The sequence below is a fragment of the Callithrix jacchus genome, chromosome 12, assembly GCF_049354715.1.
Source record: "Callithrix jacchus isolate 240 chromosome 12, calJac240_pri, whole genome shotgun sequence".
NCBI lineage: Eukaryota > Metazoa > Chordata > Mammalia > Primates > Cebidae > Callithrix > Callithrix jacchus.
This window is the reverse complement of record NC_133513.1, coordinates 38,149,090-38,437,447: the sequence shown is the minus strand read 5'-3', so window position 1 is coordinate 38,437,447 and position 288,358 is coordinate 38,149,090. Positions and strand designations below refer to the sequence as shown.

The following is a 288,358-nucleotide window of genomic DNA, read 5'->3' as shown; positions in this document are numbered from 1 at the left end:
ATTTTGTAAACTCTCCCTTGATGGATCAGCTGGCACTACCCAGATTGACAAACTGGTTTATCTGATTTAGCAGACGACAGCCACCACTGTAAAATGGTGGAGACTAAAACAAAATATTGCCACCACGTGGTTACAGATTATGTTTCCAAGGACATGAAACAAGATGGAGGCCTGCAGTCAAGTTTGTTACTGACCGTTTTTTTTGGCTGGCTTGAACAGCAGGCTTATGGGGTCCTGGGCCTGCATAAGGTCTTGGGCCTAACCTAAGATACCCTTTCTTATCCTAACCCAAGATACACTTTATTTAACAGAACCATACAGAAAGACATGCAGAGCACACCAGATTGTCTACAGCTTAAGCCCAACCTTACTTTTTTTATTAATTATACATTTACAGAGAACATAAACAGTGATCCTTATCCCTTTTACCCATTTGCATAGGGAGAGAGAAGCCAAAAGCCCAACTGGTAAGAAATTTTTACCCTTTCGCTGGTGTATTAGGCTTTTGGGTTCCCTTCCCCCTAGCTCAACTTTAAGCCAAACATTGGAAAATTAACTTTTTCTAGGTTAGAAGAACATGATAAAAGAGATAAAGGCCATTTTAAACTGAGAAAGAAGGAAAAACACCATAGAAAGGAATGGAATTAGGGTTGTTAAGAGGTAATGCCTTTCTTCCTACTAGGAATGGTGTTTTCCCTACTTCTTTGCCTTCCCTATTTTTTCTTTTCCCTTTTGGTTTACTTTAGGAGACATATTGCTTATCTCCAAGATTCTATTCTGCTTGCAGAGCTGCCAGTTTTAGCTGCAGTGAAGATTTGACTTAGCCATAACATAACATCCCTCTGTGTGAGGTAAAATACCTGAGTTAAATTTTGGAAAGCTTCTATGTACCTATTAGGGTCGTCAGAAAATTGGCGTTAAGTCTCCCTATACTTGCCTAAGGTCCTGCAATGAGAAAGGAACTTGAAGGGGCCGAAAATAAGGGGGACCCTCAAATGATTTCCCTGAAAGTTACTTTTTTAATTTTGAGGAACTGTTTTCCATGGGCCTGCCCAATATGGTTGCTAACAGAGCTGGGTTGGTTTTACAGTGTTTGCAAAAAGTTTAGTAGGAATGCCATGCTCTTTCGCAAAAGGAAAAAAAAAAGTTGCTCTTATTTATTTATTTTTGAGATGAAGTCTTTGTCTCCAGGCTGGAGTGCAGGGACACCATCTCAGTTCACTGCAACCTCTGCCTCCCAAGTTCAAGTGATTCTTCTACCTCTACCTCCTGAGTAGCTGGGACTACAGGTGTGCAACATCATACCCAGCTAATTTTTGTATTTTTAGTAGAGATGGGGTGTCTTAACCATGAGTGTACCAGGTATTTTCAAAGGGATGATTTTCCTGGCCATGTTGGCCAGGATGGTCTCTGTAAGATTTATTGCCGAGGTAAAATGAGGAGACTGAGGCAAGTATAAAAAAGTGAGAAGCTAATTTATTCAGCTCCCAGGCGACGTTCAGTGGTCCAAGTGGGGGGCTAGAGAAGTCGCACCCGGCTGTCCAGGGTGCGGGATTTTATGGGGAGGGCAGGCAATTGATTGGCTACTGGGGAAACAAGCGAAGGCATTTCTGTTGGCTGTTGAGGAGCAGGAAGTACCTGGAGTTAAAGTAGGAAGTACATGAAACTAGCTGCTATTGGTAGGCGGGTGGGACCTTGGGTAAGTGGGCCTTGATTGACTACTGGGGAAACAAAGAGAAGGCATTTCTATTGGCTGTTGAGGAGCAGGAAGTACATGGTGTTAAAGTAGGAAGTACATGAAATTAGCTGCCATTGGTAGGCGGGCGGGACCTTGGGTACGCAGGCCTGCCAGGGGCGTAAGGGGCAGGCTGTTGCTGGGCAGGGGATGGGGCTTTTTAAAAAAATTTCTCTGCAGGGTTTTTTAACAGCGGGCTGGAGGTTGGATGCGTAATTTAGTGCTGAGTGTGGGCTAGGGCATGGTATGCAGAGGTGGGTGTGGGGAAGCTACGTGGGGAAGCCAGATAATGAGCTTGGGTGATGACGCCGTTATCAGGTGCTGAGAGTGTTGAATGTGTCCGTTTGACTCCCGGCAAGGCAACCGGCCTTACAGTCTCAATATCTGGACCTTGTGGTCTGCCTGTCTCGGCCTCTTGAAGTGCTAGGATTACAGTTGTGTAATGTGTTACACCATGTGTTACACCATGCCCTGCCCAAGTTGCTTTCTTTAAAGTTCTAAGGTTAATCCAGTGTTTCAGAGTGCATTCCGGGGGGGGTGCAAGCTTAACATAATGTATTACCCCTTTAGAAAAAGAAGTGAGAATTAAAGTATCTTCTTGGTCTCCTTCCTTTCCGTATGACCCAGAGTGGAGAAGAAAGGAAGTGTCCTCTGAATGTCTTACCTCCCCAGTTTCTGGGTCTTGGCACTTTTTAAGATATGCCCCTGCCATGGTTATAGGTGTGGTCCTCCAAGCCACAGAACTGCATGAACTAAGTGATGGGGGCTAACCGTGCATACCTATGCAGCCTTAGCTTATCCTCCTTGTGTGATTTCCCTGTGACGTCATAGAACCCGTGTGATTTGCCTGGCTCCCCAAAAAACAGATCTCTGGAGAGACTGTGTCACCTTTGGGCAAGGCTCCTTTAACAGAGGCAATGTGCTTAGACTGCCTGCTATTATGGCTCATGCTAAAGCACTTGCCCTTAAAAGAAAACAGTTCTGGTTAATTTCTGAGCTTAAAATTCCCTTCCTGATTAAGTACTATCTTAATTGGAGACAGAATAGATGCCTTAAAAGAACACAGGAACCGAATGGCCATTTTCCCACTGATGGGACAATATCGGGACTAAAATTTGGCTGCTAAAGACATTTTACTCCTAACTGTTGAAAGCAGACACTTCCCGTTCTCAGAAGAGGCCTAGAGCCTGATTTCTACGAAGTGACTAAGAATACCATGTGCTTGCTGTTAAAATGCTCCCTGTGAATGAAGAGACCCTCCCCCCAAACAGGCTGTGTGTGAGCAACATGGCTGTTTATTCACCTAGGTGTGGGTGGGCTGAGTCCGAAAAGATGGAGGGCGGTGGGATAGGAGTTGGTTTCATAGGTTTGGGGTAAGCAGTGGAAAATTATAGAAGTAACTTTAGGGCAGGTTTTTGCAAGCTGGGAGGGGGTTGTAGGGTCTGGGGTCACGAGGTTGACCAAGGTTGGTTACAAAGTCTAATGGCCTTGTCAATTAAAGCCAGAGTAAGAAACAAGAGAAGAATGTCTCAAGTTAGTAAGGCACCACAGGGGTGATTGTTTTTCCACTTTTCATGGTCTTTCAGTTACTTCATGTTTTCTAATTCTGTAAGGCCCTCCAGAGGTGTAAGTGCAGGCCATGGTACAGTCAATCAGCCTAAAAGACCTTGCACTCACCAGAGAAACTGTAGAGATAGATATTGAGTTATTGCCTACCACAATTTGCAATCTTTTCTAACAGATCTGTTTCCCTGAACTATAAAGATTCCTGCACTTGGAGATTGCGGATAAAAAGACAAAGAAAATTTGGTGACAGGGTAGCTGGAAGAGAGCCTTGAGATTAATGGACAGGTTTAAAGTTGAAATCCGCTCCATACTCACCAGTCAGATGATTGAATTTCCTCTCCCGGCCAATACACCAAAATTATAACCATGCCAATGAGTAGAGAACACCAGGATTCTTAGCTCTCATGCCAGTTTAGATAAAATGACACTAAATGATATAGACACACATGGAGTGGTTTTAAGGAGCAGAGTGTTTTATAGGCAAGAAAGAAAAAGGAAGAAGGAAGAGTCTCCCCCATACAGCGACAAAGGGAGGGGAGGCTCCAAAGACCAAAAGGTCCCCATGTGCCAGCCAGGTATATATGCAGAGGCTGGAGGAGGCGATGTCTGATTTCCACAGGGCTCAGGGGCTTGGTTTGACTAGGCCTGTCATTCACATAGCCCATGAAAAAGCTGGCCCTCCCACCCTAGCCTTTTAATATGCAATTGCAGGGCACCATGATGTTCTATACATGTGGGGATATGGTGGGGGCGGCCATGTTGCCAGAAACTTGTGGGGACAGGGCAAGAAGGCCAGGGAATCACCATGTTTGGGTGAATCCAGTTGCTAATGGTCTTCATTTGGATATCAAAGGTGGCTGGCCTGGCTCTAAGAGCCAGGGCTTTACCAGAAACTTTTCTGGAGATGCTTTAAAAAATGAAAAATTCCCGAGGACTCCTTTTCCTCTCTATCTGCCTGAAATAATTTCTTAGTAACTCCTACAACACCACATGGAAAACAGTCTGATCATTTTTCTGTACACAGCTGCACTTGGCTGGGGGTCCATGTTAGTCTCTAGTCACTGGTCTCTCTCTCTGGAGCCAGAGGGCAACTGGAACCAGGGCTGCAGAGCAGCAAAGATAGTAGCCTGCCTGCTGCCTCTGGGAGCTGTGTTCCAGGGAAATGCAGCGCGATTCCTGGCCTGAGAGCGCAGACAGGGCTGGGGTGGCCATGCTAGAGTCCCAGAAAAGTGAGGTGCAGTGGAGGTGAAGCCTTCAGTCCCATCTGTTGCTCAGCCCTGTGAATTTGGCCCCTATCCTGGGGGCGTGTAAGGGGAGCTTGGCCTACCTTATAACCGGAGCTGCAGCCGCTTAGTGCTGGGGTACCAAGAGCTTTGGATCCCTGAGACGTGCATGTGTCTGAGTGGTGGCTCTGCCAAGGCTGCATAGAGCTCTGCGTGTCAGTCTGCAGGCCCTGGTGTGGGGAATCTCATGCCAGATCTCCTGAGCCCAGAGTTGCAATAGTCTGTGGTGGAACTGTGGGTCCCCAGGGACTCTCTCTCACCATTTCCCCCACAGTGGAGTGCCTCCTCTAGTTCTGCATCACTCCCAGATGGGCAGTTGTCCTGTCTCACTTTTCTCCATTCTCTGTGGGTTGTGTTGCTTCCTTGATAAATCCCAGTATGTCCTCCTGGATGATTTAGTTTAAGAGCTAGTGTTTACCTGCCACTCTCTCTTCTCCATGAGAGCAGCACACACTAGCTGCTTCTAGTCAGCTGTCTTGGCCAGAATCCTCAAGACAACATTTTTAATCTTGCAGACCTTACACTCATGTTGAGAATTGGTCATGGCGTGTAAGCAGCCATTTTTTGGCTTCTGAGATGCGATGTCCTGAAGTCTTAGCAATGGATTTCAGAGTGCCTGTATATCAGAGGGTGACAGATGCTGCGCCACAGTCACCTGGACCTCCTGAAGCAGGAAACACTGAACAATGAAGATGGACCCTGAGCCCTAGCTGGAGCAAGAGACAAAGGCACCACCAGCTCTGGGAAGCCATCTTCTTATCCTTTTAATATCAGTAGGGTCTGTAGTGGTAGACCCTATTTTATTTCTGATATTAGTAATTTGTATCTTCTCTCTTTTTTTCTTAGGCTGGTTATAGGCTTATCAATTTTATCGAATTCTTCAAAGAACTGGCTTTTGATTTGGTTTTCTCTACTTTGCTACATATTTGGTTTTCTCTGGTTTGCTGTTTTCAATTTCATTGAGGTCTGCTCTAATTTTTCTTCTGCTTATGAGGCTTGGATTACTAAATTGATCTCTTTCCCCTTAATTAGTATGTGCATTGAATGCTTTAAATGTCCCTCTTTGCAGTGCTTTTCTGCATCCCACAAACTTTGGTACTTTACACAGTTGTGCAAAGCATAACAATGTTTTGGTCAACAATGGACCACATATAGGATGGTAGTCCCATATTATAATGAAGCTTAAAAATTCCTGTCACCTAGTAGCATTGTAGGTGTTGTAATACTGTAGTGCAATGTATTACTCAGTGTTGTAGTGATACTGGTGTAGTGTTTCCTTCTGCCAAACCTGCAGCTGAAACTGCCCCAAAAAGCAGTGCCAGCGAATTTTTCATAAGGCAGTTCCCCATACTTTCCTCATGTGGCTGGTTGGGATTCCCAAGTAAGAAGCACTGAATGCCAGGGTGATCACTCCAAAGCATAGGAAAACTTGCTTACAGAGGGTTGCAGCAATCCTTGTGACAAACTGAGAAAAAAGAAATGTTCTACCATACTAAGTATGCCTGTGGTGAGGGGGTCAGGTATGGAGTTTTTATGAAGGTCAAAGGAATTTGACTCAGAGCTGGGGCCAGTTTTTTTTTCTTCAGTGTTTTGGGCAACAACCTAGATATCTTTATCAGTGTTTGGAGTGTTTAAGGCCCTAGTTTGGGTTCATGCCTACTAGAGAAAACCTGCAGCTGGCTGAGCCACAGAGCAGTCACGGCACTCTGATTTTCAGTCAGGACAGAGAAAGAAAGTGGATTGGGGGCAACCAGGGGACCCTATATGTAAGCAAACCTACTGCACTGCCAGTCACATAAAAGTATAGCATATAACAGTTATGTATAGTACATAATACTTGATAATAAACTATGTTACTGGTTTATATATTTACTATATTATACTTTTAGTTATTGTTTTAGAGTATATGCTTTATAAAAAGGGTTTAACTATAAAACAGTCTCAGGCGGTCCTTCAGGAGGTACTACAGAAGACATTGTTATCATAGGAGATGATAGCTCCATGGGTGTTACTGCTCCTGAAGATCTTCCAGTGGGACCAGATGTGGAGGTGGAAGACAATGCTTTTTTGTTTCATTTTTAAAACTGATTTATATAATTGTACATATTTGTGGGGTACATGTGGTATTGATACATGCATACAATGTGCAATGATCAAATTGGGGTAATCAGGATATCTATCGCCTTTATTTATCATTTCTTTGTGTTGAGTGTGTTAGAAATCTACTATTCTAGCTATTTTGAAATATACAATAAATTATTAACTATAGTCACCCTCCTGTGCTGTTGAATACTAGAACTTATTTCTACCTATTTTTGTACCCATTAATCAACGTCTCTTCATCCCTTACTTCCCCCTATTCTTCCCAACCTCTGGTAACCGTCAGTCTTCTATCTCCATGATACCCACTTTTTTTGCTTCTACATATAAGTGAGAACATGTGATGTTTGTCTTTCTGTGCCTGGCTTTTTTCACTTAACATAATGTTCTCTAGTTCCATTCATGTTGCTGCAAATAATAGAAGTTTATTTTTCTATTTTTGAGATGGAATCTCACTCTGTAGCCTAGGCTGGAGTGCAGTGGTGCAATCTCAGCTCACTGCACCCTCCGCCTCCTGCATCCCAGTTCAAGCAATTTTCCTACCTCAGCCTCCCAAGTAATTGGGATTACAGGCATGAGCCTCCATGCCCAGCTAATTTTTGTATTTTTTTAGTTGAGACAGGATTTTACCATGTTGGCTAGTCTGGTCTTGAACTAACCTCATGATTCACCCACCTCGGCCTCCCAAAGTACTGGGATTACAGGTGTGAGCCACCACACCCAGCCCGGAAGTTTATTCTTTTTAATGGCTGAATAATATTTCATTATGTGTATATACCACATTTAATTTTTCACTTATCAGTTGATGGACAAAAGTTAATTTCATATTTTGGCTATTGTGAATAGTGCTGCAATTAATGTGAGAATACAGATATCTCTTTGATATACTGATATGCTTCCTTTAATATATACCCAGCAGTAGCAGTAGGATTGCCGGATCATATAGTTGATCTATTTTTAGACTTTTGAGGAATCTTTATTCTGTTTTCCATAGTGACTGTACTAATACACATTCCCACCAACAGTATACGAGTGTTTCCCCTTTCTCTGCATCCTTGCCAGCATCCATCATTTTTTGTCTTTTTCATAGTAGCCATTTAAACTGGGGTGAGATGATATCTCAAGATGGTTTTGATTTGCTTTTCTCTGATGATTAATGTTAAGCATTTTTTCATGTACCTGTTGGCCATTTATATGTCTTCTTTTGAAAAATGTTCAGATCATTTGTCCACTTTAATGTGCAAGAGAGCAGCTCAGGTGGCATTCAGGACCCCAGGTTAGTCTTGGAGTTCCATGCTGCCTCATGTTGTCTGCTCTCCTTTGAATTTTTAGCCTGCGAAATGATGACTACGTCCTTTTAACAGTGATCAAAGTGTTGCTTCTAGCTCTTCAGTCCAGTTCTGAATTTTTTATTACAAACGCTATGATGTTTATTGAATGTAAACATGGTGTTACTTGCCTAAATTGCTTTATCTAGTAATGCTGATGAAATTATGTATGTTTGATTGAAAAGATAACTTTGAAACATTAAAAAATTTAAAAATAAGAACGTACTTTTAAAGCAAAATAATTTCTAGCTTAATAGCCTTTCCTTACTGGCATTCTCCTTTAGTTATAAGCAAATGAAGTGGTTTGTACCATTTGGGAGATATATGTGTACACACATACACACACGTGCACACACACCTGGAACCCCTGAGGGCTATAGTACATGATGATCTTTTAGGACATTGGTGAACATTTAGTAGACATTAAGGTCTACTGACAGCCAATACCACCGAAGCATATCCCTCAGGCAGCTACTTTTACTTTAAGACGACTGATTTTCTTTTCTTTTTTGAAATGGAGTCTTGTTCTGTCACCCAGGCAATGGGCGATCTTGGTTCACTGCAACCTCTGCCTGCTGGGTTCAAGCGATTCTCCTGCCTCAGCCTCCCGAGTAGCTGGGATTATAGGTGCCTGCCACCACTTGTGGCTAATTTTTGTATTTTTAGTAAAGGTGGGGTTTTGCCATGTTAGCTAGCTGGTCTTGAACTCCTAACCTCAGGCCTCCCAAAATGCTGGGATTACATGCGTGAACCACCATGCCCAGCCATGGAGGCTGACTTTCTTTTTCTTTTTCTTTTTCTTTTTTTTTTAATTGAGTTGGAATTTTGCTCTTGTTACTGAGGCTGGAGTGCAGTGGCGCAATCTCGGCTCACCGCAACCTCCACCTCCTGGGTTCAGGCAATTCTCCTGCCTCAGCCTCCTGAGTAGCTGAGATTACAGGCACGTGCCACCGGGCCTAGAGGCTGACTTTCTAAAGACTGATTATCATAAAGTTTGAGTGTAGTCTCTGGAGTCAGCCTGCTGGGACTTCACATCTTTGATCCATCACATGCTCCTGATGTGTTACTCAATCTTTTTGTGCTTTGAACTTACCACCTGTGAAACAGGGACACTGTTAATGTCCACTTCACAAGATTGTTGTTGCAGTTAAATTGTGATAACATAGATCTAGCATGGGTAACAGTGTCTGGCTTATAAAAAAGGCAATGCATACTTTTAGTTAGTATTCTAGTTCACTTATTTTATAGTATCATAAGCAAAAGTAATTTGAGAGGCCAGTATGTGAGAAATTTGAAAGAGATTTTCATCAGTATCAGTATTCATTAAATGTTCTGTTGAATAGATAATGTTCACTCCCTGGCTAGCGTAGTCCAGATTTTCTAGAGACATTCAAATGTGCAGTTTGCAAAAATATATATATGTACACACTATAGAATCTGCCTTAATGTTACTTTAACACCACAGAAATGTGAAAAAGTCTTCTAAACTATGATTTTCAGCATTAAATATTGTCCACAATACACTTATATGCTTTTAACACTAAATATAAGTCATAAGGACTGTACTTTGCAGCATTAAGGACTGTCTTCTAGGCCTCTTATCCTCCCCACCTTCTGAGTCTCCAGTGTCCATTATACTGTTCTGGAAAATCTTACCTGACAAGAAACCCAAGCAGCACTCAGTGGAACGGAGGAACACACTTTATTACGATGGCGGGCCCAGAGGGTTTACACCCAAAAGTCTGGAGCCCGGCTAAGAAAAGTACATAGTTTTTATAGGTGAAGGGGCAGGGGAAGTAACTCAGGACTTCAGACAAGGCAGCAGGTTTTAGACAACAAGGCAGTTTCTCTTAAGGTTTTCCAGTTAGTAAGCAATAAGCTGAGGCACAGAAGCAGAAAGAAGTAGTTACTAACAAAAATAGGGTCAGTTTTAAAAATAAAGATGGTTGCTGACAATGTGCTGACAAAATCCTGGGCAAAATTTCCACGTTAATACCATCCATGTGTGCCTTTGTGTACCCATAGCTTAGCTCCCACTTATAAGTGAGAACATACGGTATTTGGTTTTCCATTCCTGAGTTACTTCTCTTAGAATAATGGCCTCCAGCTCCATCTAAGTTGCGTCGAAATATATTATTTTGTTCTTTTTTTTTATAGCTAAGTAGTATTCTGTGGTGTGAGTATACCACATTTCTTTATCCACTCATCTGTTGTTGGGCACTTAGGTTGGTTCCATGTCTTTGCAATTGTGAGTTTTGCAGCGATAAACATAACATATGCAGGAACAGGTATCTTTCTGATAGGAAGACTTTTTTTCCTTTGGGTAGATACCCAGTAGTGGAATTGCTAGATCAGATGGTAGATCCACTTATGGTTCTTTGAGAAATCTCCATGCTGTTTTCCATAAAGGTTGTAATTATTTACATTCCCCCAGCAGTGTATAAGCGTTCCCTTTTCACCGCACCCACCCCAAAATATATTGTTTTCTGACTTTGTAATAATGGCCATTCTGGCTAGGGTAAGATAGTATATCATTGTGGTTTTCATTTGCATTTCTCTGATTATAGGGATATTGAGCATTTTAAAAAATGTTTGTTGGTCATTTGTATATCTTCTTTTGAGAAATGTCTGTTCATGTAATTTGCCTACTTTTTGATTGGATTGTTTTTTCTTGCTGATTTTGGTTCCTTGTAGATTCTGGATATTAATCCTTCGGCGATGCATAGCTTGCAAATATTTTCTGCCATTCTCTGGGTTGTCTGTTTATTCTTATTATCGCTTCTGTTGTTGTACAGAGCTTTTATTAGTTTAATTAGATCCTATTAATCTGTTTTTGTTTCTGTTGTGTTTCCTTTTGGGGTCTTAGGCATAAATTCTTTGCCTAGGCCAACATCTAGAAGAATTTTTCCTAGGTTTTCTTCTAAAATGTTTATGGTTTCAGGTCTCAGATTTAATTTTTTAATCCATCTTGAGTTAATTTTTGTATATGGTGAGAGATAAGGATTCGGTTTCATTCTTCTACATGTTGCTAGCCAGTTTTCCCAGCTCCATTTATTGACTAGGGAGTCCTTACCCCAGTCTATGTTTTTGTATGCTCTGTTGAAGATCAGATGATTATAAGTATTTGCCTTTATTTCTGGGTTTTCTATTCTGTTCCATTGGACTATGTATTTGCTTTTATATCAGTACCGTGCTGTTTTGGTTACTATAGCCTGGTAGTATGATTTGAAGTTAAGTAATATGATGCCACCAGACTTATTCTTTCTTTTTATGATTGCTTTGGATATTGGGCTATTTTTTGGTTCCATATGAATTTCAGAATTGGTTTTTCTAATTCTGGAAATTTCGAGAATCAAATCAAGAACTCAATCCCTTTTGCAATAGCTGCAAAAAATAAAAATAAAAATAAGATATCTAGGAATATACTTAATCAAGGAAGTGAAAGACTTCTACAAGGAGAATTACAAAACAATGCTGAAAGAAATAAGGGGTGACATGAAACAATGGAAATATTTTTGGAATATCAATTTCAAAATGATATTGGTAATTTAATAGAAACTGCATCAAATCTGTAGATTAGACAGTGTGGCCATTTTCACCATATTGATTATTTCAGTCATAAGCATAGGATATATTTCCACTGTTTTGTGTCATCCCTTATTTCTTTCAGCATTGTTTTGTAATTCTTCTTGTAAAGATCTTTCACTTTCTTGGTTAAGTATATTCCTAGATATTTTATTATTTTTTTTTTTTGCAGCTATTGTAAAAGGGATTGAGTTCTTGATTTGATTCTCAGTTTGGTCGATTTTGGTATATAGCAGTGCTACTAATTTGTGTTCATTGATTTTTGTAACATGAGACTTTACTGAATCTATTTATCAAATCTAGGAGTCTTTTGGAGGCGTCTTTAGGGTTTTCTAGTTGTGCCATCATATTATTGGCAAACAGAGGTAGTTTGACTTCCTTAATCCTTAATCCAATTTGATTACTCTTTATTTCCTTTTTTTTTTTTTTGAGATGGAGTCCCGCTCTGTTGCTCAGGCTGGAGTGCAATGGCACAATCTTGGCTCACTGCGACCTCCGCCTCCTGGGTTCAAGCAATTCTCCTGCCTCAGCCTCCTGAGTAGTTGGGATTACAGGTGCCTGCCACCACATCCAGCTAGTTTTTTTGTATTTTTAGTAGAGATGGGGTTTCATCATGTTGGCCAGGATGGTCTTGATCTCCTGATCTCATGAGCCACCATGCCCAGCCTGCTCTTTATTTCTTTCTCTTGCCTGATTGCTCTGGCTAGCACTTCTAATACTGTGTTGAGTACAAGTGGTGAAAACGGGCATCCTTGTCTTGTTCCAATTCTTAAGGGAAACTCTTTCAACTTTTTCCCATAATGTCAACTGTGGGTTTGTCATACATGGCTTTTATTATTGTTGCATTTTATGTTGAGATATGTTCCTTTTATGCTTAGTTTGTTGAGGGTTTTTGTCATAGATGCTAGTGGTTTTTTCTTCTTTTTTTTTGTTTTTGTTTTCGTTTTTTGAGATGGAGTCTCACTCTGTCACCCAGGCTGGAGTGCAGTGGCCAGTGGCATGATCTCAGTTCACTGCAATCTCCACCTGCCGGGTTCAGGCAATTCTCCTGTCTCACTCTCCTGAGTAGCTGGGATTACAGGTGCCCGGGATGCTGGTTTTTATCAAATGCTTTTTCTGCATCTATTGAGATGATCATATATATATATTTTTTTTTTTGAGATGGAGTTTTGTTCTTGTTGCCCAGGCTGGAGTGCAGTAGCGTGAACTTGGCTTACTGTAACCTCTGCCTCCCAGATTCAAGCACTTCTCCTGCCTCAGCCTCCCGAGTAGCTGGGATTACAGGCATGTGCCACCATGTCCAGCTAATTTTTTTTTAATTTCTGTAGAGACAGGGTTTCTACATGGTGGTGAGGCTGGTTTCGAACTCCTGACCTCAGATGATCTGCCCACCTCAGCCTCCCAAAGTGCTGGGATTACAGGCATGAGCCCAGCCTTCTTTTTGTTTTTGAGACGGAGTCTCTGTTGCCCAGGCTGGAGTGCAGTGGCATGATCTCTGCTCACTCACTACAAACTCTACCTCCTAGGTTCAAGCGATTTCCCTGCCTCAGCCTCCCAAGTAGCTGGGATTATGCACTACCTTGCCTGGCTAATTTTTGTATTTTTAGTAGAGACCTAGTTTTAAAATGTTGGCCAGGCTGCTCTCGAACTCTTGACCTCAGGTCATCCGCCTGCCTCAACCTCCCAAAGTTCTGGGTTTACAGGCATGAGCCACTGTGCCCAGGCAGTTATATGGTTTTTGTTTCCAATTCTGTTTATGTGGTGAATTACATTTATTTACTTATGTATGTTGAACTATTACTACTTCATCTTGGTGAATGACCTTTTTGATGTGTATTAGATTTGGTTTGCTGGTATTTTATTGAAATCTTTGCAATTGTGTTAATCAGAGATAATGGTCTGTAGTTTTATTTTTTGTTATGTACTTTTCCTGGCTTCAGGGTAATTTCCTAAATTCAGGGTAATTCTGGCTACATAGAATGAATTAGGTGGATTCCTTCTTTTTCAATCTTTTGGAATCGTTTCTGTAGGATTGGTACCAATTCTTTGAATGTCTGGTAGAATTCAGCTGTGAATCCATCTGGCCCTGGGCTTTATTTTTTGTTGTTGGCAATTTTAAAATTACTGATTCATTCTCACTGCTTGTTATTGGTCTGTTCAGGATTTCTATTTCTTCCTGACTTAAGGTAGGAGGGTTGTATGTTTCTAGGAATTTTCCATTTCATCTAGATTTTCTAGTTTGTGTGCACCAAGGTGTTTATAGTAATCTTGAATGATATTTTGTATTTCTGTGGCATAAGTTTTAATGTCTCAATTTTTATTTCTAATTGAGTTTATTTGCATTTTCTGTCTTCTTTTCTTGATTAATCTAGCTAATGGCCTATAGATTTTGTTTATATTTTCGAACAACCAACCTTTTGTCTATTGATCTTTACTATTTTTTTGTTTCAATTTGATTTACTTCTGCTCTTTGTTATTTATTTATTTATTATTTTTTTAATTGCATTTTAGGTTTTGGTGTACATGTGCAGAACATGCAAGATAGTTGCATAGGTACACACATGGCAGTGTGTTTTGCTGCCTTCCTCCCCTTCACCCACATTTGGCATTTCTCCCCAGGCTATCCCTCCCCAACTCCCCCCCCGCCACTGTCCCTCCCCTATTCCCCCCAATAGACCCCATTGTGTAGTACTCCCTTCCCTGTGTCCATGTGTTCTCATTTTTCCTCACCCGCCTATGAGTGAGAATATGCGGTATTTCATTTTCTGTTCTTGTGTCAGTTTGCTGAGAATGATGTTCTCCAGATTCATCCATGTCCCTACAAAGGACATGAACTCATCATTTTTGATTGCTGCATAATATTCCATGGTGTATATGTGCCACATTTTCCCAATCCATTCTATCATCGATGGGCATTTGGGTTGGTTCCAGGTCTTTGCTTGTTATTTATTTTCTTCTGCTATCTGTGGGTTTAGTTTGTTGTTGTTTCTCTAATTCCTTGAGGTGTGATGTTACATTGTCAGTTTGTAATCTTTCAGACTTTTTGATATAGGCATTTAGCACTATAAACTTTCCTTTAGCACTGCTTTTGCTGTATCCCAGAGGCTTAGATAACTTGTATCACTATTATTCCTTTGGAAGAGTTTTAAATTTCCATTTTGATTTTATTGTTAACCCAAAAATCATTCAGTAGCAGACTGTTTAATTTCCATGCATTTGTATAGTTGGAGGGGTCCCTTTTGGAGTTGATTTCTAATTTTATTGCACTGTGGTCTGAGAAGATACTTGGTGGAATCTTGATTTTTAAAGACTTTTCTGTGGCCTCTCATATTATCTATCTTGGAGAATGTTCCATACGCTGATAAAAAGAATGTATATTCTGCAGTTCTTCAGTAGAATGTTCTGTAAATATCTGTTATGTCCATTTGTTCTATAGTATAGTTTAAATCCATTGTTTCTTTGTTGCCTTTCTGTCTTAATGACCTGTTTAGTGCTGTCAGTGGAGTATTAAAGTCCCCCACTACTATTATGTTGCTGTCTCTCTTTACTTAGGTCTAGTAGTAATTGTTTTATGAATCTGGGAGCTTAAGAGTTAGGTGCATATATATTTAGGATTGTAATATCTTCCTGTTGGATTGATCCTTTTGTCATTTTATAATGACCTTCTTTGTCTTTATTTTTGAATATTGTTGCTTTAAAGTCTGTTTTATCTGATATAAGAATAGCTACTCCTACTTGCTTTTGATTTCCATTTTAGGCCTTAAGTATTAAACTCTTCAGGCCTGATTGATAATTTTTTTTTTTTCAGCTTTTATTTTAGGTTCAGTGCGTACATGATCAGGTTTGTTACATGGGTAAATTGTGTCGCTGAAATGTGGTGTATGGATTATCCTGTCACCCAGGATGTGAGCATAATAGTTGATAGGTAGTTTTTCAACCCATGTCCCCTTGCCTCCCCATGTAGTCCCCAGTGTCTATTGTTCCCATCTTGTGTCCATGTATACTCAATGTTTAGCTCCTGCTTATAATTGAGAACACATAGTATTTGGTTTTCTGTTCCTGCATTTGTTCTCTTAGGATGATGGCCTCCAGCTGCATCTATGTTGCTGCAAAGGACATGATTTTATTCTTCTTATGGCTGCATAGTGTTCTGTGGTATATATGTACCACATTTTATTTGTCCAGTCCACTGTTGTGGGGCATCTAGATTGATTTCATCTCTTTGCTATTGTGAATAGTGCTGTGATGAGACATACTAGTGCATGTGTCTTTTTGATAGAACAATTTATTTTCTTTTGGGTATATACCTAGTAGTGGGATTGCTGGGTTGAATGGTACTTCTGTTTTAAACTCTTTGAGAAATCTCCACATGGCTTTCCACAATGGCTGAACTAATTTGCATTCCCACCACCAGTGTATATTGTTCCGTTTTCTCCTTAACCTTGCCAACATCTGTTATTTTTTACTTTTTATTAATAGCCATTCTGACTGGTATGAGCTTGTATTTCATCATGGTTTTGATTTGCATTTCTCTAATGATTAGTGATGTTGAGCTTTTTAAATATATTTCTTGGCCACATATATATCTTTTTTTTGAGAAGTGTCTGTTCATGTCCTTTGCCCATTTTTTTGTGGAGTTGTTTTTTGTTTGTTGAATTGTTTAAGTTCTTTATAGATTGTAGATATTAGACCTTTGTCAGATGCATAGTGTGTGAATACGTTCTCCCATTCAGTAGATCATCTGTTTACTCTGTTGATAGTTTCTTTTGCTGTGCAGGAGCATGCTATCTTGCCTTTTAAAGGGCTCCCTAATCTTATACCTTGTTTTAGGACCAGGAGTTACTGCAACATCTTGTTCTTTTCTAAAGTGAATAGATTGGACTATGTCTCCTTTTAGGCATGCCTTCTACCTATGATTCTGTAAATTTTAGCTAAGTACCTAGCATTCAATTTAGAAGAATGTTTAATTTATTAGTACTCTTAGTTCCTTAATGAAATAGATTTGTGTATCACTCTTTTGGAGATGCTATTGAATTAACACTTTTTTAAAAATAACTTTCCCCTAAGGTATTCCCATCTGTCAACAACACTTAATTTGGAATAACATGGAACTTGAAGATGATTATTGCTTGAATAATTACAAGTGAGTGTAATTGCGTGTTGGCTATTTTGTAGGCACTTAGTATTATGACTCCATATACTAATGTTTTTCTTTTGAACTCTTAGGTCATGTATCTTTTTCTTCTGAGTAGTTCAGATTCCTAGATTTCATTATACACCCTGAACTTTAGATGCATTAGTTTGGTACCCTATACTACTTAACTTTTATCCTCTGATACATTTTGTTTTACCTTTTCATTTTTCATGTCAGGCTGTTTATCTTCAGCCTTTTGAAATCTTCCTATTATCTTCTTGCCTACTTTGCTCCTTTCTTTGACTTTCTTTGAACAATTCCCTCCTGGCCATGTTCCTTTTCTTTCTTTTTTTACGAGTTTTGTATAAGAGAGAATTGTTCTTCACGAAATCTTTCCTTTCTCCTTAAGCCCTCATTTTGTTACTAAGCAATGTTCTGTGCACCAGCGACTACCAACATACTTTCTGACACTTTGTCTTTCTTATTTCTTCCCTTTTTCACATAATTTATCACTCTTTTGTTAAGAAAAGGACAAAAGGATAAGAGGCAATGTGGAATAGCTGTAAGAGGACTGGGAGTGTTAGTTTTCTGTTTTCTATTTTACTAAATAGATTTGCTATGTTCTACACTTTGGGTCTTGGGCAAGCCTCTTTTCGTCTCTGGGCCTCCTTTTCCTTGCATGTGAAATGAACATACTAAAACACATAATCACAGAGGTCTTTTCCAGTATGTTTATTCTTGGATTTCACATCATATTTATGGCTTATGAAAATTGGTTTTACTTTTGTATTATTTGTACCAGCAAATACATGAACATTTTATATTTATTTACATTGCTGTATCTTTTTATATTTTAGAGAGTAGGTACTCTGCCTGATAAATCAGCACATAATTATATATATATTTAACACTGAATGTATTTTGATGATTATGATTTATTTTTGTGTTAACTGTCCACAGCATTTCAGAAGGTTGTACCTTGAAGCTCGTTTTGGCTCTGCGTGGTGGACCTATAAATACTAGAAAAGGTAGGCATATATATATATATATATATATATATATATATATATATATAAAAACAACGTGACAGTAACATTCTTTATGTCAGTTAGCACTTTTATAGCCTCAGGTTTTATTTAGGTTTCCTTTCTGCTATTAGGTCTTAGAAAAATCACATTTGGTTCTCTAGACATTGTTCTTTAAAACCTAAATGCGTAGAGGCTGGAACTCTAAGATACATTTCAGAAAAATTTCATGATTCCCAATTCAATACAGGGAGATTTAAAAATAAATCTTGCCAGTATAGAGAACAGAAATAGAATGACATACTATAAATATTCTGTTACCATTGTTTAGTTTCATAGGAGTCTTGCTGAAATCTACTAGGTCTTCAATTCCTTAGATTATGATTGTTTTGCAAAATTCCAACATTGCTTGTTTACCTGGTTTGTGATGCGTCTGGGTTTCATGGATATTATCGTGCCCTGTTACATCCTTTCTCAGAATATAGGTAGTTCTGAAATTTAGTCATTCATTCAACAAATACATATTGAGCATCTACTAAATGCAATGTTCCAAGTGCAGTAGACATGGGAAAGAAAGTCTTTGCTTCATGATACTGCCTACAATAAATGTGTAAAGAGTCCATGAAACTCCTCTCATGGTTATAAGTGCTATACAGAAAATAGTGTAGGAAGGGCCCTTGAAAAAGATGACATTAGTGGAGACTTGATTGATGAGAAGGTTTTAATAAGCACAAGAAGAGCCAGCAGTATTCACATTGGTCCCTGATTCAGGTATGTCACATGATTTCCATCAAGTGGAGGGAGACTAGTCATAGTGTCCTCTTCTGTGGACCTCATTTTGAGGAAGGCCTTCAGATTTATTTGATCCTTCACTAACCAGAAAACCAAAGGGTAAGTATTGATTCTATTCCTGGCTTGCTTCCACATGTCAAATTATATCCCTGTGTTTCATAATTTTGATTAGAAAATAGGATTATTGCCATCTTTTTCTTAGCAACCTCAAGAGGATTTAATGAGATATGCTACTTTGGCTATTGAACTGCCTTTTATAGGTTAGAGGAAAAAAAGTTAGGCCGGGCGCGGTGGCTCAAGCCTGTAATCCCAGCACTTTGGGAGGCCGAGGTGGGTGGATCACGAGGTCAACAGATCGAGACCATCCTGGTCAACATGGTGAAACCCCGTCTCTACTAAAAATTACAAAAAATTAGCTGGGCACGGTGGCGCGTGCCTGTAATCCCAGCTACTCAGGAGGCTGAGGCAAGAGAATTGCCTGAACCCAGGGGGCGGAGGTTGCGGTGAGCCGAGATTGCGCCATTGCACTCCAGCCTGGGTGACAAGAGCGAAACTCCGTCTCAAAAAAAAAAAAAAAAAAAAAAGTTAATAATATTAGAGCCTTTTAGCACTTCTGATATCAGAGTCTTTTAATTAATTGAATTTATGTAATTGTCCTTTGTGACAGATGATATTTATAGTAATAACTCTTAGAGTAGCACAAGAACCCTATGTTTACTGAGCCATTATGTTAAGATAGAATTATATAGTGTTTAATGCCATGTGAATTCTATGTATTATATTTTTGAAAGTTGGTTGTGTGTAGTACAGCTTTAAACCAAAGTGTTTACTCAGAGTTTAATCAGAGCATCTACTTTTTCTATTAGTACAAAAATTATTTTTTCTTTTTCTTTTTCTTTTTTTTTTTTTAGATGAAGTCTTGCCCTGTCACCCAGGCTGAAGTGCAGTGGCATGATCTTGGCTCACTGCAACCTCTGCCACCCGGGTTCATGTGATCTCCTGCCTCAGCCTTCTGAGTTGCTGGGATTATAGGTGCTGGGTTTGAGGCCAAGAGTTTGAGACCAGCTTGGCCAACATGGTTTGAAACCACATAGCTACTAAAAGTAAAAAAATTAGCTGGGCATGGTGGCAGGCTACTCAGGAGGCTGAGTCATGAGAATTCCTTGAACCTGGGAGACAGAGGTTGCAGTGAGTGGAGATTGCACTGCTGCACTCCAGCCTGGGCAATAGAGTGAGACTCTGTCTCAGAAAAAGTAAAATAAAATAAAAGTAAAAATTGTTTTTGAAATAATCATTATCAAAGCAGCATAGAAAGATTAAAACTAGTCTCTTTTCTAAAACTAACTTTTGTCCTTTGCATTGTGTCCAATGCATATAAAACTTCATATGTATTATTTCATAGCTGATAAAATTTGAACGATTTTTCTGTTACAAGAAGACACAGGTACACCTGCCTGAGTAAGGCATCCTATGCTGGTTTAAGAAAGGCTTTCATGTGACTGTGGTAATGGCTATAGCAATATATAAAAAAAGAGGCATAATTTTTTTTCTTTTTTGTTTTGTTTTTTTATTTTTCTTTCCCAGAGATCTGCCCTGTGATCCAAATTTTTATCTTTTAATATAGTATGAAAAGTGGAGCATTAACTTACAAAGGGCAAGAACTTGTTTGAAAAGTGTCTTTTAATATGTATACATTTGGGGCCTATGAAAGTAAATCAAAAACATTCAAATAACTGTTTTCATAAAGTAAGCTAAACCATATTGTAAGATTTTTATGTTAGTGATAATGTTATTGAATTTAGGCTATGGAAACATCTTTGATGTTTTTACCTTATTGCTTTCCAAGTTCAATATTTTCCTATTGCTGCAACTTCTTTTTAAAGGGTTGTAGAGCACCACAATTCTGTTAATAAATAAATGAAAGACTGTCACTCATGGCCAGAAGGTAAAAAAAATAAAAAAATGAAAGTTATGCAGCTTGGGAGATTATGGCCTCTTTTAGGAGAAAACAAATGTTTCTACAGTATGATGAGAATGTCTTTACAAGAGAACTTTTTTTTTTCCTGTAACTGTTGCAGTTTTAGTACATTGAGTGACTTCCTCACATTCTAAGTTATTATGTACTTTTAATTATTTGACTTCAGGTCAATGAACAGGTCTAAGAATCAGCCTTTATGTAAAACCAGAAAGAAAAAGATAGGTCTGCTTACTTCTAATTTCTTAGGTATGTCTCCTGATTGTGTGTTCGTGTGTGTGTGTGTGTGTGTGTGTGTGCGTGTACTTTAAAGGAAGTAGGATTTGTGTTGGTTTTAATTATTGTTGGACCCAATATTTGAAGATATAGGGAGCAGAAAGTTTATATAGTGAAAAAAATTGATAGAAATGTCATAGAATCAGGAAATATGCAGACTCTAGTGGCATAGGGAAAAAAATACAGACTCTAATGGCATAGGAAAAAAACCTCATGTTTTGGTTTAGCCCTGTTTTTGAACTTAGCAACGTAATCATGCATTTTGTTTCTTATTAACACAACATAGGGATTGCTATATTAACTCTAGAAAGATCAGAAACTTATTTGAAGAATATCATGTTTATATTATATGCACAGGGTTATTGTTCAAATTCAGTACATTATATCCTGTCACTCTACCAAGATGCATAAAACTTGATCCAAATTGAAGGCTTATTTATCACTTTTCCATTTGTAGTTCCTACAGAAGATCCTCTTAGGGAGATGGCAGAGTACTTGGATTCCAGTCAAGATGAGATCTGGGAGAAGATCTCCTGCAACAAGCAAGTTACATTTTTGGTATACCGAGAACGAGATCAGTTGAATTTCTTTCGTGTAGTAGATAGGGGAGATGGCACTTTAACACCATTATCTGAATCTTTAAGGTAAATAGGTTTTCATTTGCATGTCTTACTGAGAAAAGGAGAACTTCGTATGATGTACCTTGTGTTGTCAAAAAATCTATATATATTAACAAATGTCATGCATCTCATTCCTACCCCAGCCCCCAATATGTAAAGTCTGAAATTGTTCATCATTTGATTGATATGATAAAACTGAGATTTCTTTACAGAGTGGAATGTTTTCATAAAAAGATTTGATTCTGTTATTCTATGAAACTCGAAGATGCCTAATACATTATTGAATCCTGTCATAATAGTGTGTTATACAACCTTAATATAATGGGGTTAAGCCTAAAGTTGATATCTTTTTTCTAAATTTAACTCTGCTGTTAAAGACAGATAAATCTGTACTTCTCTAGTCTTGTTTTCCTACTCTATAAAAGGGAGAGAAATTGTAATATTCTAAAATCAGAAGGAAAAATCTTACAGATATTTAGCTAAGCAATAGAAAAATTAGAGAATTGGACAAGGCAACCTCTCAGTTGCTGTGCATTCTGAGTTACTATGATTGTTAATCTCTTTTCACTTCAAGTTATTAAGCATTCACTGAACTTTTATGGCCATTCATTGAGCAAGGCACTGATGTTGTAAAGATGATTGTTCCTACCTTCATGGAGCATACAGTCTGCTATAAAGAGTATCTGTGATATAATGTTGGTGATGTTATAAAAAGGTATCAAGATCTCTAGGAAAATAGATGAGAGGGCCTTTATTATGCTTGAAAGCTAGAAAGTTAGGCACAACCTCTGAGAAGAAGTGACCTTAAAAGGGGAGTGGAGTTTGCCAAGCAGACAAAGGAAGGGAAGGTGTCACAGGTCCTGCAAAATAAAAAGGTAGTGGTAAAATCATTCAAATTAAAAACAGCTTGTAGTTTGGAGAACAGTTTCTGTGGGTCAGGAGTCCAGGCACAGCATTGGTATGCTCCGAGTCCCACAAGCCTGGAATCAAGGTTTCAGCAAGTCTCTTATCAGGAGGCTTGACTGGGGAGGAGAATCTACTTTCAAGACCACTCATATTGCTGGCAGAATTCATTTCCTTTCAGTTATATGATGGAGTGCCTGGTTTTTTTTGCTGCCCTCAGCTCCATTTTGATGAACTCAAAACTGACTGATGTGGGGCCTAAATTACATCTGCAACATTCCTTTACCTTTGCTTTATTCAGTTCACTAGAGGCAAGACATTCATCATGCCCACACTCAAGGGTAGGAAAACATATGTGATGCAAACACCAGGAATCAGAGAGATTTCCCTAGGATTCTGCCTACCACAGAGTGTTATGTGGGAGAAAGATTAGACTCAGTTTTTGTGGCCACAGAGAGCAGACTGTGACACAAGACTGTTAACCTGTTGTCTTTAATAAATCAACATCTGGTTAGCACTATATACTTGGCATAAACCATGGGCAAGAAATGGAAGAGGTACCAGTGAGTGTTACAGCCTTAGGCCATTAATAGAATGTCTTCTTACCAGTTTTACCACATACTGGCTCACTGTGAGTTTTCTTTCTTAGTACACCCTCCTTTGGCTCCCTTTTCCTAAAGGAAACCCAAGCTCCTCAGCTTATCATATGAGTCATTTGGCAACCTGTCACCATAGTTTTCCAGGTCTTTTTATTATGCTGTGTTTTTACACACCTTTTCCCCTTTGCTTGAAATGTCGTTTTCTCCTCTTACTCCGGTTCTCCCCAGCCAACTTCTATTTGTGTTTATGACTCAGCCCAAATGTCATCATGGAATTTCATTAGAACTGTCTTATTGCTCATCACAAGATAATTTATTTTTTTCTTCCTTTCTATTCATCTACAATAATTGGACAGGGAAAGGGATAAAAGAATGAGAAAGTGGAGTAGAAAGCGATATGATCATACCACAAAGGTCATTTATCTTTCCTGTTCTAGAAGAGGCTTTCCTAGTCTACAACAAGGGTAGCAAACTTATTCTGTAAAGGTGTGCAGATAGTAACTATTTTAGGATTTTCAGGCCAAGACACAGTATCGAGGATATTAAATAGGTACTTGTATAACAAGAGAGAACAAATTTCCACAAAATGTTTACTAACAAAGTTCAAAATATAGACTTAACAATTGGGTGATTTTCTTCTGTTTGTACCACAGATTCCAGAGAAGAATGCAATTCTTTTCTGTGGGAATAATGTTTTACCTAGTTGAGGTTGAAAGTGAGTGTTGCCCATCAAATATGCAAGGTTAACTGCAAATTTGACTTGTTGATGCTGATCTCTAATGAGATTTTATGTATTTTACCTTTGAAAAACTTTGAGATGTCATGTCATTTCAACTTTGGAAAGCATGGATTGCAGCTTGCTATTACATGCAATTCAAACACTAGTTGTTGTTAAAATGACATTATTGCAGTATATGTTTCACATATAAGCATTGTTTTATTTTGTAATTTTAGGTTAAATTCATTACAAAACATTATCAAGTCCACCATAAACATTAATTTCCAAATGCAATTAAAAGATTTAAAAAGTATTTTATAATAGTAGTTAAGGCCAGTTCTTCTCATTCAGAGTTCCCGAGCTAAAAAAATAATAATAAAACTTTATTGCCAGTAAGCCACCAAATGTATCCATCATCAGATAGATACTGAATGAACTCACACTACTGGTTTAATAACACAGGATAGATTCAAACATTTACCACGAAATCCTGTTGATGAATAATGCAATGAATAACTGTAGGCTTTAAAGACCTTACACGTTTAGGGGGGCATGGTGGCTCACACCTGTAGTCCCAGCACTTTGGAAGATGGGCAAATCTCTTGAATCCAGGAGTTTGAAACCAGCCCAGGCAACACAGTGAAACCCCATCTCAAAAAAAAATTAGACAGGCCTCGTGGCACACACCTGTAGTCCCAGGTTACCCTGGAGTCTGTGGTGGGAGAATTGCTGGAGCCCAGGAGGTGGGAGATTACAGTGAGCTGAGATCATACTGCATTCTAGCCTGGGTGACAGACTGAGACCCAAAAAGACAAAAATAAATAAATAAATAATAACAACCTTATAAGTTCACTAACTCGATAAATTTGTCTGGTTAAGTTTTTTCTGTTCCACACATCACCCCATCAGTTATAGCAGAGTTCACTTAAACTTGTACTAAATTAGTGTTTAGCAACTTCTTTGAAAATATTCTCTCCTGTAGTAGTTTCATGCAGCCTGTTCATAGGGACCAACTCCTCAGTCATTTCAATTGGTATTGACGCCAGCAATAAACAGTAACACAGAGCAATATGGGTAATGTATGTCAATTCATCAAAAAACAAGGAAAATGACTCAATCATTTGCCTTATTTTTTGTTTATTTATTCATTTATTTTGAGATGGAGTCTTGCTCTGTCAATAAAGCTAGAGTGCAGTGGTGTGATCTCAGCTCACTGCAACCTCTGCCTCCTAAATTCAAGCGATTCTCTTGCCTTAGCATCCTGTGTAGCTGGGATTACAGGCATGCGCCACTATGCCCAGTTAATTTTTTTGTGTTTTAAGTAGAAATGGAGTTTTACCATATTGGTCAGGCTGGTCTCAAACTCCTGACCTCATGATCCACCTGCCTCATCCTCCCAAAGTGCTGCAATTACAGTTGCAATTACATCTGGCCCATTTGCCTTATTTTTTAATCAACTGTTGATATTGCTTCCAATGTTGTCAACTTTTTGAGAAATTGTTCCTGCTAGAAAAGTAATCTTTAAACAAGTTTATTTTCTCAGGACATACTTCCTTAACTGCTGTGATCAATAGTGAGCTAATTCACTATTGATAAACAGCCTTCCTTGATTGGCTAGCAGATAAAAACATTTGGAAACTTTTTGGTTATGGCTTCATTTTTATTTTTAATTTTTGTAAAGAAATTCTGCTGTGAGCCAGGCGCGTTGGCTCAAGCCTGTAATCCCAGTACTTTGGGAGGCTGAGGTGGCTGGATCACAAGGTCAAGAGATCAAGACCATCCTGGCTAACATGGTGAAACCCCGTCTCTACTAAAAATACAAAAATTAGCCAGGTGTGGTGGCACACACCTGTAGTCCCAGCTACTCAGGAGGCTGAGACAGGAGAATACAACACTGAAGTAATAACACTGCCTGCCATATACTGAATGCCTGTTCTGCCAGGCCCTTCTTACACTTTATTCCTAATTCTCACAAAACTACATAAGTTAGATATTATAGCTGATTTTATTAATGAAGAACCTCCAGGTAAGAGAGGTTAAGTGATTTGGCTCAAGACTAAAAAAGCTAGTAGGCAGCAGACTTAAGATTCAAATACCCTATCTGGTTCCTAAGCTGATTCTTCCTGCTACTACTCATAGCATAATGCAGTAAGGCACCAAATGACAGGCCTTATTGCATCATGCTTGTACACTCAAGTAAGTGCCAGAACTTCTAGTGTGTGAAGGCTTTTGTCTCGAGGCCAACTATACAATACCTGAAAAGGGAGGGTGCAGGAATATTTTTGTCATTGTAAGTTATCATACTGTGGTAGCCATACTGTAGTAGGTAACTGGCTGTCACAAGTCAAGCATCACAGACTGAATTGGTTATGGAGACCAGTCCTACATTCTTCCTTCTGATACCCATGCATGTAGTTCGTGTAATTAACTCACAGTTTCAGAACATTTCATGTTGCACCATATAAAATTTAGGAATGGGGCTGTCTACTCTCTTTTTTGCCCTTGTGTGGTGAGAGTATGTGCTTCAGAAACATTAAGGAATATTCCCTATTAAGGCTATCCTAAGTTATTTCCATTTCTTACAACCATATAAAATGGGGAATTTTATTAACCCTCATACTTCCATAGCATAGATTACTTTTCCTATAAGTAAATCTGCATAGAAACTAATATGTATTCTTATTCTGCTTTAAAGTTTTAATCATTTTTCAAATATGCTGAGCTTGTGTTTTATCAAATCCTTGTCATTCTAATTTTCCCATTATAGAAAAGATAAATGGAATTTCAAAATCTTTGTGTTCAGTTCATCAAACATTTATTGCCTATGTGTCAAGCACTGTGCCTGGTGCAGACTAAGAAGATAAAGTCTAATATCTGCTTTTAACTTGCTTACATATGGGGGAATAAGGGGGAAAACAAACATGTAAGTATAAATATGAGGATAGTGTAATAAGCCATTATATTATGCAATTGAAGAGGAAGGGCTCCAAATATAATTACATTGAAATATAAATAATGTCACTGTGGTTGATCAGTAATTGAAATGTTTAACATGTTTAATAGCTTGTATCATGACTAGACTATCTTTTTTTCTTGTTAAAATCTATGCTATTCTAGGTTTTTACATTTTCAAACACTTAGACAAATTTTAAGTTATCTGTACTTAAAAATTTTCATTTTTTCTCTTTAAGATAGAAAATGTTCTGATGACACCTGTGTATGAATTATTCTTTTTAGTTAGAATCCCCTTAGGATGACTAAAAATCTGTACTTCTCTCCTGTGCCAATATTTTAAAAATTCTGATTCATGGAAATCTCATTAGCTTGCTGTCTGGTTTGCACAATTATCAGCTTTGGCTGGCAAAATGAAATCACACATTCTCATGGAAATGGATTTTGCCTCTTTGGGAATGATATGGCAGGTGCCAAAACATCTTCATTTATCATATACTGAATTCAGAGAAGTTCAGCTATAGTAGATTTTCAGTAATGCTAGATCATAATATTTATTCCCATTTCATTTTTTCTCTTAAGAAGTATATTCATTGAAATATATTTTCCTTACATTGACATTGACAAAATAGATGTAGTGTTTTGTCGTTAGTAACGTCTATAGATTGCTGTTTCATATAGAGCATTTTTAGACACTGAGCAGGTATCAAACAAATTTCAAGTAGTTACTGTTTTCTTTGTAGTGGTGGTTCTACGTATAATTTGTATACAGATGAGGATGAAGAAACTGAGCCTTCTCCTTCTGGGCAACAGATAATTGAAAATTCAATCACTATGAATAAGATGAAGCTGCTGAAGGCTAAGATGAAGAACATGAATCTCAGCAAAAAGGTGAAGCTGTTGGCACTTGGCCAGGCTTATCTCTAGTTTACCCTTGCAGGGCTGTCAACGATGAGGTCTCTTGGTCATTGTGAAAAAAATTATAAAGTATTATTCATTTCAAGTTTCTGGCCTCAGTTATTTATTAAACTTCTAAAAGGGATAAATTAATTTTTTTAGATTAGAAGCACACCTGGAGGGATTATAATGCATTTAACATAATTCATCATTTTAAAGATTGTTCTGGGCCTAAGAAGGATTAAAAAAAGAGAGTTTAATCTTAATCTTGCAATAATTACTTTAAAAAATATGTTAATATTTATTTATTATGGATAACGATATCTACTATTTAGTACATGTTGTCAGTTTTTCAAAGTGATTGAACTAATTTACATTCTTTACAACAGTAAATGAGAGTTGCCCTTTTTTCCATATTCTTACCAGTATTTTGCATTGTCCTTTGTAATTTTTGTAATTCTACTTTGTTTGTAGTGGCATTACATTGTGGTTTTAATTTGTATTTCTCTGATGACCTGGAAAGTTGAGCACCTTTCATATGTTTATTTGGCATTTGAATATCATTCAGTTTTTGTTTTTGTTTTTGTTTTTCTAAGATGGAGTTTTGCTCTTGTTGCCCAGGCTGGAGTGCAACAGCGCAATCTTGGCTTACCTCAACCTCCGCCTCCCAGGTCAAGTGATTCTCCTGCCTCAGCCTTCCGACTAGCTGGGATTACAGGCACCTGTCACATGCCCGTCTAATTTTTGTTTTTCGTAGAGACAGGGTTTCACCATGTTGGCCAGGCTGGTGTTGAACTTTTGACCCTGTGATCTGCCCACCTTGGCCTCCCAAAGTGCTGGGATTAGGCATGAGCCACCATGCCCAGCCTGGATATGTTTTTTAATAAAACACCTATATTTTTCCCATTTTTCTATTGGTTGTTTGTTAGGGTTTTTTTTTCTGGAGTTTTATGTATATTCTAGATATAAGTCCTTTGTTTCCTATTACCATTTTATTGCTTTCCTTTTTACTCTATTAATGACTCCCCTCCTTTTCGTATACAATAAAATTTAAAAATCTTTAATATACCACTTGATGAAGTTTTACATTTCTATACACTCATGTATACACAACCCAAATTGAAATAGGACCTTATACTCCAGAATGTTCCCTCGTATTTCCCAGTTAACTCTTACGTTTTCCTACTCTCAGAAATAATTACTGTTTTTACATCTATTACCATAAATATGTTTTTCCTATTCTTGAAATTTATATAAATGGAATCATAGAGAATATGGCATGGTTTCTCTTGTTCAACATAATGTTTATTTGATTCATTCATGTGGTTGCATGTGTCAGTTAATTATTTTTTATTGTTACATACTGTTCTACTGTGTGATTGATTTACCTCAATTTGCTTCTCCCTTTTCCTTTTGATGGACATTCGAGTTGGCTCTAGTTTTTTACTTTTATCAATAAACCTGCTTTGAATATTCCCTTACCTTCTTTAGTAGATATATACATTTGTTTCTTTGGAGCATATACCTAGCAATGAACTTTCAGAGTCAGAGGGAAGATACATGTTTAACTTTATTATGCCAAACAATTTTGCCAAGCATTAGAACCAATTTACACTCTTATCAGCAATGCAAGAGTTCTAGTTTATGCTACATTTTTGTCAACACTTAATATTGTCAGTCTTTTTATTTTAACTATTCTGGTGACTGTGTAAATGGTTTTCATTTATATTTCTCTAATGAGGAATAATATTGGCTTTTCATATAATTGTTGGTCATTGAGATGCTCTTTTTTGTGAAGTGCCTGTTCAAGTCTTCTGCTTATTTTTTAATTGAGTTCTCTGCCTTTTGCTCATTGATTTGTAGACATTTTTGTATACTATGGATACAAGTCCTTTGTCAGAGATATGGGTTGCAGATATTTCTAGCACTTTATGCTGGCTTGTTCTTTTACTTTCTTATTCTTTTGATGAATGTTTTTAACTGTATTCTAATTCATCAATTTTGCTTTTATGAGTATCATTTTTGATAACCTTTTGATGAAATATTTTCCTACCACTGGTCTTAAAGCCTTATGATTATTTCTCACTCACTAAGTTTTAGACCATCTGAATTTTTTTTTTTTTTTGAGACAGAGTCTCGCTCTGTTGCTCAGGCTGGAGTGCAATAAATGGCACAATCTTGGTCCACTGAAGACCCTACCTCCCTGTGTCAAGCGATTCTCCTGCCTCAGCCTCCCAAGTAGCTCTCCTGCCTCAGCCTCCCATGTGCCACCATGCCTGGCTAATTTTTGTATTTTTAGTAGAGATGTCACCATATTGGCCAGGCTGGTCTTGAACTCCTGACCTCAGGTGATTTGCCCACCTGGGCCTCCCAAAGTGTTAGGATTACAGGCATGAGCCACCACACCCAGGTGAAATTTTTTTGATATAATGTAAACTGGGATAAAGATCTTTTTTTTTTTTCATATGGAGAACAATTGACCTAGCTCTATTAAAAAAAAAAAAATCCTTTCCCCACAATCCTAAATGTTTATGCACCTAATAATAGAACTTCAAAATACATGAAGCAAAAACTACAAAGAAATAGACAAATACTTTTGTTCAAAGATTTCTACATCTCTACTCTCAAAAATCGACAGAACAGATAGAAAATCAGTGAAGGATTTAGGAGACTTGAATGCTATCAACCTACTTGACCCAATTGACATTTACAGTATGCTCTACCCAACAACAGCAGAGTACACATTTCTTTTTAAGTGCATGTAGAACATTTACCAGGGTAAACCATATTGTGTGCCATAAAACAGGTTCAATTTTTTTTTTTTTTTTTGAAACAGAGTCTTGCTGTGTCCCCTAGGCTGAAGTTCAGTGTCACAATCTCGGCTCACTACAACCTCCGCCTCCCAGGTTCAAGCAATTTTCTTGCCTCTCAGCCTGCCAAGCAGCTGGGACTACAAGCGCATGCCATCATGCCCCCCTAATTTTTTGTGTTTTTAGTAGAGATGAGGTTTCACCATGTTGGACAGGTTGGTCTTGAACTTCTGACCTCAAGCAGTCTGCCAACTTTGACCTCACAAAGTGCTGGGATTACTGGTGTGCACCTGGACCAGGTTTAAATTTTAAAAGATTCCAAAGAGTACAAAAATGCTCTCTGATTACAATGGAATAAAATTAGAAATAAATAACAGATATATGGAAAATCTTCTGATGTTTGAAAATAATACACTTCTAAGTAATTGATAGTCAAGAAGTCTAAAGAGTAATAAGAAGTATTTTACACTGAATAAAAATATTCTGATATTGTGATGAATTGATTTTTTTTAATGTGAAATTATTCTTGCATTCTTAGAATGAACCATTCTTTTTTTGTTTGTTGGTGACAGAGTTTCCCTCTTGTTGCCCAGGTGGAGTGCAATGACGCTATCTCTGCTTACTGCAACCTCCACCTCCTGGGTTTAATCAAGTCTCCTGCCTCAGCCTCCCAAGTAGCAAGGATTAAAGGCATGTGCCACCACGCCTGGCTAATTTTATATTTTTGGTAGAGAAGAGGTTTCTCAATGTTGGTCAGGCTGATCTCAAACTCCTGACCTCAGTTGATCCACCCACCTCGGCCTCCCACAATGCTGAGATTACAGGCATGAGCCACCTTGCCTGGCCCAGAATGAAACACTTCTTGGTTGTGATGTATTTTCCTTTTCAATTCTTTAGATTAAAATTACCAATATTTTATTTAGGATTTTTGCATTAGGATTTTGTTCATGAGAGAAATTTTGATACATAATTTTTCTTTCTTTTCCAGTATACAGTAAACTTTGAAGAATTTTACCATGAACATTTATTTATCTAATATCTAAATTCTGCCATTAACATTATAAAAATTTTAATTGTAATTGTGGTAAAATACATATAATATAAAATTATCTTAATCATCTTAAATGTACAAATAGTTCAGTAATGTTAAGTACACATTGTTGTGCAACCAGTCTCCAGAAGTTTTTTATCTTGTAAAGTTGTCATAATGTGTCAGAATTTCCTTCTTATTTAAGACTGGAAAATATTTCATTGTATGGCTATATACCACAGTTTTTTAATCCATCCATTATTCAGTGGACATGTGGATTGCCTCCATCTTTTGGCTATTGTGAATAATGGTGCTATGAACATGAGTGTACAAATATCTCTTTGAGACTCTACTTTCAATGTTTTCTTTTAGTAGTTTCATAGTTTCAGATCTTAGAGTGAAGTCTTTAATTCATTTAGATTTTATTTTTGTATATCGTGAAAGATAAGGGGTCTAGTTTCATTCGTATGTACATGGATCCAGTTTTCCCAGCATCATTTATTAAAGAGACTATCCTTTCCCCAGTGTATGTTCTTGGCACCTATCAAAAATAAGTTCACTATGTGTCTATGGACTTGTTTCTGGGTTCCCTATTCTGTTCCATTGGTTGTGCATCTGTGTTCATGTCAGTACCATGCTGTTTTGGTTACTATAGCTCTGTGGTATAATTTAAAGTCAGGTAATTGTGATTCCTCCAGTTTTGCTCTTCTTTGCTTAGAATGGCTTTGACTATTCTGTGTCTTTTGTGGTTCCCTATCAATTTTAGGATTTTTTTTTTCTGTTTCTGTGAAAAATGCCATTGGTATTTTGGTAGACATTATATTGAATTTGTAGATTGCTTTGGGCAGCATGGACATTTTAACAATATTATTTCTCCCAACTCATGAACATGGAGTATTTTTCCATTTTTTGGTGTCCTCTAATGTTTTATAGTTTTCATTATAGAGATCTTTCACTTCTTTAGTTAAGTTTATTCCTAGGTATTTTATTTTATTGTATTTGTAGCTATTGTAAATGGAATTACTTTCTTGATTATTTATTTATTTATTTATTTTGAGATGGAGTTTCACGCTTGTTACCCAGGCTGGAGTGCAATGGCGCGATCTCGGCTTACCGCCACCTCCACCTCCTGGGTTCACGCAATTCTCCTGCCTCAGCCTCCTGAGAAGCTGGGATTACAGGCATGCACCACCATGCCCAGCTAATTTTTGTATTTTTTTTAGTAGAGACGGGGTTTCACCATGTTGACCAGGATGGTCTTGATCTCTTGACCTCGTGATCCACCCGCCTTGGCCTCCCAAAGTGCTGGGATTACAGGCTTGAGCCACCGCGCCCAGCCACTTTCTTAATTTTTTAAAGATTATTCACTCTTGGCATATAGAAATGCTACTGGGTTTTATATGTTAATTTTGTCTGCAACTTTACTGAATGTGTTTATCAGTTCTAATAGTTTTTTGATGGGGTCTTTAGGTTTTTCCAAATACAAGATCATATTATCTGTAAACAAGAATAATTTACTTCTTTCTTTTCAAATTGTATGCTCCTTCCTTCCTTCCTTCCTTCCTTGCTTCCTTCCTTCCTTCCTTCCTTCCTTCCTTCCTTCCTTCTTGTTGACCTGGCTGGAGTGCAATGTCGCAATCTTGGCACACTGCAACCTCTGCCTCCTGCGTTCAAGAGATCCTTCTGTCTCAGCCACTTGAGTAGCTGGAATTACAGGCATCCACCACTACCTCCAGCTCATTTTGTATTTTTTACTAGAGATGAGGTTTCTCCATGTTGGTCAGGCTGGTCTCGAACTCCTGACCTCAGGTGATCCACCTGCTTCGGCCTCCCAAACTGCTGGGATTACAGGCGTGAGCTGCTGCGCCCGGCCCTTTATTTCTTTCTCTTATCTGATTTATCCAAGTAGGACGTCTAGTACTAGTATTTCTTTTCATTTAGGGTTCCTGATAATAAATTTTCTCAGCTTTTGTCTGAAAACTTATTTTACCTTGTTAATTTTGAGAAATGTTTAATTCTTTAGAAATGTTATGACTAGATTCATCAATTAATATTTTCCCACATTTGCTTTCTGTTTGCTTTTTTTTTTTTTTTTAGCTGATCCATTTGGGAGAGAGATATCAAGATGCTTTCCCTAAATACTTCATCTCACATGTATCTCCTAAGAATAAGGGCTGCCTTTTACATGATTATGTTACAGTTACCACACTCATTTATGGTTGATACACATTATGTCATCTACATTCATATTTCCAAGGTCTTAATAATGTGCTTAATAGCATTTTATATTGTTTTTGATCTGGCATCCCATCAAAAACAATGCATCGCATTTAGTTGTAATGTTTTCATGGTCTCCTTTTATACAAAACTGTTTCTAAGCTTCATTTGGACATTCATGTAAAATATTTTTGAAGACTGTAAATCATTTATTCTGTAAAATATTCCTCAATTTGTAGATTTGGCTGTTTCATTATGATTAGATGGAGGTTGAACATATTTGGTAGGAATACTACACAGATTATTAATTTTTCTTAGTGCAACACATCAGAAGGCACATAATGTTAATTTGTAGTAGTTTATTTTTCTTTTTTTTTTTTAAGAAAATTTGCAATTTTAATTGATATTTCCTCATTAGTCCAAGAGTAGTTTAATATATTTTGAAAATGTTCTGTGGTAGAGGCTTTTTTTTTTTTTGACTAAGTCTCACTCTGTCGCTCAGGCTGGAGTGCACTGGTGCAATCTCGGCTCACTGCAACCTCTGCCTCCTGTGTTCAAGCAGTTCTCCTTCCCTCAGCCTGCTCGGTAGCAGCTGGGGTTACAGGCACACGCCACTGCGCCTGGCTAATTTTTGTATTTTTAGTAGAGATGGGGTTTCACCATATTGATCAGGCTGATCTCAAACTCCTGATGTCGCAATCTGTCTGCCTCGGCCTCCCAAAGTGCTGGAGTTACAGGTGTGAGCCACTGCACCCAGACGTTTTTTCTTTTTTTTTCTTTTTAGAGGTGTGAGTCTCATTGTACTACCCAGGGTGGCCCTGAATTCCTGGGATCAAGGGATCCTCCCATGTTAGCCTCCCATGTAGCTGGGACTATGCGTGTACCACCATGCTGGGCTTGATTTTTCATTGTTTTTAATTTTTAGTTTTATTGCATGGAACTCCGAGGATGTATTTCTACTTTATAGCATTTTATTCTTTGGGATCTAATAGCACTTTTCATGGATATGTACTCAGAAGATAGTTTATTCTTTATCATAAAGGTAAAAGTTTGCTAGACAGACCTTATTGATTGATCATTTATTTTTTTGTCAACTTGATTTGTCTTAGAATGAGAACAGTAATAGTTGAAGGTCTATTATTCATAGGTTTTTGTGTATTTCTCCTTTTATTTCCCATACTTTTTGCTGTAAGAAGGTGGTAGTTGTATAATTTGGTACATAAATATTAATAACTTACATTTTTACTGTGTTGCTAGTCACTAAAGTAATGAAATGTTTCAGTCGGATTTGGTGGCTCATACCTGTAATCCCAGCATTTTGGGAGGCCAAGGAGGGTGGATGATGAGGTCAGGAGTTCAAGCCCACCCTGGCCAAGATGGTGAAACCCCCTTCTCTACTAAAAATACAAAAAAAATTTAGCTGAGCATGGTGGCAGGCGCCTGTAATCCCAGTTTCTTGGGAGGCTGAGGCAGAGAATTGTTTGAACCCAGGAGGCAGAGGTTGCAGTGAGCCAAGATCGAGCCACTGCACTCCAGCCTGGATGACAGAGTGAGACTCCGTCTCCAAAAAAAAAAAAAAAAAAGTAATGAAATGTTTCATCTCTTTGCATTCACTGACTTTCCCCTTGAATTTTCCTTGCCCAATATCAGGCCCATACCTTTTTATTTTTTTATTTTTTATTTTTTCGAGCCTCCTCCCCTCCCCCAGGCCCATACCTACTGATATGTTTCTGGTTTCATTTGCTTGGTATACCTTTTCCTATGCCTCTGTTTATTAACTTTTAAGCTATTTTGTTTTACCTGTTTCATTTAGGAACAGGTAACAGCTGCTCTGCTGTTGTTTTGCTGTTTATATTGCCATTGAGAAATCCAATTACCAATCTTTCTTTTCTCTGTAAATGATTTGATATATATATTTTTTTTTTTTGGTCTGGAGAAAATGAGGATTTTTTTTTTCTTTTAAATGTAATGGTTTTACTAGGATATATCTTGGAATTAATCTTCAGGGTCAGTTGTCACTGTATTCTTGAGCCTTTTTATCATAAAGATTCAAGTCTTCTTTTATTTCCGGATGATTTCTTATTATATGTTAATTTTTTAGTACTTCATATGTTTTTGTTTTGTTTTATTTTTTGGAACTTATTTTAATCTTCTTCTTTTCTTCTTCCTTCTTCTTCTTCCTGTTTTAGAGACAGGGTCTTACGGCGTTACCCAGGCTAGAGTGCCATGGCTGAGTGTACTGCAGCCTTGAACTCCTGGGTTCAAGTGACCTTACTGCCTCAGCCTCCCAAAGTGCTAGGATTATAGGCATGAGACACCACACCTGCCCTTTTAGAACTTTTTTGTCTAATATACAACCACCTTCTCTCTTATCCTTTTATTTATTTTATTTTTATTCTCTTAGCTGTTTTCATGCCTTTCCTTAGTACTCTTTATGTTTTTATTTTATTTTATTTTTTGAGATAGAGTCTCAGTCTGTCACCAGGCTGTAGTACAGTAGTGCTATCTCAGCTCACTGCAACCTCCACCTCCTGGGTTCAAGCAATTCTCCTGTCTCAGCCTCCCGAGTAGCTAGGACTACAGGTGTGCACCACCACACCCAGCTAATTTTTATATATTTGGTAGAGATGGGGGTTTCACCATGTTGGCCAGGATGGTCTTATCTCTTGACCTCATGATCCACCCATCTTTGTCTCCCAAAGTGCTGGGATTACAAACATTAGCCACTGAACCTGGCACTCAGTACACCAGGCCTGCCTGCCTGCCTGCCTGCCTGCCTGCCTTCCTTCCTTCCTTCCTGCCTTCCTCCCTCCCTCCCTCCCTTCCTTCCTTCCTTCCTTCTCTCCTTCCTTCCTTCCTTCCTTACCTATCCTTTCCTCTCCTTCTTTTCTTTCATTTCTTTCCTTCTTCCCTTTTTCTTTGCCTTTTTTTCCCTTTTTTAATCCTAGAGATGGATTTTCCCTCTTGTCACCCAGGCTGTAGTACAATAGTATGATTTTTGCACCATTTCTTTCCTTTCTTCCCATTTTCTTTTTCCTTTTCGTTTCTTTCTTTTCTTTTGAGGTGGAGTCTTGCTCCATCTCCCAGGCTGGAGCACAGTGGTGCAATCTCAGCTCATTGCAACCTCTGCCTCCCGGGTTCAAGTGATTCTCCCGCCTCAGCCTCCTGAATACTGGGATTACAGGCACTTTCCATTGCACCCAGCTAATTTTTATATTTTTAGTAGAGATGAGGTTTCGCCATGTTGGCCAGCTGGTCTCGAACTCCTAACCTCAGGTGATCCACTTGCCTCGGCCTCTGAAAGTGCTGGGATTACAGGCATGAGCCACCATACCCGGCCTCAGTACTTTTTATTAAATGTTCAGTAGAATTCTAGTCTCCTTTGGCCACCTTGTAATTTAGTCTTCATTTCTGAGATGATTTTGTTTTCTGCACAGTATTTCTGGTTTGCTCAGCTGTCATTTCATATCTTTCTGTTTTTTTAATCCATTATGCCTTGAGTTTTAGAATTTATGATTTGATAAGACTTTTAAAAATATCTGCAAATTCTAACTTAAAGCTGTTTAATTTAAGTTGGGGTATTGTGATGTTTTCTTTTGTTTCATTGTTTTAGGGAGAATTTTCATTAGCTAAAATGTTCTGATTCTCATTTTCTGTTTTATTTTTATAGTAGCTTTACATGGATTTTTCTATTCTATTTTCTGATTGTATTTTCCATAATTGTCTTTACTAAGATAAGTATTAACAGTATGTATTAATACACAGAAGCAAGGATTTTGATAGGGAAGTAAGTTTCTGATTTCAAGAGCACCCTCTTCCTTTGGTGTAGTTTTTTTCAATCAATGACACTCTTTTTTAATTGTTATTTTTAAAATTATTTTTATTTTTTGAGATGGGGTCTTGCTCTGTCACACAGGCTAGAGTGTAGTGGCATGACCTTGACTCACTACAACCTCTGTCTCCCGAGCGCAAGCAATCCTCCCACCTCAGCCTCCCAAGTAGCTGGGACCACAGGCTTCTGCCACCATGTCCAGCTAATTTTTTTTGTATTTTTGGTAGGAATGGGTTTTTGCCATGTTGCCAATGCTGGTCTTGAGCTCCTGAGCTCAAGCGATCTTCCCGCCTTGGCCTCCCAAAGTGCTGGGATGATAGGTGTGAGCCACCACGCCTGGCCCAAATCAATGACACTCTTGTTGGAGGGCAGTGTCAGTGTGTTTTCTGATTTGTGCTTCACTTTTGTTTTCATAGGATCCTTACATTTCCTTTCTTGCTTCTTTGTTTAATTTTATTATCAAGGTCTCAATGGGTAGCCTTTTTTTTTTTCAATTTACCCCTTCTCCCTCCAAAAGTGATGCCTTCTTGAAGCTACCTCATTTATCTTGAGCAACTTTAAGGCTTGGTGCGGTGGCTCATGCTTAATAATCCCAGAACGGATTGCTTGAACCCAGGAGTTTGTGACCAGCCTGTCAACATAGGGAGACCTCATCTCTATAAAAAATACAAAAATTAGCTAGGCATGATGATATGTGTCTGTAGTCCCAACTACTCGGAGGATTAATTGAGCCTGGGAGGGTGAGGCTGCAATGAGCCATTATTGTAACACTGTACTCTAGCCTGGATAACAGAGTCAGACCCTGTCTCAAAAAAAATACACATTTAAAAAAAAAGTAACTTCCTTTTAATTTCCCAGTAGCCTGTGTTTGATATCCCGTATCTTAGACCTATTTTTAATATCGTCATAGTCAAGTGAGGTTTTGTCTTTTGTGGATTTTTCTTTGTTCTACCAGCAAAACTCTCTTTTTTTCCTTTTTTTTGTTGTTGTTGTTGTTGTGGTTGAAGCTCTGTACTCTTGCCTGTCTCTTACCACAGGCATTGAGCTCAGATGAGTTTCTTGAATTGTGGGATATTTTGAAGTTCATTTTATATGTCTCCCAGTTTTTCTGAGGCATGGGTTATAGGTGATTTTATTTGTGCATGTTATTGATCTATGTAGTTTTTCTGGAGCATGGAGAAATTCAGTTTTAGGCATCTGTCATTAATCTCTACAGCCCAGAAATCATACCCTTCATTTTTGAAAAATTTTTTCCTGGATAAAGAATTGCAGATTGGTCTGGGAGTGGTGGCTCATGCCTGAAATTCCAGCTGAGGTGGGTGGATGACTTGAGGTCAGGAGTTCAAGACCAGCCTGGCCAACATGGTGAAAACCTGATTCTACTAAAAATGTAAAAATTAGCCAGGCATGGTGGCGGGTGACTGTAATCCCAGCTACTTGGGAGGCTGAGGCAGGAGAATTGCTTGAACCCAGGATGTTGCAATGAGCTGAGATTGCACCATTGTACTACAGCCTGGGTGACAAGAGCAAAACTCCATCTCTAGGGTAAAAGCATCTATAGGAGCAAGCTCATCTTTCCAAGGTTCTTCTTTCTTAGCTCCTCTAATTTTCCTAGCCTTAGTTGGTATCCAATGAATTATCCAGCTTTTCTTATATTTTCATATATTTAATATTTTATGTAAGTGGGAGCATTGGTATGTCATAAGATATTCCATCCCATCCTCATGCCTGCTTGCTACCATTTGTGCTTATTTTTAAGAGCTAAGATTTCTTATGTTTAGCTCTCAACTTTATTTATAAGATCTTGAATTTTTATGGTACTTTTATTAAAATCTACTCTGCCAGAGGGCCCCAAGACCACCCACATGTGATGGTTTGCTAGGAAGATTCACAGGACTATAGTATGTTTTATATAGTTATACTTATTGCTAAGATTTATTACAGCAAAAAGATACAAAGCAAAATCAGCAAAGGTAAAAGGTACATGGAGCCACATCTGGAGGAAACCAGGTATAAGCTTCCTAGAGTCCTCTTTCAGTGGAGTCTCATGGGACATGTTTATTCCTCTGTCAATGAGTTGTGACAACACATGAGAAATGTTGTTTACCAGGGAGGCTCATTAGAGACTCTGTGCCCAGGGATTTTACTGGGCCACTTCATGTAGGGTTCCTCTGTCTAGCGTTTACAATTCAGACTCCCAGAAGGAAAGCACGTCTTCAGCATGAACTGTATTATTGCATAAACAGTTTGGCACTATAAGGCACTTTTATCAGTTAGGTTCATGGGAACCCTCCTGAACCTCCTCAAATAGACGTTCCCAGAAGGCAGCCAAAGGCCAACCTTGCCAGCAAGTCTTTTCAAGGATAGCCGTTTAGGCCTGTTAACTCCTTTTTTTTTTTTTTGGCTGATAACTTTTTTTCTGTATACCAGTCCAATGAAACATTTATTCAGTATACTAGGAAAAATTGTTGGGGACCTAAAATAGGTTAGCAATGTCATAGCTAATATAATCAGCTCATTTTTTTCTTATTAAAACTCTGAGAAACTGTAGTAAGGAAAATAAGACAAAATTATTTTTCTTTAATATTCCCAGAAAAGTGTACTCAGTGAAGGAAAATAATATCTTCTCAATCATAATCTTTTTTTTTTTTTTTTTGTGATGGAGTTTCACTCTTGTTACCCAGGCTGGAGTGCAATGGCGCGATCTCGGCTCACAGCAACCTCTCCCTCCTGGGTTCAGGCAATTCTCCCGCCTCAGCCTCCTGAGTAGCTGGGATTACAGGCACACGCCACCATGCCCAGCTAATTTTTTGTATTTTTAATAGAGACGGGGTTACACCATGTTGACCCGGATGGCCTCAATCTCTTGACCTCGTGATCCACCTGCCTCAGCCTCCCAAAGTGCTGGGATTACAGGTGTGAGCCACCGCGCCCAGCCCTCTCAATCTTAATCTTAATATTTTATTCTTTTTAAACATTTTAAGTTGAGGTAGTAAAATGCCGGTATGTTATGGTAAGTAACATTTTCTCCCTTCACTAATTTTTGTTAATAGGCAGAGAAAATGACTGTGTAAAGAAATTGTATATTCATTCTTTTCTTCTAGCCTAAGAAAGCTGTCAAGGTAAAACCTCACCCACCTATAGCTCCTCGACCTTCTAGTGGTTCCACTGCACCATCTCGCCACCGATTGTTAAGGGTTCTCCCCAACATTGGGCAATCTTGTTTACCTTCTCTTGGGAACACGTATCTGCCTGAAACATCCAGGAATGCAATTTCAAATTTGGTAACTCAACTCCCTGCTGAGAGACCCATATCTTCTATCACTGGTGAATTTCTTAAGGAAGATGATAACTGGAAGAATAACACACTGTCTCCCTCCAGTAGCAGTGTCAAACTACCTCCTCAGATACCCCACTTGGAGTTGAGAAATGACGAAGAGCTTGCTGACTCTGTTCTCCATCTTGGATCATCCCTGCCTAGGCAGACAAAACACTTTGTAGGAAACTTGCCATCTAGTAATAAGAAGGACACTGTTTTACTTCCACCTACAGAAGAATGTGTAACCGAAGAATCACTTCTACCTGAAGTAGGCTCACTGGCTTCATTTGCAGAAGGAAAGGCTGATGAACAGAACAGTGGCTTAGAGGGTGCATGCAAAGTGAATCCGGAGTTGTTACTCACTAATGCTGACAAAAGGTTGAAAGCTCCTGAGCAGCATCTCAAGCATGTTGCAAGAGTGCTGAATGGGGAATCTGTAGAGGCTTCAGTTCTTAACTACCGAGAATTAAGTCCTCACAAGAACAGACTCTTGTCACCTCTTCACTGTTCTGCACCAAGGTCGCTACATAATTCTCTGGTGAAACCACAGAGACAGTCCAAATGTTTTGAGTCTGGGAAACTACAGTCGTCTTCTCAAAATGTGTTCCAGTCACTGGATGTTCGAAACATAACTGATTCTTCTTTCTCTGCGACTACTCGCTTTCTAGGTGTTAAAGTTGATTCACCTGGGAAGAGATCTGACGTTATTTCCAAAGTTGAGGCTCGGGATATCACAGAAATGGTTAACAAGGCTTCCAAAGAGCCTGTTGGTTGTGTAAATAATATCAGTTTTCTTGCTTCACTGGCCCGGAGCACAAGCAGAGATAGTTTCCAGAGTACACGTGGAGCAGGCAGGCTTCGGACCCCTGGAATTGGGCTGTCTACAAACCTCCAGCATTTTCAGGAAGAAAACCTTAGGAAAAGTTCTCCCCAGTTAGAACATACAGAATTTTTTTTCGTAAGTATTTTCCTTTCAACATGCTCTAATAGTTATCCTTGTAGTGATCCAACATATTTAAAATTTAGTTTCTGTTTACATAAATAAGGAAGGCTAAGATTTGATTATTTTTATAAGTTTATCTGAAAATGTTTATTTAGTTTGTAGAAAATCTTCTTGATGGTTGAATTTTGAATGCTGGTTTAATCCTGAACTGAGAACAGTAATTTGAAAATAAGTTCATGTAAACAGTTTATCAGATATCTATGTATGTATGTGTTGCTCAGGTTGGCCTTGAACTCCTGGGCTCAAGCAATCCTCCTGCCTCAGTCTCCTGAGTAGCTGGGAATATAGGTACATGTCAATGCACCTAGCAATATGTATTTTTAAATACTAAATATTTTTAATGTTTTTTCCATCCCAAGTAAGAACTTTTCATTTGAGTCAGCAAATTTTACTTTCTCTCTCTCGCTCGCTTTTTTGGTGTGTGTGTGAGCCAGGGTTTCATTCTGTCACCCAGGCTGGAGTGCAGTGGCACAATCATGGCTCACTGCAGCCTTGACCTCACAGGATCAAGCAATCCTTCCACCTCAGCCTCCCCAGTAGCTGGGACTACAGATACATGTCACCATGCCTGGCTAACTTTTGTATTCTTTGTAGAGATGGGGTTTCAGCATGTTGCCCAGGTTATTCTCAAACTCCTGGAGCACAGTGGCGCAATCACAGCTCACTGCAGCTCGATGTCCCAGGTTCAGGTGATCCTCTCACCTCAGCCTCCCAAAGGGGGAGGCATGAGTCACTACACCCAGCAAATTTTACCCTCTTAAATAATAAGCACAATATTGCTAGATGTGGAATTAGGATCGGAATTAATTTAATTAAACAATTGGATTAAATAATTTAAAATGAAAGTCCAACAACATCTTAGTGATAAGTTACAAGTATTTTATGTTTGTTGATTATTTTTATTCTTCATTGACTCACCTCTGTAGATGTTTTGTGTTTTAATTGTAGTCTACCCATGGTATTGGAATGAATGGAAATAATGCAGCAGCAGGGAAAAGAGTAGGTAAGCTACAGATAATTTTGAAAACAATATAACGCTGATAATTACATAATTTATGCATCTGGTTGAATTTTCCAAGAGAAACGGGAAGAACATTCTCTGTGTTATGTACAGAGTAAATTCTCTCCCTAAATGTTTTTCCAATTAAGAAAATAATTATGAGAACTGACTGTAGGACACATACAAAGAATAAAACAAAATTGAAATTGGGATCTCTTACCTTGGAAGAGGTATTATCTATGTCAAAAAAGCCAAGATAATTGAAGAATGAACACATAGTTCTCAATTACCTTAGTTGCTGGCCACCATAGAGCCATGTGGGTTTTGAAGAATTACCCTAGAAAGATATCTTTCAGCATTATGGTCGAACATCAGAGGTGGTGGTAAGATTCTCTTTTTGATGCACTGGTCATTTCTGAATAAAAGAAAGGGACAGTCTCTAGGGCCAGCCCTTTCCAAGGCAATAGTAGTGGAATTGACTATAATATAACATTAGCACTTCTTTCCGCCAATACAGTAGTAACACATTAAAAATGTGTTGTCTTGGCCAGTCTTGTCTTTTTTTTTTTTGAGACAGAGTCTTAATCTGTCACCAGGCTAGAGTGCAATGTCGCTCTCTTCTGCTCACTGCAACCTCTGCCTCCCAAGTTCAAGCGATTCTTCTGCCTTAGCCTCCCAAGTAGCTGGGACTACAAGTGCGTGCCACCATGCCCAGATAATTTCTGTATTTTTAGTGGAGACCGGGTTTCACCACGTTGGCCAGGATGGTCTTGATCTCTTGACCTCCTGATCTGCCTGTCTCAGCCTCCCAAAGTGCTGGGATTGCAGGCATGAACCACTGCACCTGACCTGGCCAGTCATTATTTTCAAGGAGGAAGGAAGCCATATTTTTAAATGTTTTAATACCCAGACCAGGGATAGGAAACTCATTACCAAAGATGTGCCACCTTTGTAGCCCCAAGGTTTTAAAACATACCTTATTTGTTATGGTTGTCATGTGAGTTTTATGTTTTTATGGAAGACATTTAGGGTTTGTTTTTCATTCCTATGTAAGGTCCAAGGTTATAAAATCGTAATCTATTTGCATATTGTTTCAATTCTTTTGTATTGTGGTAAAATAAACATATAAATTTTACTGTCAGAACCATTTTTAAGTATAAAGCTCAGTGATTTTCACATTGTTGGGCATCTATCACCACCATCCTTCTCCAGATCACTTTTCATCTTACAAAACTGAAACACTTTTCCCCCTCTCACCACCCTAGCAACCACCATTTCATTTCCTAACTCTACAATTTTTTAGGTACTCTTACCTCATGGAAGTGGAATCATACAGTATTTGTCTTTTTACGACTGGCTTATTTCACTTATCAGAATGTGCTCAAGGTTTATCCATGTAGTAGCATATGTCAAATTTTTTCCTTTCTGGAGCTGATATTCTATTGTGCATGTATGTACATGTGCACACATACACACACACTATATATACCCATACACACACCACCACATTTTACTTATCCATTCTTCCGTTAATAGTTGTATTGCTTCCATGTTTTAGCTACTGTGAGTAATGATGCTGGGAACGTGGATGGGTATATAGATATGTCTTTGAGACACTACTTTCATTTCTTTAGAGTATATACCCAGAAATGAAATTGCTGGATCAGAAGCTATTTCTATTTTTAATTTTTTGAGGAACCATCATATTATTTTACACAATTGCTGTATTATGTTACATTCCCATCAGCAGTGCAAAAGAATTCTAGTTTCTCCACATCCGTGGCAACACTTGTTATTTTCCTATTTTTTTGCTAGTAGCCATCCTAATGGATGTGAGGTGATGTCACTGTGGTTTTGATTTGTATATCTGTGATGATTAGTGTCACTGATTATTGATTTCCTAATTAGTGAAGTTGATTTCCTGATGAGTAGTTTCATGTGCTTGTTGGCCATTTGTAGATCTTTAGAGAAATGTCTTTTCATGTTTTTTACCCAGTTTTGAATTAGGTTTTGTTGTTGTTGTTGTTGAGTTTTAATAGTTGTTTATATATTCTAGATATCAATCCCTTATCATATAAATGATTTGCTAAATTTTCTCTCATTCTGTGAGTTGCCTTTTTACTCTGTTAATACTGTCTTTTGATGCACACAAGTTGTTAATTTTTAGGAAATCCAGTGTGTCTATTTTCTCCTTTTGTTACCTGTGCCTTTGGTATCATATCCAAGAAATCACAACCAAATTCAGTATCATGAAGCTTTTCCCCTATCTTTTCTTCTAGAAGTTTTATAGTTTTAGGTCTTATGTTTAGGTCTTTGATCCATTTTGAGTTAATTTTTATATAGAACGTAAGGTAAGGGATCCACCCTTTTGCATGCAAACATCCCATTTTCTTACCTTTTCTTGAAACACTGTCCTTCCTCATTACATGATCTTGGCCCCTGTGTTGAAAGTCATTTGATCATGTATTCAATGGTTTGTTTCTGGGCTCTCTACTCATTGGTCTACATACCTGTTTTATGCCAGTATCACATTGTTTTGTTTACTGTAATTTATTGACTTTTAATATTACAGCTGTTGTTTTTCCTTGACTAATAACTCTGTCCTGCCCTAAGGCACAGCTAATCTTCTTGGAAATTTGCATTGCCCCCATTCCTACTCACTCAACTCTAGTTCAGTCTTCAGTGCTGCTTCATGTCTCACTGCTTTTCTGAAACTGCTATTGCTGTGGTCACTGAAGATCTCCATAATTTCAAATCCAGTGGATGCCTCCGTATCTTTTATCTTACTTGATTTTTGTATCCCTCATTCTTGAAATATTTTTCTTTTTTTTTTAATTCTAGGCTATCACATTTTTTATAAATTTTTTCCTTTCTTTTAATCTTTTTTTTTTAACCTCAGTTTTTTGTTTTTGTTTTTTTTAAACCAGCCCTCTGCTGGTCCCCAGATATGTGTTCTTTTTGTTTGATTACATTTAGGTTTGAAGTATCAGCTGCTAGCCTCAGTAGAGATGTGTAACTTGCTGCCATTTTTTCTCACCATATAACTATCATTCTGAATTATCTAGAAGAGTCTATATATATTTTAATGTAAGTTTCATTTAATTGAGTTCCTAGATTCCTCCCTTGGTCCTCTGTTCTTTTCACTATAAGGTCTCCCTTGGAAACTGTATCCATTCTTATAGTTTTAGCCATTGATTTTAGGCAGATGACTACCAATCTTGCATCTGGAACACTAATTTATTACTTTTTTGCTGCTTTTCTGTTGGGTCAGTTTTTGTAGATCCTGTTAAGTGTTAGATCAAATATGAGACTAGGAAATGGCAAACAAGTTAATTACCTCAAGTGTCTTTCATCTTGTTCTGAAAAGTAACTCTTCACATCAACATGATTTTATGGATTTTTTTCTTTATTCATGTGTTCAGTACACATGTGAGAGGCGGCTTCAGAGAGGAGTTGATAACTGAGGATGTCTTACAGGATAAGTCAAATTCTACTGGGTTGACAATGTAGAGTTTATTTTAGAAGAGACTTCCGATGCAGATGGACTTGGTACATCCTTCAGGGTGGGTACAATGTGGTAAATTACAGTGTCTCCAGATAGTTAGAAAGGCATTGTATTGGCATAATAATACCTTAAATGCCAATCCAAGGAATTTAGATTTTTCTTGTTTATAGTAGGGAAACAATATGTTTAGCAATGGTTTCTAGCACACAGTCGTTGACTAATGGACAGTTTTCTCTGAGTGGTAGAAGGATGTATGGAAGCTCATAGAGGACTGCACTTACATTTTTGTGTGCTGCCTCATTACTGTCACTAATGTGTTCTCGGTCTCTACACATTCACAAGAGTTTTTAATGTTTTTGTTTTTTTGAGATGAAGTCTTGCTTTGTTGCCTGACCAGGCTGGAGTGCAATGGCACGATCTCAGATCACTGCAAACTTCTCCTTCTGGGTTCCAGTGATTCTCCTGCCTCAGCCTCCCGAGTAGCTGGGACTACAGGCGTGTGCTACCATGCCAGCTAATTTTTTATTTTTAGTAGAGTCAGGGTTTCACCATGTTGGCCTGGCTGGTCTCGAACTCCTGACCTTAAGTGATCTGCCCGCCTCAGCCTCCCAGAGTCCTAGGATTATAGGCATGAGCCACTGTGCTCAGCCTCACAAGAGTTCTTGAATGAAAAAGTGTGGAGACTATTGAGTTAAGCATCTCCAAAGGAAAGAAAAAAATGAAAATGTGACAGTAGTGAATTAAATTATCATCAGAGATTCTTCCACCATTGTTTAAGGAAGAATATCTTAAGCCTGAATTTTAAAGATAGTTTTGAGTAGATTAACTTCCACTGGACATCCTGTAACATATGCCTTTCTTTGATGTCCTGTGCAGCTGCAAGATATCTTTTTAAAAATATTTTAGGTGGTAGAATTACCCCATCACCTTTGTGAGATGTTCTTGGTAACTCCAAGTGCATTTGAAAAAGAAAACTTTATTAACTGAGTTAGTACCCAGGTACCATTAAGAGTCACTCAGTTGTTTCAAATTTTGTTTCTAGTTTTGGCAAGATCTGAGAGTGTATTTTAGACTGGTAATAAAGAAGTCTTAATTTTGCTGGGCTTGCATACAAAGTACCTAAAATCTCTGTTGTGGCAAAAGACAGAAAACTAATTAATTGTAAATCCAATTTTTTGAACCCTGTAAGGATTTTTAGGCTTTTAGCTGCCAAATAAATAACAAGTGTAGGCCTCCCAAATCTTTTTCAGTGACGGAGAAAAGGTGCCAGCACCATTGACACTACTATTTTTACCCCACTCCTTCCACTTGTTCTTGCATTCTTTCTTTGCCTCTTGCTTCTTAACCTTTGAGTGACATCAAGCACTGTGTACTTGCACTGTCACTTTATCAACTATGGGCAGTAACTTTGAGCCTCTGCTTATGACTGGGGTTTGTTGACATTTTGATCAGTTCTAAAAGACATTAAGAAATTGATTTAATTCTTTCTTATATAATAACAGATATGCCTTTTTTTTTTGAGGCGGAGTGTCGCTCTTGTTACCCAGGCTGGAGTGCAATGGCATGATCTCGGCTCACTGCAACCTCCACCTCCTGGGTTCAAGCAATTCTCCTGCCTCGGCCTCCTGAGTAGCTGGGATTACAGGCACGCGCCACCATGCCCAGCTAATTTTTTGTATTATGCTCTTATTTTTAAGGTAAAAATTCAAGTTGTTACAGTAGTACAGAATTCAGTAAATATTTTGGAAAACTAGTAGTACTGTGAAATTGAGCTGTGTACTGTGTTAGTCACTATAATATGACATTTTATATAATTATAACATGCTTAAAACTTTCAGAGTGCTTTTTACATATATGGACTAGTTGACCTTAAAGTACTTATTAACCTAGAGAGAAAAATACATGTTCTATTATCTTAAAAATAACTTGAAATTTTGAAAGAATAAATGACTTGCTCATGATTTGATGAACTTACTTTCTGTGGTATAACTGGACTAAAAGGCATGTTTTATGATACTCTGGTACTCCTTTTTGGGAGTGAACAAACAGAATGTTTGTATTGCAATCATCTCAGCAGTTTCATCAAATATGATTTTGAAAACAGACATTTTTCTTTATTCTCTGTCAAAATTTGGTGCACTTTATATGAACTGATTACCGTTAGAAATCAGAAAAGTGGTGTGGATAAAAAGTTTTAAAAAATAAGTGCTAATCAGTAGAAACCTAACACATCTTAAAAAAAAATACTTCTACTGCAACTTGACATGTAGACTTTCTAAGTAATTTTAGATATAAAAATAGCACAAATTGAGCCGGGCATGGTGGCTCACGCCTGTAATCCTAGCACTTTGGGAGGCTGAGGTGGGTGGATCACCTGAGGTCAGGAGTTCAAGACCAGCCAGGCCATCATGGTGAAACCCCATCTTTAAAAAGAAAAAAAAAACAAAAATAGCACAAATTAATTTTTATGGCATAGATATTTACTTGATAGGACTGTGTTTTGTATTTTGCTTAATAGTATTTCATGTTTAGGATTTTATGCCTGTGTTAATCAAGGTGTCCTTTCTCTAAATAGGAGAATGTACTACTCATCACCTCCCACCTGTGAAAGCCCCACCTCACACAAAGAAGAAAACAACAAATCATTGTTTTCTTTGTGGAAAGAAAACAGGACTGGTTACTAGCTACGAATGCAGGCAGGTTGGCCAGCTGGAGAGGCCAAGATGCTTTCTCTGTGGTAACCCAGCTTGGGGATTATGCAAAATAAAATATTTAAATTGCCTATTGATAACGTCATTAAGATGATGTTCAAATAGCTACCTTCAGTTGAACTAATCGGCTTAGGGGGTTTAAACCAATCTGAGAGTGTACCTTTTTTGTGTTATGATGAGCCTGCTTGGATTTTGTTTGAATGGCACCTTGGAAGAGCCTCTCCCTGAATATCTTTTAAAAATTTAACAAAAAGAAATTAGAAGTCAATATAAAATAGATGAATAGTATATTTTCAAAAAAGTATAAAATTTTTCTTACTATAATTATTTATTTCATTAGTATTGATTGATATTCTTTAGGATAATATATCATATTATCTTGGATGTCTGCCCTTAGATTGAGGCCAGGCTTGAAAATAACTGCTGCTGTGGCTTTTTTTTTTTTAAAGACAAGGTCTCACTTTGTCATTTAGGCTGGAGTGCAGTAGTGCAATCATAGCTCACTGCAACCTTGATGTCTTGGGCTCAAGCGATCCTCCTGCCTCAGCCTCCCTAATAGCTAGGACTTCTAGGCATGTGCCACCACGCCTGGTTAATTTTAAAATTTTTTGTAGAGACAGATCTCACTATATTGCCTAGGCTGGTCTCAAGCTCCTGGCCTCAAGTGATCTTCTCACCTTGGCCTCCCAAAATGCTAGAATTTCAGGTGTGAGCTGCCACCACACCCAGCCCAATCACTGCTTTTCAGAGTATATTCTGTTCAAATGAAACAGCTTGTTACTAGAAATATTTTTTAAAAATCATTTCATGACATAGATTTTACTATTTTAATTTTCTCATTAGACTGAACTTCTCAGAAATTCAGAATTCTTTCAGGTTTACTAGGTATAAGAAAAATCATAGGCATATTTATCAGCTTTTTGCAGTTTTACTACCGATAAGAGTTCTATACCCTGTTTCATTCTATAATGGCTTCTTTATCATAAATTGTCATATTCATAGACAATTTGTTTTGGGGGGGTATTTATGCTTGTTTACCAATGAAAGGGAAATGTAAGCACTGAAATTGCTAAAAAGAACCAAGGGCCCTGTTGGAATACCTGAAGTCAAGCTCCCAGAGAGATGAGCCTTTCATAGAAATACAACTATTCACGTAAACTTTTTTTGTGCTTTAGATGTGGAAACAACTTCTGTGCATCTCATCGTTATGCAGAAACTCATGGCTGTACCTATGATTACAAGAGTGCAGGGAGGAGATACTTGCAGGAGGCAAATCCTGTGGTCAATGCACCAAAACTTCCAAAAATCTAACTCTTCCTCTGCACCTTACTGTTCTGCTCGGGAATCGTATTATAATGACAGAAGAAATATTGTTTAGACTGCATTATTTTTGTTCGACTCCAAAAGATTTGCCAAATAACAAAAACATACAATGCATACTGTTGGAGAACAAGAATACTACTGTATGTTACACCTCTACTTCTTGGGGAAACAAGTTTTCAAAGTAGTTTTAAAAACTTTACACTGGATGATTTAGCTTTGTTATTGCATGTCTTAAGTGTTTTATATTTGATATTGCAGTTTTAATAGACACATCTTCAAAAGATGCACTTTAGGAACTTAAATGCTTTCTAAATAACCAGCCTTCCACATTGTACAGAATGAACAGTCATGTAATGATTGGCTCTACTCAAATGGACCATATGGTTTTTTTTTATTATCTTTCTTTTCTTCTCCTTCTTATTCTTTTTTTTTTTCCAGAGGTAGGATGAGTGGAGATTTTTTTAAAATCCCATGTATGAAACTTTACTGGGTTTACTAGCAAGTTCCTTTTTACTTCAAGCTACTTCTTATAAAAAAAGAACATTTTTCCAGTGTGGTTTTTAACAGATATATATTTCTTCCACATTCAGATATGTTTTCACTCTATAAAACACATCATGTTCATGATAGTGTATATTGTACTACTTTTTGAATGTCAATTTAAAAACAGATGTCCCACTTGCCATTAAATATAGAAACCAACTTTTTACCTTTTGAAAATGGCTACATTTAAAACAAAATCTCACAGCTTGGTTTCTCTTATTTGTTGAGTGCTATTACCAGGAGAAATTCAAATAAATATTCAATTTCATTATGAGTTTTATTATTTATTTATAATAATTTTTCTTTTATAAATACTTTTTCTTTTATAAAACTATTTAATTAAATGAGTGATTTATTTTACATGGAAAACATAACTCTCAGTATAAAAGTATTCCTTTAGGGGATTAAGGACCCTGTTTCCCCAGGTGTAACCAGAAACCATTAAGGCATTTGAGAGGCCACTTGCTGTATAGAAGCTCAGTTGAGATTGATGCTGAACCCTGGTAAACAGCTAGCCCCCAACCCAGGTAGACTCTGCAGCTCTGGGATAGCAGACTCTGCTAAGGGTACCAGAAGGCTAATTTAGTAGCTGTGAGGGGCCTCTTCCTTCATTTAAGGTTAAATGAACTGGAGAGCTCCCTGCCCTTGCTCCAGTAAGAAATGAAATGTTGATTGAGACAGATGCCTTCAGACAAAGAGGCCAGTACATTTACAAGAGGAAACGGCTAAAAGTTAGCAAAGGAGCCATGCAAATGGGGGTTTGAAGGCATGCTTTAAGAAGGGTGGGTATAGGTGGATGAAAAATATTTTCATCTGTGTTGTGAATATGTGTTCAGTGTTTTCTCCCTTATCAAAAAAATATGTGTTTTAGACATTTAAAATAAAAGAACTGCATTACGGAGATAGAGTGATGAGAAATGGACCATAACATATTTATTCTACAAACAAATATGAATGCATAGGGCATACTTGAGGTAGTGTATTATGCTTTTTAAAACAAGACTATAAAGAGAAGTAAGTCTCTAAATTTTACTAAAGGTTGTGGCCAAAGTTACATCTTTTTACTAGTTTTCAAGTAACTGAGAGCTGAACAGTTTTAATTCAACTTGTTATTATATTTAGGGGCATTTCCTTATGTTTTAAATTCTTACACAGACATGTTCCAAATTTTAGATACATTGTATCTGTCTTTGCATTTCCAGTAATTAGCAGGGTGGAATGCATGTAGGTACTGGTTAAACTTTAGTTGAACAAATTGATGCATTGGACAACTTGATTTTTTTTTTTTTTGAGATGGAGTCTTACTCTGTCACTCAGGCTGGGAGCAGTGGTGTGATCTCGGCTCACTGCAACCTCTACCTACTGGGTTCATGCAGTTCTCCTGCTTCAGCCTCTGGAGTAGCTGGCATTAATAGGCACTCACCACCAAGCCTGGCTAATTTTTTTATTTTTAGTAGAGCTGGGGGTTTCACCATGTTGACCAGGATGGACTTGAACTCCTAACCATCAAGTGATCTGCCCACCTTGGCCTCCCACAGTGCTGGGATTACAGCCATGAACCACTGCACCTGGCCCTATGACTTTTTAAAAAAGGCATTTATATTGTTTTATTTAGCTAAGCCCATTTTATATGACAAAGTTCAGTTTCTGGATTTTTTTTTTTTAAACAGCATTTGGTTTTAACAGCACTAAAAGTTTAAAATTTTTAACTTTTAGCTACGTGAAATATTTTCAGGTTATATTTAAAGTAATCATTCTAAAATGGGAAATCCAAATACTCAGATGCTCTTAAAATTCTATCAGTGGTGGCTGGGCGCAGTGGCTCATGCCTGTAATCCCAGCACTTTGGGAGGCCGAGGCGAGTGGATCACGAGGTCAAGAGATCAAGACCACCCTGGTCAACATGGTGAAACCCCATCTCTACTAAAAATACAAAAAATTAGCTGGGCATGGTGGCACGTGCCTGTAGTCCCAGCTACTCAGGAGGCTGAGGGAGGAGAATTGCCTGAACTCAGGAAGCAGAGGTTTCGGTGAGCCAAGATCGCGCCATTGAACTCCAGCCTGGGTAACAAGAGCGAAACTCCATCTCAAAAAAAAAAAAATTCTATCAGTGGTGTAACTCGTGGAGAGACTTAATTATTTTTTAAAAGACAGGAATTCATTTTCTCATATATATTTAATGTCTTTAAGCCATCAAGACAAATAATAAAATTTTACATCTAGTCATGTTTTTCAAAGTGTAACCCCTCTACCACTCCTGGAACATGAGATAATTTTGGGTATTACATGGGTGAGCATTTGTAATAATTATATATTTTTAATGTATTGGAATATATAAGTATCTGCGGTTGAAGTTAAAAATAAAGTAAAATGTGGCCGGGCATAGTGGCTCACGCCTATAATCCCAGCACGTTGGGAGGCCACAGTGGGTGGACAACCTGAGGTGAGGAGTTCAAGACCAGCCTGACCAACATGGAGAAACGCCATCTCAAATAAATAAATAAATAAATAAAAGTAAAATAAATTGATTTAGATTAAAAATGTTGGTTTAAAATTGGCAAGGATTAATATAGCAAAAATCATACAAATAGATCTGAATGACTGAAAAAAAAATTTTTTTTTTTTTTTGAGATGGAGAGTCTTGTTCTGTTGCCCAGGCTGGAGTGAGTGCAGTGGCACAATATAGGCTCACTGCAATCTCCACCTCCTGGGTTCATGTGATTCTCCTGCCTCAGCCTCCCGAGTAGCTAGGATTACAGGTGTCCACCACTATGTCCAGCTAATTTTTTGTATTTTAGTAGAGACAGGGTTTCACAGTTTTGCCCAGGCTAGTTTCGAACTCCTGACCTCAGGTGATCAGCGTGACTCAGCCTCCCAAAGTGCTGAGATTACAGGTGTGAGCCACCACGCCCAGCCCTGAATGCTGAAATTTAAGAATTGAAGGTATGGGCCACATGCGGTGGCTCATGCCTGTAATCCCAGCACTTTGGGAGGCTGAGGCAGGGGAATCACAAGGTCAGGAGATCAAGACCATCCTGGCCAACATGGTGAAGCCTGTCTCTACTAAAAATACAAAAAAATTAGCTGGGCGTGGTGGCACACGCCTGTATTCCCAGCTACTCAGGAGGCTGAGGCAGGAGAATTACTCGAATCCAGGAGGCGGAGATTGCAGTGAGCCAAGATCACACCACTGCACTACAGCCTGGGTGGCAATGCAAGACTCCGTTTCAAAAAAAAAAAAAAAGAAATGAAGGTGTGATATTTTAAGTGTTCTTTGAAAAAGTTAAACTTTTGAAATGGTTGATGAAACTAATATACATGGTTTTAGAAAAACTAAGGGTTAAAAAAGTAGGCTGGTCACAGTGGCTCACAGCTATAATCCCAGCACTTTGGGAGGGTGAGGCGGGTGGATCACAAGGTCAAGAGTTCAAGACCAGACTAACCAAGATGGTGAAACCCTATTTCTACTAAAAATACAAAAATTTGCTGGACATGGTGGCAGGCGCCTATAATCCCAACTACTCGGGAGGCTAAGGTAGGAGAATTGCTTGAACGCCAGTGGCAGAGGTTGCAGTGAGCCAAGATCGCACCACTGCCGTCCAGCCTGGGTAACAGAATGAGACTCCATCTCAAAAAAAAAAAGTAAAATTTTTTGTCATTGACACCCCCTTCCAATTTCTTCTAATAATCAATTTTAGTTTTTCTAGTGGTTACCATCATAACGCTAGCCAGTATATTTTAGACATTATTTTATTATACTTTATTATACTCTATTATTTAAAATGAGGAATTAGCTTAACAACACATTACCTCAATGCTTCCTAATTTTTGTCAGTGTATTAGTCTGTTCAGACTGCCACAACAAAACATCAGAAACTTTTCTGATGTAATAAAAATTTCCTACAGAAGTTTTTCTTACTGTTCTGTAAACTACAAGTCTCAGATCAAGGTCCAACAGGGTCAGTTTCTGGTGAGGGCTCTCTTTCTGGCTTGTAGACAGCTGCCTTCCTTCTGTGTCCTCACATGGCTTTTCCTCAGGGAAAAGAGCATGAATGCTCTCCAGTTGTCTCTTTTTTTTTGAGATGGAGTTTTGCTCTTGTTGCCCAGGCAGGAGTACAATGGTGCGATCTTGGCTCACTGCAGCCTCTACCTCCCAGGTTCAAGCGATTCTCCTGCCTCAGCCTCCCGAGTAGCTGGGATTACAGTCATGCACCACCACATTTGGCTAATTTTGTATTTTTAGTACAGATGGGGTTTCTCCATGTGGATCAGGCTGGTCTCAAACTCCTGACCTCAGGTGATCCACCCACCTCAGCCTCCCAAAGTGCTGGGGTTACAGGTATGAGCCATTGTGCCAGGCCTGGTGTCACTTCTTTTTTTTGTTTTGTTTTTTAAGATGGGGTTTCACCATGTTGGTCAGGCTGGTCTTGAACTCCCAACCTCAGGTGATCCACCCACCTTGGCCTCCAAAGTGCTTGGATTACAGGCGTGAGCCACCACGCCCAGCCCCGGTGTCACTTCTTATAAGGACAGCAGTCTTGTCAGATCAGGGCCCCACCCTTATTACCTAATTTAATCTTAATTACTGTCTTACTGCAAATATAACCACACTGGGGGTTAGGGCTTCAAAATGTGAATTTTAAAGTGGGGAGCCCATGCATTCAATCTATAACATACTCTTCATGGCCTGCCAGAATCCATGTTCTTGTCACATGCAGATATATTCCATTCCAGCCAAACAACACTAAAAGTCTTAACTTGTTTAAGTATCAACTCCAGAGTCCAAAATCCAAAACCTAATTTAAGCATAAATCAGGTATGGCTGAAACTTTTAGTAACATTCATCCTGAGGCAAAATTCCTCTCCAGCTGTGGACCTATGAAATCAGACAATATGCACTTCCAAAACACAGTGATGGGATGGGCATAGGAAAGACATTCCATCTCAGAAAGGAGAAACAAGAAAGAAAAAAGGGATGACAAGTTTCAATCAAGTTCCCAAACCTGGCAAGGCAAATCCCATTTGGTCTTAAGGTTCTAGAATTCTTTTTGATTTGATGCTATGCCCTTCAGGCCCACTTGGATGGCACTGTCACCCCCATGGCACTGGACCTCAGCCTTGTCCCTGAGGTACTGGGCAGTGGGATCCTGGCCTCCCCTGAATTAAGAGGTCTCACCCTTTGAAATGGAGGAGGATCCAGCCCTGCCTCTTAGGCCTGTGGTGATAGTGGCAGCCTGTGGTTCATGGGCAATATTTGAACCACTTTAGGGGCCATTCTTCACTTTTTAAAAGGATAGCTCATGCTTATAGCCAGATAGCTCTGTTGTCTACTTCTGTAGAATCTGAGAAGTCATACAGCCTTTTTTCATTCCATTCTGATTTTCCTGTTCTCTTTATTCCCAGCTGGCAGTGTCTCTGCTGGTATAATCCCATCTCTATTCTTGGCTTCTGCTCAGGTGGCTGATTAAATCTATGGTCTACACCCACGATAATGTATCAAAGGGTTGTTTAGCCATACCGTTAATGCTCTCTCCAAGCTTTCTCATTTCTTTACCATGTGGACAGGCTGATAATTTTCAATATCTTCAAGTTCTAGTTTACTTTAGCTTAAAATTCCTTCAGTTTATCTCCTTGCATTTTAAGTGGCAGAGAAACCAAGTTGTTCCTTCAATATTTTGCTTAGAAATCTCCTCAGCTAAATTTAGATCCAGTTTCATTGCTCACAATTTCTACCTTTCACAAAACACTAGAAGACAACTGAACCAAGGTCTATTTTATAACAAGAATCTTCTTTGTTTCTATATTAACCTGTTCTGCATTTCTGAGACTTCACCAGATAGGCCTTTAAAGTCCATCATGTGCCAGGCGCAGTGGCTCATGCCTATAATCCCAGCACTTTGGGGAGGCTGAAGCAGGTGGATCACAAGGTCAAGAGATCAAGACCATCCTGGCCAACATAATGAAACCCCGTCTCTACTAAAAATACAAAAATTAGCTGGGTGTGGTGGCGTATGCCTGTAGTCCCAGCTACTCAGGAGGCTGAGGCAGAATTGCTTGAACCCAGGAGGCGGAGGTTTGCAGAGAGCCAAGATCACGCCACTGCATTCCAGCCTGGCGACAGAGCGAGACTCTGTCTCAAAAAAAAAAAAAGTCCATCATTCCCATGAACATTCTGTTGATGATGATATATGTATTCTGTAAGAATATGGAGGTTTTGAAGAAGCAGCTTCTCCGCTCCTGGAATCTCTCCCTGGTTCAGCCCACCTGCCTCCACTCCTGCCTCCACCATGTCTATCAGGGTGACCCAGAAGTCCTACAGGGTGTCCACCTCTGGCCCCGGGGCCTTCAGCAGCCGCTCCTTCACGAGTGGGCCCAGTGCCCACTTGAGCTCCTCAAGCTTCTCCCGAGTGATCAGCAGTGACTTCTGGGGTGGCCTGGGTGCAGGCTGTGCTGGGGCCAGCGGCATAGGCATGGGAGGCATCACCACCGTCACCATCAACCAGAGCCTGCTGAACCCCATTAAGGTGGATGTGGACCCCAATATCCAGGCCATGCGTACCCAGGAGAAGGAGCAGATCAAGATCCTCAACAACAAGTTTGCTTCCTTCATCAACAAGGTGCGGTTCCTGGAGCTGCAGAACAAGATGCTGGAGACCAAGTGGAGCCTCCTGCAGCAGCAGAAAATGGCTAGGAGCAACATGGACAACATGTTTGAGAGCTACATCAACAACCTGAGGTGGCAGCTGGAGACTCTGGGCATGGAGAAGCTGAAGCTGGAGGCAGAGCTTGGCAATATGCAGGGGCTGGTGGAGGACTTCAAGAACAAGTATGAGGAAGAGATCAATAAGCGTACACAGATGGAGAATGAATCTGTCCTCATCAAGAGGGATGTGGATGAAGCTTACATTAACAAGGTAGAGCTGAAGTCTCGCCTGGAAGGACTGACTGACGAGATCAACTTCCTCAGGCAGCTGTATGAAGAGGAGATCCAGGAGCTGCAGTCCCAGATCTCTGACACGTCTGTGGTGCTGTCCATGGACAACAGCCGCTCCCTGGACATGGACAGTATTATTGCTGAGGTCAAGGTGCAGTACGAGGAGATTGCCAACCACAGCCAGGCTGAGGCAGAGAGTGTATACCAGATCAAGTATGAGGAGCTGCAGACGCTGGCTGGGAAGCATGGGGATGACCTGCAGCGTACGAAGACTCAGATCTCCGAGATGAACCAGAACATCAGCCGGCTCCAGGCTGAGATGGAGGGCCTCAAAGACCAGAGGGCTTCCCTGGAGGCCGCCATTGCAGATGCTGAGCATTGCGGGGAGCAGGCACTCAAGGATGCTCATGCCAAGCAGCAGGAGCTGGAGACCACCCTGCAGCGGGCCAGGTAGGACATGGCAAAGCAGCTGCGTGAGTACCAGGAGCTGATGAATGTCAAACTGGACCTGGACAGCGAGATCGCCACCTACCGCAAGCTACTGGAGGGCAAGGAGAGCCAGCTGGAGTCCGGGATGCAGAACATGAGTATCCACACGAAGACCACCAGCAGCTATGCAGGTGGTCTGAGCTCTGCCTATGGGGGCCTCACAAGCCCTGGCCTCAGCTACGGCCTGGGCTCTAGCTTTGGCTCTGTCACAGGCTCCAGCTCCTTCAGCTGCACCAGCTCCATTAAGGCTGTGGTTGTGAAGAAGATTGAGACCCACGATGGGAGGCTGGTGTCCGAGTCCTCTGACGTCCTGCCCAAGTGAACAGCTGCAACAGCTCCTCCCAGCCTGCCCCTCCTGAGGCTGCCCCAGAGCCCAGGAGGGAGGCTGCTGTGCAGGGTGGCACAGGGAACCGGAGACCCACCCGACGCTCAGCCCTAGCCCTCAGCCCAACCGGCGGGGAGTTTACTGCCTGGGGACCCCCCTTGCCCATGCCTCCAGCTGCAAAACAATTCAATTGCTTTTTTTTTTTTTTTTTTTGGTCCAAAATAAAATTTCAGCTAGCTCGGAAAAAAAAAAGAATATGGAAGTTTCTCTCTGGCTCTGGCTCTCCTCTTTTCTTTCTGAGCCCTTATAAGAATTACCTTTTTTTTTTTTTTTTTTTTTTTTTTTTGAGACCGAGTCTTGCTCTGTCTCCCAGGCTGAAGTTTAGTGGCATGATCTCGGCTCATTGCAACCTCCACTTCCTAGGTTCAAGCAATTCTTCTGCCTCAGCCTTCCGAGTAGCTGGGATTACAGGTGTGTGCCACCACACCCAGCTAATTTTTGTATTTTTGGTAGAGACGGGGTTTCACCATGTTGGCCAGGCTGGTCTTGCTCCTGACATCAAGTGATCTGCCTGCCTCAGCCCCCCTAGAGTGCTGGGATTACAGGTATGAGCCACTGCACCTGGCCTAGAATTACCTTTAATCCAATCACCTGTTGGTCCATAGCTATCAACAGTCCCTTCAGGACACGATAGACTTTATTTTTTTAGCATGCATGTTAAAACTCCTCCAGTCTCTAACGATTACACAGCCACTTCCCCTTTTTTGGTATTTGTTACAGAAATACCATACTTCTTGGTACCAAAATCTATCTGCTCAGGCTGCCACAACAAAATATAGTTGGTCCTCCATATCTGAGGGTTCCACATCCATAGATTCAACCACCTGGGACCAAAAATATTTCAGTTAAAAAAGGATATTTACATCTGTTGAACATATATAGATTTTCTTCCTCTCATTCTCAAAACAAGGCAGCGTAACTACAAAAGGATGTGCATAGGTTATGTGCAAATACCATGCCATTTTATATAAGGGACTTGAGCATCCATGGATTTTGGGTTCTACAGGGGGTCTTGGAACCAATCCCCCACGGATACCAAGGGACAACTTTTACCACAGACTGAGTGGCTTAGAAACAACAGATATTTGTTTTCTCCCAGTTCTGAATTCTAGAAGTCCCAAACCAAGGTACAGCAGGGTTCTTTGTGGGTGAGGCCTCTCTTCCTGGCTTGCAGTTGGCAGCCTCCTTGCTGTGTCCTCACCTGGCCTTTGCTTGGTACATATGCAGCAGGGAGAGAGGAAGCTCTTCAGTGTCCCTTCTTATAAGGATACCAGTCCTATTAGGTTAGGGCCCTACTGTCATGACCTCTTTAACCTTAATCACATCACTTTCTTACTCCAAATACAGCCACATTTGGGTAGGGCTTCAACATAGGAATTTGGGGGAGTGGGGGCATATACATTCAGTCCATAAGTCAATTATTTCAAATTCCCTACTCTACTGCAGTTACACTAGTCCATGTTACCATAGCTTTTAGGCTCCCTGAATTAGTTCTGTGCCCTTTACAGTGTGTTTCTACACTTAGCTAGAGTGAGCTTAAAGAAACAAAACTTTGAGCACATCAGTGTTTGAAATATTTCAGTGATTTCCTTTGTTCTTAGGATAAAGACCCTGTGTTACTCTGTTTGGCTTGCTATTACAGCATACCATAAAAACAACAGAAATATGTTTCTTACAGTTCTGGATATTGCGAAGTCCAATCAAAGCAACAGAAAATATGATGTCTGGTGAGGGCCTACTTCACAGGTGACCATATTTTCATCGTGTCCTCACATGGTGGAAGGCGCAAGGGGCCTCCCTCTTCAGTCTCTTTTATAAGGGCTCTAATTCCATTAACGAAATCTCTGCTTTCATTACCTAATCACTTCCCTAAGGCCCCACCTCAAAATACCATCACATTGGGAATTATACTCACCCTAATGAATTCAGTGAATTTTGGGAACACATAAACTTTCAGTCTGTGGCAGAGCCAAATCTTTAACCTTTCCTCTTCCTAGTTAGGCTTCTGTGGTCTAGCCCACTCCTACTTCCTCATCTTGCACTATTTTCCTAAGCTTCCTGCGATTTGTACACACTCCCTTTCTTTTAGCTTTTCCAGCATGTCTTCTCTTGTTAACACCCACTCTTCTTTCAGATATCATCCATCATTACTTCCTAAAGGAAGCCTGCCAAGATATATTTCTGTCTAGGTCAGTGCTTTTCCTCTTGGAACCATTTTCCTTCCCTGAAAGGAAATTCACAACAGGCTTAATTTGACATTTGTGTGAGCCTTTGAGTTGCACAAAATGGCAAGTCCATGAGAGCAGGAATTGCTCTCCTGTTCATCTATTCATCCTTGCTCCCAAGCATCCCATCCACCATCACCAGGCATGTGCTTAAGCCCTCAATAAATACTTGTTGAATGAATGAAAAAGCCTTTAAGAATGTACTAAGTCTCATGTGGGTGGGGTGGCTCATGCCTGTAATCCCATCTCATGATGAAACCCCATCTTAATAAAAATACAAAAATTAGCTGGGCATGGTGGCGGTTTCCTATAATCTCAGCTACTTGGGAGGCTGAGGCAGGAGAATTGCTTGAACCCAGGAGATGGAAGTTGCACTGAGTCGAGATCGTGCCACTGTACTCCAGCCTGGGCTACAGAGCGAGACTCCATCTCAAAAGAAAAGAATGTACTAAGTCTTTTTAGTGATCTATCCACTTTAAGTAGTATCTATTAGCCCTAAAGCATACTATGTTCTGTTAAATTATAGCCTTTTCTGCCTTGTTTTTAGGTTGACTTAAAATCTGACACTAATAAAGTTAAAATATTACATTTTTTGAAATATTTATTGAAGACCCAATTAGTAAGAGGATATGAGATAACTTTTCTGCAATCCAGGATTACTGAACCTGTGATAGGCAAAGGATCATTTTCTAAACATAAAAACAAAATTGATTCTCCTTAAATTCCTTCATTTGCCTAAAATTATGCCATAGTTTATTTTGCTTTTTAATTTCTTTTTTGTGAAGCTCATGTGTTTTTGTTTTCCCATTACTTTTCTTGTTTATCAGTGTCTAGGAAAAAACATACCTGGATCTTATCATCAGATTAAGACTATCCCTATTAAGGCTACTAATTGTATAATTAGTATATTAGTATTATAATTATTATTGTATATTATTATATATATTATAGTTATTATTCTTGAAGACATTCTTCACATAATCATTTAACTTTTAATTTAGTATTCTTATTTATTTTGAAATACTTTCCACTTTATAGAAAAGTTATAAGTGCAGAATATAAGAACTTTCTGGATTTTTTATTAATATTAATATTTCACCATATGTGCACTATCTGTCAGCATGTGTTTGGCAATTACCATTAGTCTTTCTGAACCATTTGAGAATAAGATGCAGACATGATGCCCATCCGTCTGTATGTATTTCTAGTATGTATTTTCCCTGAACAAGGACACACTCTTAGCTAACTCTTCCTTTCTTTCTTTTTCCCCCCTTCCCTACACTTCCCTTCCCCCTTTCCCTTTTTCTTTTCTCCCTTTTGTTCCCTAGGAACTGGCTTTTGTTTATAATTTCTCATATCTTCCTCCACTCCTCAGGCTCCCTCTCCCCAAGCCTCAAAGTACCTTTCTTTGCAGACTTGGAGGTTGGGAGGTAGAGTTGGATCCCAGTTTTGGGGAGAAGAGAGTCTTCCTTAGGTGACTTTGAGCTTTGACGTCTGTCTCTCTGGCTTTGGGAAGCCATGAGAACCAGTCACCTACTGGGTTTGGCATATGCACATAGGACACAGGATTTCAGTGCTCTGTTTACCTCTTTGGATGCATTATTTCATTTCAATTTTATCCCAGTGATTCTTGAGAGTCACCCCAGTTCTTTGATTCTTTAAGCCTATATACTTTTAAATTTTTTAATCCAACATTTTCAGCTTGAGGGGTGGCTCAAGTAACCTATTTAGCCTTATTCCTAGAAAGATTTTAATTGGATTTTTTTCAAATTCATTCTCTTGGATTCTTTGTCAGTCATAATCTCTTTCTTTGGTATTGTTGGTTTATCTCAAGTGTTTGGGAATTTTGTACATAGCAAAGAAGTAAGAATATGATTAGCATGGTGGGGCCTACGGATAAGAGCAGAAATATTGCTTAACTTACATGTACTTAGTTACTATGCTTTATTAGGTAATCTTTTGCAAATTTATTCATTCAAATTGTTTATGAGTGCCTCCCAGATGCAAAGGACTATAATTAGTGTTTGGAATATAGTAGTAAATTAGACAGGTGGAGTTTACATCGCAATATAGGCAGACTTTAAGCAACTAATTGTGTTATGTAATTTTAATTTTGATAAATATTATAAAGGGGGAAATATGTGGAGCTATGCAAGTATGCACCACAGGCACCTTACCTAGTTCAGGACTCCTGAAGTTGAAACTTCTGAAAGAGCAATGAAAATTAGCTAGGAAAGTGGTGAGGGAGGTGATGGAGGAGAGGCCTAGGAGAAGAAATATATATAGTCAGCCCTCCGAATCTGTATTAATCTGTTTTCATGCTACTGATAAAGACACACCCAAGACTTGGCGATTTACAAATGAAAGAGGTTTATTGGACTTACAGTTCCACATGGCTGGGGAGGCCAGTCATGATGGAAGGTGAAAGGCACCTCTCATGGCAGAAGAAGAAGAGTTTCTGCAGGGAAACATCCATTTCTATTTATTAATTATTATTATTATTGTTTTTTTTTCTCTTTTTTTACTTTCTTTTATTTACATTAAATGGAAAGTGAATTTTTATTGTTATTTTTGAGACAGAGTCTCATTCTGTCACCCAGGCTGGAAAGCATAATCTCGGCTTACTGAAACCTCCCCCTCCTGATTCAAGCAATTATACTGCCTCAGCCTCCCAAGTAGCTGGGACTACATGCACATGCCACCATGCCTGGCTAATTTTTTTTTTTTGAGACTGAGTTTCGCTTGTTACCCAGGCTGGAGTGCGATGGCATGATCTCGGCTCACTGCAACCTCCGCCTCCTGGGTTCAAGCAATCCTCCTGCCTCAGCCTCTTGAGTAGCTGGGACTACCGGTGTGCACCATCATGCCCAGAGAATTTTTTGTATTTTTAGTAGAGATGGGGTTTCACCATGTTGACCAGGATGGTCTTGATCTCTTGACCTCGTGATTCACCCGCCTCGGCCTCCCAAAGTGCTGGGATTATAGGTGTGAGCCACCACCCCCGTCCCCGTTTTTTGTATTTTTAGTAGAGCCCAGGTTTTGCCATATTGGTCAGGTTGGTCTCAAACTCCTGAGCTCAAGTGATCTGCTCGCCTCAGCCTCCCTAAGTGCTGGGATTTTAGGTGTGAGCTACTATACCCAGCTGAAACTCCCATTTTTAAAATAATTAGATCTGTGAAACTCTGTCATGAGAACAGCATGGGAAAGATCCACCCCCATTATTCAGATTATTCAGTTGTCTCCCACTGGATCCCTCCCACAACACGTGGGAATTAAAGGAGCTACAAGATGAGATTTGGGTGGGGACACACAGCCAAACCATATCAGTATCCATGGGTTCTGCATTCATGGATTCAATCAAGGATTGAAAATATTCGGAAAAAAATAGATGGTTGCTTCTGTACTGAACATGTACAGAATTTTTTTCTTATAATTCCCTGAACAACACAGTATAACTATTTACATAGCACTTTTGCTGTATGAGGTATTATAAGTAATCTAGAGAAGATTTAAATTATACAGGAGGATGTGTGTAGATTATGTGCAACTACTATACCATTTTATATAAGAGACTTGAACATCTGTGGATTTTGGTATCTGTAGGGGATCCTGGATCCAATCTCTGACCATAACAAGTGAAAACTGTATATTCTGAAGGAATTATTCCTAGTCAGACTTCATTCTCTTTAGGAATGGGTGTCCTGCTAAGTGACTTTAGCCTATATTTCATTGACCAGACCTGTTAAAAGGGTAGTCTTTCCATTATAGCAGTTTAAAGCAAGGGAGAACAAGGTTGAAAAAGGAGATTGAGCTAATGACCTACCATACCTGCTACAGAAGGTGATTAGATTCCAAAAGAGTATTTAAGGTTTGTTGAGATATAAGAAAAATGTAAAGAACAAAATCCTAATGAAGAGAATGCAAGAACACTAAATCAGTCCAAAAACTCATATCCAATTTATTTGCCCAACAAAAAAATGAAACACTTTATTATGTGCATAGAATAGAAAAAAATGAATAAGGTTGAGGTTCTAGTCTATATAGCATTTTTTTAAATAATTTTTTTTCTTTTCTTTTTTTTTTTTTTAAAAAAAAAAACGGGGTTTCACCATGTTGGTCAGCCTGGTCTTGAATTCCCGACCTCAGGTGATCCACCTGCCTTGGCCTCCAAAGTGCTTGGATTATAGGCATGAGCCACCACGCCTGGCCAGCATTTTAAAATTATGATCAATCTTTAGTATTTAATGATATTAAGTTCTACTGTACTACAACCAACATTTAGCAATAGAAATACTTATAAAATAAAGACCGTAAGGGGATAAAAGGTTGATAAAGGATAGAATAAATACTAATAGACTTTAGTCTTTAATAAAAAGAAAAAATTACAGATAGAATTAAAAAAATAAAATCTGGTACCTTGCTGTCTATAAGAAACACCTGAAGTAGAAAAATATAGACAAATAGTAGGCTAATCTTTTACTCTGGCTCATTTATTTGTACTGGTAAATCATGTTTTATTATGTGAATATATTTCATTGTGATGTCAGCTGAGAGGACCTAGGAGCAACAATATCCTAGTAAAAATGAACACCTGTAGCACATCTTGCTTTCTAATACCATTCTCTAAAAAGGGGGCATGGCTCCTTGGAGAGCTGGCTGATTGTGGAACTAGGGGAGGAGATATGTCTTTTTTTAAGACTGAGTCTCACTCTTGTTGCCAGGCTGAAATGCAATGGCATGAACTTGGCTCACTGCAACCTCTGCCTCCTGGGTTCAAACAACTCACCTGCCTTAGCCTCCCAAGTAGCTGGGATTACAGGCACCCACCACCATGCCTAGCTAGTATTTTTGTATTTTTAGTAGAGACAGTGTTTCACCATGTTGGCCAGGCTGATCTTGAACTCCTCATCTCAGGTGATCTGTCCGCCTTGGCCTCCCAAAGTGCTGGGATTACAGGCATGAGCCACCATGCTTGGCCAGAAATATGTCTTAAAGTGCCAAAAAGTAAGGAAGTACTGCAAAAAAGCCCCCAAGATATCAAAAACTTACAAGAACGATGGGGTATGCTGGGGGACACAGGAACCAAATGAAAGCATTCTCAATGGCCAAATCTAAAACAATTTGAGCAACAAAATTAAGTAGTAGTGGCTTATAACTCAGTATAAAATAAATATCCATGATTTTATACTGATAGAAATGGATTAATAAATCAGGGAGAAGGGCCATATTTTCCATACAGAATAATTCTTAGATACTCCACCCCCAAGGAGGAGGAGGAGCAGATGCCTCAAGCCTTAAGTGTGGGCTTTGCATAGTGACTTTCTTCTAAAGAGTACAGTCTGGAAATGCGGAAAAGAGTAACTTTATAGTGGAGAGACCTGACAAACTCCCCAGCGAGGTAGTGAAGGTCAACATCAGCAGGCATAAATCATGTTGCTATTGTGTTCACATGATACCATGTGGTGAGTATGACACTAGTAGTTCCTCTCAAAACCCATAACCCCGATGTAACCATGAGGAAAATATCAGACAATGTCTAACAAGGCACATTCCATATAATACCTGACTAATATTCCTCAACATTATCAAGGTTATCAAAAACAGGGAAAGTCTGAGAAACTGTCACAGCCAAGAGTAGAGGGACATGCTGACAGATGTCATGTGGTACCCTGGATGGGGTCCTGAAACAGAAAAGCGAAAGCTGAGGGAATCTAAAGAAAGTGTGGACTTTAAATCATGTCTCATTACTGGTTCATTAATTGTGACAAATATACCATAGTAACGTAAGATGTTAATAGGGGAGAATGGGTGTGAGTTATATCGAAACTCAAATTTGAGTTTGTATCTTTGCAAATTTTCTATAAATCTAAACTTGTTCTAGTTTTTAAAAACAACTTTCAGAAAAGAAAGCTGCAGAAAGAAGTGGAATAGACTAGATAGCAAGTGCCTTAATCCCCATTGTAGATACAGTAGAGTAAGTCAGCAGAGAAAAACAAGATGGCTTTTAGATTTTTGTAGAGAATGGGACAAACAGTAGAGATTTCATTTTCTCCTTTACTTCATTGCTTTATAAAATGTTCACTTTGGGAGCAGGAAAATTCATGTAAAATATAAAAGTCAACATTGCCTTCTTAGAAATACTGTTACAAAATACTGTCATTAAAATGTATAGCCATAAAGACTAAAAAGAATCTTCACGTGTAGATCAAAGAATTCTAGAATCAATTATACTACATTTTAAAGTAGTACTTATCAAGTTTTTGAGTTATTTAAGTTATTAAGCACCATTAAAGCTGTCATCACCAGAAAATTTATGGTGCCATATTCCTTATTCCAGAAAGGAATGCATATAGAAATGTCCATATTACCATGAAAGAAAAACTATAAAACTTGAGAAAAGAGGTCAGAAAACCAAAAGAAAGGAGGAAATGGAAATCAGGAAAAAAAGTGAATGCTGGAAATTAAATAAAATTGCAGTTGTCCTGAAATATTACAACCAAATTCATATCAACCTCACATCAAAGCAAGGAACCTTGCTTTTCCTTAAGAAGGAAAAGCAAACCAGCAAAATTAGAAATGAAAAATAAAGTTCAATGTAGAGGAGTCTAAAAATGTATAATAGACAGTTAGCAAAATAAGTAGAGCCCAGAAAGATTTTCTTAGAATTTTTTCATTAAAATACAGTATTCACTCATTTAATAGATATTCATGGAGCCTCTGTTAGATGTCAGGATCAATTAAGTATTGTGGCTACAGTGTTGAGCTAAACATCCTTGCTTTTACCACACACTTAGATTCTAGAGGAAATAAACAAAACAAGTATGCCAGATGGTGTTAGGATTCTGCATTCATTTGCTAGGGTTACCATAACAAAGTATCACAGACTAAGTGGCTTCAGGGACCAATAATTTTCTCACATTTCTGGAGGATCAAGGTGTCGGTAGAGCTGGTTTCTTCTGAAGCCTCCTTGCCTTGCAGATGACTGTCTTTTCCTTGTGGCTTCTCATGGTCTTTCCTCTGTGTGTGTCTGTGTCCCAATCTCCTCTTCTTACAAGGGCTCCTGTCATACTGGATTAGGGCCCACTCTAATCTTCTCTTTAAAGACCCTATCTCTAAATGCAGTCACATTCTGAGATCTGGGAGGACTTCAACATATGAATTTTGCGGGTAGAGGGACATAATTTAGACCATAACAGATAATACATTATGCTGTGGTAACAAATTGATCTCCAGAGCTCAGTGATTTAACACAACAAAGCTTTACTTTTCCGCCGTGGAAAACTCAGTGAGCCAGGCAACTTCCCAGGACAGCTGACCTAGGCGGTGACTCAGTGTTTCAGGCCATGTCCGCTCTGTGACTTCACCACTGCAACACGTGGTCTAGATCACTGCTGCAGAGGAAGACAGAGTTAGAGGGTTGCATTTGGTGCTTTTGCCTAGATGCCCCTTTTTGTGCACAGCCAATTGGCTAGAGCTGGTTATAGGGCCACAGCTAGTTGCAAGGGTTATATGAAGGGGGCTGGTAGCAAACAGATATTTAATGTGCTATAAATATCTCTGCCAGAGATGGCAATAAGTGCTAATAACAAACACCAAGCAGAGGAAGGTAACATTGATAGGAGGATGGTCAAAGACAACCTCTCTGAGAAAGTCACATTTGAATAAGCCACAAAGGAAGTGAGGAAATGGAAGGAAATGTTCTCCTCTTGAGGAAACTAAGGAATAGTAAAGAAGCCAGGTGGCTAGAGCAAAGCAAGTGAGAGGGCGATGGGAAATAGGATCTAGATCATGTAGGACTTGAGACAGGAACTCTGGATTTTATTCTGAATTGGGAAAATATCGAGGTTGACATGCTCTTTGGTTTTGAAAAGTCACTTTGGTGATTGTGTAGAAAAAAAAAAGACTGTAGGAGGCTAGGATGGAAATTGAGAGAAATAGACACCAGTCACCCACGTGGAAGATCCCAGGGCTGGGCTGGGCTGTAGCATGCTCCTGGATGATAGTCGCAAGCTCTCCTCTTTTCTCAAACCACCAGCTCCTCTATCCCTCTACTCACGCTCAGCTTTTATTAAACTATCAACAATCAGAAGAGAAATTCCACATGCATCTGTTACAGAAACATAAAGGGTTCTGTCTAAGTCCTGCTGCTCACTGCACGGCCAATCACAGAAACGATTATTGCTGAGGAAGAAGGCTTTAATCATGTGTTGCAACCAAAGAGATGGGAGGCCAGTCTAAATCCATCTCCCTGACTGACTAAAATTTGGGGTTTATATGGGGGGGGGAGAAGTGTAACAATGTGTTAGAAAATAGGAAGTAGGGAGGGGAAAGGAAACAAAAGGAAGGGTCAGAATGTGGTGATTTGTTAAGTTTCAGTTCTTTGATACTTTTTGAGAGGCCAGGGGTCCTTCCTGAGAAAGAAACTCAGATGAAGCAAATGTAAGTTTCGAGCTTTAAGAACAGAAAGTCATTTTCTATGTTTAGCCAAAAGAACTATCTACGGGACGGTTTCATATCCAACAACAAATGGCTACCAAGCTTTCTGTATCTGTGGCCAGCCATTCCATTCCCCTTCTCTTTTTTTTTCCTTATCCAAGGACGACTCCTCCAATCTACTCAAGGTTTTCCTTCCTACAGCTGTCACTCTCTTGTACATCCCGTTACTAGAGCATTTGTTACTAGAGTGCCACTCTCTTGTACATCCTGTTACTAGAGCATATAAATATATATATATATTTTGAGACGGAGTCTTACTCTGTCACCCAGGCTGGAGTGCAGTGGCGCGATCTCAGCTCACTGCTTGAACCTCTGCCGCCAGGGTTCAAGCAATTCTCCTGCTTCAGCCTCACGAGTAGCTGGGATTACAGGCGCCTCCCACTGTGCCTGCCTAATTTTTGTATTTTTAGTAGAGACGGGGTTTCACCATCTTGACTAGGCAGTTCTGGAACTTCTGACCTCGTGATCCACCTGTCTCGGCCTCCCAAAGTGCTGGGATTATAGGCGTGAGCCACCTCGCCTGCCCGCATATAAATTTTTAAACAGAAAACCTCAACCCTGCATCTCTTAACCTGCTTTGATCGTATTTCCCTGCTATCCTTTGCAGCAAGAGGGCAATGACTGTATTTACTTGTCATCACCATCTGTTATCACAAGAATCAAGCTTTTAACCCTACTGCTTTATCTTAATTGCTCTGTTCCCAAGGTCTCCATGATCTCTACACTGCCCGTTCAGAGGTCAATACTCTACTGACTCAGCCTCTCAGTGCAAATGACACCTTTAGTCACTTCTCTCCTGAAACATTTTCTTCACTTAATCAGAACTCCTCTGTTTCAGTTCTCCTCTTACCTCTGCTTCTTCTAAGTTTCCTTCTTATCACTACAGTGCCACATGTCTGGCTTTTCAATCTCTTGCTGCAATTATGCAGTTAGGACTTAAGAAAGTTCTAGATCAGTGGCTTTCAATGATTTTCAAACTGTAGGCCACAACTGTTACTGGGTTAAAAAGATCAGTTGAGTTGGGAGTGAAAAATTTAAAGAGAAGAAATTGTGCATCATACATAGGAATGGTAAATTTGTTTCTGGGAACTTTTAAATGATATACATGTATTTGGCTAATATGTAAAATGTATTTTGTATTTTGGGTTGAGGTGAAAGATATGAAAATTACTGCTCTTGGCTCGGTGCCGTAGCTCACGCCTGTAACTAGCACTTTGGGAGGCCAAGGCAGGTGGATCACAAGGTCAAGAGATTGAGACCGTTCTGGCCAAAATGGTGAAACCCTATCTCTACTAAAAATACAAAAATTAGCCAGGCATGGTGGCGCATGCCTGTGATCTCAGCTACTTGAGAGGCTGAGGCAGAAGAATCGCTTGAACTGGGGAGGCAGAGGTTGCAGTGAGCTGAGATTGTGCCACTGCACTCCAGCCTGGCGACAGAGTGAGACATTGTCTCAAAAAAAAAAAAAGAAAATTACTGCTCTTTGTGATCTCATTTAACCACGTGGCTTTTTGAATACCACTGCCTAATCTTCTATCTCTCCTCTGAATTCCAGTCCACTGAACTCTAGTCTGGTGAAACCGTGTCTATTAATGTTATTAATAAAATAATTAATAAAAAAGAAAAAGTCTTATATCAAGGCAAGAAAAAAATAAAAAGGAAAAGGCATTTAGACTTGGGACCAGGAAACATGAATTCAAGGCTGGTTGTACCACATCATAGCTTTGCAACACTTTAGTAGGTCATTGCTAGTTTATTCCTTTGTTTGCAAGCTCCCCATTAGTCCTTACATTAATCTATTCTAGTGGGAACACTGGTGTATCTGCTGTGTTAGATTGGGTGCTATTATAGAGCCATATATAAGAGGCCACTATACATTTGCTGTATATTTTGTCATACATTACACATTTTCTTTTTTGCAGTGAAACTCTTTAAAGAACGAGAACATGGTTGATGTATTTAACCATTTGGTGGGGAGTCAGTGTGACTGGCTCTGGAGATGACACTGGTCATTTGGCTCAAGCCCGAATTCTTTTTTTTTTTTTGAGATGGAGTTTTGCTCTTGTTGCCCAGGCTAGAGTGCAGTGACACGATCTTGGCTCACTACAACCTCCGGCTCCCAGATTCAAGCAATTCTCCTGCCTCAGCCTCCCGAGTAGCTGGGATTATAGGCATGGACCACCATGCCTGGCTAATTTTGTATTTTAAATAGAGACGGGGTTTCGCCATGTTGGACAGGCTGATTTCAAACTCCTGACCTCAAGTGATCCACCCAAAGTGCTGGGATTACAGACCTGAGACATGGCTCCCAGTCGGCAATCCCTTCTTGAACTCACTCCAGGTAGCAAGAATCTGGACCCAGGACCTGGACACGTTCAAGTTGTCAGCCCCCTTTCCCTCAGGACTCTGACCTCCTATACTAATATTCTGTTGTCAAAGATCATATATGGTTAACATTTACCCAGCACTGTATGTATTGGGCACTTAGGAGTGTTATACAGGCATTACCTCATTTTGTCTCATAACCACTTTATTCAGTAGGTATCTTTTAGATAGCTGGAGGGAGACTCAGAAAAGTTAAGGAAATTGCCTAGACAGTAATGCCTGAGCCAGGACTCACCCTAGTTTTGCCTTCAAGTACTGCTTATCAGACCTGCATAGCCCACATATCTCTATGGAACTACAAAGGTTCTGCCACTTCCTGCAGAAGAATGGCAGGATTCCATATCCATAGATCAGTCAACCAACTGTTTGCTCACCAAGCCTGGCCTAGGCATAAGCTATATCAATGGAAGATATTGGTGCTGCCTTCAAGGAACACCTGCTGCCAGGAATAGAGTCAACCGGGTTGTGGTAACTGGCCTCGATAACCTATTTCCGTAGTAAAAGACAAATGGAGAAAATTCACCATTTTCTGCTCTTTGCAATATTGTATTCTAGCTGTGTTATAGAAATGAAGATGTTTTGACCTTGCTGATCTGGAGGATATTTTGAGCACACTGTTTTGAACCTGACAATCTGCTCTTTACTTAGCCAACTATGTGAAGTGGTCAGAATTGTAGGGAGGAATTGATTAGGTATTGATAGATCACTCCTAGACAAGAGAACAACCGTGGAATATTTGAGAGGATTTGCTTATAATTAATTCTTGAATTTAATAAGAAATCCAAATTATTCATCTTTTAAGAATTTTTTTAATGTGGGAGAAATAGAATTTGGCAGTGGTTGAAACTATTTCTGCGAAGTTTGATTTAGGAAAATTGGATTTGGTAGACAGTGATGAAAGTGCCAGAGGAATAATTAGGAAAATTTGACGTTGACAAAAGCTGAATGCAGATGCAGAATCAAATATTTAGACTTCTATATGTACACAAAGATGAATCCCCATAGAAAATTAAAAAGAAAACCTTAAAAGTAGGACGTTTCTCTGGCTGAGAAGGTTATGTTGTGGGCATCTGCCTTTCAGTCCAGATTGGGGAGCGAAAGCAAACAAAAATCTGTCAAGGCAAAAACTGACATTACTTATTACTTCGCTTTCCCTCCTGGTTGATAGCCTCAGGTAAGAAAGTATTTTCCATTTTTTTCTCCAAGTACAACATCCTTTTGCCAGACAAAATCCCCTTTTCCTTCCAAAACCCTTATATTAATAACATATGATAGCAGGCCCAGGAGACACTAAATGACAAAGGCGGAGCTGGGGAAGTCAGTCTTCCGTTCCAAGCCGGGTGGGTTCTCGCCTCCGCACAGCGAAAGGGTGGAAGCACAGATGGGCCGCGCAGCCGCACCCGCTGCAGCCCGCCCCCAGCGCGCCGTCGTCGCCAGGGCAACGCCTCCGCCCAACCCTGGCGGACAAGGGACGCTCGCGTCACGTGACCTGCCAGTCGGCGTCCTCCCGCGGAGGAGTGTAAACAAGCGACGCGCTGGCGGAGGTGCGGCCCTGCGGCGTCCGCGTCTCAGGCATGCTCAAGGCAGGCTGGGGCGGTCGCGCCGCCAGCTCGGAGCCCACCTGAGGTAACTCCAGTGGTCTCTAGGACTGGCGTCTCCCATGCCGCGCGCAGCCGCAGCCGCTGGCCTCCAATAAGGGCGGCCGAGCCTCCAACCCGGGCAGGGGGTGTGGCTGCGGGCCGCGCAGTCCGCGACAGGTGGGTCGGGCAGGGGCGACCGCCGAGGTCCCGGCCCTGCGCTGCCCCTGGGCTGGGGACCTGGTGTGGAGCCTGCGGAGAGGCAGCGCGACTCCCGGCTGTGGGTCCTTCCGCCCCGGTGCTTGCGTCTGTCCCTGGGTCTGGCCGAGCCGAACCGGGAACCGCAGGGGCAGTCGGCTCGGAGGGCTCTAGGCCGGCCTCCCCGGGTCCCAGGTGAATTCCTTCCCTGACGGGCTGTGAGACTTTGGGCCCGTCAATCCTCGTCCTTGGCCTGAGTTTGCACATCTGTAAAATGCAGTCTCGGACTAGTGATCCACGAGGACCTTCCACGTCTGACGTGTGATCCTGAGAGACCTGCGTTCATTGAGGGTGCCAGAGGGAAAGCATAGGTAGCTATTTTGTCCTTTAATTGCTAACTTTTCATTGCTCTTTAAATCGGTTTTTATCCTAAAAGTTGGATTCCTGTCCACCCGGGTGAAGTTTTTAATATGAAACTTAATGGGTGGGGGTTATAAATGCTTTATGTTATCGTTTTATGTTTCTTTATTGCAACAGAACCTTTTTATCTCAAAACTGTTTCGAAGCAGAAATTGTAAAAATAAATAAATAAAAATGGAAACGTTTTCTGCCTCCCTATCACTATTCTCACCCCCACGCTAACTACCCTTAAAGACCCCTGGGAGTCATAGGTACAGGAGCTCTATATGGAGTTGAGATGTTTTGTGTATTTTTTAATTTGATGGGATCTGGAAAATGAGTTATTTACATGTGTGGAGTTTTCTATTAATTTTCTCTTTATTTTGTTAGATTGCATGCTATGTAATTACAGAGATAAGTAGTATAACTCTCACATACCAAAAAAGCCCCCGAAATTTCTGATAAAGACTTTTTCCATCTTTTCTTGCATCCCAGTCCCTGGGGAAGTGAGTGTATGTTTATAATAGTGAGACTTCATGCCTCATTGCTGATTTAGTTGCTCAGATACAGAATGGAAGCGGAAGACTTTTGAGGCCAACCGAATGGGTTAGGACATATGTGAAAAATATAAAAACTCTAAAAAATACGAAAACTGAAGGAGCATAGGAATTAAAGTCATTAAGAGTCATGGAATAATGTGAATATGCTCCTGTGCGAAATCTTGAGACCCTGGAGCAAGAAAATTGTGGATTTTGAGATAACTGAATTTAGGAGAAAAGGATGTCCTATTTCATATGGTGAGTGAACATGTAAACAGAGTATGGGGTGGTAGTGTGTAGACAAAAGTACCAGGATTTTTTTTTAAAGGAGTAACACATAGTTTCCTAACTGTTTTTGGAGATTAGAGTTCTAAGCGATGTACTGAAACCTGAAATTTAATGTTAAAAGAGGGAAATCATACCCTTTTACAGCTTGTCTGGTTGGTGCTTCTCTGAGTTGATAATTGGAGGTGGAATGGACTGTAAGTGGTACCAAAGTGACCTAGTGTAAAGGTTTTCCCTTTTCAAAGCCAATTCCCTCATCTTGAAGCAGCTTAAGAAAGACAGTTCCTTTCTTTGGTTCTCAGTTTCTACTGCAAAATGAGGAAATTGGATTGATTACTTTTCTATTTTTTGGCTCCAGTTAGACTCGCCAGATAAAATACAGGAGGCCTAGTTGATACGAATCTCGGATAAACAGTGAATACATTTTTAGTATAAATACTACATGGGGGCATACTTGTACTGAAAAAAAGTGATTCGTTGTTTGTGTGAAATTAGAGTGTCACTGGGCTTGCTGTATTTATATTCGCTAAATCTGGCAGCCTTAGTTCCAACATTCTTGTCTCCTTTAAATTAGTGCCAGGAAGAAACTAGCTCAAAGCAAAGCTGGAATGAATTGATTCAAGCAGCCAAGAAACCCTGTTTGTTGTCATTTGTAGCGTCTGGTTCTTGAGGGATGTCATTGATTCATTTGTGGTTTCTCTTTTTTTCCCTTTTTCCTTGCCATTTCTGTCATAATCACATGATGTTTAGGTTTATATTTTTGGTGGTAAGTAGTTTAAAATATCTGAAGGCAAGTTAAAATTATTGCTGAAATTTCTAAAAGTAACCTCAGTTTTTTGAGCCTTGAAATGGTATGTGCTTCCCCGCCCCCCACGTAAAAGATACTTTACAACCCTACCTGGTCCCCAAGTTTGTGGTTGACTGCAAGGCATTTTCTAAAGCCGTGGACTGTTCTGATGCTAAATTATCCTTTAGGAATTTCTAATGCCTTCTTATTCTGCCCCCTATGAATGTGGAAAATTGTCACTATATACACTATAAACATTTTATATTTTATCTGACTGTTGTCAGCTTTGTCTTTGCTATAATGAAGGGTTTTCAATTTTGAAATTCTTTTTCAAGGAGTGTAATTTGAAATTTTTTATTTCTTTGAGTTCTTTTTTTTTTTTTAAATAACTAGGCCACATCCAGTTTCTTAACTCACTTGGAAATGCCTGAATTTTCTAGTTCATTTATTCATTCAGTAGTCAAGAAAGAAATTGGTATGTTTAGAGAGCCAGGTTGATGTTGTGACCAGTGTTCTAGTTTTCCAGGTGCTTATTTCTGATAGAGGAGTTAAAAACGTGTAATATGAGGATAATGTGATGAAGGCTTTGAAGAGGTACAAATGGTACGGAAATTGGGAGGAAGAGTGGGTGCCCCTCAGGCTGATATGTTGAAGAGAAAAGCTTTCTGGAGGAGGTAGAAGTGAATCCAAGACATGGAGTTGTAAAGGTGGGATCAGGAAGACAGAGGTGGACAGAATAGTGGAAAGAAGCAGAGAAGGGTGGGAAATCTGTCTTCTCAGTTCTACAAAACATACACTTTATTGGATTTAAAATACTTCACAACATTGTGTATGTGTGGTTTTTAGTTCACTGTGATGCTCTCATCTGCTTTGTCTTCCTGTATTAGAAAGACCTTCAGTTGTCAGTGAAGCTCTTTGAAAAAATGTTTACTAAATGTGTCATTTGTATAAAAACATGCATTGAGGCCGGGCGCAGTGGCTCATGCCTGTAATCCCAGCACTTTGGGAGGCCGAGGCAGGTGGATCACGAGGTCAAGAGATGGAGACCATCCTGGACAACATGGTGAAACCCCATCTCTACTAAAAATACAAAAAATTAGCCAGGCATGGTGGCGCATGCCTGTAATCCCAGCTACTTGGAAGGCTGAGGCAGGAGAATTGCCTGATCCCAGGAGGTGGAGGTTGCGGTGAGCAGAGATCGCGCCATTGCACTCCAGCCTGGGTAACAAGAGCGAAACTCCGTCTCAAAAAAAACCAAAAAAAAAAAACAAACAAAACATGCATTGAAAAAATAGGATATTACTAATAGCATTTTAACCTCCTGTGTACTTCTTCCTTACTCTCAGAAGTAACCAGCATGCTGAATTCTGTGTCTATCATTTCTTTGTTTTCTTTTTTCTTTTGAGACAAGAGTCTTGCTCTGTCACTTAGGCTGGATGGAGAGCAGTGGTGCAATCTTGTCTCATTGCAACTCTGCCTCCTGGGTTCAAGTGATTCTCCTGCTTCAGCCTCTCTAGTAGCTGTGACTACAGGCTTGCGCCACCATGCACTACTAATTTTTGTGCTTTTTGTAGAGACTGGCTTACCATGTTGGCCGAACTGGTCTCAAATTCCTGACTTCAAGTGATCTGCCTGTCTTAGCCTCCCAAAGTGCTGGGATTACAGATGTGAGCCACTGCACCTGGCCTGCTTTCTTGATAATGTTATTTTACTTGTTATGTATATATCCCCTCAAAATGTTTGCTTATGCATATTTTTGAACTTTATATAAATGGGATCATGCTAATGTGCATTTTTTTCCTGCAATTTTTTAACTTAAATTAGGTTACTAAGTGTCATCCATGTTTTTCCTGAAAGGTAAGAATTTATCTGGAATATACATCTAGCATTGGAGTTTGTTGCTTGTCCAGTGTGTACACCAGTAACTTTACTAAATACAAATTGCTTTCCAAGGCAGTTGTACTGTTTTACTGTCCTAGAAGCAGTGTGAGAGTTCTTGTTATTCTGTCTACATGCTCCCCAGTATTTGCTATGAGAAAACCATGTATCTGTTAAAGGTCTAGTTTCCAAAGTACTTAGGGAACTCTTATACCTCAGTCATAAAAAAGAAGAACGCAAAAAAGGGACACAGAGTATGAATAGACATTTCTTCAGACAAGACATAAAAATGGCCAGTAAGTACATGAAAAGGTGTTTGACATCATTTGCCACCATGTAAATGGAAATCAAAACCTCAGTGAAATACTATGTTACACCAACTAAGTAAGATGGTTACTAAGTAAGCATCTTAGTAAACTGGGATGGCTGTGTCTAATCAAAAAGTCATGTAATAATAAGCGTTGGTAAGGTTGTGGAGAAATTGGAATCTACATGTTGGAATGTAAAGTGGTGCAACTGCTTTGAGAAACAGTTCTGGCAGTTCTTGAAATGGCTAAATATGACATAAAGCATGACAAAGCAGTTCCACTCTTAGATATATAGTCAAGAGAAATGAAAACCTATCTATGTTGTATGTAAATGTTCGCAGTAGCAGTCATCATAAGAGCCAAAAAGTTGAAGCAACTCGAACATGTATCAACTGAAGAATGGTTTAAATAATGTGATTTATCCATGCAGTGGATTATTATTGAGGCATAAAAAGGAATAAAGTACTGACTCGTGCTACAAATGGATGAACCTTGAAAACGTTATTCTAAGTGATAAAAGACAGTCACAAAAGGCCACATATTGTGCAATTACTTTTTTTTTTTTTTTTTTTTGAGAAGGAGTTTCGCTCTTGTTACCCAGGCTGGAGTGCAATGGTGCAATCTTGGCTCACTGCAACCTCCGCCTCCTGGGTGCAGGCAGTTCTCCTGCCTCAGCCTCCTGAGTAGCTGGGATTACAGGCACGCGCCACCATACCCAGCTAATTTTTTGCATTTTTAGTAGAGACGGGGTTTCACCATGTTGACCAGGATGGTCTCAATCTCTTGACCTAGTGATCTGCCCGCCTTTGCCTCCCAAAGTGCTGGGATTACAGGCATGAGCCACCGCGCCCGGCCTGTGCAATTACATTTATATGGAATGTCCAGAATAAAATATAGAACCCTTTTAAAAGGGTCTAAAAAGCATATATAGACTGAACATAGACCTGTGTGTATATATACTGAGATTTTATGTGAAATATTTAAATGTATGTATTTAAATACATTTTTAATTGTATTTAAATTAAATTAAATAAATTAAACAAATTAAATACATACATTTAAATATTTAAATACCTCATAGGAAACGCCTAGAAGGATGTTAAGCAAATTGTTACTGATTATGTCTAGGTGGTGAGAATTTTAGATGATTTTAAAAAATGATTTAACTTTTTATATTTTTCGATTTATTCTTTTCAATGAACATGTTTTGGGAAAAGAAAATAAAAAGAGTTCTTTTTTGTTATGTAGAAGTTCGATTATCTAGATGTTTTCATTTTTTTTTTTTTTTTCTTTTTTTTTTTTTTTTTAAAAGATGGCGTTTTGCCATGTTGTCCAGGCTGGTCTTGAACTCCTGAGCTCAGGCAATCCACCCACCTCGACCTCCCAAAGTGCTAGGATTACAGGAGTGAGCCACTTAGCCTGGCTGATGTTTTCATTTTTAAAATATTGAGTAGATATTATATTTATAAATTACATATGGAATTTAAGTGATGTTATTCTGTAATCACCAGTTAGGAACAAAATCAGCATTATATTTGATGCCCTTGGTCTCCCCTCTCTGACCTCATTCTGTTATGTCCCAGAGACATAACTGCTACGCTGAATTTTGTTTTTATTATTTCATTGCTATAGTTTTGCCACATTTGTATCTCTAAGCCATGTTGTTTTTCCCTCTGTCCTATTGAACTTTGTAACTAGAATTGTATTGTGTATATACTTCTTTCACTTGCTTTTTTATTCTATATGAGATTTGACCCTCATTAATATTTTTGTGTGGCTGTAGTTCATTGTCATTGTTGGTGTCTCATAATGTTACTGTGTTACATTATGAATATTCCACAATTTGTTCTTTGTAGTATTGATGAATGACTGGATTGTCATTTTTCGTCTGTCATGAGCAATGATGATGTGAATATTGTGCATTTCTTTTTGTGCACTTGGGCGAGAGTTTCTCTTTGTGTATGGTCACATAATAGCTGTTGGGTTGCAGGATAATGTATTTCTTCATCTTTTCTAGAAGTAGTAGTTTTCTGTTGCTGTGTAACAAAGTACCACAAACTTAGAGGCTTAAAACAACTCACATTTGGAAATTTCATGGTCCGATACGTCAGAAGTGCAGTAGGCTTGGCTGGGTTATCTGCTCTGGGTCTTGTGAGGCTGAAATCAAGTTGTCAGTAGGACTGCATTCTTTTCTGGAGGCCCTGGAGATAAATCTACTTCCACACTTATTTGGGTTGTTGGTAGAATTCAGTTCATATGGTTGTAGGACTGAGGTTCATGTGTCTTTGCTGGATGTCAGCTGGTGGTCATTCTCCGCTTCTACAGGCCACTCACATTCCTTACCTTATGACCTCCTTTCTTACTTCATCTTCAAAGCTGGGAAGTAGGAGATTGGAATCTCTCTCATGCTTTATATCTTTCTGACTCATATTTTTTTTTCCTTCTTTAGATGGAGATCATTCTCTGCTTTTAAGGGCTCACGTGATTTATTGGGTCCACTGGGATAATCTAGATTACTCTTTCTATTTTATCTTCATGGTCCCTTCACAGCTATACTCAGATTAGTGTTTGAATAACCATGGGCAGGAATCTTGGGAGACTATCATAATATAAATCGTTTTCCATAGTGGTAGTACCAGTATGCATTTATATTAGCAGATGTTGGAGTTCTTGTTCTGTGTCCTTAATATTGTCAGATGTTTAGGCTGAGAAGCGGTATCTCATGTTTGTAATCTGTGGGTCCATGTGTATCCATACATAAGTAAAGATAGTTTTTTTTTTCTTTTCAAAAAGTTTTATATAAATAATTTTGTTCTGTATGTGTTCTATAACGTGAGGTTTTCTTCCAGAATTGTGCTTTTGTGGTTTGAGTTTTAATAACTACAGTATGGTGCTTTATTGTATGAATAGATCACAATTGGTTCATTCTTGCATTGATGAAAATTTAGATTGTTTGTTACTTAGTTCTTCTTGTGAATGTGTCAGAGAATTTCTTGAATATATATGTTTATACACTTAGAAGTAAGATTGCATATATACTGGTAAAATCTAGAAGTGAAAATCATGTGCATCTTCCCTATTTTACTGTAGAGAGAGACTTACAAAAAAGTAGATTCTTTCTCTCCCTCCATTCTTTTTTTTTGAGACAGAGTCTCGCTGTCTGTCTGTCACCAGGCACTAGGCTGGGGTGCAGTGGTGCGATTTTGGCTCACTGCAACCTCTCCCTCTTATGTTCAAGCAATTCTCCTGCCTCAGCCTCCCGAGTAGCTGGGACTATAGGCGCACACCACCACACCCAGCTAATTTTTCTATTTTTTTTGTAGAGACAGGGTTTTACCATGTTGGCCAGGTTGGTCCCAATCTCTTGACCTTGTGATCAGCCGGTCTTGGCCTCCCAAAGTGCTGGGATTACAGGCGTGAGCCACTGTGCCCGGCCCCTTCCCTCCATTCTTTTTTGCTTTCCTTTGTTACTGCTTTTATCCAATCTGACAAGCAAATGTCTTTATTGTCTTTAAAAGAGCTATACAGGTAATGTTACAATGCTAAAAAATTAAAATACTATAAGTACATAAAGAAAAAGTCTGATATAATTTTACTGGGTATTTTAATAAAAGTGGGATCATACTGCACATACAGTTGGTTGTATCAGTACATGCAGATCCACAGTCTCTCTTTTAATAATTATGTAGTATTCCTTTGCAGGTTGTTTTGTTTACTACTATTTTGTTTTTTTGAGATGGAGTCTCACTCTGTCACCCAGGCTGGAGTGCAGTGGCGTGATCTCGGCTCACTGCAGCCTCTGCCTCCTAGGTTCAAGCGATTCTCCTGCCTCAGTCTCTTGGGTACCTGAGACTGCAGGCACACGCCAACACACCTGGCTCATTTTTTGTATTTTTAGTAGAGACGGGGTTTCACCATGTTAGCCAGGATGGTCTCGATCTCCTGACTTCGTGATCCGCCCGCCTCGGCCTCCCAAAGTGTTGGCATTACAAGCATGAACCACTGCGCCTGGCTGTTTACTACTGTATACTTAGTACCTCAAAATCAATAAATATTTGTGAGATGAAGGAAGAATATATGGGTACATATATTCATGAGTTATTCAACCCTTCCCCTGTTAGTGGATATTTAGTGTGCTCTAATTTGTATCTTTTAAAATGGTGTGATCATTCTTGTACATATGTCTTTGAACATTTATGGGTGTATTTTTACAGTCTAGATCACTAAAAGTGGAATTGCTTGGTCACAGGGGGTTTAAATTGGATAGTGGCAATTGGTTGTCCCATTTTTATTTCAATCTGTACTCCCACTAATGGTGTTTTGGTGCTCTTTCGCCATTAACTTGCCTGCAACGTTATCTATTACCAATCCCTTATTTTTCTGTATCTTAAAATTAATGTTGAAATTTTTATCAAAATAATACTTGGAGATTGCTTTAAAATAGGGAGCATAGGACCAGACACAGTGGCTTGTGCCTATAATCCCAGCACTTTGATAGGCTGAGGTGGAAGGCGTGCTTGAGGCCAGGAATTCAAGACTAGCCTAGGCAGTATATTTAAAAAAAAAAAAAAAAAAAAGTACGGAGCGTAAAGTCTTGTAATGAAAAATAGAGGCAAACTTCTCTTGTTAATAGTACCTACTTTTAATATTTCCAACCATTGTTATTTATCCACTTTAAATATTATGCATTGCCTTCCTATTTTGATAGTTGAGGATTTAGACATCTTAAATCCCTCATTTACCTTTTTCCACTCTTTGACTATGGTTACACCCCTACTTTTAGTGAAATCAGTAATAAATATTTAGTGACAACTATTCATCTGCAGAGCCAGGTGGTAGTCTGTGACTACATTTCCTTTCTTATGTTTTTTTTTTTTTTTAAGTTACATTACCTAGTTTTTTTTCACCTGCATCCCTTTTTAGTACAAATTATTGCTAGGTGGATTATCTTTTCTCTCAGTCTCTATATTTTCATAAAACAAAAAGTATAAATCCTTTTCCACAACATATGTACAGCTTGGTACAGTTCTGAGGGGCAAAAGAATTCGGAAACTTAAATTATGCTCTTGAGTTTTCTGAGAAGCTTGACTTCTAGCAGGCAGCCTTGCTTCATCTTTCTCTGCCATATTTACTCATTTATAAAAATGGGATTGGGTTTGGACTGACTGTTCTCTGATTCCTTTCAGTTCCACCATTCTGGGTTTTTTGGTTCCTGTTGAATCTTTATTGTATCACTTAAAAAGCTAGCTCATGGGGAAAGGGCATTTTACAACTTGGAGAAGAAAAAGGCTTGGGTGAGGAAGACAAGATAATCTTATAGAAGGTTGAAGGGCTGCTTTATAGAGAATAATTAGGCTTGTTTCAGGTGATTCAAAACTAATACCCATTGTTGAACAGATGGTGCTCTTGATTTAGCATTAATGGACACATTCCTAACAGCTATCTCCTGTCCAATGTTGAAGTAGGCCACCATAAGTGGTGGGCATTTCCTAACACTGAAATAACAGAGGTCAAGGTAGCTAGGCAAAATGATGCTTTAGAGACAGGTTGAAGTTATTTAAGCCCCAGCCAGGGATAGTACTGGATGACTAACCATCTGGCCTCCTGTGGGTGGAAATTATGGCATGATAAGGTTGTTAAAATAATTTTTAAAAACCTGCCAGGCACGGTGGCTCAAGCCTGTAATCCCAGCACTTTGGGAGGCTGAGGCAGGTGGATCACGAGGTCAAGAGATCGAGACCATCCTGGTCAACATGGTGAAACCCCGTCTCTACTAAAAATACAAAAAATTAGCTGGGCATGGTGGCGTGTGCCTGTAATCCCAGCTACTCAGGAGGCTAAGGCAGGATAATTGCCTGAACGCAGGAGGCGGAGGTTGCGATGAGCCGAGATCGCGCCATTGCACTCCAGCCTGGGTAATGAGCGAAACTCCATCTCAAAATAATAATAATAATAATTTTTAAAAACCTATTATGTGACTCAGTGGTCATGACTTTAACCAAATTATAATAATGATGATTCATATACTTTTTAAAAAATCTGCTTTTTTTTTTTTTGAAGTACGTAAGTACTGTTCTCAGCTTTGAAAATGTTACTCCTCTAAGTCTTGTGTAGTTCTTGATGATTCATCTGGGAAAGCAACACTTTTCTTCTTTTTGAGTGATCTTTGCTTCACACTTTCCCTTAAACTAAGCTGGGAACTTTGAGTTCTTATGTCCTGTTGAGATATACAGCTAAATTTGTCATTGACCGTGTGGGTGTGTTGCCAAGTTCTCTTAAGAGGTGTTTCCCAGTCTGGGCAGTTTTGATAGTATTATTTCCTTACAGTTTCTGCTGTGAAGCAGTCTTTGAAGAAATAAAAGATATGTATAAGAGTAAGTCCTTGGGAAAAAAAAAGCATTCTTACTACTTTTATTAAATTACGGTGCTCTCATTCCCAACTCCTGAGGTAGAATTTTAGTCATCTTAGCACCGAGTGAGGAGGTAATGTGTGTGTTTACATTTCCTGACCTACCTCAGATCTCCTCTAACCACTGGGTGTCTTGTTCCTGCTGAATTGTTCTGTACAGTAGACTCCACTGTACTAGCGGATGCATCAGTTTATGGTAGCACTGCTTGATCTTAGCTCTCTTGACAGTTGGGGTTGGATAATTGTTGTGGGGAACTGTTTTGTGTATTGTAGGATATTTGGTAGCATCCCTGGCCTCTTCCTACTAGGCGCCATTAGCTCCCCCACCCTTGTGGCAACTAAAAATATCTCCAAGACACTGGCAAAGTCTCCTGGGGTGATAAACTGTTCCTCTTGAGAAGCACAGACTTAAGAACGCCGCCCAGCTGGCCCTCTGCCACAGTTAAGGTCTTCCTACTCTTGTCTGGTTTCTCCATATTCCCAGCCTTCCTCACAGCCTCCTCTTACCTGACTGTGCTCTGCTCAGCTATTAGGCAGAAAGTTGCCAAGTAGAAGGTGGAATCAGCGGGGAATAGGGCAGAGCTGGAGTCAGGTGTGGCCCTGGATAGTGGCTGAGCTCTGCAGCACACAGATGGGTGTGTGTTTTTTGGTGGTAGCTAAGATTAGACTGCTAACGCAAACATTCTTTGACATGAAAATAAACTGACAATACCACCGGTGGTCCTAGTGCACAACACTTAGCAGGTATGTGGTATCTTTATATTGTCTCAAGCCTGCCTTGGAGTCTGATGTTAACTAAAGAAAGCTCCAAGCATGTTTCCTCCTTAATATTTTTATTTGAAAGAAGCAAACAAAAGTGAAACTGGTTCTTGACAAACTCTGTATTCAATATGGGTTTCAATTTTCAGTTGACCTTAATAGATAGATACAGCTTTTACATGTAAGAAAAGAGGTGGGAGAGTTTGTAAATTTGAAGCAGCAAATGTTTACTGAACGTAGCCAGGGATGGTGCCATACCTTCAAGAAATGGTCAGAGTGCGCAGCGAGTGAGACAGGCACCATGATGTAAGCAGTGGTAGTTCACAGGTGGTGAGGGGTGAGATCTCATAGATAAACTGGAAACTGGGACAGGTGTTCACATTTGCTACTTATGTTCATTTTCAAACAGTCACTGTTTATAATGTGTCTGTTCTGAGCTTTATGAATTTTTTTTTAACTTAAGATCATCCTAACTGCCCAATTTGTAAACTTTATTCTCTTAACATTTATTATGTCATATTTCCTGATTTTAATAACTTTTAATGATGGCATATTGCATTTTGTGGTTATATCCTAAGTGGTTTACTTCACCATTTCCCTGTTGTTTAACTTATGGATTATTTTAAATAATTTTGCTACTATATAGCTATCATTTAATGAATATCTTTGGCATAAGCTTTAGTCCATAGTTTAGATTATTTCTTTGCATGTTGCGAACTAGAATGGCGTGGATTCTTTTTTTTTTTTTTTTTTTTTTGAGATGGAGTCTTGTTCTGTCACCCAGGCTGGAGTGCTGTGGTGCCATCTCAGCTTACTACAACCCCTCTGCCTCCTGGGTTCAAGCAATTCTCCTGCCTCAGCCTCCCAAGTAGCTGGGATTACTGGTGCCTGCCACCATGCCTGGCTAATTTTTATATATTTTTTTTCTTTTTTGAGATGGAGTCTTGCTCTGTTACCCAGGCTGGAGTGCAGTGGTGCTATCTCGACTCACTGCAACCTCCACCTCCCGGGTCCGGTTCAAGCAATTCTCCTACCTCAGCCTCCCAAGTAGCTGGGATTACAGTCAGGAGCCACCATGCCCAGCTAATTTTTGTATTTTTTAATAGAGACGGGGTTTGACTATGTTGGCCAGTCTTGGCTTGAACTCCTGACCTCGTGATCCGCCTGCCTCGGCCTCTCAAAGTGCTGGGATTACAGGTGTGAGCCACTGCGCTTGGCCTAATTTTTGTATTTTTAGTAGAGACAGTTTCACCATGTTGGCTAGCTTGGTCTTGAACTCCTGACCTCATGATCCGCCCCCCTTGGCCTACCAAAGGGCTGCGATTACAGGCATGTGCCTCTGCACTTAGCCTTTTCTCTCTCTCTTTTCTTTTCTTTTCTTTTTTTTTGAGACAGTTTCGCTCTGTTGCCCAGGCTGGAGTACAGTGGTGCGATCTTGGCTCACTGCAACCTCTACCTCCCAGGTTCAAGCTATGCTGCCTCAGCCTCACAAGTAGCTGAGATCACAGGTGCCTGGCACCATGCCCAGCTATTTTTTGTATTTTTAGTGGAGACAGGGGTTCACCATGTTGGCCGGGCTGATCTTGAGCTCCTGACCTCAGGTGATTCACCCACATCAGCCTCCTAAAGTGCTGGGATTACAGGTGTAAGCCACTGCACCTGGCCTGGTGTGTATATTTTTAAGGCTCTTGATTCACATTGCTGAACTGCTTTCCTAAAAGATTCAAATTAATGCTTCCACTAGCAAGGTATTGAGTGGCCATTTTAGGGCATCCTTGCCAATGTTGATGTATTTGAAAAAGAAAATCACTGATTTAACAGGTGGAAACATCTCACCTTTCATTGACTTTTTGTTTTTGTTTTCCTTTAAAAGTTTATTTGCCATCTTTTGTGCAATTGGCTGTACATGTCCTTTTCCTGTTAATCTTTTGGAGGTGTTAAGTGCTTTTTTAAAACACTTGCTTTATATAGCTTCTTTATATATGAGGGGTCGTGACTTTTTGTCTGCCATATTTGTAAAAAAGAAAGCTTATCTAGTTTTCCAGTTAAGTTTTTTGCTTTATGTGTAACTTACAGAAAACATATACAGAGTCTAAATTAGTACATATAATTTACTAAAATTCACCAATTGTTTGTATTTTACTTCATTAGCTTTATCATTCTTTCCCCCTTTCTTTACATGCATATATATAAATGCATTTTTTGGGATTCACTTGAGTTTAAGTTGTATAGGTACTAAGAACACTTCAACATATATTTCTAAGAACCAGGGTATTCTCTTGCATAACCACAGTAAAATTACCAGTCAAGAAATTTAACAGTTGGTACAGTGTTGTTACCTAATTCACAGTGCAATTTCAACAGTTGTCCCTATAATGTCCTTTATTGCCCTTTTGTTTTCCCTGTCCAGTATCCAGTACAGAATCACTGTGAAATTGTCATGTTTCTTTAGTCACCTTTAATCTGGAGTATTTTGTTACCCTCTCGTTATAATTCTTGACATTGGTGTTTTGGAAGACTACAGATCAGTTATTTTTTTAGAATGTCCCTCACTTTGTACTTGTCTGAAGTTTTCTCATGGATAGGTTCAGTTCATACATTTTATGCAAGGATAACAAAAAAGTTATTTATATTTTTCTCAGTGCAACATATTAGGAATGACCTGATGTCAGTTTGTTCCAATATTGCCAGTAACATGAGATAATTGGTTAAGTTGGTATCTGCCAGATTTCTCTACTGCCATGATACAGTTTTTCTCTTTGTAGTTAATGTGTATTGACACTGTGTTAATACCCTATTCTTCATCAAACTTTCACTCACTAGTTTTAGTGTCCAATGATGACTTTCCAACTACATACTTCTTCTGTAACTATTAATTGGCATTTTACTATAAGGAAGACCTTTCCCCCTTCCCTTCACATCCCATTTATTTATTTATTCAATTATTTATTTGAATGATTCATATATATATATATAAAATGGTCTATAATTCATTACTGTGATTATTATTATTATTATTTTTGAGACGGAGTTTCTCTCTTGTTACCCAGGCTGGAGTGCAATGGCGCGATCTCGGCTCACCGCAACCTCCACCTCCTGGGTTCAGGCAATTCTCCTGCCTCAGCCTCCCGCGTAGGTGGGATTACAGGCACGCGCCACCATGCCCAGCTAATTTTTTGTATTTTTAGTAGAGACGGGGTTTCACCATGTTGACCAGGATGGTTTCGATCTCTTGACCTTGTGATCTACCCGCCTTGGCCTCCCAAAGTAATGGGATTACAGGCTTGAGCCACTGCACCCGGCCCAAATTTATTCTTAAATAATCTGCTTTTTGGCATTAAGAAACCTTTTTAAATTTTTATTTTGTTGGCAGAAGATAGAAATACAGTTGTTCTATATATTGACACGCCATCCTACAACTTTGCCAAACTTTACTTAGATGAATCTTGCTAGACTGACATATTTCTTAAGAATTTGTTAACAATTATATAGTCTCTGAAAAGAAAGTTTTATAACTTCTATTCAAATATATATACCTAGTATTTCTTTTCCTTACCATATTACATTGGCTAGGATCTTCTATATGCTGTAATGTTGGGTAGACATGGTACGATTTGTTTACCATCTTTGCCATGTTGACAGTCTTTGAGGGAAAGTCCTCAGAATTTCATTGTGTTATTTGCTTTAGGTTTATATGGTAGAGGAAATTTCTTTCTGTTTCTAGTTGTGTAAAATTTTTATTTTTTTAAACCAAAATGGATATTGAACTTGGTCAGATGCTTTTATTGGATCTGTTATTATGGTAAATGAAATTGCCTTTCATACGTGAATCTAAATTTTATATTCCTTGGATAAATATTGCAGTATCATGATATATTACTCTTTTTGTAAGTTACTGAATTTGATCTTTCCATTATTTTGTATGTTAATCAACTGTGATCATGTTTTATGGTTTTTTATAATTAAAAAATGTTTTGGTAATGGGATTATGCAAACCTTCTAAAATGAGTTGGGAATGGTTTACTCCTTTATTTTCTTCCTCATATGTTTGATTGAGTTTACCAGTGAAACCATCTGAGTTTTGAGTTTTCTTTTTGCAAAAGAGTAGGCTAACCATTTTAACTTACTTAACAGATATATGGCTGTTCAGATTTTAAAAGTTTTATCTTGTGTCAGTTGTGCAAAGTGATGTGCTTTTCACTCTATTATTAGTGTTGCCTGGTTTATCTTTCTATCCTCTTTCTTTTGACCCATGTCTTTATATTCAAAATGTATCTCTTGTGGATATGATGGGTTGTTTTTTCTTCTCCCCAGTCTGAAAATAGCTACATTTTGATTGAAATATTTATTTAGTCTCTTTAATGATGCACAATTGATCCTCACTATTTGAGGATCAATAGGTGTAAAAATTTCAAACTTTGTTTGTAACCCCTAAATTAATACTTGGAAGTACTCCTGTGGTCATTCATAGATATGCACAGAGTAGCAAATACTTTGAGTCATCTTGACATGTTGTTCCCAATCGAGATCAAATAAGGTGACACTCTGCCCTCCTATTTCAGCTCTCATACTTTTAAAAACAAGGGTCCTTTTCCTTGGGATGCAAGGGTGCTTCAACATATGCAAATCAGTCTTTGTGGTATATCATATCAACAGAATAAACGATAAAAATTGTATGATCATTTCAGTAGATGCTGAAAAAAGCATTTGATGAAATTTAACATCTCCACCTTGAAAAACCCTCAAAAAACTGGAGATAGACAGAACATACTTCAATATAATTAAAGTCATATATGACAGACCCACAGCTCATAATCATACTGAATGGGGAAAAACTAAAAGCCTTTACTCTAAGGCAAGTTTGTCTAACCCATGGCTCAAGGGCTGCATGCCATGTAATACAAATTGTAAACTTTCTTAAAACATGATGAGATTTTTTTTGCAATTTTTTTTTTTTGAGACGGAGTTTTGCTTTTGTTGCCCAGGCTGGAGTGCAATGGCATTTCCTCAGCTCACCACAACCTCTGCCTCCTGGGTTCAAGTAATTCTCCTGCCTCAGCCTCTGAAGTAGCTGGGATTACTGGCATGTACCATCACGCCCGGCTAATTTTTTGTAATTTTAGTAGAGAAGTGGTTTCATCATTTTGGCCAGGATGGTCGCATCTCTTGACCTCGTGATCCACCTGCCTCAGCCTCCCAAAGTGCTGGGATTACAGGCGCAAGCCACCATACCCGGCCTTTTGCAATTTTTTTAAAGCTCATCAGCTATCATTAGTGTTAGTGTATTTTATGTGTGGTTCAAGACAGTTCTTTCAGTGTGGTCCAGGAAAGCCAAAATGGACACCCCTGCTCTATGTCTGGAATATGAGAAGAATGCCCATTGTCACCACTGTTATTCAATGTAGTACTAGAAGTCCTAACTAGAGCAGTCAGACAAGAAGAGGAGTATATGAAGGTATCCACATTGGAAAGAAAGAAGTCAAATTATCCTTGCTTGCAGATGACATAATCTTATATTTGGGAAAACCTAAAGACTCCACAAGAAAACTGTGAGAACTGATAAATTCAGTAAAGTTTCATAATACAAAATCAGCATACAAAAACCAGTCGCATTTCTATTTGTCAACAGTGAACAGTGTGAAAAAGAAATAAAAAAGTAATCACATTTGCAAGCCACACACAAAATAAAACACCTAGGAATTAACCAAATAAATGAAAGACTTCTATAATGAAAACTATAAGATGCAAGAAATTGAAGAGGACACCAAAAAATGGAAAAATGTTACATGTTCATGGATTGGAAGAATTCATATTGTCAAAATGTCCGTACTACCCAAAGCAGTCTACAGATTAAATGCAAATCCTACCAAAATATCAATGACATTATTCACAGAAATAGAAAAAAAAAATCCTAACATTTTTATGGAACCACAAGAGATCCAGAACAGCCAAAACTGTTGTAAGCAAAAGGAACAAAACTGGAGGAATAATAGTACCTGACTTCAAATGACACTACAGAGATACAGTAACCAAAATAGCATGGTACTGGCATGAAAACAGATGCATAGCCCAATGGAACAGATTAAAGAACCGAGAACCCAGAAATAAATCCACACATGTACAGTGATCTCATTTTTTTTTTTTTTTGAGATGGAGTCTCGCACTGTCATCCAGGCTGTAGTGCGGTGGCATGATCTCGGCTCACTGTAATCTCTACCTCCTGGGTCCAAGCAATTCTCCTACCTAAGCCTCCCGAATAGCTGGGACTACAGGCGTGCGCCACCATGCCCAGCTAATTTTTTTGTATTTTTAGTAGAGACGGGGTTTCACCAGGTTGGCCAGGATGGTCTTGATCTCCTGACCTCATGATCTGCCTGCCTTGGCCTCCCAAAGTGCTGGAACTACAGGCATGAGCCACCGCACCTGGCCCACAGTGAGTTTATCTTTGACAAACATGCCAAGAACATACTCTGGGGCAAAGATAGTCTCTTCAATTAATGGTGCTGGGAAAATTGGATATCCATAAGCAGAAGAATGAAACTAGACCCCTATCTCTTACTTTATACAAAAATCAAATCATAATGGATTAGAGCCTTAAATCTAAGACCTCAAACTATGAAACTACAACAAGGAAACATTGGGGAAAATCTTCAGGATGTTGATCTGGGCAAAAATGCCTTAAACAATACCCCACAGCTGTAGGCAACCAAAGCAAAAATGGACAAATGGGATCACATCAAGTTAAAAAGCTTCTGCACAGCGAAGGATACAATCAACAAAAGGAAGAGACAACACACAGAATGGGAGAAAATACTTGCAAACTACACTGGTGAAGGAATTCAACTAACTAGTTGATTAGAAAAAAATAATCTAATCCAATAAAAAATGGGCAAAAGATTCGAATAGACATTTCTCAAAAGAAGACATACAAGTAGCAAACAGACATCTGAAAAGGCGCACAACGTTATCAGACAAATGCACATTGAAACTACAATGAGATATCATCTTGCCCAGTTAAAATGCCATGTCCAAAGGACAGGCAATAATAAAATACTCGTGAGGATATGGAGAAAAGGAAACCCTCATACACCATTGGTAGGAAAGGAAATTAGTATAACTACTTGGGGAACAGTTTGGAGGTTCCTCACAAAACTGAAAATTGACATATCCATATGATCTAGCAATCCCACGTCTAGATATATACCCAAAAGAAAAGAAATCAGTATATTAAAGAGTTATCTGCACTCCTATGTTTCTTGCAGCACTGTTTACAGTAGCTTAAGATTTGCCAGCAACCTGAGCGTTCATCAACAGATAAATGGATAAAGAAAATGTGGTACACAATGAAGTACTATTCAGCCATAAAAAAGAATGAGATCGTCACTTGCAACAACATGGATTGAACTTGAGATCATTATGTTAGATGAAATAAGCCAGGCACTGTAAGACAAACCTTGCATGGTCTCACTTATTTGTGGGATCTAAAAATCAAAACAGTTGAACTCATGGACGTAGAGAGTAGAAGCATTACCAGAGGCGGGGAGGGGTAGTGGGGGTGAGAGGGGGCCTGAAGGGAGGAATGGGATTGTTAGTGGGTACAAAAAAAATAGAGTGAATAAGACTTGCTATTTGATAGTACAGTAGGGTGATTTTAGTCAGTAATAACTTAATTGCACATTTTAAAATAATTTAGAGCATAATTGGACTGTTTCTAACTCAGAGAATAAATGCTTGAGAATATGGATACTCTATTCTCCATGATATACTTATTTCACATTGCTTACTTGTATCACAACATCTAATGTACCTCATAAAAATATACACCCACTATGTACCCACAAAAATTTTAAAAAGGATCCTTTTCCAGTCTGTTCAGTGCCACACTTTCCACATTTTTGTACTTCTTTTTGGGTGACTTTGCTGTTTAAAATGACCCCCAAGTATAGGGCTGAGGTGCCATCTAGTGATTCCAAGTCCAAGAGTCTGTGACATATCTTTGGAGAAAATGCATGTATTAGATAAGCTTCACTCAGACAAGAATTGTGGTACTGTTGGCCATGAGTTTAATGTAAATAAATTAACAATAGATACTAAATGGGGTGTTTTAAACAAAAACATATATAAAACAAGATTATGTGTTGATCAGTTGACTAAGGTAGCATGACCAGAGGCTTGCTTATAGGGACTTAACACTATTTTCCTGGGTAGCAGTGGTTCCATATTTGGTAACTCAGTGTTCATGATGACTTTATAGAGCATAACTACTATGAATAATGAGAATTCACTGTAGGTGGGTTTAGATCTACTAGTTTGTTATTTGTCTTCTGCTGTCTTTTTTTTTTTTTTCCTGCCTCTTTTTAGGGCTAATTGAATTTTTTTTAGTATTCCATTTAATGTCTTATTTTTTATTTTTATTTTTATTTTTTAGCAGTTGTATCCTTATCCTTGCCTACTTGGAATTAACATCCCACCTTTCATAAAATGTAAGAATTGCAGTAACACAGTTCCATTCCCAACTCAGTCATTGTGCTACTGTTGTTGTATATATGTATTTTATTTTTATTTTTTTGAGGCAGGATCTTACTCTATTGCCCAGGCTGGAGTGCAGTGTCACAATCTTGGCACATTGTATCCTCCACCTCCTTGGTTCAAGCGACCCTCCCACCTCAGCTTCCTAAGTAGTTGGGACTACAGGTTTGCCCCACTATGTCCAGTTAATTTTTTAATTTTTTGTAGAGTTGGGGATTTCACCATGTTGCCCTGGCTGGTCTTGAACTCCTGGGCTCAAGTGATCTGCCTGTTTTGGCCTCCTAAAGTGTTGGGATTACAGAGGTGACACTCAGCCTATTGTCATATATTTTATGTATGCCTACATTATAAGCCCCATGATACAATGTTGTTATTGCTTTCAATAGCCATTGAGTGGCTTCTAAAGAAATTAAGAGAATAAATTGAAAGATAAGTTCTTTACATTTATCCAAACATTTAACACTTCCAGTTCTTTTTTTTTCTTTTTTTGGTGGATCCTGGTTTTTATATGTTATAATTTGCTGGGGATTAATTTCCTTAGTTTTTGTTTATCAGACCGTGTCTTCACTTTGCCTTCACCTTCGAAGGATGTTTTTGCTTCATGTGGAGTTCTGGGCTGATAGTTATTTTTGAGCATTGTAGATTTTGTTGCATTACTTCCTGGCTTCTTTTTCTGATTTAAAAAATGAGCTGGCTGCCGTATTACTGTTATTATTATCATTATTATTGTTTATTCATAGTTACTTTCAAGATTTTTCTCTTTTTGGTTTTCAGCAGTTTATAGTGTGCTCAGATGTATTTCTATTTGTATTAATCTTAGTGTTCACTGAGTGTTTTGGATTTATAAGTCAGTATTTTTTGTTAAATTTGGGAAGTTTTTCGTTTTTGCATCTTCAAATATTTTCTCAACTCCAGTTTCACTTTCTTCCCTTCCACCTGCATTTCTGATTATATACATATTATAATGCTTGATGTTATCAGGGTTTGTGAGAGTTTGTTCATTTTCCTCCAGTCTTTTTTTCTGTTTTTCCGTGTGGATAATTCCTATTGGTCTGTTCCAGTTCATTGACTCTGTCATATTTAATCTACTGTTAAGATCATAGAGAGAATTTTTTGTTTTAATTTTCAATCTTTTCTGTTTTTGAATTTCTATTTTATTTTATACTCTTTATTTTTACTTTTTGAGACAGCATCTCACTCTGTCTCCCAGGCTGTAGTACAGTGGTACCATCAGCTCACTGCAGCCTCTGGCTCCCAGGTTCAAGCGATTCTCCTGCCTCAGCCCCCTGAGTATATGAGATTACAGGTGCCTGCCACCATATCTGGCTGATTTTTGTATTTTTAGTAGAGACGGAATTTCACCATGTTGGCCAGGGTGATCTCGAACTCCTGACCTCAGGTGATCCACCCACCTTGGCCTCCCAAAGTGCTGGATTACAGGTGTGAGCCACTGCACCTGGCCACTTTTTATTTCTTTGCTAAGATTTCCACCTTTTCACTCATTAAGACCATGTGTTGTTAACTTTTGCTTTCTTTCAGTGGGTAACAGCTGAAATAAGACTTATTCCGATATGGTAATTCTTGTTTATTTTTGACTGATGCTTGCTTAACCTTTTTAGTCCTCACCTTAAACTTTTTATGTGATTCATTGGGTATGTCTTATGTAAATAATATGTAACTGAAGTTACTTATATTTTATAAAATAATCTTATTTGTCTTTTAATTGGCACTTTTAATTGTCTTTTAATTCACTTACAAAGATTGTGATTATTGATATATTTGTAATGAATGTTTACCATGTTACTTTGTGCTTTCTGTTTACGCTTTTTACGCGCCTATTCTTTTCTTTTTAAATATACAATTAAGGTTTTCACTGAATTTTTTTCTTATAATGTTTTTCCTCTATTGGTTTGGAAGTATTTTTGTGGTTTATTCTTAAGATATTATTGTAGACTTTTTTTTTTGAGACAGAGTGTCACTCTTGCTCAGGCTGGAGTGCAGTGGCACGATCTTGGCACACTACAATCTGTGCCTCCCAGGTCCATCAATTCTCCTGCCTCAGCCTCCAGAGTGTGTGCGCCACCTTGCCCAGCTAATTTTTGTGTTTTTTTTAGTGGAGACGGGGTTTCACCATGTTGATCAGGCTGGTTTCAAACTCCTGACCTCAAGTGATCCACTCGCATAAGCTTCTCAAGTGTTGGGATTACAGGCGTGAGCCACTACACTCAGCCTATTGTAGACCTTTAAGTTAACAAAGCTAAATGAACCTCATCAATATCTTAATTGCCTGCCAAGACAAAGACTATCATCTCTCATATATGCAGAGGATTGGTTCCAGGACCCTCATGTTTACTACAGTCCACACATACTCATATCCTGCAGTTGGCCCAGCAGAACCAGCCTTTAGGAAAAGTCGTGGCTGGGTGCAGTGGCTCACACCTGTAATTCCAGCACTTTGGGAGGCCAAGGCAGGAGGATCACTTGAGGCCAGGAACTCAAGACCAGCCTGGACCACAAAGTGAGACAGTGTCTCTACAAAAGATAAAAAAAAATTGGGCTGGGTGTGGTGGCTCACGCCTGTAATCTCAGCACTTTGGGAGGCCAAGGTGGGCAGATCACGAGGTCAAGAGATCAAGACCATCCTGGCCAACATGGTGAAACCCCGTCTCTACTAAAAATACAAAAATTAGCTGGATGTGGTGGCATGTGCCTGTAGTCCCAGCTACTCCGGAGGCTGAGGCAGGAGAATTGCTTGAACCTAGGAGGTGGAGGTTGCAGTGAGCCGAGATCACGCCACTGCACTCCAGCCTGGTACCTGGCATTGGAGCGAGAGTCTGTCTCAAAAAAAAAAAAAAAAAAAAAAAAAATTGCCCGGTATGGTGGTGCTTGCCTGTAGTCCTAACTACTTGGGAGGCTGAGGCAGGAGGATCACTTGAGCCCAGGAGTTTGAGGCTGCAGTGACCTGTGATGGTACCATTGCACTCCAGCCTGGGTGACAGAGTGAGACCCTGTCTCAGAAGGAAGGGGAAGGAGATAGAAAAGGAGAGAGGTTTTCTGTATATATGTGGGTTTTGCATTCTTCATCTGTGTTTGGAAAAAAAAAAAACACAACACCTACATGTAAGTGGACCTGCACAGTGCAAACCCGTATTGTTTAAAGGGTCAGCTGTATGTTAATGGCCTCCCCTTTGTCATGCTCTTACTTTAAACACTGAGTTTTGAGATTTTTATTTTTCTTACTGTGATTTAAACCCTCTTGTAGACTACTGTTATTTTTAGCATGGGAAATGTTTGCTGACATGTACTTATGTGTTTAATGCTTGAACGTAATTTCATCTGACATCTCAGATCTCCAGTCTGAGCTCATTTTCCATTTTTCTACTGTATATTCTTTTGAAGTCTCTGTTTTTTTTTAAACATAAACTTACGTAAGCATGAGGTTTCTTTATATTATTATTATTTTTTTTTTTTTTAAGACGGGGTTTCACCGTGTTGGTCAGGCTGGTCATGATCTCCCGACCTCAGGTGATCCGCCTGCCTTGGCCTCCAAAGTGCTTGGATTACAGGTGTGAACCACCAGGCCTGGCCCAGCACGAGGTTTCTTTAGCTGGTCATAAACTGGTGTTATTGTTTAACTGGAAATATCTTGGTTTCATCTTTGTTGTATTTTTTTGAGATGGAGGCTCACTCTGTCACCCAGGGTGGAGTGCAGTGGCGGGATCTTGGCTCACTGCAACTTCCACCTCCCCGGTTCAAGCAATTCTCTGCTTCAGCCTCTTGAGTAGCTGGGATTATAGGTGCCCACCACCACGCCCAGCTAATTTTGTATTTTTAGTAGAGATAGGGGTTTCACCATCTTGGCCAGGCTGGTCTTGAACTCCTGGCCTCATGAGCCACTGCACCCTGCCTCATCTTCGTTTTTGAAGGATAGTTTTGCTGTGCATATAACGACAGTTGACAAGTTTCCTTGATACTTTGAAGTTACTATTCTACTGTCTGCTGGCTTTTCTTGTTAACAGGTGAGAATTCTATAGTCAGAGCTAATTGTAGTCATCTGTTGTTACCTGCGTTTTAAAATCTTTTCTTTAGCTTTATTTTGCAATTTAGCACAGTGCCTACGAGTCTAGGGGTGGATTTTTTTTTGGTTTATATTGCTAGGTGGATTTTGTGCTTCTTAAATCTAGATTTAAGCCTTTTATCTGTTTTTGAAAATTCTCAGCCTTTACCTTTTCATGTATTGCTTCTCTTCTAGTCTCTGTATTGTTTCACTAGGACTCAAATTAGTCATGTGTGAGTCCATCTCAGTCTATTTTCTATGACCCTGAATCTACTCTGAGTAATTTCTTCAAATCTGGCATTTAGTTTGGTAATCTCTCTTTAACTCTGACTATCTGCTGTTTAATTAACTTATTTGGTTTTTATTTTAATAGATTTTTAATTTGTGAAGGCAATGTTTTATTGCTTCAAACTGGCTATTTTTAGTACTTTGTTGTTTGCCCATTTTAAAATTTCCTTAATTACATAATTTGCTTTTAATAATCTGTTTCATAATTACACTATCTTAAGTGATAGTGAAGGCAGTATCTGGTGTTTGTTCTTTCTGCTCACTCTGGCTCAAAAATTTACTTCTCTTTGTATATAGTAATTTTTTTATTGTGAGCTTATTTTTCCAGATTAATTTTCATTACCTTTTTAAGATTTAGTTATTATCATATTTGAATGCACTAGACAGCTACCCTGCCATCGTAGAGAACTGAAATCCTTTCCTGTTTATGCAGATGACATGGTTTTATCATAAAGCACTGGGACAGGACTATTACATTTTTCATATTTCTTTTTCTCTTTGCCTTATTTCCCTTGCATATTTAAATATATCTTATCTTTGTATGCATCTTATATGAGGCTTTTTTGATTTTAAGGAACAGAAACTCACATCAGTGTTCTTTAAGAAAAGTGTTTCATTTTGGGCCACAAGGAAACTGGAGCTGAATGGCTGTCAGGATTGGACACAGTTCTTGGGAGCAGCTACACTTACTGCTCATTGCATTTCTGATGTTCTCTCCATGTCTGGTATACTTTTCCCACGAGGCCAGAAGGCTTCCTCATCTTCACATTATCTTTTCTCTATTTCATATCTTGTGTCTGTGGTTCTCAGCTCCCCCTCAACCTCATCCTTGCTTGTGAATCTTTGAGGATCTTCCTTCACTCCATGTATTCTTTCAGCTTCCATCTCCCTTTGAGCGCTGAATTTGCCAGTTACCTAGCTATCCTCTCCCCAGCCAGCAGATTGGCTGTCCTTGTGAGCAGCTGTCTGTTTGTGTGTTGCTGGGAGAAAGGATTCTGTGTTCAAATCTCACTGCTGAGGCCTCTTTATTGGAAGGGTGCCATAATGTATACTTAATGTATATACTTGTAAGCTATTTAAAATTCTTTTTGGCTGGACGTGGTGGCTCAAGCCTGTAATCCCAGCACTTTGGGAGGCCAAGGTGGGTGGATCACGAGGTCAAGAGATTGAGACCATGGTGAAACCCTGTCTCTACTAAAAAAATACAAAAATTAGCTGGTCACGGTGGCGCGTGCCTGTGGTCCTAGCTACTTGGGAGGTTGAGGCAGGAGAATTGCTTGAACCCAGGAAGTGGAGGTTGCAGTGAGCCGAGATCGCGCCACTGTACTCCAGCCTGGTACCTGGCAACAGAGCAAGACTCTGCCTCCAATAAATGAATGAATGAATGAATGATTTTTTGAAGCCACAAAGGATATAAAAATAAAAGGCCTCTAACTTAGAAAATGAATGACTCAGTTGCAGAAATAGGTTTGGTTAATTGAAACTTTTCATGCCATTCATTCTTGTGTGAAAACTATTATGAGTCTAATGCACACTTGAAATTTTTTTGTTGTTTATGGGATTCTAGCCAAGAAGGAAATGCAGGTTTCCAGTTATATTTATGGGGGTTTTAATCTCAAAGATTTAATGTTCATGTTTACTGAAATAACAGTATACACAAGAGCATCTTCAATTAAATGAAAACAAATTCTTATGTCTATGAATTAGTAATATAAGAAATGGCCAGTGAAACCCCATCTCCACTAAAAATACAAAAATTAGCTGGGTGTGGTGGCACATGCCCGTAATCTCAGTTACTCAGGAGGCTGAGGCAGGAGAATTGCTTGAACCTGGGAGGTAGAGGTTGCAGCAAGCTGAGATTGTGCCTCTGCACTCTCCAGCCTGGGCAACAGAGCAAGAGTCCATCTCAAAAAAAAAAGAAAAAAGAAATAGCCTTAGTTACCATTGTATTTCTTAAAAATATATTATATTGTGTTCTATAATATAAAGTCAGATTAAAAAATTATAGCACATTTGTGATGGTAGACGTTTAATTATCATCTGTATACATACTACTGTATAGTTTGCAAAGTGATTTTCACATTTGATATGGCATTCATTCTTACCCAGAGCCCTAAGTTGAAAAGGATACAGGCAGTTTAAATTTATGGTATGTTTACTAACTTCTAATTTCCAGATGATGACAGGGCTTAAGTTATTCGTTCCTGTCCTAAAATTGATATTCCTCCTGGATAATTGAAATTGCAATAAATTACTACATTTTAAATTATACCTTTTATTTTATAAAGATATATTTACTTGAAATATTATTTGGGTTAAAAAGGCAAGAATTTTCAAAGCACAAATGGGACTTTATTATAAATTCTATATTAAATTTTTCTGATTTTACTACATATTTCTTCCCATTAGGCCTTGATGTGTTCTATTTTATGTGTATCTAATTTCTTCAAAATGGAAGTTTTATTTGTGGTACTACATAATTATAAAAAAATCAGTTAATGTAGAAAAAGTGAAAGATCCTTTGTACCTCCATTCCCATTTTCTCCTCAGGTGCTCTCTAGTCTGTCAGTAGCTGGGTATTGCACATACATATACATATGTGTGTTTGTACATACATACAGACTGCTAGTGCTGGAGGCAGAACTGAGCCACTACCCTGCGTCTGGCACCGGAGGTGCAGCCACTGTTGTCAGTGCAAAGATCGTTGTGTTGATAGGGCAACTATCGTGGCTGTGGCCATCAGGATGTTTCTTATCGATACTGCTGCCAGTCCTGTGGCTAATAGCTGCTGCTTTCTGTGCTGCCGATTCTTTGAAGTTTTACTGTTCTGCAGAGCCTTTTCAGAAGTGTCTTTAATTCGATATATAGCCTCCCTTGCTTTATATAGGATAGTGTGAATGACAGAAACCGTGTTGCTCTCCAAGCCACTACTCTGTTGTCATGCTCTCTGGCTTTCTTTGGATTAAACCTGGACTCTTATGTAGAATGAGTGCCCTTTCCCTGAGATCCCTGCCCACTGGAGACTTCTAGGTCCTTTTTGTAAACAGGTCCTTACCTGGTCTGGCCCTGTTAGTATCCCCGGTCATGTACAAAATCTCTGTATGTTTCTTGGAGTACTTCCAGTGCAGACTCAGGCTGGGAGTTGTGCTTCTGAAGAATAATGTATGAAAGTGATTTTGAAAAAGGAGTGTTGACTAACAGTTCATCTACTACCAAAGATAATTAGAACTATATAACACATGAAAAAATATCAATGATCACTGGTCACTGATATTGATCATTGATGTTTCTTACATAGTGTACTGTTATTATTATTTTTAGGCCTGCATAAGCATATTTAACTAAAAGTCTGTTGAATGAGACTAGCATAGTGCTTCCCCACGTACATGTCCTAAGGCACCTGTTAATTTGATTCTGAGTGCTTACCAGGAGTCTTGTCATCATTGTTATGGGGCTGCTTAAGGAGCGGTAAGCTTTTGTTAAATGCGGATATGGAATGAGTGCTTCTACAATTTGTGCAGCCTCCTCTTCACTGCCGGCCTGCCTCTCCCTGTCTTGGTTCCTTACTTCCATTTAGAATGACCCTGAAACCACATTCCAGCCCTATCTTCCTTTTCTCTGCACAGGAGGTCATGGTTTTCTGTTCACAGTCAGACTTCAGATCTTCCCTATTAAGGACTGTTTTTTTTCTATTTGATGTTATTGTGCTAGAGTGATCCACACTGCATACTGTCAGAAAATAATACTTTGAAAGCTTGTTGTAGCTAGAGGTCTGTGTAGGATAGAATAGACAATGGAGGCCGGGTGCGGTGGCTCAAGCCTGTAATCCCAGCACTTTGGGAGGCCGAGGCGGGTGGATCACAAGGTCAAGAGATCAAGACCATCCTGGTCAACACGGTGAAACCCTGTCTCTACTAAAAATACAAAAAATTAGCTGGGCATGGTGGCGCGTGCCTGTAATCCCTGCTGCTCAGGAAGCTGAGGCAGGAGAATTGCCTGAACCCAGGAGGCGGAGGTTGCGGTGAGCCAAGATCGCGCCATTGCACTCCAGCCTGGGTAACGAGCAAAATTCCATCTCAAAAAAAAAAGAGAATAGACAGTGGATAGGAAATATTAATGAGCACCTTTTGGGCTGGGCGTAGTGGCTTACGTCTGTAATCCCCGCACTTTGGGAGGCTGAGGTGGATGGATCACCTGAGGTTGGGAGTTCAAGACCAGTGTGGCTAACATGGCAAAACCCCATCTCTACTAAAAATAGAAAAATTAGCCGGGCGTGGTGGTCACACCTATAATACCAACTACTTGGGAGCCTGAAGGAGGAGAATGGTTTGAACCTAGGAGGCAGAGTTTGCAGTGAGCTGAGATTGTGCAATGGCACAATCTCAGAGCAAAATTCCGTCTCAAAAACAAACAACAAAATTAAGCACCTTTTGTTGTTTAACAGGTATAATTTCTGTTTTGCGAGATGAAAAAGTTCTGGAGATCTGTCTCACAACATGTGAATATGCTTAACACTTCTGAATGCTGTACACTTACAGATAGTTAATTTGGTAAATTTTATGTTTTGTGTTTTCTTCCACAAGAAAAAAACAAGCATTTTTTTAAATGAAACATAGACTTAAAAGGTTAAGTACAGCGCTTTGGAATTTTCATCTTTTTAATACTTGATTCTATTTACGCATTCCTTACTACAAATTGGATCAATAGATTAGAGTTTTGGAAGGTTTAGCAGAGCAGAGAAGTATAGCAAACAGAATTCATTCATTTAATATTTATTGAATACTTCCTGTATAGCAGGCCCTGTGCTTTTTTTGGTAATTTAGAGAAATAAGGGGACATGAACCCCAGATGACAGGTGAAGGTGTACAAATAATGCCTTTTTTTGTGGAACTGGAGAAGCCGTTTTAACATAAAGCAGGAAATCCTGAAAAATTTTGTATGCCATGAACATTTTATTATTAAAGCATACAGATGTACAAATACATCAGATTTTCAAAACTTTATTATGGAGAATTTAAAATATACACAACAATAAAGGAGGAATACAGTGAACCGCCTTGTTCCTGGCACCAGCTGGTATCCACTCATAGCCTCTTTTGTTTCCTTATAGTCCTCTCCCACTGCATTTTTGTGGGTACATTCTTGTTCTATTCATTTTATCTGTAAATATTTTAATACTTTCACTGAAAGATAAGGGTTATTTTTCTTAGAACAAATCACACAATACCACTGTCTCAAAGTTATTTCACACTTTTATTTGTGTGTGTGCACTGTGATTTGTTGGAATCACAATCTAAACAAGGTCTACACATTACAGTCAGTTGATCTATTTTCTTTAATATGTTTTCAGCTAAAGGTTTTCCTTATTTATTTGCTTTGTTCTTTAAATGTTATTTACTGAAAAAATTGTGTCATTTATCTTGTGCAGTTGCTACTATTTTATAAGAATTTTGCTGAATGTCTGATTTTTTTGCTTTGTAACAGTATTGACTACTTATTCTTTACATAGATCCATTATTTTTTTATTTTTATTTTTTATTTTTTAAAGATGGGGTTTCACCATGGTGGCTGGGCTGGTCTTGAACTCCTGACCTCAGGTGATCCACCCACCTCAGCCTCCCAAAGTGCTAGGATTATAGGTGTGAGCCACCATGCCCGACCCCATAGATCCATTATTTAATCATTGGTATGCAAGATGTTGCTATTCTAATTTCATCATTCCTTTTTCATTTATTAGCTGGAATACTTAGAAGTTTCTTTTTACAAACTATTCAGTTACCCAGAGGTATAGCTTGTACAAGGAAGTTAGGTTAAGTGAGTGACTCTTGGAAGGTCCCTAGCAGTTCCAAAAAAAAACTTTATTTAAAAAATACCATTATAAACACATGATTTTCTTACCTTTTTTTTTTGAAACGGGGCCTTGCAATGTCACTCAGGCTGGAGTACAGTAGTGTAATAATGGCTCACTGCAGCCTCAACCTTCTGGACTCAAGCGACCCTGCCACCTCAGCCTCCAAGTAGCTGGGACCACAGGCATGCACCACCAAACCCAGCTAATTAAAAAAAAAATCTTTTTTTGTAGAGGCAGGATCTCACTACGTTGCTCAAGCTGGTCTTGAACTCGTGGCCTCAAGTGATTTTCCCACCTCGACCTCCCAGAGTACTGAGATTACAGGTGTGAGCCATCACACCCAGCTAACATGTGAATTTAATATGTTTAATAATTTCTTAAGTTCATTGCAGTTATTGCTTAATGAGTTAATTGCCTTAATTAATTAATGACAGAATCTCATTATGTGGCCCAGACTGGTCTCAAGTGGTCCTCTCTCCTCAGCCTCCCTGGTAGCTGGGACTGTAAGGCACAAACCAGTGTTCCCAGCCACAGTTATTCTTATTAATGATTAAATTGTCCCTTCTTTGGCCAATGAGAGTGACTTTAAATTAGCTCCTTGGTCTTTTTGGCATGAGTGCCTCTGATGGCTTCTTGCTTTCTTGTGTGATAAGATGTCCAGGCTTATCTTGCATATTACCAGCCATAGATCTGGAATTGTTTCTTTCTTCAACCAGCCCTGGTTCCTTTCAGAGGGAAATTGTATTTAGTGACCACAATATGTAAACTACCGATTAGTGGTTGCTTCTAGGCCTTTTCAGTTGTCAGGGATAGGAAATATGTTGTTTTTAACATAAAAATATTTTATGAGTTTCATACTGATTTTTTCAGTATACACTTAGGAATAGATGATTTCGCAGAATTTCTTTAATTTTATATTTGTGCCTCACGCTAAAAATTTTGGTTTTAATCATATTGATTGATACCACTACTTATCAGTATTACTACTAACAATATGATTACTGAAAATAGTTTAAGAATTAAAAGCACTTCCCCAAATTCTTTTCATTTTTAGGATAGATTCCTCTCGGAATTTCTGGTAAAACTGTTTTAAGTCATTAAAAAAGGAAATAATTCCTTTTTGTATGAGTGTACCATCAATTCAATAAATATTTAGGTTTATTTCATTTTGCTTTTGAATTTTAGAGATGATAGTTTTTCAATTTTTTTTGAACAAGTAATTATGGAAAACATGTACATGGTTCCAGAGCTAAGTGTGTAAAACAAGGCAGAATCAGAAGTCTAGCTCTGATTCTGTTCCCTCTATTCCTCTTCCCTGCATTCTGTTTAAAACATATGAGCAAGCAGTGTGTGTGTGTGTGTGTGTATGTGTATGTGCGCACACACATGTCCATGCATGCACACGCACACACATGTAGTTTCTGTCTCCTAATCCCATCTTAGGTGAATGGTGGCACACTATGTATAATTTTCTTCTTGTTTTTTTGTCTTATTATTTCCTGCTGATCACTCCATAGAAGTATATAGAGGCATTCTTCATTTCTCTTTCATTGTGTGAATGTACCATGGTTTATTGTCAGTCCCATGTTAATGGACATTTGGGTTGTCTTTAGTGTCTTGCTGTTAGAAATAGTGCTGCAGTGAATATCTTGTAGATACAGTCATATCTTGTGTGAATATACCATGGTGTATTGTCAGTCTCATGTTAATGGACATTTGAGTTGTCTTTAGTCTTGCTGTTAGAAATAGTGCTGTAGTGAATACCTTCTACATACATATGTAATTTTTTTTCTATACTTTTGAGGGATATTTCAGTTTTAAATAGAATAACTTATTCAAGTGTAAGGTTACTGCTACAATGGATTGTTCTGGCAATAGTGGAGGATGCAAAAGGCCAGTCTTGTGATCTAGGGTAGTACTTTCAGTATTATGGGTCCACTGAGTTCTGTATTATTGTTCTTGTAATAACCACATTTATAGAGTAGCTTCTGTGTTTTCTAGTTTCACTTTCTTTAAAGTAGATTGAGACTTCAGAAACATTTGAAGCAATCTCAGCACAGAATTCTATCTTTTTTTTAAATTTTACATTTTTTTTATAGAGATAGGGTCTTGCCATGTTGTTCAGACTGGTCTCAAACTCCTGGCCTCAAGAGATCCTCCTACCTCAGCTCCCCAAAGCGCTGGGATTACAGGTATGAGCCACTGCACCTGGCCAGAATTCTGGTATTTTAGAATTGTTTTCTGTGTTTTTTAAATAGTTGTTTGCTATATACTCAATTTATCAAAAAATTTTAAGGAACATAGTAATTCGTCTTTATGGATGTTTTCCAAAGTGTTCAACTCAGTTTTTATAGAAATAGTAACTTCTTACTTTTGTAGCCACATTTTTGTCCATTTGTGATCAGTCTATATAGTATTAAATTGAAGCATTGCAGAATGAGTACAGCTGACATAAACAGGTTTGGAGATTAAACAATAGGTTTTTGAGGATGTACACAACTGGTAGTAGCAGAAATATACACATTGTTAGAGAGTAGCTTAATAAATGTAAGCATTCTTTATTTTCTGGGCATTTACTAATATATTTTAGGGAGGAAATGGATAGATAGCACTATTTCACTTCTAAAATTTTCCATTTCCAGGTAGGAGCCTGGCACTTGGAACATGCTCAGGAAATGATGGATGAACCAATTCATTGTTTAGGTCAGACTATGAAAATATGTGCTTTTCCATTTGTTTGCTTAGGATAATTGAATTAAATAGTCTAGGTTTTCCCAATGGGATTTAAAATAAAGTAAAAATATCTGAGATGTGAGAGCTGACTTTAAAAACTATTTCCTGGTTTACATTTATATTACTTTAAATTAGGTCTTGGGTTATTATTTTGATGATTGACTAAAACTTTTTTTCGCTTTTACTATAGTTTTTTCACTATAAAGTATTTTCGAGGTGGAGGAAATTAAAAAGAATGGATTCCAGGATCATAAAGCAGATAATAGTTGGTAGTGTTTTTTTACATTCTATCACCTGTGTGACAGTAGAAATAAAACTACTAGTTTTTAATAGACATTAACCACCTTTGGGGTTTCACCATGGGAAAATGGGAGCAATATTCCTTTTCTCTCTTTCAGCTTCTTTATGAAATACCCATATCACGGTCAGTGCAGAAAGGTTAGGAAACTGGAAAGATAGAAAGATTAATCATAAAAATTAAAGTTCCTGGAATATTTTACCCCTGCTCTGTATGGAACACCATAGGGAATACTAAACATGATGGTGCAGAAGACCATAGAGAATGCTAAAAAATATGCAACAGTCCAGGGAGCAGAGAGCCTTATATTTAGGCCAGGCTTTATACCCTGCAAGGAATGACTGTGTAATATGTTGTATCAGTCGGAGTTCTCCAAAGAAACAAAACCAATAGGGGTGTGTGTGTGTGTACACACAGATATACCTCTATGTATATAGATAGAGACTGGGGGAGAGAGAGATTTATTTTAAGGAATTGGCTCATATAATTGTGGAGACTAACAAGTCCAAAATCTGTAGGGTGGGCTGGCAGGCTGGAGGCTCAGGAAGAGTTGATTCTGGAGTTCAAGACTGAAGGCAGTCTGCTGGCAGAATTTCCTCTTCTTCTGGGGCAGGAAGTCTTTTTTATATTAAGGCTTTCAACTGATTGGTTGAGGCCCACCTGCATTATGGAAAGCGGTATGTTTTACTCAGTCTACTAATTTAGAAGCTGGGTGTAGTGACAGGCACCTGTAGTCCCAGATACTTGGGAGGCTGAGGCAGGAGGATCACTTGAGCCCAGGAGTTCAAGTCCAGCCTGGGCAACATAGTGAAACCCATCTCCTAAAAAAAAAAAAATAGCATCTCTTAAAAAAAAGTTGAACCCATCTAGGGGCAGTTAACAGAAACTCTTGGTATCCTTTCTGTGTTATCTTCCCACTCCTAATCTGCACCATGGTTTTACATTCCTAATAACAGACTTCTGACTGATAATGTTATGTGCACAGGGCTTGGTGAATATTTACTTTTCAGTTGGCAGAAGAATGAGAATAAAACAGTTTTTCGGTGTATCTGTATTGAGAAGCAGGTCTGGCATTACTCCCATTGTATATCTAAGAAAGGAAGTTTCAGCTGGGTGGTGTATTGACTTGAGACCTAGAGCAGGTGGATCACTTGACCTTTCTGTTTCCTCATTTGTAAAATGGGAATAAATTCTGTCCTGCCTTAAAAAAAAAAGTCTACCAATTTAAATGTTAATCTTATGTAAAAAATATCTTCACAGAAACATTCAGAATAATGTTTGACCAAATAGCTGGATATTGTGGCATAGTCAAGTTGACATGTGATATTAACCATGTCTTCAATATTGAAGGACTATTTTTATATGATTAATGTCCCCCTGTAAAGAAATTGGGTAAGTGCTATGGGTAGTAAGGAAGGGAAAGGGGAACTTATTTTGCTTGCAGAGGAGAGCTGCTTTGAGGTATGCTCTGTAGGCCAGGGAATTTTGGGCCTGATGGGCAAAGAGGGAAGGGCATCCCAAGAAAGTGGAACAGAATGAACAAGGGTAGGGTTGACCATGGCATGTACAGGGGTCCTTGAGAAGATTTGTCCTGCTTGGGCAGACATATCTCGGATGGTCAGGGGATAAGGGTGAGTAGGTGAGACAAATCCTGCTCTGGTTTTTCTGGTTTACTGCAGTATGTAGAGAATATGCTTGTTCTGGCCTGAGATGACAGCTGACTGGTGCAGAACAGTGTGTGCTACCGTCCTTATGTGCTACATTGTACAGTGACATGCTGAGAATTCTTTCTGCAGGAAGCACTTCAAATGAAGTATAATCGTCTTTGATTTTTCTTTTATAAACTATGGCCATTGTTACTTCCTCTAAAGATGCTTCAAAAGATCTATGTGTTTGTTAGGGAACATGAGATCTTCAAGTGATAAGGATTGCTCGAAGGAATTCTAGTCTCTAAACCTTGGAATATTTTTGAATCTGTTAACGTTATTCTGTAGTAGAAATAGAATTGAGCACCTTTTTCCCCAGATCATAAAGATCATAAATAGCTTTTAGTATGTAATAGGTATGAAAATGTCTAATAAAAAAACTCTGCTGATAAAAATAATTATTAGAGGGAAAAACCTATGTGGTAAATTGTTACAAAATGACTCCTAATGAATGACCCTCCCTAACCCCAGCTCTTCCTTCCTGGTTTGCAGTGTGACTTTACTTGTTTCTCTCATTGTCTTAGTCCAGTTGTGCTGCTGTAACAGAGTATCTGAGACGGGGTAATTGATAGAGAATAGAGATTTAGTTCTTACCATTCTGCAGCCTAGGTGAGGACTTTCTTGCTGCATCATCCTGTCGTGGAAGGCAGATGGGCAAGAGAGCAAGCACATCCATGAGATGGAGAGAAGGGAAGGGGCCTGAACTCATTCTTCTATTAGGAACCTACTCCCATTGTAACTAACCTACTTCCTCAATAACAGCATTGATCCATTAGTGAGGGCAGAGCTTTCATGGCCTAATCACCTCTTAAAAGTCCCATCTGTCAACACTGTTGCATTGGGGATTAAGTTTCCAGTACATGAACTTGGGGGACACATCCAAACCATAGCACCCATCAAGTGCTAGAGACTCTTTTCCCCCTTCTTGACTTTGGGCTCAATCATGTGACTTGAATGGAATACCACCAGACACAATGCAATAGAAGCACCATGTGTAGTGGGAGAACTGCCTTAGGATGCTGCTGCCACCATGTGAAGAAGCCTAGAGTAAAAGGCCACATGGAGAAGGCCCTGCCTTTCCTGCTGAGCCTATTGAAGCTGCCTATGTAAGTCAGGTAAGGGCAGCAGAAGAGCTACCCAGCCAATCCATGGAATTATGAGAAATAGGAAATCATGTCTGTTTAAGCAGCAAAGTTTTGAGTAGTTCGTTACATAGTAAGGGAAAATGGAGCATCCTGTGGTAAGTGGCTGGAATCCATTCCGACAGTTCTAATCATGGCTTCATTGCTGAGCCTTCAAGGAGGGAGGCAGAGAAGTTTTAAGTTTCTTCTCTAATGGTCTGGTGAATACCCAGAACTCTGGGCTGCTGAAGCCTTGACCTTTCCTTCATCCTCCTTTCCTTATCTATAGGGATCAGATACTATTCCCTGAAGAGCTCTTGGAGGAGCTGAAGAAGGTAGACCATTTCTTTTCTTTTCTTTCTTTTTTTTTTTTTTTTTTGAGACGGAGTCTCACTTGTCACCCAGGCTGGAGTGCAATGTCATGATCTTGGGTCACTGCAACCTCCGCCTCCCAGATTCAAGCAGTTCTGCCTCAACCTCCCAAGTAGCTGGGATTACAGGTGCCCACCACCATGCCTGGCTAATTTTTTTATTTTTAGTAGAGACAGTTTCACCATGTTGGCCAGGCTGGTCACAAACTCCTGACCTCAGCTGTTTGTCACCTCGGCCTCCCAAAGTAGTGAGATTATAGGTATAAGTTGCTGCACTTGGCCGAAGGTTGACTATTTCTGTGCTTGATTGATTGAAAGTGTTTTTCAATTCCAAAAGCAGTTAAAACTCATACTTTCTTTCTCAGAAATGAAATGCTAAAAAAAAAAAACAAAAAAAAACAAAAAAACTAACAAATCTTCTCTTACCTTAACTCTTGAGTATTTTTGTGTACTTTAGCAAGGGAATACTGTGTCTATTCCATAATTTCCCTGAGATGCAAAATCTTTTAAGAAAGTCCAGACATTAGTCTAGGCCCTTTTTCCAGTAATCACACCTGGTTTACCTAATTCATATACTTGCCAGAGTGGTTGTGCTGAGGTCTTCCCAAGTAATTGAAGGAGTCCCTGTAGCATGCACTGTCTGGAGCTGAGTCCTACCTGCCCCGCATTACCATCTCACTCTCACGCAGCTGTGACCCCTCTCTAATACTCTGCTTCTGGGGATTCTAAATTGCATACACTGGCTTTCAGCCTGACTGCTTTCTCCTGGCCAAGCACTTGCAATTGGACAGGACTTCTAGCATTAGGCTCCCTTGTTTTCCTTGGGGGCTCAGGTTTATGGACTTTCTTTCTACTGGATAGCATTGTTGGCACACCTTGAATCCATTCTGCCACTCTTCTTGGCTTTAACCTCTGAGACTGCGTGTTGGAAAATTACCCCACATAGTCTACTAGAATAAAGATGAAAGAATAGAAGGATATGGGCTATAGTTTTTAAATGCAATGTTTCTTTTCTGTGGCTTGTGGTATAAATTTGTAAGTGAACTCAAAAAATGATACAGTTAAATAGCTGTTGTGAATTAGACCTAACTATTTGAGGCATATATTAGTGCCTTAAAATAACCCACTTTTGAAATATCTAATTTATTATCTTTGCCAGATTTTAGGCAGATATAACCATTGCTTCAGTTAAGTGTCCCTCTGTATAGACAAAAGGCAGCAGAAGGCATGTCATTATTTAATACTTCAAATGTGAAATCCATGTTATCTTCTGTATCCATAGGGATTATAATAGCTCTTCTTTACCACAACAAAGCCAGCAACATACCATGATTTATTTTAGTCCTTCCCATAGCAGTGCCACTGTGAAATTGAAAAAACAACGCTACATATCTTAGGTTCACCTGGTAGGTTGATGCATGCTATCATATTTAGTGAAGTATAAGATGTGCATTTTTATCCATTCTAACATCTCTGAAATTGGCACCTTGGAATCCCAGTTTAGTCAGGGGCAATTATTGTCTAGTTGTCTAAAACCATTTGTTGGCACCTTTTGTAAGATCGGGTAAATGCTAGCTGCTGAGAGTCCTTGAAATACGACTGTGAAAGCTTGGGCAAATTGATTAATTTCACTAAGCCATGCATGAAAAGGAGATAAAAGTTGGGGGCTGCGGTGGCTCCGGCCAGTTGTCCTGGCGCTTGAGGAGGCAAGGCCATGAGTTCAAGGCCAACCTGAGCAACACAACGAGCTCTCATTGATTAACAAAAAAAAAAAGAAAAGGAGATAAAAGTTTCTCTACCTCCTGGCACTGCTGTGAGTTTTAAATGAAATATGCATGTAAAGTACTTATGATTTGCAAGTGCTTTCTTCTCATTTTTTCGTCCAGCATTATTATTTACAGGTAGTATTTCTATACTTTTCAGATTCTTTAGATACTTTATTATCTGTGTAAACCATTTATGGTTTGGATTTTATTTTCCACTTCCGCGTTGCTTATTTATTATTGTTTTATTTAACATTAATTGTTTCCTTTATTACTTCTAGTAATGCTCTGCATTTTTTTGGTGGGGGACAAGGTCTTATGTTGTCCAGGCTAGTCTCAAACTCCTAGCATAAAGTGATCCTCCCACCTCAGCCTCCCAAGGAGCTGGGACTACAGGTACAAGCCACTGCACCTGGCAATGCTCTAAATTACTCTAGGAGATTTAAAAACTAACAAACTGGCCGGGCACAGTGGCTCAAGCCTGTAATCCCAGCACTTTGGGAGGCTGAGGCGGGTGGATCACGAAGTCAAGAGATCGAGACCATCCTGGTCAACATGGTGAAACCCCGTCTCTACTAAAAATACAAAAAAATTAGCTGGGCATGGTGGCGCGTGCCTGTAATCCGAGCTCCTCAGGAGGCTGAGGCAGGAGAATTGCCTGAACTCAGGAGGCGGAGGTTGCGGTGAGCGGAGATCGCGCTTGCACTCCAGCCTGGGTAACAAGAGCGAAACTCCGTCTTAAAAAAAAAAAAAAAAAACTGGCCGGGCGCAGTTGCTCAAGCCTGTAATCCCAGCACTTTGGGAGGCCGAGGCGGGTGGATCACGAGGTCAACAGATCGAGACCATCTTGGTCAACATGGTGAAACCCCGTCTCTACTAAAAATACAAAAAAAATTAGCTGGGCACGGTGGTGCGTGCCTGTAATCCCAGCTGCTCGGGAGGCTGAGGCAGGAGAATTGCCTGAACCCAGGAGGCGGAGGTTGCGGTGAGCCGAGATCGCGCCATTGCACTCCAGCCTGGGTAACAAGAGCGAAACTCCGTCTCAAAAAAAAAAAAACAAAAAAAAACTAACAAACTTCAGCCTTTTGTTTTTGGGTAAACTTTAGTCTGTGGGATATGTTTTTATGCCTTAGGATTTCTTCACTATTGGTAATTGCATATATATTTTTTGATAGTTACTGCTTTATTCTTTTTTTTTTTTTTCTGTGAGACAGGATCACCCTGTCACCCAGGCTGGAGTGTAGTGGTGTGATCTTGGCTCACTGCAGCCTCTGTCCCATTGGCTCAGGTGATCCTCCCACCTCAGTCTTTCAAGTAGCTGGTACCACAGGCATGTGCCATCACAGCCAGCAAACTTTTTTTATTTTTAGTAGAGATGGGCTCTCACCATGTGGCCCAGGCTGGTCTGAAACTCTTGAGCTTAAGTGATCCACTGCCTTGGCCTCCCAAAGTGCTAAGATTACAAGTGTGAGCCACCACTCCTGGCCTTCTTTATTCTTGCTGCATTAAAAAAATTTAGTTCATGGCCGGGCATGGTGGCTCACGCCTGTAATTTCAGCACTTTGGGAGGCCAAGGCAGGTGGATTGCCTGAGGTCAGGACTTCGAGACTAGTCTGGCCAATGAGGTGAAACCCAGTCTCTACTAAAAATACAAAAAACCTTAGCCAAGCGTGGTGGCGTATACCTGAATCCCAGCCACTCAGGAGGCTGAGACAGGGAAATTGTTTAAACCAGGAAGGTGGAGGTTGCAGTGAGCCGAGATCATGCCACTGCAGTCCAGCCTAGGTGACAGAGTGAGACTCTGAATTAAAAAAAAAAAAAAGGGAGAACGATCCAAGACGGCCGATCGCTAACATCCCGGGATTGCAGCTCTCAGGGAAGGCGCGGAGAACTAGAGGACGCCACACTTTCAGACAAATTCTGGTCGCTCACGGAGCAGAAGATCCCCCAGTGGAGGAAACACACGGGTGGCCAGCGCGACTCTCGTGGCTGGTGCAGCGGTTCCGCCTTCACCTCGGTGCGGCAGCTCTCGGAGCAGAGTAGACAGGTTTGGAGGACCCACCCACATGGGCCCCCAGCACAACACCAGAGCCCGGCACAGCGGTTGTGACGGCACCTCGGCGCAGCAGCGCTCGGCGCAGAGTAAACGGACGGTTCCCCTTCTGACTGAGGTTTGGAGCCCCGGGAAGGCAGAGTCGCCTACTACGGACACAAGAAGGAAGCCAGACAGGAGAATCCTGGGCAGAAAAGCACCATCAGTTTTAACGCCGCTGCTCTGGCCCTGGGAACTAACAACCTGGACTTCCACTCAAGAGACCTAATCTGAAAGTTGGTAATTTCAAAGACGACAGGAGGATAAATTTACAATGACGGGAAGAAACCAGCGTAAAAAAGCTGAGAATACTCAAAGTCAGAACGCCTCTCCCTCCAAAGATGATCACAGTTCCGCATCAACAATGGAACAAGGCTTGATGGAGAACGAGCGCCTCCTGATGACAGAATCACTCTTCAAGGAATGGATAATAAGAAACTTCGGTGAGTTAAAAGACCATGTTGTAGCCCAGCGTAAAGAAACTAGGAACTTTGAAAAAAGGTTTGATGAACTCCTATTGAGAATAGACAACTTAGAGAGGAGTATGAGTGAATTAATGGAACTGAAGAATACAATACAGGAACTCCGAGAAGTATGCACAGGTTTAAACACTTGAATTGTTCAAGCAGAAGAAGGGATATCAGAGGTCAAAGTCCAACTTAATGAAATAAAACGTGAAGAAAAGATTAGAGAAAAAAGGTTAAAAAGAAATGAGCAAAGTCTCCAAGAAATGTGGGACTATGTGAAAAGACCAAATTTACGTTTGTTAGGTGTACCTGAATGCGATGGAGAGAATGAATCCAAGCTGGAAAATACCCTTCAGGATATTATTCAGGAAAATTTTCCCAAACTAGCAAAGCAGGTCAACATTCAACCCCAGGTAATACAGAGAACACCACAAAGATATTCTTCAAGAAGAGCAACCCCAAGGCACATAATCGTTAGATTCACCAGGGTTGAAACGAAGGAGAAAATACTAAGGGCAGCCAGAGAGAAAGGTCAGATTACCCACAAAGGCAAGCCAATCAGACTTACAGCAGATCTCTCGGCAGAAACTCTACAAGCCAGAAGAGAGTGGGGGCCAATATTCAACATCCTCAAAGAACAGAACCTTCAGCCCAGAATTTCATATCCAGCCAAACTAAACTTGACAACTGAAGGAAAAATAAAATCTTTTATGAACAAGCAAGAACTCAGAGATTTTATTACCACCAGGCCTGCTTTACAAGAGCTTCTGAAAGAAGCATTACACACAGAAAGAAACAACCAGTATTAGCCTTTCTAAAAATACACCAAAAAGTAAAGAGCACCAACATAAAGAAGAATTTATACCAACGAATGGATAAAACAGCCAGTCAACATCAAATGGCAGTAACCCTAGATTTAAACTGACTAAATCTCCTAATCAAAAGACACAGCCAAAACCCAATGGCATGTTACATCCAGACCTGTTTCACATGCAAGGATACACAAAGACTCAAAACAAAGGGATTTTGGAGAGCAAAAATAAATAATAAATAAATAAAAAGCAGGAGTTGCAATTCTTATATCGGATAAAATAGATTTTAAAGCAACAAAGATATAGTGGTAAAAGGATCAATGCAACAACAAGAGCCAACGATCCTAATACCCAGATTCAATGAGACTTAGATTCAGTGAGACAGAAACTTAAGAAGGATATCAAGGACTCGAACTCAGATCCGGAACAAGTAAACTTTATAAATATTTATAGAGCTCTCCACTTCAAATACACAAAATATACATTTTAGTCAATACCACATCACACCTACCCATAAGTTTAAATGAAACATTGATGGGCCATTATTAATAACCAATTTTTTTCAAAATAAAGCAATATTTCCATTTACTCTCCCTCTTTCTTTTCCTCTTTCTTCCTCTCCTTTACTTATTATTATTTTTTTTCTTTTTTTCTCTCAAAAAAAAAAAAGAAATCAACTTGTAAACCTCTAGATCCAGGTCAGCAATGTCTCTCTCATTGCTTGATTCCCTTCCTTCCCTTCCCTCCCTCCCTCCCTCCCTTTCTTCATCCCTTCCTTCCTCCCTACTGTCCTTCTTCTCTCCCTTCCTGCCTTCCTCCCCCCACACACAAAAAAAAATTCAGCTCATTTTTATATTTTAAAATGAACTCGTTTTTAATAGTTTTTTTTTAAGAAAAAAAATACGTTAAGTTCTGGAGTACATGTGTAGATCTTGCGGGATTGTTGCATAGGTACACACGTGCCATGATGCTTTGCTGCCTCCATCCCCCCATGACCTACATTAGGCATTTCTTCCAGTGTTATCCCTCTCTAACCTCCCTACCCCCACTATCCCTCCCTTAGCTCCCCATCCCTCAACAGACTCCAATGTGTGATGTTCCCCTCCCTGTGTCCATGTGTTCTCATTGTTCAGCACCCACCTATGAGTGAGAATGTGCAGTGTTTGGTTTTCTGTTTTTGTGTCAGTTTGCTGAGAATGATGGTTTCCAAATTCGTCCATGTCCCTACAAAGGACATGAACTCATCCTTTTTTGTGGCTGCATAATATTCCATGGTGTATATTTGCCATATTTTCTTTATCCAGTCTTTTTTTTTTTTTAGAATTTAAATATATTATAGTTAATTATTATGGCTCCCACCAGGGATTCTTTGGAATATTTTTTTTAATTGCATTTTAGGTTTTGGGGTACATGTGAAGAACATGCAAGATAGTTGCATAGGTACATATGTGGCAGTGATTTGCTGCCTTCCTCCCCTTCACCTATATCTGGCATTTCTCCCCATGCTATCTCTCCCCAACTCCCCACCCCACACTGTCCCTCCCCTATTCCCCCCAACAGACCCAAGTGTGTAGTGCTCCCCTCCCTGTGTCCATGTGTTCTCCTTGTTCAGCACCCGCCTGTGAGTGAGAACATGCGGTATTTCGTTTTCTGTTCTTGTGTCAGTTTGCTGAGAATGATGTTCTCCAGGTTCATCCATGTCCCTACAAAGGACACCAACTCATCATTTTTGATTGCTGCATAATATTTCATGGTGTATATGTGCCACATTTTCCCTGTCCAGTCTATCATCGATGGGCATTTTGGTTGATTCTAGGTCTTCGCTATTGTAAACAGTGCTGCAATGAACATTCGTGTGCATGTGTCCTTATAGTAGAATGATATATAGTCCTTTGGATATATACCCAGTAATGGGATTGCTGGGTCAAATGGAATTTCTATTTCTAGGTCCTTGAGGAATCGCCACACTGTCTTCCACAATGGTTGAACTAATTTACACTCCCACCAGCAGTGTAAAAGTGTTCCTATTTCTCCACATCCTCTTTAGCATCTGTTGTCTCCAGATTTTTTAATGCTCACCATTCTAACTGGCGTGAGATTGTATCTCAATGTAGTTTTGATTTGCATTTCTCTAATGACCAGTGACGATGAGCATTTTTTCATGTTTGTTGGCCTCATGTATGTCTTCTTTTGTAAAGTGTCTGTTCATATCCTTTGCCCACTTTTGAATGGGCTTGTTTGTTTTTTTCCTGTAAATCTGTTTGAGTTCTTTGTAAATTCTGGATATCAGCCCTTTGTCAGATGGGTACACTGCAAAGATTTTTTCCCATTCTGTTGGTTGCCGATTCACTCTAGTGACTGTTTCTTTTGCTGTGCAGAAGCTGTGGAGTTGGATTAGGTCCCATTTGTCTATTTTGGCTTTTGGTGTTTTGGTCATGAAGTCCTTGCCTACTCCTATGTCCCTGAATGGTTTTGCCTAGATTTTCTTCTAGGTTTTTTATGGTGCCAGGTCTTATGTTTAAGTCTTTAATCCATCTGGAGTTAATTTTAGTGTAAGGTGTCAGGAAGGGGTCCAGTTTCTGCTTTCTGCACATGGCTAGCCAGTTTTCCCAACACCATTTATTAAATAGGGAATCCTTTCCCCATTGCTTGTTTTTGTCAGGTTTATCAAAGATTGTATGGTTGTAGATATGTTGTGTTGCCTCCGATGCCTCTGTTCTGTTCCATTGGTCTATATCTCTGTTTTGGTACCAGTACCATGCTGTTTTGCTTACTGTAGCCTTGTAGTATAGTTTGAAGTCTGGTAGTGTGATGCCTACTGCTGTGTTCTTTTTACTCAGAATTGACTTGGCAATGCGGGCTCTCTTTTGGTGTCATATGAAGTTTAAGGTGTTTTTTTCCAATTCTGTGAAGAAGGTCATTGGTAGCTTGATGGGGATAGCGTTGAATCTGTAAATTACTTTGGGCAGTATGGCCGTTTTCATGATATCGATTCTTTCTAACCATGAACATGGAATGTTTCTCCATCTGTTTGTGTCCTCTCTTATTTCATTGAGCAGTGGTTTGTAGTTTTCCTTGAAGAGGTCCCTTACGTTCCTTGTAAGTTGTATTCCTAGGTATTTTATTCTCTGTAGCAATTGTGAATGGCAGTTCGTTCTTGATTTGGCTTTCTTTAAGTCTGTTATTGGTGGAATAACAGGAATGCTTGTGATTTTTACACATTGATTTTATATCCTGAGACTTTGCTGAAGTTGCTTATGAGTTTCAGGATATTTGGGGCTGAGATGATGGGGTCTTCTAGATACATTATCATGTCGTCTGCAAATAGAGACAGTTTGGCTTCCTTCTTTCCTATTTGAATACCCTTTATTTCTTTTTCTTGCCAGATTGCTCTGGCTAGAACTTCCAGTACTATATTGAATAGGAGTGGTGAGAGAGGGCATCCTTGTCTAGTGCCAGATTTCAAAGTGAATGCTTCCAGTTTTTGCCCATTCAGTATGATATTGACTGTTGGTTTGTCATAAATAGCTTTTATTATTTTGAGATACATTCTGTCAATACTGAGTTTATTGAGGGTTTTTAGCATAAAAGGCTGTTGAATTTTGTCAAAGGCCTTCTAACTGTATCAATTGAGATAATCATGTGGTTTTTGTTTTTGGTTCTGTTTATGTGGTGAATTACATTTATAGACTTGCGTATGTTGAACCAGCCTTGCATCTCTGGGATGAATCCTACTTGATCGTGGTGGATAAGCTTTTTGATGTGCTGTTGCAATCGGCTTGCCAGTATTTTATTGAAGATTTTTGCATGTATGTTCATCATGAATATTGGCCTGAAGTTTTCTTTTCTTGCTGAGTCTCTGCCAGGTTTTGGTATCAGGATGATGTTGGTCTCATAAAATGATTTGGGAAGGATTCCCTCTTTTTGGATTATTTGGAATAGTTTCAGAAGGAATGGTACCAGCTCCTCTTTGTGTGTCTGGTAGAATTCGGCTGTGAACCCATCTGGACCTGGGCTTTTTTTGTGTGGTAGGCTCTTAATTGCTGCCTCAACTTCAGATCTTGTTATTGGTCTATTCATAGTTTCTACTTCTTCCTAGTTTAGGCTTGGGAGGACGCAAGTGTCCAGGAATTTATTCATTTCTTTCAGGTTTACTAGTTTATGTGCATAGAGTTGTTTGTAATATTCTCTGATGATGGTTTGAATTTCTGTGGGATCTGTGGTGATTTCCCCTGTATCGTTTTTTATTGCATTGATTTGGTCATTCTCTCTTTTCTTTTTTAACAGTCTGGCTAGTGGTCTATTTTATTGATCTCTTCAAAAACCAGCTCCTGGATTTATTGATTTTTTTAATGGTTTTTTGTGTCTCTATCTCCTTCAGTTCTGCTCTGATCTTAGTTATTTCTTGTCTTCTACTAGGTTTTGAGTTTTTTTGATCTTGCTCCTCTAGCTCTTTCAATTTTGACGATAGGGTGTCAATTTTGGATCTCTCCACTCTTCTCATGTGGGCACTTAATACTATATATTTTCCTCTAGAGACTGCTTTAAATGTGTCTCAGAGATTATGGTATGTTGTGTCTTCATTCTCGTCGGTTTCAAAGAACTTCTCTATTTCTGCCTTCATTTCATTGTTTATCCAGTCAACATTCAATAGCCAGGTTTTCAGTTTCGATGAAGCTGTGAGGTTCTGACTTAGATTCTGAATTCTGAGTTCTAACTTGATTGCACTGTGATCTGAGAGACTGTTTGTTATCATTTCCGTTTTTTTGCATTTGCTGAGGAGTGTCAGTTTTAGAGTAGCTGTCATGTGGTGCTGAGAAGAATGTATATTCTGTGGATTTGGGGTAGATAGTGATGTAAATGTCTATCAGGTTTGCTTGTTCCAGGTCTCAGTTCAAGTCCTGGATATGCTTGTTAATTTTCTGTCTGGTTGATCTGCCTGATATTGACAGTGGTTCTTCATCCAGTGTTATCACTGATGGACATTTGTGTTGGTGCTAGGTCTTTGCCATTGTAAACAAGGCCACAGTGAACATATGTGTGCTTGTGTCTTTATAATAGAACGATTTATAATCCTTTGTGTATATACCCAGTAAAGGGATTGCTGGGTCAAATTGTATTTTTATTTCTAGATCTTTGAGGAATCACCATACTATCTTCCACAATGGTTGAACTAATTTACACTCCCACCAACAGTGTAAAAGCATTCCTATATCTCTACATCCTCTCCAGCATCTATTGTCTGCAGATTTTTTGATGATCATCTTTCTAACTGGCATGAGATGGTATCTCAGTGTGGTTTTATTTCTATTTCTCTAATGACCAGTGTTGATGAGCATTTTTTCATATGTTTGTTGGCCACATAAATGTCTTTTTTTGAAGTGTCTGTTCATATCCTTTGCCCATTTTTTGATGGGGTTGTTTGTTTTTTTCTTGTAAATCTGCTTTAGTTCTTTGTGGATTCTGGATATTAGCCCTTTGTCAGATGGGTAGCTTGCAAAAAATTTTTCCCATTGTGTTGGTTGCCAGTTCACTCTAATGATTGTTTCTTTTGCCATGCAGAAGCTCTTAAGTTTAATTAGATTCCATTTGTCTATTTTGGCTTTTGTTGTCATTGCTTTTGGTGTTTTAGCCATGAAGTTCTTGCCTATGACTATGTCCTGAATGGTTTTGCCTGGGTTTTCTTCTAGGGTTTTTATGGTGTTAGTTCTTATGTTTAAATCTTTAATCCATCTGGAGTTAATTTTAGTATAAGAAAGGGGTCCAGTTTCAGCTTCCAGTACATGGCTAGCCAGTTTTTCCAACACCATTTATTAAACAGGGAATCCTTTCCCCATTGCTTTTGTCAGGTTTGTCAAAGATCAGATGGTTGTAGGTGTGTGGTGTTACTTCTGAGGCCTCTGTTCTGTTCTGTTAGTCTACATTTCTGTTTTGGTATCAGTACCATGCTGTTTTGATTACTGTAGCCTTGTAATACAGTTTGAAGTCAGGTAGGCTGGTGCCTCCAGCTTTGTTCTTTTTGCTTAGGATTGACTTGGCTATGTGGGCTCTCTTGTGGTTCCATATGAAGTTTAAGGTGTTTTTTTCCAGTTCTGTGAAGAAGGTCAATGATAATTTGATGGGGATAGCATTGGATCTATAAATTATTTTGGGCAGTATGGCCATTTTCATGATATTGAGTCTTGCTAACCATGAGCATGGAATGTTTTTCCATCTGTTTTTGTCCTCTCATATTTCCTTGGGCAGTGGTTTATAGTTCTCCTTGAAGAGGTCCTTCACATCCTTTGTTAGTTATATTCTTAGGTATTTTGTTCTCTTTGTGGTAATTGTGAATGGGAGTTTGCTCATGATTTGGCTCTCTGTCTGTTTATTAGTATATAGGAATGCCTGTGATTTTTGCACATTGATTTTGTATCCTGAGACTTTGCTGAAGTTGCTTATCATCTTAAGGAGATTTTGGGCTAAGACGATGGAGTCTTCTAAATATACAATCATGTCGTCTGCAAATAGAGACAATTTGACTTCCTCCTTTCCTAATTGAATACCCTTTATTTCTTTTTCTTGCCTGATTGCTCTGGCTAGAACTTCTAGTACTGTGTTGAATAGGAATGGTGAGATAGGGCACCCTTAACAGGCCAAGCCCAAATAACAAAACTTTGCATCAGACTTTTTATTTAGTGGGTGACATATGGAGACCTTATAGTGTTTCTCTGTCATCTTCCCTGAAATTTCTCAGAGCTTTCAAGTTTAATTTTGGCCTTCATTTCAGTGAAAGGCAGGAGGAAGGCAATCTTTATAGCTTAAGATTTGTGCCTTGCTAACCAGTGCTTAAGTGAAAGTGAGACAGCAAGTGTGGCATGGGCAGCCTTATTCCCTAGCTGAGTGAAGGAAAGAAGGCTTTGCAGTGATATTAGTGCAGTAGCATATTTGAGCAATTGTTCAACTGTTTGATAGCAAGCTTCCGTAACTTGCTATCTGTCCAGCATTAGGGTTTTCTTTTTAAAGGCAATTTTTAAAGTTTATTTGAGGTATTTGACGATCAGCGATTAGTTCTCATCCACATTGTCTGTAGATTTTTGAAAGTGGTAACAGGTACATACGTAACCAAAATACAGAGCTTATTTGGTGAATCTTCATCCTCATTACGTTTTTTGGACAGCCGCACACGGATTTGGTATGGGGCATTCCTTCTAATACAGATAACTTTAGCACCTTATTCCTTTGGCCCAGACAGCTTTGTTGAGCCTGGTATCAATGCGCACATCTGGAGTTCCCGTCTCCTTCATAGCAAATTTCCGTATCTCTTTGAGTGCTTGAGGGGCACACTTCTTGAAGCCCACTCCATGGATGCGCTTGTGAATGTTGATGGTGTATTCTCGGGTCACCATGTCGTTGATGGCAGAACGGCCGTTTTTCTTCTCGCCACCCTTCTTTGTGGGAGCCATTCTGTCGGGTCCAAGGTGGAAAGCAGCATTAGGTTTTTGACTCAAAGGTTGACATTTCTCATCTGTAACTTAAGACACTTAACTTTTCCTGTGTCTTAAAATGCTTTTATCAGTAATTCTTAACTACTTATAATTTCCATCTTTTAGAATTACTCTTAAAGATACTTAGATTACATTACATTATATTTGAATTCCATTACAAATTTCAGCTAAGTTTGATATGGTCAGTCTGCTGCAGATATTTAAAGGTCAGTGGTTTCTTCCCATTTGCAATGAATTGTACCAGGTTGACAAATACTGAAGTTTTATTAGTGCTTTCCAGATCTCCACTAGGGTATTTGAAGTTTGAGTTAAAAATGAAATTCTCAGACATTTTTGGCTGCTGTCTCAGGGAGATTGATCCAACCAGCATTTATTGAATAGATCTTTTGTGATAGGCATTGGGCCACAGAAAAAGAGATGCAAAAGGGAGCAAGATGAGATGCTGCCTTTGGGGAGCTTATGGCTGAGGAGGGGAGAAAGTCATTAATTAAAGAGCTCAGTAAGTGTAACATTCTAACTGTGAAAATTGTTAATGAAGTAGTTTCTTCATTGCTCCTATAAAGACCTATGAATATGGAATATCCTCTGTCAGGATGGTCAGATGGTTGAGGAAGAGTTAGTTAGACCAAAAGGGGAAGGAAGAGCATTGCAGGCAGAGATTACTGTATATGTGGTGGGGAGATGCTGGGAGGTTGAGGGGACTGAAGGAACACTGCAATTCCTGGGTTTTATGATAAGTTTAACTTTTTAAGAAACTGCCTGACTGTTTTCCAGGTATCTATACTGCTTTATATTCTCACCAGCAATACATCAGAAATCTAATTTTTCTATATCAAACAATTAGTATTGACTGTCTTTTTGATTATAGCCATTCTAGTGGGGTATAGTGATATATGATGGTTTTAATTAGCAGCATCTTTTCATAAGTTTGTTAGCTATTCATATATCTTTATTATTTTATTTGTTTTTGTTTTGTTTTGTTTTTTAGATGGAGTTTCGCTCTTGTTACCCAGGCTGGAGTGCAATGGCGCGATCTCAGCTCACCACAACCTCTGCCTCCTGCCTCAGCCTCCTGAGTAGCTGGGATTACAGGCACGTGCCACCATGCCCAGCTAATTTTTTGTATTTTTAGTAGAGACGGGGTTTCTCCATGTTGACCAAGATGGTCTCGATCTCTTGACCTCGTGATCCACCCGCCTCAGCCTCCCAAAGTGCTGGGATTACAGGCTTGAGCCACCGTGCCTGGCCCTATTTTATTTGTTTTTTTTAGGGACAGTGTCTCACTCTTGTCCAGACTGGAGTATAGTGTCATAATCATAGCTCACTGTAGCCTTGAACTCCTGGGCTCAAATGACCCTCTTGCCTCAGCCTCCCGAATAGCTAGGACAACAGGCACATGCTACCATGCCTGACTCTCATATATCTTCTTCGATGAAATGTCTGTTAATATATTTTGCTTATTTTAAAATCGTGTTGTTTGTCTTACTGAGTTGTAGGCGTTCTTTCTTTATTCTAGATACAAGTCTTTTATCAGATATATTGTCAAGTGTTTTTTTCCTAGTCTGTAGCTTATCTTCAGTTTTATTAATGGCATCTTTTAAAGTAAAAAAGCAACCCAAAGTTATGGATTAAATCACTCAGGAAAAGGAAGCACAGATTGAGAATCAGAGAGGGTTAAATGGACTTTTGAGGAATCTCAGCATACAACATTGGAGATAGATCTGCAGAGATAGAGATGGAGCAGGAGGAACACTAGGACAGTGTTACATCATTTAAGTCAAAGAAAAGAGTATTTTAAGACTAGGAAGACAGTAAAAGTATCAAGTCAAATAACATGAGGGCTGGAAAACAATTTTTAGGCTTCGTATGGAGAGCACTGTTGACCTTACTGTACTGAAGCCAGATTGAAACGTGTATAGAAAGTGAAGAAATGTTGAATGTGAGTATAGACCCCTTATCCTAGAAGAGTAGCATAGGTGGGACAACAGCAGGATATGAATGAGGAGTCAAGTGAAATTTTCTCACTTTTTCAAATTTTTAATGAGACAAGGGAACCTCTTTATTCATTATCTGAATAATGATCCGGGAATAATGCCACTTTTGAAAAGTGTGTGGAATTAGGTGTTGATCTGTTTAAGGTCATATGAGTCTCATACTGTTGCTCTCTTTATCCTTTCTCTCCACTGATTTCTTCAAAATATCTTCAAAATCTAAAAAATAAAAAAAATATGTGTACCAAAATACATGTAATCAAAGTAATAAATTTCATTTTGAAAAATGAATGGTAAGCCCAAACTCTTATTCAAAACTCTTGGATCAGAAATATTTTGGAATTTAGAAATTCTCAGGATTTTAGGAAAGTAATCTGCTATATATACTATAAATTTTTTTTTCTTTTTGAGATGGAGTCTTACTCTGTTGCCCAGGCTGGAGTGCAGTAGCACAATCTTGGCTCACTGCAACCTCTACCACCCATGGGTTCCAGTGATTCTTCTGCCTTAATCTCCTGAGTAACTGGGACTACAGGACTACTAATTTTTGTATTTTTAGTAGAGACGGAGTTTCACCATATTGGTCAGGCTGGTCTTGAACTACTGACCTTGTGATCCGCCCACCTTGGTCTCCCAAAGTGCTGGGATTATAGGCATGAGCCACGATGCCTGGTTACATATACTATAAATTACCAGATACTCCCATCAAGGCTTGGGGTAAGATCCCTTGCTCAAATGTGCTACTATTTCTGCATTGAGGTGTATGTAGTATTTACACTAAGTTTGGAGGATCAATCAAGGTGGTTGGCAAAAATTATAAACATAATAGAATAATTGCAAGCTTTCTTGGAAGGCCAGGAGGTTTTTCTAAAAGCTTCTGGTTGGGGTCTGCAAGTTGGACCCGACACTAAGGAACATAAATATAGTTTTGAGTAGCTTTCTATCAGTTCAGGTCAGATTTTGGCCCGAAAAGAGTTCACGTCTTAGTGTTAAATAGGTAAAGAAAGGCTAGAGTGTTGTTGTTGTTGTTTTTTAATTTTTGGTAATTTTCTGAATTTTAGAACTGTGGTTAGGAGCTTGGTATACCCAGTGTCCCAGAATGAAAAACAGTGGTGCTATGCTCTGCTCCTCCGCAGTCCTCGTCCTGCTCCCTGTAGGCAGCTGCATGTGTCTTCTGAGAGTTGCTTCCATGTTTTCAAATAATATGCTCATACTATTTCTTGACTTATAAGCATTAGCTGTTATCTGTTGACTTCCTTTTTTATCCTACCTTCCCTCTTCCCATCCTCCCAATTTGGTTATGTCAATATTGCTTATTTCATTGTAATGGTTATACCATTGTCTGTATTGAAATTTATACTGTTCATTTAAAAGCCAAATTGTTACATTTTCTTTTTTCTATGGTTTTTGTTGTTGTTATAATTGTTTTATATTTTCACTTGTATGATTTTTATTATTCATGTCTTTAGTTCTTTTTAGGTATCCATGATTATATGTGTTACTCCATCTTTGCTGTTGAGCTACCATGCCTGGCTCAAGATAGAGATTTTTTTTTTTTATGTTAGATATTGATACTGGATTTTAGCATTTATTTCTAGCATCAAATGACATAAATGACTGATTCTACAGGTTCTACATAATGTCATAAAGGACATAAAAGACTGATTCTCTGTCCCTGTATGTTAATGTGTCTTGATACACTGGTGACTCCCAGTATGCATTTGTGAACATGTCTTTGATTTCCTAAAGGCATGTGAAGCTCAGTCTGTCCACATTGAGCATCCCACCATCCCCCCTGCTCTTCTGTGCATCCTTGTAGTGTGAGTGTATAGCCAGAAACCATGGGACAGTTTGGATCCCTCACTAGGTTATGTTAGTCCTTTTCAAATGGCCTCGCTTCTCCCTCCCTATGCACTGCTTTAAGTCTGGCTTTGATCATTCAGTGCTGCTATCTAGAACTGATCTCCTTACTCCTCTTACTGCTTTTTCTGTTTTTGCTGCCTGCTGTGCACGGAATTCTCGTTTTTTACGTGAAATGTACTCCTTATAAAGACAGGCTTAGCTTCAAGTTGTTGATTCTAACAATGCCAGTCAGAATGTTAAGATACAGTTTACAGCAGGGAGGAGCAGGAAGCTGCTGGAGTCTGGTACCTTGAAAACAAGGGTACAGGGAGGCATGTGAACTGTTCCTGGGGTGACTGTTCCTTTGAGATGCTGCAACTGGCATTGTCTTCTCCTAGTTCCCCACTTTATTATCTGTCCCAACCATTGTTGTTGGAATGGGCAGAATCTTCATTTATGTTGACCATCTGGAAAGAGCATAGAACAGTTTGACTGTGAAGCCATACTAGTCTTCAGGATTGGCCTTTCCTGCCACTCTCCTTTAGGGAGGGCATTGTCAACCTTGCTTCCTCTGAGTCAAGCTGGATCCTACGTAAATGTTAGAAATGATTCAAGGTCCCAGTTGTGTAAATCTGTGTTTGACTGACACTTAGGGGGTCAGAAAATAGTACTGGAAAGACAAAGCAAACCAGCAGGTTTTTGTGATGCAGTGAGAGAAATCACTGCAAATGCTTGGAAAAGCCTGCTGGCAGATGTGCTGATGTTAAGAGCCCCTATGTTTGTACACATGGACACAGTCTTTTTGTTTTGTTTTTGAGACAGAGTTTTGCTCTTGTCACCCAGGCTGGATTGCAGTGGCATGATCTCGGCTCACTGCAGCCTTCGCCTCCCAAGTTCAAGGGATTCTCCTGCCTCAGTCTCCCAAGTAGCTGGGATTACAGGCACCCACTATCACACCTGGCTGATTTTTGTACTTTTAGTAGATACGGGGTTTCGCCATGTTGGCCAGGCTGATCACAAACTCCTGACCTCCGGTGATCCACCTGCCTTGGCCTCCCAAAGTGCTGGGCTTACAGGCGTGAGCCACCACACCCAGCTTGGACAGGTTTTTTTTTTATCTTTACAGTAACGCTTTGAACTGAGTAGACATGATTACTCTTCTCTTTTACAGACAAGGAAACAAAACAGCTTAGAAATTCATCAGTTTGCCCCAACATCTGCAATCAGAGCCAGGATTTGAACTTAGGTTTCTGATTACTGACTTTGTACTCTTTCTGTTGCCTTCTCAAAACTGGAAGGGTGAGATAGGGCAACAATGGCCATCTCCATGTCATCTAGATTAGTTAGATTAGGGATAATACAAAGGAAAAATTAAAATTTTCTCTATCTTAGTCCTTTTACTATTTCTATGACTTTTAGTATACTCAGAAGTTCTGCAGCCAGCACTTAAGCCACTGCTTCCTCCCATTTACCCATTCCTACCCCACCTCTTGGCATGCGCTGCTCTACTTTTTGTCTCTATAGATTTATCTCCTCTGGGCATTCCATACAACTTGTCCTCATATAGTATATGGTTCTTTGTGACTGGCTTCTTTTACTTAGTATAAGTTTTTTTTTTTTTTTTTTTTTTTTGAGACAAGTTCTCACTCTTATCACCCAGACTAGAATGCAATGGCGCAGTACTAGCTCACTGTAGCATCAACCTCCTGGGCTCAAGCGATCCTCCCACCTCAGCCCCCTGAGTAGCTGGGACCACAGGCATGCGCCACCATACCCAGCTAATTTTTGAATTTTTTGTAGAGATATGGTTTTGCCATGTTGCCCATGCTGGTCTGGAACCCCTGGGCTCAAGCAATTCACCCACCTTGGCCTCCCAAAGTGTTGGGATTATAGGCACGAGCCACCACACTCAACCTACTTAACATAATTTTTTTTTTTTTTTGAGACAGAGTTTCGCTCTTGTTACCCAGGCTGGAGTGCAATGGCGCGATCTCGGCTCACCACAACCTCTGCCTCCTGGGTTCAAGCAATTCTCCTGCCTCAGCCTCCTGAGTCGCTGGGACTACAGGCGTGCGCCACCATGCCCAACTAATTTTTGTATTTTTAGTAGAGACAGTGTTTCACCTTGTTGACCAGGATGGTCTCGATCTCTTGACCTCGTGATCCGCCCACCTCGGCCTCCCAAAGTGCTGGGATTATAGGCATGAGCCACCATGTCCCGCCACTTAACATAATTTTTAAAGGTTCATCCATATTGTGGCATATGTCATTACTTTATTTTTTTTAATTGCTGAATTTGATTCCATTGAATGGATATACCTTATTTGATTTATCCATTTATCATTTGATGGGTATTTGGGTTGTTTCCACTTTTTGGCTATTATGAATAATGTGATACAAACATTCACGGACAAATTTTCGTGTGAGGAAATGTTTGCATTTCTCTTGGATGTGTATACCCTAGGAGTGAAGTTATTGATTCTTATGATAACATATATTAACATTCTGAGAAAGAGCCAGACTATTTTATAAAACCACTGCATAGATTCCCACCGGCAGTATATGAGGGTTTCAATTTCACAAATACCCTTGCCAACACTTAACTATTGGTCTTTAATTATGAAAATAATTAAAGTTATAGCTAATAGTTTTGATTTGTATTTTCGTGATAGCTAATGATACTGAGTAACCCATTTTTCATTGGGTTATTTGTCTTTATTATTATTATTATTATTATCATCATTTTGGTAGAGTTGGTGCCTTGCTATGTTGCACACACTGGTGTGAACTCCTGGCATGAAGAAGTTGTTCTCCCACCTCGGCCTCCCAAAATGCTGAGATTATAGGTGTGAGCTACTTGCACATGGCCTTGTCCTTGTATTACTGATTTGTAAGAGTCCTTATGTATTCTAGATACACATCACTTATTAATACATGATTTGCAAAATTTTTCTTCTATTCTGTCAGTTGTCTTAACACCTTTTTTTTTTTTTTAATTTGTAAATAGAGGTTGAGTCTTGCTATATTACCCAGGCCTTTCTTGAGTTTCTGGCCTCAAGGGATTCTCTTGCCTTGGCCTCCCAGAGTTCTGGGATTTTAAGTGTGAATCACCATGAGTGGCTGTGTTTCCTTTTCTTAATGGCGTCTTTTGAAGCATAAAAGTTTTTATTTTGATGGTGTATAGTTTGTCTATTTTTTGTTAATGTGAGGAAGCGATCCAGATTTCTTTTGCACATGGCTGTCCGTTTGTTTCAGCACCATTGTTGAAGAGTACTCTTCCTCAAGGAGTGATCTTAGAGTCTTCTTGAAAATCAGTTGATTATAGATATGTGTGTTTGTTTCTGGACTCTAAATTCTGTTCCATTGATCTTTCTTTTCTTATTATATTACCACATGGTCTTGAATACTGATTCCTTGTAGTAAGTTTTGCAATCTGGAAATGTGAGTTCTCCAACTTTGTTCTTTTTCAAGGAAAATTTGTTTTGGCAAAGCCCCTTGAATTTCATATAAATTTTCAGATCAGCTTGTCATATTTCTGTAAAGAAGCCAGCTCCATTTTTGATAGAGATTGTTTTGACTCTCTACATCAATTTGGGGAGAATTACCATTTTAACAATATTAAATCTTCTGATTCATGAACATTGGACATCCATTTCCAGTTTCTTAAACAACCAACTTTGGCAGTCCAGCTCTTCTAGATATGTATGTATGTTCATGTTAGGTGTGCTCTATTTTGCAAGTTAACATTAGTCAAATCAAAGCCCTCAGCAAAGTGCTGAGGTTTAACTGTTACTCTAACTTACAGATTAATTTTATAAAAGATACCTGGAAATTATTATGCAAAGAAAATAATGTGAGTAATATATGCTTTATACTTTTCATACATAAAAAATTGCATGGTCTCTTTTATGGTTTGTTTGTAAACTCATTTTTTTGTTTGTTTGTTTTGTTTTGTTTTGTTTGAGACGGAGTCTCACTGTGTTTCCAGGCTGGAGTGCAGTGGGTGCAATCTTGGCTCACTGTAACCCCAAGTTCAAGCAATTCTTCTGCTTCAGCCTCCTAAGTAGCCGGGACTACAGGTGTATGCCACTGTGCCCAGCTAATTTTGTATTTTTAATAGAATGGTGTTTGACCATGTTGGCCAGGATGGTCTCAATCTCCTGACCTTGTGATCCACCCACCTGGGCCTCCCAAAGTGCTGGGATTACAGACGTGAGCTATTGTGCCCAGCCCCACTCACTTTTATCTTGACATAGGTGGGAGATTGCTTCAGACAGACTTAGAGTTCTGTTGCCTTGCAATGGTGATGCATATTAGAAGACTAACTTCCATGACAGTTTTTGAGATCCTCTTGTACCTGTGTTTCTGTGTCATACATAGTCCTTCTCAGGCTTGTTATGGGCATGTACCAATGATGTAATAATGATGATTATATCAGAAGCACCATAGGCAGTATTGGCGTGATAGGTGGCTATGGTCAGTTTGGATAAATATTCCAAGAGGCCCCATGGATTTTGCCATCTGTAACAGAGGACTTTAGTGTATTAGTGATGAAAATACTGCTTACCACTGACTGTTGTGATCTCCCAGGCAGTATAAGGCAGCTCCACAGCAAGTGCCTCTTGTCTTGTGTGAAGTGCTTGAATACAAACATTCAGACTGTTGGGCACAGTAGTGCTCCATCTTGTGCCAGCCTCATCAAAGGCTTGAAATAGAGTAGGTGGTATGTGATACTTAGACACTAAAATCACCCACTCTATTTTCCTGTTTTTTTTTGTCATTATTAATGATTACTCACTTACTATAAAACTAGACTTTATATTCAGATTATTCTTTTAGCTAATTTTCCTGTATGTGTTGCTCCTTCCCAGTTTTTGTTCCTTTCGTTTTTCATTGATTTGAGAATTGTGTGAAGGAAGCCATTTTGTGAGTCCTGGTGCTCCTCTGCTTGCTTAGGTGCACTGCCAAGAGTGCACCTTGGTAGTGTACCTTACAAACACCTACCTTTAATCCAGGATAGAGTTTTGGGGGAAGTAGAGTGACTGCTTATCAAATGTGACCTTGGGGTTGTCAGGCCCTGTTGTTTACCCTCCCTTTTCCTACTGCCTCCCCTGTCCCTACCCACCACCCCAGCACATGTTTACCAAATGAAAACCTCCAAATTCAAGATTCATTCTTTTGGTTGAAGGCTTCCATTCTCTGTTAAAATTTGAACAACATGAAACATTACAACATTAAACCTTCTGGACAATTTGTGTTTAATTGATTTCATATACAGAGTTGGACAGATCTCAGTGGGGAGAGAGAACAACACACAATTCAGTTATTAGACATTTTGGAGGATGTGTAAGAGAAGACCAGAAAAAGGGCAGGGGTACGTGGAACCACTGAAGACAGCTTATGCAGACACTGTTATTTTACCCAAGTGCAGCCTTTCCCATGGTTCGTAGGCATGTCATGGTGACCCTTCATATTCCCTAGGAAACCCTTTATAGCAGTGTTTGGCAAACTGTAGTCTTGTGGGCTAAATCTAGCCTGCTGCCTATTTTTGTAAATAAAGTTTTATTGGAACATAACTACTCTCATTCATTTACACACTCTCTCTGGGTGCTTCCTTCCATGCTACAGTGGCAGAGTTAATTAGCTGGAGACTTGGACTACAGTGCCTAAAATATGTATCTTACCCTTGACAGGACAAGTTTGCCAACAGCTAGTGTAGAGTCTATACTTTTGGAAAGTTAAGTATGGATCGTAGATATATTGAATTTAATTTGGACTTCCTAACCTCTGATTTCACCATTATGTGGACTCACAGGCAGTGGTTTTAAGGAAAGGTCACTGCTTATTTCAGGATGAATGCTTGATCATGATAAAAAAAAAGTTTAACTTCAAAAATATTCTTAAAATAAATGGTGGCACGGCTTTGTTTTAAACCTAAGTAGCCAATGGAAAGTTAATCTCAGATTATGCATGTACACGATCCACCTGCCTCTTTCAGATGCTCCCATTGTATTATGAGAAATCTTAGAATTTTTCCCCTGGACATTTATCTTCTATTGTTTTTGAAGACCAAACATTCATGTTATCATAACTTATTAAAATAGAAATATGAATATAAATATAAAATGTTAAGCTCACTCTTGGAAATTTAAGTGTTTTAGCTGAGTTATGTTTCTTCTCTCTTCATTTTCTCTCAGCTTGAAATCCATGGCCCAAAATGTCTCTACCAGTGGAGACTCTCCTCTGTGAAGAAGACGACCAGATAGGAGGTTGGGATGAGCATGCCACTGCATCAGATCTCTGCCATTCCATCCCAGGATGCCACCTCTGCTAGAGTCTACAGAAGTAAGACCAAAGAAAAGGAGAAAGAGGAACAGGTACTGGGAGAATATCTTTTTTAGTTTTATTATTTTTATTAAATTTTCATTAATGATGATCTAGAACAATGGTTAAACTCTAAGAATCAAGGTTCTCTCTGATAATACACTGATAAGCACACAAATAGTTGTACTCAGAAGGAATTCTTTTGGTAGATTTTTAGGTTTTCAGATTTTGGTGTAAACTGCTGTGCTTATAAGTGATTATAAATGTCTAACTTCATTGGTTAAATCTGCCTGATTATTTTTGGTTAATCACTGTGACTAAGTTCTTTGGATTCTCAGAACATGATGCTGCTAGTTTCCTATTTATTGTAGTGTCAAATTTGGGCACCAGATCGCTGGAATTTTTAAATATGTGTCTTAGTCTGCCCTAGCTGCTGTAACAAAATGCCATAGCCTGGGTGGTTTAAATAACAAGCATTTATTTTTCACAGTTCTGGAGGCTGGAAGTCTGAGATCAGGGTGCCAGCATGGTTGGATTCTGGTGAGGGCTCACCTCCTGACTTATAAACAGCTGCTTTCTCGCTGTGTCCTCACATGGCATGGAGAGAGGAAGAAAGCACGCTGTCATGTATAGGAGAACTGATCCCATTGAGAGGGTTCCACCCCTAGGACCTAATTGTCTCCCCAAGGCCCCACCTTCAAATACCATTACATTACAGATTAGAGTTCCAGCATAAAAGTTTTTTGGGAAACATAAACATCTAGTTCAATGCCATGTGTATATGAGGAAGCTATACAAACTTGTTTGGAATAGAGAAAGGAAAATGTCCAACAGGTAAGCCAGGAAGGAAGATTCTTTCTGATATATACTCTCACTGCAGGTTTACTGTAGGTGGATATTTAATAAAGCCTTATTGAATTTATTTAATGGGATTTTTAAGGTCTAAATAAATGGCATTTATCAATTATTTGTGGAATTGGGATTTTGATTGGTATTGGAAGAGAAACTATTCTGTCTCACCTTAATGTGGGGATACTTTGAATATCCAGTGGCAGCCTGACAGTTCAGGGTGTCATGGAGCCCAGATTAGGTGACAGAAGTGGAAGAGCAGTTGAACCAGGAACTTGCAGGGCCCCATGAGAGCTTCAGCAGCAATGGCACAGGATGAAAATGGTGATTGTGTTTCTAGGGTCTCAAATGTGGCATCAGGATTGATTTGAAAGGTAAATTTTTGTCCAGTGGAGCCCATTTCTATTTATGCAGTTTTCCTGGCACAGGTTCAACCCAAAATCTTTCGCTGTGATTTCTGATTCTTCTGTTCTTGGAGGATATGATTCCTTCTGAATCCCAAGACAAGAGCAAACCCTTGCATTTTACCTAGCCTCAAATCCATTTGTTACCTTAGTCTAATCTGTTAACACACCCTCGCTGAAGCCCGTATCTGTAATCTTCTACAGAGGGTTAATGACTTTTATACAGTAGTCAGTGCAGTTAATGAATGAATGAATATGAATTCAGTTTCAGTGATATGGGGTCATGTTGCTGTCAAGATGTTCTATTATTTCAAATACAATACGAGAACCTGATAATAGTATACTTTCTTTTCTTTCTTTCTGGCTTGTTACTGTCTTTTAATAAATTTTAAACCCCAGAATATAGTATTTTTTAAACAATGCTTTAAATACTTTTCTTTTAAATAATAATAAAGATCTGTGTACTCAGTTATCATTTCTAGTGTATTTCCATCTATCATTTTTTTTTCATCTAAAAGACTTCCTTTAGCATTTCTTACAATATTGGCTGACAATGACTTCTTTCAGCTTTATTTAAAAAATCTTTTTTATTTATTTCTTGTATTCTGAAGTTGTGCTTTGTGTATCAGTGGGTTTACAGTTTTTGTAGAATTTGGACTTTTTTGGTTATTCTTCAGATAATTTTCTGTCCCCCCATTCTTTCTTTGGGGACTCTTTTATACACATTGACTGGCTTAAAGTTGTCCACTGCTACACTTTTAATTTTTTAAGGTTATTTTTTTCTTTCTGCATTTTATTTTGGATATTCCAATTACTTTGTTTATAAGTTATTAATGTTTTCTTTTTCAATTTCTAATCTGCCAGTAATTCCATCTAGTGTATTTTTTTTAATCTCAGACATGTTTTTATCACTGGACATTCGGTTTGGCTCTTTTTTATATCTCCCGTGTTCCTATTCAACTTTCTGACTGTATGAAATACTACAATAATGACAGTTTTAATGCCCTTTTCTGTCATTCCTACCATGTATGACTATTCTGAGTTTGCTTTTTTCCCTCACTTGGTATCTTCAGTTTTATTTTTATTTTTGTTATTTTTTATTTATTTTTGAATACAGATCTTGCTCTGTCACCCGGACTAGTGTGCAGTGGTGTGATCAGAGCACACCACAGCCACAAACTCCTGGGCTCAAATGATCCTCCTGCATCAACCTCCTGAGTAGCTGGGAGTATAGACCACACCTGGTTAAGTTTTTCTTCTTTCTTTTTATAGAGTCGGGGTCTTGGTATTGCCCAGGCTGGTCTCAAACTCCTGGGTTCAAGCATTCCTCCCACCATGGCCTCCCAAATTGCTGGGACTGCAAGTGTGAGCCATTGCAACTGGCCTGGTTTCATTTTTATAAAAGTTTATTTTGGGCCGGGCGCAGTGTCTCATGCCTGTAATCCCAGCATTTTGGGAGGCCAAGGTGGGCAGATCACCTGAGGTCAGGAGTTTGAGACAAGCCTGGCCAACACGGAGAAACCCCGCCTCTACTTAAAATACAAAATTAGCTGTGCATGGTGCTGCATGCCTGTAATCCATCCCAGCTACTGGGGAGGCTGAGGCAGGAGAATCACTTGAACCTAGGAGGTGGAGGTTGCAGTGAGCCAAGACTGTGTCATTGCACTCGAGCCTGGGCAACAAGAGCAAAACTCCGTCTCAAAAAAAAAAACAAAAAAGTTTATTTTAGTCTAGTTTTAGATTTGCAAAAAAATTGTTAAGCTGGGATGGAGTATTTTCATATACCTGATACCCAGTTTCTTATATTGTTGTTATTTATAGATTTAGTACAAGTACAGTGTTGTTACACAGGTATATTGCATAGTGGTAAATACCACCTGAATAGTGTCCGTAAGCACCCATGAGGTAGTTTCTCATCCCTTACCCATTCCCATCCTCCCACCTTTCTGAGTCTCCAGTGTCTGTTCCACTCTCTGCCCTATGTACATATTTTTCAGCCCCCACCTGTAAGTGTGAATATTTGATATTTGACTTGCTCTGAGTTATTTCACATATGATAGTTAACCTCCAGTTCTATCCATGTTGCTGCAAAAAACATGAATTCATTCTTTTTTTAATAGCTGAGTAGTATTACATGGTGTGGATTACTTTAACCAGTCATCCGTTGATGGGCACTTAGATTGATTTTATATCTTTGCTGTTGTGAGTAGTCCTCCAGTAAATATTTGAGGGCAGGTGTCTTTTTGATAAAATGATTTCCTTCCCTTTGGATAGATCCTCAGTAGTGGGATCACTGGATCAAATGGTATTTGTTAGTTCTTTGAGAAGTCTCTATACTGTTTTCCATAGAAGCTGTACTATTTTTAGACTCCCAACAACAGTGTATGAGCATTCCCTTTTATCTGCATCCTTGCCAACATCTGTTATTAAGGTTTTTGACACTTTCATAATAGCCATTCTGACTGGTGCGAAATGGTATCTCATTGCTTTAATTTGCATTTCCCTGGTGATTAGTGAAGTTGAACTTTTTAAATGTTTTTTGGCCATTTGTATATCATCTTTTGCAAAATGTATGTTCATGTCCTTTGCCCGTTTTTTTAATAGGGTTACTTTTTTGTTAAGAGTTGAGTTCCTTGTAGAGTCTACAAATTAGTCTTTCGTAAGATGCATAGTTTGCAATTATTTTCTCCTGTTCTGTAGATTGTCTATTTTCTCTGTTGATTATTTATTTGCTGTGTAGAAGCCGCTTATTTTAATTAAGTCCCATTTGTCTATTTCCATTTTTCTTGTTTTTCTTTTTGAGGTTCTAGGTATGTCAAAAAGAAATTTCCTGCAGTTTCTTCTAGAATCTTTGTAGTTCAGGACTTACATTTAAGTCTTTAACCATCTTGAGATGATTTCTGTATGTGATGAGAGATATGGGTCCAGTGTCATTCTTCTGTATATGGTTATCCAGATCTCCCAAGTACCACGTATAGAATAGGGTGTTTTTCCCCTAGTGTATGTCTTTGTTGACTTTGTTGAAGATCATTTGGCTCTAGGCATGTGCCTTTAATTTTTGGTTCTGTAATCTGTTTCATTGATCTGTGTGTCTGTTTCTACAGCAGTTTTGATTATTATAGCCTTGTAGTACAATGTGAAGTCAAGTAATTTGATGTCTCAAGAGTTCTTTTTGCTTACCATTGCTTTGGCCATTCAGGCTCATTTTTGATTCCGTATATATTTTAGGATTGTATTTTCTAATTTCATGAGAAAACAATGTTAGTATTTTATGGGAATTGCATTGAATCTGCAGATTTCTTTTGGGGATAGTATGGTTATTTTAATGATACTGATTCTTTTTTTTTTTTTTGAGACGGAGTTTCGCTGTTGTTACCCAGACTGGAGTGCAATGGCGTGATCTCGGCTCACCGCAACCTCTGCCTTCTGGGTTCAGGCAATTCTCCTGGCTCAGCCTCCCGAGTAGCTGGGACTACAGGTGCGCACCACGATGCCCAGCTAATTTTTGTATTTTTAGTAGAGATGGAGTTTTACCTTGTTGACCAGGATGGTCTCGATATCTTGACCTCGTGATCCACCCGCCTTGGCCTCCCAAAATGCTGGCATTATAGGCGTGAGCCACTGTGCCTGGCCGATACTGATTCCTTAATCCATGATCATGGGATGTTTTTCCATTTGTTTGTCATCTGTGTTTCTTTCATCCGTATTTTGTAGTTTTTCTTGTAGAGATCTTTCATCATCCTTGGTTGAGGATACTCCTAGGTATTTTTTTTTTTTTGGTAGCTATTGTAAATGGGATTGACTTCTTGGTTTGGTTCTTAGCTTGATTATTATTATTGTATAGAAATGCTACTGATTCCTCCTCTGAACAAAAAATGCAAAAATTAGTTAGGGGTGGTAGCTCATGCCTGTAGTCCCAGCAACTTGGGATACTGAGGTGGGAGGATCACTTGAGCCCAGGAGGTTGAGGATATAGTGAGCCATTACCATGCCACTGCAGTCTGGCCTGGGTAACAGAGTGAGACCCTGTTTCAGAAACAGACAAACAAAACCCAACTAAATAAAAGAAACGCTACTGATTTTTGTAGGTTGATTTTTGTGTCCTGAAACTCTACTGAATTAATTTATCAAATTTGGGAGTGTTTTGGAGGAGTCTTAGAATTTTCCAGGCGTAAAATGATATCATCAGCAAACAGATAGTTTAACTTCCTCTTTTACAATTTAGATGTGTTTTCTTTCTTGCTCTTGCCTTAACTGCTCTGGCCCTGTAGGACTTTCAGTACAGTCTTAAGTAAGAGTTGTGAGAGTGGGGATTCTTGTCTGTTCCAGTTCTTAGGGGGAATGCTTTCAACCATTCCCCATTCAGTATGATGTTGGCTGTGGGATTCTTGTATAGATAGGCTTTTATTATTTTGAGGTATGTTCCTACTACGCCAGGTTGTTGAGAGGTTTTTATAATGAAAGAATGCTGAATTTTATCAAATGCTTTTTCTGTTATCTATCGAGATAATAGTATGGTTTTGTTTTTAGTCCTGTTTATGTGGCAGATCATATTTATTGATTTTTGTATGTTAAACTATACTTGTATCCCTGGAATATAACCCACTTGATTGTGTTGTATTATCTTGTTTGATGTGTTGTTGAATTTGGTTTACTAGTGTTTTCTTGAGTGTTTTTGCATTTGTGTTCATTAGGGTATTGATTGATTGTGTTTCTGTTCTTGTATGTCCTTTCTTGGATTTGGTGTTAGGGTGATACTGGCTTCATAGAATAAGTTAGAGAGGATTTTTTTTCAATTGTGGAGAACAGTGTCAATGGGATTGGTACTTATTCTTCTCTGTATGCCTGGTAGAATTTGGCTGTGAATTCATCTGGTCCTGGGCTTTTTTGTTGTTGGGAGATTTTTAAAATTTTTATTACTGGTCAAGTCTTAATACTGGTTGTTGGCCTCTTTAGGCTTTCTCTTTCTTCTTGGTTCATTCTTGAGAGGTTGTATGTTTTTAGGAATTTACCCATTTCATTTAGGTTTTCTAGTTTGTGAGTGTAGAGATGTTCATAGCAGACTCAGATGATATTTTGTATTTCTGTTGTATCATTTGTAATGTCTTTTTAATTTCTGATTGTGCTTATATGAATTTTCTTTCTTGGTTAGTATAGCTAGTGGTCCGTCAATTTTGTTTTTTTTTTTTTTGAAGCAACTTTTTTTCTTTTATTTGTGTTTTTATGATCTGACTTTTATTTAGTTCTGCTCTTCCTTATTTCTTTTCTTCTGCTAGCTTTGGGTTTGGTTTGTTCTTGTTTTTCTAGTTCCTTAAGCTGTTATGTCAGGTTAATTTGTGGTCTTTCTGTTTTTTTCGGTTTAGGCATTTAACACTATAAACTTTTCTTTCTTGAATCCATTTACATTCAACACTATAAGCTTTTGCTGTATTCCAGAGGTTTTGGTATGTTGTATATCTACTTTCATTTGTTTAAAAAATTTTTAAATTTCCATCTTAATTTCATCACTGACCCCAAAATTATCCAAGAGCAGGTTAATTTCCATGTATTTGTATAAATCTGAGAGTCCTTCTTGGGATTGATTTTAGGTTTTTCCACTGTAGTCTGAGAAGACACTTGAAATGATTTCAGTTTTTAAAAAATGTATTGCCTCACGCCTTGAGATAAGGTCTGTCTTAGAGAATGTTCCACATGCTGATAAGAAGACTGTATATTCTGTGATTGTTGGGTAGCTTGCTGTATAAATGTCTTTTAGGTCTATTTGTTCTAGAGTCCAATTTAAATTCAGCGTTTTTTTGTTGTTGTTGATTTTCTGTCCCAGTGGTCTGTCTAGTGCTGGCAGTGGGGTGTTGAAGTCCCCAATTGACTATGAAGGATGATATCTCTTATTTATAAAAGAGATGTTTATTTGGCTCACTTTCTGCAGACTGTACAGGAAGCATAGTACCAACATCTGATCTGGTGAAGCCTCAGGAAGCTTTTACTCATGGTGGAAGACAAAGAGGAGCTAGCATGTCACTTGACAATAGAAGGAACATGAGAGGAGGAAGCACCAGGCTCTTTTAGTTTATACCAGCTTTTGTGTAAACTAATAAGAGTGAGAACTCATTCATTACTACAGGGATGGCACCAAGCCATTGATGAGGGATCTGCCCCCATGACCCAAACACCTCCCACTAGTCCCTACCTTCAGCATAGGGTATCACCTTTCAACATGAGATTTGGATGGGACAAACATCCTATATCTCCCACTATTATTGAATTGCTTTCTGTCTCTTAGGTCCAGTAGTATTTGCTTTATGAATCCGGGTTCTCTGGTGTTGGATGTATACATACATAGGATTGTTATCTTGTTGAATTGATCTGCTTATCATTGTATGATTACTACTTTTGTCTTTTTTTCCTGTTGTTGATTTATGTTGTCTGTTTTATTTGATTTAACTATAGCTACTCCTGCTTGCTTTTGGTTTTTGTGTGGAATATGTTTTTTTCACCCCTTTACCTTGAGTCTCTAAGTATCTTTACAAATTAGATGAAGTTTTAAAAATAAGTAGCATATGATTGTATTACGACTTTAAAATCCATGTAGTGAATCTATATATTCTTTTTTTTTGAGACAAGATCTTGGGACAGGCATGGTGGCTCATGCCTGTAATCCCAGCACTTTGGGAGGCTGAGATGGACCGATCACGAGGTCAGGAGTTCAAGACCAGCCTGGCCAACATGGTGAAAACCCATCTCTACTAAAAATAGAAGAATTAGTCAGATGTGCATCCCAGCTACTTGGGACGCTGAGGCAGAAGAATCTCTTGAACCCGGGAAGTGGACGTTGCACTGAGCTGAGATTTCAACACTGCACTCCAGCGTGGGTGACAGAGCAAGACTCTGTTTCAAAAAAAAAAAAAAGAGACACGATCATGCTCTGTTGCCCAGGCTGTAGGGAATCCAGTACAGCTTCAAACTCGTGAGCTCAAGCGATCCTTCTTCCTCAGTCTCCCATGTTGCTGTTACTACAGGTGTGCCACAGTTCCCAGCTAATTAAAAAAAAATTTTGTCCCTGTGTTGTCCAAACTGGTCTTCAGCTCTTGATCTCAAATTATCTTCCCCCTTGGTCTCCCAAGGTGCTTGGATTACAGATGTGAGCCACTGTGCCCCCATCTGTGTCTTTTAAATGGAGCATTTAATCCATTTACATTTAACACTGATATGTAAAGTGTTGTTTCTGTCATAATTTGATCTAGTTGCTTTATAGTCTCATGCGTTAATTGTTTTTAAAGACCTATGAGTTTTATACGTTTGCGTGCTTTATGATGGCAAGTATCAACCTTTCATTTCCATGTTTAGAACTCCCTTGAGCATTTCTTGCAGATCTGGTCTAATAAAAGCAAATTCCCTTAGTGTTTGCTTGTGTGGGAAAAACATTTATTTCTCCTTTATTTATAAAGTTTATTCTAGCAGGATATAAAATTTGTGTTTAACTGTTTGTTTGTTTCTTTAAGAAGTCTGAAAATCGTACCCCAGTCTCTTCTGGCTTGCAAAGTTTCTGCTAGGAAGTACACTGTAACTCTGATGCGATTCTCTTTATAGGTGATTAGATACTTTTTAAGGATTTTTCCCTTCACACTGACTTTGGATAGTTTGATGATTATTTTGGTGAAGTCTGTCTTGCAATGTGTCTACCTGGAGTTCTCTTAATCTTTTGTAACTTATTGTCTAAATCTGTAGGAAGACTAGGAAAGTTTTCTCTCAGTTCTTTTCTCAAATAGGTGTTCCAAACTCTATTTTTTCTTCTCCCTCAGGAATACCTAGCACTCATAGGTTTTCATATTTTATTTAATCTCATACTTTTTGAAGGCTTTATTTTTAAAAATTCTTGCTTAATTTGTTCTTACTTTGTTAATTTGCAAGACCTATCTGCACTCTCTGAGTTTCTTTTGCCTGGTCCAGTTTATTTTTAAAGCTTTCAACTGTATTTCATAATTTCCTCCATAAATTTTTCATTTTCAGGAGTTCCACTTTTTCTTTTGAAGAAAAATCTATTGCTTTGCTAAATTTTCATGAAAATCCTAAGTTTTTTTTTTTGTCTCAGATTTCAGTTTTTTGTTGGAGATCATTGAACTTCTTTAAAATAAATTATTTTGAATTATTTATCAGGTGTTACAAAGATCTCATTTTGGTTGGGATCCATTACTAGAGGTAATTTGATCCTTTGTGGGTGTCATAACACTTTTTTTAATACGTCCAGAATTATTTAGTTTTTTCTCATCTGAATAAACTATCTTTTTCTTATATTTGAAATTACTTCCAGATGTGGTCGCTCGTGCCTGTAATCCCAACACTTTGGGAGGCTGAGGTGGACGGATCACGAGGTCAGAGATCAAGACCATCCTGGCCAACATGGTGAAGCCACATTTCTACTAAAATACAAAGAATTAGCTGGGCATGGTGGCATGCACCTGTAGTCCCAGCTACTTGGGAGGCTGAGGCAGGGGAATCACTTGAACTAAGGAAGCACTTCAGCCTGGAAACAAAGCAAGAATCCATCTCAAAAAAAAAATTACTTTCATTTGGATAGGATTCCTTCTCTTGAGGATATGACTATAATTTATGTTGTGGAGGGTTTTCCGACTTTGGTTTTGTGTACTTTCAGGTGGTAAAACATTTCCTTGGTTATAGATAGCCTTAGTGTGGTGACTTTATCAAATGCCAGTTATAGTAGCAATGTATTGGGTATATGAGTAGGCTCATGTTCTCTTGCAGAACTGGGGTAGCAGAAGTTTCAATATACTTATTTCTATGCTATATGCTTATGACAGAAAATTTTGTATTGGGTTGTCCAGTTGGACCACCAGGCCAATCAGTGGTGCTTGCAGGGAAGAGCAAGCTGAGGTGGCCACAGAAGGGTTGATGCTTGATCCTTTTTTTTTGAAAAGAGACTGGGTCTTACTTTTTCACCCAGGCTGAAGTGCAGTTATGCAATCACAGCTCACTGTAGCCTTGACCTTGGCTCAAGTGATCCTCCTGCTTCAGCCTCTAGAATCACTGGTACCACAGGCATGTACCACCATACCTGGCTAATTTTTAAAATTTTTTGCAGAGATGGGGTCTCACTGTGTTGCCCAGGCTGGTCTCAAACTGCTAGCTTCAAGCAATCCTGTGTTGTGGGTCTGCTACCAGGAAGAGTAGGCTCCTCTCAGTGGGAACAGCTAGGTAGACAGCTGTCAGGGAGGCAGGCAGTTGTGGGGTTGGCTTACACCTCAGACCACAGCAGCCTGGAGCAGCAGTGGCAGTGGCATCATTGTTCTTAGGTTATGTAAAAGTGCCTGGCCTCCTCTCTTCCTTCCTGGTTTGGTGGTTGATAGCAGCAGCTGCTCAGGGCTCAGAAGCTTGTGGACTCCATCTCAGTTTGAGCAATGCCTCTGCCACAATCTCCAGGCAACTCACTCTGTTAGGCTGGATACCTGTGAGACCCTGCGAGGGTCAGGGGGGTCTCCCACAGCTAGCTTTGCAAAAGTCCATGGTGGGAATGTGGAGCCCTGGGAGTCTCTCATCATCTATCCTTTCTCAGCATCTAGAAGCTTCTTCCATCTCTCAGCAGTCCTGGCTGAGCACCTCCCTTGTTTCCTTCTCCTTTGTGTTCCGTGCTTCCTGTTGCTCTTCAGTTGAATTCCAGTGTTCTGTTTAAATGACCTATTTGAAGGGTGAATATCTACTCGCTGTTTTGGAGCTTTCTGCGGAAGAGGCACATACTAGCTGCTTCTACGTAGCCATCTTGAACTGAGCTTCCAGTTTCTCATATTATTAATACCTTAAAATAATATGCTACATTCATCACAGTTAGTGAATTAATATGAATACATTATAATTAAAGTCCACACTTTATTCAGATTTCCCTGCTTTTGTGTTCCAGGATCTTATCTCTAAGATGTAGCATATTACATTTTGTTGTTGTGTCTCCTTAGGCTCCTCTTGGTTGTGACAGTTTCTCAGACTTTCTTTGTTTTAGATTACCTTGACGGTTTTGAAGAGTACTGATCAAGTATTTCATAGAATGTCCTTCTACTGGTAATTATCTGATGTTTTTCTTATGACTAGACTAGGGTTATAGGTTTTGGGAAGGAAGTCCCAGATATAATATATTGTTTAATCACAGCAAATTGAGTACACTGTATCAACCTGATTTATGACTGATTTTCTTGACCACCTGGCTGAGATGGTGACTGTCAGGTTTTCCACTGTAAAGTTACTCTTTTTCTCCCCTTTTGTACTGTATTCTTTGGAAGGAAGTCACTATGCATAGCCTACCTTTAAAGACTGGGGAGTTGTTCTCCCCCTTCTTAAGGGTGGAGTCTCTGCATAAATTATCTGGAATTCTTCTACATGTCTGGAACCCAAGTTCCAAAAAAATACATTTTTCAACTTTCTGCCCTGTATTCCTTGAAAATGAGATCCTGAAAGAACTGGTCTGTATCCCAGGATTCCTGAAAGGTGATAAGCAAAAAGGTAATTCATTGATCAACTTATATTTAAGCTACATAGAAAATAAAAGTGGCATTTTCTTTTACATATTTACAAACTCCTATTTTTGGCCTATTGTCCTGCCACTGAGGTCAAAAGGAGGATTTTACCATGCAGCATCAGGATGATGGTCATGTAAACACATTTCATATTTGCTTTAAAAATACCTGAGTGTTGACAGATCATATTGTGTTCACTTGTACCTAACATCTTTTGAAAAAATGACCTCACAATGTTCAAGTGATAACAGTATTTTAGACAGAATCACCACACTTTTACATCTTAAAAATTAATCTCTTGCCGGGCACGGTGGCTCAAGCCTGTAATCCCAGCACTTTGGGAGGCTGAGGCGGGTGGATCACGAGGTCTAGAGATCGAGACCATCCAGGTCAACATGGTGAAACACGGTCTCTACTAAAAATAAAAAAATTAGCTGGGCATGGTGGCGCGTGCCTGTAATCCCAGCTACTCAGGAGGCTGAGGCAGGAGAATTGCCTGAACCCAGGAGGCAGAGGTTGCCGTGAGCCGAGATCGCACCATTGCACTCCAGCCTGGGTAACAAGAGCGAAAACTCCGTCTCAAAAAAAAAATTAATCTCTTTTTGAATCGCTTGAACCTGGGAGGCGGAGGTTGCGGTGAGCCGAGGTCATACCATTGCACTCCAGCCTGGTCAACAAGAGTGAAACTTTGTCTCAAAAAAAAAAAAAAAGAAAAAAGAAAAATTATTCTCTCTTCTCTATTAGATGAATTTTTCCCTTTTAAATAATAAAAATCTAATGTAAGGAACCTGGAGAAAACTTGAGTTTTAACATTACAGTGTCTCCAGAGCCATGTAAGCAAACTCCCAGTTTAATGCTTGAACCTACACTGTATTATCATGGCCAGTTTGTTTTTAGGGCACCATTAGGGCATCTCCCCTGATGCTAACCCACTACTTCCGAAGGCAGTTATTTTGTGGGTTTTTTTTGGCTACCAGAGATTTGAGATCCAGTATAAGAACAAACTCTATAGCTTTCTCTTACTGACACTTTTACTTTTTGCATCTAGGAACTGCCAGTCTTCCTCTACAGGATAAAAATCCCTCATCTCACATATTATTAGCTGAGTCTCTCAGCATTCTAGTTACTGTCTTTTAGACCATTTCTAGCTTTTATATAAAAGTATGTGTACATGAAGAGATGAATATGCATCTTTAAAATAAACCTGTTGCAGATTACTGTTTGGTTAGGCATCACCATCTGTGAGATCATTTCTGTGGCCTCTTGAATTATCCATCTACCTTACCTGCAAGGGCCTTAAGAGATTAATATTCTCATACTTGGAAACCAGAATTTCTTCGTCACCTGTTTATCTGTCCTTGGTACCTGGAGTGATTCTTTCACTTCTGCTTCCAAGTATGTTTTTCCTATTTGGTAATCAAAGCTATCACTGAAATCCCTTGGGAATATCTCCTAGTTGGCTCAAGCATGTATAGAAAGTTCTAGCATGCTTAACATTTAAGAACCAAGATGAGTTCTTTACTAAATGGTCATTTTCTGCCTTGTAGGGTAGTTTTCTTTGAAAATAAAGAGGAGTTGTGATGGTCTTCTAGATATTAAAAAAGAGCATGTTATTATGAAACATTAAATTCAAGTTGACCAATTTGAACTGCTATATTTTCTTTTGCATATGTAGATTTTGAAGCTTAAATGCAGATAAAAGTATGTGCAGCTTTGAGGTCCTGCAATTTTAAATGTTAGTAAAAAACTAACAATATCGATTCCAGCTATTTTATATATTAGCAGCTTACCTATCTCAGCCAATTCTCACATAAAACTTGGCAACTGGTAATGGTTCTCTTTATTCAGAGTTTAGAGACAAAAGGAATGCACAGAATAACTGTAGCTGACCTCTGTGGATGTTGGTCTAGTGAGAGTTTGCTAGTTAAGAGTTCATATAATCTAGGTAAAACCAAGAGTCTTGTCTGGTTATGTGGTAAGTGAAGCATTTGCAGTTGGTTTCAGTGTGTTGCATATAAATTGAGTCAAGGTGGTGTATGAATACATTTGTCTAGTATCACTGTAGGACTTGATTATGATTTCTTGGTTGTTACTACTCTCTTGTAGCTGTCCTGTGTGAACTGGACAACTAGGTGACAGATACATTTTTGGATATTGTCAATAACTGTTGAAAATAAGAAAACGACTCTTTTAGTTTTCACTCTTTGCTTTTATTTATTTAATTTAGAGACTGAGTCTCACTCTGTCTCACAGGCTGGAGTGTAGTGCCGTGATCATAGCTCACTGCAGCTTTGAACTCCTGGGCTCCAGTGGCCCTCCCACCTCAGCCTCCTGAGTTGCTGGAACTATAGGCATACACCTTCACGCCTGGATACATTTTTTATTCTATAGAGATAAGAGCTTGGTATGTTGCCAAGGCTGGCCTCAAATTCCTGTCCTAAAGCCATCCTCCCACCTTGGCTTTCCAAAGTGTTGGTATTACAGATGTGAGCCACCATACTGGGCCCCAAATGTATTTTTTAATGCAGAGATTTCAATAAATAATATTACAGTCCTAGTATTCTGTAATAGTTGTTAACGGCTTTTGATATGTGATGTTATTAAGATGACTTCCTTATTTTACACATGAATAAAACAGCCCCAAAGATAAATGCCTTATTTATGGTCACCTCACTGTATATTTTTTTCCATATTGTTTGGTTTCCTCTAAAAAAATACTTGCACATGAATAGAAATAGACTGCACACCCATATTTTTTCATTCATTTGTGCATCAAATAGTTTTTGTTTTTTTATACTTTACGTTTAGGGGTACATGTGCAGAGCATGCAGGTTTGTTAGGTAGGTATACACGTGCCATGGTGGTTTGCTGCTTCCATCCCCCCGTCATCTACATTAGGTATTTTTCCTAATGTTAACTCCTTTCCAATCCTCCCTATCTCCTGCTATTCCTCCTCTAGCCTCCCCACCCCGCAACAGGCCCCGGTATGTGATGTTACCCTCTCTGTTTCCATGTGTTCTCATTATTCAGCACTCACTTACGAGTAAGAACATGCAGTGTTTGGTTTTCTGTTCTTGTGTCAGTTTGCTGAGAATGATGGTTTCCAGATTCATCTGTATCCCTGCAAAGGACATGAACTCATCCTTTTTATGGCTGCATAATATTCCATTGTGTATATGTGCCACATTTCCTTTATCCAGTCTATCATTGATGGGCATTTGGGTTGGTTCCAAGTCTTTGCTATTGTAAACAGTGCTGCAGTAAACATATGTGTGCATGTGTCTTTTAGATTATAGAATATTTTATAATCCTTTGGGTATATACTCAGTAATGGGATTGCTGGGTCAAATGGTATTTTTATTTCTACATCCTTGAGAAATAGCCACACTGTCTTCCACAATGGTTGAACTAACTTACATTCCCACAACCGTGTAAAAGTGTTCCTGTTTCTCCACATCCTCTCCAGTATCTTTTGTCTCCTGTTTTTTAATGATCACCATTCTAACTGGCGTGAGATGATATCTCAGTGTGGTTTTGATTTGCATTTCTGTAATAATCAGTGATGATGAGCTTTTTTTCATATGTTTGTTGGCTGCATAAATGTCTTCTTTTGAGAAGTGTCTGTTCATATCCTTCACCCACTTTTTGATGGGGTTGTTAGTGTTTTTCTTGTAGATTTGTTTAAGGTCTTTGTAGATTCTGGTTAGTCCTTTGTCAGATGGGTAGATTGAAAAAATTTTTTTCTATTCTGTTGGTTTCCGATTCACTCTAATGATAGATTCTTTTGCTGTGCAAAACCTCTTAAGTTTAATTAGATCCCATTTTTAATAGTTTTGTTTTATGTATATATGCGTGTGTGTCTGTGTGTTTTTCTGAAATGGAGTCTCACCCTGTTGCCCAGACTGAACTGCAATGGCAGGATCTGGGCTCACTGCAACCTCTGGCTCCTGAGTTCAAGTGATTCTCCTGCCTCAGCCTCCTAAGGAGCTGGAATTACAGGCACATGCCACCACACCCAGCTAATTTTTTGTATTTTTAGTTGAGATGGGGTTTCCCCATATTGGCCAATCTGGTCTTGAACTCCTGACCTTGTGATCCACCCGCCTCAGCCTCCTAAAGTGCTGGGATTACAGGTGTGAGCCACCGCACCCGGCCTGTTTTGTGTTTTTAAAAGACAGGGGAGACATTCTGTTGCCAAGTTGAGGTACAATGGTGGTGGTGGTGCAATTATGGCTCACTTGGGAGGCCAAGTGTTGGGGTTATGGGAGCAAGACATCACACCTGGCTTGAAATGTTTTATATCTTTCTTCCATACCACTTTTGCATAGGGAATGAGCTGTCAACCCTTTCATCCAGTCATCCTAATGCTGAATTTGTATGTTTTTCATGTTTGTTTCTTTTTTTTATTATTTATTATTTTTTTTATTGCATTTTAGGTTTTGGGGTTCATGTGAAGAAGATGCAAGATAGTTGCATAGGTACACATGTGGCAGTGTGCTTTCCTGCCTTCCTCCCCTTCACCTATGTCTGGCATTTCTTCCCATGCTATCTCTCCCCAACTCCCCACCACCCGCTGTTCCTCCTCATTCCCCGCAACAGACCCCAGTGTGCAGTGCTCCCCTCCCTGTGTCCATATGTTCTCATTGTTTAACACCCGCCTATGAGTGAGAACATGCGGTATTTCATTTTCTGTTCTTGTGTCAGTTTGCTGAGGATGATGGTCTCCAGGTTCATCCATGTCCCTACAAAGGACACGAACTCTTCGTTTTTGATGGCTGCATAATATTCTATGGTGTATATGTGCCACATTTTCCCAGTCCAGTCTATCATCGATGGGCATTTGGGTTGGTTCCAGGTTTTTGCTATTGTAAACAGTGCTGCAATGAACATTCGTGTGCATATGTCCTTACAGTAGAATGATTTATAATCCTCTGGATATATACCCAGTAATGGGATTGCTGGGTCAAATGGAATTTCTATTTCTAGGTCCTTGAGGAGTCGCCACACTGTCTTCCACAATGGTTGAACTAATTTACACTCCCACCAACAGTGTAAAAGTGTTCCTATCATGTTTGTTTCTTAAGAAATCAATTTACCACATTTTGGAAGTCTGGTTTTTTGTTTTTTGTTTTTTTTAAATCAGAGCAGGGGACTGCTGTTGGATCTACACTGTTCAGGTAATACATGAACAGTGGTAGAGTTGCAGGACATTTTTTTTTTTTTTTTGACATGGAGTCTCGCTCTGTTGCTCAGACTGGAGCAAGTGGCACGATCTTGTCTCACTGCAACCTCTGCCTCCTGGTTCGAGCGATTCTCCTGCCTCAGCCTCCTGAGTAGCTGAGACTGCACGCATGTGCCACCATGCCCAGCTAAGTTTTTTGTGTTTTTAGTAGAGATGGGGTTTCACCGTGTTAGGATGGTCTTAATCTCCTGACCTGTGATATGCCCTCCTCGGCCTCCCAAAGTGCTGGGATTACAGGCATGAGCCACCATGCCTGGTCACAAGGACATCTTAATAGCATCTTTTGCCTCAGGGCTTTGGTTTCGAGTTAGGGCTTAGGCTGATTAAGGTATAGTGCTTATATATTACTAGTTGTGTATGTAATTAGAACTTCTAAGCAGAGTCAGACTCGCTAATTGTGAAAGATGTACTCAACTGATTTGTAGTACACCCTAGGATTGTTACAAGGTGTGTAGATGTCTGTTCCCTGAGAGCAAAGATCTTTTCATCTATTAGCAGTGTGACCACGGGTTCTTACTAAACTTAGAGGAGACTGCCTATTTTCCGGAAAGTGGTGGAGATGAAATGGTTGCTTTTTGGGAGATTGTCACTCAGTGAGTGTACTTCTGGCCTCAATGGCCTCCCACACAAATCCACTGAGAGTTGTCATCCCAAATGTAACTCAGTCACAAGGCTTGCTTCTTTTACCAAGAAAACTTTGATAATAACTGAAAAAATTATTTTGTTAAATTCAAGGTAATACTAAAAATTTCTTGGGGAAAATTTGAACTTTGAATCCCTGACCGTAGAAGTTGTTTATCATTAAAAGCAGAAAAATGTGGGAGGACTATTTTAGATTTAAAAAAAACTAAAGAGACAACTGGTGTAATATGTATAACTTGATGGAATCTGTCAGAAAACATAAGTAACTATAAGGTGTGTTTGGACAGCTGGGAAAGTTGAATATTGTCTATATGTTAGATGATAATGATAGAATTACAGTTAATTTTATGCATCAGAATATGTGTATCAGAGAAGGAAAAAGCAAATGGGGCAAACTTAATAATAGTTGATATGCATCTAGGTGAAGGACACACAGGTATTCATTGTACTATTCTTTTAGCTTTTCTGTAGATTTAAAGCTTTTCAAATCATGTTTTGGGAAATAAAAGAATATGCTTGCCAAATGTGAGATGAACAAAGAGTTGTGGTAGACAATAATAAACAGTAAATGATATAAAACAATTTAAAGGCCAGTGGGTGACTTATCTAACCCTTCCTATATTGTCCTAGGGAATAAAAATCAGGTCATCAAACAAAGCGATACTTGAAATTATTGGTTTTGGGTAATCTTTTAACTGATTAATCAAATCATAGTATACCTACCTAGGCAGTTTATCTTTTCCTGTCTTATTCAGGAGGCTTCAAAATGAAGGCATTTGGGCACATTCTGTATTCAGATATATCATAGATAGATTGATAAAAGTGACTTCACCTCTTTCATTCCCCATCAATTGTTCTTCAGTGAAAAACTTTTGGGGGAAAGACCCTTAAAAGCAAAGCAGAGTGAGTTTCAAATGATGAAAATAGTTTTCTAAACAATGTAACATAATTAAAGATAAGCTGATTTTTTTTTAGCTGTTCACAGGTTTAGTTGCTAGGATGGGTAATGAACTAGAAAGCTATATACCTTTGAACAGCAACTTTTCAAAATATTACAGATAAAGAACAAGGTTAAGAATATTTTGCGATTTCTTTCAGTTGAAATGCATATCATTCAACAAAGTAGTTAATGCTTCTTTTTATCAAATCATATGAAATATTCCGATTTAAAATATTTTATAATTTCCATCTCCTAATTAAAAATGTGATTACATTCTTGCTGTCAGACTGATTAGTTTTTAGAAGTACAGTAATTGCAGCAGGTGTTAATCTCACGTTGGTATTTGCTTCACACCCCCTCATGTTTGGTAGAATGGAATTTATAGAGTGGATAAGTGCTTAGAACATAACAAAAGTGCCTGATGGAGCCCCCAGAAATCTGGTGACTAGCCCAGACCAGAATTGTACTTGTCACCAATTTTAGACCCTTGTCCCATTCTAACTCTGAAGACCAACTTTGCTTTGCCCTGAACCACACATACTTTTGTGCTTTTTATCCTGGCCAACATTACTTCAGCATTGATTGTTTTCCCCCTAGTATTAAAGGAACTTAATTTGATATAATTTAGCTTAAATAATGCTGTATGCTATGTCCAGTATTCACCGATTGCTTAAATGTTTAAGAATGTTTACTAGTGTGAATACTGTTTTTTACTGTATTTAAGTAAACCCATGTAAGGTATTTATAAATTGCCTCTATAACTTATATTTATGGATTAAAATGTTTTTGTTTTGAATAATGGCTAACACTTATATTTTACTGTGAGCCAAGCACTATCCCAAGAACTTTCCATAGGTTAACTTACTAAATTGAATTCTCACAGCAACCCTTTGAAGTAGGCATTACTGTTGTGGTCCTGATCATTTTATGGATTGATTTGGAAGCTGAGAATCAAAAAGGTTGGGCATGTGGTAATTGATGAAGGTGGGATTTGAACCTTGGCTCACTGCTGCTGAGTTTATAGTTCTCATCACCTGGGCAATGGTGCAGTCCAGGTGCAGTTGTCCTCTTCAGGTGAAGGAGAGCTGCTGCTCTTACTGTTCATGACATTCCTTTTGAGTCACCTGGGCTAGAAACTAGGGAGCTCCCTTTGCCTTGTTTGCTGTTAACACCTCACTCATCAATAAGTTTTACCGATTCCAACTCTGAAATGTTTTCTTTGTCCATCCTTCCTCTCTGCCCTGGTGCTACTGCCCTATTTCAGGCAGCCGTGTAGGTCAGGGGTTGGCAAATCATAGCCGATGGTCCAAATCCAGCCACTGCTGTTTTTGTATGTCTTGCTAGCCAAAAATGGTTTTTACATTTTTAAATGGTTGGAAAAAAGTCAAAAGATTAAATTATGATACATGAAAATGATATGAAATAAAAATTTTAGTGTTCATACAGTTTTACTGGAATAGAGTCACGTTCATAGAGTCATGTTCATTTCCTTGTGCTACTTTGTCTGACAATGGCAGAATTGAGTAGGTATAATAGAGAATATTTACTGTCTCGCCCTTTACAAAAAAAGTTTGCTGACCCTTGATCTAGATTATTATAGTAGTTCTACTTACTAACTTCCCAAACCTTCCCTTATGTCTCCTTCCTTTCTGTTCTCATTGTTGATGGATGGGTAGTAGTGGGCGAATACAAGAAACTAGTATTCTTATTATCTCTGATGTGGTGTTTATTTAATTTTACCACATAGTCATATCTGTTAGTTGTTTACCTGTTTCTGTCATGTAATAGAGTTAGGAACTCCTTATTGTTAGGATGATACCTTACCCACCAACAAAGGGATGATACATACCCACATGCTATCCATGCTTGAATGAAGATATAATCAGTCATTTATAAATGGCACTTTAAATTTTTACTCACATACTATATTTTCATTTTAAGAGCAAATAAAAAAAAGCAGTTGGTAAAGTCTGTCAGAAGTTTTTTTGTATGTGCAGACTCCCTTCCAGCATGTCTTTTAGAGCTTTTACGGTGATGGGATCCTTGTTACTTCTTTTGTAACACTGACAAAAGAAGTGTGATGAAGGTGTTACTAGGTCTCTGACAAGTACGTGGTTTAAAAGCTAAGTCATTTTAATTAGTGAGTGACACATGCTTTATTAGAGCCATTCTGGCCTAGAGCAATAGTATGATACTGGTAGCTTTAGGAATGTTCTTGAATGTGGCACTTAAGTTACAAGAGGGCTCTAGAGCCATACCAGTTTCCAGGGGTTACAGTTTGCTGGTGAGTTGAGCAGGATTGGCATTACAGAGATAATGTGGAAAGGTTTGATGGGTTTCCATTCCATAGGATGCTCCCTTGGGCAATCTGTTAGGAGTTGAGGAAGTCCCGATATCCTGGAAGGACCAAACATATGTATAGTAAAGGTCAGAACAAACTGGATGTCTCATCTAGAGTATTGGGTGGTGTTTGAAGAGGCAGGTTTTGAAGATCATGGAAAGCAAAAGTTCTTCAGGTCAGAGTCTTCAGAGCAGTGGCCTAGGTAGGGAAAATCTATGAATGTGTGAACTGCAGGCAGGTAGGTTGTTGATACTTTCCTATTATCTTTCCTGCTGCCTCAAGGACATACCATTGCTATCGTCATAAGAGTTCTGAGGTCTTGGTTGTAATGTCAGCAGTGGGAGAATACATATGTCATCAAGCTGCAAACTGCATTCTGGGTCATCAGTGCTCTCTTTTCTGTATTAATGTGGCACTGTGATCATGGAATCGCAGATACTCTGGGAGCAGTCCAGCTTTAATGCAGAGTTCTTCTGGAGGTTGGAAGGACTTGCCTGATAACTATCACCTTGCCCTCATTGATAATTCTGATGAAAACCTGCCCCTCCATAGTCATCAGGCCTCTTACCTCAGACAACCAAGAGCAACCAGAATTCTTTTGAGACACTTGGGATATGATGTGCACTCATCACCTTTTGTATTAGCTGCCAGGAAAGCTAGTTTCTGGGAGAAGTACCTTTAACAGCACTTGTGTAGATTTCAAGATTTTCCAGACTGATTGTTTCAGTGGGAATTTTAAACCCAGAGTAGAGATACTTAAAACGAGAACGTAAGAAAAGATGACAATGATTGAGAAGCCGTAGACACAAAAAGCTGATAACACAAAAAAGTTAAGTTTTAATTTAAATTCAAGAAACAGATTGACTAAGATCATGATCATCTTACAATTAGAGGATTAGTTTATCACTTATAATTAATATTGCCTAGCCATCCCTTATTCTTGTTTGACATTTGTCATGGAGAAACATTGCAAATCCTTGCCCATGTTATATACTTAAGATTTGTGCACCCAAACATCAGTCTGCTAAGGAGGACATGGAGAATATAGACTTTCATGAAGTTATAGAAGAAAATGTAAAGGGCACTATATTCCAGAGTCTTTCTTTGTAAAGTTTTAGTTATAGCAGTTATTAGCCCTTATGTAATGCTCTCCTGTTACTGTAAAGAAATACCTGAGACTGGGTAATTTGTAAAGAAGAGGTTTAATACTTTTACAGAACTTCATGGTTCTGTAGGCTGTTTAGGAAGCTTGACACCAGAATCTGTTCAGCTTCTGGTGAGGCCTTGGGCTGCTTATAGAAGGCAGAGGGAAAATGTTATTTTACATGGTGAGAGCAGGAGCAAGAGGTGGGGGGAGGTGCCACACATTCTTAAATGACCAGATTTCCTGAGAAATCACTCTGTCATTAGGACAGCTCCAAGGATATGGTGCTAAAAACGATTTGTGAGAGATCAGGCCCAATGATCTAATCACTTCCCACTGGCCCCCACCTCCAATACTGGGAATTAGGTTTCAACATGAGATTTGGTGGAGACAAATATCCAAACTATTATCAGCCCTTCTTATAGAAGAGGTTCTCCTTTTACATTATATTCATATTACTATTCGGGATGCGGAATGGAAGGAGGCCCCAAAACATCGGTGGAATTGTTCACGTGTATAGTCCATAAGAACAAATTGTAATAACTTGGTTAAGTGCTATTGGATTCACAACTCTACTGTCAGCTAACTGATACTCCAGGGAAATTTGGTGTCCATGTTTTGACTTGTTCATGCTGCTGTCCTCACCACTGTTGCCACCATTGTGCTAAACTGTCTGTCCTTTTAATTTGCTTTTATAATCAAGTGTTCCCATAAATATTGCAGGCCAAAGGATGAGCCTGATAAGGAAATATATATATATATTAGCAGAGTGAATAGAGTTAGCTGCCTTGGCAGGTGGCTGGAGAGCTCTCTGGGAGTGTTAAGGGAAAACAGCTGGGGGTGCCATTTTGTAGATTGAGGCTCTGGATTGAGTTGGACTAGATGATCTTTATGTCTCTATTAATTCTGAGGATTTTTAATTTTTTGAGCACTCTTGGCCACACTTGATTTTTTCTTTCTTTTCTTTTCTTTTGAGACGGAGCCTCACCCTGTTACCCAGGCTGGAGTGCAGTGGCGCCATCTCAGCTCACTGCAACCTCTGCTTCCCAAGTAGCTGGAATTACAGGTGTGTGCCATCTCTTCCAGCTAATTTTTTGTATTTTTAGTAGAGATGGGGTTTTGCCATGTTGGCCAGACTGGTCTTGAAGTCCTGGCCTCAGGTTATCCACTCTGCTTGGCCTCCCAAAGTGCTGGGATTACAGGTGTTAGCCGCTGTGCCCATCCCACACTTAATTCTTAATAATCAGTTTGAGCCAGGCACAGTGGCTCACACCTATAATCCCAGCACTTTAGGAGGCCGAGGCAGGAAGATCCCTTGAGGCCAGGAGTTTGAGACCAGCCTGGGCAACATAGCAAGACCCTCTCTCTACAAAAATAATTAGCCACGTGAAACATACTGGAGATCACTATTTTATGATCTGTGTCTAAGCTGGGAAGGAAGTAGAGAAGACAAGAATAGTGATCAACCTTAGAGCTGATTATCTTCATTAGGAAACTGGGAGTTAACAATGCAGGACAGAAGAGAACATCAAGGAAACAAGTCTCTTTAGAGAACAGAAAGTGGAAGAAGGGACACATTGCTCACAGTGTGAGGCTCACCTCAGGTGATACGCCCTCTTATCCCCTCATTCATGGGATGGGGTAGGGGAGTGGGTGCTCAGGATTTAGAGAAAAAGGAATGTGACTTCCAAAAAAGGAAGAGTACAGTTTGGCCTAGCCTCTTTCTGGTGGACATGCACTCTCATAAGACATTGAGAGGATTGCAGAATGTTGAGGAAAAGGATATCCCTGGGAGAACAGAGCCGAGTTAGGACTTTCAGTAGAGACTGGTTCCTTTGTCTCTTTATGACATTCCACGAACTGCCCTTGAATATGGCACAAGCTCCCAATAGCTGGAAGAAGAAGGGTTCTCCTAGACAACACAGCATCACACACAGAGAAGCCAGATCGAATGTCCTTGTGAAGTAGAAGGCAATGAGGAGACACGGCAAGGCCTCTGTACACATGGCAGGACGGACAGAGAAAGGCTCAGTGCATATAGTAGAAGAATGCAGTCTGTTCTGGAAAAAAATAATGATTTCCTTTCAAAAAAGGAAGAGAATTCCCAAGTACTGTGGAATAGTTTAATAGGAACTAGAAGTTTATAAAACACTAGTTCAGAAGTGATAAAATAACAGAATGAGGTGAAAAGGGAAAATACGGGGCCAAGAAACACTTAAGGAACTTATTTGTTGCAGAACAACAAATAAATTAGAAGCAGCAAGGAAAAGGATACTCATGGCTGAAAAGTTACCTTACTGACAGCAAAAGCTTGAGATGTTTACAGTGAGTGCAGAAGAAAACCTTGGAGCAGTGAGAAAAATAGATGAGTATGGGAAACAGATGGAGAACATTACAGGTGATTGGACTGTCTACAGGCGCAGCTGAGATGGTACCATTATGGGCCTTCCATTCTCTAGTTCAAATTTGTCTTGGAATGCTGATTTTAAGTTGCAGAAAATTTACTTTTTTAGATATAACTCATTTGGAAATATGTAAGCATGGACATATTGGTGAAAATGAATATTCATGTGCTTCCTAGAAGAATACCAATGAGATAAAGATTTATTTATAGCCTGAAACCAGGAAAATCCCCCCTTGAAGCAGTTTGTTTCCTGGCATTGATACACAGAGCTTCCCTCCCCCACCCTGTGATGATTTTCTTGGGTCTGCAGGAACTATCTTTTGCTAACTGTGAATACTGACCTGCTGATCGTAGGGCAAGCATTTTGCTGCTTTTTCTGCATCCAGAACTCATTATGTAGTGTGGGTTTTATGGAGAAAAAGAAATTTTGTTTTGTTCTGTCAGACATCTGTGGTTAATCATTTACCTTTTCTACATTTAAAAAAAAATATTTCAAGTAAGTCTGGATGACAAGTTAGCATACGGGAAGAGCAAACGGATCCGGTAACATTTACTATCACTGACGGGAAACTGAACTTTCATTCCTTGCATGCCACCAAGTAAGGCTGAGAATCTTTACATTGCAGATTGCTTGGGGAGACTAGAGGCTGAGGGGAAATTGGTTGCTGGAATGCACTTGTCATGAATTATTCATTCACTTCTGCATTCTCTGAAGGTCAGCTGGAGGAAGTAGTTAGTCCATCCAGTTTGATGGTGGGAGTGCTATGCTGAGGGCTTCAGTGAGCCCTCAAAAGTCCAGCTGCGACAGCCAGCCATGTGCCACTGCTGGCAGCTGTAGGGTGGCAGCTGCTGTGCAGGCAGTGCCTGTCCCCCAGCAACAAGCACAGAGGACTGTGCTGCAGGGAAGTGCAGCACTGAGCACACACCAATGCATTCTTGTTGGAAAAGGAATCTTCAGGTAGGAGACGTGCCCTGTCAGCTGTGCCTGGTTTCTCACTGATGCTGGGATGCTATTAGGCCTTATGGAACAGATGTGTAGAATGGAGTTGTTGCTCAAGGATGCCTCACTTGAGGTTCCCAGCCAGAAAAACTTAAAATTTAATTTTAATTTCATTTTCATTTTATTTTTTGGAACGGAGTCTTACTGTGTCACCAGGCTGGAATGCAGTGGTGTGATCTCAGCTCATTGCAATCTCCAACTCCCTAGTTCAAGGGATTCTTCTGCCTCAGCCTCTCGAGTAGCTGGGATTACAGGCATGTGCCACCACATCCAGCTAATTTTTGTATTTTTAGTAGAGATGGGATTTCACTGAGTTGGCCAGGATGGTCTTGATCTGGTGACCTCATGATCCGCCCACCTCGACCTCCCAAAGTGCTGGGATTACAGGTGCGTAAGCCACCATGCCCAGCCATTTAATTTCATTTTCAAGATGTACTTTGTTTCTAATAAAACTGTTTCTTGAAATTGTGAAAAGTATTCTGAAGCCAGTAAGCATTTAAATATATAAATTTTAGCTTTTTAAAATGTATCATCTTATTCTTGATATCAAAAAATCTTTTTTTATTGATATAATGTTGTCAAATTATAGAGTTAGGGCTTTGAAAAATCCTCAGAAAGACAACTGAGTTCATAATTTGAATGAACACAGCTGCAGGCTCTCTTGCTGTTTTCTAGAGGAAGTATTGTTTTCAGAAGCCATTCCAATTCTTTCTACTGGAGCCTTCGTTCTGGGAAGATCTTTTAGTTTCTCATAGGACGGAAAAATGCATCTTTGTTCTGTTTGTCTATATTATTTCTAACCGCGTGTGTGTGTGTAAGCCAGACACGTCATTTCATTCGGCAGGTCTGCTCCCTCAGTCTGATTTTGTGTGGATGCTGTCCCTGTTAATTTTGCTGATGCTATGAGATGTTCTTGAGCTGTAGGGACCTGAAAATAGTAAAGATGAAAAAAAAAAAAAAAACCCCAGAGTATTAAGGAATCCAGGCCAAATTGCATATACTGTTTCATCAGTAAATATATCATTTATAGTTTTGAATCTAACAAATGTCCTCTAAACACATAAGCTCTGAGCTCTGAGACAACCGAGAAAATGGACAATCTCTTTCTACACTGTTTTTTAAGCTCCTAAATAGCAGGGATCTTTGTTTTGTTCACTCATCATTCCCAAGGGCTGGACCTGGACCTGGCTCATAGTAGGTGGTCAATAAATGTATTCCTGAATGAGTCCATTCTGCGCTAAAGACCATTAACTGCCCTTCTAGAAAGGTTACTTGCTCATGTAGCACTGTAGGAAGTAGCTACAGTGTTATAATTTCTGTAATAACTTTTATAGCAAATGCATTCTGACTTGTATTGACCCAGATTATTTCAAGATTTTTTGTATTTATTGGATGCATTATTTTAAAATGGCAGAAATTTATCTGTTCATTTAACTGATGTATAACTAAGATTTTTTAAAAAGTCAACAATAAATACAAAGACGTTTGTTTTCAGCAGACCCTTATTTCATACTCAGAAAATGAAAAATACTTAATGGAGAAAGGATTTGAAAAAGACTGTATTCTTCGGTACATTACTGTTGATTACATATGATTATGATTCTAATCATATATTATATGTAACTTTAAAAAAGCGTTTAATTTCTCAATCTGTATCTGAGAGGCTTGGGGAACTATAAATCCATTTATTCCTAACTTTGGGAGTGAATTTTCAACTGCAGTGTGTGGTGCTGAGCAGTGCTAAGCAGGGCACTATATTCCTCATAGACATTTGACTCTCAGAGGAACCAAAGGAGTCATCTTCATTAACTCTATTTCCCTCTTCCTTCCATACAGTCCACTTTATAGAGGAGAAAGCTGAAATCCAGAGATTCTAGATGAATGACCTAGGACAAATGCATGGCTATTAATGGTCTTCTGCTTGGTTGTGTCATATATTTTCTAGTTGCTTGTTACTTCATTATTGTCACAATGAGGTTTAAAGAAGAAAGCAGCAGCGGAAACAGATAATCACGTGACTATAAATTTGGACTGTATTATACTGAAGACAAATATTGATGCATTTTTGGCATTACTTTAATTAAATTACCTTAGTTTGATGAAATACAGTTTTGTAAGATGTAGATTTTCCCCTTTTAACTTCTGTGATCTAATTGTCTTTTTCCTGAGTTAAGATTGTAGTGACTAAAATATGGACTAAATTTTATTTCAAAATTGAACTTCTTGTAAAATGGTACTTTATACCATTTTCATTATTCCTTAAGATGGCTTTACCTTTTATATTTGAGATACATGTAGATTATGTCATAATTTTCCTGAATCCATTTTACTAACTGTATTAGTCTGGTTGGGCTGTCATAAGAAAATGCCACAGACTACATGGCTTGAATAATAGAATTCATGTTCTCAAAGTGCTGGAGGTAGGAAAGTCCAAGATCAGGGTCTGGCAATTTGCAGTTTCTGGTGAGGCCTCATTCTGGCCTGCAGACAGCCGCCTTCTCTCTGTGTCCTCACATGGCCTTCTCTCTGTGCACAAGCTGAAAGCATCTGTAAGCTGAATAATTCTAGTTTCCAACCTCCCTATGTTAGAATTCATTTAAAATTTTGAGAGACTATTCTACTTTCTCATTCCATCTTCTCCCTACCCTACTCTTCAAGTCAGGCATGTAAGAGATATTTAGTCTTCTTTCCCCAGGATCACTGGTTAAGATAATGTTCAGCTGGGCACAGCAGGAGTCTTAAAAGTTCCTTAAAGTTCTTAAGTTTGGTGTGCTGCAAATTTTCTTTAGGAATTGCAGATTGGATTTTTTTTTTAAAGCCTCTTGTTATTAGTGATCTTAAGGCTAGGAAGCCAAGCTGAGAACTCTGTATCAGATTTCAACTGTTTTACTTATAAGAATTCATTATTGGCCGGGTGCGGTGGCTCACGCCTATAATCCCAGCACTTTGGGAGGCCGAGGCAGGTGGATCACGAGGTGAAGAGATCGAGACCATCCTGGTCAACAAGGTGAAACCCTGTCTCTACTAAAAATACAAAAATTAGCTGGGCATGGTGGTGCGCGCCTGTAGTCCTAGCTACTCGGGAGGCTGAGGCAGGAGAATTGCTTGAACCCAGAAGGCGGAGGTTGCAGTGAGCCGAGATTGTGCCATTGCACTCCAGTCTGGGTAACAACAGCGAAACTCCATCTCAAAAAAAAAACAAAAAACCAATTCATTATTTCTTGAGGTCCCTAAAATATCCTGAGACTCCTGGGCCTCCCAGGAAGTGGCTTTTCTTACTCACCCGCAAGGCTGGGAACTCTGTAAGCCAGTTTTTCCAAAGAAGGTTTTTCAAGCATGGCTTTGTAAAGTCAGTCTTAGTTTCTTAGTTCCAGAACTTTTCTCAAAAGTGTTTAGTCATATTTGATTTAATGAGCATCATTTTCAAATGTGAGTTTAGTTGCAAAACCAATATTTCCACTTAATGTTCTAGTAAAAAGAAGGACAGATTCTTAATCTATGCAAATAACTTTATTCCCCTGAAAATGAGAATATGTATTAAGTTTCTGAACTGCGGAGGGCTCGAGAAGGGAGAATGTTTACAAGTGTTTCATTTCAGTATACAAAAGCAGAGTCTACTAAATTATGAGTTATAGATAGCTTTAAGAGGAAGGAAAAAGGCGTCCTTATATGTCCAGAAAATAGAACATTGAAACAATACGAACAGTATTCCAGTCAGAAACTACAATCATCTCTCATTAGCTTATTCAGCCTTTTTCCACTGGATGTGGGATTCGCAGTATTATGAACCCATTCACTACGTCTTAAGAGTCCTGGAAATTCTGACTTAGGCCATTGGTATGATCTGAAAGTTGTTTAAGCAATATCATTAGAAGCCTGTGCCCTAAAGTACCCAGCATAGTTATTTTCCATGAGGTTCCTATGCAGTCTTCATGCCTGTAGCTGATTGAAAAGGCTTTGAGGGTAGCATCAGACTAAAACAGCAACAAATAAATGTTTGTAAATAAAAACACTTAAAATAGTTGCAGTTAAGTTTTTACTGATGATTTTCAAAAAATAAAAGATCTGTTGAGAGTTTATTTTGAGAAAAATATAACTGACAAGGAGATCTGGTTTCTGTGACATGCAAAGCAAGATAATAAAGTCAATCAAAAAATTTTAGACAAAATGTAATGAACTGTAGTCAAAGGATGTAATAAATATGTCTGGTTTATTAAAACAGATGAGCATAAACTTTACAGATAAATGATTCTTGAAATACAGCAATAATCCTAGATACAATGTACCAATAATGTATCCAGAATATCAAGTGAAAAGATCTAACAAGTCTGGAGTAGTTCCTAAGCTTCTGTATATTAATGAAACTCCATCTCTGTAGTAAATTATGTGAATCCCCAGTTGAAAACCACTGGCCCAGAAGATGCTGATTTCAAATTTAAAAAGTGAAGTTGTAACTGAATTAACATTTTAAAATATAAGACTGATAACAGCTATACAGTGCAGAGCAGCATCGGGACTTTGATAAACAGAAGCTAATCATGACAGAGCATTGACAAATCTCTTTTGATTTGCTCATTGCTCCCATGCAATTTCATCAACAGTAAACAAACAAATGCAATTATTTCCAGTACCTTTTTGTTTTGTTTACTGTGAAAGAATAAGTTTTTGTCATCTTTCACAGGTGCTCGTAGAAATCTCAAAGAGAATTTCCAGCCCAAAAGTATCTCGAATTTTTTATTTTATTTTACATTTAGGATTTGAATTTATAAAGACATAAATCAGAAGTTTTCAGGAGATTTCGGCACTTAAGATAGGAATCAGATCATAGGTGCCTGAGAAATACTTTTGTATTTCAAAGTGACATCCAAACATTTGAAAATAAACTGAAGGTTACATGATTATAAAGCATTTGGCTCTTTCGTTCTTTTTTTAAGTTGCATTTTAGGTTTTGGGGAACATGTGCAGAACATGCAAGATAGTTGCATAGGTACACACGTGGCAGTGTGTTTTGCTGCCTTCCTCCCCTTCACCCACATTTGTCATTTCTCCCCATGCTATCCCTCCCCAGCTCCCCCCACCGCTGTCCCTCCCCTATTCCCCCCAATAGATCCTAGTGTGTAGTGCTCCCTTCCTTGTGTCCATGTGTTCTCATTGTTCATCACCCACCTATGAGTGAGAATATGCGGTATTTCATTTTCTGTTCTTGTGTCAGGTTGCTGAGAATGATGTTCTCCAGATTCATCCATGTTCCTACAAAGGACACGAACTCATCATTTTTGATTGCTGCATAATATTCCATGGTGTATATGTGCCACATTTTCCCAGTCCAGTCTATCATTGATGGGCATTTGGGTTGGTTCCAGGTCTTTGCTATTGTAAACAGTGCTGCAATGAACATTCGTGTGCATGTGTCCTTATAGTAGAACGATTTATAGTCCTTTGGATATATACCCAGTAATGGGATTGCTGGGTCAAATGGAATTTCTATTTCTAGGTCCTTGAGGAATCGCCACACTGTCTTCCACAATGGTTGAACTAATTTACACTCCTACCGACAGTGTAAAAGTGTTCCTATTTCTCCACATCCTCTCCAGCATCTGTTGTCTCCAGATTTTTTAATGATCGCCATTCTAACTGGTGTGAGGTGGTATCTCAATGTGGTTTTGATTTGCATTTCTCTAATGAGCCGTGATGATAAGCATTTTTTCATATGTTTGTTGGCCTCATGCATGTCTTCTTTTGTAAAGTGTCTGTTCATATCCTTTGCCCATTTTTGAATGAGCTTGTTTGTTTTTTTCTTGTAAATCTGTTTGAGTTCTTTGTAAATTCTGGATATCATCCCTTTGTCAGATGGGTACACTGCAAAAATTTTTTCCCATTCTGTTGGTTGCCGATTCACTCTAGTGACTGTTTCTTTTGCTGTGCAGAAGCTGTGGAGTTGGATTAGGTCCCATTTGTCTATTTTGGCTTTTGGTGTTTTGGTCATGAAGTCCTTGCCTACTCCTATGTCCTGAATGGTTTTGCCTAGATTTTCTTCTAGGTTTTTTATGGTGTCGGGTCTTATGTTAAAGTCTTTAATCCATCTGGAGTTGATTTTAGTGTATATGTGCCAGAAAGGGGTCCAGTTTCTGCTTTCTGCACATGGCTAGCCAGTTTTCCCAACACCATTTATTAAATAGGGAGTCCTTTCCCCATTGCTTGTTTTTGTCAGGTTTATCAAAGATTGTATGGTTGTAGATATGTTGTGTTGCCTCCAATGCCTCTGTTTTGTTCCATTGGTCTATATCTCTGTTTTGGTACCAGTACCATGCTGTTTTGATTACTGTAGCCTTGTAGTATAGTTAGAAGTCCAGTAGTGTGATGCCTCCTGCTTTGTTCTTTTTGCTTAGCATTGACTTGGCAATGCGGGCTCTCTTTTGGTTCCATATGAAGTTCAAGGTGGTTTTTTCCAGTTCTCTGAAGAAAGTCAATGGTAGCTTGATGGGGATGGCGTTGAGTCTGTAAATTACTTTGGGCAGTATAGCCATTTTCACGATATCGATTCTTCCTAACCATGAACATGGAATGTTTCTCCATCTGTTTGTGTCCTCTCTTATTTCGTTGAGCAGTGGTTTGTAGTTCTCCTTTAAGAGGTCCCTTACGTTCCTTGTAAGTTGTATCCCTAGGTATTTTATTCTTTTTGTAGCAATTGTGAATGGCAGTTCGTTCTTGATTTGGCTCTCTTTAAGTCTGTTATTGGTGTATAGGAATGCTTGTGATTTTTGCACATTGATTTTATATCCTGAGACTTTGCTGAAGTTGCTTATGAGTTTCAGGAGATTTGGGGCTGAGACAATGGGGTCTTCTAGATATATTATCATGTCATCTGCAAATAGAGACAGTTTGGCTTCCTCCTTTCCTATTTGAATACCCTTTATTTCTTTTTCTTGCCAGATTGCTCTGGCTAGAACTTCCAGTACTATAGTGAATAGGAGTGGTGAGAGAGGGCATCCTTGCCTAGTGCCAGATTTCAAAGGGAATGCTTCCAGTTTTTGCCCATTCAGTATGATATTGGCCGTTGGTTTGTTGTAGATAGCTTTTATTATTTTGAGATAGGTTCCATCAATAACGAGTTTATTGAGGGTTTTTAGCATAAAGGGCTGTTGAATTTTGTCAAAGGCCTTCTCTGCGTCAATTGAGATAATCATGTGGTTTTTGTTTTTGGTTCTGTTTATGTGGTGAATTACATTTATAGACTTGCATATGTTGAACCAGCCTTGCATCCCTGGGATGAATCCTACTTGATCATGGTGGATAAGCTTTTTGATGTGCTGTTGCAATCGGCTTGCCAATATTTTATTGAAGATTTTTGCATCTATGTTCATCATGGATATTTGCCTGAAGTTTTCTTTTCTTGTTGGATCGCTGCCAGGTTTTGGTATCAGGATGATATTGGTCTCATAAAATGATTTGGGAAAGATTCCCTCTTTTTGGATTATTTGGAATAGTTTCAGAAGGAATGGTACCAGCTCCTCTTTGTGTGTCTGGTAGAATTCGGCTGTGAACCCATCTGGACCTGGGCTTTTTTTGTGTTGTAGGCTCTTAATTGCTGCCTCAACTTCAGATCTTGTTATTGGTCTATTCATAGTTTCGGCTTTCTCCTGGTTTAGGCTTGGGAGGACACAAGTGTCCAGGAATTTATCCATTTCTTCTAGGTTTACTAGTTTATGTGCATAGAGTTGTTTGTAATATTCTCTGATGATGGTTTGAATTTCTGTGGGATCTGTGGTGATTTCCCCTGTATCGTTTTTTATTGCATTGATTTGGTCATTCTCTCTTTTCTTTTTTATCAGTCTGGCTAGTGGTCTGTCTATTTTGTTGATCTTTTCAAAAAACCAGCTCTTGGATTTATTGATTTTTTTTGAAGGGTTTTTCGTGTCTCTATCTCCTTCAGTTCTGCTCTGATCTTAATTATTTTTTGTCTTCTGCTGGGTTTTGAGTTTTTTTGATCTTGCTCCTCTAGCTCTTTCAATTTTGACAATAGGGTGTCAATTTTGGATCTCTCCACTCTTCTCATGTGCTCATGTGTTGCTATATATTTTCCTCTAGCGACTGCTTTAAATGTGTCTCAGAGATTCCGGTATGTTATGTCTTCATTCTCATTCGTTTCGAAGACCTTTTTTATTTCTGCCTTCATTTCATTGTTTATCCAATCAACATTCAAGAGCCAGTTGTTCAGTTTGTATGCGGTTCTGAGTTAGTTTCTGAATTCTGAGTTCTAACTTGATTGCACTGTGATCTGAGAGACTGTTTGTTATCATTTCCATTCTTTTGCATTTGCTGAGGAGTGATTTACTTCCACGTATGTGGTCAATTTTAGAGTAGGTGTGATGTGGTGCTGAGAAGAACGTATATTCTGTGGATTTGGGGTGGAGAGTTCTGTAAATGTCTATCAGTTTGCTTGTTCCAGGTCTGAGTTCAAGCCCTGGATATCCTTGTTATTTTTCTGTCTGGTTGATCTGTCTAATATTGACAGTGGAGTGTTAAAGTCTCCCACTATTATTGTGTGGGAGTCTAAGTCTTTTTGTAAGTCATTAAGAACTTGCCTTATATATCTGGGTGCTCCTGTATTGGTTCCATATATATTTAGGAGTTAGCTCTTGTTATATCGATCCTTTTACCATTATGTAATGTCCTTCTTTGTCTCTTTTGGTCTTTGTTGCTTTAAAGTCTATTTTATCAGAGACGAGAATTGCAACTCCTGCTTTTTTTTGCTCTCCATTTGCTTGGTAAATCTTCCTCCATCCCTTTATTTTGAGCCTTTGGGTATCCTTGCATGTGAGATGGGTTTCCTGGATACAGCACACTGATGGGTTTTGGCTTTTTATCCAATTTGCCAGTCTGTGTCTTTTGATTGGTGCATTTAGCCCATTTACATTTAGGGTTAATATTGTTATGTGTGAATTTGATACTGCCATTTTGATGCTAGCTGGCTGTTTTGCCCGTTAGTTGATGCAGATTCTTCATTTTGTTGATGCTCTTTAGCATTTGGTATGTTTTTGGAGTGGCTGGTACTGGTTGTTCCTTTCTATGTGTAGGTCCCCTTTCAGGAGCTCTTGTAAAGCAGGCCTGGTAGTGACAAAATCTGAGTACTTGCTTGTTTGCAAAGGATTTTATTTTTCCTTCACTTATGAAGCTCAGTTTGGCTGGATATGAAATTCTGGGTTGAAAGTTCTTTTCTTTAAGGATGTTAAATATTGGCCCCCACTCTCTTCTGGCTTGTAGGGTTTCTGCCGAGAGATCTGCTGTGAGTCTGATGGGCTTCCCTTTGTGGGTGACCCGACCTTTCTCTCTGGGTGCCCTTAGCATTTTCTCCTTCATTTCAACCCTGGTGAATCTGACGATTTTGTGCCTTGGGGTTGCTCTTCTTGCAGAATATCTTTGTGGTGTTCTCTGTATTTCCTGGACTTGAATATTGGCCTGTCTTGCTAGGTTGGGGAAATTTTTCCTGGATAATATTCTAAAGAGTATTTCCCAGGTTGGATTCATTCTCTTTGTCACATTCAGGTACACCTATCAAATGTAGATTAGGTCTATTCACATAGTCCCACATTTCTTGGAGACTTTGTTCATTCCTTTTTGTGCTTTTTTCTCTAATTTTGGCTTCTCGTTTTATTTCATTGAGTTGATGTTTGACTTCTGATATCCTTTCTTCTGCTAGGTCAATTCGACTCTTGAAACTTGTGCATGCTTCGCAAAGTTCTTGTGTTGTGTTTTTCAGCTCTTTCAATTCACTCATATTCCTCTCTAAGTTGTCCATTCTTGTTATCATTTCCTCAAATCTTTTTTCAAGGTTCTTAGTTTCTTTGCATTGATTTAGAACATGTTTTTTTAGCTCATGGAAGTTTCTCATTACCCACCTTCTGAAGTCTGATTCTGTCATTTCATCACTCTCATTCTCCGTCCAGCTTTGTTCTCTTGGTGATGAGGAGTTTTGGTCCTTTGTAGGAGGCGAGGTGTTCTGGTTTCGGGTGTTTTCTTGCTTTTTGCACTGGTTTCTTCTCGTCTTTATGGATTTATCCACCTGTCGTCTGAGTAGTTGCTGATTTTCTGACTGGGTCTCTGAGTGGACGTCCAGATTGTTGATGATGAAGTATTTCTGTTCCTTAGTTTTCCTTCTACCAGTTTGGCCCCACTGCTGTAGGACTGCTGAGGTCCACTCCAGGCCCTGCTTGCCTGGGGAACTCCTGTAGCAGCTGCGGAACTGTGAGGGTTGCTACTAGATTCTTCTGCTATCTTCGTTCCTGAATGATGCCCGCCCAATGGCAGTCTGATCAGTCCTTTGTGAGGTGAATCTTTGGATATACGGGGGTCAGGGAGCTGCTTGAGGAGACAGTCTGTATTTTATAGGAGCTCTAGTGCTGAGCTGTGAGCTCCGTTGTTCATTCAGGGCTGCTAGGTAGGTACGTTTAAGTCTGCTGCAGCAGAACTCATAAAGCGCCCCCCCCCCCTTTTTTTTCCCTCAGGTGCTCTGTCCCAGGGAGTTAGGTCTTTATTTATGAGTATCTGTTGCACTTTCCTGCCCAGCAAGGAGGCAGTCTAGTCACTTCTTGTCTGTAGTGGCTATGCTGAGCTGCAGTGGGCTCTGCCCTGCTGCTGTGTGTATTTCCCTGTAGTCCTGTTTATATGGGTGTGGTTAGAACTGCAGTGGCAATGGCAGCTCGCCTCTGTAGTGGTGGACTCTCTCTGTTATGGCGGGTCGCCTCGGCAACAGTAGGCTGCCTCAGCAATGGCAGAGTACCTCAGTAGCCTTGGTAGTGGTGGACGCTCCTCCCCCACCGAGCTGCACTGTCCTGAGTTCAGCTGTGCTTGCTGTGAAACTCTCAACCCTGAGGGTTTCAAATTGCTGTTTTGTTTGTTTTTGTAGGGGTGGGACCTACGGAGCCTGATCACATGGCTGCCTGCCTCAGAGCCCCCATTTTTTTCTTTTAAGTTCAACGGTTGACTCTCTCCCAGGTATTCCAGTAGCCTGCTGCAAGGGCGCTGGGATTTGTGTGATTTCCTGTGCAGTGACCCACTGCACTGGCTCAAACCACGTTGCTGCCCAGGAATCTCCTGGGCTGGCTTTCTGTTTAAGTCCCATTTAATCAGATGAATGTGCTAATCTGCGTTCCAAAATCTCCAGTTGCTGGTTTAACAGGGCAGCCAAACCAGTGTATTTTGTATGGAGTGCTGCTGCGCTGCGGCCCTGGCCCAAACAGCCGCGCCAGCCCAAAGTGCCATGCTGGCGGCCCATGGAGCTCCTACTCCTGGTCTGTGGGCAATAAAGATCCATATGGAAATGCAGCGTGCACTCACCCTCTGCGATTTCACTGGGAGCTGCAATCCTGAGTTGGTCCTACAGCGCCATCTTCCACTCATCCTCCACCTCTAAGTTTTTATGTGAACATATGTTTCATTCTCTGAGGTAAATCTTCAGAAGAGCTATAGCTGTTTCATGTTTAATTTTTAAAGCGTTTTTTCCAGGATAACTGTCACATTTTATTTTTCTGCACACAATGTATAATTGATCTAGTTTCTCTGTATCCTCATCAACATTTGGTGATGTCATTATTAAAAAAATTTTTAGCCATTCTGATAGGTGTGTAGTAATATCTCATTGTGATTTTAATCCCGTTTCTCTAATGGCCAATGATGTTGAATATCTTCTCATGTGCTTATTTGCCATTCGAGTATTCTATTCATTAAAATGTCCCTTCATATCTTTTGCCTATTTTCTAATTAGATTTTTTTAATGTTCAGTTCTAAGAATTAATTCTATATTCCACATAGTAGTCCTTAATTGATTATTCATTTGCAAATATTTTCTCTCAGGCTATAGTTTTTATTTTTCAGCCTCTTAACGGGATCTTTCTTGGAGCAAATATTTCTGATTTTGATGAAGTTTAATTTTTCAATTTCTTAAATGGATTCTGCTTTGGGTGTCAGTATAAGAACTCTTTGCCCAGCCTTGAATCCTGAAGATTTACTCCTATTTTTTTTTAATGTTTTATGGTTTTACATTATACTATTTTGAGTTAATTTTTGCATAAGTTTGAGAATCAAGTCAAAGTTTATTGCTTTGCTCCAGCAACATTTGTTGAAAATTCTTTTTCCTCTATTGAATTGCTTTCTTAAAAATCAGTTGGGCCTAATATATAGGTTGATTACTGAATTCTCTGTCCTGTTCCATTGATGTTTATGTCTGGTTCTTCACTAGTTCTACACAGTATTGATTACTCTGGTTATATATTAGTTCTTGAAATTGAATGGATGGATTTCTCCCAGTTTATTATTATTTTAGGATTCTTTAGGATTGTTTTAAGTATGCTAGTTCCTTTGCCTATTTGTGTGAATCTTAGAATAACCTGTCTATATCTTTTAAAAAAATCTTGCTAGAATTTTGATAGGAATTATGTTAAAGCTGTTTATCAACTTGGGGAAGAGTTGTCAGCTTTCATTATGTTGGATTTTTCATTCCAGGAACAGTATGTCTTTTTATATGTTTAGATTATTTAATTTTTTTTTTGGAGCTTCAGCAGTCAGATTTATGTTTTGCCTGATTTGCACCTAAATACTTAAGGTTTTTTTTTTAGAGTGGCTCTGTAATAGTAACTGTGAGTTCTTTTGTTCATCATTACATGTATGTGAGATATATATATATATATGGCAGTGCAGTTAATTTTTGTATGTCTATCTTGTATCCTGTGACTTTGCTGGACTCATTCTAGGAGTTTGTTGTTGCTATTTATTGTTGATTCCTTGGGATTTTCTACATAAGCAGTCATGTCATTTGCAGATAAAGGTTTTTATGTCTTTCATTCTGATGTATATGCCTTTTATTTCCTTTATTTTTCTAATTGTGATGGCTGTAACTTCTGGCACTATGATGAATAAGAATAGTAGAAAACATTCAAGAAACTAGTAATAGAGGGAAACTACCTCAACATAATAAAGGCCATGTATGAAAAGTCTGAAGCTAACATTATAGACATTGGTGAAAGTCTGAAAAATTTTCCTCTAAGATCAGGGTCATGATAAGGACGTCTGCTTTTGCCGCTGCTGTTCAACACATTACTGGAAATCCTAGCCAGAACAATTAGGCAAGAAAAAGAGGTAAAAAACATCAAAATTGGAAAGAAGTAAAATTACCTGTGTTTACATATGACACAATTTTATGTATAGAAAACCCTAAAGAGTACATGCAAAACAAACAAAAAACCAAACTAAATGAATTCAGCAAAGTTTCAAGTTATAAAATCAACACACACACAAACCCGTTATGTTTCTATATACTAATAATGAACATCCAAAAAGGATATTGAGAAAATAGTCCTATTTAAAAATGTCATCAAAATGCATAAAATATTTAGGAATAAGCCTAACTAAGGTGGTAAAGACTTATACACAGAAAACTACAATATATTGATGAAAGAAATTTGACACAAAATAAATGGGAAGACATCCTATGTTTATTGGAAAACTTAATATTGTTAAGATGACAGTACTGTCCAAATCAATCTGTATATTCATTATAATCCAGATCAAAATCTCAGTCACTTTGATTTTACAGAAATAGAAAAATCTGTGCTGTAATTTTTATGGAATCCCAAGTGATCCTGAATAGCCAGAATGATCTTGAACAAAAAGAAGAAAGTGATGATTTGATGCTTCCCGACTTCAACCTTATTACAGAGCTACAGTAAGCAAATTAGTGTCATAGTGGCATAAGATAGACATAGAAACCAATGGAATAGAATACAAAGCCCCAGAAATAAAGCCTCACATATTTGGCCAAATGATTTCCCACAATGGTGCCAAGACTAGTCAGTTAGGAAAGGACAGTCTTTTCAACAAATGATATTGGTAGGGGATGGCAGGGGTCTGGATCAATTAAGATGCAAAAGAATACAGTTGGACTCTTACTTTACACCATGTTGAAAGATTAACTGAAAATAGATCTACAACTTAAAGCTGTGCAGTTCCCAAAAGAAAACAGGGAAAGAAACTTCTTGATGTTGGATTTGGCAAAAATTTCTTAGATGTGACACCAAAAGCAAAGGCAACAGAAGTAAAAATAGAGAAATTAGATTACATCAAAATTTAAAACATCTGGGCATCAAAGGTTACAGTGGACAGAGTGGAAAGGCAACTTTTAGGGAATGGGAGACAATATTTACAAATCATATATCTAATAAAGGGATAATATCCATAATATATAAAGAACTCCTACATCTTAACAGCAACAGATAATCTGATTCTGAAATGTTGGAATAGACACTTATCCAAAGAAGATATACAAATGACTGGCAGACATATGAAAAGATGGTCAACATCACTGATCATTAGGGAAATGCAAATCAAAACCACAGTGAGATAGCACTTTACAACCATCAGGATGGCTGTTATATATATGTTTAAAACATGTTGATGAAGATCTGAACAAATTGGAACCCTGTTTGTGTGCTGCTAATAGGAAGATAAAATAGCGCAACCTCAGTGGAAAACAGTATGGCAGTTCCTCAGAAAATAAAAGATAATTATTACTGTATGACCCAGCAATTCCACTTCTGGGTATATATCCAAAAGAATTGAAAGCCACATCTCAAAGACATATTTGTATACCTGTGTTCGTAACAGCATTATTTACACTACCAAAGGGTGGAAGCAATTCAAGTGTCCATCAAAGCATGAATGGATAAATAAAATATGGTACATTTATTGCCTATAGTTTATTTGTCTTAAAAAGAAAAGGATTCTGGCCGGGCTTGGTGGCTCATGCTTGTTATCCCTAGCACTATGGGAGGCCAAGGTGGGAGGATTGCCTGAGGTCAGGAGTTTGAGACCAGCCTTGCCAACATGGTGAAACCCTGTCTCCACCAAAAAATCAAAATTAGCTGGATGTGGTAGTGCATGTGTGTAAACCCAGCTACTTGGGAGGCTGAGTCAAGAGAATTGCTTGAACTTGGAAGGCAGAGGTTGCAGTGAGCTGAGATCACGCCACTGCACTCCAGCCTGGGTAACAGAGCGAGACTCCTTTAAAAAAAAGAAAAGAAAAAGATTCTGATATGTGCTACAGCACAGATGACCTTGAGGACATTATGCTAAGTGAAATGAGCTAATCACAAAAAGACATACTGTAATGATTCCACTTATATAAACTATCTAGGGTAGTCAGAATCATAGAAACAAAGTAAAAATTTTTTTAAAATGTTTTGGGAGTAGGAAGACATAGGGAGTTGTTTAATGAGTATAGAGTTTCAGTTTTTGCAAGATGAAAAAATTCTGTAGATTGTGCAACAGTGTAAATATACTTAATACTGAACTGTACACTTAAAATGGTTAAGATGGTGAATTTTGTATTATGCATATTTTATATGATGGTATATTTATATTGTGTATTTTACCACAATTTAAAATTTAAAAAGAAATGGTGAAAGCAGACATAATTGTTGTTGTAATTTTAGATAGTAAGCATTCAGTCTTTCACAATGAAGTATAAATGTTACCTGTTTTTTTTTGTTTTTTGTTGTTGTTTTTTTAGACAGAGTCTTGCTCTGTCACCTAACTGGAGTGCAGTGGTGCGATCTTGGCTCACTGAAACCTCTGTCTCCAGGGTTCAGGTGATTCCCCTGCCTCAGCCTCCTGAGTAGCTGGGACTACAGGCACGAGTCACCACACCTGGCTAATTTTTTTGTATTTTAGTAGAGACGGGGTTTCACCATGTTGGCCAGGGTGGTCTTGACCTCCTGACCTCGTGATTCACCTGTCTCTGCCTCCCAAAGTGCTGGAATGACAGACGTGAGCCACCATGCCCTGCCCCTGTAGTTTTTAAGTAGATGTTTGTATTAGTCTGCTCAGGCTGCCGTAACAAAATACCATAGGTTGGGTGGCTTAAATAACAGAAATTTAATTAATTTCTCACATTTTTGGACACAAGAAGTCCAAAATCACATTGCCAGAAAATTTGGTTTCTGGTACGCCTTCCTGTCTGACTTAAGTATGACTGCATTTTCTCTGTACCTTTCTTTAATCTTGTTATTTACAGCTATAAATACCCACCTAAGCACTATTTTAGTTGCATTATATAAGTGTGGTATTTTGTGACTTCAGATTTTGTTGTTTAATTTCCATATTTGTGAATTTGGTAATTTCTTTCTGCTGTTGATAAATAATATTTGACTCTAAAGTTTAACTCTCTTGTAGCCAGAATCTTATTTTATTTGATTTGAGTCCTTTTACATTTACTGATGTTTGTTCTGTGGTGTTTGTCTGCTCTGTAGTCTTTCCTGGAGAGTGTTCCGTATGCACTTGAGAAGAATATATATTCTGTTGTTGTTAGGTTGTGTATTCTATGGTTGTCTGTTAGGTCAAGTTGGTTTAGTGATGTTCAAGTCTTCTTTTACCTACCCTGGCTGTTCATTGTTGAAAGCAGGATTTTGAAGTCTGCAAGTATTGTTCATCTGTTTTTCACTCAGTTCTGTTCTTGCTTTATATATTTTGTGGTTTTCATATTAGGTGCTTATATATTTATAATTGTTAGCTTCATGATGGTTGACCTTATCATAGTAAAAGTCTCTCTTTATCTCTAACAAAATTTTCCTAAGTCTGTTTTGTCTGATATTAATATAATGACTACCGCTTTCTTATAGCAGTTGTTTTGTGTTGTGTATCTTTTTGCTTCTTTTACTTTAATCCTATTTATAATTTTGAATGTAACTGTGTCTCCTGAACTTAGAATACAACTGGATTTTGTTTTTTCTGCACATCCTGACAAACCCTTCCTTTTGATTTAATTGTTAATTCGTTTGCATTTCATGCTATTATTGATACAGTTTGATTTGTTTGCCATTTTACTTTTTGTTTTCTGTGTGTCTTGCCAATTTTGTTCCTGTGTTCTTTATTGCTTTTTTTTGCATTATTTTATATTGTAACATTTCAATTTCTTTAATGATTTTTAACAGTTATTTTTAATGCTATTTAAAAATTATTTAGTGGTTGTTTCAAGGTTTACAATATGTATATATTTTTCTAACAATTTTCTCAGATTCATATTGATTTAATTCCTGTAATACATAAAATGATTTCTCCTATGTACCTCTTTATTTTGCTAATAATTGTTCATACATATCTATGTACGTTGCAAACCCAACAGTACATTGTAGCAAGTATTAGTTTATATAGCTGTCTTTTAAAGACATAAAAGAAAGGAGGGCATTATATGTTTATAAAGTTTGTTTTTTTAAACTTAGCACTTCTCATTATCTTCATTTGTTTCAGTGGATTTGAATTTCCATGTGATGTCATTTCCTTATTGCAACCTATCATAGTAAAAGTCCCTCTTTATCTCTGGTAAAATTTTCTGAAATCTGTTTTGTCTGATATTAGTATCATGATGACAGCTTTGTACCCACCTGTCTCTTATTACTGTTACATATATTACTTTTGACTACTGTTGGGCAGTACATGCTTTCAACCCAAAGAACTTCCTTTAGTATTTCTTTTTTTTTTTTTGAGATGGAGTTTCACTCTTGTTACCCAGGCTGGAGTGCAATGGTGCGACCTCGGCTCACCGCAACCTCTGCCTCCTGGATTCAGGCAATTCTCCTGCCTCAGCCTCCTGAGTAGTATTTCTTTTAAGGTGCATCTGCTTGCAATGGATTCTCTGAGTTTCTGTTTATATATGAATGCCTTTTTCATCTTCATTTTTGAAGATAGTTTTGCTGATTATAATTATCTTCATTGATTTTTTTTTTTTTCCTTTCAGTTCTTAATGTCCTTCCATTGTCCCTGGCCTCCCTGGTTTCTGAGGATGAGTCAGCTGTTAATCTTTCTGTGGTTCCCATGTACCATGGAGTACATGATGAAACATTTCTTTCCTGCTGCCTGCCCTCCTCTCCCCTCCCCTCCCTTGCCTTCCCCTCCACTTCCTCCAAATTAAGAGGTAAGAAAGCATGTGAGCTGGGCGCGGTGGCTCAAGCCTGTAATCCCAGCACTTTGGGAGGCTGAGGCAGGTGGATCACGAGGTCAAGAGATCGAGACCATCCTGTTCAACATGGTGAAAAAAAATTAGCTGGGCACGGTGGCGCGTGCCTGTAATCCCAGCTACTCAGGAGACTGAGGCAGGAGAATTGCCTGAACCCAGGAGGCGGAGGTTGCGGTGAACCAAGGTTGCGCCATTGCACTCCAGCCTGGGTAACAAGAGCAAAACTCCATCTCAAAAAAAAAAAAAAATCTTTATACCAACTGTGGAGTTTTGAATGGGTCCTCACAAAAGCAACAGATCAGAAGGGATTTATACATAAACAGATGCAGGAATCCAACTGTCTTCTATTAAATAAAAGATTTACAAAAATATACAAGAGTACCACTTTGCTCACTAATTTTTTTGACTGAGAAAATAGTTAACTTCATCGAAATGTTATTTATATTAACTGGGTTTATTGCTAATGCTAAATGAATGAAGAGATATGTTTTTAAAATTTGTAATTTTAATTTCTAATATGGTAAATATCAATAGATGAAACCCTACATAATCACCTTAATCTTTTTTTTGAGATGCAGTTTTGCTTTTGTTACCCAGGCTATAGTGCAATGGCGTGATCTCAGCTCTCTGCAACCTCCTCCTCCCAGGTTTGAGCAATTCTCCTGCCTCAGCCTCCTGAGTAGCTGGGATTACAGGCATGTGCTGCCACGCTCAGCTAATTTTTGTATTTTTAGTAGAGATGGGGTTTTACCACATTGGCCAGGCTGGTCTCGAACTGCTGATCTCAGGTGATCCATCCACTTAGGCCTCCCAAAATGCTGGGATTACAGGTGTGAGTCCCCATACCTGACCCTTAATCCTTTTATTTATTTATTTTTTTATAGTATAAAGGGGTCCTGAGCCCAAAATGTTTGACTTCTGGTAACTTTTCTCTTTATGGTCCCAAAGTAAACTGGTATTACATCTGTTTTCCAGGCTGGATGAGGGAGGAGGAATTCTGGAGAAATGGGCCATGGCTATATCAGGAAAGCAAAATGTTTTCCCAGAAAACCTTTAGTTAATTTCTTTCAAAAGAACTTTTTACATACTTAATATATTTCCTTAACTTCAAAGCAATGTGGGAAAGTGAGAACTTTTAGCTGTGTTTGTTGCTGCTCAGGGTGAAGTCAGGGTTCTTTTGGTGGGGACAAAGGGAGATGGGTATTGAGTATGCAGTTAGCAATGTTCATTGCCCACATATTTTGTTTGTTTGTTTTTTTAATGACTGGTCCTGGTCAGTTACAGGAAAACCCCACATGATGAAGTCCTATTTTTTGACTGTTTTATATAGAATCTCAAAAACTTGCTTAGGCATCTTACCTCATTGTCTTCTTAATAATTTTTGGCTTCTACTTTCCAGGGTGTGTTTGGTCTAAGTGAGTTCTATGCCTTGGCTCTACCCTCAAGGTACATTCTGTTGGAGCCACATGTGGACTTGCAAAACATCATTGACAGTGCTGATTAAATTGTACAATGTCTCTTCTTCTACAGCAGAGCTTCTCTTTACCTTTGTGATTTGGTAACTTCTTACATTAAGAAAACTATTGAATCATACTCTCAGACTCAGTCTTTCCCAATCTGTATCAATGTGTTTCTGATTGATTTATTTTTATTAACTCAATTGTGGGTTCACAGCCATCTTTTACATAGAAATTTACTTTTAAAATAGTCATTATTTGCTTTTTAAAAAAGGAGTCATGACAGTAGTATGCCTGTAGTCTTAGCTGTTTGGGAGGCTGAAGTGGGAGGATCACTTGAGCCCAGGAATTAGAGACTGTAGTATGATATGATGTTACCTGTGAATAGCCACTGCCCTCCAGCCTGGGCAACATGACAAAACCTTGTTTTCAAACAAGCAAACAAAACTTACAGCCTTTATTGATTTTTCTGGTTCAGGATTTGGAATGAAAACTTACACCACAAACTGTGGTCTGGGGACAGCAGCATGGGAGTCACCTGGGAGCTTATTGGAAATGCAGAATTCTCAATCCACCCTAGAGCTAAGAAACCACAATCTACATTTTAGCAAGATCCCTAAATGATTAAGTGCCCAGAGTTGGAGAAGCACTGGCTAAAGGAGAAAACAAATGAAAAGAAGGCATGAAGCTGTGTTCTGAGAAGCTCTCGTGTTTAATGTAGATGAAAAGAGCCCACCAGAGAGATGGGGAGATGAAAGCCAGGAAAGTATGTGACATCTCTTAGTACCTTCTCTGAGGAAGGAAGGAACGATGCAGTGAGGCTTCCATCTGTCCTGGGGTCACAATATGGTGGTACCCAGTAAGCAGTGACTGAAAGTGTTGAAGAGCTGTAAATAATTTACCAAGATTTTTATTACTTGGGCATTGAAGCTTAGTTTGGGCTTGAACTGGAACTTTTTTCTCTTTGGTATGCCTAATTCCAGTTCTCTTTAAATTGATGCTTGGCAAACTTTCTCATTCAGAACCAAGATAGCATTCTGACTATAGGGCAGAGTGATGTCACCCTTCCACCTTGATATACTTTATATATATGCTTTTAAAAAAAATGTCATTCTTAAGCTTTTCCCTAGTTTGTAAATTTCTCACTAAAACAGTGTTTCAGAGCAGTTCAACGGTAATACATGTTGAGAGTCGCTAATCCAAAAACCTGAAATCCAGCACTTCAAAATCTGGAACTTTGGAATGCCAGTGTGACACTCAAAGGAAATGCTCATTGTCCCCTTTCAAATTTTAAATTCTCAGATTTGGGATGCTTGACCAGCAAATATAATGCAAATATTCCAAAGAACTCAGAAATATGAAGCACTTCTGGTCCGAAGCATTTCAAATAAGAGAGTCTCTATATTATCATTGGCACATGGTTAGGAGTTGGATTTTTGTCCATATTCTGTGCTTGACAACAGTTGTTTCCACATAGTAGTTGCATGGTAAATAAGTGTGGAAAGAATGCCTGATTTGAATGAGTCCTGGGATTTACTTTCTGGAAGATATCTCTGTTGTTGTCCTGAACTTTATATTTTTCTGTTAAGTCCAAATAAATGGTCATTTAAATAGCATTGTTTATTGGGGGAAAATAAAAGATGGTTTGCTAGAAGTAAATTGTTAACGTTCTACCAGATAGTGGAGAAGCAACCCTAAATATTGGTGGTTGCAGGCTTTAAAACACTTGGTGCGGTGGCTCAAGCCTGTAATCCCAGCACTTTGGGAGGCCAAGGCTGGTGGATCATGAGGTCAAGAGATCGAGACCATCCTGGTCAACATGGTGAAACCCTGTCTCTACTAAAAATACAAAAAATTAGCTGGGCATGGTGGCACGTGCCTGTAATCCCAGCTACTCAGGAGGCCGAGGCAGGAGAATTGCCTGAATTCAGGAGGCGGAGGTTGCGGTGAGCTGAGATCGCGCCATTGCACTCCAGCCTGGGTAACAAGAGTGAAACTCTGTCTCAAAAAAAAAAAAACAAAAAACACTTGTGTTTTCTGGGGCTTGTTATTTGTTTGGTTTTACCAATGTAAAATATGAATTGTTTTAATAAGAAAACAAAATGAAAGCTTGCATTGTCAAATTTATGTATTAAAGGGTAAGGAACAACGTTACCTCTCAATTTGGGTTTATAACATTAGCTTAGCAGGTAGGTCTCCCTCCCCAGTATCCATTCTCTGTGGAATAATTAATGTCAAAAAGATCTGAGGATATGATTTATTGCTTCTCTTAGTACTTGTGAACTTCTCTGTAGATTTCCAGATGGTGTCAAACTAGCCATTCCTTGTGAAAGAGTAATTATGTGGCAGTGATCATAATTAGCTTTCTATATAGATAATCCAAGGCCTCTGTTATCTTTGTTTTAATTTAGTAGACTCTACTAAAATTTAGTAGTAAGTCACCAGTAGCTTGGCCTTAAAATTGGAACTCACAGCAGTTTAACCCATAAATACATTCCTGTGTTTAACCCATAAATACATTCCTGACTAATGAACAAAACTCAGATGGTTATAGATTACTTATTCTCTGGACAGAGGACTTCCATTCCCAGTGAATGAATGTGTGAATAACATGATTGAATGAAATTGCTAGTTAAACTTGGTCTTTTAGAAACATTCTTTGGTGACATTCTCCCAACACTTTGAGCATACTTTAAAATTTACTAATTGACTGTCTTAAGATGAAGAAACAGTCAGGTATGGTGATTCATGCCTGTAATTCCATTCCTTTGAGAAACTCAGATGGGAGAATTACTTGAGGCTAGGAGTTCAAGACCAGCCCGGGCAGCATAGCAAGACCCTGTCTCTACAAAAAATGCTTAGTCAGACATGGTGGCACATGCCTGTATTCCTGCTACTCTGGAGGCTGAGGTGGGAGGATCACTTGAGCACAAGAGGTTGAGGGTGCAGTAAGCCACGGTTGTGCCACTGCAGTGAGTCATGATTGTGCCACTGCACTCCAGTCTGGGTGACAGTGAGCCCTCTCGCCACAAAAAATATTTAGTTGGACATGGTGACATGTGTCTGTAGTCCCAGCTCCTCTGGAGGCTGAGGCAGGAGTGTCACTTGAGCCCAAAAGGTCAAGGCTGCAATGAGCCATGATTATGCCACTGCATTCCAGCCTGGGCGACAGAGCAAGGAGATACAAGTAAGATCATCTCTTCCTTAGGCCATATATATATATATATATATTTTTTTTTTTTCTTACTCATTTGGGTTTAGAGCAAGAATAAGTGGATCCAGGAAAATGACTGTATTTTTAAAAATCAGATTTATGTTTGGAATGTTCACTTTTTTTTTTTTTTAAAGAATGTCACAGCATGGAAGATGATCGTAGTTGTTTGGTAGGGTTGCCATAACAAAGTGCCATACACATATACGCATAAACACAAAGTTTATGACTTATACAAGAAATTTATTTTCTCACAGTCTGGAGTTTGGAAGTCCAAGATCAGGGTGGCAGCAGGGCTGCTTTCTCCTTGACTTCTAGAAGGTCGTCTTCTCCCTCTGTGTTTACATTGTCTTTCATCTGTGTGTGTCTGTATCATCATCTCTTACAAGGACACCACCCTATTGGATTAGAGTTTACCCTAATGACCTCATGTAAACTTAATTACATCTCTAAAGACCCTATTCCAAATAGTTATATTTTGAGGAGCAGGTAGTTTAGGACATTAACAACTAAATTTTTACAGAAGGAGGAGAATATACAGTTTAACTCATAACAGTTGTGTGTCAGGGAGGTCAACGTAAAGGCAAAAAGGCCAGGTGGGACCTCATGCTTCAAGAATTCTAGTTGAGAAATGAGAATTTAAACCAAAGCATTGACAATAAAAATGAAAATGAGTTGTGATTAAGAGGCATTAAGGAGCAAGAATTTGATACAAGACTATGTGACTGAAAGTGGAGGGGCACCAGAGGAAGGCGGGCTGGCTTGACTCCCAGATTTCCCTGTCCAGGAGGAGAAACTGGCTTGAAGGAGGAAACTGGCTTGAAACTGGCTGTGTGATGTCCCTGTTGAATATTCAGCACTTTGTTAGCCAGACACCCCAGGGCTGGTCAGCTGTTCTACTTTTCTTTGCTTTTTCGCAGTGGCTCTTCATAATGTGGACTATATCACGTACAACTGAGCATGTAGCCTCTTCACTTGAAATGTGTCCTAAGATACTTATCACCATCTGAACTTCCACTGAAATGTGACTTAATACACTTATTACCATCTTATTTTGACAGTGAATTCTAAACTCTTCTTTTTTCCTGATAATAAAAAAATAAATATTTTAATTTAAATAAAAAGTTAAATCCTTAAGGAAAAGGGACTGTTGTTTTATTCATTTGCCCAAATCTCCAATATTTTCTGATTGGATACACACATCTAGTATATAGTAGGTTGTGCTTAGAAATTCTAGTTCAGGGAATAATTTGTCAGTAGGGTTGTTATGATCAGTTACTTGTTCTTTGCGTATTTTAATCAAAGATTCATATTTAAAACCTGTTTGATTTTCTTGCAGAATGAGAAGACTTTGGGACATTCCATGAGTCATTCGAGCAACATTTCTAAGGTAGAGCGCCATTGAAAAATGTTATTACCTTGAGGCTTTTGTGTTCTTGTGCCTTACATGTGTTCTTTTTTTTTTGAGGTGGAGTTTCGCTCTTGTTACCCAGGCTGGAGTGCAATGGCGCAATCTCGGCTCACTGCAACCTCCGCCTCCTGGATTCAGGCAATTCTCCTGCCTCAGCCTTCTGAGTAGCTGGGATTACAGACACGCGCCACCATGCCCAGCTAATTTTTTGTATTTTTAGTAGAGACAGGGTTTCACCATGTTGACCAGGATGGTCTCTATCTCTTGACCTCGTGATCCACCCGCCTCGGCCTCCCAAAGTGCTGGGATTACAGGCATGAGCCACCGCGCCCGGCTTTACATGTGTTTATACTCTTTTTCTGAATAGACATTAAAGTTCTTGGTACACTTCTGTAATCTGTTCTGGGACCAGGACAGGTGTGTGGCAGTTATGTTTTTCTAGAAGGGCTATTTTGAGTGTGTGTTGTGGGAAGTGATTTCTAGGAAAAAACTCCGTTTTTTCCAGAAAACCATATACTTTAAGGCAGAAGAAATCTCAAGCACAAGAGAGTCTCTTGCCACAATTAGGAATGTATTGGACTGAAAGTAACAAAAAGCTAACTATGGTGACTTAGATAATTATGGATTTATATGGTATGACAAGGTTTCTGGAGGTAAGTGGTCTAGGGCTGAGTTGCTCACAGATGTTGCCAGGGACCCAGGCAGGCTCTTTTCTATCCGTGCTTCCTCCTACTTGCACATGGTCTCACAATGAGAGCTGGATCTTCAGGCGCTGTGGTTGTGGCCTTTGCGGGAATTAGAGGAATGATCAGGGATTAAGGGTCTCTTAGCTGAGAGTCACCATTTTCAGCAGGAAGGCAAAAGCTTTCCCAGAAGTCCCACCTGGCCGCCTGAAATCTGCTTACATCTCCCTGTCCAGAACTGGATCACAGGCCACCTCTAGTTGGAAGGCAGCTAGGAAAAGGAAGGCTTAGGAAGTGGATCAGGCATCCAGTGGCATCTGCTCACCTGTGGTGTGGTCACTTCAGCCTATCAGGAGCACACTGGCTGCTAGGATATGACCTAGGAACCAGGAGAGTGTATCTGATGCAGTAAGTTTGCTCCCAGGCAGTGCTTCTCTCTCAGCCTAGACATTGACTCTGACCAACCCCTTGGCCATACAGTTATGGCCATGAAAATTCTTTGCAAGGGTAGATCTTTTCTCTGTGTTTTTAGTATATGGCCAAACATGACACAGATCCTGTTGGGAGGATTTGAACAAGTGATAAAACCTGTCTGCTGTCTCAGGCCTCCTAGATACTCTGAAATAAACAGTTACATTATATGCTATTTTAATGTGCTGACTCAACATATGTTTTCATTCAGGTCACCTTATTTTTTTGAAACTAAAAGTAAACTCTACCAAACCTTTGTAAGACATTAATTTGTCTGTTCTTAGGCATATTTTTAATCTAATTATATTATTCTACTTAATTTTGTATTAAAAATATGAATGCCTTTCACAAAATATTTTTTCTCATCCAACCTCCATTTCTTTTCTTTTGCTGTCCCTTCAGCCAGGAATCCTACAGTGTTAAAACTGCAGTGGTAAACCATTACTGTCCAGTTTTGCCCTACCACCTTTCAAAGGAGCTGATCAGTGTCTAAGCATGGAGAAAAGTGACAAGGTGCAGCTGCAGATGGCCTGTTTGCTTAAGTTGAATTAAATGTTTTAAAACACACTCAGTATCACATGTTGCCTCCCCCTAGTAGGCGTAGCCAAGGGCAGTTCTGAAGGAGGACATCATCCTATGCCTTAATATGTACCTGTTCGTTCATGGATTTCAGTCATATTTTATTTAAAGGAAACTTCTTCCTACAGTTTAAAAAACTGTTTGCAAACCACCAGCTCAAAATGTCTAGAGGAAAGGATATGGTCTTGGCTTGGGTTGTGGGTATTTTGAGCTGCTTTGTAAGGATTTTGGAGTTAACATAAATGATGGTTTACTAGCATGTGATTTTGAAAAAGGACACTTCTCACAGCTTTAATTTGCTTATCAGTAAAAGTAGGTTAATAATACCACCTTCAGGGTTGTTCTGAGTTTTGGGATTAATGTTTGCATGGAACCATGGGGCGGCTCACGAATTACACTGAGCCAACAAACCTGACTCTTGTCAAAAACTTCGTTGAATCTTGGTGATCTTTGATTGATTCTGCCAGGGAAGTTCATTTAATTGTAGCTTTATTATTTATTGCCGAACAATGGAGAATCATATAGTTTCTATTTTTTTCTTCTTGCACATATTTTTATTGTGTGCTCTTTGTGACTGGACACTTAGACTTTGCAGTGAGTTCTGGGATACTTAGTAGGGTCACTGGAGAGAATCTGAGTGAAGTGAGCCTTTAGAACATCTGATTACTCACAGAACTTCCTGGTGAACCTGTCAGCGTGAAATTTTGTTGCAAAGTGTACCCCTTTGTAACTTAGTTAGTAAGCATGCTGTATAAGATATTTAGGCATGAGCCAGTTCATTTGGACTGGGGGAGTAGGGCCCCCTGGGGAAGATAAGTGTTTTTGAGAAGGCAGTTTTTTATTGGAGTATTTATTAAATGAACCTGCTGTTTCAAGCCAGTTTTAGGTCATGACATGTAAAATCATATCTTCAGTATAGCAGATGTACTCTTAAGATTAAAGAAGGCCACAACATGGATGTGTTTTCTGCTACCTGAAATCCCCACTGTCTCTGTCAGGAGTCTTTGTTTGCTGACTGTTAGCCCCCAGCTAGAGTCAGCATATTAGCCAGTCACTGCATTCTGCTTTATGCTTCTGCAGTTCACCTCTTGCTAGCATAAGTTTAGAGGTTGAAAAGAGGTAAAAATAAAACTAATCCTGTCACCTAGTATTCCATCTAGATTTTGTTACAAAGTATTTCAGTGTGTATTAGAAGTATATGACTTTAAAAACCAGACTCCATTTTCAAAGAAGGAATCAGGTAGGTTGGATGGGATGTTTTGAAAGATGCATATGGGAATATTTAAGCAATTACAATGGCAAAGTCTTCACCCAATACTTATTTTGTATTGATAGAATAATGTTAATGGATATCATTTGTTGAGCCTCTGTTACAAGGGCAGGATTTCATGAAATTTGTCTCCTCCAACTAACGTCTTGAGGGGTCCAAAATTACCTTTTCCTTTTATTTTTCAAGAGCGTTCTTATTGCTGCCTGAGTTTTCATGAAGTTTTTCCATTGAAACTTCACCCCACATGTAACCTCCATGAGTGTAGAACCATGCTTTGTTTATCCTTAAATCTGCAGAGCCAGTGATGGAATGGAGCCTTGGAAGTTGTCAGTACATGTTGAGTGAATGTTTGCATGGTGTTCCCTTAGACAGTTGATAGCCAGCCCATTGTTCCTCTCCATCATCCTAGCCACTTCCCAGGTCCAGGCCTTCTAAATTTCTGTAGTAGCTTCTCAAGAATTTGTCCCAAACCATCTGGCACCCAGCAGCCAGTAAATAGAATCCTAATGCTTCTCTTTTCAATTCTTTAGTGTTTCTGATTATACTACCTTGAGCTGTCAGATCTAAGGTGACCTGGCCCTGGCCACTTGGAGCCTGATCCTGTGCAGTGTCCCCTTGGTCATGATGATCCTAGGGTATGGTGACTACCTTGACGATTCTCAGGCCAAATTCCTACCTGCTCACATTTGCATGTGCTATTCTGTCTAAAAGGCCTCTCTCAGTCTCACCCCTTTTTTGCATGAATGGCTAAAATTCCTAACTCATTTATTTATCAGTTCTTGGCTACTTTAGAGGCATTTACTCTTGACACCCTCCCCTTAATCTAATTTTATTTCACCCATTTGGGTTTTGTATTCTTTTTCTTTGTAGCATCTGTCACAGTTTGTAATGATAGCAGTGTGTAGAAAATCTTATATTTTTAGAAGCGGCAGGATGGGAAAAAAAATCTGTTTAATTGGCTGAATTCCTGGAGAAGCCTGAGGTAGTTTGAGTCCCATAGGTGACACGCTTATACAAAGACGGGCACTGGAGTGCAGCCCTCATGAAACCCCCATGCATCTTGCCCAGACTTTCACCTCACTGCAGGGTCCTTGACCATGTGGGCAAGCTGTGCCATCCTGGAGGATGTTCCCCACATCTCCCATCCACACTCACTACTCACCATGTGTACTTTCCTTGCTGCTGTTTCTTTAATAATTTTCTAAAGAACTAACTCCAAGTTTTATATCATTGTGTAGTGTCTGAAGTCACAAATTTGATTGGTTTTCTTTTTTCAGTTTATTTGTACGTATTTATGGGGTACCTCTGATATTTTGTTACATGCATAGACTATCCCTCACTGTGAATATTTATCATGTCTGTGTCGGGAACATTTTAAATCTTCTCTTCTACTTATTTTGAAGTATATCATATATTGCTAACTGTACTAACTGCCACCCTACTCAGTTATTGAACATTAGAATTTATTATGACTATCTAACTGTATTTTTGTACCCATTAACCAACCTTTTTTTATTCTCCTTTTCCCTCCACGTACACCCTCCCCAGCATCTGGTAGCTGTAATTCTACTTTCTACCTCCATGAAATCCAATTTTTTTTAGCTCCCACATGTAAGTGAGAACATGTAATATTTGTCTTTCTGTGTCTGGCTTATTTCACTTAACATAATGACCTCCATTCATGTTGCTGCAAATGATATGATTTCATTCTTTTTGTATGGCTGAATGGTATTTCATTGTGTGTGTGTGTGTGTGTGTGTGTGTGTGTGTGTGTGTGTGTATGTCACCAATTCTTTACTCATTTGTCTATTGATGGACACTTAGGCTGATTCCCTATCTATTGTGAATAGTGCTACAGTAAACATTGGAGTACAGATACCTCTTTGATAATACTGGTTTATTTTCCTCTGGGGATATACTCTGCAGTGAGATTGCTAGATTATATAGTAGTTATAGTAGTTCTGTTTTAGTTTGGTAAGAAATTTCCCTACTATTTTTGTACTGGCTGTACTGATTTACATTCCCACCAACAATATGTAAGAGTTTCCTTTTGTCTGCGTCCTCACCAACATCTGTTATTCCCTGCTGATAGTTTTTCATACAGTTGTTGGGCATTTATATGTCTTTTTTTTTTTTTTGAGAAATGTCTCCTCATGTGCTTTGCCCACTTTTTAATGGGATTGTTTGTATTTTTAATGTTTTTTGAGTTTCTTACATATTCTATTAGCCCCTTGTTCAATGGGTTGTTTGCACATATTTTCTCCCATTCAAGAGGTTGTGTCTTTATTTTGTTGATTGTTTCCTGGGCCGCGCAAAAGCTTTTCAGTTTAACATAGTCCCATTTGTCTATTTTTGGTTTTGTTACCTATGCTTTTGAGGGCTTAGCCATAAAATCATTGCCTAGACCGTTGTCCTAAATTGCAATCCCTGTGTTTTCTTCTAACAGATTTAGAGTTTCAGGTCTTATGTTTGAGTGTTTGATCCATCTTGAGTTGATTTTTGTATGTGATAAGAGAGAGGGCTTCAGTTTCATTTCATTTTTCTGCGTAAGGATCTTTAATTTTCCCAGCACCATTTATTGAGAGGGTGTCCTTTCCCTAATGCATGTTGGATTTTTGTTTTTGTTGAAAATCAATTGGCAGTAAATACATGGATTTATTTCTGTGTTGTTGGTTCTTTCCCACTGTTTTGTGTATCTGTTTTTTTGTTGTTGTTGTTTGATTTTTGAGACAGAATCTCACTCTGTTGCCCAGGCCGGAATGCAGTGTCACTATCCCAGCTCACTGCAACCTCTGCCTCCTGGGTTCAAGCAATTCTCATGCCTCAGCCCCCTGATTAACTATGCTTAGGCCTGGCTAATTTTTGTATTTTTAGTAGAGATGGGGTTTTACCTATTGAACAGGCTGGTCTTGAACTTCTGATCTCAGGTGATCCACCTTCCTTGGCCTCCCAAAGTGCTGGGATTATAGGTGTGAGCCACCGCTCCTAGCCTGTATCTGTTTTTATAACAGTAGCTTGTTTATTTTGGTTTTTATAGCCTTGTAATATACTTTAAAGTCAGGTAGTGTGAAACCTTCAGCTTTGTTCTTTTGTATTAGGATTATTTTGGTTATTTGTGCTCTTTTTTGGTTCCATATGGTTTTAGGATTGTTTTTTCTATTTCTTTGTAAAATGACATTGACATTTTGTTAGCGATTGCGTTAAATCTATAGATTGCTTTGGGCATTTTAGTCATTTTAATGACATTCTTCTGATCCGTGAACATGGAATATCTTTCAATTTGTCCGTGTCCTCTTCAGCTTCTTTCATCAATAGTTTACCTTGCAAGGTCTTTCACCTCTTTGATTAAATTTATTTCTAGGTATTTTATTTTTCATTGCTATTTAAAAAGGGATTGCTTTTTTATTTCTTTTTCAGCTAGTTCATTATTGATATATAGAAACACTACCAATTTTGGTATGTTGATTTTTATATTCTATAACTTTTCTGAATTTATCAGATCTATTGGAGCCTTTAGGTTTTTCTAGGTATAAAATCATATTATCTGCAAAAAGGGACAAATTGACTTACTTCTTTCCAATTTGAATGCCTTTTCTTTCTTTCTGTTGGCTGATTGGTCTGACTAGGACTTCCAGTACTCTGTTGAACAGGAGTGGTGAAAGTGGGTGTAATAGTCTGTTTTCACGCTGCTGATAAACACATACCCAAGACTGGGTAATTTTTTAAGAAAAAGAGATGTAATAAGACTCATAGTTCTATGTGGCTGGGGAGGCCTTACAATCATGGCAGAAGGCAAAAGTCATGTCTTACATGGCATCAGACAAGGGAGAAATTAGAAAACCAAGTGAAAAGCGTTTTCCTTATAAAACCATCAGATCTCATGAAACTTATTCACGAGAACAATATGGGAAAACTGTGCCTATGATTCAGTTATCTCCCACTGAGTTCCTCCCACATGTAGGAATTATGGGAGCCACAATTTAAGATGAGATTTGGGTGAGAACACAGCCAAATCATATCAGTGGGCATTCTTGTCTTGTACCAGTTCTTAGAGGGACAGCTTTCTTTTACCATTCCCCCATTCAGATTTATATTAGCTGTGGGTTTGTCATATATGGCCTTTATTAATATTGTGACATTTCTTTGCCTGGTTTGTTGAGAGTTTCTATCATGAAGGAATGTTGAATTTCACCAAATGCTTTTTCTGCTTCTAATGAGATAATCATATGGTTTTATTCTACATTCTGTTTATGTGATGTATCACATTTATTGATATGCATATGTTGAAAGACCCTTGCATCCTTGAGATAATCATGGTGTAGTGTCTTTTTGATGTGCAGTTGGATTTGCTTTCTGAGTATTTTGTTAAGGATTTTTGCATCTATGATTATTAGGGATATTGGCCTGTACTTTTATTTTTTGTTGTGCCCTTGTCTGGTTTTGGTGTCAGCATAATGCTGGTCTAGTAGAGTGAGTTAAGGAGAATTCTCTCTTCTTCAGTTTTTTGGAATAGTTTGAGAAGAATTGTTCTTCTTGGAAAGCTTGGTAGAATTTGGCAGGGACGCCAGCCAATTCTGGACTTTTCTTTGTTAAGAGATTTTTATTACTCTTTAAATCTCATTACTTTTTATTGGTCTGTCCAAGTTTTCTGTTTCTTCCTGATTCACTGATGGTAGGTTATGTGTTTATTCATTTCCTCTAGGTTTTCCAGTTTGATAGTATATAGTTGTTTGTATTAGTCTCTGGTGATATTTTATATTTCTGTGGTGTCATTTGTAATGGATCCTTTTTATTTCAAATTTTATTTAGGTCTTCTCTCTCTTTTTCTTGGTTAGGCTAGCTAGTGATCTGTCAATTATAGCTTTTCAGAAAATCCATTTTTTTCATTGCTCCCTTTGTATTATTTTATTAGCCTGTATTTAGTTTAGTTCTCCTCTAATCTTTATTATTTCTTTCCTTTTACTAATTTTGTGTTTGGTTTTTTTTTTTTTTTTCTTGGATTTCTAGATCCTTGAGGTGAATCCTTAGATTCTTAGTTTGAAATCTTTCCACTCTTTTGATGTAGGTGTTTATTGCTGTGGACTTCTCTGTTAACACTGCTTTTGCTGTATCCTAGGTTTTGCTATGAGCGAGACTTTGTCTCAAAAATAATAATAATAATTTGTCACCTGCTTGTGAAGTCCAGTACTTTAGAGGGACAGTGAAAGTCATCTTCAGTGGCTAGGGGTGATGGCTCTCATTGGCACCCCATTGCAGATGCCTGTAACCACAAGATTATCTTGGCTGTGGCATTCATGTGAGTACTTTGGCCTAAAATCCTTTAGAGGCAGACTGAAATTCCCTGAGGAGGCTTGAACCCACTCTGTTTAGCTATAATTTCTTTAATACCAGGAATTGGCCTAGGCCAGGCTAATCATAGGGACTAGACTTTCTGGAGCCTCTCTTGATGCCTCTCAGGGGAGGACTGTGGTGTAAAAAGGGCAGTACATAGACACGATGTTATTTTACCCCCAGGGAAGCCTTCTCATTCAACCATGGGAATCAGACTTGGTCCAGGTGACACAATTTCTTGAGCAAGTTCATGATTGACAGCACTTACCGCAGGGAGAAGGCAGTGGAAGCCCGTAGCATGGGTACCTCTCCTACAGCCCCCTAGCCAGCCTGGCTCTGTAGGCTCTGGCAGTTGCCCAAGGGTGGTACCCTGCAGATTGTGATATGTATCTCCTGTTAATTAAATATTCCTGGGTAGAATCAGACTGGACATGTTTAATGAGCACTTAAAATGATTGCTCTATTGCTTGGCAAGCACATCTCAATGAATTTCAGCACTGACCCTCATAGGCCTCCTGAATTTTCTGGTTATTGTTGCCATTAGACAGGGATGAAATACAGCAGAATGTCACATGTCAGGTGGACATGCCTTACAAGGAATTTTTGCTGACCCACTTTTACTATGCAAGGGCAGACCTGGATGTGGTTGTCAAGACCAGGTTTGCTTCTTTCTGTTTCTGAATCCAGAGTTGATCAGTGACACACTGAGGTTACCCAGACTTTGTGGGTTACAAATACGGTAGGATGTGCTTTCTTAGTTTATACTGAAGAAAACAGCTGTCCCAAAACAGGATACTTACTCCTAAGTGACACAAACAAGGGAATGAATTGGTGGAGTTGCAGGGGATCAGATGGCCCCAGCACCACTGAGCCTTGCTTGAGTTCCTGAGAGAGCACCGAGGCAGTGTTTCTGTTCAGCTCTTTTGCAAAGTTTAACTGACTGTCTTTGCAGTATTTTTTCTTCCGACTGGTTACAGTTAGTTTAGTTTTGCTAAAGTTTGGTTCAGTTTCCTGAAGGTGGAAGGCAGGCAGGCTTAAAACAATTTCCCAATAATACTAAGATTATTTGCATTTTTTCCTCTTACTCTCCCATGAGCATACAGAAGCTAAACATGCAAGATAGCATATTTCTTAGCTGGTGGAATATGTTCCTGTATTTTAAGATGTTCTAATAAAGCAAAGATGGAGAGATGGAATCTGTGTAAACAAAAGCTATTTGGGGGGGCCTAAGTAATTTTTAAGAGTGTAAGGAGGTCCTTTGGCCAACACATTTGAGAATCTCTGTTGTAGAGGCATAGTCTCCCCAGAAGATAGCTGTTAAGTTCATTCAGCAAATGTTATTTAAATACCTACTATGTACCAGGCCAATCAGCAAAAGCTTCTAAGTTAACATATCCCAAAAACATCTTCTCATAAACCTTTATAGGTGCAACAAAAGAAACAAACAGGGTACAAGGATATGATAAAAGGGATGAAAAGCCCTTTCTGAGGAGAAACCTGAAGAGAGGCCAGTCATGTTGGGTTGGGATGTGGGAGTGTTCTGGGCGGAGGAGGAGGGATGGGAAAGGCCATTGGTTGCTGGGCAGAGCACAGGGCCCAGGCCGAGAGGAAGTGAGGGTCATTTTTCTTGCCCGCCATGTTTTCATCAGTAGTATGCTCCAGGGCTCAGGGTTTGCCCTTAGAGCTCTGTACATCTTGGGCCAGGGCTGGCCAGATGAGTAGCCTGAGCAGAAATTGTTTTCTTCTCAGGTGGGTGGACGGTGGTCACCTTGGTTGGAATGAGGCGTTTTGTAGCAGACATGAGACCTGCAGGTTTACTCTCGAGATCAAGACTCAAGAGTGGTAGTCACACGGAAGTCTTGCTCCACACAGAAGGTGTGCCTGGAGTGGTATGTGCTGCATTTCTGCATCACCCCTGACTTTATTTGATCCTGGTAACCCTGAAGATTGTTGACCTCATTTTTTAAACGATTAAATTCCTGCTTGGTATTGTGCTCGGTGGACTGGCCCCAGAACACAAAGGGAAGATTTTGGGGGTCAAAAGCCAGTGCTTTGGCCACTGCCCCAAAATTCTCTCAAAATAAATATTTTATTACCTCTGGGCAATGAAATGTATTTTGACTATATTTGAAAAGTTTAATATTTAAAGGAAATTAACAGTATTAAAGGGTCCTTTTGCGTGATAAATAACTCACAAACACAGCCCTTTTCACCATGTTATTTCTGTAGTTTCTGGAAGTGTGAAGCCACCTTTGCCCAGAAATCATGTCTTCAATGTAATTTATTGAAAACAGATTATGTTTGCAAGATCCCCAACTGCAGCATGAAGGAAGACAGCCCTGAAAAAGTCTCTTCAGCTGTGGCCTTCTGTCCCCTCCAACCAGCGCTGTAATATATGCTCCTCATTGTTCTGGGGATGTATTGCTACTCAAGTAGTTCTAACTCCCTTTAAAAGGCCACTATAGAAAAGAATTCCATGTTAATACTACTTGCTAAGCAATGCTAATGAGTTATTTATGATGGAAATCATTTTAGCATTCATTAGTTTTTATTGTACATGCTCCTCTGTGAATCCTATATTGTATATACTTAATTTTTTAATGGTCAGTTTTAATTAATTGCCTTTGTGAAAGCTTGTTCTTGGCACAGCCCTGCATAAGAGTCAACATGTATTTATCAGAGCAATCCTCAGAAAAAGCCACAGAATGGCCTCTTTTCCTTTAATTGTGGCCCATTTTGAAGTTGAACACAATTGGGTATTTATTTATTGAAAGCAGACGTTCTCATAATGAAGCATTGGTTTGACAGAGTAACTTCTGTGCTAAGCAGAAAGTTTGGTAAGATGTAATCTCAGTGTGCACATTGCAATATATAAACACCAAGTGAGAAAACTTTATTTGGCTCTGTCGAATGAAGTCAGGCCTGCTGAGCTGGCAGTTACCAGCAGATTCCTATCTCTGGGTTTGGAAGTGGGAGGGCAATAACCGTTAGCAACCTCATGAGCAGGAGACACAAAGAAGTGATTTGGTGAGCATGATTTTGAAAGTGCCCCCCAAAATGTCTCTGCAATTGCCTAGAACCTGTGAATGCATTGCTGTTACTACTCCTATAATTACGTTGTGTAGCACAGTTGACCTTTAAGGGAGATTATTTAGGGTTATAGATATGGGCCCAGTGGAATCCTGGGAGCGCTTAAAAAGCAGAGAATGTTCGCTGACTGGTGGCAGAAGGGAAAGTCAGAGAGATTGATAGCACAAGTGGACTTTGAAGATGGGAGGGGTCATGTGACTGCAGATGCATGTGGCCTGCCCTTCAATCCTCAAGCTGCAGTAAGTTTCGTTCTGCCAACAACCTGAGAGAACGTGTGTAAACGCATTCCTCCCAGGGCCTCCAGGAAGGAGGGAGACCGACCAGAGCAGAGAATCCCAGCATGCGCACATAGACTCCTATTCCATGGGAACTGTGAAGTGATTATATTTGAGTAGTTTTAAGCCACTGAGTTTCCGGTGATTTATTTACATAGCAACAGACATCTCATGGGTGGCAGATGCTTTCCATGTAGAGGAACACCTTCTTTGGAGTGAGCTGTCAGAGCCATTCACTTTCAGAGCCTCTGGGCCAACAGCCAACATGATCTCTTATTTTAGCAACCTTCTTCTTTTATTTCTTTTGTTTTTGTTTTTTGAGACTGAGTCTCACATTGTCATCTGGGCTGGAGTGCAATGGCATGATCTTGGCTCACTGCAACCTCCACCTCCTGGGTTCGCACGATTTTCCTGCCTTCAGCCTCCCGAGTAGTTGGGATCATAGGCTCACACCACCACACCCAGCTAAGTTTTTGAATTTTTAGTAGAGATGGGGTTTCACTATGTTGGCCAGACTGGTCTCGAACTCCTGAACTCGTGATCAGCCCACCTTAGTCTCCCAAAGTATTGGGATTATAGGCGTGTGCCACCATGGCCGGCCCCTTTTTTTTTTTTTTTTGCTATTTTGTATTTTTGTAGAAATACAGTCAGGCAGTGACTTTAAATGACTTTGACCATGATCCATAGTAAGAAGCTTTTATATTGAAACCCAGTTCACTTAAATACACATCTGAGAGACAAAATTACCCCAAAAGACTTTTTCCTTTTTATGTCAAATGCACATTGACATATTCTCTTTTATTTCATTTTTAAAATCATAGGTTATCACCCACTACATTGATTTCATTACCTGTCATTCCAGAGTTGGAAAGTCATTGCAGTTGGTTATATTTCTGCAGTTTTTTACTTTTTAAAATCATCAGTCACATATTATTTTAAAACTGAATTTCTGTTTGGGAAATGGTACTCAGTGCAAAGTGGCATTATGGTTTTGCGGGTCTCTGTGACAAGTCCTGGTCCCTCCATCGAGGTTTCCTAGTCTTCCTCCTGGGTAGTTTGTGTAGCACCAGCACAAATGGCAGTGGGCCTCTATCCACTTTTTTAACTTTGCGTGTTCATTACTGGACATAATGAGAGCTTTCCCCATCTTTTTAATGACTGCTGATACTTCTTTCTATAGATGGAACTGTGTTGCCTCAGTCAACTCTGAGCCGATGGGCAGTTAGGATGATTCCAGCCCTTTACTGTCACAAACACTGCAGTGTACAAACCTCTTCCCGCAGGTGTGTGGGGATGAATTCCTAAAAGAATTGCCAAGACAGCGTATATGTGCCTTTTGTCATCTTAGGGAAATTCACCGTTTGCTCCCACCAGCAATGTATAAGCATATCTGCTTCTCCACGCTTCTGCCAACACATATTACTTGATTAATTTTCTTGGCTGATGAGGGTATCTCATTTTAGTTTTAATTCGCATTTCTCATTGTGAGAGAAGTGAAGTATCTTCATGTTTTGACAGCTGTCTGTTCATCTTTTCCTATTGTTTCTATCAAGTCATTGATTGACTGTACTGTAATTTGAGGTCAGTTGTAAAAATGAGCTCTGATCGCCTCTTAACCATCTTTATCCAACCTCTCTTCACGTTCCTTTTTGCCTAAAAACAAGCTCACCCAAACAGACCATTCCTATGATCCTCTCCCTTTGAAGATAAATCAGATGGGCAAGTTTGCTTTTGTTAGGGGCTTGAGACCTAAATGTTTAAAATTAACTTTGCTGGTAAGTGAAAAGAAGGCCCTGTCAGTGGGTTGCACAGAAAAGGGGGAGCATGGGTAATAGAGGAGGCTGGGTAGTAACCTGGTAGAAGGTACCAGAGGCCAAGGAAGGCATGCTGGTGCCCTGCAGTGAGAAGGAGGTGTGCAACGTCAGCTGGGTAAGCACACTGCCATAGCTGCTCCAGTGATAGCAGGCACTCTAAGAGGGCACTGAGAGAAGGGGAATGCTAGTTTCTGCCAAGGATGTATAGAAAGGTTTCTTTCCCCATATGTTCTTTGGAAGTCTTGTTAAAATCATTTAAAACAGTGAATTTGATAAGAAAGCCAGCCACTGAGAGACTTGAATGTAGCAAAACAAATTTGCCAATAAGTATTTGTCATTTCTTTTTTTTTGAGACAGAGTTTCGCTCTTGTTACCCAGGCTGGAGTGCGATGGCGCGATCTCAGCTCACTGCAACCTCCGCCTCCTAGATTCAGGCAGTTCTCCTGCTTCAGCCTCCTGAGTAGCTGGGATTACAGGCACCATGCCCAGCTAATTTTTTTGTATTTTTAGTAGAGATGGGGTTTCACCATGTTGACCAGGATGATCTCGATCTCTTGACCTCGTGATCCACCTGCCTCAGCCTCCCAAAGTGCTGGGATTACAGGCTTGAGCCACTGCGCCCAGCCAAGTATTTGTCATTTCTAAGAAATAAACTGGTATTTACACTTGGATAGAAATCCAGAGGTTTGTTTTGGCATAATTAATTACAACTTCTTAAGAAGAGCGGATTTTTACAGGAATTTTATTGTAGTGAGATTGCTTTATATTCCTTTTCATGACTGGAAAGTCTGTCAGTTGACAGTGCACAAAAAACTTCAGGAACAGAGGGCCTGAGTTTTCTTGACACATTTGGATTTTTGCATGATGAACATTTGTACTTTTATTAGTAACTGTTGAGTCGTGTGTGGTCTGATCCTATGGACAGTAGGGTGTAGGTGTTCTCTGGATTTTGTGTGTTACGGATCACTGAGGCTACTACTGCCCCAGCTCCCGCGTGCCACACTGTCTGCTGCTTTCAGAAAGAGCAGGATGGCTAGTCCTGTCCCATCTAGTTGAGGTCCCATCCTGCAGAGCTCCTAAGAGGGGATTGCTGGCCTTTGACTACACTGGCTTCCAGAATCTGACCATGGAACCATGTTTGAAACTATCAGCTTTATTTTGTTGTTGATCAGGCCAGTCTTTTAGATCTTTGTTGGTTGATGGATTTCTCTCAGCTCTATCTATACCAGCAACAAATAAACCTCTTTAAAATTGTTTTTGGTGCCCATTCTGCCTATAGATTTGTCCTAACCTTTGAAATGTTTGCTGTTCTTTAGTGACAGAAGGAGACTCTTCTAGGAGCTGTGATGACCCCACAAATCTCTCTGGTTTTCTTGATTTATTGGAGGATTTGGCATATGTTGAAGTTTATATTTATGTAAAACAATAAGTAGATTTTAAAATTTTTCTTGAAGTTTTGTGATCTAATCAGAAGGGAGACCCTTTCTCTGTCATTAAGAGGCTTGATGAGGATTAGACATACCTGCTGAGAATATCCTGTAGTGTTTTCATAAGATTGGAAAGAGTGAAATGTGAAATGAGAGCAGGAATATAGACAAGAGGATGCCAAGGCTGTTTCCTGTTTCCTAAGTAAAATTGAGCAGGGCAGAATCTCCTCAGCCCTGCAAGAACTCCCTTCCTCCTTGGGTCCACTGTCACTGTCATGCTGGCCTTGACGTCAGCTACAAGTGCACACACACAGGAAACCACACAGGGAAGTGAACACATGTCCTGGCGCGTGTGCACCTGGTATGGCTGCTTCCTCAGTCCAGGCTCTGTTCTGTTACAAGGCTGTACCCTCCTTCCTTCAGGCCTTGCTCCTCCTCATCATGGGCAGGCAAAGTTGGAATCATTACCTTAGAGTACCCTTTATTTTTGAGATGGAGTTTCATTCTCACCCAGGCTGGAGTGCAGTGGCATGATCTCAGCTCACTGCAACCTCCACTTCACAGGTTCAAGCAATTCTCCTGCCTCAGCCTCCCGAGTAACTGGGACTATAGGTGCATGCCGCCATGCCCGGCTAATCTTAAAAATATATATTTTTAGTAGAGACGGGGTTTCACCATGTTAACCAGGATGGTCTCAATCTCCTGACCTCATGATCCACCTGCCTCAGCCTTGCAGAAGTGCTGGGATTACAGGCTTGAGCCACCGTGCCTGTCCCAGAGTACCTTTTTGACATGAATTACTTGTAGTTCAGTACTGGAATTCAGAAATTTAGTTTCCCATCAGGAGCCTACCTCCCCCCAGGACACTGACCCTGATTGGGCACCATTTTCCAGATAAGACGCCACCTCCTCCCACAGGGTTTGCCTTCCCTTCACAATACAGGAACATACACAAGGTTCCAGGAGGACCATGCTCTTACTAAGCTAAAAGGGAGGATGGTGACTAGGTACTTTCTTCTGCTGCCATCACTTGGAGGGTGGGGGCTTCCTTCCATACTTCAGTTCCAGGGAGTAAGATTGACCCAGCAACACAGAGGAAAAAGAGGTGACCTAATAGCAATGAGGGGCAAGCATGTGAATATTGCTGGATATTCGTTCCTCAGAGTCTACCTGGGAACTGGTGATGAAGATGCTCACTTCTCTGCCGTACACCATGATCAGGCTGTGGTCTTCATGACACAATTCAGCCTTGCGTTTGTATGTTGAACAGAGCTGGTCATCCTCAGAAGTAACAGAAGACAGCAATAAGTTCAGGAAGGCTTTCAGTCCTAGAATAGTGTAAGGACTAAATGTCAGAGAACAGGGGGATTGTAGGAGTTTGGGGACCTTAGCATGGGTGCCCCCTCAACCTGCTCCCCTGTGGTATAAACAGTAAAGGCCATGATACCAAAGGCCTTGAGTGCTCGTCTCTGGGGCAGGTGGAGCCAGTGATGGGTGCCCTGAGAGGACGATGCTGGAAAAAGAAGACAGTATCTAATACAGTTGGAGAAAGAGGACAATGGCTCATGCAGTCAGACCTAGAGGATGCAAGGGATGTCACAGCATAGTGTCCACAGGCATCCTAAGATGTTTCCCGCATTGTTTTAGGAAGAATATTGACAAAGGTGGTGATGGGAGGGTTATTTCAAGGATACTATTTTCATGTCTCCAAGTAAACTTTAGATTCTTAAGAACTTTGACTTCGAATGCTTTTAAAGACCATATCCCCCATGCCCATATGCACATTCAGTTAGAAAATAAATGTAGATTCTTTGGTGAATTTGAAGATATGCTCATGGAGTGGTGCGGCATGATCTCAGCATACACTTGCAGCATGCTGACGAGGAGCTTCGTGGATCTTGTTTCTTTAGATGGACTTGGATTAAAGTGGTGTTTAATCTCTGTGCTGGAAGTGGGAGCAACCGTGCGATGGGCACCTTAATTCGAGTGCCATCCTAGCTTTCTCCAGGCTGCTGCATTTGCTGCGAGAGGGAGGGGGAGGAGGAGTTTCTGGGCAATGGCCATATCTGTTCTGGTGACTGACCAATGTCAGGGGTCCCATGAGTGGAGTTCCAGGATGAGAATGCACCCTTGGGGATGGCACTTAGAAACATTGGGGCTAGGCCTCAGCCGGGGAATTGCGGGCCAGGGTGGAGCTCCGTTGTATCAAGGAGTTAGGGCCAAGGGCCATGCAGGTTGGCCTGCAGAAGGTGGTTGGTGATGTGGCCTTTCCAGTGATAACAGACATGTGGGACTGTTTTCCTGGGGCTATTGGGGTTGCATGGAGCAGATGCTCATTTAAGCTTACCATCTTAAGAAGGGAAGAATGCTTTTTTATGAATACTCGTGGGTCTGGGGGCTGTGGAGTCTGGGGAATCCGAGGCTGGCTTGGGTGTCTGGGGCCCTCTAGTGGTGGTGGTGTATCCTCAGCTCAGCGGCACTCACTGTCCCTATTTCTCTCTGTCCATTTCTCTCCTCACTGAGGTGCTTCCTGTCTTTCCTAGATTTTTTTCTCTAAGTTTGACCATTCATCACCTTAGAGGCTCTATTCTATCCTATGACCTCTCGCTGCACTTTCTTTCAAATCTAAATTTTCTTGATTATTTTTCTTAGTTTACAGTTCCAAGATTAGACCTATTGGGAGCGTTCTGTGTTCCTCCTCAGCCCCTGGTAGCCCCTGTGGTCAGGTGGTCTGGTCTCCCTTTTGTGTGAAGAGCTGTGGCAGGGCAGTGAGGCTTTGTGGAGCACAGGGGCATCTGGCACTGTGCATGAGGTTGTGAGGTAAGAGAGAGCTCTTAAATCTGCCAGCCTTGGTGATCTTAGGAACTAGATGAGAGTGCTGGGGAACCCTGTGCTGGCAGGCCTGGAGCCACATATTTCTTTTACATTTGCATGATATCTTGTAGTACTTGGTTTCTTCACTTATATATGAACGAATTCAATTTAGATGCTTAGAAAATAAATGGCCCCTGGACCTGCAGGAGATTAGTAGTGGTGTACTATAGCCTCAGACATTTCTTGGTTATACTTTTATCCACAGTTAAGAATAGAATAGTGCTATTTGATTTGTTTTGCCTAGGCTTAGAGGGACCTAATACATGTTACTCGTTGAACAGCAGGAAATAGCAGATAATTCTAGGGGTTTTGCCCGACACTGTCCAGGAGACAGTGCACATGGTCCCCTTGGCTCTTCCTGAACACTGACCAGAGGTCTGTCATTGCAGGCTGGGAGTCCTACATCAGCATCAGCTCCGGCTCCAGTGTCCACCTTCTCTCGCACTTCTATCACGCCTTCCAGCCAGGACATTTGCAGGTAACACTCTGCTTCAGATGCTGCCGTGATCAGTGTGCAACCAGAAATAAGCATTAGTGCTTGCAGGTTATTGAATTTCCATTTGCTTATTCAGTCTGCCTTTGGTCTAAACAGTTGGCCCAGTTTTATGTGTGGTTTGTGCACCAAGTTACCCATGCAAATTTTATTTCTTCACTATGATGTCTATTCTCTTTTAAAATTGTTTTTACTTTCTGTGCTTTTATCCCACTGTTCTGCATGCAGTTCCAGTGCAGTGTTTTCTGAGTGTTGTCACCACAGTTCCATGCAGTCTGCTGTTGTCTTGAAAGCTCCTCACTGCCAGAGTTCTCTGACACAAGGGCTCACTGTGACAGTTATCTGTAAGGACACATTACAGGCGTCAAAGAGAAATTCCTTTGGTTCAGAATGGGTCCAGGCCTTGAGGCCTGCTAAGAATACCAAAGCCAGAAGAACACTAAAGTTCTCAAGATCCCTCAGTGATGTGGGTGAGAAGGCACAGGATTCTTCGGAAAGTTTTGCTTATGTGGAAAGAACTTGTTCTGAAGGAAAATTAATATTCCCTCAAGATTTGTGTCTCAGAACTAGCAAGTACCATCATAAAGAAAAAAGAACCCTGAACTACAAACCTCTTGGCAATTCCAAACATTCTTGTGTTTCATGCCTTTCTGCCAGTCACTCAGCTGCCCCAGAGGTGGAAGCTGGCAAGGGGGGCAGGCCTGGCCTGCTGCTGGAAGAGAAGGCAGATGGCGAGGCTGCATCCCGAAGCCGGCGACTGCTCCGGTACCTGTTCTCACTCTCGCGTGGCTCGAGCGCCAGCAGCCTGCACAGGTTCCACGAGCTGGAGAGCTGCACCGCTCGCCTGCACACTGCCAAGTCTTCCAGTGGGCTGGCAGGGAGCACGGGCTTCTGCTCTGACGACATGGGAGATGACGACGTCTTTGAGGACAGCACATCTGCAAAATTGAAGAGTAGGGTTCTGCGGGCTCCCCTCTGCTCCACGGAAAAGGACAGCGACCTGGATTGTCCTTCTCCCCTCTCTGAAAAATTAGCCCCTGTATCTCCTGTGTCCACATCAGGGGATGCCTGCAGGTTGGTTTGCCAGGAAGTGCCATTCTAGCCATCTCTGCTCACATCAGGAGCCTCACTCACCTTGCTTTAATATGTGAAGTTTCAGGAAAATGAAGTAATAGGAAGTTGTAACCAGTTATGGGTTAATCATTTTCTCCAGAAGAATGGAGTATCAGTATCATTTGAAAAACTTAGTTTTTATGACATGGGTCCCAAGACAGTTTCACAAATGATAAAAGAGGAAGAAGCTGGCTGGGCGTGGTGGCTCACACCTATAATCCCAGCACTTTGGGAGGCTGAGGTGGGTGAATCACCTGAGATCAGGAGTTCAAGACCAGCCAGGCCAACATGGTGAAACCCCGTCTCTACTAAAAATACAAAAATTAGCCAGGCGTGGTGGTGGGCGCCTGTAGTCCCTGCTACTTAGGAGGCTGAGGCAGGAGAATTGCTTGAACCCAGAAGGCGGAGGTTGTAGTGAGCCAAGATTGCGCCATTGCACTTCAGCCTGGGTGACAAGAGTGAAACTCTCTTGCCAAAAAAAACAAAGGAAGAAGCTACACATATTAAAGGCCAAGCTGACTCTTCTCAACTAAAAATAAGTAGACTTTGCATAAAGAAACTGGAAGAAAGAAATTAGTAGCTCCAGCTTTCCAGCCTGATGGTCCAGATTTTAAGCATTGTTGCATCTCCCAGCCTCTTTTTTTTAACCCTTGCTCCCCACCAACCCCTAAAAGGTGTGTGGGGACTGGCTGTTCTCCAGTAGCTCGCCCCTCCCTTCCTTCCTTCCTTCCTTCCTCCCTTCCTCCCTTCCTTCCTTCCCTCCCTCCCTCCCTCCCTCCCTCCTTCCCTCCCTGCTTCCACTGGAGTGTAGCCACCTACGTCCCGCCCTAACTCCATTTCCCACCTTTGTCTTCCCTTATGCAGGATCCTTGTCTGGCCTCCAGAATTCACTTTTTGTGACTCTTGTGCCTTCCTCCTCCTGACCTTTCCCCAGTCTCGACTCCTAGTGCCAGCTGTTGCCATTTCTAATAATTGGATCAGAGACCCGCCCCCCCCCCCCCCCACTAAAACAAATAGCCTGAGACCCTGGCTCCTTCCAGGACAGGTGCCCCTAGCTGCTGGAAAAGAACCCTCTGTTTCTTAAAAGCCTGTTATGTTCCTTCAGACCAACAGCTATATCTTGCTGCATACTTCCTTGGAAATAATGAGTGCTTTCAAATTAATTCTCACTTATTGCTATTAGTGGTCCCAAGAAAAAGAGATGAAATTGTAGCATCTTGTAATGGTGAGTTTTTTAGGTCTAGGAGAGGTACTGTGATCTTTCTTTACTTCCTGAGAGATAACAGAAATGTGTAGTTGTGGGGTATGAGGGTAAAGTCAGTGATTATAGCTAAAAAGCAGATGTCATCATTTAAAGTCACTGGTATTTTGAAAGTTGGAATGCTGGTTTTGTTTTATATAGAAATTTTCCCTCTAATTATTTATTATGTTCTGGAAAATGATTCCATGTTGCTTTAAATTCACCTTTCAAGGAATTTCATGTCTTACCAAAAAATGACCACTTTGTCATTTCTTACATCATTTTTTCCTTTTTGTTGCCAAATGCCCTCCAGACTTTCCATGTTGGTGCGGTAAGCTAGAAATTTTTAGTTTGTAGTGATTGTTTTCATTTGTGTTTGTATGTTTTTGTGCCTGTAGTCACTTCTGTCATGTTCGTTTCTGAAAGTTTTCTTTGGGGGAATTGACCTTCTACTGAAGCATCAGCTTCCCTGTTGTGGAGCTCTCCTTGGAATGATGGGTTTTCCTTCCACCATAGGATATGCCACTGTGAAGGAGACGACGAGAGCCCCCTCATCACCCCCTGCCGCTGCACAGGAAGCCTCCACTTTGTGCACCAGGCCTGCCTGCAGCAGTGGATCAAGAGCTCCGACACGCGATGCTGTGAGCTCTGCAAGTACGAGTTTGTCATGGAGACCAAGCTGAAGCCGCTGAGAAAAGTATGTGGAAGGAAGGGATGTTCCCAGAAGTGCTTCACCCTTCCTGAAACCAGTGACTCAGAGAGCTGGTGTCACAGATCCTGGGGTCATAGCTTGCCTGCATTCATTACCTTAAAAAGCTGGGGCTGGTGCTTATGTTTGCATTGTAGAGATTGTTTCTGGTGCTGATTTTCAAGTCCCTCCCCTCAGGAAGAAGCTCTTTCTGACCATTCGTAATCTTCTTTTCCCTTCAAACTAAGTCTGCTTGCTTGTCAGTGTCAGTCATCTGGCCTTTGACCACAGACTGTTTGTGACGTATCTTAGCACCTAACTTTATACATACTAACTGTTGATGTCCTGCTGCTTTGATTAGGACTGTCTGTTGGAGATCAGTATCTCTCCCCTGCACCCAGCACTGTGTAGCACACAGTAAATTTATTTGTATAAACCCATGATAAGTATTTGGTGGATTAGAGTGTGAGTAGATGGATGGGGAAAGGAAAGGAAGCACAGATGTTGCATGACGTGCAGCTGTCTGGAGGCCCATGTCACTGCTCCCTCTGAGAGGAACTTTGTCTGCAGCCCTGATCTCCAGTTTAAATGTCGACTGTTTCATACGTCTTTCTTGCCCAGCATAGCAGGTTTTGTCTGGAAGAATAAAAGACTGTTCTATCTCAAAACGTTAGGTATAAATTGTAAGAGAAGTCACATAATCAAATACTAGCTAATTAAATGTTAAATGATGTGCTGGTAGGGCTTATCAGTCATTCAGAAAAGGAAATGCTCATTCTGGGCTAGAGGTCTGGGGAAGTGCAGCCGTGGTAGCCTCATAGGATGTTTGGGTTTTAGAGTGGTTCTTGAAAGATCACTAGGATTTGAAGGCAGAGTGAAAGGAGTTTAGAGAGGTCAAGCTGTCTATGGAGTAAAGCATACCTCAGAAAGGTGAGAGTGAGCATTAACAGAGTGTCAAGCCACATGTGTTATAGGAAGTAGCAGGGAGCATGGGGCGCTGGGGTGCTGACTCTGTGTTATAGGGAGGAAGACCAGGGAACTTGCTAGTATATAAAATTCCAGCAGAAAACAACCAGATGTTAGTGAAGCCTTGCGCAAAGTGCTTAAAAAAATGTTTTGCCCCAGTAGAAGCCTTGTAATTTATTGGGTGCCTACTCTATGCTAATCTCTCGCTATAGGAAGTCCTTGAGGTTCTGTTTACAACTTACCTTGCATAGACCCATCTGGAAAGAGGCTGTGACTAGGATTGGCAAAGGATATGTGCGGAGTGTTTACACATTGTTCTTTCTCTCTACCTTTATGTGTTTTCTCCTGATTCGGAAACCAGTAGATGAAAAAGTCTGGCTATTTGGAGTAAATTAATGTGCTCCTAGAGGAGATGAGACTGGCAGAGTCTGCTTGTACTCAGAACTCTTAGCGTCGATTTCGAGCTGTTGCTGCCAAAGTAGCGAGGACCAAAGAGTGAGCGTCTTCTGCCATTCACCTTCGTGATGTAGCGTGAGCCATCTGCTAGTGTGTTGTGGCATCATCAACCCTCTTCTTCCGCTCCTCCATGCCAGTCAACACAGGAAGACTTAAAACGTAGCATCTGGGTTCTGGGCCAACATAATGTTTTCATTAGGACTGAAATCATAGAATTCTTTATTAGGCCATTTTATGTCTGCTTGCAAGAATCAGCAGACAAGGAGATTTTTGATGATAGTTCAGTTTCATCTCGTTCCCGCCTTCTTTTCATTGCATAGAAAGTTGGCTGCACCTGGTACCTGGTTAAAGGAGAACAACTTTGGGTATTTGGGGAAATGCATCTAGTTTGGGAAGGGAGAAGTGGGGCAAAAAGCCAGTTTACCCACCTACAATGCTCTCACCTGACCAGAGCCCTTCCCCAGAAGCCTGAGCCTCACATTCTGTGTTGTCTTTCCAGTGGGAGAAGTTGCAGATGACGGCCAGCGAGCGCAGGAAGATTATGTGCTCAGTGACATTCCACGTTATCGCCATCACATGTGTGGTCTGGTCCTTGTATGTGCTCATTGACCGTACTGCCGAGGAGATCAAGCAGGGGCAGGCAACAGGTGAGTTCCCAGGCTGAAAAGCAAGCTCAGCCCCCGAGGCGAGGATGGCTCACAGGAGTCCTGGGGTCAGAGGATTTTCCAGTCAGGCCAAAAAAGTTTGGGTTTCTAGAGGAGGAACAGCAGTTAAGGGGCACCAGGCCTCCTTTTTGGCATTTCTTTTGCTGTGGTGGTAGTTGTTGAAACCCAGTCAGAGAGTTCATATTCTGGAGCATGAGAATTTCCATAAACTGTGTTCTAGAAAAGCAGGAAGTAGCTGGACACTGTCTTCCACTCTTCTTTAAGCCACATTTGATGAGCTGTGAATCCATTGGTCAGTGGCGTAGTCCTATAATCCCAGATACTTAAAAGGCTGAGGCAAGTAGGATTGCTGGGGCTCAGGAGTTGAGGGCTGTAGTGTGCCATGATCACACCATCACATGTGTGGTCTAGCCACTGCACTCTAGCCTGGGCAATGTAGCAAGACTCCATCTCTTCAAAAAAAAAAAAAAAAAATCAGTTGGTAATGGGAAGTTCAGACATATGTTTTCTTTAATTCAGGTCTTAAATAATATCTAATAGGCTGAGTTTTTCCCTTCCAGGAATCCTGGAATGGCCCTTTTGGACTAAATTGGTAGTTGTGGCCATCGGCTTCACTGGAGGACTTCTTTTTATGTATGTTCAGTGTAAAGTATACGTGCAATTGTGGAAGAGACTCAAGGCCTATAATAGAGTGATCTATGTTCAAAACTGTCCAGAAACAAGCAAAAAGAATATTTTTGAAAAATCTGCACTAACAGAGCCCAACTTTGAAAATAAAGATGGACGTGGAATCTGTCATTCCGACACAAACTCTTCTTGTTGCACAGAGCCTGAAGACACTGGACCAGAAATCATTCATGTCTGATTGTGTGCGGGTTGTCATTTTCCTGGACATTCATGAAGAGCCGAAGGAAATTGTTTACTGCCAATTTGTGTACCTTTCTTATGTCCTTTAATAGCATAGACTGGGCAGGTGACTATTTATAGTGGCTTCTCTTTTTTCTAAACCCTCCTAGAAAGCCCTCCTGTGGGCCGGGCATGCCTGGGTCCTGCCTCTGCCTGGCAGCTCTGTGGGAAGGGAAGGTGGAAGGCTCCATGATGACACAATGGGGGGCCAGCGGAGTTCCGACCCATGGTATTGAGCAGAATGAGAGCATAAAATGCCAATTCCAATGGAATAGCAGGAGCAGGGGCACCCAGGCCCTAATATGCAGCTGCCTCCAGCTTACATTGGTCCCCAGCCTGGAACAGAGCTTGGGGAATGTCTAGCCATGCTGAGAGGATTCCCTCCATACCACGGAGAGCCCCAGGAGGCGGTACTGAAACAGGCCTCCAAACACAGACTCCAGCCTGCCCTCTGCCAGTGCTGCCTCCTCCGTGCTCTTGAGCAGATGGGGCCGTGGTGCTCTGTGGTGGCGCATGATTCACTGAGCAAACAGCACTTTACAGAAGAGAATTTTTATTTTGTAATATGTGTGTCCAGTGGGATTGACACTCAAAAAAAAAGTCTCGCTTACAAATCTTCCCTTCCTTACCTTTGTTATCTCCTTTACAACATGACCGATCAAAAACCCACTTTGCCTTATATATGCTAAGAAGCATGGCATTCGTTCTGTTCATAAAACAGACTCATGACTTTAAGACAGGACAAATAGGCCGGATGCTTTTTTATCACAGATCTCATGGAAATTAATGGATTCTTAATGGCAATTAAAGCATGATTCCTATGCTTTTGAGCCTGTTTTATGACAAGGTGTTATTTCATAGACCTGACCCATACATTTCTTTTCGTCAACACTGAAAAAGAAGAGTTTTTGAGATTTAAATGGAAGGAAAGGAAGTAATTACAACAAAACCGAATATTTTAAAAATACTGCTTTATGGTAAATCTCTCCAGTTGGTGCTGGCTTCACATTGAAAAAGCAGCCATGTGCCACCCTGGCTGGGCTGTATGCACTGCAGGTTCTCCCTTGCACGCAAGATGGGCACTGGCTCATTGTGAGGCTTCTGCTCATGGAGGTTCTGTGGAGTCACTGCCAGGGCCATGAGGCAGGCAGGCTGGCTCTGGGACGAGGGCCAGGTATGAGCACACTGCCAGGGTCTGCTGTGCCACTGCTACCCGGCCATACACCCGCCCAGCTGTCGCCTTAACCAGACTGAACAGGATCCTTCGGGGCCCTTGGCCCCACTTTCGGTCCATTCTGTCATCAGGGATTATTACCACCTGTACCATTTTCATAAAACCAAATCACTACCATCAAATGGCCTTGTCTCTCTAAAAAGTCTGCTTAAAATTCTGTTTTTCTTTGTTTTTTGTTTTTTGTTGTTTTTTTTTTTGAGACGGAGTTTTGCTGTTCTTACCCAGACTGGAGTGTAATGGCATGATCTCGGCTCACCACAACCTCCGCCTTCTGGGTTCAAGCGATTCTCCTGCCTCAGCCTCCCGAGTAGCTGGGACTACAGGTGCGCACCACCATGCCCAGCTAATTTTTTTGTATTTTTAGTAGAGACGGGGTTTCATCTTTTTGACCAGAATGGTCTCGATCTCTTGACCTCGTGATACACCCGCCTCGGCTTCCCAAAGTGCTGGAATTATAGGCGTGAGCACTGCGCCCGGCCAAAATTCTGTTTTTCAAACCCAGTTTCCTAGTGCCAGGCAAATAGTTACCTCTGGGAAAGTTGCCGGGGGGCCTGAAATACAATATAAGTAGTCCAGATGCTTTCTCTCCAGGATACTCTCTCACCCAGCCTGCAGGGAGGAGGCGGGAGATGCTGGGGGTCCTGCCCTCAGTCTCTCTGGGCCTTAGGCGCTTCATTTGCCCTGCACTTTGTTGCTACTAAGGGGATGAAGCAAACACAAGATGATATATTTGCCTTTCAGAGTGGAAGTCCTAGAGTTTGTTTTGAAGGCCAGAATGCTGAAGCATCTCTGAGCTGTGGTTTGGGCTTAATGGCAGCAGGCTTTGCCCTCCTGTCTCCTCCAAGCCGGTGTCTGATTTCCTTGGCAACACAGGTCTTAGTCTGTGGAGTGGCTCTGCTGTGGCCTTCCTCTGGCTGGGCAGGCACTGTCTAGCCAAAGCCAGCTCCTGAAAACAGGTCAGCCTCCCCTCTCTATCTCCCAGGCCACCTACAGCCCATGCCTGTGTTCACTGTACCCCAAAGTGCAATTACCCATACCACTTCTCAGCCTGGGGACCCCAGGTAACCACAGACTGTCCACTCAGGGGAGCTGAATTCCAGGTCCGCCCTGCCAGTGTCCCTGAGGAACTGCTCAGGCAAGGCCCCTGATTCTGTATACTCGTTCCTGCCACCCTCCAGCAGTACCAGATTAGATTTTCTAAGTGTGAATCCCTGCTTCATATATGGAACCCCTTATGCTGAACTTGAAAAGCACCAAGATTTCCTGTAGACAGGAGAGTGCTTAGGTAGGGACAGCCCCTGGGCAGCCCACCCAGTGTGGCTGGCACCCCACTATGGCAAAGGTGCCTTTATAACTGAGCCCTGTACCCTTCCCATGCCCAAGCAGATTCTCATGGGAAGCCCTTTCCCTTTTCTGCCTAATACCATCTTACCATCTCTGGCCTCACTGTGGACAATCTGCACGCATTCTTATTTCCCCTCCTAGCAGGACACAGAGCTACCCCCTTGCCTTTTTTTTTCTTGAAGATTCTAGTTCAGCTCCTGATTCATCAGACCCTCCTAGCCCCCTGCATCTAGCAGTGAAGCACAAAGCCTGGCAGGGGTGTGGTACTCCCATCTGGTGTGGGCACCACCAGCTCTGCCAGTGCTGCAATAACCTGGGTAAACTTGCTCCCTCAATTCTTTTGGGTTCTGTGTTCCCCAGCTTCCCCCCGCTTCATGCCCCCTATTTTGCACCCAGCTTTAGTGAAAGGATCGCATTTGGTTGACCCATATAGAAGCCCAGAATGAGATCTCAGGGCCAGGGAAGGGGAAGAGGCAAGTGGTCTGGGGTATCACCAGCCAGCCCTCTCTGATTTGGCCTCTATTCCCCATAAGTCACAGTACCATATGCAGGCTTTTGGCCTCAGCAATTTGATTTTTGTGCCCAGATTTATTGTAAGAATTTCCTGAAAACCCTATAAAAGGTATCTTCCTACTCTAGGCCTCTAATGTTTCTCCCCTTTTTGCTTCAGTCCACTCTTCGGTCATGTAGACCTAGTTTTCAAACCTGCACATGTGTCCTACCTGGCCATAGGCATGCCCGCCTCAGGCACCTGGGCCAGTTTGGGAGCCTCAGTTGATGCCTACACGATCCAGGGCTGCCTCTGCATCCCTGGTGTGGGCTATAGGGCTGCAGAAGGCCTGGGACCAACCCAGTGAGATCCGTGAGGCTGTGGATATGGCTGGAGGCAAATACACATTTAAAGTACTTTCCCTTTTGAATCTGGCTTAAAACATGCAGCTTACATCTCTAGCCCAAGAAAAGACCAAAACATAGGGAACTAAAAGCATTTATCTTTGTCTTGGAAAGTAATTGTTGAAGTTGTGCAGTTGATCAATGCACAGTTAGATACAGTGTTTATGGAAATTTATCGTTAAACCAAATTTATACTGGCTTATGTGGTGTAGTTTCTAAAAGGCACTTCACATTTCAAATTTTTCTTAGAAAATTTCTAGTAATCTAAATGTCTAGTTTTGTATTCTTTTGTGTATGTTCACTGTTTCTCAGTATTACCACTTGAATAATTCTCTGTAAAGGGGGGTTTGTGCTATACACTGGGATGTCTAATTGCAGCAATAAAGCCTTTCTTTAAAAAGGAGTTTCACCACTAGAGTGTTTCCCTGCAGGGAGGCCTGGGACGTTGGTAGGCACTCCAGCAGTGTTGTCAGGAAAGAACATGGCTCCTGGAGGTGTCTGTTTTCCTCAGCGTCCCTCAGACACGTGTGTATTGGCAGTGGGTCGGAGGTGTCTGGATGAGTTTGTGGGATGGGAGTGAAAACAGAGATTTGTCACAGGTGTGCTTGCTTCAAACACCCAGACCCTACCTGGGCTCACCACCCTGAGGGAAGGCATACTTGAGTCTGTGTTGCCACATGACTGCAGAGCACTTGATTATGAACCAGCCTTATCCATGGAAACTCGCTCCTGACCCACAGCCCAGCTGTGAAAGCACCAGAGAGACCAGTGACAGCTCTGCCAGGCTGTATCCCCTGGCTCTGGCAAGGCCTCAGAGGGAAGGCAGTGCCACGATGCTCAGATACCAAACCACCCACAGGGCTGGGAGTGCTGAGGGCAGATTGCAGCTTTTCTGCCACATACATGGCCAGGGTCGGGTTGCACAGGTGAAGGGAGGGAAGCCAGACTTTCCCAGATGAGCTGCTGGGTTGGTGGTGATCCACAGTATTCTTCCACTCTGGGCTGCTGGCCGATTTGGGAGCTAAGCACAAGGCTGCTTTGCAGAGCCATGGTCATACCTGTGTCCCCAGGAGTGGAGGCCTGTGGCTCCAGGTGGGGGGCAAGTCCGCAGAGTTGCTGAGCCTGTGTAGGAAGGTCTGTGCTTGTGGCCAAGAGGAGGCAGGGATGGCCCTGAGCTCCATGCTGAGGAGGGAGGAACTGGAAGAAGAACCCTCCCCTGTAAGAAGGTGAGGGTAGTGGCTCCGCTATGCTTTTTGAGAATTTTGGGAGTTTTTCTGAAGGGACACCAGAAAGGGTCTGGGTGTGGGCAGGCTTGAGGGGATGGCACCAGCGACACTGATGGGGTACTGGGCTACCTACAACTCGCCAACACCAGGGACTCCCCACAGTCTGTGTCGGGGTAGCAAACTGCTCAAAGGCAGCTGTTTTTGTAAGTAAACTTTATTAGCAAGAAACCATGTGCATTCACTTACGTATTATCTATGGCTGATTCACTGCTACAGAGGGCAAAGTTGAATTATAGGACAGATTGAATCATCTACAAAGCCGTGTGCCCCTTTATAGAAAAAGCTTGCAAAATCTTTGTCAAGGTGAAGGGTGCTTGTAGAGTTGTGGGTACATAGCCTGTGTGACACGTCGTGATAACAGAGGCGTTGAGTCACTCTCCAGGAACTTGGAAGAGCCAATATCTGTAGTCCTGGCACATCTCTGAGTTGCTTGAAAAAGCCAAGAGGCACTCCTCACCACTTGGAGCATCAGGCTGGTAGGAGGCAGACAATCCCCAGGACTCACCTCGAGCTCAACCAGATGACCAGGGAATATGGCTGGCTTCGCTTTGAAAAGGAGTATCTGATTAAGCATTAAGAAGTACTTCTGTAAGATAAAATCAGTACAGCAGAGGGAAAGGCATATGACAATGAAATCTGTCAGCGTGGTGATAACAAAAGAGATCGAAAATCAAACCTGGTTCTTTTCCCAGGGGAAAGCCCCTCAGAGCAGGAACAGTCCAGGGCAGAGGCTCTGTTACAAGGTCCTGCTTTGGAGCCACAGCCATGCAGTTGGAGGCATCACACTCTCATAAGGTAAATGCATGAGAAAGTACTGTGTGTGTAAACTATGTGCGTGTGTATATATATGTATATAATGTATTTTGCTTACTGCATTTGCACATTAAATCACTCACAGCTTGCTTTTTTCATCTAACAACCAGTTTGTTATTTTCTATACACGAATTACACAGGCATCAACCTTATTCTGACTTGTGCAGGATTGCTTTAAATCCTCATGGATATAGATTTTTAGGTTGTTTACTAATTTTTGGTATTAGACTGCAGTTCACATCTGTGACATTTATCTCTGTACACTTAGGGGTGTGTGAGGGAGGGAAGGGCACTTCTGAAGATACATTTCTAGAAGTAGAAAAACGGTAGATGCATTTGAACTTCTAAGTTCCAAAACTGACCTCCAAAATGATTCACTTACCTTCTTACAGTGAGAATATGAATCTTTCCCGAGCCACGTCACGTGTTATTTTTTAAATTGTCCCTAAAATGCTTGTTACTCCTTTGTGTGTCACTGAAATACTTTTCATTTCTCAGATAAATGAGATTGAGCATTGTTTACTGCCTATTTCTGCTTCTGTGAATTTTGATGCCTTGGCATTTCTCTTGGTACTTTTTAGCATTTTTACATTGAATCATAGGTGTTTTCTTCCTGATATGGGGACGTTAACTGTTTTTTTGTAAGTGATACTTATTTGCAATTTGTGTTTATTTTCTTTTTTAAAATTTTATTTTTTAGAGCAATTTTAGGTTCACAGCAAAATTAGGAAGAAAGTGAGGCAGGAGAATAGGATCTGGAGGCAGGTAACCTAAGGGCTTCCTACAACTAAATCAAAGAGAAAAACCCCAATTTTCTACAACAAGTAAAAAACTTTGTAACCTCACTTCATCCTTGTCATTTGCATAGGGTGTACACCAAGTAACTAACTTCACTTTAGCCTCTTAGTTCACATAGGGTGTACACCAAATAACCAATGGAAACGTCTAGAGGGTATTTAAACCCCAGAAAAATCTGTAACCAGGCCCTTGAGCCACTTGCATAGGCCTGTTCCCACCCTGTGGAGTGTACTTTTGTTTTCAATAAATCTCTGCTTTTGTTGCTTCCATTCTTTCCTTGCTTTGTGCATTTGTCCAATTTTTTGTTCAAAATGCTGTACACCCTCCACTGGTAACAAAAGTATAAAGATTTCCCATTTACCCCTGTCCCTACACATACATAGCGCTCCCCCCATTATCAATACCCCCCACAGTGGTGCGTTTATTACAATGCATGAGCCTACACTGACTCATCCTCATCACTCAAAGTCCATAGTTGAAGGTTCACTCTTGGTGTTGTACGTTCTGTGGATCTGGACATGTATCCAACATTATAGTACCATACGGAGTAGTGTTACTGCCCTAAAAATCCTCTGTGCCCTGCCTGTTCATCCCTCCCACTGTCCTAGCCCCTGGCAATCTTTACTGTCTCCACAGTTTTGCCTTTTCTGCAATGTAGTATCTTTAGAATCTTATAATATGCAGCCTTTTCAGATTGACTTCTTTTACTTAGTGATACAGTTTTTCCCGTGTCTTTTCATGACTTGATAGCTCATTTCTCTTTAGCACTGAATAATATTTCCATTGTCTGGATATACCAGTTTATTTACTGCCTGCTAAAGGGCATCTTTGGTTGCTTCCAAGTTTTAGCAATTATGAACAAAGCTGCTCCACATGAGGGTTTTTGTGTGGACGTCAGTAAATACCAAAGAGTGTGATTGCTGGATTGTAAAAGCATTTAGTTTAGTAAGCAACTGCCAAACTGTCTTCCTAAGTGGCTGTACCGTTTTGCATTCTCTCCAGTAATTAATGAAGAGTTCCTGTTGCTCTACATCCTCCTCCGTATTTGGTGCTGTCATTGTTCTCAATTTTGGCCATTCTAATATGTGTATAGTGGTATCTTGTTATTGTTCTAATTTGCATTTCCTGATGGCATATAATGTGCAGCTGCTTTCACATGCTTACTTGCCATTTGTGTATCTTCTTTTGTTTGTTAAAATCTTTGGCCCATTTTTCAATCAGATTGTTTCCTTACTGTTAAGAGGGCTTTGTACATTTTAAATAACAATCCTTTATCAAATTTGTCTTTGCAAATATTTCCTCCATCTCCTAATGTGGTCCTTTGCAGAGCAGAAGGTTTTAATTTTAATTAAGTCCAACTTAGCAATTCTTTCTTTCATGGACCAGGCCTTTGGTGTTATATCTAAAAAGTCATAGCCATACCTAGGTCATCTAGGTTTTATCCTGTGTTGTTTTCTGGGAGTTTTATAGCTTTGAATTTTACACTCAGGTCTGTAATCCATTTTGAGTTAATTTTTGTGAAGAGCATAAAGTCTGTACTCATGCTTCTTTGTTTGTTTTTGCATGTGGATGTCCAGTTGTTCCAGCACCATTTGTTGAAAAGACGATTTTACTCCATTGTATTGTCTGTGCTACTTTGTCAAAGATCAGTTGACTGTATTTATGAAGGTCTATTTCTAGGCTCTCTGTTCTGTTCCATTGATCTGTTGTCTATTCTTTTACCAGTACAGTACTATCTTGAGTACTGTGGCTTTACAGTAAGTCTTGGAGTTGAGTAGTATCCATTCTCCAAATGTGTTATTTTCCTACTATATTGTTGTGTTAGCTGTTCTGGGCCTTTTGCTTCCCTATCTAAACTTTAGAGTAAGTTTGTCAACATCCACAAAATAACTTGCTGAGATTTTGATTAGGATTACATAAATCTGTAGGTCAAATTTTGAAGAACCGACATCTTGATAATATTGAGTTTTATTGGGGAATACTTACTTATGTCTATTTATTTAGTTCCTCTTTGATTTCTGTCATCAGGGTTGCAGTTTTCCTCATAAAAATCTTATATGCATTTTATTAGATTTAAACGTAAGTATGTAGTTTTGGGGCATTAATGTAAACTATTTTGTTTTTAATTTCAGTTTGCACTTGCTCATTATTGGTGTATAAAAGTGATTGACTTTAGTATATTAACGTTGTATCCTACAACCTTGCTCTAATCACTTATTAGTTCCAGGAGTTTCTTTGTCCATTCTTTTGGATTTTCTACATAGATGAGCACGTCATCTGCTAACAAAGACAGTTTTATTTTTTTCCTTACCATTATATATGCCTTTTATCTCTTTTTCTTATCTTACTGCATTAGGTAGGATTTCATGGTTTTTCAACATTTTATTATAAATATTTTTAAACATAAAAAAATTTAATTGTATAGTAAGAATATATCTAAACCCTAGAATCTACAATTAACATTTTTCTTTGTATGCTACACCACAGATCTCCATCTGTTAATCGTTCTATTCATCCATCATCTTACGTTTTTATGTGTTTCAGAGTCAACTGCAGCCATAATTCTACTTCACCACAAAAGTTTCTGTCTGTGTATCATTCACTAGAATTCAGTATTAGCTTATGGTTCTTTTGGTTTTGGGGTAATATTTACATACAGTGAAATGCATACATCTTAAGTGTACCACTTGATGACTTTTGATAAGTGTATCTATCTAGGTAACCTAAACCCCTATCCAAATACAAAACATTATCCCAACCCCGAAAACTTAATGCTGCTTTCTAGTCCACCCCTGTCCCATCCCCACCAAAATCAAACCCCTGTTCTCATTTCTTTCCCACCAGAGACATAATTGTAAGTCATACAGTATATACTCTTTTGTGTAAGGGTTTTTCAGTCAGCATAATGTTTTTGAAATGTATCCATGCTATTGTATCAGTTATCTTGCTCCTTTATATTGTTGAATAGTATGTCATTGCATGACTGTACCTTTTATTCATCCATTTTCTTATTACTAGATACTTGAACTATTTTCAGGTTTTGGCTATTATGAACTGCTAAGAATATTTTTGTACGGGTGTTTTTCTGGACATATGTTTTCATTTCTTTTAATTACCTGGGAATTGAATTCTGTTTCAGAGAGGATAGGGATATGTTTAGCTTTATAAGAAACTGTGAGATGTTTTTCCAAAGCTGGAGCACCATTTTACATTCCCACCAATAATGTGTGAAGGTTCAGTTACTTTATATCTTGCCAACATTTGGTGTTGTCAGTCATTACCTTTTAGACATTCTGGATGTAGATTAGTAGTTGTAGTAGTAGTTTAGATTTATAGTTATATTTCATTTTTGTTTTAATTTGCATTTTTCTAATGACTAATGATGCTGAGCATCTTTCCATGTATTTATTTGCCATTCACAAGTCTGATCTGTTTTTTTATATCAAGGGCCAAGAATGCCAGCCTACTGACCGAATGTAGCCCATGGCCTATTTTTGTAAGACTCTTGAGCTAGGGTTGTTTTAAGAATGGCAGTCATTAAAAATTCAGGAAACAATAGATGCTGGCAAGGCTGTGGAGAAATAGGAATGCTTTTACATTGTTGTGGGAGTGTAAATTAATTCAACCACTGTGGAAGACAGTGTGGTGATTCCTCCAGGATCTGGAAATCAGAAACACCATTTGACCCAGCAATCGCATTACTGGGTATATCCCCAAAGGATTTTAAATCATTCCACTACATGCACACATATGTTTATTGTAGCACTATTTACAATAGCAAAGACTTGGAACCAACCCAAATGCCCATCAATGATAGACTGGATAAAGAAAATGTGGCACATACACACCGTGGAATACTATGCAGCCATAAAGAGGAATGTTCCTTTGCAGGGACATGGATGAAGCTGGAAACCATCATTCTCAGCAAACTAACACAGGAACGGAAAACCAAACACTGCATGTACTCCATCAGAAGTGAAAGTTGAACAATGAGAACACATGGACACAGGGAGGGGAACATCACATACCAGGGCCTGTCCGGGGGTGAGGGGCAAGAGAAGGGAGAGCATTAGGACAAATACCTATGCATGCAGGGCTTAAAACTTAGATGATGGGTTAATAGGTACAGCAAACCACCGTAGAACATGTATACCTATGTAACACACCTGCACATTCTGCACATGCATCTCCAAACTGTAAAATTCAAAAAAAAAAAAGCCAACAGGTTGTGGTCTGAAAAACCTTAAATATTACAATGAGCAGAGGCCAAACTCCCGTTACCCGATCTCTTGGTGTATTTTGCCTTCTTTAAGCTATTCATCATGCTGTTTTACAAATTTTGTCTTTTCTATCTTTGTCATCACTGATTAGGAAAACCTCACTCTGTTTCCTTAAAGGATTCTTACCTATCCACACTTTGAACTAGTGTAACTTCTTTCTTGAGTCCGGTCTTGCTTCCATCAAATCTAGTGTGTAATATCATAGACATGATCCCACCATTTTCTCTATATAGTGTTTATATTTTCCAAGGGACAAAAACACTATAAAGTTACACTACTTCTCAATCCAGCAATTTTACTCTTAGTTATCTACCCAAGAGAAATGAAACATATATCTACACACACTGGCACGTAAAGGTTCTTGTCATTGTTATTAATAATTTTTACAGTGAAAATAATCTAATGGTATGTCAGCTGGTGAATGAATCAACAATCTATCCACATGGTGGAATACTACTTAGCTATAAAAAGAACAAGCTGGAGATACATACTACTATGTAGATGAGCCTCATAATTTCATACACACTGACAGAAGCCAGGTACCGTAAACCACATACTGTGAGATTCAATTTATATACAATGTCCAGGAAAGGCAAATCTTTGGAGATAGAAAGTAGACTGGTGAATGACTCGGACAATGGTGAGAGAGAGAGAGAGAGAGACAGTTAATGTGCACATAGTATCTCAGTGAAGTGATGAAATATTTGAAAACTGATTTAAAATAAAAAAATATTACAATCAGGAGAAGGGCAAAGAAAAACTTTAAATATCTGACAGAAAAAATTCCGCTTATATTACGCATTTATATTGTGTATCTTATATATAGCATGTTGGGTATTAGTTGTTAAAATGCATTCTGATCATCTCTTTTAGTTCTGAGTTCTTAGTTCATTAACATTTGATGGGCGGGGTTCAATGGCTTATGCCTGTAATCCTAGCACTTTGGGAGGCTGAGGTGGGAGGATCACTTGAGCCCAGGAGCTGGAAACCAGCCTAGGCAATATAGGGAGACCTTGTTTCTACAATAAAAATTTAAAAAACATTTGATATAATTATTGATAAGACTAGAGCTATGTCTAGTATTTTATTGTTTGATTTTTGTTTTTCCTCTATTTTTCTCGGTTCCTTTTTCCTGTCTTCATTATTTGTGCATTTTTAGAATTCCATTTTAAGTCCTCTATTGCTTTTTATCTACATTTCTTTAAGTTATTGTTAGTGGTTGCTCTAGGGATTATAATCTACCTCCCTAAATTTTCAGAAACTACCTAGAATTAATACTGTACCACATGATACACGATGTAGAAACCATGTAACAGAGTAAATCCCTTTACTACCCATTGTCTTTTATGCCATTTTCATGTGTATTTCATTTACATGCATTATAAATACCACATGACAGGCCGGTCGCAGTGGCTCACACCTATAATCCCAGCACTTTGGGAGGCCAAGGTGGGTGGATCACCAGGTCAAGAGATTGAGATCATCCTGGTCAACAAGGTGAAACCCCGTCTCTACTAAAAATACAAAAATTAGCTGGGCATGGTGGTGAATGCCTGTAATCCCAGCTACTCTGGAGGCTGAGGCAGGAGAATTGCTTGAACCCAGGAGGTGGAGGTTGCGGTGAGCCGAGATCGCGCCATTGCACTCTAGCCTCGATGACGAGCGAAACTCCATCTCAAAAAAATAAATAAATAAATACCACATGGCAATATTATAATATTTGCTGTAAATAGTTATATATATCTTTTAAAGAAATTAAGAAGGGGAAAAATCTTTTGCATTTTCCAGATATCTTCCACTTCTGTTTTTATTCATTCCTTCCTGAGTTTCCATCTAGCATTTCCCTTCAGCCTGAAGAATTTCCATTAGCATGTTTTGTAATGCAGATCTGCTGGTGACAGATTCTCTTAGTTCTATGTCACCTAAAATTTTTGTTTTCATTCTTAAAGGGTATTTTTTCTGGTTACAGAATTCTGTGTTGGTAATTTTTTTTCTTTTAATACTTTAAAAATACTGTTCCATTATTTTTTGGCCCCACACAGTATCTGATTAAAAATTAGCTGTAGTTCACATTTTTGTTACACTCTATATGTTATGTTTTGCTGCTTTTGAGATTTTCTGTTTAATTCTGGTTTTGAGCAATTTGATTCTGAAGCATGTAGGTATGGGTTTTTTTTGAATTTTTTTAAAATTTAAGTTCTTGGGTACATGTGCAGAATGTGCAGGTTTGTTACACAGGTATACATGTGCCATGGTGGTTTGCTGCACCCATCAACCCGTCATCTACATTATATATTTCTCTTAATGCTAACCCTCCCGTAGCCCCGCACCCACCGACAGGCCTTGGTGTGTGATGTTCCCCTCCCTGTGTCCATGTGTTCTGCTTGTTCAACTCCCACCTATGAGTGAAAATATGCAGTGTTTGGTTTTCTTTTCTTGTGTGTGTTTGTTGGGGATGATGGTTTCCAGCTTCATCCATGTCCCTGAAAAGGACATGAACTCATTCCTTTTAATGGCTGCATAGTATTCCATGGTGTATATGTGCCACATTTTCTTTATCCGGTCTATCATTGATGGGCATTTGGGTTGGTTCCAAGTCTTTGCTATTGTGAACAGTGCCACAATAAACATACGTGTGCATGTGTCTTTATAGTAGAGTGATTTATAATCCTTTGGGTACATACCCAGTAATGAAATTGCTGGGTCAAATGATATTTCTAGTTCTAGATCTTGAGGAATTGCCACACTGCTTTCCACAATGGTTGAACTAATTTACACTCCCACCAACAGTGTAAAAGCAGTTCTATTTCTCCACATCCTCTCCAGCATCTGTTGTTTCCTGACTTTTTAATGATTGCCATTCTAACTAGCATGAGATGGCATCTCATTGTGGTTTTGATTTGCATTTCTATAATGACCAGTGATGATGACCATTTTTTCATATGTCTGTTGGCTGTATAAATGTCTTCTTTTGAGAAGTGTCTGTTCATATCCTTTGCCCAGTTTTTGATGGGGTTGATTTTTTTCTCATAAAATTGTTTTTACGTTTCTTTGTAGATTCTGAATATTAGCCCTTTGTTAGATGGATAGATTGCTAAATTTTCCTCCCATTCTGTAGGTTGCCTATTGACCCTGATGATAGTTTCTTTTGCTCTGCAGAAACTCTTTAGTTTAGTTAGATCCCATTTGTCAATTTTGGCTTTTAGTTTTCTTCTTTGTGTTTATTTTGCTTGGGTTTGAGCTTCTTGAAGTTTTAAATGTATATCTTTTACCAAATTTGGGGAAATTTTGGCCTTGGTATCCTCAGATATTTGTTCTGTCTCATTCTCTTTCATCTCCTTTCTCCTTCTAAGACTTAATTATATGTATAACAGTTTTGATACTGCCCATAGATCTCTGGGCTCTGTTGATTTATTTATTTTTTTAACTCTGTATTTCCTATTGATCATTTCAATTGCTCTATCTTCATGTTCACTTTCTCTTTACTCTGTCATCTCTGTTGTGCTATTCGGTTATTTTTTCAGCCCAGTTATTTTTTCTCCTCTGGTATTTTTTAATTCTAGGATTTCCATCTTCTTTTCCTTATGATGCATAATTTATTGTTGAGGTTTCCAATCTTTCATAAATTGAAGTATATTTCCTTTAACTCACTGAACACAAATATAAAAACTTCACTAAAATAATTGCGGCTAATTCCAACATCATCTTGGGATTGGTCTCTGCTAATTATCTTTTCCTTTGAGACTATGTGACATTTTCCTAATTCTTTGTATGTTGAGCAATTTTGGATTGTGTTCTAGCTATTATGAATGTTATTTTGTAGAGATTCTGAATTCTATTAGATTCCTCCAAAGAGTGTTTTTTTTTCCTTTCTTTTTTTTTTTTTTTTTGAGATGGAGTCTCACTCTGTCACCCAGGCTGGAGTGCAGTAACACAATCTAGGCTCACTGCCACATTCACTTCCCAGGTTCAAGCACTTCTCCTGCCTCAGCCTCCTCAGTAGCTGGGACTACAGACATGCACCACCATGACTGGCTAATTTTTGTATTTTTAGTAGAGACAGGGTTTCACCATGTTGGTCACACTTGAACTTTTGACCTAAAGTGATCCATTCACTTTGGCCTCCCAAAGTGCTGGGATTACAGAGGTGAGCCACCATTCCCAGCCATGATGTTTTTTTTTATTCAAGCAAGTAATTAACTTAGTTGAACTGAAACTGCAAACGATTTGAAAGTTCAAATATCACTTTGGTTGTGCTGTGATTTGAATGGATGTGTCCTTCCAAAAATTATATGTTGTAATGTAAACCACAAGGTGATGGCATTAGGAGGTGGGGCCTTTTGGGAAATGATTAATTCATGAGGGTTGTGCTCTCATGAATGGATTTGTGTCCTTAAGAGAATGTTTGCCCTTTTTTGCCCTTCTGCTGTGTGAGGACACAGCATAGAGGGCACCCTCATGGGAGCAGACACTGAGCCCTCCCTTACAGACACTGAAGCGGTCAGCGCCTCATTTTAGACTTCCAGCCTCCAGAACTGTGAGGAATCAATTTCTGTTCTGTATAAATGACCCCGTCTAAGGTATTTTATTATAGCAGCACAGAGTAAGACAGGCTGTTTTATCCTAAATTGGGCTGTTTGCAGTTTGCCCCATGCACATGTGTCTTAGATGTTTAGACAGTCTATGAACAGAATTTGGGATTCTCCCTCTCCTGTGGTAGCAGTGGAGCTGTCCTATTCAGATACCCTACCCCAGCGAACCAGAAGGACCAGCTGCAGAGAACGTAATTGACTGACAATCTCAGCTGCCACAGCTTTGAATCCACTGTGGGCTTCATGCCATGACCATTGCTATCATTTCTGACAGATGTAGGATTTTGTAATGGTGACTTTGTTTCAGGACTCTTCATTAGCTGGTGTGACTTTTCAGAGATGCTGTAAAAGGGCTTCTGCAGTCTGAAGCCCTTCCAACCCAATCCTTCTCTCTCTCTTTTGCTCATGTCAGACCTGCTTCAACACCCCTGCCTACTCCTATTTATTTCTCCTCTCTCCTTGACCACATGGCCTTGTTGTTCTAAAGGTTGGTATGTTCATTCTCAAAGCAACATGGAGCTGAATGCCTCTACCATGGCTCTATGTTTATGTCACCTGTCCCAAAGATCATTCACAAGTGTGGTGGGCAATTCTCCGAGGGATGGCAGGGAGTCTCGGGCATTAAGGGGCTAGACTTTAGTCTCTAGTACCCACCCCAATAGTCAGGTCTCCTCAGAAGGCCTGTGGCTTCAGGAATGCATGCATGCCTTCCCCCATGCCATGCTTGCCCTGTAGAAGCCTTTACCCAGATACTGAGCTGCTGGTCTGCCACACTGGAAGCACCTTCCAGAGACATGGGAGACCCTGATGACACCGTTCCAAAGCCAGGGGCTGGAGGCTGGGAGTTGGGCATTTGAGCACAGGGAGAGAGTGGGTCACCATGTCCAAGCTCAGAGCTGGCTCTGCTGCTTAGGCCTGGGGAAAGAGAATGCATTTTAATATTTATTTATTTTATTTTATTTATTATTTGAAAGAGAGTCTGGCTCTGTTGCCAGGCTGGAGTGCAGTGGTGCGACATTGGCTCACTGTAACCTCTGTCTCCTGGGTTCGAGCAATTTTCCTGCCTCAGCCTTCCGAGTAGCTGGGATTGCAGGTGCCCACCACCATGCCTGGCTATTTTTTTTTGTATTTTCAGTAGAGATGGGGTTTCACCATGTTGGTCAGGCTGGTATCAAATTCCTGACCTCAAATGATCTGGCCTCCTCGGACTCCCAAAGTGCTGAGATTACAGGCGTGAGCCACCGCACCCTGCCCATTTTTATTTTTTATGTCATGTTAAGAACCCTGCCTCAGATCCCAAGACAATGCCTGATAGCCGTTAGCTAGGTGCCCTGCCAGGAGGAAAATGAGGGAACAGCCGAGTGCTGGTGCCTTGTGCCAGTCCTGGGGCACAGACATAAAATGGGTTCTCTGTCCTTCCAGAGGCTCCTGTCCCCAGGGAGAGACCACAGAAAGGGCAGCAACAGAGATTCTGACAAAGCCCTGGGGAGAGACAGGGACCAAGGATGCCTTCCCAGAGGTGGTAGCCTTTGGAATATGTTCCAAAGAGAGTAGGTACTGCTTGGGGGAAAAACACCTTCCATCCAGACTTGGGTGGGGAGGTTTTTGCCCTGATAAAATCACGGTGATTGTGGCTTCTTTTCTCTTAGTGTGGGAGGTGGCAATGAGCTGTTTGGGGTGATTGGAACATAGCACATGGAACAAGACCCATTTTAAATGAACCACTTTATTTTTATGACAACCAATTCTTAATTCATTCAGTAAGAATGAATTGGGTACCTACTGTATGCAAGGATTTGGACTAAGCACAAATAGAAGAGAAAATAATCATCCCATGTCTCCAACAAGAACAGACATCTAACAGTGGTTGTGATTTGCTGTTGGTGTGGAAATGCTGAGCTGGGTGTGGACAGGACGCTGTGCAGTCCTACTCTGCGTAGAAGGGGTCCCTGCGGTGTTTACACTTTGATCAATCTATGGGGTTCCCTAAAGATCAAAGAATAAAAGGAAAGGCACTGGCCTGGGAGGAAGAGATGTGACTGCCAGGAGGCCTGGCCAGGCAGGCTGGGGCAGCTGACCTTCCCACAGTGAGACTGGCAGTATGCTCAGATGGCCACGCTGTTCGGAATCCGGTCTGGAGACAAGTAGTAATATGGCAGCTTCTTGTTCTTGTTGCGCTCAGCAATCAAGCTGACAATAGCCTCGAGGTTCTTGCGGAATCGGGCCATGGCCTCTTTCACAGGCTTCTCGATAAAATGCTCTTCTGGGTACATGCCCAGGAACAGCTGAGGGCCAAGACATAGACACACACATAGGTCAGTCTGCCACCCAGGTAAACTGACAAGCCTATCTCGTCCCCTGGGGCCAACCACTCTTTGGGAGATGAAGGAGGGAACATCTATATTCACCCTCTCCTGCCTGCCTCCCCATATACACCCTCTGCTGCCTGCTGAGAGGGCCTCGGGAAGGCAAATGTCGCCTCCAACTTGCCTCCCTAAGGAAGGCTCCAGAGCTGGGGCTTCATGGATAAGTGAGAAAATAAGTGCCCGCTGCCAGGTGGTTATGAGATGATGCAGATGAAGGAAGAGGCTGCCGGTGGTTGCAGCCATGGTACTCTGCTAGCTCAGGCCACCCCTACAAAGCACTCCCACCTCCCATCAGGGGTGCTGGGGCCAGTGCTGTCCTCTCCAGCCCAGGAGGGCAAAAGGCAGGCCAGGGAGCCCAAAGGGGTGGTTGCCCTGTTGGCATGGTCACACAGATGTCTGTGGGGTAGAGCTGGACATCATTTAGAAAAAAATACTGTATTAAGATCACAAAGCTTCCGAGCTAGAAAGATATAAAAAACACTGGCTACTGATGATGAGATTTTGGATTTAGTTTGTGGAGGGCAATTCAGTCTCAATATTCTTTGACTAAGGAATTCGCCTGCTAGGAACGTGTCTGTCATACTGAACACATGTGCAAAGGCACAAAAACAAGGATGTCCAGTGAGGGACCAACACATTAGCCTGGAACAACTGAGACGCCCAGCAGCCTGGAGCCGGTTGGACTATCCCGCCATTCTATGCAGTACTGAGCTACCCCAAAGCGGGTGCATCCACCAAGACACAACGGATTCGGTGTTAAGTTAAATTAGGTGCACGTGTCCGTGGGGGAAAAAACAAGAAACTCTTGGTCATTCCCTCTGGAGTGCCAGGGAAAAAAAACAAGCAAGAGTTTTGTCAATAGCTGGGGGGAGGGGATGTCACACAGGACCCTGTGGTGACAGTGAGCAGAGCCTGTGTACGCTTCCTGCCGCGTCCACCCTGAGCTCTGTGCAGGCTCAGGCTGGGGGACCTGGTGACCGCTGCAGCCCTCTGGGCCCTTCCAGCCTTGGAGGTCAGGATTCCTGCCCCCAGGTAAGCCTTGAGGCCTGAGTCACAAAGATCTCAGGCTGAGGAACAGGTTAACCTGGGGAGACCTGGAGCTGTGCCCGTGCATGGCCCTGCCCAGCCTCACCTCGTTTTCCTGGAACTGGCTCAGTGCCCACACTGCACCCAGATGCCAGCAGGAGCGGCCTCGGTCCGGCAGTGAGTCCACTATTTGCTCTATGGTCACCACGCCCTTGGCCGTGGGGGGCGGGGCTCGCATGGTCGGGGGCGCATTGGGGATCCAGGAGCACCAGTCGTACTGCGGAGACAGCCACGGACTAGCGTGGGCGACCCCGAAGCCCAGCTGCTCCCGGGGCCCCAACCTTCCCGTGCCCCCCAACTCCAGCGGACCCGCAGTCCTTCCATTCTCTTTCCCCGCGGCCAGCGCCCTCGGCTGAGCGGGCAGAGTCCGCCCGGCAATTCCCATTCCGGGCTGGAGGGTGCGGTGCAGATGCAGGGCTGGGGCGGGGTTCCGGCGAGGCCCGGCCGGGGGAGGGGCGGCGGCCCTGGGGAGGGAGCTCCGCCTAGCGGGCCCGGCCCCGCCTACCTGGCCGAAGTTGACCGCGGCGTGCTGGGCGGAGGCGGTGAAGATCACCACGGTCAGGTACTCCGACAGCTGCTCCCGGCTCTTGAGCGACTTGGGGAAGCCTGGGGCGAACCATCGGCGGGTTGAGGCCCCGTCCCTAGGGACCCCAGGGCCCGGGGCCCACGACGTGCCCGGGCAGGACACCCCGGAGGGGCGGCGGCTGGGCCCGCGCTGCCGACTGCCGGGGAGCAGGGTCCGGAGGCCCTACCTGAGGCCTTGCGGCCCCGCATGCCGTACACGTAGACGTCCTTCACGAAATCCTGCAGCTCCGGGTCCTCCGCCACCACCTGGTCGCTCTCGTAATAGATGTCCACCACCTCAGCCGTGAACCTGGCTCCGGGGCGCAGCCAGGGTGGGCGACCCAGCGGGGTGGGCGACGGATGCCCCGCGCCCACCCCGTCATGGACTCCTTAACGTTCGGCCCGGGACTCCTTTCTCCACCCCTTCCCGCTTCAGCGCCAGCCGCGGGGGGTCAGGCAGGGGGCCCCGCTCCTCCCCCAGGACCACCAACCCCGCGGGCGCTCACGTCCTGACGGCTTCCCACACCAGGAGCCCGTCGTCCCGGTAGAAGTAGTAGGGGATGTCCTCTTTGCTCTCCATGCCCCGGGCCTTGATGGCCTCGGGGAAGCACAGTGAGGCATAGGTTAGGTCCTTCATGGCCCTCTGCACCATCTGCACGTGCCCGCCGCCCCCTGTGGCGTTGGCCTGGAGTGGGAGGCAAGGTCCCTGAGCGGGTGGCTCCCCCCACAGCTGTCCAGCCCCAGTGCACTCCACACATCCATCCCTGAGGAAATGTGCCAGGGGGCGGGCAACCAGGCACGCAGAGGGACAAACCCTTGTCCTGTGAGAAGGGGGAGGGATGTTTAATGCAGAGAATGACAAGGGCAGCAGAGTGGAGAGGTGACAGGCGGGAGCCTCCCGCCCAATCCAATGCAAGGGACTGAACGGTGGGGCCGCAGCGTGCAGAACGGAAAAGTGCATTCCCACCTCCAGGAGGGCAGCAGGGGGAGGCAGGTGTGTGGGGAACCCCAGCACCAGCGGGCCTGGCCTGTGAAGTCTGCTCTAGTGCTGAGCACAGGAACCTCAGTCATTTCTCTCAGTGACCCACAGTTCCCAGGCCCCATGCAACTCTATTGAGCCTTGTTGTGGGCTTAGGTGAGGCTGGAGAGACCCACAGGGAGGGATCCTGGTTCTGATCCTGGCTGTGGAGCGACGCAGGCACACTCACAGGCTCATATATGTGTACATGTGCACGCACACACACAAATACACCCACGGGGCTGGGCTGTCATGCCACAGAAGTTTTGAAGGAAGACTTGGGTGCTGGGGTGCCAGAGATTGGTCCACGGTGGGCATTCAGCCCAAGTGGGATCAACCAGAGCTGCTTCCAGCACTTTCTGTTTGGATGTGGCTGGGAAATAATGGCCACATGGAAACCTGAGGTGGAACTACTATGCCGAGCTCCTGTGCCCTCTCCTGTGGGGGCCTGTGTGCAGCAGGAGAGTGTGTTGCCAACACAGGTGAAAGAGAAAGAGGGAGCCAGTGTGTGTGCACCCTGAGGCACTGCTTGAGTCCCTGGATCCATTTCTGGCTGAGGCCCCTGCCCCTCCATTGTGCCCAGGTATTTGAGATAAGGCATGACTTGTCCCGAGGCAGCGGGTTTGAGTTGGATTTTGCCATTTGCAACCCAAACAGTGTCTCAACTTCAGTGGTCACTAATGGGCTGGGGAAAGGAGGAAGGTTAGGGCGAGGGCCCAGGCGAGAGTTCGAGTTTGGTGAGGCTACGGGGGCTCAAAACGAGGTGAGGTGCTGCCTGGGGAATGAGAGGGCTGGGCAGATGCAGGGGACAGGGGCTGGGAGAGTTGGGACCCCAGAGGCAGAGTGCTGGGGAGGGCCAGGTCAGGATTGCAGGGGTACAGCAGATTAAGAGGGAGACACAGGTTCCTGGAACGTAGGAGGTCAGGGGGCCATGAGGAGTGCGTGCCAGAGGGGGTCTACACCCTGGTCCCAGGGGCTGGGAGAGGGGAGGGGTGGAGGAGGGGACGGGGAGCCATCATCGAGGAGGAAGACCTGGTGGTGTGCCTAGAGAAGGGCCCCTGGCTGGGTGGCAGGGGCTGGAGACATTGGGAGGATGCTAGAGACACTGCTCTGAGCACAGCCTCCAGTCTTCACCCTCCCAGGCCTCCAGAAACTGTGTCTAGATCTCAGACAGGGAGTGAAGGCGGCCAGGCTGGGCTCTTCCAGGCAACAAGTGTGGTAGGAGGGCACCCACCTTGTCGAAGAGGCCACACTCACAGATGAGCTGCTCACGGGCCTTGGTGTTGATGGCGATGGTGAATCTCACATGTGCCACCAGCAGCTGTGCAGGGGAAAGGAGGAAACCTCAGAGGGGGCCCAGCCAGGTGACCAGGTGCCCCAGGGTCCTGCAGCTCCCCCACCCAGGCCTGCCCTGCAGGATGATGCTGGGCGCAGGGAGGAAGTGAAGGCCAGGTGCTGATCTTTCTGCTGAGTGCTGGAGGCCTGCACCCCTCTGATGCTTACCAAACGTGGTAAAGATTCAGAAGGTCCTGGCCAGCACTTGTACAAGGCTTACCTCTGTGGTCCCTGAGTTCACTGACCATCATTCTGTAGGGCAGGTGTACTATTTGACCTCTTTTACTGATGAGGAAACTGAGGCACACAGAGGTACTTTCAGCCTGCAGTCACCCCAACAGTCAATGCTTGAAGGATTTGGAAACATGGAACGAGAGTGATGGCGGGAGCAGCCGTCAGCATCAGCTGAGGATCACCCTGAACTCATCTGCCTTTTCCAGCTCTACTAGCTGGCCAGTGAAGCCCCTGTGTCAGGCCCCCACACCGGCCTTGTCTCCTGGGGAACAGGAGGCTCCCAGCTGTTTTCTTCCTTTGGGGGCATTACTGACCCTGGGAACATCTCTCCAGTGTCTCTTTCTGCCACCCACTCCCAGCCACAGGTCCCCCTGTGGGATGTTAGCACCCCCTCCCACTCCACATCTCACATGTCCTCCCACAGCAGGTGGGGCAGTAACTGGCTGTACCTTGAAAATGGGGTGCACGGCAGGCAGCTGGCGATACATTGCAATGCCAAAAACCTCGGACACCAGATGTGTTCGCAGAAGGTGGGTGATGGTCTGGTGGACATGGAAGTCGCTGGAACGCACCCAGATTTTGGCCAAAAGCCAGTCATATTTTGCATCCGAAGGGAGGAAAATAGGGTTCTCGTCTCCTGGGATTTGGTTGAGCTGACACATTGGGGGAAAGGAAACACACTGCTGTATTTCACTCCAGATTAGAGTTGGAGAACTTGAAGTATCTGAATTTCTTCCAAAGTCAACAGTGACTTTGGAATCAGAAGAGCCTGGAGGGGCAGAGGGCCCTGGGGTGGTATTTCTTGTCCCAGCCATATTATTCAAAACCTGCATGACTCTGGATGACACACTGGGCCTTTCTAAGATCCAGCTTCAGCATCTGTCATGTGGGGACAGTGGTCTCTCGGCTCACAGTTACCGCGGGAATGGCCTCAGGAGCTGGCAGCATGGAAGGAGCAGGCAGGCGGAGGGCCCAGCAGTGGGAGGCTCCCTGCCCCCTCTTCCCCTCCTTGCCCTGCTCCCTATTCCGCTGCCTCTCATTGATCTCCCACACTTTCCTCCCTCTCCTCTTCCCTGAAATGCTGGTGCTCCCCAGGGGCTGCCCCACTGCTCCTGTCTTCTCTTCTTGCCCTAAGTCAGCTCCTCCTGTTCCAGGGCTCAGGGCCCTCCTGGTGCTGAGCCTCCTAGATCAGGGTCTGCAGCTCCAGCTCTACCTGGAGCCCACACCTGCGGCCAGGTGTCTCTGTAGCAGAGGCTGAACCTGTCTTCCCTTTCCAGGTTCCACTCCATACTGGGACAAGGTGAGTTTTTTTCTTTTCCAAAATGTATATCATGTCATGTTAACCGCCTCCTCAATCACCTCTTGATGCCAGAAAATAAAATCCCCAAACTCTGTGGTGACCTGGTCGCTGATGCCTCTGCACACGCAGCCTCACCTTCCCGCCACCAGCCCGGCACCCAGCCCCAGGTCCCTCCATGCCAGCAGCCCCAGGCGTCACCCCTCACTGAGCGCCCAGCACACCTCAGCACCTGACAGTAAGCTCTCATGAAAGCCTGCAGACGGTATTGGCACTGCGTATTTTTAGATGAAGACGTGGGGTCTTGGAGGGGTTGACAGAAAGAATGAGGCAGGTGGCAGGACTGCAGCCAAGAGTGGCCAGGAAGGGGCATGGCCAGACTTTAGGTGCCTGGAAAGATCAGTGTTACTGCAGCAGAGTGGCCATGGCTGGGGAGGGAGAACTGCCCCAGAACACACAGCTGTGTCACTTCCTATAAGTATTGTGGAAAGTGGGGTCCTTGAGTGTCTCTCCCTTGAAAACAGTGCTGTCCAATAGACATATAATGCCAGTCACACATGGAATTGTATATATTCAGGAAGCCATATTAATAAAAGTAAAAGGAAACAGGTGAAATGTAGGTTAATAATATAATTTTATTTTACCCAATATAATCAGAATATTATCACTTCAACATGAAACCAATCTAAACTATTAAATGAGACATTTCACATTCCCTACCTCCTTATTCTAAGTCTTAGAAATCAAGTTTGGACTTCACACATGCAGCAGGTCTTGGTTTGGATGAGTCGAATCCTAAGTGCTCCAAAGCCCCAGCAGCCAGTGGCTACAACCCTGCGCAGAGGGACCCTAGCAGCCCCAGCACTCCCTGAGGACCTGCCTGTCTATTTATACATGAGATTAGTTGGCTGCTTTTAAATATCAGACAATTTCACATAAAAATTTGAATGACCTGGTTTTCTTGAAATATTAGAAAGTCTGAGATCTCTGCACCCATGTTCTCACAGAACTACACTCTTGTTCCTTTTACACAGTCCCAGCTCTGAGGGTCCCACTGCCACACCCATTTGCATGAGCTGCCTGGCCTACTCATACCTGATCTGTGCCCTAGAGCACTGGGCTGCTCTGGGACACTCTCTGACATGTCCCCACATGCTCTGACATGTTCCTAATGGCTCTGGGACACTGGCATGTTCCTGCCATGTTCTGGGGCCAAGGATCCCCCTGTTGTGTGCCAGGGGCTTTACCTATGCCACTTCACTTAATCCTCACTTTGACCCTGCAAGGCAGGTATTCCTTGCTGTACCCAGCAAGGTTAAGCAGCTTTCCCAAGTCACACGGTAGATAAAGAGCTGATCCCAAAACGTGATACTGAATAGGCGAAAATTGCAAGCATTCCCCCTAAAAACGGAAGTAAGACATGGATGTCCACTCTCACCGAGATTTAATCAAACTAAAGGGCTTCTGCACAGCAAAACAATCAACAGAGTAAATAACCTACAGAATGGGAGAAAATATTTCCAAATTGTACATCCACAAAGGACTAATATCCAGAATCTATAAGGAACTTAAGAAAAAATACCACCATTAAAAAATGGGCAAAGGACATGAACAGACACCTTTCAAAAGAAGACATGCAAGTGGCCAACCATCATATGAAAAAATGGTCAACATCACTAATCATCAGAGAAATGCAAACTAAAACCACAATGAGACACCAGTCAGAATGGCTATTATTAAGAAGTAAACAAATGACAGATGTGAGAAGGAGGCATACAAAAGGGAATACTTCCATAGTGTTGGTGGGAGTGTAAATTACTTCCACTCCTGTGGAAAGCAGTTTGGAGATTTTGCAAAGAACTGAAAACAGAATTACCATTTGACCCAGCAACCCTATTATTGCGTAACTACCCGCAGGAAAAGGAATTGCTTTACCAAAAAGACACATGCACACATATGTTTATCACAGCATTGTTGACAATATCAAAATCATAGAATCAACCTAGGTACCCATTGATAGTGGCACCAGGTAAAAAAATGTGGTACATGTACTCCATGGAATACTACATGGCCACAAAAAAGAATGAAATCCTGTCCTTTGCAGCAACATGGATGCAGTTCAGGATTGGCACTTAGGCCATAATCCTAAGTGAATTAACACAGAAACAGAAAATTGAATACTGCATGTTCTTATTTATAAGTGGGAGCTAAGCATTGTGTACATATGGACATAAAAGTGGGAACAAAAGACACTGGGGACTCCAAGAAGGGGAGGGAGGGAGGGAGGAAAGGATTGAAAAACTAGGTATTGGGTACTATGCGCAGTATTTGAGTGATGGGCTCAGTAGAAGCCTAAAGCCCAGCATTATGCAACATAACCATGTAACAAGGCTGCACGTGCATCCCATGAATCTAAAATTATATTTATATATATACCCATACAGACATATATATACACGAATACATATATATGTGTACACACACACACACACACGTGCTGCTCTGACCAGTAAACAAAGAGCTGAACCAGGACAAGAGCCCAGTGCTCTGCCCATTTCTTCAGCACATCACTCTGCCTTCCGCCTCTCTCCACCTCCTGTCCTGGCCTGGCCTCACCTGCCCATCCCCCTGAGCTCTGGTACCACTGAGCTGAGCCTTCCCTGACCCATCCTTCACATCGTCCCACTCCTGTCCAGGGTCTTGGCCTGCCATGGGATGCCAGAACTTGCCCTGAGCAATTTGTATTTCTTAAATATATTTTTTGGGTAAAGAAGTAGCTTTACGTTTCTGATTAGAAAAGAATACATGTTTATTGTAAAAACAAATTCAAGTCATGACAGGAGAGCCTGAGAAAGAAAGAAAACATCCTCTCATCATCTAGCCCCCAGGGATAACCACCAAATTCTGGGAGCTTCTTTGCATGTGTGCACATTTATTTGCCCAATTTTCCATCAACTGAATATGATTATAATGAACATCTGTTTCTTTGTTTTGCTCACTGTCCCCTACTGGGCCATCACGGTGTTCCTACAGGATGACACCATGTCTGTGTGTCCCCGTGCCCACACAGGTATCTGCTCACAGTAGGCCTGCACCATCCTTCCATTCATTTCACATAAATGAGACCATGGCTATTGCCTTAGCTGTTTGAAGTAGCTATTTGTATATGACAGATATGTATCCTTTATCTGTCCCTTGTGTCTTGATTTTCCACTTTGTTAACTCATTGTGGAGACCCCTCCAGATCAGCTGGGAGGGAACGAAAGCATTCCTTTCAAAGATGCTGCAACATCTGACAGTGAGGACATGGAAGGGCTCACTCACTCAATCCTCTTCTACCTTCAGACTGTTTTCAACTTTGTTTCCCCATCACCAACTATGCTCCTGCCAGTACCCACACACATCAGTGCTTTCATTTCTGCAGAGTGGCTGCTAGTGAAGGCTGAGCCCTGCGGGTGTGGGGGTATTTTCTTTGAGTAGACACTGCCTGGCCTACTGTTCCTCGGACAGGTTCACTCTGCTGGTGAACACCTGCTTAGTGCTACCAGCTGTCAGAACACTTAAATGATAAAGTCCCCTCCAGTGCGCCTCCTATTGAGACGGAGCAGAGGCCTCCTCTTAGGGCTCTCTAGTCCCCCTTGCCACAACAAGCATGGAAATGAAGGAAAATCCCGAATTTCTTCAAGGGAAATTCCAAGCACCCAGCTAGCCCTGAGAAGTAAATGAGCAACTTCACAAGCAAGAGGGTAACGGCAGCCTAATACAACAGCCAAGGAAGCTAGTGTCACGGGGTGTTTGGTTCTCTCTGGAAACTAAACAGAACATCTGAACAGGTGTTTTTCAGAAACCCAGACCCCCACCAGATCCACTGGCACTGGCACAGAGTCCTCAGATACGAGGGAGCGGAGGACTGAACTCCCCGAGCATGGCTCTTTGCTCTAAATTTCTTCCTGTGGGGCCTGGGGAAAGTCCCGCCCACAGGCCAGAGCTAACATTCCTTTCTGCTAACCCAAGTGTTTAAACAAATCTTCTCTTCCTTAACCAATTGCAAAACAACAAAACTTTGAATCTACCTATGACCTGGAAGCCACCCCCTACTGAAAAAAAAACTTAAAGATATCCCACCCTTTTAGGCCAAAACCAATGGGTAACCTCTGTGTATTGATTAACGATTTTGCCTGTTAACTTCTGCTTTCCTGAAATTTACTCCACCTTTCAGAGCCCTTACCTGCAAGCCATCAGGGAGTTCCAGTCTTAAGAGTGAGCTGCCCAATTCTCCTTTTTTCATCCCTGCAATAAATGCCTTGCAGTTCTCCTAGACTCCATCCCAATCTCAGTGTTTGGTTTTGCGGCACTGGGCAAGCAGACCCCAGTGCAGCTTGGTAACAGAGCCCCAATACCAGGATCCTCTGACCGCCCACTCCAAAGTGCACCTGGTACAGCAGGTGCTGTGGGACCTGCTCGGGTGCTGGTCCGAGCTCTGACCTCAGACTGCCCAGGCCCAGCAATTATTATCCCGTGAACACTGTCAGGCTGCAACAATTCATGAGCAGTGCATGGGCGGGGTCTGTCCTTGCTGGTGTTTGGGAGTTACCTCTTGGTTTTTCCAACCAGACAGGTCAGAAATGATATCTCATTGTTACTTGCATTCCCCTAACTACAGGTGAAATTAGGAGTTTTTCCATGTGCTGGTTGCCTATTTACATTTCTTCTTTGTGAATTGTCTATTCACATTCTCTGCTCATTTTTCCATTGGAGTATTTGCCTTTTCCTGTCAATGTGAAGGAATTACTTGGATAGCATAGACAGACCTCTCTTAGCTGTCACTTCTGTTATGGTTTCTTCCCCCAATTTCTATTTTGCCTTTTACCTTTGTTTACAGTTTATCGTTCAAATTTTTAAACATTACATAATCAAGTATACTTAGATTTCCCCTTATAACTTCTTGGTTTCCTTTTACTTCTAAAAGTCTTCTGAGTCTCCACATAGTTTTTCTACATTTGTTTACTTTTTTCATTTTAATTTTTACTTCATCTAAATTTCTTTTTTTCTTTTTCTTCTAAGCAACTCTAACATGAGATTGATTTTTGTAGATGGCATGACAGAGCAGTCCAATTTAATTTTCTTCTTATGCAAAACTAGTGTGATAGCACCATCAAAATAATACCCCTTTTTCACTGAGTTGAACAACCTCCATTGTGATACATTAAATTCCTCTGCAGGGGAATCTATTTCTAGGTCTTACTCTATACTGCCCCACAAGTCTGTTTTCAAGCACAGCATCTGCTTAACAGTAACCTTACAGATCCAGCAAGGAAAGTGTTTCTGTGTTTTTTCTTTTTCTTTTATTTTTAAAGACAGGGTCTCACTCTGTCACCCAGTGTGGAGTGCAGTGGAGCGATCATGGCTCACTGCAGCCTCGAACTCCTGGACTCAAGCCATCCTCCCATCTCAGCTCCCAGAGCAGTTGGGATTACAGGCATGTGTCACCATATTTTTTTTTTTTTAGAGATGAGGTCTCACTTGTTTATGCTGCCTCTCTGTGTGGTTTTAATTTTTTTTCACAAAAATTTTGACTATGCTAGATTTCTCTTTCTATATGAATCCATTTTTTAAAGTGTTTTCTCTCCTTTTTAGTTCCTCTTCACCAACACCCCACCCCCATCAAGAAAGAGAAAAGATTCTGGCTGCAATTTAATTTGAAAGCACATCCAGTTTGTATACTAGAATTTGGTAGAATTGACATTTTCATGTTATACTGACTGTTTCCTGCCCAATATCAAATCACTGTAAGTGGCTGGCTGAGACTCAGCTGCTCACCATGTGGGTCTGTTATCAGTCACTATATGGAATTGGCCTGTTTTCTACAATTTCTTCTGATTTGTCTTTTCCTAGGTTTTTATCCATTTCCTCTAACTTTTCAAATTTGTTGCCATATTACTGTCATTTAAGAAATACATAATCTAATTACGCTTCTTTTTTTAAGAGATGGGGTCTCACTGTGTTGCTCAGGCTAGAGTGCTGTGGCTACTCACAGGTGTAATCATAGCACAATTCAGCCTAAAATGAGCCTCCTGCCTCAGCCTCCCAAGTAGCTGGGACTACAGTTGTGCACCACCATGGTGCCTGGCTATAATTACTCTTCTTATGACTCCTTTTCTCCCTCTCCTCTCTTTCCATCAGCCTCAAGAGGAGGTTATTATTATTATTTTTTGGACCTTTCAAAGAACCAGATTGGTTCTTTGAAATGAAAGGACCTTTCATTTGCTTGGGTCTTTATGGTTTGCAAAGTTTCCATTTTCAGAAGAAGAAAGAGACTCAGGAACATTCTGTGACTTGCCCAAGGTTCCACAGCCTGCTAACAAGTGACTGAGCTGGAATTTAGGCCAGGCGCCTGACTCCAGGCTACTCCAAGAGGTCTCTTTTGAAGGCACCCACCAGTAGTGCCTGGGATCTCCTGGGATCTCCCAGCAATGTTGTCTTTTAGATCACCTGTCCCTTTACCTGCTGCTTCAGTTTCTTAGGCACAGGGCTTCTCTCTGGTAACAGACAGGAAACTCCTCTGAGGGTACGTGCCCCAGGAGACTGTGGGGACCCTGGAATCTAGAGTCAGATGACCTGGCCTGAATCCTAGCTCTGTGGCTGGCTGTGGGCACCTGTGCCTCAGTTTCCTTATCTGGGTAAAATGATCAACATCAATAGAGCCCACTACCTAGGAGGGTGGTGGTGATGATTACACAGATAAAGATAGGTTATCTAAAACCCCGGTGGTCAAATGAGCTGCAGAATCCAGAAGTTTTAGGATTTTAGCAGTGGGTATACTTCATTATGTGCCATACCCCCTCCCACCCCAGGTCTAGGGCAACATAATCTTTTACAATCAAACAGCAGCATTTCTGCAGTGATCCACAGGAATATCACACTGAATGGGAATAAGCCTCTAAATAACCTCACCTATTGCTTCAAAGAAGGTTTGTTTACAGACAATGAATTTGCTGCACATTTTTGAAATATGCAGCAATTTTCAGATTTTTGAGATTTAGAATGGAGAGTGGGGATTGTAGACTGTGCAGGTTAACCCATGGGATGGTCTTGGCATGTGGCTGCTGCTTGACCTATCCAGCTGCTATTGTGTCCACAGCTCCCAGGGTCCATTTCATGAACATTATTTGCTGAATACTCACCTGCCAGTCTCCCATGGGGTCCCCTGCACAGTTCCTCCCTACCCCCAGGGACCTATACACAGTCCAGTCCTGGCCCTGGCCCCTGCTGTCTGCATACCAGCTCCCAGTCTGGCAGCAGGCTGGTGCCAGGAACAAGGGGAGACAAAGCCCTGTGCCTGCCTGCCTCTCCTCCAGGGTCCCCCTCTTCCTCCTCTCTAGTATTAGGTAGACATAAGGACCCATACCATCATCAAAGGTGGCATACCCAGACTGGCCTGGTTCCTGACCCCAGAGCCCATGGTGCCCCTCAGTAGCCTTGGTCTCCAGCTCAGCCCACAGCTTCACCTGCCTGGCCCCTGGCAGCACCTTGATTGGAGGCCCCTGGTCAGGGTGCTGAGGTGGAGAGTACAGAACGTCATCCCAGGACAGGTCCTCCACAGTGTGCCTTGACCAGCCAGGGGTTTCTCAAGTGTGCCTTGGGGGAGTAGAGCCCTCTCCGCCCCTGTGGACGGCCCACCTCAGGGCTGGCAGGAGCCCTAGTGTCTTTCAAGGCATAGCTTCCTCAGCTGGAATGTGAATGGAGCCACCCAGGAGCCCTGGATCGCTGAGGACTGAGCTGCCCAGAAAGGTGTGTACCCCAGCAGCCTACCTGGATGGCAATGGGGACGATCTTGTTGGCCAGGTTCTTATACAGTAAGCAGATGGGCGCGGCCAGGAACTGGAGTGTGCAGGGGTCTGTTTTGTTGGCATCGATGCCATCCAGCAGCTCAAAGTCCACTACGAAAATGTTCCCTTGCTGCAGGAGGCAGAGAGATGTGTCCAAATCAGGCTCAGCGGATGGACCACGAATCAGGTCTGGGGAAAGAGTGTTGACCCCTGGGGCCCCTTCTCCCTTCCCTACCACTCAGCAGAGCTCAGAATGTGAACTTCTCTCCTCTGGCTCAAAGGCTGATTGAGTCACATGGAGCGTGTTCACAGGTTGTGGCAGTTCGGTCAAGGTGAAGGAATGGCAGCAGCTCATGCTGCATTTGTGGTATCTAAAACCTGCTTGACTCACATGAAAGATGAGAGACCACCCTGAGTGTCAGTTTAATAAGAAGAAAGGAGAGGTTAGGTGAAATAGATGTGACCAGTTAAATGCCAAAAAATGCTGCTGAAAGACTCTCCACAGAAGTCAAAGCTGGGCAACTCAACCGTGAGAGCCAGGACAAGGCTTCCCCTTGGGAGGAGGAGACGACGGGAAGCGGGACAGGGCGGGGCTGTCCGCCCGACTGGGTAGGAGACAGGGGAAGGGGGAGGGGATTCTGCAGGAGCAGGAGAATCTACAGGGGTTGAGGGGGCTCTCCAGGAGGTAAGACAGGTCTGCCGGGGCGGGAATGGGCAGGTGGCGGGACATGGGCTGCAGAAGCAGAGTGGGACGGGTCTGCGGTCGCCAGGTGGGGGGGTGGGGGTGGTCTGCAGGGTGGGCGTGTTGTGCCCTGGTCCGAGACTGGGGACACGGTGGGTCATTGGTGTAAATTCGTCGGGCTTGCTGACATCGGATCTGTGCCCTTTTCTGTAGGAGTTAATACACCTCGGCACACAACAAGCGTGCCGCTGAAGTGGGAAGCACAGAGGGGCCCCTAGGAACGCAGGGCGTGGGGTGGGCCTGCTGGGCCGGGCACGGAGCCCTTAAGCCCGAGGGAAGGGCCGCTCCTTCTGAAGCCTTTTCTGTTTCCTGGGTGATGAAGGAAAGGGTAAGGGTCCCGGCTGCAGAGGGGTAGGGGTCTGCGCTGCCTGGACACATCCCAGAGAGCCCCGCTGTAGCTTCACCGATCGCGCCAGTGCTCAGGAATCCCGGGCTGTCCCATGGGGACGGCGGGAGCTCGTAGCCTGGCCACCGCCCTCCTCCATCTTGTCCTGTGACACCAGGGATGAGCTCTGAGCATCTGTCACGATAAGCGTGGGAAAGGGGATGGGGACTGGGACTTTTCCCGAAGGCGCTCAGGGCACCTTGTCTGGGGGTGGGCGGGTAGAAACCCTCAGGCTCGTAGGGCACAGCAGTGGCTTGCCTTCTAGGACGATGGCTGGACAGCTGGACTTTGAGAGCTGAAGTGGCCATCAGACTCTACCCAGAAGGAAGGACTGCTAATCCAACCTTGAGACCACCCAGGCTGGTGAACATGATGCTGGGAACAGGAGGTCTGGGATTTGGGGGTGCTGCCTGCAACATTTATCTATTATTCCAAGGAAAACAAGGAACCCATCTATCTCTCGGTTCTGACTTTTTGGGATTCTGCTGCTGAAACACTGGTGCTCTTGTCTGTGTAGAGTCCCTGTCCCCTTTGGGTCAGCGTGTTCCATTCTTCTGGCCACAGGCACTGGCTCACAGAATCGGTGAGGCCAGAAGATGGCCTGAGACGTTTGCTGGGAGTGTTGGGAAACAGGGTCTTTCTTGCTGGGAGTGGGTGGTGTTTGCCAAGCTGGTGGAAGGTAAATCTGAAGTTGCTGGTGATCATTCTTTACCTCCACATAACAAAATCCCTTCTAAGGAAAAACTGGCAGAGGCAGAGAATTGAAACATGGAGAGAGAGACAGTGCCAGGGGACTCTGAGTTCTGGTCCCAAAAAAGTTAGCATTGCTTTTTACTGTTGCCTGAGCCAATGCACTTCTTGCATTAAACCAGATTGAGTTCATTTTTGTGATCTGAAATGAAAGAATCCTAATATAAAGTCTAAGAACTCACACAAACTTGACCTGGAACAATGAATCATACCAACAACAGGGATACAATTTCTCTATTCATATTCCAAAAAATAACTGCACATTTTAAAAAACAACAATGTAGGAGTTTTTAGTAGGCCACCAGCTTGCTGTAGAGCACTAAGATGCTGCCAGATGGGCAGCATGAGTGACTGTGGGGATTAAGAGTCATGCTGGTGTGTAGGGCGTGGGGCAGTGTGTGTGTAAGGGTCCAGTCAGTGAGGGGTGGCTCAGTTCAAAGGAAAGGTGACCCGAACCCACGTGCCCTGGAGGTGGCTGAGACTCCCAATTGGAGGCTGATGTCCTGCCCAGGTGCTGAGGACGGCTACTCCTTGGCTGCTGCGTGCAAAGACAGCTGCTCAGAGCCTTCCAATTCTAGGATTCTGTATGACTAAGGTTCTATGATCTCTGACTTGAAGTTTGAAACCTATAGCCACTGAATCAATGTTACTATGTCTGGCAGTTCTGTCCAGTGAGGAACACAGATGCTCCCTCTCTGTGTGTGGGATTGTTATTGTCAGCTGTTCACATGACCAGGAGGTGTTCTGGGCCTGGTGGGGTACAGCAGGAGGAGGCTAGGAAGCACTGCCTGCCCTGGGGCAGAAGACTTGTGCAGGGACTTCAGCTGGGTGGGTGCCCTGTAGATTCAGGTGGGCCAGGTACTGGGGCTGGACATTTATCCCTAGAGGGCACCAACCGTCTCTCTCCAACTAGAGCCCCAGGGTGAGCTGAGCTCAAAAGACAAGGGGACTGGAAGAGGCAGAGGCTACCTGGACACCTGGGGCAGCAGCAGGGCCTTGGTGGCTGGAGGCCCCGTCATGCTGTCTCCATGAGGAAGAGGCAGACTGATGAGCTAGCTAGCGCCTATTGCTGAGCCCCACCAGAGCCAGGTGGAGTTGGTTTGAACTTCTGTCTCAAGACTAGGTCAGCCTTGCAGCCGGACGGGACCTAGTCTGCAGGTGACGGTGGGGAGGAGGGTGCAGCAGGAGCATGGGCAGCAGCATTTCCAAGGAGAAAGTCAAGCATTCTGTTGGGTTTCTCCTCATGCCCCCTTTTTTTTTATCCTCACACCAGGTCTGCTTCTTTCTCCAGTGTTCTCTCCTGTGCAAGGTGGGTCACAACTGATGACTATGTGTATAAAGCACCTGTCACAATGCCTGTCCCGCGACAGAAGTCCCTAATTAAGGTAAGCTCCTGTAATTATTGATACTGATAGTGAAAATATTGACATATGTTCCCAAACCCGAGCATCATGGAGAAACATCCCCCTCAATTCCTCCCCTGATGTTGCACAAGACAGCCTGCATAATGCCAGGGACCCCAGCTGACAATGCTGCCAGGAAAAGGAAGTGGCTGCTCCAGCCCAGGTGGGCCTGCAGTTAGCATCTTAGGGCCTATGAGAGCTGGCCAGGAGGGAATGGCTTCCACCTGACAGAGTGTGGCCTTGGACACTTCCCCAGCCCATCAACCCCTACCTGGACCTCCTGCTCCAAGCTGAGCTGCCGCTCCAGGCTGCACTCCACCATCTCTGTGGTCACCGGGAGCTTCTTGGGCAGCTCTGTGCAGCGCTGGATCAACACAGGGTTGCAGCCGTTCAGGAACTGGTAGCCAAACATCGGGTCTTCCTGCCAGTGATTCATGACCCGTTCTACCAGGAGAGAAGTGAGGTCCATCCTGAGCTCTGAACAGAGGGCACTCAGGCCTGTGGTTTTTTTTTGACCCCTCCTGAGAGCAGAGTCCCTGCCTGGTCTCCTTCCCTGAGTGCTCCCTGGATGGGCACAGCTCCACATGCTGTGCCCAACTGCTGCCCCCTGCCTGCCACTGGGTCAGGCTGTGGCACCACCTCATCATACCTGAGCTGGCTCTTAGTGGCTCAGAAGCCTCCCGGGGCACCAGTCTCTCATGAACTCAGATCCTGCAGCCCAGCATAGAGAGTCAAGGACGGAAGGAGGAGGGGAGTGGAAGGCAGTCCCTAGGAGGAGTTTGCCGAGGTTGGTTCCCCACCAGGTGATTTCAGCACCTCTTCTCATCCAGCCATTCCTGCCTCCTTAACGTCCTTCCCATGTCATGACTGGACATTATAAAGCTAGTGTTCTCACCAAACACATCCTAGTCCAAAGGAACCCAAAGCTGCTTTCATGTAAATGCCTAAAACACAAGCCAAGATCTGCTTTTGCTCTGTTCAGAAGCACAAATGGTTAATCTGTGCCAAGAAAAAGTCATTATTCTTGAGACTTTTGAGGGTGAAATGAGGTCGGGGTGCTCGAGCTTGAATATTGGAGGAGGAGAAGCCTCTGGGCACAAGGGTGACCACAGTGATGCAAAAGGTGTGGAGTGTAGGGGCTGCTGGCCAGGGTCACATTGTAGCAGGAGGCCCCTGTGCTGCAGCAGGTGGGAAAGTCCTTGCCAATTTCCCAGCAAGTCTCAGATGGGAAAGCAACATCCCCCCATCTCCCCAGCACCACTAGAGCCCCCAGAGGCACACTCACCAGAAATAGTGTTGCTGATCTTGACAAAGATTTTCTCAAAGTCAGCAAAATCATTCCAGGAAGACTGGAACATGTGCATGAAGCGGTTGATGAACAGGTTCTCCATCCTGCAGATCAAGAGAGAAGTCACCTCACACACACCAGCCATGCCTCCCTCTGCAGAGCCCCTTCACACTGAGCTCTCAGGGGTCCTCACAACCCCCAGGCAGCTCCAAGGAGACAGGTGATTGGCCTTTTGGAACCAGGACAGAAACTGGCACCTATACTGGATGCTGTTCTGACTGCACCTCACCTGTGGAGGACAGGCCAGTCAGCACCGTCCAGAATAGCCTAGAGTGCCTTGAATTCTAACCACACATGTTCATTCATTCATTCACTCATTCATTTCCTCCTCAGGCACTTCTTGCCCCCCTACTCGGTGGGCCAGGCCATGAGCAAGCTTCCAGGAACAGAGAGCCAGTTGCTCTACCGTGTTGCCTGGATTTTGGGGAGATGAACAGTTCAATTGACTTGAAAACTCATTTATTTTCTGCTAAATGGCTCTGTGCTTGGTGCTGAGGAAGACAGAAGTTTCCAAATGCTCATTGCACGGGACCAGAAAATAGAAACCCAAGGTTAGAGCTTGCAAAATTCAGAAGGCAGACTGCAGGTACTAAGGAGTGAGATGTGAGTGTATGAGCAATCCCCAGGGCTTCCTAGAGGAGACAGGGTGTGGGATGGGTCTTGAAAAGGTGGAAAAGTGGGGAGAGGCTTCCCAGGCTTTCTCCATAACTCCACAGGGTGCAGGACAGGGGTGTGGGAATGCTGCCCAGTGTTCAACGTGACATATCCTGCCTCAGTTTCCCTCTCTGGCACACACATTACTGAGATTAACCCGTTATCCTGTCTCTTCCCCATGGTCAGTGCTCGACTTCTGTCCGCTCTTCAGCCTGACTCTGGCTGCCCCTCAGAGCTCAGGTCTTTGCTTTGGGCCTCTGTACATCTGTTTCCTTCAACCTGGAATACTCTGTGCCCCTTTTTTCTCTGCTGTGGAGTGAATTGTGCCCCCCAAATCCACATGCTGAAGCCCTGATCCCCAGTGTGATGGCATCAGGTGAGGCCTTTGAAAAGTGATTAGGATTAGATAAGGTCACGAGGGTGGGACGCCTATAATGGGATTAGTGTCCTTGTAAGAAGAGGAAGGCACCAGAGGGCTTATTCATGCCCTTTCCCCCTCTCTCCTCTGCCATGTGACCATGCTGTGGGAACACAGAGAGACATCTGTAGGTTGGGAAAAGGGCCCTCACCAGGAAGTGGATTGGCTGGCACCTTAATCTTGGATTTCTAGCCTCCAGACCTGTGAGAGACAAATGTCTGCTGTTTACTCCATCTGGTCTGTGGTATTTTGATGTGGCTGTCCCAACAGACTATGCTATTCCCCTTCTGCACACATGGGGTAAGTTTGTCTGGAGGGCTCACTCACGTGATGCCATCACTGTTCTTTTCCTCTGTAGCTCTTACTGCAGCTTAAGTGCAAACTCATGTGTGTGAATCTGTGCGTCTGCCCTAAGCTTGCCGAGGGCATGGTCATGCCTGTGCTTTACTCAGCATTGAGCCCAGGCCTCCTAGCGTCCAGAGGGGCTCATGCAGCATCACCTCATGGACTGGGAGGTGACCTCACCTGAGGGGACTGCACCTGGGAATTCCCCCAGTGACTCCCTGCTTCCTGGGCACCTCGAGGAAGTAGCCCTATGTGGCCAGGGCCCAGTGCTCTGCCTGGACCCATTTCTCAGGTGGAGTGTGGCTGGGGCTGAGCTGTAGACACACCACACCTTGTCATGGGGAAAGCTGAGGAGTCAGGGACCTCCATACACTCTCCTGATCCAGCAGCATCAGAGGATGGAGTCTGGTGAGAGGCTGGCTGATGGGACACAGGGCTTGGTGACATCCCAGCTCTGTTGTCCCACAGGAGTCACCCCGTAAACATACATGAAGGCAGCAAACTGGAGCAGCCACAGGGGGAACTCCTAGGATAAGCAAGAGACACTGAGGGTCTCTGCTGCCTGCCCTGCCAGGCCTAGGGGAGCATCCAGGCAGAACAGCAGTCCCCTTCCATCCTTCCTCGGCTTAGCAAATGCTTGTCTCCTTTGTCCTCGCCACCCTGGGTCTCTTAGGAGGCCATGATGCTCAGGAGAGGGTCCTGGGGCCACGAGGCTTGAGGCCTTTGTGAGCATTGTCTTTTTCTCCTCACGTGTCGGGACAAACCAGCAGCCTGCAGGTGACCGAGAAAAGGAACTGCTGGAAGTTGCCGTGGCACAGCCTGGGCAGTGTGGGCAGCTTCATGATGGGCTCATACAGTAGGTGCTCAGTGCTGCAACACCCTGGAGCTGTTGAGTAATGCCAGCATCATCTTCCAGTCCTTCTGGTGCCTTCTTCACCTGCATCCAGCCCCTTGCGGGGAAGGAGGGGCTTTTACACAGGTGCTTGTTGCAGCCTTCCAGGGAGGCTGCTGCGACCTCACCAGGGTTATGACCAGCAGCCAGGCACTGGAATACCCAGAGAAGCTTCTTTCAGCCCTGCTGCCTCCTTCCTCCCCCAGAACCCCTCATCAGCTGAGTGTTCTGGGCCAGAAGCCCTTGCCAAGATAGAGGAGAAAACCTCATTGTGGCAACCAAACCTGTGAGAGACAAATGTCTGCTGTTTAAGTGTCAGTCTGGGTGGGGAAAAGAACTTATTTCTGGGAGATGAGAGGCCTTGCCGGGCCCCGAGAGCCCTGTAGGGCCTGAAGATGGCCCAGTACCACATGGTGCCTCAGAAAGATGTCCAGTGTTGGGGCGCCTGAGGTCCAGGGTGGTTGCTCACCCCTACTCTTTGGAGGAACAAGGAATGAGTCATCATCTCCCCAGCTGGGTCTTTTTGACCTCAAACCAGAAGGTTTGCTCTGAAAACAGGGTGGGTGTGGCAGTTCTCAGAGGAAGTCACAGATCCAGGAAGAAGTGGAGTTGGGAGGAACACATTTGCATGTCATCCAGAGGCAAAATATTTCTATATCCTTATAGATACCTGGAATATTCAGGGCTTTGAAGATCCTTTTTTTGTACAAAGAAGGAACCTGAAGGCCAGAGAGGGAACCAGGCTTTTTCAAGGCCACACAGGTGGGTAACAGTCATTGTGGTCACCTGGCCTAGGAGTGGTGACCTCACTTTCTCCTGAGCCTTCAGCTTTCTCCCACACGGAGTTGTGGCCCTGGCTGGGCCCCAGCTGTTGGCTGTGTGTCAGGTGGGGTGGGAGCTCTGCTTCCTTGACCTCCCTGCTCTTTCTTTCTGCTAACAGCTTTTCCATTTTCCATGCCACAGTTGTGCTGTGCTGGGAGGGGGCAAAGCCTGCTGAGGAGGGCTGGCTCCCTTCCAGGCACAGCAGGTGGCTAGGAGGAACTGGTTGCCAGAATTACAGAGAAGCGGTGCAGAAACCAAGTTGTCCCAAGCCAGCGGTTCAGTGGGGAAGGCCTCCTAGTTGACCTCAATCACGAGTTTCAGTTTCCTGCCAGTGGGCACTGAGTTTAACCTACTCTAGGGGTGTAGCCATCCGGATGTTAACAAGCGCCCCAAGGATTCTGACTAAAGCTATACTTTGAGAACCACTGCTGAAGAATTTGCAATGTTTTCCAAATTAACCTGACTACCAAACAAATCGTTTTCTTTGAGGGAAACATGACTTCATGTTTCGTCTTAACTCTTGGTCTTATTTTATGACGCATTTTTAACAACAGCAACAACACAACGCTACCTTAGCAAATAAAATAGAAATTTTCTAGCCTTGTCTAACTTTTAGATGGGATTTCCCCCCTTACATTTTCCAAACAAATTTATTTTACAATGGGACACATCTCTGATTTCACAATAAAATTTAATGAAAGTCATTGTTTTATAGCCATTGGTTAATAGGAGGGGATTTTTTTTTTTTAATTTCCAAGGATTTCAGAGGCTTTTGGGTAGCATTTGGGAAGTAAAGTGGGAGAATCCTACTTGTGTCACAGGAAAAGTGGTTCCTATGAGTGCTTTGGTGACATGGGGTCAAACGGTTTCTGAGTTGGGGTGACCATAAGAGGGAATGGAGTCTTTTTCCCACATATATAAACCCCTGCTCTGGTTTCCAATGCCAGGCCAGCAGGCTCCCTCCTCTTCCTGCCTCTCTCTCCTTCCTTCACCATCACTTCTCCCCACCCCAGCCTGCCCTTCACCCTTTCTCGTGCTGGTGCTACCTTCCCCTCCTCCACACGAACTCTGCCCATCCACTGCAATCCAGGCCCTTCTCTCCTGGCCTGGCCCCTCTGCAGCCCTCCTCGCCTGGGGGACTGTCACTCCTTCCCTGCACCCCTGGTGCTTTTATTTATTTATATATATATTTTAGACAGAGTCTTGCTCTATCTCCAGGCTGGAGTGCAGTGGCGATCCTGGTTCACTGCAACTTCCGTTTTCAGGTTTCAAGCAATTCTCCTGCCTCAGCCTTCGGAGTAGTTGGGATTACAGGCACGTATCACCACGCCTGGCTAGTTTTTTTTGTATTTTTAGTAGAGACGGGGTTTCACCATGTTGTTCAGGATGATCTCGATCTCTTGACCTCATGATCCGCTTGCCTCGGCCTCCCAAAGTGCTGGGTTTACAGGAGTGAGCCACCGCGCCCGGCCTGTTTTTGTCTTTTGAGACAGTCTCACTCTGTCGCCCAGGCAGGAGTCCAGTGGCGAGATCACTGCAGCTTCCACCTCCTGGGCTCAAGCGTTCCTCCGGCTTGGGCCACCCGGAAAACTGGGATTATAGTCGTGAGCCTCCGCACCAACGCCCTGCCCCTCAACCCCCCTCAGGAGGCTGCCATTCTGGTAGCTGGGTCGCCTGGAGCAGGGGCAGGTTTCTGGCCTGCGGGGCTGGGGCAGGGCGGGTGGGAGTGGCTGCCCTCATAGCGCACACCCTGGCCTCTGCCCCGCCCCCGGCCCCCTTTTCCCGTCTCTTGCCTGGAGTCCCGCATCAGCTTCTCGGCTCAGCCCGGATCCGCAGCGCTCTCAACCCCAACGCCCACCCCTGGACTCATCTTCGCCCCAGCCTCCTTCGTGCCCAGCGTCTCTTGTAAATTACCCCCCGGGCCCGGTGCCCCGCGTTCTCTCTCGGCCTCTCGCTGGTGACTTGCTCTCCGCCCGGCCTCCCCGCCTCTGCGCCTTCACCTGATCGCAAAGGCGGCCGGGGCAGCCTCCGTGCGACTTGACTGTCACGCCTCCCGATTTGCCCCCGGACGTGGGAAGGTCGGGCTTACAGCGCCTGTACGTCCCCCGCGGCGGCACGGACTGGCGTTTCCCTTGCCGCCTTCACGGAAAGTCGCCCTGTGGTTCTGGGGAGAGGGCGGATCCACCCGCGACCTTCCTCGAGCTGCTCCCGCCAGGTTTCCTGTGGGCAATCCCTGGGCGTGTGAGTCCCCACCCTTGGCCCTCACCTCTCCCAGGATCAGCCGTGTTTCTGCACTGTTCTGCCCCACTGTATAGGAAACTCTCTTTCTCAATTTCCTTTAACGAGGACATTTCCTTATCACCCCTACCGCCCGCCGCAATCGCCCTCCAGGCTGCAAACGGAATGGATGGTGAACACATCAGCTGCTCCTCCCTCCACACCACCAGGAAATTTCGCAAACCACTTGGCTCTCGGGCGGCCTGGCCTCGCCACACCTGTGCCCACAGTGCTCTCTTTGCTGCAGCCCCCGGTGCCATACTCCAGGCCCCAGTAAGACCTAGTCAGATGGCCCCCGCTCCAAAGCCTTACTGGGCCCCACCAGAGAGGACAGCGGGGTGGAGCGAAGGTCCCCCTGTCCAGCCCCCAAGCGCAGGGGTCCTTCCAAGAATGCAGCCCTAGGCCAGTGTGTGATGGTGGAGACGCTGGACCCAGAGGGCCTGACCCCCTCCCCAAGAATGGAGAAGACTAAAGGCTCTCTTTGGGGAGAAACTTCTCTGAGGGGCTGATGTGTGTGGTCCCATTTCAATCTCATAACAGCCCTGGGGAGGCTGGGGTGTCATTGTTGGTTTTAGGTCACCAGTGGTCAGGGAACCCAGATGACTTCCCTAGGGCCCCCCCCTACCAGCCCAGGGCCCCCTCCCAGGAACCCCTCATCCCCTCAGACAGGCTCCTCTGAGCTGCTTCCTTGTAGCGGAGCCCTCTTGGCTCCGCTCCTCTAATGCAGGGGCACCTCTTCTCTCCTCCTCAGAACTCAAGGGTCTCCATCCACTGTGCCAACACAGAGCAGTACTCAGAGGGGGCGCTAAGCTGACTGTCTGGCCTGCTGCTCCAGGAGGGACAGAAGGGCCCCCCTCAGAATTCCTTTTCTCTGCTCCTGCCACTAGGCCATCACCCAAGGGGCTAAGTGACAGGATGATGTGGAGAAACATGGGGCAGCTGCACTCACTGCTGGGGCTGAGGCAGGGGCAGGGTGGGCAGCACTGGGGAGCACAGCAGAGGAGGCCTCACTGAGGCCCAGGGCTTCTAGAAGCTTCTGCAAGAAGGGGTCCCTCACCCATGTCTTGGCCAGGAAGTGGGAAGGGCGGGTGTGGCAAAGGAAACAGCCAGGGCAGAGACAAGAGAGGCCCTGCAAAGCCCTGCTGGATCCCCAGGGTGGAGGGTCCTATGCACACGGGACCGGAGAGACGGCAAGGGTGGGTGTGTCCTTATGGAGTGTCTCCATTTCTGGGTAGAGACACCTGGGCTCTCACCTGTAATTGAGCCAATCAAGAAATTATATTTGCTTTTTAGAAAGAGCCTCCAACAAGTTATACATGCACTTGAGAATAAGACCTCCCAGTGCCTTGAGAGATGGAGCTCAGGGAGGCAGCAGGAAAGATGCTCCTGCCCTCACCCAGGAGAGATGGTGGAGCTGGGAGAGGAGGACACACTCCCTGGGACCCAGCAGATGGACTCAACTCAGCAAATAGATGCAACCATGTGTGGGGAGTGCGGAGGCCCAGGGAAGCATCCAGGTCAGTGGTCTTAATCCTGGCTATACACTGGAATCTCCCAGGACTCCTAAAATATAACTGTGCTTGGACTGCAGAGCCCCTGGTTCCACAGTCTGTGTGGGGTGGGCAGCATGGAGTCTGTAACACTAAACACACAGGATCGAGAACCATGTATCTAGGCTGCCATTAGCTATGATGGGGATACACAAGATGGGGGTGCACAGTTACCTTCTATACCATAGGATAGGTGTTCATTAAACCCTGTTAAAATGGAGTGTGGCCCAGCTGGTCCCACTTTCATTTTAATAGGATTTAATGAGCACCTATCCTGTGATAGCTAAGATACAGAGGCTCCTGAGATACAGAGGTGACAATGATCTTCAGAAACACTGAGCAGACATAAGAAAGGGACAGTCTGGGAGAACGATCCAAGATGGCCGATCGCTAACATCCCGGGATTGCAGCTCTCAGGGAAGGCGCGGAGAACTAGAGGAAGCCACACTTTCAGACAAAGTCTGGTCGCTCACGGAGCGACCCCAGTGGTGGAAACACACGAGTCGCGCGACTCTCGTGGTCGGCGCGCGACTCTCGTGGTCGGCGCAGCGGTTCCGCTGGCACCTCGACGCGGCAGCGCTCGGCGCAGAGTAAATGGGACTGGTTCCCCTTCTGACCGAGGTTTGGAGCCCCGGGAAGGCAGAGTCGCCTACTAGGGAAACAAGAAGGAAGCCCGACAGGAGAATCCTGGGCAGAAAAGCACCATCAGTTTTAACGCCGCTGCTCTGGCCCTGGGAACTAACAACCTGGACTTCCACTCAAGAGACCTAATCTGAAAGTTGGTAATTTCAAAGACGACAGGGGGATAAATTTACAATGATGGGAAGAAACCAGCGTAAAAAAGCTGAGAATACTCAAAGTCAGAACGCCTCTCCCTCTAAAGATGATCACAGTTCCACATCAACAATGGAACAAGGCTTGATGGAGAATGAGCGCCTCCTGATGACAGAATCACTCTTCAAGGAATGGATAATAACAAACTTGGGTGAGTTAAAAGAACATGTTGTAGCCCAACGTAAAGAAACTAGGAACTTTGAAAAAAGGTTTGATGAAATCCTATTGAGAATAGACAACTTAGAGAGGAGTATGAGTGAATTAATGGAACTGAAGAATACAATACAGGAACTCCGAGAAGTATGCACAGGTTTAAACACTCGAATTGTTCAAGCAGAAGAAGGGATATCAGAGGTCAAAGTCCAACTTAATGAAATAAAACGTGAAGAAAAGATTAGAGAAAATAGGATAAAAAGGAATGAGCAAAGTCTCCAAGAAATATGGGACTATGTGAAAAGACCAAATTTACGTTTGATAGGTGTACCTGAATGCAACGGAGAGAATGAATCCAAGCTGGAAAATACCCTTCAGGATATTATTCAGGAAAATTTTCCTAAACTAGCAAAGCAGGTCAACATTCAACCCCAGGTAATACAGAGAACACCACAAAGATATTCCTCAAGAAGAGCAACCCCAAGGCACATAATCGTTAGATTCACCAGGGTTGAAATGAAGGAGAGGGTACTAAGGGCAGCCAGAGAGAAAGGTCAGATTACCCACAAAGGCAAGCCTATCAGACTTACAGCAGATCTCTCGGCAGAAACTCTACAGGCCAGAAGAGAGTGGGGGCCAATATTCAACATCCTCAAAGAACAGAACCTTCAGCCCAGAATTTCATATCCAGCCAAACTAAGCTTCACAACTGAAGGAAAAATAAAATATTTTATGAACAAGCAAGAACTCAGAGATTTTATTACCACCAGGCCTGCTTTACAAGAGCTTCTGAAAGAAGCATTACACACAGAAAGAAACAACCAGTATTAGCCTTTCTAAAAATACACCAAAAAGTAAAGAGCACCAACATAAAGAAGAATTTACACCAACAAATGGATAAAACAGCTAGTCAACATCAAATGGCAGTAACCCTAAATTTAAATTGACTGAATTCCCAATCAAAAGACACAGCCAAAACCCAACGGCATGTTACATCCAGACCTGTTTCACATGCAAGGATACACAAAGACTCAAAACAAAGGGATGGAGAAAGATTTACCAACCAAATGGAGAGCAAAAATAAATAATAAATAAATAAAAAGCAGGAGTTGCAATTCTCGTATCGGATAAAATAGATTTTAAAGCAACAAAGATATAGTGGTAAAAGGATCAATGCAACAACAAGAGCTAACGATCCTAACACCCAGATAGGAGACTTAGATTCAATGAGACAGAAAATTAATAAGGATATCAAGGACTCAAACTCAGATCCAGAACAAGTAAACTTAATAAATATTTATAGAGCTCTCCACTTCAAATACACAAAATATACATTCTTGTCAATAACACATCACACCTACCCATTAGTTTAAATGAAACATTGATTGGCCATTATTAATACCCAATTTTTTTCAAAATAAAGCAATATTTCCATTTACTCTCCCTCTTTCTCTTCCTCTTTCTTCCTCTCCTTTACTTATTATATTTTTTTCTTTCCTTCTCTCAAAAAAAAAAAGAAATCAACTTATAAACCTCTAGATCCAGGTCGGCAATGTCTCTTTCATTGCTTGATTTCCTTTCTTCCCTTCCCTCCCTCCCTCCCTCCCTCCCTCCCCGCTTCCTCCCTTCCTTCCTTCCTTCATCCCTTCCTTCCTCCTTACCGTCCTTATTCCCTTCCTTTCTGCCTTCCTCCCCCGCCCCCCCCAAAAAAAGAAAGGGACAGTCTGGCCTTCACCATTAATTCCTCCATCCATCCATCCATCCATTCATCTCTCTATCTATACTTCCTCCATCTACCATCCATTCACCACCCTCCATCAATCCATCCATTCATACATCAGTTTCTCCATCTATCCTTCCATCCATCCACCATTCATCTTTTCTTCCCTCCTTCCTCCTTCCCTTCATCCATTCATTTATCATCCATCCATTCCTCAACCCATTCATCTGCCTATCCATCTGTTTTGTTTGTCTATCGATCCTGTATTCCTCCATCCCCTCCTCCACCATTACTAAGCCCAGGTGGCACTACTCTCCACCTCACAACCCCACCATCCTTATCATTCTCTCCAAACTGCCCCTTTCACAAGGGCCTTCTGTCCTGATTGTTCCATCCTGGCCTGGGACCTACCCTACTAAAGCTACATGGCTTTGATCAGCAATCCCAATCCCAGACTAGGGGAGGGAAAGTGAACCCTTAACTGCTGCGATGTTTCCGGGGAGATGCTGGGTATGCTGGATTACTAGTCCAGATGTTTGGCTTTAATTTTTCTTGCTAGTAGACCCCAATTGTGGTAGGAAAAAAATGCCCCAGCTTTGGACCCAAACAGGCTGGATTCAAATGCTGGTTTTGCCAATTTCTGCCTAAATGACTTTAGGCAAATTCCTTCACCTTGACCCCCTGGAGCCTCAGTTTTCTCACCTGGAACTGCTCAATAATATTATTTATCTCCCAGGATGGCCATGAAGCTTAAAATAGGTGATTATACCCCCCAAAACACATAAAACAGTGTTTATAAATAGATAATATTATTTTAAGCTTTGAAGACTGACTGGGTTCTCAGCCCTGTCTACCTGCTGGGTGTGCAGACCCGAGGCTGGGGTCCCACCCTCGTAGAATGTCATCTGTGGGTGTAGGGTTGGCCCGGCACTGGGAGGTGCTAACTCTCCTCAGAGGAGTAATGCTCCTCTGAGCAGACATAAGAAGGGACAGTCTGGCTTTCACTCCACCATTAATTCCTCCATTCATCCATCCAACCATCCATTAACCATCCATCCTTTTAAACAGGCTGTAAAAGGAAAAGAAAATCTTTGGACCCCAATTCACTCTGCCAAAAGAGAAAAATTAAGCTGAAAGCCGAGTCGTGCAAGAAACTAAGACATATTTTTACAGATAAAAGGTTAAAAACCTCCACAGGTAGCTCTTGGGTTCGCCTTATCAAGTGCTTATGTACTGAGCACAAGAGGAATACATAATTGACTATTCCCCTACCTGCTCCTTTTCTGTTGCGGCATGTGGATTCAGTAATGTGACCATCCCCTCCCTCCAGCCTGCTTTTCCCCTTTAAATATTGATGCCCTTAAAGGCGTCTTTGGGAAAAGGCACTGACCACTGATTGTTCCTGTGGATTTGTCTTCCTTTTTTTCCATGTATGTCTTTAACTTTAGCAAAATAAACCTCTAAATTGACTGAGACCTGTCTCAGATACTTTTTGGATTACATAAGGTTCAGTCCGGTTTCAGAACCATGGATTTAGGGTTTGTCAAACTGACATTATTTTAAAAATTCCCTACAGGGTCAATGTGCAGATTTAAAGACCCCTCCACTAGCCCTGGGCTAGGGTCAGGGGATCCATATGTTTAACAAGCAGTCCGGAGTCTCCTGATAGCCTGGGCAAGCTTTAAAAGGCCCTGCAGACATTCAGATTAAACAAAGGTGCACAGAACCCATGTCTGCCATTTATTAGTGGGGGGCCTTTGGCAAGGAAGGTACTCAACCTCCATATTCCTCAGTTCCTTAAGTGCAAAATGGGGACAATGACTGTGCCTCCTTCATGGGGTTGTGACGCAGGAACAGGGGACGTATGTCATGGGGTCAGCTCTAGCATTCTGGCCATCCTTACTATAGCACCTGCCATCTTGGTGACAGCCTGGACACAAAGTCTTCACACCCTTGAAGTGGCCATAGAGGGGATGAGATATGGATGGGGAAGAGGCATTCCACTGAAGACCCCTGCTTTGGGCCAAAAACACATCTATGTCTTGTGTCTGGAGTCCTCTAGGTTGTGACTTTTTTTTAGATACTGGTTGTCCTGCAAAGTGCATTGAAAATCCACTCCTATGGCCAACATATCATCAAAGCATTTTGCTTGGCTAGGCTGTTCTCCCAACCGAAAGACCCCATGAAGAAAGAAATGAGGGTCCTACTCTCCAGCACCAGCCACTGGAGGGGCTGCCCAGCATCCTTCAGTTCTCATAAACTTACGCTTTGGAGTAATTCAGAACAAAGTCCACTCCTTTCTCACTATCAAACTGGATATCACGGGGTAAATCCTTGTGGCATTTGGCATCGATGCTCAAGGGGAAGCCAGGGTTCCACTCCATCCATCTGAGCAGGAGAAAGGAGAAGAAATTAGGTTAGACGCCGGCCTTTGGTCTGCTTCCTTAGCTGAGGGTTGCCTACACTGTCTGATGATATTACACAAGGAGGTAGATGTACCCACAAAAAAGTCAACACACCACAGGCTGACCCTATGTCCAGTAAGGTTCTGGAACTTCTTCCAAAGTCCAGCAGTACCAACTTTGCTGTGCCCTGAGCATCAGAGTGGGAACCCTGGGACTGGGCTTACCCTGGTACAGGTGGGCACCAGTGCATATAAAGCTCTGAAGGTAGCCTCAGGAGACCTCACTTACTAGAGGTGTCACTGAACAGCAGAGGCCTGCCTTGCCAGTCACTGGAGGTAGAAGGGGCTAAGGCTGCCCAGCCATGCCCAACCTGGATATCCACCATTCTGCCAACTTGGTCAGTGTGTGCCCTGGACTGCGTGCAAGTCCTGAGTGTGGCATTTCAGGAAATGGGACAGTTCTTATGCCTTCACAATAGGGCCACAAAGCAGCAGGTGGCCTGGCAGAGTGCTCCAGGCACAGATGGCTGAAAGGCTTCCCTCTCTCACCTGCTGGCCAATAGCAGGTTCAGGGATTGTTAAAATCAAAACAGCTTCCCACAAAACAAGCCATGCACTGCATCCAGTAAACATGCTCAAATCTGGCATCTTTGAAACTTATCCTGTGGCATTGGGCATTTGGGTTTTTGAAAAATGTTTATTTTGCTTTTCCTTTGTTTACTTATTGACTAAACTTAAACTGAAAATGTCAGAGGTGTTTGAACCAAAGCGACTCCATCTTGAATAGGGGCTGGGTAAAATAAGGCTGAGACCTACTGAGCTGCATTCCCCGGAGGTTAGGCATTCTAAGTCACAGGATGAGACAGGATGTTGATGCAAGATACAGGTCACAAAGACCTTGCCGATAAAAGGGGTTGTGGTAAAGAAGCTGGCCAAAACCCAGCAAAACTAAGATGGTGATGAAACTGACCTCTGGTCATCCTCAATACTCATTATATGCTAATTGTAACATATTAACATGCTAAAAGACACTCCCACCAGTCTAATGACAAATGCCATGGCAATGTCAGGAAGTTATCCTATATGGTCTAAAAAAGTGAGGAACTCTCGGTTCCTGGCATTGCCCATCCCTTTTCTGGAAAACTCATGACTAATCCACCCAATGTTTAGCACATGATCAAGAAGTAACTGTAAGTATGCTCAGTCGAACAGTCCATGCTGCTGCTCTGCCTATGCAGTGGCCATTCTTTATTGCTTTACTTTCTTAATAAACTTCCTTTCACCTTATGGACTCACCCTGAATTTTTTCCTGCGGAGGTCCAAGAACCCTCTCTTGGGGTCTGGATCAGGACCTTTTTCCGGTAACAAAAACAAAATTCACATTTTAGGATTTTAGCTTTTTCATTTGTATTCCTAATTCTCCTTCCTTTTAAAACTTTCTTGTGTGGGGAAAGTAAAATGTTGAGATTTTAGGTCATAAAAAAGTTCTGTGTTCATTAAATACAATCTGTGTTTTTACTTTCCCCCAATCCCAACTGTCACAGTGTCCTGTTGGCCCAGTAGCCGCTCCTCAGGATCAAAAAAAAGGTGAACAAGGATCAGATATGATCCTTCTGACAACAAATGTGTTTTGTCAAATGTTTTCTGTTATATGGCACCTTACGTTTCTCACTGTTGGTTTATTTATAATATTCTACTTTCTCGGACTTTAAGAAAACCTTCCATTTTTTGCTGTTTGTATTAATGCCAATGCTAGTATATTAACAAGCATAAAAATATGGACAGGTCTATGAGTGTTTTTGTTTTGTTTTGGAAAATAACTAAAGACATATATATCTAAAATCGAGCCAGTCATTTGGTAACCTCACTGGTAGTAATGATCAATTAATTAGCTATCACTGGTCACATTGATTTAAATATTACTGATGACTTTCTCCTTACCTGGACAGTTCAAAGGCTCTAGCTAATTTCACAAGCTCAGTGGGGGGATGTTTTTCAGTATGTAAACAATAAGCCCTGCAAGGACATCTGCTCCAGAAAATGGCATTCCTGTTTTTTTAAGTGAATAGTCCACTTGGACAGACGTGGAATACTTTTTTAGCACCTAAAAGACTTTCTCACTTCATTCCCTGCCCTGGTCTGTGGAGGGTGGCAGCAGCAATGGGCAGAAATGCCCCACTTGGGTGATGGCCTCCCAGCACATGAGGACAGGACAGCTTGCTTGCTAGTTTACAACTGCCCCCTGAAATCAAATATCTTTGTCCCTTCCACTGCAGGTCACTGCTGTCTAAGAGACCCCGATGGGGTGACCTGCACAGGAGCCAAAGGCCTGCATAGAAACAGACATTAACTAGCAGAGAAGGAATCCCACTCCATTGAGGAAAGCCAAGTGGAACACCCAGGCAAAAAAAACAAAGAAGTAGAAAGCATTTAATTTATTGGAAAAAAAAGTAAGAGAGAGAGAGTGAGAGAGAAAACAAGAGAAACAGAGAGAGAATTAGAGACAGACAGAGAGATCCTAAGGAGATGCTGTTAGATAATTCGAATGTAAAAAGACTTTCTGTAACCACAAACCTGAATTCTGAATGAAGATTTCAATAGAGAAACAGACAAAGAGAATAATCACTGTGAGATGTTAGTCTCTTGTGTTAAAAGAAAAACCTTAGACAAATTAAATTTAACAGAGTTTAAGTGAGCAAAGAACAATTCAAGAATTGGGCAGCCCCTAAAGCAGAGCAGTCTCAGAGTGACTTTGGTGCTGCCTTGTAGTTGGACAGGATTTACCGGCAGAAAAAGGAAAGTAACATACAGAAAATGGAAGTGAGGTACAGAAACAGTCAGACTGGTGATGGTTCAGCATTTGCCTTATTTGAGCCCAGTTTGAACAGCTGGCTGCTGTGAGAGGCTGAAGTCTGGCTGCTGTGATTGGCTGAGACTCACGTACTTGCTAAGAGAGTAGGTGACAGTCTGTTTACATGTCCAGTTAGGTTACAGTTCACTATGTACAGAGAAACTTTCAGGCTGAATTTGAAATATGTAAAGAGAAAGGTTTAAGCTAAACTTATTAACACTAGAAGAGAGATGATGTTCATTCAACAACTAATTATGGACCACTTAATATGTGCCCAGAAGTGCTTTGTGCAAAATAGAACATGTAACCCAAATATGGACAAAACTACAAAGAAATGGAAGCCATAAATGAAACTATGAGAGACAGAAAGACCAAAAATAAAATTCTAAGTCCCTCAACTGACTGATGGACCCTCCCCTTGGCCAAAGTTAACCTTCAGGCCATGATGGGAATCGGTGGCTCAACATGCCTCATTGTATTATCCTTCTTGGAAATCAGGCACAGCTGATCAGCGTTGATTTCAACACAGAGCCATTAAGGCTGATAGAACAGACTTTTTTTTTTTGAGACAGAGTTTCGCTCTTGTTATCCAGGCTGGAGTGCAATGGCGCGATCTCTGCTCACCGCAACCTCTGCCTCCTGGGTTCAGGCAATTCTCCTGCCGCAGCCTCTTGAGTAGCTGGGATTACAGGCACACATCACCATGCCCAGCTAATTATTTTGTATTTTTAGTAGAGATGGGTTTTCACCATATTGACCAGGATGGTCTCGATCTCTTGACCTCGTGATCCACCCACTTCGGCCTCCCAAAGTGCTGGGATTACAGGCTTGAGCCACTGTGCCCGGCCTAGAACAGACTCTTTAAGATTGGTAAGAAATATTTAGAATGGATTTTCTCTGAAGCCTGCTACCTGGAGGCTTCATCTGTGTGATAAAAACTTTGTCTCCACAATCTCTTATCTTAACCTAGACATTCCAAGTCTTTAGATAATAATTCTTTCAAGCAGTTGCCAATCAGAAAATCTTTGAATCCACCTCTGACCTGGAAGCTCCCTTCCCCCAAGTTGTCTCACCTTTCCAAATTGATGTCTTATGTCTCCCTAAAATGTATAAAACCAAGCTGTACCTCCACCATCTTGGGCGCATGTTCTCAGGATCTCCTGGGGCTGCATCACAGGCCATTGGTCACTCATATTTGCCTCAGAATAAATCTCTTCAAATATTTCAGAGTCCGACACTTTTCATTGACAGACATGAAAGCCAGTTACAGATGTAATATGCAAGGAGTAAGAGCTCCAAAAGGAGAGAGAAAAATATATGGAGAAGTGAAAAAAATCAAAGAAACACAAGAAGAACTTCTTTAGGCTGAGAAAGACTTTAAGTCTGTGAAATGAAATTAAATTTTGGGACCCCAAACTCATTTAGCCAAAGGGAAATGTCCAGCTGGGAACTACGTCATGCAAACCTACCACCCTCTTTCAGTTCCTAAATAAAATGGCTACAATGAAAAATGCCTCCACCATATTTTGCTCACAAGGAAATTCCTAGTGAGCTGTTAACATTTCACCATGGCAATGCAAATTGATAACTTATCTTTACAAGTGCAGTCACCCCACCCTCCAGATCCAAATGCATATCTGATTGTTCCCCTGCCCAATTTCGTCTATGTTCTCTTATGTAAAATGCAGAGTCGCTGCATTTTTCCTTAGCTTCATTTGTTTATGTCATCTTATGTTTAAAAAAATCCAGATTCACTGAGCCAGACAGAGGTGTGAATGACTATTTTTCCCTGCCCTGGTCTTATATGAAAACTGTCTACTTGTCAATATCCTGCTCTTTAAATTTGGAGCCCTCAAAATCATCCTCAGAGAAAGGCATAGACCTGTCTCCTGGGCATGCATCCTTAACTTTCGCAAATAAATCTCCTAAAATGATTGAGACTTGCCTCATCAGTTTTCTCAATTGACAAGTCCTAGAGGGAAAAAAAAAAGGAAAAAGACACATCTAGGTATATACTTATTAAATTTTAAAATGGCCAAAAGACAGGAGAGAGAGAAATAGAGAGAGAAGGAAAGAAATGCAGAGAATAAGAGAGAGAGAGAGGAAAAAGGGGAGGGAGGGAGACAGAAAACCTAGGAAAAGAAACATAATCAAACTATCATTAGATTTCTGCCTTGTCATTCTGGAAATGGGAAGACTGAAGTGTATATAGACTTTTTCTAGATTGTCATCCAACCCTCTCATATCATCATCAATGAGGGCAGGGAAATCTGTTTTGAGGGGATGGGTTGGGGACAGGAGGACAAGCACAGATTCAGATCTTACACTACTCATGGACCTTCTGAGGAAATTAATTGAACAAGTTCAGCTGAGCAAAAATTAAATTAGAATGAACCAATAAACTCCTAAATACAGTAAAGAATATTCACCATAAAACTACAGCAAATATTATAATAAATAAAAATATGAGAGGGATGTTCATCATTACTACAACCACTTGTTTTGGGAATTCCAGCCATGTAATAAGAAAAGAGTGTAAACAATGGAAAGTAAGAGAGAACATTATTATCCTTTAGATAATGTGAGCACGTTAACCAGACTCACTAGCAATAAAGAAAAACAAGTGATTAGAATCAATGAAAGAATTCAGTAAGGTACCAACACACAGTAAATATAAGAAACAAGTAATTTACCTTTATCCCAGCAACATTTTTGCAAACAGAAAAATCTACTCAGAACAGCAAATGCTAAATGTAGAGTAGCTAGAAAACTGAAAGACCTGCATGAAGAAAACTAGAAACTATGGAAGGACATGACACAGGAGCTAGAGAGGTGGAAAGACACGCTGTGTTCTTGTATGGAAAGACTGAATCGCACTAAAATGCCAGCAAATAACACAGCTACGTGAAATGCAAAGTAATTCTCATTATGAAAATCTTAAAAAACAGTGAGATATGAAACAGACAGCCAGGTGTGGTGGCTCATGCCTGTAATCCCAGCACTTTGGGAGGCCGAGGCAGGTGGATCACGAGGTCAACAAATCGCGACCATCCTGGTCAACATGGTGAAAACCCGTCTCTACTAAAAATACAAAAAATTAGCTGGGCATGGTGGCGTGTGCCTGTAATCCCAGCTACTCAGGAGGCTGAGGCAGGAGAATTGCCTGAACCCAGGAGGTGGAGGTTGCGGTGAGCCGAGATCGCGCTATTGCACTCCAGCCTAGGTAACAAGAACAAAACTCCGTCTCAAAAAAAAAAAAAAAAAAAAAAAAAAAAGAGAGAAAGAAAGAAACAGACATTAACATTTATTATAAAGCTATGATAACCAAAAGATGGTTCTGGGGTCTGAAGTAGAAAGATAGGCTAACAAGAAGTCCAGAAACAGACCCAGAAACTATGTGTACATGATATAAAAAACTCGCCAACACTTATCTACTGCTTTCTATGTGCCAAATACTATTCTCTGTGTTTTCATTGTTTAACCTATTATCTTAAAACCCCTAAGAGAAAGGCACTGTTATTTCCTCCATTTTACAGATTAGGAAACTGAGGCACAGAGAGATTAAACAACTTTCACAGGACTGCAGTAACTGTGCGTTGAGCCCATGAGCTCAACTCCAGAGCTCATGCATGTTGTGACTGCCATCCTATGCCAGCTAGTACCATGGGTGTCATCATCCCTGTCATCCCAAGTCAGGAAGAAGGAATGTGTTTCATAACGAATGGTACTGGGAGAGTTCCACCCCTACTTTGCAGCATGTATGAAAACGTGGCAGGAGTGGGGCATGGTGGCACACACCTGTAGCCCCAGCTATTTGGGAGTCTTAGGTAAGAGAATCGATGGAGCCTGGGAGTTGGAGGCTGCAGTGAACCATGATCATACTACTGCACTCCAGCCTAGGAAACAGAGCAAGACTCTGTCTCAAAAAAAAAAAAAAAAAGAAAAGGGGGTAGATGAATGAAAGGTCTAAACTCAAAGAGGAAATTGTAAATGTATTAGACAAAAATACAGGGGAAGTATTTATGTAACACTGGGGTGGAGAGGGCAGGAAACCCAAAATTTATAGATGTAAACAATACATAGTTAAGAAAATAAAGAACTAAAATCTCACGTGGCAAAAGCCACAGAAAACAAATAATAAATGCTATACATATATAATAAATGGATACAATCCTGATATAGAAAGAGCTCCTTTAGATGAATAATTGAAGGAACCCACAGGGGAAAAAGCTTATAAATAGGTAATGCTGTGATGCTTAATTTACTAGTGTTCAGAAGAGTGCAGATTAAAGCAACAACAAGGTCTTAGGGATTTTTAAATTGTCAAAAAGGTCATCAAGTACTGACAAATATATGGATGGGTCAAAGTATCTTTTCATACATAGTTGGTGGGACTGCAAATTACTATAAAATATTGTGAAAGGATTTTTGTCAGTGTTTCTTAAAATTAAAAAAAATGCTGGTTAGTTCCAGCAATCTGAGATCTGGAAATGGATCTGCCAGTAATTAAAATCCCAGTACATCAAAATGTTTGTACAAGGTTGGTTCTGACAGCATTGTTTATACTGCAATATCCAAAACAAATAAACACACCTACAAATGGGAAATGAACTGAACATCAGTCAATAGGGGAATGGCTGAGTAAATTATGGTGCATTCACAGCAGGCAAGAAATAAGTAGAAATTTAAGAAGAGGAAAATAAATGAGGCACTATTTCACACACAAGAATGAAAACATCTGAAGATGCGAAATGTTGATGATGCAGGGAAAAAGTGAATCTCAGAAACAGCTGCTGAGGTGTCCACTGGCAGAATGCCTTTAGAAAACAATCAGCAATGTCTAGAATGCTTAAGAACACACGCGGTCTGCACCCCTGCAACTCTACTTGGAATATTCCCTACAGTAACTCTTCCATGGGAACGCAGAAAGACGTGTGAAGAAGCTCATTGTTGCTTGGTTTGTAACAGCAAGAAATTAAAGACAGCCACGTGCCCATCAGCAGGAGAGCAGATGAGTGCATGGGTTGTTCAGATACTGATGTGCCATGAAGAAGTTAACTGCATGAACCACATCTATCTGTGTCAACCAGATCCTCTTTAATACAGAATGATGAGTGGAAAGTGCAGGTCACAGAATGATTAGATTAAGTGATGTTGATTAACAAACGCCCTCACTTTGCCATTGACTGCGTGTATGGGTATACATGTAACGCCGACAGATGAGGTCACACTGGGAGAGCACAGGCTGTGGGCTATGACCTGGGTTGGCTTATCCTTCTCCCTGCCTGGCTGAGTGAGTCAGGAGGGCACCCAAGAAGCAGCAGCTTTCTGACATAGTGGGGACTGTTCTCAGTTGTTGCTATACTTCCAAACTCTGATCTAGAAGCCTGAAAAATCTTGTGAAAGAGGAACTCCAGGATTGTGCAGACAGTGCAAAGTTCAGTGTTTCCTGAGCGGAAGCAAAGGAGGGTGTCTGAAAAGGATAGACGAGTGGAAGCAGGAAGAATAAAATGATTAGATCTAAGAAAGAAGGAAACCATCTCACCAGAAGCTCCCTGCTGCAAGATTGTGATGATGTTAAGCAGCTCCTAGAGAATCCCACTAATTTGTTATCTTGGATGAGTAGATAGTGAGTCTAATCAGGTTCCCACTAATTCACACTAAAGTGCTAATGGCTTATAACAAATTAAATACATTTTACAGGCATTTTATCTTAACCTAGCTTCACAGGCCAGAAGTACTCTGAGAACTGGCTGCAGGGGCTTTGCCTCAGGTGGCTGAAACAGGGAGGGAAGTCGAGGAAGAAGCATAGTGACAACAGCTCTTTGTGATGGGAGGCAGAGCTCAAGTACAATGTCTGTACTGCACCAGGTACAAAAGTCTAAAAACATCACATGGTGTCTGAGCTGAGAGGCATGAGCACAAATACTCGAAAACAAATCACACATTCATATACCCTTAACATGACCCACAGCACAGCAGGTTACTCTCCCACACTTGACACTAATGGCATGATAGCTTTATTTTTAATTTTTCAATTGGGAAAGAGAATATATAAAGTATGTATGGATACGAATATGGATATGTGCACACACACACTCACACATGCAGAAAAATGTACAAAACACCCATACGACCACCATCCAGGTAAAAATCAGAACATTGTCTGTACCCTCACCCCCATCTTTCCCAATCAATCCTTCTTCTACCCCTAGTAATCACCATGGTTGGCTTTATGATAATCATTTCCTTGTTATTGTTTACTGTTCCACTACTACACATCTCCCTAAACAATTTAATTCCAAACTTATGGATTAGCCAGACACGCTTCTGGCTTCTTTCCTTCAACATGGCATCAGTGAGGTTTGCCCATGTTGTTCTGTTAGCCTCAGTTTGTTGATTTTCCTTGCTGTGTAGAAGTCTCCTTGACTATTTATTTCTCTATTCTGCTACTGTTGGACATTGAGTTGCTGCCATTTTTTGACCATCATGAGTAATGCTGTTGAGTATCCAGGTGCACATGCACACAAATTTGGATCCAGTTTAGGATTTCTGTGTCATAGATTATAATATAGCTTCAGTTTTACTAGATATTGCAAAACTGTTTTCCATGGAGGGCGTATCAACCTGTCCTCCTGCCGGCGATATGTGAGTGTTCCCAGCCCTCTGGATCTCCTTTAATACTCAGGTGTTTGTTGTTGGAGTGGTGCCCACTGGGGAGGCATGGGTGTGGCAGTAGCAGCAGTTCACTGTGATCTCCTGATTTCCCTGATTCCTGATGAAGCTGAACACGTTTTGTATACTTGCTGCTCATATTTTATACAGTGACTACTCAGACCTCTTGCCCATTTTCTACTGAATAACAGTCCCCTTCTTACAGGTTTGCAGGTCCTTCACATACTGAATAATTCTCTCAGTCACTCCATGACTTGGCTTCACACTCTTCTGGTGTCTTTCAATGAAGAGTTTCCTTGTCTTGAGGGAGGTGAACTTACCAATTTTTCCTTGGCATTTAATATGTTCTGAGTCTTGTTTGAAAAACCTTTTTAGCTTGAGACCAGGAAAAATAATCACCTGTAGTCTAAATGTCTTAGTTTTGCCTTTAACTTTTAAGTCTAATCAACTCCAAACTGAGCCTCCTGAATGGCAAGAGGTGGAGTCTAATTTCTTCTCCTTCTCCTTCAGCCTTCCTCTCGGGCCAGCCCCTGTCCTCCAGATGCACATCCAGCAGCCTAGTGCCACCCATCAGCCAAGCCCTCTGTAACAGACTCGGTACCCACATACGTGTGGCTGTTTCTTGTTTCTTTATTCTGTTTCATTAAATGTTTCTGATGAAATGGGGGATGAAGCCAAAAGTAGTTTTGAGGCTGGGGTAATTGTATTCCTGGTGTGAGATTTCTCACCCCTTGACAGTGGTGGGTTGCTGGGCATAGGGGAAGAAGGAGATACAGGGTTGAGAGACGCTGTTGCAAGTTAGAAAAGTTTAAAAAAAAAAGATACTTCTCAGCTATGGCAAGTGTTTGATGAAATAGGGCTCGTGAAAAGTGCAAAAATTAGCCAGTCAGGATGGCTAATGGCTCGTGAAAGCTGGTTAAAGATTTTTGAGGAGAAATTTGTTGATGTATACTAATAACTTTCACAATTTGATAATTTCACATCTGAACATTTATCCTAGGAAAATAGTTAATAATGCATAAAATTTCATATATAAGAGTTTTCACATTGCTTATAAGAATTAAAAAGTTAGAAAGCTCCTAAACGTCCAGTGAGGTGGGTGTTGAAGTGAATGATGGGGCATCTATGCAATGGAACATTACATAGAAACTGAACCCATGTTTATGATAAATGATTCTGCTATACAGCTAAGGGCAGCAAGGAGGATGCAAAGTGGTATGTATAGCACAACCCCACATTTTAAAAAGTGAGTAAGACAAAGTGAAAACAACTAAACATGAATTACAGGTATTTTTCTGTTTCTATATTGTCTTCTTTCTTTTACTTTATTGAGTTAAAAAAGAACAACCCAGGCATACTACATATTCCCTGTAAGAAGTTCAACTACTGAGGGATATGTAGAAAAGTATCACAATATTGGCTCCCAGAAGCCCCTCCACAGCTTCACTGTCCACATAGAATGATTCCTTTCACTTCTTTCCCTTATAAGGAGGAATAGACTCAAATGCATCCAGGGGCCAAAGTAGGAAATTAAATGAAAGAAGCTTTGGTATAGACAACAGACAGGTGTGGACTGGGGAACCCTGAGGAATATCTCTGTTTACTCAAAAGTCCACAATGATCCATTGAACACTTGTAGAAGCTGTATTCAGCCCATCAGCCACCCATTTCCAGAGGAGCACTCAATAACGTGTTATTATTATCTTCCAAAAAGATTCATTGAGATACATTTACATACCATTAAATTCACCCTTCGAAGTATGCTATTGAAAGATTTTCAACATATTTGCAGAGTTGTATGTGTAACCATCATTATAACCTAATTTTGAAATAATCTCATCCCCAAAGGACACCTCAAACCCATTAACACTCACTCCTTGCTCCCCCTCCCCAAATCCTAGTCTTAGGCAACTACTTACCTACTAATCTGACTCTGTGGGTTTGCCTATTCTGAATCTTTCATACAGATAAAATCATACACTATGGGGTCTTCTGTGAGTTTTCCATTTAGAATAAGGTTTTTGAAGTTCATTCACTGTTTGGCATGTATCTGTAGTTCATTTCTTTCTTTCTTTTTTTTTTTGAAATGGAGTCTTGCTCTGTTGCCCAGTCTGGAGTGCAGTGGTGCGATCTCGGCTCACTGCAGCCTCCACCTCCTGGATTCAAGTGATTCTCCCGCCTCGGCCTCCCAAGCAGCTGGGATTACAGGTATGCACCATCCTGACTGGCTAATTTTTGCACTTTTGTAGAGACAGGGTTTCACCATGTTGGCCAGGCTGGTTTTGAGCTCCTGACCTCAAGTGATCTGCCATCTAAGCCTCCCAAAGTGCTGGGATTACAGGTGTGAGCCTCCGCATCCAGCATTCATTCCTTTTTAATGCCAAAAAAATCCCATTGTATGGATTAACTATATTTTGTTTATTCATTCCTTAGTTATAGAATTTAGGTTGTTTCTACTTTTTGACTATTGTGAAGAATGCTGCTATAAATATGTGGGTACAAATTTTTGTATGGATGTATGGTTTCATTATTCTTGGGTAGAGACCTAGGAGTAGCATTGCTGGGTCATATTGTAGCTGGGTTTAGGATTTTGAGGAACCGCTAACCCGTTTTCTGAAGTGACTGCATCATTTTACATTCTGGTAGTAGCATCAGGGTTCCAGTTTCTCTTGCAGCACTTGTTTTTATGTCGGTCTTCGTGTCTTTTTTATTCTAACCACAGAATAAAATCGTATTAGTGGGTGTGAAATTGTGTCTAGTGGTTTTGATCTGAATTTTCCTGATGATTAATAATGTTGAGCATATTATCATATGCTTATTGGACATTCATAGATTTTCTCTGGAGAATTATTTAATTAAATTCTTCGCTAATTTTTAAATTGGGTTATTTGTACAGAATTTTAAAATATTGGGTTGTCAGAGTTCTTTATATATTCTGGATACAAGTCCCTTATCAGACGTATGATTTAGGTATTTTCTCCATTCTGTGGGTTTTCTTTTCACTTTACTGATGATGTCCTTTGAAGCACAGATATTTTACATTTTGATGACGTCTAACTTGGCTACTTTGTTTTGCTGTTTTTGTGCTTGGTAATGTGATATAGCTGGCCTAGAATTAGAACCAGTACAATGCCATTTTAAAATGGGAAAACTGTTTCCATTCTCCTCACAACGACTGCTAGCCATGGCTTCTGTAAACTACTAAGATTACCTTGCAAAATGCAAAGAGAGGAAAAGCTGCATACTTTCTCTTATCTGTAACTGCCAGAATTGCTGGCCTTTGTTTACCAAAGTAAGCACCCCCAAATAATTCCACCCTGGCACACCAAGTAACCTAAAATTATGTGGACCCCACACCTGTCCAAATAATATATAAACTAATGTTTATCTTGACCTCTGTAAACAACTTAAGTGGCAATTGGAATGACAAAAGTCCCCTGGCCCTTGGAATATCTGGAGCCCCCTCACCCTTGTCCCAGCCTAGGAGGTGATTGACAGCTTTCATTCCCATCTCCGCTCCTCACCCCCACTCCCAAGGTGGTTTTGTGGGTATAAAAAGGTCTTGTCACTCTTCTTTCTCTGCCACGGGTTGGAGAGACGTGAGTCCTCCGTGGTCGCTGGCAATAAACCCTGCAATTTGGCATACTTTTGTTCTGGTGTTGACTTTCTGTGCTCAGTTCGATGCAACAGTGCCGTATCTAAGAGGCTTTGCTAAACCCAAGATTATGAAGACTTACTTGTATGTTTTCTTCCAAGAGTGTTATGTTGTTAGCCCTTACTTTTAGGCCTATCATCCATTTCTAATTAATTTCTAAATTTCTTTAGCAGTGTTATTGAAATATAAGTCACATACTATAAAATTTATCAATTTAAAGTGTTTAATTCAAGGCTGTTTAATATTAGTTTTTACACATATGGGAATCATCAATTTTAGAACATTTTCATCCCCGTCAAAAGGAACCCTGTATCCTTTAGCTATCACTCCCGTGACCACTCCTTCACTCCCTGCCCCTAGGCAACTAGTAATTTGCTTTCTGTCTGTACAGATTTTTCTTTTCCGGAAAAAGGAATCATACAATATATAACCTTTGTGACTGTTTTCAGGGTTAGCATAATGTTTTCAGGGTTCATCCATGTTGTAGCATGGGGCAGTATTTCATTCTTTTTTCATGGTCAAATTACATAGATATTCTCTATTTTATCCATTCATCCATTAATGGGTTGTGTACAACCATTAATTACCAAAGGGTGTGCACAACATTTAGGTTGTGTACACCTTTTGATAATTATGGATAATGCTGCTATAATCATGCATGTACATTCATTTCTGTTGGGAAAATGCTTAGGAGTGGAAATGCTGTCATATTGTAACTCTCTTTTGAACAGTTAGGAGCTGGCGGACTGTTTTCCCAAGCAGCTGTGCCATTTTACATTCCCACCAGCAGTGTATGAGGGTTCTGATTTCTCCACATCTTTGTCAACACTTGTTCTTACCTGAGTTTTTGATTCTAGCTATCCTAGTGAGTAGGAAGTGGTGTCTCATTGTGGTGTTGATTTGTATTTCTTAGATGGCTAATGGATTGAGCATCTTTTTATGTGCTGGTTGGCTATTTGTATATCATTCTTGGAGAAATATCTATTCAGATCCTCCTTCATTTTTTAAATTGGGCTGTCTTTTATTATTGAATTGTAAGAGTTCTTTATAAATTCTGGATGGAAGGCCCTTATCAGATATACAATTTGTAAATATTTCTTCCATTCTGTGGTTTGTCTTTTCACTTTCTTGATGGTGTTCTTTGAAACATAAAGGTTTGCAAATTTGATGACATTGGTGTCATATCAAGAGTCCTTTGTCAAATCCAAAGTCATGAGGTTTACTCCTGTGTTTTCTTGAAAGAGTTTTAGCGGTTACATTTAGGTTGGTATTTGATCCATTTTGAGTTAATTTACGTATATGGTGTAAGCTAAGTGTCCAACTTCATTCTTTTGAATGTGGCTATCCAGTTTTGCCAGGGCCATTTGTTAAAAGACTATTAGTTCTCTGTTAAATTGTCTTGCTGTTTCTGTCCAAAATTAATTGGCCATAAGAGGGCTTATTTCTAGACTCTCAAGTCTATTTCATTGATCTATTTATCTATCCTTATGCCAATACCACATTGTCTTGAATACCACAGCAGTGTAGTAATTTTAATATTGAGAAATACAAGTCCTTCAACTTTTTTTTTTTTAATCATAATTGTTTTGGCTATTCTGGGTCCCTTCCATTTCCATACGAATTTTAGGAGCAGCTTGTCAATTTCTGTAAAAAAGCCAGCTGGAATTTTGATGAGGACGGTGTTGAACCTGTACGTTACTTTGGGGGGTATTGCCATTTTAACAAAATTAAGTTCTCTGATTTATGAACATGAAATGTCTTCCAGCCTATTTAGATCTTCTTTAATTATGTTAAGCAATGTTTTGTAGTTTCATTGCACAAGTCTCAGACTACTTTGTAAGGCTTATTCATAAATGTGTATTGTTTTTTGATGCTATTGTATATTGAACTTTTCCTTACTTTTATTTTCAGATCATTGGTTGCTGACATATAGAAAAACAGTTGATTATCTTGTTTCTTGCAACCTTGCTGGTTTATAGTTCTAATAGGTTTTTTTGGTGAATGCCTTTGGATTTACTATATATAAGATCATGCTTTGATCTTATATATAAAAATGGTGATAGTTTTAATTGTAAATTGTGATAGTTTTACATACTATACTCCAGTGTGGGTGCCTCTACTTATCATTTTCTTTCCTAGCTGACCTTGCTAGACCATCCAGTAAAATGTTGAACGGAAGTATGATGTTAATTGTGAATTTTCACACCTTTATCGGGTTGAGGACATTCTCTTCAATTCCTTTTGTTGAGTATTTTTATCACATTGGATTTTGTCAAATGCTTTTTTTGTGTGTCTATTGTAATGATTACTCTATTGAGATGGTGTATTAGATTAATTGACTTTTGGTTATTAAACCAACTTTCCATTCCTGGGGTAAATACCACATGTTGTTATTGTTTAATGCCTTTTATATCCTGCTGGGTTAGGTTTGCTAGTATTTTGTTGAAAATGTTCATATCTACATTGCTAAGAGATATTGGCTTATAGTTTTCTTGTGATGCTTTTAGTTTTGGTACAATATGGGTATCAGACAATGAGTTGGGAAGTGTTCCTTCTATTTCTTAAAATAGTTTATGCAAGGTGGGTACTAATTCTTTAAATGTTTGATAGAATTAGCCAGCAAAGCCATCTGGGTCTGGGCTTTTAATTGTGGGAAAATTTAAAGTTACTAATTCAATCTCTTTGTTTGTGATTGGTTTATTCAGATTACCTATTTCTTTATTTTTTTATTTTTGAGACAGAGTTTCACTGTTGTTACCCAGACTGGAGTGCAATGGTGCGATCTTGGCTCACCGCAACCTCCGCCTTCTGGGTTCAAGCAATTCTCCTGCCTCAGCCTCTCGAGTAGCTGGGACTACAGGCGCGCACCACCATGCCCAGCTAACTTTTGTATTTTTAGTAGAGATGGGGTTTCACCATGTTGACCAGGATGGTTTCGATCTGTTGACCTTGTGATCCACCCGCCTCGCCTCCCAAAGTGCTGGGATTATAGGCGTGAGCCACCGCGCCCGGCCCAGATTAGCTATTTCTTCTTGAGTCATTTGGTAGTTTGTGTCTTTCTAGGAATTTGTCCATTTCATTTAACTAGTTTGTTGGCATAGAATTGTATCATCTTTTATTCATTTTAATTTATATATTGATTTTTCCTCATTTTTCTGAGTCTTATTTTTCCCTTTTATTCATTGTAATTTCTGGATTGATTTTTCTTCTCTTATTGTTAATTTTAACAGTTTGAATCCTCTGGTCAGTTAGCTGAGGAGTTGTCAATTTGGTTGCTGATCACATATCACTTTTATCATTGAATTGTTAACCGAGAGGCAACCCCTACAATGGAGAACATTAAAGTACACTCAAACTTTTCTGCCCATTCCTCCTACATGCCAATATGGTTGACCCCAAGTTTCTTTCATTACTCTCCTCTCCATCTGTTGTGTGGAGCGTAGGTAAGGTGAAGCTTGGAAATTGTATAGCCACACCGGGAGCTGGTGCCTTGGTGATTTTCCAGCAGTGATGGGCCATACATGGTGGAAAGGGTTTATTTCATACCATGCACTTGAGATAGAAGAAACCATGGTCCTGTGACCACATGATCTGATGTCATAACTCACCGATACTGTTTTTGCCGTGTTTCCAGTTCTTTACGTCGGTGTTGCTTGAGAATGTGAATTTGGTCATCTCGGGCCAACTTTGCTGTAAAGAAAGAACAATGTGAGAGGAGCCTTAGGAAGAACAATAACAATGCCCAGTGTTCAGGCTTCCCTCAGATGCCCTGCCTATGCCAAGGGCTTTAAGTGTATCACCTCATTTATACCTCAGAACACTTCCCCACTTAATGATGAGGAAACTGAGGCTTGGGGAAGTTGTGTAGCTTTGCTCTTGAACTTTACCCAAGGTCACACATCTAATTAGTAAATTTTCAAGATAAGATTCAAGTGCTCTTAGCCACTCACTTTACAAGAGACAAATCCAGTTCCTCATCCTCTTGCCCACTCACTCAGCAAGCCTGGGGACCCCTACCTTTCAGTGCTTAGAAAATCATGTTCAGATGCAAGAGCAGGGCTTGGTTCTCATTGGGCTTGGCAGGCGCATTACATGCCACCTGAGGTCCTAACGTTCTACTCGGCTTCTCAAGCCTCTGCAGGGATCTGAGAGCCTCTGGTGCAGAGCTGCCTTTATGCTCCAGGGCAAAGGCATTTCGTGGCCCTTGGTGGGTATCTTTAAATCACTGCAGAATAGTTTACTACTCTTCTCTGTAATTCTTTTTTTTTTTGAGACAGAGTTTCGCTCTTGTTACCCAGGCTGGAGTCCAATGGTGCGATCTCAGCTCACCACATCCTCTGCCTCCTGGGTTCAGGCAATTCTCCTGCCTCAGCCTCCTGAGTAGCTGGGATTACAGGCACGCGCCACCATGTCCAGCTAATTTTTTGTATTTTTAACAGAGATGGGCTTTCACCATTTTGACCAGGGTGGTCTCGATCTCTTGAACTCGTGATCCACCCACCTCGGCCTCTCAAAGTGCAAGGATTATAGGCTTGAGCCACCGCGCCCATCCCTCTGCAATTCTTATACTGAGCAGACATGGGAGTTCACTCTGGGATTTAGTGTTGGCTGTGCCAGCAGCAGTTCTCACAGCTCTATGTTTCTAAGTCCATTTGGTTGCTTCATGGAGAAATGTGTAACTTAAGATTCAATATACAGACAATGACACAACCCAGTTCCTTGTGGTACCGGCAGAGGATTGAGAATGAGCTCCATTCTAAAAGGGTGCAGTGTCCTAGAAGAGACACATATGCTTGGACTTGGGCTCTGTCACTGAAGCTGTGTGACCAAGTTGCCCTGACCCCCTCACATGTGAAATGGAGATGATAATGCCTACTTCTTCAAGTCATGGTGTGTATTTGGGGAGAGAATGCAGAAGATCCCTCCACACAGCGCCTGGTGCCTGGCACCCAGTAAATGCCAATGGATGGGAAAAATGATCATTATCATTATCATTATGCCTATAGTCATCATTGGCTTGAGTGTTCTCTTCTCACTCTGAAAGCATCTTATCTCTCAGCCTATCCTGCTGGTATCTCTCGCTGCAGGAGTTGGGGCAAGTAGCTAAGATTAGGGCTGCTTCTCAGAGCCGTTAGAGCAGCTGAGGTCATATGACCACTCTTCAAGCTATTACTTAAGGCCAAGCCTGTGAACACAGCCCATGGAGCTGTGAGTAGGGGGAGCCCAGATCTCCTGAAAATAGGGCCTGGAATAGTTTCTCCAGCTCTCGGTGGTGAAACATCATGTTTTAAAACTTTCTTTTCAACAGAGATCAATATTTTTATAAAATACAATAAAAATTAATTACTAGAAAAATGAAATTAAAAAAACCTAAAGATATTCAAAATGCAAGTCCTGTTTTTTCTTATTAGGTGCAAAAGTCATGAAATTGTTCTGTTACGTTGCTATTAAAGTTTCTAAAACCCCTACTCTCAGTCTTTGTATTTTATTTTGTATTTATTTTATTTTTTTAGAGACAGGGTCTCCCTCTGTCTCCCAGGCTAGAGTAGAGTGGTATGATCATAGCTCCATGAAACCTTAAACTTCAGGATTCAAGTGATTCCCCCGCCTCAGCCTCCTATGTAGTTAGGATTACAGGCACACATCACCACTCCTGGCTAATTTTTAACTTTGTTTTTGTAGAGATGAGGTCTCTCTATGTTACCCTGGCTTGTGTCAAACTTCCTAGACTCAAACAATCCTCCCACTTTAGGCACCTAAAGTGCTGGAACTACAGGCTTCAATCTCTGTATTGACCTAATTGCAGACCTGGACCCAGTTAGTTCTCAGACCACACTCAGGCCACACTCCAAGCTGTCTGGCCCACAGCACCTCCAGGCTGAGGCATCTTCATCCCTGAGCTTGGAACTGGGGCCCAAAAAGGAAGATCAAAGGGATATCCCTACATTCTCCCCTGGGGACGTAAAGCCAGCTAGGAGGGGAGGCTTGAGGCCACTGAAGGTATGGTGAGTACTAATGGTGACAATAACTGTTATCATTGGCTATGGGGATAATTCTGGAGACACCCAACCTTTATCATCTCTAATCTTTTGTAAGGAAACAGCCAATCTCTTGGGCACCTCGACTCTGAGAAGTTGGATCTCTTCAGTTTCACTCGTATGAATACGTCAGTACATGCAGAATTACATCATACCAAGTTTCAAAAAGAGAATGGCTCTGTCTTCCCTGTCCCGAAGGTGTTTGAAGAATCTACACAATGGCTGACGAAGTTCTGGGAGCATGGCAAGAGGAGAAAGCCTAGACTGATGGTAGAAGAGCTCAGTGGGGCAGGCCCCAAGGACTGACACAAGTGCCTTAATGAAACCATCACTTTACACAGATGCTCTGGATCTCTGGGGTCACAGTAATGGCCCTCTGACATTCATGTTCACCCAAGGTATAGTGGTGAAGTATTAAGATTTAAAGGGTGATCATGTGGTGAGTGATTGAATCACTTGTAGGCTGGGCCCCCTCATTTTCAGGTTGTTGAAGGGATTGGTTGTTGTGCCATAATGGATTAATAATTGGCCACGGTCGGGCATGGTGGCTCATGCCTGTAACCCCAGCACTTTGGGAGGCTGAGGCGGATAGATGACCTGAAGTCAGGAGTTCAAGACCAGCCTGGCCAACATGGCGAAACCCCATCTCTAGTAAAAATACAAAAATTAGCCAGGCATGGTGTTGGGAACCTGGAATTCCCATCTACTCAAGAGCTGAGGCAGGAGAATCGCTTGAACCTGGGAGGCAAAATTTGCAGTGAGCTGAGACTGCACCGCTGCACTCCAGCCTGAGCAACAGAAGGAGACTCTGTCTCAAAAAAAAAAGAAATAATAATTGGCCACAAATCCTTTGACATTCCTTCCATTGAGAGGTGTGGGTCTGCGTTCCCTCCCTGGAGTCTGGGTGGGCTCTGTGACTGCCTGGACAGTAGATTATGGTGGAAGTTACACTGCACCAGTTTCCAGGCCCAAGCCTGAAGAGACTGGCCACTTCTACTTTATGTGTCTTAGAAAACTTGCTCTTGGAAGCCAGCCATCATGTAAGAAATACAAGTACCCAGAGGACACTATGCTGTAAGAAGCCTTAAAGAATGAGACTCCAGGCCGGGTGCGGTGGCTCAAGCCTGTAATCCCAGCACTTTGGGAGGCCAAGGCAGGTGGATCACGAGGTCAATAGATCGAGACCATCCTGGTCAACATGGTAAAACCCCGTCTCTACTAAAAATACAAAAAATTAACTGGGCATGGTGGCGCATGCCTGTAATCCCAGATACTCAGGAGGTTGAGGCAGGAGAATTGCCTGAACCCAGGAGGCGGAGGTTGTGGTGAGCTGAGATCGTGCCATTGCACTCCAGCCTGGGTAACAAGAGCGAAACTTCGTCTCAAAAAAAAGAATGAGACTCCATATGGACAGAGAGCCCAAGGAGCCTAGAGGTGCCAGACACGTGAGAGAAGAAGTCCCAGCCCCCTCAGCTGATGGTACATGGCCATGGATGAACCACCCAGTGGAGCCTTTCCCAAATTCCTGAGCTGCAAGACCTTGGAAAAAATTAAATGGCTGTTTAAAGCTACCAAGGTGGTTGGTTTCACAGCAGTAGAGAGGGGAACTTGCTGGACAGCTTCTCTATGCCCATCCTCCAACTTGTGCTGTCCCTGAAGATGATCAGAATGAGATGTCTCAATGGGCTTTCCACTGGGAACCCTGACAAGAAAGGAGGGAATATGGAGAGCATGGAGGGGAGGGGCTGGTTACTCCCTAGTACCTTTCTACTGAGGGCCGCAGATTCTCCAAGTGTGCCGTCTCCAGGATACTTCTGGATGACTCCCGCAACCTTCCCCTGGTCCCTGCATCAGGACTAGTGGTGGTGATGGCCCTGCATTCTGCATGGTCCCTTTGCATATGGGCCCACATCTCTGTGAAGTCCCTTTCTTAAACCGTCATCCTAGTGTGCCACCTGTTTTTTGACAAAATGGACTGAAGGATCTGGAGGAAGAAGGGCTTCATAACCAAGACCTTGGGTGAATGGGCAGTTTCAGAGCCAGCATTTTCTAACTACCAGAAAAAGAGAGGAGCCCTGTCCACAACCTTCCACATTCTGACCACAAGAAAAAATAAACCTTGTTATTTTGTTTTCCTGTCATGAGGTAGGGGTACAAAAATCCTCTTATTTCCATGTTCAGAAGTATTCTGGAAATTTAGTTTCTTAAGTCAAATTCCACATCAGAAACAATAGGATGTGGCCTGATAGCTTAAGAACAGGTAGAGAATAACTTTTTTCTTCTTTGTCTCAGTTTTCTTAGCTATAAAATGGGGTAACAGTCATCTCTTCCTACCTACTCTACCAAAGTTCTGTGAAGAAGACACTAGCGACAGGGAACTTGGCAAAGAGGAAGATTTCGACCCTGTCACGGCAGAAGCAGCGGCTTCCTCTTATTATTACAGTGGCTGCCTGGCATTTGGAGGCTTCTTTCCAGGTTTAGACTGGGAGCAAGCCGAAGGGCCATGACTTGAAGTGAGGTAGAATTTTGCCAGGCACGCTAGGAGGCTGGGCGTGCAAGGTGATTCATTCAGGGAGAGTGGCCTTGGCTGGCCTTGACACCTGCTTCTCTCTATGGTGCTCTGTACCAGGTCGGCTGGGTGTCCCTTACAAAGAATGACCTCCGGGCCGGGCGCGGTGGCTCACGCCTGTAATCCCAGCACTTTGGGAGGCCGAGGCGGGTGGATCACGAGGTCAACAGATCGAGACCATCTTGGTCAACATGGTGAAACCCCGTCTCTACTAAAATTACAAAAAATTAGCTGGGCACGGTGGTGCGTGCCTGTAATCCCAGCTACTCGGGAGGCTGAGGCAGGAGAATTGCCTGAACCCAGGAGGCGGAGATTGCGGTGAGCCGAGATCGCGCCATTGCACTCCACTCCAGCCTGGGTAACAAGAGCGAAACTCCGTCTCAAAAAAAAAAAAAAAAAAAAAAAAAAAAAAAAAAGAATGACCTCCTGAGAAAGTGCCAGACTGGGGTCTGCACATCTGGGGGTCTCATTTAAGGGGAGCAGATTTGAGGTTCTTCTCTCTTACAGCAAAAGGTGAGACTTCGGGTTAAAGAAATGGTCACTGTGATTCACAGGCCTGTTCATGGCCCTTTGAAGCTGGCACTTGGGGTGCTCCTTGTCCACCCTTTCCCTCCCTAGGCCTACATGGGGCCCCCCGAGCCTGCCTGAGCCCTACTTTGATCTCACAGATGGCAGGCTATGAACCTAGAAAGCGATGCCACACCCTGGCAACTGGAGAAGTACCCATCCAGAGGCATGCCCCATAGGTATCTGCCTCTATGGACTCTCTTACCCACTGACAAAAAGGGGAGCACAACCCTCCCCTATAGAACCATAGTGCAGAGGGAGGACATGACCCCAGTGAAGCCTGGGGCCACACGCTCCACCCTCAGGGGCCTTCCTTGTATCCCAAGGAAGGTCATGCCTCCTGCATGTGCATTGAGGCACAGGGCAGGGCCCTCCCACTCCCTGCCCCTGCACGGGTGTCATTCCTCTTATGACTACAGTGCTTTGAGAACAGGAAGAACTTTCGATTCTCAGGAAGCCTGGGGCAGAAGGGGCCTGAGCCGCTCACCGCATCCATCCCTCAGGACAACCTCGCCGTCGCCAGTGATCCAGCGGTAGCAGGGGAATTCGATGTAGTCGCCATGGGGCGTCTTCAGCGTGATGTACTTCAGGTACCAGTCATCGTGCAGCCAGTACTTGCGCTTCTCGATTTTTACCAGCTGGATCTCGCCCAGTTCTTCATCCACAGTCACGTCATACGAATCCACCTGCAAAGGAGAACAGGCAATCAGGCCATGCGTGGTCTCTTGAGCCTTTGTTTTGGAGGCGTTAAGAATTTGTCACCCCAAAGTCTGCTGCTTTGGCATAGGGACTATATTGAATGAAAAGCACTTAAAAAAACAGCAGGTGCACGATTACTCTCACCTTCGTGCTGTTTCTTAGAAGCTGGAGATGAAATTCCCTCATGAAAGATGTCCTCCTTATACCAAAAGGAAAGTAACACTCTTTTCACCAAGATTGGGAAGTTGAGGCCAAAGGGGCTTGGGCTAGGGCCAAAGAGACCTCGTACAACAGACCTTGTACAACGAACCCTTACAAACAGACCTTGGACAACTAACCCTTACCTTCTGCCCAATTACCTGCCCTAGCCCAAGCCCCTTGGCCTTATCACATTTCATGACTATTCATCCAATGCAGCATCTAAGGGAGATTGACTCTAACTGCTTCTTGGAGTCTTCACCTTTTTATGATGAAGACTTTTCCATGCCACATATTACTTGTATTAAATAAATCTATATGCTTTTCATCCATGAATCTGTCTTATGCCAATTCTCAGGCCCAGGTGAAATGGGAAGAGGTAGAGTTTTGCCTCCGCTACAGTTCACAGAACCAAGATTCTTCATGAACACCTTAAATGGACTCCTGAATTCATTTAGCCAAGACATTAACCAAAGGCCTGCCCCTAACAAGGCTTAGTGCTATGACCCGGGCAGGTGACAGAGATGAACAAGTCCTGGGCCCCGCCCTTGAGGGGAAAGAATCCAGTGAGCCAGGATGGTGCTGTGCTGCTCAGGGGGCAACATCTGCTGTCTGCACTTAGCTCAGGCTGGAGGATGGGGAGACACCCAGGCTCATGCCTGCACCTGTGAGGCTGTGCCCAGTGAGGGTCTGCAGCTGCCCTGACATGGGACAGTCGTATGGGAGGCCTTTACAACTGGTGATGGGCTTGCTGACAGTGGATCCCCACAATGACTCTGGGAGCGCAGGGGAGTTGTGGTCCCTTCCACAGATGAGGGCAGTGAGGCTCAGCGTCACCCACCTCTGCCATTTGCCAGCAGAACTGGAGTCCCACTCCAGGCCTTTCCATTACAGCCACTTCCTCTCGCTCCAGTTTCTGGTGGGGCCAATAAGTGAGTGAAAATGATGAGGCTTAGCTACAGGGAGCTCACATGGATTCGAGTCCTCCTGAGACACTGGCAGTTCACAGCCCCACGGTGATATCCAGAGAGCAGTGAGACCAAGTGGCTCCAGCTGAACCTGTGGTATTACTGGTGGCAGGCTGAGGCTGGTCTTGCAGCTAGAAGGCCCCACCCCAGGTGTATACAGCGCTGCTGCCCAGGCCTCCTGGACAGGACTGCTTGGCCCCTTCCCCACCAGGCTCCTGCCTCCAGGACATGGGTGGCTCTGAGGCAGCAGCCATAGCTTCCGGATGGCTTGCGTCTCTGCAGCAATGGATGGCAGACAGGGAGGAGGGATGAAAGGCTCAGGCACTGCCCCGCGCATTCTGATAACCAGCGGGTTTGGAAAGCCCTGGACTTGATGCCCTCCAAGGCAGTTTCTTTTTTATTTTAAGGCAGAGTCTCACTTTGTTGCTCAGGTTGGAGTGCAGCGGCTCGATCTCAGCTCACTGCAACCGATACCTCCCCAGTTCAAGTGATTCTCCAGCCTCAGCCTCTCAAGCAGCTGGGATTACAGGCATACCCCACCACATCTGGCTAAGTTTTGTATTTTTGGTAGAGACAGGGTTTCACCACGTTGGCCAGGCTGGTCTGGGACTCCTGACCTCAAGTGATCCACCTGCCTTGGCCTCCCAAAGTGTTGGAATTACAGGCATGAGCCACTGTGCCTAGCCCCTCCAAGGAACTTTCTAAGCCCGATTCATCAACCCTTGAGCTTTATCCCTGGTGGCAGAACCTGGAGTTCTTAGCGCAATGGTGAAGCAGTGGGGGCAAGGGGGATCATCCCTTGTGTGGGCACAGGCATCCCCATTTCATGCCCTGCCTCCAAGCTGCCAGGAGGACCCCTGGCAGAATGGGAAGTTGGGTGTTTTTAGCAAACCTCTCAACTCTGAACACTGTGAGCAGTTTGGGGTGGCTGGCGCTAAGGCCAGACGCTTGTGGTCAGAAAGAGGAAGCTTCCTCCTTGTGCTCTGTGGTCTAGGCCAGAGGCCCTAGGAACAATTTCTGATGACAGACGAGCCAGGTCCACAAGCTGGGATGACATGTCTTGGGTCCGGTTACATGTGGACAAGCCTCAGCCCCACCAGAATGCCCTCCTGCAGGGAAAGTGCCGGCCTCACATGCCGCCTCTGAGAAAGAGCCTTCCTGCCACAGCTTGTCCTCAGGAGAGCAGAGCCACAGACAAGGCCTCACAGATCCCAGGACCCACTAGATCTCAGGCTGGGGCCCTGCCTGTCTGTGCTGCAGGGAAGTGACCCCTGGGGAGAAGTCAGCAGGCCTCAGGGGGCAGAGCTGGGGAGAGGATCCCCAGTGAGGCCTTGGGACAAATGATGTGGGAGGAGGGGAGAGTAAAGGACGGGTGTTGCTCATTTGCTCACTGGGTGTCTTCTGGGGTGGAGAGAGAAGGGAGAGCTCTGTGCTGAGACATCATGGGCAGGGCAGGCAGGCTCTGATGGGACAGGAGTCTCAGCATCTCAGGGGCTCTGGCCCGTCCGGAGGAGCAGAGTAGGGGCTGAGTGGTCCAGGAATGGACATCTGTTGGGCCTGCCACATGCCAGGCCTTGCACGCCATGAGGATTTACAGAGGCCTCAGCTGCAGATTATGAGCCAAGACAGAGATTCCTGATCCCACCGAGAAGGGGAGAGAAGGAAGTGAGGGGCAGAGGGCTGGGTGGGTCTGGAGCTCTGAATTCACATCCCAGCTTCAGGCAACTAGCTGGATGGCCTGGGCACATTGCTTCATTCTCTGAGGCTGTTTCTTCATCTACCCGAGCGAGATAACCCCTCACCGGCAGGACCACTGAGAAAATGAAATAACACCATCTTGGGTGGCCTCCTTTCCCCAGAGGCACAGGCCACCGGTTGTGCACATCAGAACCAGCAGTGCCCCATCACGAATCCAGGGGGTTGCAGGGCAGCAGGCCCCTCACTGCCTATGAGCTGGCGTGGGCCCCTGTGCCTCGGTCCCTTCGTGACTACATGTGCCAAGCCAAGTAACTGGAGCTCATGTGGGAGGAAGAAACTGAACCTGTGACCTTAAACCCCTTTGCTCAAAGCCCAGAGGAACTCCTGAAAGGGTGGAGACAGGGCTGTGAGGACAGAGGGAGAGTGGGAGGCATTCTGGGTGCTGGTGGGGCAGGCAGAGCAAGTCCATGTGCAGTGAGGACTGAGGGGCGGCCACCAGAGGCCTGGGCCTGGTCCGAGTGTGGCTGCTGCAGGGGAAGTGGCTGCCTGTGGCTCTGAGGGGCTGGAAGAGGAGGAAGTCCCTGGGGGATAGATGCTAGGAAGGCTTAGGTGGGGAGGGAGGAGTTGAAGGGGATGATCTCATGGGAGGGAGAAGCCCAGCACGCTGAACAGGGGAGGGAGATGGGCTGGGGAGGCACTCCAGGACTGGGCAGGCCCCACAGGGAGGGCCTGATGTCTACCTGGAGGTGATGACTCACATGAAGAGACTGAGCAGCTTCTCTGAGGGAGTGGACAGTGGGGTGACCCTCCAGCACACCTGTGGTGCAGTCACAGGGCACTGGGACACTCTGGGCCCCTGCCCCACCCACACCTGCAGGTACCTGGTAGAGAGAACCGGAGTTTCACCCAGGGTGAAATCACTAGGCAGATTTACAAGGACTTCATCTACCATCTGATGGGGCCTTCCATAGCGGGAGGGGCCAGGCCTGCAGTCTGGTTGTCTATGGCCAGTCCGACGCTTTGCTGGTGCTGGCTTCAGGCCTGATTGTGATAAGTGAACAAGGGGCTGAGGGCTCCAGCCTGGACCCAACCCAGGAAGTAAAAGACAAAGCCTGGTGGCTGTGGTTCTAACATCCCAGGGGCAACTATTGGAAGAATGACAGAGGATAGAGAAAGGCCTCCTCCAGGAAAACACCAGGGTCACATGTGTTAAACAGCAAAATAAGGTCTTCAGAAGGTATGTGGAACTATAGTGCCCGCCTTCCTCCCTCCCCTCTGGGCCAAGTACATTGGGCTGCTGCTGTACTTGTCTGTTTGCTGCGACACACTAAATTCTCAGGTGACACAATGAATGATGGTGGGCACTATTAATAGTGGATAGTGCCCCAACAGGCTCTTAGGAAGCTCTGGACCTGGCAATGGCCAAGCAGGTGATTATCCTGCTTTACAAATAGAAACTGAGGCTCAGAGAGCACTGGTGGCCTCAAGATCAGAACCCACACCTGTGTGATGGCCGAGCCCAGGTGCCTCCCACAGTTCCCCAAGGACACATCTTGAGAAAGGCCCTGAACCGGAAGCTAGAAGGCCCAGCTATGAGCCCTGGTTCGTACCCTGGATGGAGTGTCAAGGGGCAATGTGGAGTGGCATGGAAGGACAGGGAAAAGCTTCATAAGGGTATTTGAAGCAACTTTTGGAGGCTGATCAGATTTCAGAGGGGAGGTGAGTAGGAGGATGGGCATGGGTAGGGCATTTCAGATGTGGGGAACTGGGAAGGCAGTGTCCCTGGGGGGATTACATGTGGCAGGAGGAAGGCTGGACACAGTTTCTGTGGACAGAAGTGAGTGGTGTGGTGGTGCAGATGCTGGAGAGAGATAAGGAAAACCTGCAACTCACCGGCCTCATTTCACAAGGGGCCACTTTGCTGATTTAGCTTGTTGCTTTTGACTTTTTATTGGATATGTAGTTTTAAAGCTTTTGAATATTTCAGCAAAGTGTGAATTGGTCAGTTTTCATGTGAGCTTTCTATCAGCATTTTTCATCTGTCTTTTATCAGATCTCTCCTGTTGCTGGGACAGGGAGATGGATCTCTCTGCGGAAGCAAGGATGTGTGCCCCACTCCCAGGCTACCCATCTTGGACTAAAGAGGGGCTTGTGGGAGGAGGAGGCTGTAGGGCAGAGAGGAAGATTATGGGCCAGGCAAAGCAGAGACTCAGGATCAGAGAGGCAGAGGCTACAGGAAAGAGCTGAAGAGAGCAAGGGACTGAGAGAGGGACGGGGGCAGTGGATAGGGAAACCAAGGGGCAGAGAAGGGGAAAAGCTGGAGACTGAGGAAGCAGAGAAGGGGCCTCTGAGGGGTGGCTGGAAGACAGAGTGGAGAGGAAAAATCAGAGCAGAAAAGAAGGGACAGTTGTAGGGCAGAGGGAAATGGGGGGCATTGAGGGAACTGGGAGCAGGGGAAGGAAGAGGAGGCAGAAGAGGGGGCAGAATGTAGGGAAAAGATGGTTCAGAGCGGGAGACTGGGAGATGAGAGACAGACTGAGGGTCATAACATATAAATATTTTTGCTCCACAAATAGTCCCATTCCCAAAAGGAGGTTTTCTAGAATTCATTTTTTATGAATGTAAGGATACTCACTGACTATATTTAAGTCATGTATCATTATAAGACTTGTCTATTTGCTGAACATATTCAAATATCGTATATTAAACACAACCCTATTGCCGTTAGGTTTCGTAAAAGTACTAACATGGAATGAAATGGGGCAACTAAGATTTCTCAAAAATCTTCAGATCTGTTACAGTCATCTTATCCGATCTGAATTACTTTAAATTTAAAGAAACAAATCAACTGGTTGACTTTGTGTGGACCTGGGCCAGCCTCTGGAAATCAGGCCATTCTGTGTGGGATCCCGGCTGTCTCCAGCAGACAGTGGGGGGGCCAAGGAAGACACAACCGTTTATAGGATAACCCCACCAGCGAAGGACTTGATTCCCAGTCCTGACTGAATTACTATGCGGAACTCTGATGAGAATAACCAGGGATTTGTGACTCACTTTATTGAGGGAAAAATCAGTCCTGTCCATTATTTGACTTAACTATGCCTTGCAGGAGGGGGCTGTTGACTTGCCAATGACTTGGAAATGATTGAATTGTGTGGAAACACCTTTATTGTGATTGCTACCACAGTTAACAGTACAGATTTTCACTTTTCCCCATAAGATGGGATAGCCTTGTCTTCTCAGCAAGTGCTTCCTCTAGGGTGTCTATTTTACCTTTACCCAAAAAGAATGATTGTCTTCACAGATACCCAGCTGGGAGAATGAGGAAGTAGTTCTGGGCTGGGCAAGAAAAAGCATGGAGTAACTTTGCATCAACAGGAACTTTCTCAAAGGCTGATTTTTTTCAAGGAAGCTTTCACCCCTAGCTGGTTCCGCATCCTGCTGTAGGCCCCCCTAACCCCCATTTGTAGCCCTCCCAACGCAATGGAAATGTGATATGCAAATCTCTCCTGAAATTTGTGCCTGGGATTCCGGCTGAGGTGTTTAATCACAATGTCATTTGAATGACTTCTCAGGGTGGGGAAGACAGACTGAGAGAGAAAGATAAGGGACAGAACAGTGTCTTCACTCTGTCCGGAGACCCCGCTATTGCCACATCAGCACGTGTCCTCTGGGGGAAAAGTACACACTGGGTGCCCGTGCTATGCAGTGTGAGCACACCGATGTCCTGTGCTTCTAGAACCTTGCGGTGTGTGGAGGAGAGTGGGGGGAGGCACTTAAAAAGGGGAAGTAGTCTGCACCCTGTCCTTCTCCCCTAGGTGTGGGGGAATCCATGAAATCATGGAAATAAATGAAGGTGTGTCAGAAATGGCAGAGGGTCATCACCCCAAATGGATGACACATTAACTCTATGGCACCACAGTCCCCAGGGCTGGTTCCCTGACTGCGGCAACTAAGCAACTGAAGGCTGCTCTTGTACTCAATGCCTAACTCTTCTTGAAGGGAGCTCAAGCCAAGCTGATGGTGAACTTGGCTGCTGGCCAGGTCGGGCTGCCCAGCCAGGGTCTGAGGATCCTGGGTAGGAATTGAGCCCATGGAGAGCTTGGAATCCAGAAAAAGAGGAGAGTCATTTTTACTTACTTTAGGCTCTGCACACCTAAAACACGACAAGTGTTATCCAAGAATAATCAGCTGAAACATGAACTTGCCAGTTGTATTTGTCCATTATGAGCAATTTCATATGGTTTGATCAAATAGGAAACTAAATGGTGAGAAGACAGCTTGGTAAAGTCTAAATGTTTTTGGTTTAATTAGGAGCTGGGGTGGGGGGAAGGGAACTGATATTCCCTGGGCACCTGCAGTGTTATGGGACTATTACCAGTCATTTATGGAAGGCTTCCTCTGTGCCAGATACTGGATTAGGCACTTCATAAGGGCTCAGTGACAGCAGCCACCTGTCCATGCTCAGGAAAGTCGTGGGGCTGGAATTCAGGTCCAGGTCAGCATTAGGAACTAGCTTCCAATTGCCGAGGGCTCCCCCGAGTCCTCACACCTAGCGTGGAAGTGTTCCCTGGTGTACATTCTGCTGGGAGGGAGTGCAGCCCCTCCGTTTAAGAAAGGCCTCTCCTTGCCTGGGTTCTCCTGTTCCTTCCCTTTAATTTCCTCTGGGGCCTGTCCTGACAATGTAAGGTGCCCAGGTGCCATCTGAGCCACCAGGTGGGCCTGGCTTCCCTCATGACTCATGGACCAGACTGAAGCCAACCCTCCATTTTACAGCTGAGAAAACCGAGGCCCAGACAGAAGGCACAGTGAGCCGGTGGTCGTGTCTGGATGGAACTCGGGCCTCTGGACCCGCTGACCTGCATCCTCCCCCACAGGTCACGGCTGGCTGCTCTGAGGTGTCCTTAGAGTTCTGTGAGCACGACCCCTCCCCGTCTCCCTTACCGTGCACCTGTGGAAGGAACCCAAGGAAGAGGTGGCACAAGAAACGCCGCCCTGTGAAGGGGACTCCAGAGCCTCCCGGCCCAGATTGTGGAGAGGAAACCTTGGGCCTTCTCCCAGGGCCACCGGCGGCGCCCTGCAGACCGCACGCGGGTGGCAGCCGCCGCGAGGGGTCCTGGACGTTTCCCCACCAGGGTACCTACCGGCCGCTGGAAGCCCAGGGCGCGCCCCACCGCATGTTCTGCCCGCCGCGACGGAATCCTAGACGCCCCCGGTCCTGTCCGACCGGCCCTCGGGGCCCCTACCCCGGCCTCTGCCTCCAAACCGGGTCCGGGACGCGCCCCAGCCGGAGCCCCGCCCGCTCCTGTGCGGGACCCGCGCCTCGCCCGCGCTCACCGCGCCGCGCTCGAAGTCGTTGTAGAAGGGCTTGTCCAGCAGGTGCTTCTCGCTGCAGCCCGCCGAGCCCACGAGGCTGAGGTAGATGTAGTCGTCCGTGCCGGCGAACCACTGGCTGCCGGTGGCCACGGTGACGGTGTAGGAAGGCATGGCGCGAGCCGCGGGCGCGGAGTGCGCGGGGAGCCTCGAAGCAGCTGTGCCGGCGTCCGCTTCTGGCGCCGCTGCCTCCTCCCATCACTGGCCCGGGGCCCGGGGCCCGGCCCCGCCCCGGTCACCCCGGCCCCGCCCCGGCCTGGTCCCACGTCTCCTCAGGTACTTCCCTCCCACCCATCCCGCGGCGTCGGCCACTGGGGACCTCGCCTCGGGCCGGGTAGGGGCCCCCGCTCTTGGGTCTCCCCTCAGCGAGGATCTGTTCCCGCAGCCAGGGGACTGGGCAACATCGGCTGCCACACCTCATCCTTTCGTTCACTCGGTCTCTACTGCATTGTTTCCGCCCTGCGCCCTGCCTGCCTGTCGCGGCGTCGCCCAAGGCCACATTCCTGTAGGCGCTGGGATGGGGCTGCGGGGATTCCTAGAAATCTAGGCACAGTCTCTGCCCTCTCCAGGTTCTCAGTGCCACGCCGCGGTACTTAGAGGAGGGGCGCTCTGGGAGTCTGCAGGGGAGGACCCACCGGGGAGTCAGGAGGGCTTCCTGGAGGAGGCCACCCCAGCACTGATACCCAGAGTGGATTCTGGATCAGAGGCTCCCTTGGCGTAATAGCAGAGGCTCTCTCTTTCTTCACCGGCTGGACCTGCCGCTCCTGGTGGGGGGCTGGCTGGCAGGCGCCAAGACTGCGCCCAGGCCCGGGATGACCAGTGGTCTCAGCGGTGTGGGAGGAGGTCACCGCACCTGGACGTACGGGCTGTCTAGGGGAGGCCAGTGCGCTTGGGGAGGCCGGGGTGTGTGGTGCTAACGAGTCAGACTTGTGTGGAGAGGGCTCAGTGTCACCCACAGAGGGTCGTGACTGGAAGTTGTCCAGGTTCTTGGCATTTTGAACAAAGAATTGGACAAGAGGCCCAGCAAAGCAAAGAATGAATGAAACAAAAGAATAAAAGCAGAAAATGAAAGTACAGTCCAGTGTGGGAGCCAGCCGAGCAGTGGCTCAAGGGCCCAGATACAGAATCTTCTTGGGTCCAAATATTCCCTAGAATTGTTTCCCACTGGTCACTTCATACTCACCTTATGTAAATGAAGGTAGCCCGCAATTGGTCGGATTGGTTGCAGAAAGCAGCCAACCAGAGGCTGAAATGAAGTTATAAAGGTCAAACTCCTGTGCAAACATCTGCTTGGTTGCAGAAAACAACCAGTCAAAGGCTAGGATGAAGTTACAAGGTTATACTGCCATGCAGAGGAAGACTCCACTGGCAATCAGTCTGATTGGTTGTGGAGGGCAACTAGTTAAAGGCTGGAGTGAAGTTACAAAGTTGCAAACAGAAGACTCAACCCACAATCAGTCTGATTTGTTGGGGACAATTTCCCATCTACCAGCAGAAAAGGTGGGGGGTTTGCAAAGGGAGTAGCCTCTGGTCCTTTTGCTAACTTAGGCATGGAGTTAGGGTTTTCCCTTTAATTTAGTTCTAGGAAGTCTGCGTGAAACATCCTTAGGTTCCCTGCCTCCAGACCCTATTCTGCCTCATCTCCCCCATGACAGATGTGATCCCTATAAATCTTTATGGGAGGCAGAGGGACTGAAGGTCTTTATTCTGTAACTGCTCCATGTTGGCTTAGGGCATAGTCTACCTGTTGGTGATCATGGAACTCTCGCCCTACTCTGTCTTGAGACAGGGTGGCTTCTTGATGGCAGGGGGTGGTGCCTTCGCCCAGAACTGGCTGGAAACCTTGTCACACAATCATCTGAAGCTCAATGGTCTTTATGTGAGAGGAAATGAATTAAAAGATTTAATGGGAATTTTGGGAGTGGATATCTATGCCATCAGGAATGTTTGCTATAGAAATGTATTAAAACATTCTGCTTGGCTGGTCCGATGGTAGTGGGTTATCAGAACTTATTAACATTAGTGTCACTAAAGTTGGTATACAACCCCCCACTGCTGAATTTGACTGGCTTAAAAAAAAACATTCTGCTTAATTACTACAAAGGAAGTGATTCCATCCATTTGGAAGAAGGCAATTAAACCCCCAAAATAAAAAATGGCCACTATTATCCACCCTACAGTAAATATGCAACGAAAACACCAAGGAAAGTTGGTAGGCATTTACTTATGTTTTGGCTGTCTTCTAAATAGGCACTTCAGGTTTTCCACAGGTTCACAAGTGTAGTGACTGATGGGAACTTCAGGTTCCTGGTCTGGGGCTTCTGATATTGCTGGCTCCATCCTTGAAAGATATATCCAACTATCTAATCCTAGTTCTTTGACCACAGAAGGTGTGACCAGTATGACTGAAAATGGTCCCTTCCATTTGGGTTGTAATCGTTGAGCAGGTGATCCCTCCTGCCACGTTTTAACAAGCACCTTATCTCCTGGCCTGATTTTGGGTTGCTGGTTAGTTCCCAGCATGGGGAGACTTTGAATTCCAAACTTTTGTAAAGCCTGATGAAATTATCGTAGGTCGACTAGGTATTTTACTAAACTGTCTGTTTCTGGGTCAGGAATAAACTCATTAGTTAAGAATGGCCTTCTGTATAACATTTCCTAGGCAATTATATTATTTTTTGCTCTAGAGGTATTATGGATCTTTAAGAGGTCTATGGGCAGTAAGCTGACCCAAGTTTCTGATGTTTCCTGACATAGCTTAGCTAATACTTGTTTTAGAGTTTGGTTAGCCTTTTCTACTTTCCCGGAGGATTGAGGTCTCCAGGCTGAATGTACATAGTATTTCATTACAAGAGCCTTAGCAACCCCTTGAGTTATCTGAGAGATAAGGGACAGGCCAGTATCACTTTGGAGGCTTTGAGGTGACC

General features: G+C 41.6%; 3 protein-coding genes and 2 pseudogenes across 43 annotated transcripts in view; 3 read left to right on the top strand and 2 right to left on the bottom strand.

Annotated features, from left to right (window-relative positions):
* ZFAND4 (zinc finger AN1-type containing 4) overlaps positions 1 to 51,053 on the top strand; it is a 73,673-nt gene extending 22,620 nt beyond the window's left edge. For 9 of the 25 annotated variants that reach the window (XM_035267642.3, XM_035267649.2, XM_035267636.3 and 6 more), the window contains 8 exons: positions 16,665 to 16,740; positions 17,692 to 17,759; positions 21,257 to 21,443; positions 27,317 to 27,482; positions 40,482 to 41,654; positions 42,648 to 42,702; positions 48,780 to 48,900; positions 50,091 to 51,053. In XM_035267642.3, the coding sequence (XP_035123533.1) occupies positions 16,665 to 16,740; positions 17,692 to 17,759; positions 21,257 to 21,443; positions 27,317 to 27,482; positions 40,482 to 41,654; positions 42,648 to 42,702; positions 48,780 to 48,900; positions 50,091 to 50,226 (1,982 nt within the window). In that variant the 3' untranslated portion in view covers positions 50,227 to 51,053. Of the gene's footprint in view, positions 1 to 16,664; positions 16,741 to 17,691; positions 17,760 to 18,530; positions 18,648 to 21,256; positions 21,444 to 27,316; positions 27,483 to 40,481; positions 41,655 to 42,647; positions 42,703 to 48,779; positions 48,901 to 50,090 lie in introns of those variants that run through there. The other 16 variants (XM_035267647.3, XM_078345327.1, XM_009009528.4 and 13 more) reach the window with 6 other exon arrangements.
* A 5,888-nt stretch (positions 51,054 to 56,941) lies between these two features.
* LOC144578637 (keratin, type II cytoskeletal 8 pseudogene) lies at positions 56,942 to 58,672 on the top strand (annotated as a pseudogene).
* A 14,517-nt stretch (positions 58,673 to 73,189) lies between these two features.
* Positions 73,190 to 210,345, top strand: MARCHF8 (membrane associated ring-CH-type finger 8). Of its 15 annotated transcripts, none has more exons than XM_078345298.1 (9): positions 73,190 to 73,321; positions 132,440 to 132,619; positions 182,061 to 182,111; positions 192,216 to 192,355; positions 200,336 to 200,424; positions 200,668 to 201,513; positions 203,309 to 203,489; positions 205,402 to 205,549; positions 206,128 to 210,345. In XM_078345298.1, exons 4-9 carry the CDS (start codon positions 192,245 to 192,247, stop codon positions 206,430 to 206,432), a joined length of 1,680 nt encoding a protein of 559 aa, XP_078201424.1. In that variant the 5' UTR covers positions 73,190 to 73,321; positions 132,440 to 132,619; positions 182,061 to 182,111; positions 192,216 to 192,244; the 3' UTR covers positions 206,433 to 210,345. The 15 variants fall into 15 exon arrangements, with proteins under 15 accessions (XP_078201424.1, XP_078201420.1, XP_035123495.1 ...); XM_078345294.1 differs by lacking the exon at positions 192,216 to 192,355 and adding an exon at positions 123,398 to 123,501; XM_035267604.3 differs by lacking the exon at positions 192,216 to 192,355 and adding an exon at positions 73,751 to 73,841.
* Positions 121,962 to 122,371, bottom strand: LOC118146255 (large ribosomal subunit protein eL31 pseudogene; annotated as a pseudogene).
* Positions 210,346 to 223,424: 13,079 nt separating the features above from the next.
* ALOX5 (arachidonate 5-lipoxygenase) lies at positions 223,425 to 285,609 on the bottom strand. Of its 3 annotated transcripts, none has more exons than XM_035267598.3 (14): positions 285,396 to 285,609; positions 276,983 to 277,181; positions 270,930 to 271,011; positions 254,002 to 254,124; positions 242,009 to 242,115; positions 240,995 to 241,167; positions 237,427 to 237,573; positions 228,767 to 228,970; positions 227,983 to 228,069; positions 226,237 to 226,415; positions 225,919 to 226,040; positions 225,672 to 225,772; positions 225,213 to 225,383; positions 223,425 to 223,999 (listed from the first exon to the last, which is right to left on the bottom strand). In XM_035267598.3, the coding sequence occupies exons 1-14, from the start codon at positions 285,543 to 285,545 to the stop codon at positions 223,820 to 223,822; spliced, it is 2,025 nt and encodes a 674-aa protein (XP_035123489.1). In that variant the 5' UTR covers positions 285,546 to 285,609; the 3' UTR covers positions 223,425 to 223,819. The 3 variants fall into 3 exon arrangements, with proteins under 3 accessions (XP_035123489.1, XP_035123491.1, XP_035123490.1); XM_035267600.3 differs by lacking the exon at positions 285,396 to 285,609 and adding an exon at positions 285,203 to 285,389; XM_035267599.3 differs by lacking the exon at positions 225,213 to 225,383.
* Between the last annotated feature and the right edge of the window lie 2,749 nt (positions 285,610 to 288,358).

Coding starts and splice junctions, on each gene's coding strand:
- MARCHF8 (XM_035267601.3), top strand. CDS start 190,365: ATGGCTCTCATTGGCACCCCATTGCAGATGCCTGTAACCACAAGATTA. Junction 201,514..203,308: donor ACATCAGGGGATGCCTGCAG/GTTGGTTTGCCA, acceptor CTTCCACCATAG/GATATGCCACTGTGAAGGAG. Junction 205,550..206,127: donor CAAGCAGGGGCAGGCAACAG/GTGAGTTCCCAG, acceptor TTTCCCTTCCAG/GAATCCTGGAATGGCCCTTT.
- ALOX5 (XM_035267598.3), bottom strand. CDS start 285,545: ATGCCTTCCTACACCGTCACCGTGGCCACCGGCAGCCAGTGGTTCGCC. Junction 254,125..270,929: donor ACACGGCAAAAACAGTATCG/GTGAGTTATGAC, acceptor TCTCCTGCTCAG/ATGGATGGAGTGGAACCCTG. Junction 242,116..254,001: donor GTTCTGAATTACTCCAAAGC/GTAAGTTTATGA, acceptor CTTGATCTGCAG/GATGGAGAACCTGTTCATCA.